At 36.7% G+C, this 288,358-nt stretch overlaps 2 protein-coding genes, 1 long non-coding RNA gene and 1 pseudogene across 17 annotated transcripts; 3 read left to right on the top strand and 1 right to left on the bottom strand.

Annotated features, from left to right (window-relative positions):
* Positions 1–52,509: 52,509 nt before the first annotated feature.
* Positions 52,510–53,204, top strand: LOC149530524 (stearoyl-[acyl-carrier-protein] 9-desaturase, chloroplastic pseudogene; annotated as a pseudogene).
* A 13,835-nt stretch (positions 53,205–67,039) lies between these two features.
* On the top strand, positions 67,040–279,076 carry LOC149530521 (uncharacterized). Of its 15 annotated transcripts, none has more exons than XM_089810558.1 (7): positions 67,040–67,184; positions 82,252–82,452; positions 129,648–129,710; positions 129,980–130,011; positions 184,301–184,395; positions 211,293–211,381; positions 278,704–279,076. In XM_089810558.1, the coding sequence occupies exons 2-6, from the start codon at positions 82,257–82,259 to the stop codon at positions 211,378–211,380; spliced, it is 474 nt and encodes a 157-aa protein (XP_089666684.1). In that variant the 5' UTR covers positions 67,040–67,184; positions 82,252–82,256; the 3' UTR covers position 211,381; positions 278,704–279,076. The 15 variants fall into 15 exon arrangements, with proteins under 15 accessions (XP_089666684.1, XP_089666676.1, XP_089666687.1 ...); XM_089810550.1 differs by having other exon boundaries at positions 211,285–211,381; XM_089810561.1 differs by lacking the exon at positions 278,704–279,076 and adding an exon at positions 234,930–235,204.
* Positions 87,768–90,147, top strand: LOC149530523 (uncharacterized). The gene is made up of 4 exons (XM_089810025.1): positions 87,768–88,656; positions 88,775–88,969; positions 89,124–89,311; positions 89,418–90,147. Exons 2-4 carry the CDS (start codon positions 88,842–88,844, stop codon positions 90,035–90,037), a joined length of 936 nt encoding a protein of 311 aa, XP_089666151.1. The 5' UTR covers positions 87,768–88,656; positions 88,775–88,841; the 3' UTR covers positions 90,038–90,147.
* LOC149530522 (uncharacterized) lies at positions 204,319–204,744 on the bottom strand. Its single transcript, XR_016359188.1, has 2 exons — positions 204,662–204,744; positions 204,319–204,530 (listed from the first exon to the last, which is right to left on the bottom strand). It is a non-coding gene; the product is annotated as an uncharacterized LOC149530522 (long non-coding RNA).
* Positions 279,077–288,358: the final 9,282 nt, after the last annotated feature.

The raw sequence follows: 288,358 nt of genomic DNA, 5'->3' as shown, positions 1-288,358 counted from the left end.
CTAGAAGGAAGCTATCAGCATTGTAGTCCATACCTTAAATCAAGTACAGTTGAAGAAGGATTCATATAAAACTCCCTATGAATTATGGTATGGCTACAAACTGAATGTAAGTTATCTAAAAGTATTTGGAAGTAAATGTTATATCTTGAAAGAATCTAGAAAAGCCAAGTTTGATGTGAAAGGTGATGAAGGTATATTCTTAGGACATTCTTGCAGAAGTAAGACATATAGATGTTTGAATTTGTCTACTTATAAAATCGTAGAAAGTGCACATGTGAGAATTGATGAGTTTACAAAAAGGACTGAAGAAGAAAGAAAAAAGGAACCAGAAGATTATAGGAGGTTTGTTTACATCAAACCTGATACATTACCAGAAACATTTGTCAATAAGGAGACTTTTACTCTCGAATCTTCCTTAGTCACCAAGTTGCAAAAAGTTCAAACTGAGTTGCAAGGACCCGAGTCACATTCTGAAGCTATTGAGCCAATGCCTACCAAGTTTGAGCAACCAGAGCCAAAAGTTAAAGTTCAAGAGGAAGACAATGCAATTCATTCAAAAGGAAAGGAACCTGTATTAGCTAAGTATGTCAGGAGGTATCATGCACCAGATCAGATTATTGGAGATAAATTAGAAGATGCTATGACAAGAAGTAAGCTAAAAGGTACATGTTTACTCGCTAATTTTGAACCTAGAAATATTAAAGATGCATTGGGAAATGAAAGTTGGATTGAGGCTATGAATGAAGAAATAGAGCAAATAGAGAAGAAAAAAACTTGGACCCTTGTTCCCAAGCCTAAAGATAAAAATGTGATTGGAACAAAATGGGTATTTAGGAATAAGTTGAATGAAGATGGTAAGATATCAAGAAACAAAGCTACATTGGTATGTAAAGGCTACTCTCAAGAAGAAGGCATTGATCATGGTGAAACTTTTCCTCCTGTTGCAAGATTAGAAGGTGTTAGGACTCTACTTGTGTGTGTTGCTCACAAAGGATTCAAAATATATCAAATGGATGTAAAATCTGCATTTTTCAATGATATTCTTGATGAAGAAGTCTACATTGAACAACCAAAAGGTTTTGTTGATCCAGACAAAAGGGACATGGTTTGCAAATTACACAAAGCATTGTATAGTCTAAAACAAGCTCCTAGAGCATGGTATGAAAAATTACATAACTACCTTATACAGATTGGTTTCCAGAGAACTAATGATAACAGTAGTTTGTACATCAAGGAAGGACCAGATAACAAGATTGTATTGGCAGAAATATTTGTGGATGATACTTTATTCACAGGGAATGATGATCTATGCAAAGAATTTTTAGAGAAAATAAACAAAGAGTTTGAAATGTCTATGTTTGGTGAGATTAAATTCTTTGTTAGACTTAAGATACAGTAGGGCAGGAATGGTATCTACATCACTTAGTCTAAGTATATCAAGGAGATATTTAAGAAGTTTGGTATGGAAGATTCAAAACTAGTTGGAACCCCCATGTGTATTGGACTAAAGCTTACAAAAGATGATGATTCAAAAGAGGTAGATTAGACCTTATATAGATCAATGATTGGAAAATTAAAGTATGTAGTTCATATAAGGCCTGATATTGCTTTAGCAATTGGTATAGTGGAAAGATTCTCGGCAAAACCCAAAGAAAATCATATGATGGAAATCAAAAGAATCTTGAGATATTTGAAAGGCACTTAAGACTATGGCTTATAGTATAAAATTGTATGAAATCTAGACCTAAAAGTGTTTACTGATGCTAATTGGGTAGGAAATATTGATGGCAAAAAAAGCACAAGTGATGGAGCATTTTTTCTTGGTAAAAGGTTGGTATCTTGGACAAGCAAGAAGCAAAATTGCACATCCCAATCAACCACAGAAGTAGAATATGTGTTAGGATAAACCATGGATAGAAATAAAAACTACATACAAATATAACCAACTTGTTAGGATAAACCACGGACAGAAATAAAAACTACATGCAAATATAACCAATAACATAAAATAATAGATCACACAGAAATGAACACAAGGCACCAAGATTTAATGTGGTTCACCCAATCCCTGGGCTACATCCACCAAATAGAAAATTCGATCTTATTACAATCCAGTGATTACAACCTGATTACAATCTGTAATCCCTTACAGCTCAATACCGTCGCAAGAAGCAATTTCGCATCACAACACATAATGAAAATACCTAACCTTAAACCCTTTTATACAAGTATTTTATTCATTTTAGAGTTACAACATGTCGGCCATATGTCATCCATAATATGTCAGCTACTATTTATGAAGTATGTGCAGTACTTTCCTAATCAGTCACCATAATCTAACAATCTCCCACTTGGGGACTGATCAAGCTCCACACTAAACAACAATCTCCCACTTGGAGACTGATCCTGTACCAATACCACTACCACATGGGGCTCCCACTAGATCAAACCATCTTGGACTCTGCTGTTCTTTTATTCATGTTCAGTCTAAAAGACCAACCGAAGCTAAAGATGAGTTCAGTTTCTCCCTTGTTACAACCTTTGTCAACATATCTATTGGATTGTCATTAGTATGTATCTTCTCCAGCTTTAATTGTCCATCCTCCAAAATTGACCGAATGAAATGGTACCGCAACTGTATGTGTTTGGTCTTAGAATGCAGAGCTGAATTCTTAGCAAGATGAATGGCACTCTGACTATCTGTGAACAAATAATTAGCCTTCTAAGGATGTCCCAATTCTTCCAAGAAGAACTGAAGCCATATCATCTCCTTGGTTGCCTCTGTAGCAGCAACATACTCTGCCTCTATAGTGGATAGAGCATTAATCTTTTGTAACCTAGAAACCCAGCTCACAGCTGCCCCACCAACAGTAAAGACATAACATGTAATACTCCGCCTGGTATCAATATCCCCTGCCAAATTTGAGTCAACATAGCCCTGTAAATCAGTAGTAGAGCCCCCAAAGTGTAAACACTTATTAGATGTTCCTCTCAAATATCGAAAAATCCACTTAACAGCATTCTAATGCTCAAATCCTGGATGAATCATATACTTGCTAACGACTCCCACTACATATGCAATATCTGGCCTAATGCATACCATAGCATACATCAAGCTTCCTACAGCTGAAGCATAGGGTACCTTGGGCATCTTATCCTCCTCTTCCTGTGTCTTGGGACACATCTCCTTAGTCGATTTCAAATGACCAGGTAAAGGTGTGCTAACAGCTTTAGCATTCTCCATAGAGAAACGTTGCAACACCTTCTCAACATAATCAGCCTGAGATAGCGTCAAGGTTCTGTTCTTCCTATCTCTGCAAATATTCATACCAAGAATTTGTTTTGCTGCCCCCAAATCCTTCATAGCAAATGCATGTGCTAACTGGCGTTTCGGCCCCTTAATATGATCCATGTTAGACCCAGCTACAAGCATATCATCAACATATAGACATAAAATAATGTAGTTATCATCATCCAACCTCTTAAAATAAACACAATAATCTGAATGACACCTATTATAGCCATGCTCATGCATAAACCAGTCAAATTTCAGATACCATTGCCAAGGTGCTTGCTTCAAGCCATATAAACTTTTCTTCAATTTGCACACTAAGTTCTCCTTACCTTTGATCTCAAATCCCCATGGCTGGCCCATATATATTTCTTCATCCAAATCACCATAAAGAAATTTTTTTTAACATCCAACTACTCTAGATGCAAATCTTCAATAGCCACAAGACTTAAAATAGTATGGATAGAAGTCATTTTAACAACAAGAGAAAATATCTCATCAAAATCAATTCCCTTTTTCTATGCAAATCCTTTTACAACTAACCTGGCCTTAAATCTTTTCTTACCTCCTTCCTCTTCCTTCAACCTGTAAACCCACTTATTTTGTAAAGCCTCTTTACCTGCAAGCAACTTGCAAAAATCCCATGTCTTATTTTTCAGCAAAGAGTCCATTTCATCTTTCATTGCAGACTCCCACTGAATCTTAGTATCCACCTGCATAGCTTCATCATAACTTTCAGGTTCACCAGCATCAGTAAGTAAAATAGAATACAAAGAGGGAGAAAACCTTTGTGGAGGTCTAATTTTCCTCGTTGACCATCTACCATTTACTGGTGTGTGTGGTATTTGTTGTTGCAGTTGTTGCACATCATGAGGAATGGCTGGAACATCAGTTTTTGGAGTATCATCCAGCACTACATAATCATCTTCTTTCTTCTCATGTTGTTGCAACAGATCTTTCTACAACACTTTCTCATTGAATATGACATCCCGACTTCTAACAATTTTAAGATTTTCAAAATCTCAAAGCTGATAACCAAATTCATTAATGCCATATCCAACAAAGACACATTTCTTTGATTTAGCTTCTAGCTCAATTCTATTTTCAAAGTCTATATGAGCAAAAGCTTCACAACCGAAGGTCTTGAGAAAAGAATAACTCACCTTCTTACTAGTCCATGCTTCCTCTAGAATACCACAGCCCAAAGGAGTAGAGGGACCTCTATTAATCAAATATACTATAGTATTGATAGCCTCCGCCCACATGTGTAAGGGCAACCCAGCATGCAACCTCATGCTCCTTGCGCACTCCATTATAGTCCTATTCATGCGTTCAGCCACTCCATTTTCTTGTGGAGTCCTTGGAACAATTTTTTGTCTATGAATACAATTAGTGGAGCAATAATATTCAAATTCATGACTATAATACTCACCACCATTATCAAATCTGAGACATTTTAGTTTCTTACTAGTCTCATTTTCAACCAAGCATTTCCATTTCTTAAAAGTTTGAAATACATCAGATTTATGTCTAAGGAAATAAACCCATACTTTTCTAGTTGCGTCATCAATAAATGTAACATAATAATGAGAGCCACCAAGAGAAGATACCTGATCTGGTCCCCATACATCTATATCCACAAGCTCTAATTTCTCCTTTTTGTTTTCCTTCCCAGTCTTTACAAAACTCACTCTCTTTTGTTTTCCATACACACAACTTTCACAAAAATCCATATTCACACATTTCAGACCTGGTAAAACTTTCTTTGAATGAAGTACTTTCATACCTTTCTCACTCATGTGCCCAAGTCTATTGTGCCACAGCGCTATATTAGAATCTACAGCAGCTATTTGTTCTCCCTGCTCAACTGCAGCAATTGTTCCTGAACATTCATTTTTCTCTAAAACAATCAAAGTAGAAGGAACAATATGACCTATACAAAGATATAAGGTGCCTACTTTCACACTTTTTGTTACTACAAGGGAACCTTTTGAAACCTTCCAATTTTTATCATTAAAAGTAACTACACAACCCTCATCACCAAGTTGCCCTGCTGAAATTAAATTCCTACTTAGTTTTGGAACATGTCTTACCTCATGTAGTAGCCAATGATTCCCATTCTGCAACTTAATCTTAATTTTTCCCTTTCCAACAATTTGACAGGGTTCATTATCCCCCAAATAAACAAGCCCAAAATCCCCTTGGACATAATCAATGAAATAACCTCTATGAGGTGTAGCATGAAATGAAGCACCAGAATCTAAAACCCATGAATCATCAACACTCTCTAAAGACAGAAGAAAAGCATCCTCTTCGGATTTGTTACTTACCACATTTGCCTCCTTGTCTCCATTTGATTTATCTCCTTCATTTTTCTTTCGATTCCAGCAATCTTTCTTTTTATGACCTGGTTTGCCACAGTACCAATAGTTGTTTGGTCCTCTTGATTGAGACCTCTTCCCCTTTGACTTTCCTCTTGATTTCCCATGATTTCTAGAGTTATTTCCTCTCTTAGTTGTTCTGCCCTTGCTTTGTGCATTCAAAGCACTTCCTGATGTAGATCCACCTGAGGATTTCTATGAGTTTCCTCACTTAAAATAACACCAATCACATCATCATATTTTAAGGTACTAGATCTAGGAACAAAATTACTCACCGCCATTACCAAGCCATTCTAGCTTTCAGGAAAAGAACACAAAATCAAGAGAGCCCTAATTTCTTCATCAAAATTGATACCCACAGAAGATAACTGACTAGTAATAGTATTAAACTCATTTAAATGATCTGCAACAGATCCACCTTATGCCATTTTCATATTAAATAAATGCTTCATGAGAAATACCTTGTTTGAAGCGGAGGGCTTTTCATACAGTGTTGCAAGGGTTTTCATCAAATCTTCTGTCATCTTTGCTTTTGTAATATTAAATGCCACCGATGGTGCCAAGCATAACTGAATGCTTCTGAGTGCCTTTCTGTCCAAAAGATCCCATTCAACCTCTGACATAGTTCTCTGATTCTTGGCTTTCCCTTCCAATGGTTTCCATAAATCCTTCTGATATAGATAGTTTTCCATTTGCATCTTCCATAACTAGAAGTTCTGCCAATTAAACCTGTCAACCCTCAGCTTACCCTCATCTTCCATCGCTCCCACTCAACCGTGAGACTCCCACTTAACCGTGAGACTTTCCTGCAAAGGATAACTAAAAGACAACCTTGCTCTAATACCACTTGTTAGGATAAACCACAGACAGAAATAAAAACTACATGCAAATATAACCAATAACATAAAATAATAGATCACACAAAAATGAACACAAGGCACCAAGATTTAACGTGGTTCACCCAATCCCTGGGCTACATCCACCAAACAGCAAATTCAATCTTATTACAATCCAGTGATTACAATTCGTAATCCCTTACAGCTCAATACTGCCACAAGAAGCAATTTCGCATCACAACACATAATGAAAATACCTAACCCTAAACCCTTTTATACAAGTATTTTATTCATTTTAGGATTACAACATGTCGGCCATATGTCAGCCATAATATGTTGGCTACCATGTCGGCCACGGCCCAAAATTTTTTTTGGGGGCAATGCCCTAAACCTCACTATTTATGAAGTATGTGTAGTACTTTCTTAATCAGTCACCATAATCTAACAATATGTTGCAATGATAGTGAATTGTTCTAATATTGTTTAGTTTAAATAGTTGTTGGAAGGTATGAAGGTTGAGATCAAAGAACCAGTTGTCACATTTTGTGATAATACAAGCACAATTAACATATCAAAGAACCCAGTGATGCAATCCAAAATCAAGCATATTAATATAAAATATTATTTTGTCAGAGGATTGGTGTAGAACAAAGAAATTAGATTGGAATATGTCTATACAAAAGAATAGATTGCAGACATATTTTTCAAGCCATTACCTAAGGATGCATCCATGTATCTAAGAGGTAAGTTAGGGGTCATTCCCCTATTTGAAGCTCACTAAATAAAGTTTTAGTGATGCCATCAATAGGAACCAAGTTAAAGATCTATTAGTTGATGCAATATACTCAAGAGAATGTTGCATATGAATCACTACTCAAGGTACATTGATACTTATTTGGTATGTGTTGTGTTTGGCATATGTTGTCAAAGAGGGAGAGTTTACTATCATAGCTTTTTGAAATTTGTTTTGAGAAGAAGCTATGTAATTCTTTCACAGAGGGAGATTACTGCATAAGAGAAGCTTGTGGTATAAAATCTAAGAGGGAGAAACTTTCTATCAGAGAAATTCTTGTTTTCAAGTTTCATTGTGCTATGACATGTTGTATTGCCATAAAAGCCAAAGAGGGAGATTATTGGATACAATTATCTAATTGTGTGTTGTCTTTGATGTTACACAAATTTCATATCAGTTGTCGGTTAGTGCTTACCAAGCTCATTTGGTTAGCAAGATAGTTTTTCTTTTCTACCAAGCATTCCCTGAGATTACTCTATGAAGATAGTGTCTATCGAGCTCACTCAGGCATTGAAGGAAATTATGGCAAAAAGTAGTGTTAACCAAGTTCTCATGGTTAATGAAGGAAATTTGGTCACAATTATTATTAACCGAATTCACTCAGTTACCAAAGGATTTTGCAAGTTCACAATGTTAACCAAGCTTCTATTGGTTAACACAAGAAATCATGAAAGGACCGGTGTTTATCGAGTTAGGTTGGCTATCAAAGGAGTTTGTTGATTTGGGTTATGAAGTTTAATTATTTCAATTATTGATTCCAGAAAACTATGGTAATGATTATTGATCATTGTAATTTTTAATTGAGATGACTTGATAATCTAGATGGTATAAATGAAAGGTCAAGTTGAGATTCTAATGCATGTGCATGTGTGCAAGTGTATTGATTGATTGAGAAGGGAAGTGTGTGAGAGAACTTGAAGGATGGTTAGATATCCTTGTGAAAAAACAAAGTAATATTTGATCAGGAAGGATCTAGTATGAAGAAAAGCAAAGATTTGTAATCAGCAATTAAATTTTTATCTCAGTCGGGTCATTTCATTGTTACTTTATTACCATTGTAGCAGTGATCCAAAATCTCTTAACAGAGTTGGTTTAATAACCAATTGTAAATCCTCTAACAAGGTGAGAGTTCCATTGAATTTTTTTAAAACCTCTTGCAAGGCCACTCCTAATAGGGTTATTAAATCCTCTAACAAGGTCACACTTAACAGTATGTTTTGTAACCTTTAACTAGGTTGGCTCCTAACAAGGCTCACTTCGGAAGAGTGAAAACAATAACTAGTTACATTGGTGGTTTTTCCCATATTGGGTTTCCATGTTAAATCTTGGTGTCTCATGTGTTCATGTTATTTCTTTTATGCTTGCAAGTTAATCACTGTGAATTTTTAAGATCAGTTAAAAGTAAATCACACTCTGCTTTTTCTCAAGTTACAGCATCTTCTATGTATTTACCAAATAACAACAACAATCAGTTTTATTGTTAACATCCAAGGGATTTGAAATATTTTAGTGGTAACTAATTCACCTCCAGTCTCAGTTACTTCTTCTATATTTTCAACATAGTAGACATAGGTGTTCCAATTGGTCTTGAATCTTCCATTCTAAATTTATTTAGTATCTCTCTGATATATTTGGATTGAGTAATGTAGATACCATCTTTGTTTTGCTAGATATGCAACCCAATAAAGAATTTTATCTCTCCAAACATAGACATCTCAAATTCTTTGCTCATCTCTACTGAAAATGCCTTGCATAAGTCATCATTTTCTGTAAATAAAGTGTCATCCACAAAGATTTCTAGCAACACAATCTTCTTTTCTGGTCCTCCTTTGATGTACAAACTTTTTTTATCATTTGTTCTTTGAAAACCAATCTTTATCAAGTAGTTATTAAGTCCTTCATACCAAGTTTTGGGAGGTTACTTGAGACCATACAATGCTTTGTGTAATTTCCATACCATATCTCTTTTTCTTGGATCTATAAAATCTTTAGGTTGTTCTATGTAGACTTCCTCATCAAGAATTTCATTCAAGAATACGGATTTTACATCTATTTGATAAACTTTGAATTCTCTGTGTGTTGCATATGCTAGTAAAGTTATAACACCTTCTAATCTTGCAATAGGAGAAAAAGTTTCACCATAATCAATACCTTCTTCTTGAGAATAACCTTTACATACTAACCTTTCTTTATTTATTGAGACTTCTCCATCTTTATTTAGCTTATTTTTTAATACCCACTTTGTGCCAATTACATTTTTATCCTTTCATCTAGGAACAAAAGTCCAAGTCTTACACTTCTCTATCTATTCTATTTCCTCATTCATAGCTTTAATCCAACTTTCATTATCCAAAGAATCTTTAACATTTCTAGGTTGAAATTTAGCAAGCAGACATGTACCTTTCAATTTGTTTCTTGTCATTATTCCATCTGACTTATCTCCAATGATCTGATCAGATGCATGATGGCTTCTAAAATATCTTGCTAACACAAGTACTTTGAATTTTGAGTTTGTTCTACTATCCTCTTCATGATCTTCTATATCAAGCTTGGGTCCCACTATTTGTGACTCAGGTTCATCAGACTCAGTTTGCTCTAGCAATAACTCAATAGCTTCTAACTATGACTCGAGTCCTTTAGACAGTGACTCAGGTTGTAGTGGATGCAACTCAGTAACTTTAGGAGATTTTTGGGACTCCAAAGGTGAGGCCTCCTAACTTCCAAATAGTTTTGGCAATGTATCAAGTTCATAATAAACAAATCTTCTATAATCCTCAGGTTCTTTGTTGCTTTCTTCTTCACTCTTTTCTGCAAACTCATCAATTGTCACATGTGCACTTTCTATGATTTTACGAGTAGATAAATTCAAACATATGTATGCTTTACTTATATAGGAGTATCTTAGGAATATTCATTCATCACCTTTGACATCAAATTTACCTTTTCTAGATTCCTTCAAGATATAACATTTGCTACCAAATACTTTCAAGTAACTTACATTAGGTTTGTAGCCATACCATAATTCATAAGAAGTTTGATTTGAGTTTTTCTTCAACTACACTATGTTCTAGGTATGGATTGTGGTACTGATTACTTGCTTCCAATATTTTATTGCAACATTATTTTCTATCATAATCCATGATCGATCTCTTCCTTCTTTCTAATATACCATTATGCTGAGGTGTACAAGGGGTTGATACTTGTCCCTTAATTCTTTTTTCAATGTAGAATTTATTAAATTTATTAAAAATGAATTCACCACCTCTGTTTGATCTAAAACATTTTAGCTTCTTTCTAGTTTCCTTCTCTGCTCTTGCAAGATACCACTTAAATTTTTGAAAAGCTTCAAATTTTTCTTTTAGATACATTATAGTCATCATTCTAGAATAATCATCAACAAATAGAATAAAATACTTATCTCCATTGTAACTCTTTATTCCAATAGGTCCACATAAGTTTGTATGAACTAGCTCCAAGACTTCTTCTAAATGATAGTCCTTGCTTCTAAAACTCGTCTTTTCCGTCTTACCAATTTGACAATTTTTGCATAGACCCATATCAGTTTTCCTTAGGCTAGGAATACCTCTTATTCTTTTATTATTGCTTATCTTGATTAGATTATCAAAATTTACATGACATAATCTTTTGTGCCATAACCATCTTTCTTCTACTTGAGCAATAAAACATGAACTTTCACTAAGCTCTAGGTAGAATAGATTACCTTTTGTTTGTTTGCTAGACCCAACTAGATTTCCTTTTCCATCCAGTAGTTTGGCCTTCCCATTCATGAATTTTACCTTGAATTCAATGTTATTCAATTGGGCCACACTTAGTAGATTATGCTTTAGTCCTTCAACCCAATAAGCATTATCACATCTAAGTTCCTTGGTTAGTGAGATACAACCTTTTCCCTTTATGCAACAAGGTTCATTGTTTCCAAATCTCACACTACCACCATCATAATTTTTCATGTGTTCAAACTTTGTTTTATCACCAGTCATATGATGTGAGCAAGTAATATCAATAATCCATGTATCATTTTTTGCTAACATGAAAGATAAGTGTCATTTTATCTCCTTCATCATCATATTCATCTTTTACATTAATATATACCATTGCACCATCTTCACTACTATTTGAATCTTTAGCTATAAAACACAATTTCTTACCTTTGTCCTTGTAGTCCTTGTAGTTTTTGAAAACTTTATTTCCTTTGAACTGGTTGTGCTTTTCATCTTTGTCTTCTCTATTTGGACATCTAGTAGCAATGTGTCCAACTTCTTCACAAGAGAAATGGATTAAAGAAATTTTACCTTTATACTTTCCTTTGCCTTTGGGATACTGTCTTGCAAGTAATGCTTCAATGGCTTCAAGATCATTGTTAGAACTATCTTCCTCTTCACTTTTAGATTATTTTCTTTTAGACTTTTTGGCTTTCTTCTTGAGTGATACCTTGGCTTCAAATGTAGACTCAAGATTGCTAGAACTAGGAATATAATTATCATAGTTATCTAGTTCAAATGTTGTCAACCTTTCAACTATTGCATCCAAAGTTATCTTGTTATTTGGATCACATCTCACTTCTTGAATAGCAGACACTCTGATTGCATAGATATGAAGAAGGGTTCTGAATACCTTTATTGCCACTATTACATCATCAATTTTTCCTCCAAAGGCTTTTATAGCACTGACACTAGCTTTGATTCTATCAAAATATTTTGCAATGTTTTCATCTTCTCTCATTTTCATTTGATCAAACTAACATCTAAGATTTTCAGCTTTGGCTATGTTCACATCATCATCACCTCGATAGATATCCTGCTTTTTGGTCCACATTTCATGAGTAATAGCACATCCTTTGACTTCATCAAATTTGACATAGTTAAGAGCTAATGCTATGTCAATCATCATGATGTTATGATTTTTATTTTCAACAATCATAGTTCCAGTAGGAGTTGTGTAAGAAATGTTTAAGAATTTCAAACCTAAATCGTTGATTCTTTCTAGATGTAACTTGATGAGTTCTTGGCATGCTGCAAAGTTGTCTCTATTTAACTTTGGGATCTCCATTTTGTAAGACATCTTGATCTTTAGCTTAGGTCTTTGAAACCTTGTTTACAAGCACCAAGAAGCTCTAATACCAATTGTTAGAAATATAAGAGGAGTAACTGATAAGGGAGGGGTGAATTAGTTGCCACAAAAATAAATTATAGATCCCTTAGATGTTAACACAAATAAAAAATTTGATTAAATTGTATTCTGCTATAACTTGCAAACATACATGTACTCAGTTTACACTAGCAAATGTTGTAATTTAGTAAACATTGAAATAACTCAACTAATGCTTATCATGAAAATCTTAAGATGCTATCTATGATTAATCTTACTTTAACTTAGTTTTATATGCATAAAATAAATAGCACGAACATAATTGACACCAAGATTCAACGTGGAAACCCAATTTGGGAAAACCCACCAATTGCAACTAGTTACTAATTTTCACTCTTCTAAAGTGAGCCCTGTTAGGAGCCAATCCTGTTAAAGTTTACAAAACATAGTATTAATTGTGACCCTATTAGATGATTTAATCACCCTATTAGGAGTGGCCTTGTTAAATGTCTTTAGACAATTCAATCTAGAAATGTCACCAAGTGTTAGAGGATTTACAAATAGTTGTTAAGCCAACTCTATTAAGATATTTAGATCACTATTATGATGGTTAGAGAGTAACAATAAGATGACCTGATTTCTGATGCAAATGAATTTTTGATTACATATCTCAATTATGGCTTATGTACTTGAGCCTTTTTGATTGAATGTATCTTTGCAACTCAACAAGGATATTCTGCTCATCCTTCTAATTCACTTCCTTTAAGAATCATCAGATCTTCTATTATTTTCTACACATTCAATCCTCAACTTGACCTTAAATATATATATATATATATATAACACATTGTCAAGTTGGATTGAATACAATGTAGAATAATTAATATTCATCTTCTCAGTCAGTTAGAACCAACAAACAAAATAAGATAATCCTTCATTATCCAACCCTTCTCGGTAGATACTAACTCAAAGTGATTTTCTTGTGTTAACCCAGTGAACTCGGTTAATACTGCATATTCACAAAGTTCCTTTAGTAACTAAGTAAGCTTAGTTAACACTAGTTCCATCTACCATTTCCTTTATTGACCGAGTGAGCTTGGTTAACACTCAACTTCTACAAACTTTCCTTTGATGACCGAGTGAACTTAGTAGACATTGTCTTTTGAACTAGGAAAACTCTGGAATGCTTGGCAGACACAAGAAACTATCTTCAATGCTTGAGTGAGCTCAGAACACACTAACTAGAAATGATATGACATTTTGTGTAACATCAAAGACAATACATAATTAATCATTTTTTTACAACAAATGAGTCTCAAACTGCTTTATGAGATGTACACAAGGGTATATGTGGGTCACAGTCAAGTGGTCCTTCTTTGGTTAAGAAACTTATGTGTATGGATTATTATTGGCCTACAATGGACTATGGTTCCTTTCAATATGCTAAGAAATGTAACAAGTGCCAAATACATGGGAATCTAATTCATGCAACAGCTTAGGAACTCCATCTGGTTACAAAAATATGTCCATTCAATTAGTGGGGACTCAATCTTGTTGGGGAAATTCATCCATCTTCTTCTAATGGTCATAGATTCATCATAACTATAGTAGAATATTTTATGATAACTATTGACAAGTTTTCTATGTTCATTTGTAGCTATATCATCTGTCGATATGGCATTCCCATGCCCATAATTATAGATCATGGTAAGCAATTCCAAAATAAGAATATTCGAGGATTATGTGAGAAATTTCATATCACCCATCATTCCTCCTCCATTTATTTCCCATAAGGAAATTGTCAAGCTAAGGTATCTAATAAGACCTTTGTCAAGATCCTTGAAAAGACTGTCAATGACATTGGTTGTGAATGGCATGTCCAACTCAATCTAGCATTATGGGTTTATTGTGCATCCATTCACACACCTATTAGAACCACTCTATATTCCCTTATTTTTGACAATGAAGCTATACTTCTCCTCAAGGTCAAGTTAGTATCTCTTAGAGTTACATTAAGAGTTCTTATTCCAGATGAAAACTATAGAGTATCATACTTGTAAGAGTTGGAATTGCTAGATGAAAGGAATCATAAAGCCTTTGATCATTTCAAAGCTTATCAATAGTGGATGTCTTGTCAATTCAAACATAAAGTGAAACCTAGAGAATTTCAAGTGGGTGGAATCATCCTAAGAGAAAATCAAGTTGATAGAGAAAACAAAGGAAAATTTGAGGCAAACTGGCTAGATCCTTATGTGATCACTACTATATTTGGATCTAGAGAATATCAGTTATCAACTTCTAAGGGTGAGCTATTAGATGAACCTATTAACAACATACACCTTAAGGAATTCTATGTCTAAAAATCCCAATGCAAGGGATCAAAAACACACACAAAATAAATTAAATTAAAAAATAGAAAAAAAAAATCCAAAGCAAGTGGTGAAAACCTTGAAATAAGCCTCATTTGTGACAATTTATCTCCTCTATCTATTATGATTTTTTTGAATTCCCCATCACATTATCTATATCTATGATAAATTCTCTCCATATCCATTATCTCACTTGCACATGCCCATAATAAATTTGCTACCTATGTGGTCTACCTTGTATATATCCATCATAAATTTCCATCATAACTTGGTCTAGATTAGAATCTCAATCCATGTCTCCTTCCAAATATTTATTCATCTATAATAAGTCAGTCCAATACCTAACTGGGGGATTGTATTCAACCTAATTCTAGAAGTGGATCTTTGACAAGACATGACTCAAAGAGGATGAGAAAGGATTATGTTTTAACAATCTTTAGACAACAAACAACAAACAAATGATACCATCAATGGATTCAAAATGTTGACTCATAACATAGAATGATCAATCAAAATGTTACCTACATCAAAAATTCAACCTATCCAAAAATCTAAGCAATCACATTGAACCATAACAAGATCTTTGGCAAGATATTTGTACATGTGTTGACAATTTTGATTGGTTATTAGAGTACATGAATTCATCACTTTGATTTCATTATTATCATGTTCCTGTGTATTCTAGAATGTCTCACTAGTATGAGTTAATTACTCCTATATACCATGTGACTAGAATAACCAGGATGGAACATGATCTTTTTCTTTCTTTGTCATTTGTTGGGTTTTTTCTGTTCTAATTGATTGGAGTTTTATTTTGGGGTGTCTATGTATATGTGCCTTCATATATCTAATGAACATTCCATGGTGACAATTTTTTTGGTTACACTATTTCTTAAATTATGATGTGCCATACACATCTTGACTCCAAATAGTTTTTCATAAGATGAATTAGAAAATATTACTTGTTTGTTGATCACACAAGCGAAACTCAGGTCATCTCAATTTAATTATACCTAGATGCTTGCCAAGTTTGCAATATTAAAATCCATGTAAAAAATGTTATGGTCATCCTAGTTTAAGTATACCAGGATGTTTGTGTTCTCTTACAGTAATAAAGAGCCCAATGATGATCAAACTTCATGTTACATTCAAATCAAGATGTTACAAAATAATAGACAATGTAAACTTTAGTGTTGCATTTATTGCCTCTAGCCTATCATTTTATAGGCATGGGCCTTCACCTATTTATCCATATTTTTATTCCATACATATTCATCTCATTTGAGTCCATGAGGTTCCTTTTATAGATTATGGGTCCATTCTTATAGGTCTTTTAATTCTTCAATTAGGTCTTTTAGGGTGAAACCTTGTTATCATCCAAATTGAAGCTATTGGCATTAATAAAATATTTACATTTCATATAGAATTCCATAATTAGAGGGTCCATTCAAATTTGATTTAATCTTTGTTTGTATCCATGTATAATTTTATGTTAATCATCATTATCATTCATTTTACTTATTTTCATATACATATTTGTTCTCTTAGGCATTCATACATGGTAAAAAAAAATTACATTAATGTATCATATAGCGACCATCATAGACAAATTAGAAACATTGCATAACATGAGTCACATATAACACATTTCCATCTATCATAGTAACTGCATCTACAACATAAGAAAATCAAATTATCACAACATATCACATAATGCATCACATCATAGAAAATGATGAAACATATACATAACAACAAATAAAATCATGTCATATCATATCCAACATAATCATGTTTTAGTATCCATCATAAATAAGCATCACATAAAATCCATATAGTCAACAAAATAATAAGTGTCCAATGTCCATAGTCCTATGTCCATGCATGATAAAAAATCATATACAATATCCAAAAGCTAATGATATCACATGACAATAAAAAAAGTCTCAAAACATGTAGTTTATCAAAATACAAGGTATCTATCAAAAGTGTATACAAAATATCTAACTGATACTACCACCAAACTTTGTCTATCAATCTTGATGTTAGGGAATGGAAGGTCCTACACCCTCTACTCCACCAGTGTCTCTACTTGTCTCTATATGTTCCCTAGTCTCTGGCCTAGGAGGTCTTGAAGATATGTCTCCACTCTCTCCACATGATTTTCCTTATTCCCTACCATAATTGGAACTCTCTCTAAAGCTCCTCATCCTCTAATCCTCTATAATAACTCTATCATAGGCCTTATCTCCATGCCCACTCTCAACATCATCCTCATGCTCTTTGCATTCAAGCCTAAGTCCATAGTGCTCTCTATCTACTCCAATAGAGTCTCTACCCTCTCCACTCTCTCTAGTGCCCTATCTTGCTCCCTGAGTGTGACTATCAGTTATCCCTCTAACTACTATATCCACTACTCTAATCGATGAACCCTAGCCTCCCACCTCTCCACCTTGACATACTTCTCTATTGCCTGCTCCATCTCATCCTCCTCATCATCCAATTGAACATATGGGTCCTCTTGTCCCATCTCCATATCATGTGGTATACACTATGTTGGATAATCTTGTATAGGCCCCTCTTCCTCATCTCCCTGCCTTGCTACCCTAGGTATCTATGGAGGAACCTATCTCTACACTATAGCTTGTGGCACTAGCCCTGGTACTCTTTCTCCAACTATACCACCACCTCATTTATGTGCTCTCCTTTCTCCTCCCTCATCTCCCCCATCATCTCTACCATCTCTACTCTCCCCACCTCTAGCACTACCTCTCCTACCATATCTCCTCCTTTGTTCTCTTTGTAAGCTCTCACTGCTAGAGGTGTCTCATCTGGTGTAGATATCCTCAAAAATATGTGACTCTACAATTATCTCTCATACTCTCCTATCAACCCTAGATCCACTACATATCTCCTTAGTGTCCATGCCTAGAATGGAATATGTTAGAAAATCTTGTAAAGAAACCTCATAGGAAGCCATCAAACTCCAATCTCTCCTCTCTTGATGGGTGTGAACAAAATTTGCAATGCCTTGGGGCATCCTCTAAAGCCATCCAAATTGTTACAACATGGCCTACCAACTATCTATCTAGGATATGTGATGTTTTCCCAATCAACCATCTCATCTCAAAGAGCTACCCCAACTCCCTCCCATCATCCCAATCCTCAAAATCCAAATATAGTCTCCATGTCACTAAATACAGTGTATCTAACACATATCTCCAATAACCAATTTTTCCTACCTTTGGCTCAAACTGGATAATAGAATATAGATGTACATAGGGTTGTCTTGCACCCTTGAACCTCATGTGTATTAGTCATGTGATAGATATGTGCTCCCAAGCCCAAACATATAACAAGGTCACACTTTCTGATAATGACACCACTATGATACACCACTTTATAAAGATCATGATATAAATGTGGTAACAAACACACTCCCTAAGAAAACTGGGTCCCCTTCATCATCCTCTACAAATTCCATCCCCATCCCACTAGGAATCCTCTTGATATTCTATCTAGGTAGGTGTATCCTTATATCATGCCAACTAATACCTTAGGTAGTGGATCATTAGCCTCTCCCATAAAATCCCAGCCAATCTCATAATCATCCAAGTCCTCATCTCTAAACACATCTGAACACTCCTCTAACCTATCATGTTGATCATACTGTACAAGCTCACCACTGATAGGAAGTCTCAATATCTTATAGAAATCCTCCAATGTCATACTCATCTCCCTTATAGGTAGATGAAAGGAACTTTTCTCAGAGTGCCATTACTTTACTAGTGTTTTCAGTAGCCCAATATTGGCCCTAGTCACAAGCCAAAACAATGCATGATGCATTCCACATATGACAATCAAAATTTGATCACTCTTAGTCAATAAAGGCCTCAATGATTGTGTGTTAAGGAATCTCTCCCTTGACATCAAGATATCTAACAAGTCCTACTACACACATCAAAAAAGCATGAAATTAACTATTATGGACATATATCATCTAGAATTGTGATCTAACTCTTTTATCCGACAACTAATTTTATCATATGTTTAGCACATGTTTATCAACAAATATATCATTTATCTTAAGCTTAATTGGGTTTCTAGCTCACATTGCTACAATGAAAGCTACATTAGTCTTATCAGTCATCCTAATTGAATAGAATGACTATCATTCTACCCTATCAATTATTTAAGTTCTTCATTTTCCTATCCACATTTCATCAATAAAGGCAAATGCACAACTTTGCATCACAAATGTGCAACACCATGGAACCTTCCTCTCTTTTGATATAATATTTTCTTTAAATTATACTAAAATATTTGAAAATAGGTGATTCTTCAAATCATAATTAGGGAGTCTTTGTATGATTCATTTTGATTTATACTTGTGAATCTACAAAGCAATTCAATAGTAGTTTGCACCACATCTCTCTAGTATACATTAGGTAAGTTAGCATCTTTCACCATTGTTCCAACCATCTCAAGGATAGTTATATTTTTATTTCAGCCTACTCCATACTACTATGGAGTCCTAGGAGAAGATAAATATATGAAAATCCATAGTTTTTTAGAAAATGCTATCATACTCATATAATGTAAATAATCCTCCTCTATCAAACCACAACAATTTAACATTTGTTTATTTTTAACCAAATTCTTGAAAGTTCTAAATTTACAGCTTCAAATTTCTCTTTGAAGAAAGTCATCCATATCATTATAGAATAATCATTAAAAAGTGTACCATCCAAAATTGTAACAACCTAATGTGTTTACAATTTAAGGATTATTCTATGCCTACTGTAGACACCTAAATTTGATTAGACCACTTTGGTAATCCTATTTAGCTATCTCTAAAGGCATCATTAATTAAATTCCTATTTAATTAATCCTTTTTCATCCCCTAGCTGATTAATTTAATTAATCATCTATAGTCCTAATTGATAAATCAAATAACCTATTATTTCTCAATTAATCCTATTTTCCTATTTAATTCCAAAAACCTCATTTATTAAATAAATCTATTTGATAAATAAAGCCCTCAAATCTAATAGCCCCTAACTTATCCCTAATCCTCCATATGGCCTAAATCCACCCCATCCACCCATACTAACCTAGCTTAGCCACCAACTTACCCACCCTCATGAATGCCATCCACTTGCACATCTCTAACATCCTTAATCTAATCCTAACCCAAGCCTAATCCCCCTCCTAACCTTGTCACATTCCCTAAGTAAGCTTAAGACTTTCCTAAAGCAAGCAAAGTCAACAATCTCAACTCCCTCCAAAATATCCCAACCATAAGCCTTTAATGCTCTTACAAAGCCATAAATGGCTCTTACATCCTAACTCATGACTCTTACATCCTCAACCACCCTCATCAAGCCTTTGACCAACCCTTATCCTATCCTCTCACACCCATCCTCCTTGTGACAAGTGTCACCTCCCTATTGGTGCTAAACAAGCACAATCCATGTGCTCCCCTTTAGGTGCATCCTAGCCCTCCCTCACCATCTTGCCATTCTTGCATCTTAGCCCTCCATCCCTCAAGCCCTTGGCCTATAAATTGAACCCTCTCTCTTCACTAAAATCATCCACCTTCCATGCAAAGTTATAATGCTATTTTGAGAGCTCATAAACTACCAAAATACCATTATAATGACAAAATCACTTCATGACTCCATTGTTGAAACCTTGTTTCACTCACCTCATCCATCCATTTGAAGTTTGAAGCATAACTTGTGAGCATACATTCCTACAATCAAGGACAAACCCATTGCATCATTGTGTTATACCATTTGGAGCTTACCATTCTTGGTTTGCCTCCATTTTTGGTGATAACAAATCGGTCCTATCATAAGTGTTTACTTGTTTTTAGTATTAAAAATGATTTTTATACATTAGTGTTCATGTTACTCTACTAATCTAGGTGATACATTTTGGCACGCCCAGTGGGACTTCGCATTTGGGTCAATCTAATCATTTTTTATTTTATTTTGATAAACTAACAAAACTAACATTGTTTGCTTACAATTTTTTGTGTTAGGTTTTCTAATTTTGTTGCAGGTACGCAGGTCACTTTTGTGAAAACGTAATCCAGCCATCTCATCGCTTTCCATTTTTGAGACCTCAAAAATCAGCATTTTTCTGCAAACCCGTGACCCCGAGAACGCATTCCCGCAATGCGGGAATGAGGCCATTTGCTAGTGGGAACGCAAATCCGTGACAATGAGTTCACAGTTTATCACCAGACAGCTACCACATGACTTAAAAGACTTTCTCTGCATCCCTGCTAACGAATCCTCTAGCGAGAACACAGCTCAGAAAAATTGAGATCTTCATTCTCGCTTGCGGGAACATGCCCTTGTTTTTTTAACTGTCTCTTAAATTGTAATAATTTTATCTTTCGCGGGACTGTCATTCCCACGTCGCGAGAATGTTGTAAAACCACAAACTAGCGGGATCGCTCTGTTCAAAATGAGCTCCCTGGTTTTTTATTTTATCTTTTACCAATTTTTTCTTGCATTCCTGCGCCTTGGTAGGCCTGCAAGAATGCATCCTCGCGAAGAAAAATTCTAGCGGGATCGCAAACCCATGTTGTAGGAATGCTACCCTCGTGGGAACACGTTTTCTTGTATTTTCTGTAGGAATGCTATCAGTTTTTGTTGGTCGGGTCTAAGTCATTGTCATTTCTCTTTACAAATTGGAAAAATGAACTTGTATGTCTAACAATCCCACAAATCAAACATTTTGTTTTGGAGCTTTAAAAAAATGACTACAAACTTTCAATTCTACATGCAACTTAAGCTAATTTAATTTTGAACACTTAAGAAATTCGTTAAGTTAACATGAATCAACAAAAAATCAAATTAAGCAATTTTCATTTGAACTCACCATTTTTCTAACCACCCATCATCCTAACCATTGGTTGCAATATTAGCGCCATATATGGGGATGGGTCCGCTTGAAAAAGGTGTTAAGTGTTCCAACCTGATTCTACTTAATTAGTTTTTTCTTTTGAGGATTTATCTTAACTTATAAGATTTCGTGAATGTCCACAAATCTAGATTAGATCGATCACACTTCAAGTTTGGACCTTAAAATTGAACAAAAATTAATTGACGTGGAGGGCCTCCGAGCGCGTGCTTGACAATCATATTTTACACATCTTTATTTTGGGCTTAAAACAAACTCACATATCAATCTTGAATGCCTTAAAGAAAATCAATCGATACTTGATGTAGAGGGCCTCTAGGCGCGCAGGTTTACTTGTGTTGACCCTAACTCTTCTTTTTGCTTTCATTCTTTGATCGCATTTTCCTTTGTTGAAGCTTCAAAATTGGAATAAACATTGTATCTTAAACATGAGTGCTTGCCAGGTCTAGATCAAAAAACTTAAGTGCCAGTTGGAAAAGAACTCTATCCTTTAGCCCAAGATCATCCAAGTCTTCTCTCCCCTTGTCGTCTTTCAAGGCCATCTTGGGTGCATAAGATTAGGATCCAAAATCTTGTTTAAATTTTAAGAGGCATGCTTGGAGATTTCATCACCCCTTGGGATGACCTCAACTCCAGTATTCTAGCAGAGTATAAAGATTGGGAGGTGAATCCAAAGACACCTCTCTTGAGATCAAGATTTTATTACTCGGGCTAAGCCTCAAGGAACTTTATACCCTTGAGAAGTGAAAGAGGAGAAGTGGGTTATCGCTCCTCTCGGCTGTGTGACATCTTTTTGGTTTCATTTACGGATTTGGCCCTCATGTACCTTGGGTATATCGAGGACTCCTTAACTAAACCAACTGTCAGCCTTGTAGACAACCATCTAGGATGTTAATGTGTTTGAAGTGACTGATCAAAACATCTGTAAAATATACACACTCCTTGACACAAGTATCACATTCTAGGAATCAAAACTTCTATCTGGTTGTTCTTATCTATTGCTTGATCTTTTATTTGTTGAATAAATATTTACCAAACTTGGTCAATCCTAGCATAGGGCATACTTAGCGTAGTCACTGCCTCCAAAAGAACCCCACAGTTGTGAGTTTTAATCCTCAGAAATATCTCATGTCAAGCCATCCCAAGACTAAGTTTAAGAAGGCTAAGCTTCCTCAAATACCAGCCTATAAAGAAATCGAAGTAGAGCATAAAAAGCATACCCCCAACCCCAGGATTGCCAAACTGGATCAAATTGAGAAAGATGGAGCTGAAGTAGAATTGCAAATAGAATGGGACTACAAAATCCAAAACCTAACCCTTCGACGTGGTGTTAATACGAGCCTTATTGACAACTCTACTATTACTCATTCTTATTAGGTCCTTCCTTTTTCCACACACACTTACACACTTGTAGGTTTAGTCTCTCATCTAGGAATCGCACTATCCCATATAAGCATTTGAAGTCAGACCATCTCCTCTCATCTTAGGTTGTTGAAGAAGAATCCTCCACCTGCATTGTTAAAATCTTAGCATTTTTTCCTCACTCATTTAGAAACATTTTTGTATCACATCTCTTATCATCTTGAGCATCCTCGAAACACAACACTTTGTTAGGAATAGGTTTCTTTTGGTGTCCCACATCACCTTGAGCCAAAGCTTAGGGTCGCACCTTTTGCATCACCATCACATTTCTTGCATTCATATTTCAGGAACACACAAGCTTCTTGCACTTAGCATCATATCATTTGGACACCCTTAATATCATCCCTCACTGCATTTAGGAGAAGCATCCTTTCATGCCACCCACCACACGTTTTGGTAGGCACAAACGGAAAAAAGACATGGATCCTAGTCTTAGTGGTAACACATCTCGAGCTCAGTCGTACCCCGTGGTATCCATGACACCATCAGACCCACCACCACAAATCCCAGAAGAATCAAGATCCTCCATAGATATTGAGGCTTTCATGAATCAACCTGGTCATGCTACTATCGTAAATTTCATCATAGATCACAACAAGGAAACCATCATGGAAAACTTCTTACGAGACAATGTTGGTGCCTTTGAGTTTGGACGTCCACCACCTATCAACATAGCAGATCCTACTCACCCATTGTTTGGATGGCAACCACCTCAGGTAGAACCAACAGACCCAAATATCCCCTCGACCTAGGTGTCGATTCCCATTCCATAGAACACTCATCCCACTCTCACTCAACCATTAGTGCATACTACATCTCAACCAACTTCAAGTATACCATTTGCATCAGCTTCCACCACCCATTTTTCCACTCCACCAAATCCCCCATTTGCACCTAGTAGCACTACCTTTTCGTTTCCACCCCCTATCACATCTAGTCCATTTGCCACTCAAATACCACCATCAAGGTCCAATACCTCATCCTCCATCCCACCAAACATTACTATCAACCCCTTTGTAACTAGCCAAAGCTCTTCAACTGCTTTTCCTTTGGGACCTTAGAATTTTGCTGCAACACAGGCACCTATCATTAGTCTTCCCCCTAGCACTACAGTCGCGTTCACACCTTCTACACTATCATCCACTGCTTTACATAGCTATTCACTCTCACCCCTCACCAACTATTTCTCCATGCCACCTTTAGGCAATAGCCCAAATCCACCGCCACTACAGTTCTCTACAATAAACCCTTTGCTGCATATTAATTGCCTTGCGCCTACTCCAAATCAATCCTACTCCCAAGCAAGTGTGCAACCTACATATATTGGGCATGGTATATATTCCCAGAGCATGGCACAAGCATCATCTGCATTACCACCATTCTAGCCGCAACCTTCACACCAGCATTATGCCCAAGCACCCACACAGAACTACCTCATAGGGCAACAGCCGCATAGTTACCTGCCACACCCACCTTCGCAGATGCAACAGTATGCACAACCCACATTCCAGCAACCCATGGCATCCACTCCACCGGGGGCACCTAGATTAGGGGCACCTGCTCCTCCACCTATAAAATCTAAATGGGAAGAAATGAAAAATGCCCTCACAGTCCTCAAGGATGGGACAGACACCAAGACTTTCAAATTTGAAAATGATTGCCCATATCCTTTTGATAAGACTATCACGTTGACTACATTTCCTAAACATTTTGAGATCCCCAAGTTTGACAAATTTAGGGGGAAAAGTGATCCAGTCACACATGTTAAGGAATTCTATATGCATTCTCAAGAGGTAGCTTATAGCGATGTGTTCCTCATGCAGCTCTTTCCCAAAAGCCTAGTAGGACCAGCCTTGGAGTGGTTCTGTCATATCCCTCAAGGTACTATTAAAACTTTTGCAGAACTTTCTAAGGCATTTGTTGCTCAGTATACCCATCTTGTTGAGACTAAATTATCTGTGGTGGACCTTGTCTGCACCAAACAAAAAGGAGGAGAAAGTCTTACAGAGTACCTACAACGTTGGCAGATCCTCACAACAAGGATCTCTTGCACCATCCCTGAGCGCCATCTTGTCAAGATGTTCATAAACAACACACACCCTAGCCTTGCTCATCACATGGTTATGAACTGTTTGCAAACATACAAGGACATCAAAGAAAAAGGAATGGCCCTCGAACAAGGTCTCATTAAGGATGGTGTCATTAGACTGTACAAGGAAAATACCTAGGACCGTGGGTTAAACAATGACAAAACCTGATATTGGAACAAGAACAAGAACATGGTGATGGATGGTGCCACTAACACTCAACAGGTCCATATTTTTGGGGCAGCTACCAATGTTCCCACCACATTTTGCCAACAACAAGATTATCAACAGCAAGCTCCTGCGTACCACCAACCACCCATGCAAACTCATTAGCAAATACAGGGTCCTCATAATCAAACTAATGCTATCACATTGGCGGTAGGTAGTAAACCTCGTGTTCAGAGGAAACCATGAACATATACCCCATTGGGGGAACCTCTTGATATAATCTTTGAAAAATTGGCCAAAGATAACCTTGTTCGATACCCACAAATGCAACCCTTAGAACCCAATCAGTCTAGAGCATCCTGGTACAAAGATAAAAAATATTGCAAATTCCATCGTGTCAAAGGGCACACTACCCTTGAATGCATGTAGCTTAAGGATTATGTACAGGACCTCATTGACCAGAAGGAGATCATAGTAGGGGCACAACCCTCACCTAATGTAGGATTAATGATGTATCAAAATGCTTTCCTTCCTGATAACACAAACCCGAGAAAGGCACCTGCAAACCCTCTTGTCAACAAACCTAACAAAGCTCTGGGTAAACAAGGTGACAATCGAGACACGTCTCAAAATTATACCTCAGCGTATTTGGACTATGGTAGCTTAATTGGTTGCATATCCCAAGTTGAACCATCTGTCAACGTCATCAATATCAAAGGCCTAGACACTCAATGTGCAGTCGCTACCCATCGAACACGACTCAATATAGCTGGCCCATCTGTATCCATGCAAGTCAGACCACCATCAGCACAACCACCTCCATCTCGAGCATCTCCATCAGAATCACCTTCACTAGGGCCACAGTATAACATCTTGGAACACCTTGGAAACACGCCAGCCCAGATCTCCATCTTGGATCTCTTACGAACAAGCCCACTTTATCAAGAGATCCTCGAAAATACTCTACATGAGTCACGCGTCCCTTCTGACATAAACGCCACTGATTTTTGCAACTTGGTTGGCCATCTTTCGGCATCCTATGCCTTATCTTTCAAAACCAATAATATCCCAACTGTTGAACCCGATCACATCCTCCCACTCCGCATAGCTGTCATGTCTTCTAACTTTGCAGTTAAGTGTGTCATGATGGATAATGGATCAACTCTCAACCTATGTACTCTAAAGTTCATCAAGCAGGAAGGATATACTGAAATAGATATCATCAATGAGGTGATCACCATCAAGGCATATGACAATTTGGAGCATACTACTAAAGGAACCATCTTGCTCCCTATCAGGGTCGGCCCAGTCACTCAAGAAACACTTTTTCATGTAGTTGATCTTAATCTTCCGTATAACATCCTCCTCGGTCGTCCATGGATTCATCCCATGAAGGCCGTTCCATCCACATATCATCAGTGCGTCAAATTTTCGCATAATGGCACTAAGGTAACCATACACACAGATCTTGAACCCTTTGCTTATTGCAATGTGGTTGAAGCTTCATACACCAATCACTGTCCTGGCATCGAAATTGGCACCACCATGGCCAGCTCCTCTGGCACCTACCATGATCTGAACACCATTTTAGCCTCCACTCTCTCCACGGTTAAGATCAACTACCAAGGTTGTGGCGAGTATAGTCTCACAGATGCTTTTGTTGTTGGCGCTCTACCACTTGACCCACATACTTCAAGGATGCCCAATACATCAAGGGCCTATACCAGAAGCTACCTCTCAAATTCACTAGTTGGGCCTTACCATGTTTGTCACCAAAGGTATCCTTGATGGAGCAAAAAATACACTAGACATTAACAAATGGCTATACAAGGAGCCAACTCCTAAAAGTGAAGCACTTCTTGATCACTTTAAATAGAAATATCCCTGGTCACATCGCTTGGCCATAGAGCAATGGGATTATCAAAGAGGTGGTTTAGGCTACCAGGAATCAGGTATGAGACAACCTATAGGAGCACACCAAGGGTAGAAAATAAAAGGCTTGGGCTATGGACTCCCCGCAACTAGGGGCACTACAATGGAAGGCCACGCCTTTACGAACATCCAAAACACTCTCGTTGAGGTTGAGAACATCCCTAAGGAAGTTGAAAAGAAAGCTTATGATGATATTTTCCTTGACAAAATAATCCTCAGAGCCTTTGTGCTCTACCAGTTATCCTTGAACCTCATAGACCTCCCCCTCGCTCACCCCGAACTCATAGATTGGGACCAACCAAGTGTCGTTCATGTTGACGAGTTCTCTACCCAGCATGCACTCCTTAAATTCATGGGGGCAGAAACGCCACATAAACGGCCACCTCCACCATCGGCATATGTCTACAAGCTGGATCCTGCAGGTTACTTCGGGGAGGAGGAAATCTCTAGTCGCAAAAATAAAATTCCAAAAGAAACAAAAAAGCAAAAAGATAAAAGAAAAATATCCCATGGTGAGAACTCCTCTGGAGCGCCATTGGATGACTCAAAAAATGAAACAAAAATAAAGGACGTATCCAATGGTGAAAACCTCTCAGAGGCACCTAAGGATGGAGATTTCATCCTCCCCCCACAAGAACATCGACCTCCTATATCTTTAGTTTTGACAGAAGAAACTCAGCCCATAAATATCAGTCTGATAGAGATACCGCATATCACATACATCGTAGCCTCTTTACCCTCTGAACAGGCAGAGCTTCTTCTTGAAGTCCTCTGTGAAAATATAGGCCGCTTTGCATGGTCATATCAGGATATTTTGAGGTTGGACCCCAAACTAGTTGTACACCATCTAGCAGTGGATACAGGGGCCAAGCCCGTTAAACAAAAACTTCAAAAAATGCACCCCAAGGTGGCTTTATTAGTCAAAGCAGAGCTAGAGAAGCTGTTGGAGGCCAAAATCATTTGCCCAATAGATTATTCTGAATGGATTTCTAACATGGTACCTATTACCAAGCCCTCTGGTGATATTAGGATTTGCACTAATTTTAGGGATCTTAATAAAGCCTATCCAAAGGATGACTTTCCATTGCCAAATATCGACATGATTGTGGATCTCACCGCAGGTCATGAACTCTTGTCACTAATGGATGGTTTCTCTGGATATAATCAGATTCGTATAGCAGAGGAAGATCAGCATAAAATAGCATTTACTACACCTTGGGGCACATTCTGTTACAATATGATGCCATTTGGGTTAAAGAATGCCAGGGCAACCTATCAGCGCGCAATGACGGTCATCTTCCATTACCTAATACATAAGATACTTGAGGATTACTTAGATGATATTCTAGTCAAATATCTCAATGCTTTGGATCACTTATCTCACCTCGAGGAAGTGTTTAATTGACTGGCAGAATATCATCTCATGCTAAATCCAAAGAAGTGTGTCTTCGGTATTACTTCAGGAAAGCTCCTTGGCTTCATTGTGTCACAGCGCAGCATTGAGATTGACCCTAAGAAGGTCAAATCCATCATGGATATGGCTACCCCTAAGACACTCTGGCACCTTCATTCTTTGCAAGGAAAACTCCAATCAGTCCGGCGATTCATTTCTCAACTTGTTGATAAGTGTCAACCCTTCATTCACTTGCTTAAGAAAGATCAAAATTTCAAATGGGACCCAGCTTGCCAGCACAATTTTGAGCTCATCAAGAAATACTTAGCTAATCCACCTATTTTGGTTCCTTTTGTTGCAGCGCACTCGCTCATCCTATACATCATAGCTACTCCCACAGTATTAGGTGCTCTTCTAGCACAGCTTGATGATGTCGGAAAGGAAAGAGCTATTTATTACATCAACCAAACATTAGTGGGCTACGAGCTTAACTACATGCCAATGGAGAAGGCATGCTTAGCAGTGGTATTTGCCACCCAAAAGCTGCATCATTACATGTTGAGTCATACTGTGCAACTAATATCAAAGATTGACCCATTGAAATATATGCTCTCTCGCACAGTACTCACCAGACACCTGGAAAAATGGGTTATGCTTCTCAGTGAGTTTGACATTCAATCTATTGACAAAAATGCCATCAAAGGTCAAGCTATTGCAGATCACTTGGCTGATGCACCCTTAATTGCAGATCACTCACTCATTATGAAATTTCCCGACGAACACCTCTATTTGATAGAAACACCATCACTCTGGAAGCTATATTTTGATGGCTCCTATACCTCTCATGGCTCCAGCACGGGCATACTCTTGGTGATACCTCAAGGTGATTATATCCCTAAATCTTTCAAACTACAATTTCGGTGTACCAATAACATTGCAGAGTATGAGGCCCTTATGGCAGGACTCAAGATCACCATTGAATGGAATATCATAGAGCTTTAGGTCTATGGTGACTCTCAACTTATCATCAAGCAAGCATTGAATAAATATCAGACCAAGGATGATAAGCTGCTACCTTACAAAGACCTAGTTGATCGACTGAAGGAGCATTTCACTCAAATTTAGTTCATACAGATACCTCGACTCCAAAATAAGGTAGCTGATGCTATGGCTACTATTGGTTCCCTCTTGGAAATGTCGTGCGAAGCTACGCAATATGAATTCTTGGTTGAGCAGCTGCACGAACCTGCATATGAGAATGACAAATCAACATGGGTATGTATCTTGGTTGGTCCCCAATCTCCATGGTCCCATGAAATTCATGCTTACCTACTAAATAGTATCATATCTCCTCACCTCACATGAACCTAGTGCCAGAACCTTATTCGCAGAGCTTCCTGTTACACTATCATCACCCAAACCCTATATCACCGTGGTTATCATGATACTCTCTCTCGATGTTTAGATCAAAATGAGGCTGCAATGGCTCTCAAAGAGGTACACGCTGGACTTTGTGGTGCTCACACGAGTGGGATGGTGCTAGCAAAGCAGATTCTTTGGGCTAGATATTATTGGCCTACTCTAGAACAGGATGCATGTGAATTTGTGAAATGATGTTTACCTTGTCAACAACATGCTAATTTAATCTAGGCTCAAGCATAGGACTTATAGCCCACTGCACCACCATGGCCTTTTGCTTGCTGGGGATTTGATCTTGTTGGTCTTATTGTGCCACTTTCTTCAGAAGGACACAAGTGGATAATCACCGCCACTAATTATTTCACTAAGTGGGTTGAAGCAATTCCCCTTATTACTGCCACGGGAGTTCAGGTGTCCAAGTTTATATTATATCATATTATATGTCACTTTGGCATCCTTGCTACCATTTTCACAGACCACGGAGGTAATTTTGAAAACCTAAATATGGAAGAATTGTGCACTTCCCTCCACATACATCACCACTTTTCTAGCCCATATTTCCCACAAGGTAATGGTTAGGCTGAGGCAACTAATAAAACCCTCCTCAAAATCCTCAGAAAGTTGTTAATGACTCTGGCCGTGATTGGCATTTGCAAATTAATCCTGCCCTATGGGCATACCACACTTCATTCCGTATAGCCACTGGTACAACTCCATACTCCTTGGTCTATGGTGCTGAAGTAGTCTTGCCTATTGAGGTTGAACTCCCATCACTCCACATTTCTCTCTGAGGATAGATATCTGATGAAGAATATAGAGGGGCTCGACTTACTCAACTTGATCTACTTGATGAAAGAAGGCAACGGGCCTACGACCATCTCATGGTCTATCAAAGTTGCCTCAAGTGCAATTTCAACAGGAAAGTCCATCTGCATAGTTTTCAGGAAGGTGACATGGTCCTTAAAGAGAATATGAAGGTTCAGGGTGACAAAGAAAAGAAGGGCAAGTTCAAGCCCACCTGGCTTGGTCCTTATGTGGTCACGACATCCTTCGGCTCAAGAGCCTACCAATTATCTACCCTTGAAGGTGAAGTCCTAAATGATCCTACCAACATTATTCACCTCAAGAAATTCTACACCTAAGGATAAAATTTTCAAATCAAGGAAAGGTAAAAGGCATAAAATCAAGCATCCAATGGTGAAAACTTGGCAATTCAAGCGCCTTGGATAGGTCCCTGGTGAAAACCTAGTAAATAGGCACTAGGTGTACTACAGCTCTTCCATTATCTATTATTGGCACACACCCCTTTACCACCCCTCCATATCCTACCACTCATCCCACCCACTTTTCCAAAGGTGTTCCCTATCATTATTCGCCATACTTCGCAAACATCATCCTCTAGCACTTCACACTGTGTAACACCCCATCTCATTCATAGCATCTCATGTACCATACTTGATGTACCCTACCATTGTACTCTCCTAGATCTACCCTATCACATGCCTTTTATCCTTACCATATGTAGCATATACTACCCATGTAAACATGTGTCTCATACCCCCTGCACTAACCCTTGTCTCCCATATACCGTACCTATATGAATATAGCAGTATCTGGACCCCTATACATAAATTGCGCTTTACATGAACCCACCTCAACAAAACCATGTATTTTGGCAATGCTATCTCCTCATCCTGTGTTTTCCCCCATCACGCATTTACCTACTATGTTTTGATATCCAGTCTCGAGTTCCCATGTCCTTAACTAGTTTCACTTGTACATACTATCCAGGTCTTGTTTACAACCCATTGGTAGCTCGTCCATTGATCTCTTTCGGCAAACAGTTCCTTTTTCACTTTGCAGAATCTTTTATTGTTTCTCCTTTTGGTTGATTGTTTCCACGTATCTTTTGTTGTTTCCTCCTCAAGATCACCATGATCATTTCATATCATGGTGTGTTTTGACTAGAACACCTAAGGAGGTTGGTTTCGATCATAGTCTTTCACTGATTGAGAGTCAGTTGATATTATCCTTGCATATTTCAAACATTTCTTCATCTTTTGTTAAAACATGATGCACTTGGGTAATCTCGTTTGCTTGTGGACCATCCAACATCTTTCCAACACTGATCTCTTCCAGACTCATGTGTGATGTTGGGGCAATCCTTGCGTGCCTGTTTGAGTCAGTCCTATGGAATTTTGGGGAAAAGGCCTTGACATTCTTAGTAACCTTGGCAGATCCCTAACAATCCTATATCAAATTAAGTGTTTACACACATAGTGGTACTTCCTCACGAAGTACCCCACAATCAAGTTTCCCCTACATCTCTTTTTTTTTTAGAAACCCTAGTATCCTCCTACTTGTCATCACCCATCTCCCTTGACCTATCACTTTTTACATCCTCAAATTCATTTGATTCAAAGCCTCGAGCATGCAATCGTATCTCATGATGTGATCCCTATCATAAATTACTATCCTAGCTCTCAAATCTCTGCTATCCTCCTGGTTGCGAGTTTGTTAGTTACTCTTTTTCCAACATTATTCTCCTTAGAGTCAGTATCTCCTATGATCACTTTCCATATCATAGAACGCTATCATAAGTCAAAACATTGGTTATCTTATTCCACCATCATTGTTTGTCTTGCACAATCTCGTATGTTATCCTCACTTGTATCCTTTACCATATCACAAACTATCATTATGCTCGATCTTTTTATGCTATTCTCGTGGGATTATCATAAATCATAGATGTACCTTTTAGTTTGTGTTCTTTTAGCGTATCATAAATTCATTGTTCTCTCTTAGGGTTCATTTTAGCATAGTCATTCATCATTAGATTATGGTTCATTTTAGCATAGTCATTCATCATTAGATTGTGCTTCATTTGTAGCATTATCATCCTTTCTCATCCGGTTAGTTTTCATTTTAGCATTAGCATTCATCCTTAAGAGTTGTACTTCATTTTGTATATTTTCTTTTTATTTTATCAATTTATTTGTTTTAATCTTTGATCCCTTTTTAGTTTGTATTAACATATCCTCAGTGTCATGATATTATATTCATTTTTCATATCATAAATATGTTGCTTGTCCTTTAGTTGGTGATTCATTTTACATTTATAGTTTGTATTTATCATCATACAGCATCACATCAAATACTCTCCAAAGCAATCAATTTCCCGAGATTACATCACATCTATCATAGAGCAACATCACATCATCAGCATCATATCAAAAACCTATCATACTATAGGAAATCTCATCATCATCACATCTACACCATCATAAAAGAAAATCATGTCATCAAGGATCACATCACATCTGTGATATCATAGATTAAAAACACATCATATTTACATTATCATAGCTAAAATCACATCACAATCAATTTGTATCCTGTACACAATGTCATCAAAAATCACATCCTGCATCACAAACTCTCAGCACAATCATAAAAACATAGCATATGTCCTCCTGCATCACCGATCGTCAGCAATATCTACAAAATAGCACTATCTATCCAGCATGTATCGAAACACTATACGTAACATCACTAGTCCATAACACATATAACACCAAAATCATCATATCTATATATCAATGAACGAATGAAAGAATAACAGTCCATCAATGTCTAAATGTCCATATCATACAAACGGGTCTGAGCCCGCACAAAAATCTCCATGTATCTCAAAAATGGCCGCTCTGCACAAAATACTCATCATATGACAAAAATCTAGCCTATCACTGGTCACTGCTCTGCCTCCCTCCCTGCCCCTAACGCTGCTGGTGGTGGAGGTGGTGGCCTCATCAATCCCCCTCTTGTCCCGGAGCTCTCTGCCTCATCCCTCCCCATCCCTGTGTCTCGCCTCTGGCTATGTCCTGTCCTGTGACTATGCCCTATGTGCTAAGACCCGCTTATCCTCTGTGAGCCCCTAGTGCTCCATCCACTGTCCCCTCCACCCTGCATCCCTGTATGTGTCACTACTGTACCTGACTGAATCAGTCACCTGTAATGCTCAATCTAGGCTATTGGCATCGCTACATGATACCTGCCCCGATAAAATCTAGCCCTCTCCCTCAGATCCTCCACCTTGGCCTGCAGTCTCCTCAACTCATCCAAGCCCCTTCCCACTGCTACCTGCGCTCTCAACGTTGCCACCTCCACCACCAGTGCATCCAACCTCCCCTGTGCTGCATGCCTCTCTAGGCTCACCACCTCCAACCTACCCTTCATCCACCCCAGCTCCATCTGCAGTCTACCCACCTCAAGCCCTGCCCTATTCGCCTACCCCTACACTCTATCTGGAGCTGATCTTGCTCCTGCTATGTATCATGAAGTAGCTGGCTAATGGCCTCATGAGCCTACTGTAAAGAGGCATAATGCCCCACCAATCCATCATCTCCTCCCTGGGCAGACGATCCCCCTACATCTCCTCCTGCTAGCCTCTATGGCCCCTGCACCTCTGCCCCCTGCTCTCCTCCTCTCTCTGGCACCTCCTGTCGCTCCCTCGCTCTCCTTTTGGTTGAGCTCCCCTCTCCTCAACCCTCCTCCTCTACCGAGCTGGCTCCTCCTCCTGGGCAACCACTGCTGCCCGTTGTCGTAATCCTCTAGCCACATACCACCCCTGTCGAGTTGCTCGAGCTAGCTCGCCCACCACCACCACCGCCCTCATCCCTTGTGCTCTACCCACCAGCCTCAGCCACACCCATGTGTCCCAATACTCCTGAGTAGAGCCCGCATCTGCTAACCCCCCAAACCAAACCCACTGCTACGGCTCCAACTCTAGCCATGCTCTTAATAGCCTTGTCACATCGTAAGGATGGCCCGTACACTGACACTAGCTTGCGTATGACCCGTTGATACCATTGTGGCTCTCCTAGAGCCACCTGCTGCCACCCAAACTATCAAAGTGCCCTGCTTGGCCTATACTACTCTGCTACATACTCCCACCGTCCAAACACAAAACACGACGATATGGTGTACAACAGTTGCTCTCCCTCCTCAACCCACAGTCTTGAGCTCATATATGGCCTCCACACCACTACTATTATCTCATCAATGGCCACCCTCCAGTAATCTACTGAATTTGTATGATGGTATGTCAAGGTCTCAGCCCAACTATATGCCACTGGCTCCTCTGCCTGTCTGTCTCTCTGCTCCAACGGCCTTAGCACGACAATGTGCTCCCAAGCCTACACCTGTAACAATGTAGGGAACTCAATGCTCCTCCCTTGCTAGCCACCACCCTGGTGCACTATCTGGTGGAGGTCTCAGTACAGCTCGACCAACATCAGAGAACCCCACGCCGCTGGGCACCCCGCATCCACTATCTGCATCACCACTGGAATCAACGCCAGTGTCACTCTTGTACCACCTACATTTTGGGCAATGTACCCCGAAACCAGCCCTAACACATAAGAATAGATCCTCCTCTCCACCGCCACCCAATCTAAATGCTCGTCCAGTCCAAACTATCCCCGCTGGATCTTGTACTCAACTCTTGGCCCCATCAGTCTCTGAACGATCGCATCCGCTGTCATCTCTCTCGTCGCCATGACTGGCGTCCTCCGTACCGGCAATCTGTATATCTGATACACATCCTCCAATGTCACCGTCATCTCCCTTGTCGGTAGGTGGAACATCGCCATCTCACTATGCCATCTCTCGCACAGCATTGTGACCATCGCCATGTAAGTCTGGGTATGGGGCAACCTTATCAGGTACCCTAGTACGATCGCCTCAATCCTCTCCCAGTTTGTCGGCGTCAACATCCCTCCTGCCCACAGCACTACCGCTTGTCGCTCTCGTGATACTAAAGCATCCATCGACTACTACACACCACAAAATCGATTAGATATCAGTCTTTCTATATCATTTTTTCAGCCTCCATCCCTCCTTTTACCCATCTTAACCCCTTTTTTAGCCTTTTGTTTCCCCAGTCGCGATCCCGCAAAACTATCATCCTATGACACTTGCAAACTCACGTTCCTACTGGTTTATCTTCCCGCAGGTTCGCTTCTTTACCTTTTCTTGTTTTCTTGTTTAATCCAGTGATCTCACGATCGTGTTCCCACCACAACAAAATCACATTTCCACCAGTTTATCTTTTCGTAGGATTGCATATTTTGACTGTTCTCCCATCCCCTTTGACTTGCATTCCCACGAACGCTTCCCCGCCAACCTCCCATCTGGCATTCCCGCCAAACTATTTTCCAGTAGAAACGCGGCTTTACCAGCCCTCACCTCTTCTCATCCCTGGCCGGCGCGAATGCATTCCTGCACCCTAACTTGCGATCTTGCCTGTATTCCCATGCTCCTGCAGAAACTCCTACCCCAAGATCGCAATCCCGCTCAAAATTTTTGCTACCCATTTTCGTCCTACAAGGCTAAGCTACTATCGCTGGATCCCACTCGCGTTCCCGACGGACCCAAGCCTATGGGATCGTGTTTTCGCTTTCGTGGGAATGCAATAAAATTTAAACAAAGCAAAATCAAGACAAAGTTTTTGGCCCTACCGATCAATCTGGTGTCCCCCGTACTCGTACCCATTGCACAATGTCTGCCCAGTGCTCTAGTCGCCCATGGCCCGCCATCGTAATGTCCAATGCAGAGCTCCTCATAGTAATATTTCCTCGTCCGTCTAAGTGCAAATGAACCTTCCTGGCCCCCTTTGGGCCCCTTATAGCCCCCCTCGATGCCCTGACTACCCCTCTTGGTCCCCCCCCTTCAAAAAAATTCCCATTTCCTTGTTCCTCTTTTATTTGTTTTTCTTTTCTGCTTGTGGGTTACCCAGTATCGCTTCCATGCTGCTTCCTTTGGGATTCATGTGAGCTGCTGGGGCAATCTTTTCGTCTTTGTTTTGCATCCGTTCGTCAATCCTCTGGACCGTTGGTAAAAAGGCCTTGTTATTTTTGATAACCTTGGCAATTAACCCACAGTCTTATAGAAAATCTAGTGCTCAACTACGTGGTGGCCCTTCTCTTTGAAATATCCCCCCGCTCAACCCACTTCAATGGATTCCCTCCATCGCCATAATCCCCTCATCCTTCTCCCTATCCTCGATTCCTTTTATAGCGCTCCACTCCTTCATCCTCCCCCCCCCCCCCCCCCCCACAATCCTAGAACATCTTAAGATTTCTTCTTTTTGTGAATCTAACCTCCCTTTATCATTCTCCCATAATGAGAGTTTGAGCTAATTCAACCCCTTCTCTTTTCCACTCTGAGTCTCTTTGCTCATCCCGAATTCTTGTATTTTTCAAGAAGTCGTCGAGCCTCATTTCTCTCCCCGCCACCTTCTTAAGGGGGCATCATCTAAGTCTAGTCTCTCCTCTTCTTATTCGAGACTAGGGCAACCTTGTTGCTAAAACATCTTCCTCGTGTCGTCTCTGTTCGAACTTCTTTGAAATAATGTTGTCTCAACACTATGTCAAAGAGGGGAAAAATGTAGACACCTAAATTTGATTACACCGCTTTGGTAATCCTATTTAGCTATCTCTAAAGGCATCATATATTAAATTCCTATTTAATTAATCCTTTGCCATCCCCTAGCTGATTAATTTAATTAATAATTTATAGTCCTAATTGATAAATCAAATAACCTATTATTTGTCAATTAATCCTATTCTCCTATTTAATTCCAAAAACCTCATTTATTAAATAAATCTATTTGATAAATAAAGCCCTCAAATCTAGTAGCCCCTAACTTATCCCTAATCCTCCATATGGCCTAAATCCAACCCATCCACCCATGCTAACCTAGCTTAGCCACTAACTCACCCACCCTTATGAATGCCATCCACTTGCACATCTCTAACATCCTTAATCTAATCCTAACCCAAGCCTAATCCCCCTCCTAACCTTGTCACATTCCCTAAGTAAGCTTAAGACTTTCCTAAAACAAGCAAAGTCAACAATCTCAACTCCCTCCAAAATATCCCAACCATAAGCCTTCAATGCTCTTACAAAGCCATATATGGCTCTTACATCCTAACTCATGACTCTTACATCCTCAACCACCCTCATCAAGCCTTTGACCAACCCTTATCCTATCCTCTCACACCCATCCTCCTTGTGACAAGTGTCACCTCCCTATTAGTGCTAAACAAGCACAATCCATGTGCTCCCCTTTAGATTCATCCTATCCCTCCCTCACCATCTTTCCATCCTTGCATCTTAGCCCTCCATCCCTCAAGCCCTTGGCATATAAATTGAACCCTCTCCCTTCACTAAAATCATCCACCTTCCATGCAAAGTTATAATGCTATTTTGAGAGCTCATAAACTACCAAAATACCATTATAATGGCAAAGTCACTTCATGACTCCATTGTTGAAACCTTGTTTCACTCACCTCATCCATCCATTTGAAGTTTGAAGTATAACTTGTGAGCATACATTCCTACAATCAAGGACAAACCCATTGCATCATTGTGTTATACCATTTGGAGCTTACCATTCTTGGTTTGCCTCTATTTTTGGTGATAACAAATCGGTCCTATCATAAGTGTTTACTTATTTTTAGTATTGATAATGCTTTTTATACATTAGTGTTCATGTTACTCTACTAATCTAGGTGATACACCTACTTTAGTGTATTTTCCATACCCGTGATGCTTACAGACACCTAAATTTTAATATGGCTCCTATATCCTCTCATTCTTTCTTAAAATTGAGGTTATCTCTTATTTATAAGTATGCTCCCCTCTTCTTCCTCCAATCTCATAATCTATTTCATCACATAGGCCCTATATCCTTATTTTTGGCCTTCATTGTCTGCTTCAACCTCAAACAAATTGGTTCCTCTTTTCCTACATCGACCCTATATTCCTAACACACAAATCAAATCTAGAATCATTCTCCTAGGTACATGTCTCCAAGGAATGAGCCCTAATTTTGGCCCATATGTCCATGCCATGGGTGGGAAAATAGTTTTCATGGTGGTCTAGTCATGGTGGGAGTTCCTCCAAATGAGATGGTACAAACCATGCAACCTGAGTCACACAATGAAAAACATAAACAACATAGATAATAATTACTGAAAATATGCCAAACTTGATGTTCATATTAAAAGATAATCAAAGATTTACATAGAATTGGCCCAAAACATACAATTTACATTTAATGCACACTTGTCTGCTTTAAAAATAAAAATTCATATCTAAACCCTAGTGTTAACCTTCCAAAAGGTATACTTGATCATTGAATCCACTACTACCAAAACTTATTGTAAAAAATAATGAATGTGGCTTGAATATATAGAGCCTTTGTAAGAATCAAGTTAGCCAAATCTATCACATTTTTTAAGAATAAGAAAACATAATTAAAAAATATACATCAAGAACCAAATCATAAGGATACAAGAGAGACATCGATCAAATATCAAGGAGCATGATGATGTGAGCCACAAAGCTTTTTCTGATTGGGAAAATATTTTGTGAGATTAAAAAAATCCATTTGATCATTAGAACTTGAAGAATACACATATTGGAACCAAAATCTAGAATAATTCTAATCTAAAGAATCCAAATGAGTTGTGAACCTATACATTAATAAAACATGATGTCCAGAATAGTCCTTAAGGTTCATAGTAGCAATTGAGCCAATTAAAAGGAATGTCACTAAAACACAAAAAATGTAAAACATGAAAAAATTAAAAGGAAATATTTTATGTGTGATTTAAGATTTCCAATGATTGAAGGATTCTCTTGCATCATGTGGTTAAATTACTTAACTTTTAATCCAAAAAATGGTGTGTGTTTGTGTGTGTGTGTGTGTGTGTGTGTGTGTGTGTGTGTGTGTGTGTAAACACCCTATCTCTCCTCATTTTATTATCCATGATCCATTATTAGTATTTTATTATTGAAATCAAGTTATCATGTGCAAGAAAGAAAATCTAGGAATTAAGAGCCATCAAAATCATACATTAAAGTAATTCATTTTTCTCAAGCATTCCATGTGTATTCTTGTATAGATATAACTGCTTTCCCCATTAGAGGCTAAGAAAATGAGTTTTCTATCAAGGAAGGGGATACACATCCATCTACTTTCATTTAACACTCCTCTATCTTCTTCTTAATCATTGTGATGAATGACAACATATATTCCACAAGGCTTTGTATTTTCATTGTTTCCTCATAATTTTTTGTGTTTAGTTAAATCTATTGTGTCAATATATATATTTGATCACATTTAAATAAGTATTCATATCTACAAGGTATGATATGCTTTATTTTCTAGATATAACCTCTTCTTATGTGATAAACACTTCCTATAGTACATTTTTTTCGTTCTTGATTCCTAAATAGGGTTTTGATTGAGGGAAACCCCTTTATTCAAATTTCTTCCCTATTTTTCTATGTGTAAGAATTGGTTATAGAGCTATCAAATTTATCTGGGTTGATCAAGAGAAACTTGCTTGTCCCTATAAATTTTAGATGAAAATACCAGTGAGAAGTCGTCATTTCCATCATGTCCCAAGTATATGTTTCCATTATCGTCATGTCCCCAACAATTTGAACTTAGATTTCAGCCACATGCAATCATATTTATATGTTGGTTGTTATTTCTATACATTTCAACTCACTATATACATGCACTAGTTTGAGTTTTATCATTTTACAATAACTAGTCTTATAAATAATTTATGTTACAACATATTATCATTTTTACTTTCCCACATTTTATTAACCAAATATTTAGTGAAGATTTATTTTCCCAATTCAATGCTTGAGTACCTATTGAGCCTATTGGGGAAATCTTCCTTTCAAATGTGCAATTATGAAAGTGGGAGGTGATATACCTATTTTAAATTGCTCCTCTTTTTCTTATTGTACAAAAAGTAACATGAAGTATCTTTTATCACTGAGTGCTCTTGTTATAATTGATCTATATACTATCGTGTATTAGCTCCAAAAGACTTGTGACCATTATTCTTTATTCTTTAATTTGTTCTTGGTTTTACTTTCACCTAGCCTTATTTACACACCATGTTTGTAGGCCTAGTATTTATTTGGAAATTATATTATAAATTTAGAGGAATTAATCTTCTTTATCTTGTCAAACTTGACGTGTCCATTTATTTTTTGCAATAACCAACAATCATTTTTCAATGCCAAGGAGAAGCTACCTGCATTGTTCTTCTTTAGATAGTAGATATTACTATTTCTAATACCCCTTGCAACAAGAATTTTCAAACCTTTTGCAATTTCACATTTTACTTCAAGAAAATTAACCTCAAATCCTTTATCTCAAATTTTATATACATTTAAAATAATTTTCTAGAACCCTTAATGTAATAAACATCACTAGTCCAATACTTTCCATCAATAAAAATAGTTCTCCTTCCACATATAGGATAAGATTCTTCATTAACTGATACAAGAGAATCTTGGGTAAATGAACAATCTTGCATCACCCAAAAATATTTCTTGCTTTCAATACTAATCTTTTTTTTTATGGAGTATTTGTTGATGCTTAGAGTTTTTTTGTTGTGCATGGCCAATATCTTGTTGAGGACCTATTTTTAGTCCTTATCGTAAGAGCACAAAAGTTGTTGTATCACATGCTTTGAGTTTTGTGTTGTTCTTTCCATTCTCTATTTCCTATAGTTTTCATCTGATGAGGTGTGTTATTTCATTCGGAATGGTTTCCTATGATGACATGGTGTCTTGTGTGATTGGGAGCCGACTCTTGATTGTGTTTAGACCTACCTACAAGAGCATGTGAATAATTGATACCTATTACTTGGGTTATGACTCACACCTCCTTAAGGACCTATATTATAATTAAATGCTTGACTAGCCAAATCATGGTCTAGTTGGCTATTTAATACTTAGACTTATTGTAGAAAAGGAGAGTAGTAGTAAAAAAGCTTCTGGGATAAGAAGGAAAATGGAAGAAGAAGAAGGCGAGCTCTTAGCTTTGTACTTGTAACCCTTTTGTATTGGCCACAACGTGGAAGACCTCACAATCGGGCATATTGGATATTGTTACATATATTTTATCATGCTAGCTTATTAAAAAATTAGTAAACTTGTGAATTCTATTGTCTCTTTGGCTACACTTCTATGTTTTCTTCCTTATATACTCTAAGCAGGCTGTTAAGTGATGGTTATGATCTTTGATTGGATCCATGCTCTATTAAGCCTTGCATCAGGTAGTATCAAAGATTGCATTTCTTTACTTGTGAGTTTGGATCATGGAGAACCTTAGTTGGATTAGTTGTGGGATGACAAATTTGAAATTTGACCTATAACTTGTAGAAGGTTACAATCTTGCAGGAACTATTGTCAAGATGGCTCAAGGTAGAGGAAATGTAGATAATTCTTTAATGGACATGTTAAGGAAGATTACAAAGAGACTTGAAGATGTTGAGACAACCCAAGAAAGAGGTGAACATCTTGAGGGTGTTAGTGATGATGAAGAAGCAACATCTAATCCTAACCCTAAACTTGAAGTAGAACAAGATAAGGAAACGTTTATGACATTTTTGTCTAGGGAAAACTATAGACCTGTTGTTGAAGTTTCTTGCTATGATGGAAGGCTTAAGACTAATGTTGTATTGGGTTCGATCTCAGAGATGGATAAGTACTTTGAGTATGAAAGTACCCCTAATAATAAGAAGGTTAAGATAATATTCACCAAGTTAAAGGGTAATGCTTCACTCTGGTGGTCCCCAATCATTTGTAGATTGAAAGGTAGAAAAGAGGAAAAGAAAAGATCAATACTTGGGAAAAGATAATTGACAAGATGAAGAAGAAGTTCCTTCTTGTAGATTACCAAGTAAATTTATTGAGAAGAATGCATAATTTATGACAAAAAGACATCAGTGTGAAGGAATACACTAAGGAATTTTACAAATTGGATATCAGATCTAGACATGTGGAAGATGATGTTGAGAAGGTGGCTAGATACCTAAATGGTTTGCGAACATCAATTCAAGATGAGGCTAGCTATATTAATATGGATAGTGTGGAAGAAGCATATCAGTACACCTTGAAGGTTGAAGAAAGGTTGGTGAAGAAACATGATCAAATATAAAGAGGAAGAGGTGGAAAATTTTAGAGAAGCCAAGGTAAAATCTATGGAGAAGGTGGCAAATTTGAAAATGCAATGCAAGATAAGGGGAAGACAATGGAAATAATAACCTACTAGAAAAAGAGGTAATTACACTAGAGGTAGGTATACTAGTTACTCTAGAAATAAAAATGGTGGTAAAAGAGAAAAAAGGTCTTGGTTTAAGGGTACTTGTTTCAAGTGTGGAGAAGAAGGACATAGAGCCTTTAAATGTAGTAATTTTGGCAAGAAGATTGGAGGTAGTGATAGATGTTGGAAATCTGATTGAAAAGCTCATCGTTGAAGATCAAAGAGGGAGATTGTTGTAAAGAAGGAAGATTGTTGTTTTCAATCATTGTTTTGTCATTGATGTCAAACCTATTACTTGTAGGAATGGAATTTGCTCATAAGATCCAAGTACTATCACTTAGTTGATTGATGAAGAGGATTTGATCAACAAGATGTAACAAGAGAACCTAAGGGAAAGGTTGAGTTATGATATTGAAATGAAGTGCAAGGATCATTTAAGTCAATGGTTAAATGATGTATTGATAGCATACTCAAAGATACAGAGGTTGGTCAGACTTAGAAATATTGGAGGAAGTTGTAACAAGGTTGATTGCAAAGCTTAAACTAAGATCATTACTGGGTGCCAAGAAAGTTAGTTGAAGCCAAAAAAATTCTCAATTGGAGCTGAGTAATAGGAAACTCTAGTGTGTGTCGAGTTATCTTTAGGTGCTGAGTGAAGATTGGGTGCCAAGCATTAGAAAATTCTTAGTTGGTGCTGAGTGATCTTCAGGTGCCAACCATCAGGAAAAATATAGTTGATGTCGAGTAACACACTATGTAATGAGAGCTACTGCATTATTTCAAATGACAAAGATTCACCAAATCTGAGCCGACAAAGTGATTATCTTGAATTTTGTGAATGAGTTGGAAGATAAGGATGATGAGCTGGTGGCAAAAAAATTCTATGTAAACTATTTTTGCAAAAATTCTAAAGGATTATTCAAGAAGTTTCTAGAGGAAATGAAATATGGGTTTGATGCAATGAATCCTACCTAATCCATATGAATTGAAATTAAAGAATGGAAGAATCAAGAAGGAAAAGGAGTCCAAGACTTTTATTTAAGAATTCATAGACCAAGAAGCAAAGAGCTATTGATATTGTTGTTGCTAAAGAGCCAAACTGTGAAATGGTTAGAAGGGTGTCAAGGAGAAGACATCTAGAGAAGGAAGAGCACATAGGCTCTACTTCTACAAGTGGTCATGAAGAGATGATTGCATTAGTACATTGAGCATGGAGACTCAAGGAGACAAAGCTTGAAAGGAGGGCAAGCTATCAGAATTGCATAGATTGAAGGCCAAGCAAGAGTATGAGCTGAGAAGTGATCTGAGATCTGCAAGATAAGTTGTATGTTGTAGTCAGGTCAAGATCTTCTAATACTCTCTAGAAATTGTATTAGATCTGAAAATCCTATGGACTTAGGTTGGTTTAATATCCATCTATAAATCCTTTAATAGGGTGGCATTCCAAGTGAATGTTATAAAGTCCTTTAACCAAGCCCACTTCTAACAGGGTGGTTAAATCCTCTAACAAGGTCACATTTGATAGTGTGTTGTAAGCCTTTAACAAGGCATGCCTTTCACAGGGCATCACTTTAGAATAGTGAGCATTGAGTAGCATGTTACTGATGATTTTTCTCAAATTGGGTTTCCACATAAATCATTGTGTTATGCTTGCATGTTGATTTACAGTAACTTGCTGATTAGAAAAGTTAAAGCTTGGATGAATAAATGGTTGAATGGGCTCACTATACTTAGAGAAAAGTTTGAATAGGACATTTGGACCTTGAATAACTGATTCACCCCCCCTCTTAGTTATTTTAAAGAATTTCTAACAATTGGTATCAGAGCCATTTGCTGATTTAGTTTCAAGGTACTAGAAGTAGGAAGATCAAGATGTCCAAGAGAGAAGTTCCCAAGCTCAACAAAAACAACTTTACCGCATGGCAAAGTCTGATGAAATTGCACCTTGGATCAAAAGGTGACTATGCACAAACCTCAATTGGAACAAAACATGTAAATCCAACAGGACCTCTTACTGCAAATGATTTGAATAGAATGAAGGAGCACAATCAAGCAATGTTGGAGATTGCCTCTACACTTAATTATGCAGAATATGATGTAATCAAAGATTGTGAAACTACATTCAAGATGTGGAAAGCCCTATCAGATATCTATGGAGGAGATTAAAATGTCCAGAGAGCAAAGAGACAAAGCCTAAGAGGAAAGTTTGATGACATGAAAATGAAGGAAGGTGAAAATGCTACTCAGTATGCTGCAAGAATGAAAGAAGTGGTAAGTGCAATAAGAAGCCTAAGTGGTCAATTGGAAGAAGAAACTATCATCAACAAGTACTTAAGAACTATGCTCCCTATCTATGCTATTAGAGTTTCAGCCATCCAAGAGCTAAGGTTTGTACAAGGAAACACACTAACCTTTGAAGGAATAGTGGGAAGACTTACTGCATTTGAGCTATCCAATTTTGATAACTACAAACCTGAGAACCTTGAATCTACTTTCAAGGCCAAGATGACAATAAAAGACACTGAGGAGGACACATCAAGCAAGAAGAGAAGAAAAGGAAAACATGCATCCAATGATAGCAATGTAGATGAGGAAGATGCGGAACAGTTAGAAGCAATACTGACTAGGAGATTCCATACAGGCAAAGGTAAATTCAAAAGTAAGCTCCCTATCATATGTTTCAATTCAAATGAAGTAGGTCATATTGCTACAAGATGTACATAGAAGAAAAACTACAAAGAAAGAAACAAGTACAGGAACAAGAGGGAAGATGATAGCAAAGACTACAAGGAGAAAGGCAAAAGATGCTACATTGTTGAAGAAGATTTTGATGAGAATGATAATGAACTAGTCTATGTGGCCATGAAGGATGAATCAAATAAAGATGAAGATGAAGCAACAACATTCGTTACCTATGTGAACAAGAATGATAAGTGGATCATAGACAGTGGATGCTCACATCACATGACAAGAGATAAAAGTAAGTTCATTACCTTTACTCAACATGATGGAAATAGTGCTAGATTTGGTAATGATGTTCCACATCAAATCAAAGGAAAATGCTCTATTAAGCTCATATAGAAAATTTCATGTGATAATGCATACTATGTTGAAGGATTGAATTATAACTTGTTGAGTGTATCACAGTTAGGCAATGTAGGTTACAAAGTTGAATTTGGAAATAAAACTACTAAGATCTATGAAACTGATGGAAATGTGATAGGAAAAGGTGAGAAAACTAGGAGTAATCTATATTACCTAGATATGGAAAATTCAACATGTCATGTTGTTAGACTTGATGATGTGTGGTTGTGGCTTAAAAGGTTGTGTTATGTTAATTTTGATAATCTGGTTAGCATTAGCAAAAAGAACAAAGTCAGAGGGTTACCCAAGTTGAAGAAACCTGAAAATACAATGTGCAAACAATGTCAACTAGGGAAGATGACTAAGTCTAGTTTCAAAAGTAAAACATACACTTCCAATGAAGTACTAAAGTTAGTCCATACAGACTTATGTGGCCCAATAGAAGTGCAAAGCTACCTAGGAGACATATACATAATGCTATTTGTAGATGACTATTCTAGGATGATGACTATTATATTTTTAAAGAAAAAATCTGATGCATTTCAAATTTTTAAGTGGTATTTGGCCAGAGTTGAGAAGGAAACAAGAAAGAACCTAAAATGCCTAAGGTCAGACAGAGGAGGTGAGTTCACATCAAAAGAGTTTGAAATATTTTGCAATGACAAAGGCATCAAAATGCAAAAATCAATACCAAGAACTCCACCAAAGAATGGTATCGCTAAAAGAAGGAATAGGTTAGTGATTGATTGTGCTAGAACCTTGATGATGGAGAAAAATGTTGCACTAAAGTACTGGAGAGAAGATGCAAATACTGTAGTCTACACACTAAATAGAGTTCAAGTCAAGAAAGGTACAAATGTGTTGCCTAACTTTAAGTGACCCATTTTTTTTTTGGCAATATTGGTAACCCAATGCTTAAGGCACTTGCTTAATGGAGGAGAGAGCACATTTAATTTTTGTAATTTCATTCATGTATTGAGATTAATGTTCAATTTTTGTAATAGGTTTGGCTATAGTTTGCAAGAAAATATGATCAGAGTATTGTATCTGTGTGTTTAAAACAAGGAAAGGTTTTGTTATGAATCAAAATATTTGGGCAACACTTTTCTAATTACTTTTAGTCGGAGTATTGTTATGATCAGTTTTGAGCACTTTCTTGTATTCTTGGTCAAATGGTGATTGGGAGATAGATCAGAGTACTGTCAACTAATCCTATTGCAAAGGTTTTAATGTTCAATCTTCATTTTTCATCTCATGTCATTGCATTTGCATAACAAATAACATTCTTGCATCACCAATGTTGGGAAGTCATAGGATGTGTGAGTTCCTGAAATTGGATAGGATTAGAATCTAAATCTTCCTGAGTTAGTCCTGGATAGGATTAGCTTGGTTTTGCCTCTGATGTTCTCTAGTTAAGAACATACCCCATAGTAGGAATTAGAGATAAAACATAATTCATTAAATATCATTTACATAGGGAGCTATACCTCAATTCAGAGGGAAACTAGATATTCTTAGAAACGGTTTCCCAATTGTTGTGTAAATTTGTTCTTCATTATAAGTTTGGGCACATAAAAAGAGGAAAAGAAGAAGGACAATTTTTTTACCAACAGATTTTTGGCGACTCTGTTGGGGAGTTGGACAAGAAGATCAGTGCTAGAGATTGTTTTTTTTAGTTTAATATTGTTATCTCTGCTTGAGATTGGTGACTATGTGTCTTTAAAAGAACTTATTTTATATCAGAGTTTGAAAGATTTGAAAGTTCTTATCGTTTAGGTTCCCAACTCATGTTTTTGGTGACTAAGAGGAAGAATACTTTGGTTTTTCAAGCTACAATATTCATTTTCTCTGCTACTCAGAGATTGGCAACTCCGTTGTAAAAAAGATCATGCCTATTAGAACAAATTTTTGGAGAACTTGCTGGAAAGTTGGTTGCTCATGATCGAGGTAACATCATTATCTTTCCATAAACTTGATTCAGATTTATGTCACTTTATTGCAATAAGACATGGTTGCACCTTGGGCAGTTGCTACTGGTCTGCTTAATTTTGCAGCCTATCATCCTCTTCCTTCCAATTCTAGAAAGCATATACCCAAGTCCTTAGGAGATGGAAGGATTACTACCGATGAACACATAAGAAAATTCTTCACAGCTATGAATATTTTGGGAATTAAACATGAAGATGTTGCAGTCTGGTTATTTGTTGAGACTCTTATTGAGGCAGCTACAGATTGGTTTTATCATTTGGCAGATGGATCCATCACAAATTGGGATACCATGAGAGCAACATTTGAAGATCGTTTCAAGATTGTTGAAGATGAATATGATTTGATGACTCAACTAGCATCAGCAAAGAAGTTATCTTCTACAAGTATGAGAGATTTTGTTGCTGACTTCAATCAGATCATTCATAGAATTCCAACAGCAAATAGACCTACTGCACACAATTTGAAAACTTTCTTTATCAGTGCTATGCCTCTTGACATAGGCTTCAAATTGAGAAGATCCAGACCTACAGATTTGGAGGCAGCTCAAAGAATTGTTGTAGAATTGGAAGATGACATGATCACTGAAGGTATATGGAATCATGAAATTAATATCGAAGCCAGCATCAGTGAATCAACCTCACAAGAAGAATTGATTCAAAAATTGTCTAATGAATTGCTTGCCTTGAAAAGACAGCTCCCAAGCTCCAACAATTCATATCAAAGAAGTTTTTCAGAGTAAGCTAGTGAATGTAGTAATAAACCTGTGCACTTTGGAAATTTATTTTTAGAATATGAATCAAACTTGGATGCAAAGGATCCGGAAGTACAACTTTCAGTAAACGAAGGAATCTCCTACAGTGATAAAGAATTGGTAAGGATAGTAGATAAAGATTGTTCTTTCATACCTTCATTTACTTTTGATTTAAAAAGTTTCAAATTTGAAGAAGACAAAAATAAACTATTGCATGAAGATGATTGGATAGTTAATGTATCTCTAGATCATGAAAAGTTGAATTTCATGGAAGACTTTGGCAAAATTGATTTTCAAATTGCAAAAGTTGATGATGAGCCTATTTTGGAATCCATTTGTCTTGAAGAAAATGCAATGACTAATCCTCTTGATGAATGTTTTGCCAAGTCTAAAAATATGGTTGAAGAGATTACAAGCAAAATTGAAAGAAAAATAGATGAGGATTATACTTCCAATTGTTATCTTCCTGAAACTAGTGAACTGGCTGCATTTTGGTTTAGTGGTCATCCTATTAAATCTGAGAATGTAGATGTTGAAGAAAAAAATATTTCAATGACTCGTGAAGTTTTAAAATGTCATGTAGAAGATAAAGAATTAGATGAAGATATTCATAATCTTAAAATAAAGAATGATCAATTCATGGTATCAAACACATATGGATCTTCTACAGTTAATTCAAATATTGAAGTTTTGAATTCAAAGGAACATTTTTCAGATTTAACAAATGCTAGATATGAAGAGGATGTTTCAGTTCTGGTAGAGTTTGCAGGTAATAAAGAACCATTCAATTTTGGCCTAGGCTTAAAATTTGAAGTTAATGATGCTTGCAATTGTTTTGATGCTAGTATTCTTGATCATTTTGTTGGCAATAAAGTAAATATATGTGACTATTTTCTAACAGCATATACTAAATCTAATGATTGTCTTTATCCTTCGCAAAAGAAGTTGGAGTATGTGGAAAATGCGAATACATTTTTCAGCTCTGATTTGAAATTAGAAGTTGTTCTTGACAGTACTTGCAAAAGGTATGATGATATTTCTTTCCTCAAAGATTTTCAATATTCTGCTTTTGCTAATCCTGATTTGAAAGATGATATCTCTACTAAGGAGGATGATGGAACAAATAGAAATGATAATGCTGAAAAAGATGAAACAAATTCTATTCCAGTAATGCATCTAGAATATGTTGAATATTCCCTTCCATCATAGAATTTTGAGTATGCAAGGAAGGATGTACATGGAAACATAAATGAATCAGAGATCTATAATGAAGCATGGCTATTTGGAAAGGTCTTGTGGGTCATCATGTTGCAGATAGCTTTGGGACTTAAGTTCAACAGTGAAGGAGTGGCTAAAGGTTGTCAATGTTGTTTCAGATTAATGGAGTATCTTCCTCTATTTAGAAGAGGTTCATACTTTTCTCTTCTTGTGAATGGCCACATTTGAATCTTTCCTTGCTTTTGGTCCTGCTGGTGAGGTTTCCTCACCTTTTGTAAATAATTTTTTTTTCCAATTTTGGCGTGTCTAGTGTAGCTTCTTCTTCCTTAGTCTAGTGTGGTTGTTTTCTCTCGCTTTGTTTCATTTTTCCCTGCTCCCCTCTGCCCTCCCTATATGCACTTTCTTATTGATCTTTGGTCTAGACTTCGTAACCCAATTCTTAAGGCACTTGCTTGACCAGAGATGTTTGATTCTCTATGCACCTTGCAGTACATATTCCCCAGTCGGAGCCAGTTGTTGCCTGACTTTAAGTCACCCATTTTTTTTTTTGGCAATATTGGTCATATCAAGTTAGTCTAGTCAGTTTCGTGTCTAGGTCTAAGTCCTTCATAGGTAGGCCATCCTTGTCGGGTTTCCCTCTTTCTTGCCCTCTCATTCATAAGTTGGGTGGATTGGTTCAAGTGTTGTCATGTTGGGTAGGTGATAGCTCCTAGCCCGGCAAGGATATCATGTTCTCATTGACGATCTTCTCTGATAAAGGATGATTGTGAAGTTGTGATCTCCAGACCTATATGGGGGATCTGATGGGATTTTCTCATATGATTAATACAATATTATGCTAATCATTTATAAAGAATACAATATCCCAACAGATAGAACGAGATCTTGGACATTTCATAGCCACAGTATCGCAACCGATGCACGCAAGGAAAAAGCTCATTTGAAAATAAATGAGTCTCGAGCAAGGAATGTCTATGAATTCTTTGACAAAATGTCAACATGATTCTAATGTAAATCAACCAATAGATTCACATGTTCTGAGATCAGAACATGAATACCACAGAAGGTCGGAGGTCAACTCGAGTCTATCTCTCCACCAACAAGTTCGTGATCCCAATTCAAGGGTAATGTATTTTGATGAATGAGGGCAACCGTAGTATGTTTGACAAAACCTATCCAATCATGGATTTTTGCACAATATGGCATTAAACTAAAATTGTGGTTATTTTGCCTTCGCTTCCTGAATGTAAGGATTGGTCAAAGGATATCAAGATTAGCTTCTCAATTTCAACAAGATGTCAATGGAAATTCATGCAAATTGTTAAATAGGAAGCCTTCCTGAAGGAATCTGGTTATTAGTAAGTTCAAGTAAATAATAACAGATTTGTCAATGGTGAACGACATACCACAGAGGATTCATGGTAATGGCCATTAGGCCACACATGTTAAATGGCTTGACTCATAGAGACACTCAAAGGTAGTGGAAGATATATTTGAATCATTTTTGAAATGCCCATGTGGTCAGGACAGTGGTTATCTTAAAGGAAAGGTACGGGGAATGTGCACAATTCATTTGATAGAAAGACCACTGATAAATGAACCAATTTTGAAGGACCCTCACATCCCATTCATGATAGGCATGAATGTAAATGTAAACCCACTTTCTGTGACAACTAAAATTGTGGGTTCTCCCAAAGGCATCGCCCATTCAATTGGAATTGATTGTGAAGAACACCAAGAAGCCCTATTTGCATAAAGATGCCCAAATTAGCCCATCCAAGATGATTTTTGCACCAGATTTTCAAAAAACCTGCCAGCCTATTTCATGCATGATATAGATTCTTTTTAAAAATAGTTGAAGAATATGTCTAGACTTGATCCCCAAGATGGCAACAGTCACAAGGCCAGCGAAGATCTTGAATGGAGACAACTTGTAGAAATCCTAAGAAATGATTCTAAGATCTCAAAATGCAGGTCTTGGAGTGGTTTGGAATACAAAAAAAATGGAAGCTAGATCAATTGTTGCAATATTTGGTCTTGGTACAATTGATCTTGCAGTGGCAGAGGGTGCCAAAACAACAAGTGATTCACGTGTTATTGGCATTGACATTGATCCCATGAAGTTTGTGATTGCTAAAGATTTTGGAGTCGCAGAGTTTGTGAATCCCAAAGATCATGATAAACCCATCGAGAATTCTTGGCAAACACAAGACTCTTTGCCCGATCCTGCTTCTGAGGCCTTTTTCAATGACGTAAAAGAGTCTCTCGTGAATTAATGGATGATTACTTAGTTTTTATAGTAAGAGATATGATTACCGAGGAAGCATCACCGACTTATCAGAGTATGCTTAACACTTTAGATGGGGTGCAAGATGAGAGCAGTGCCAGTCCCACATCTTGGGCTGTGTGGACTCGTATGTGGACAACTGAAGAGAACAGACATGGTGATCTTCTCCATAAGTATCTTTACTTGTGTGGCCGTGTGGACATGAGACAAATTGAAAAGACCATACAATATCTCATTGGATTAGGAATGGATCCTCGAACAAAAAATAGTCCTTTTTTTTGGCTTCTGCACACATCTTTCCAAGAGAGGGCAATGTTCATATCGCATGGTAATACTGCAAGATCTACCAAAGATCATGGTGATTTCGAACTAGCTCAAATATGTGGAAGTATTGCTGCAGATGAGAAGCGCCACGAGACTGCATATACTAAAATAGTTAAGAAGTTGTTTGAGATTGATCTTGATGGTACGGTCATAGCTTTTGAAGACATGATACGAAAGAAGATTTCTATGCTAGCCCATTTGATGTAAGATAGGCATGATGATAATTTTTTTGAACATTTTTCAACTATTGCACGAAGAAGCAGTAACTAGGGAAGATGTGGCATGCTATCTCCAAGTTCCTGTCTGTTGGTGAAAGTCTGTTCATTTCACTTTCTCGAAGGGCTCTCTTGGGAAGGCCTATGGTGATGGATATATGCCAATATTATATTCTTGTAACATATTGGTCTTTTGATATTCATGTTTTCCATGCTCAACTTTTGGGTGAGTTATCACCCTCAAATGCTCCAGTTTTGCAGTATGGGAACTTTCTATCATGACAGCTAAGAAACATCCTGTTGTAATGTGCTTCATTCCTTATCATTCCCCAAAGGATGGGACATTATTTTCTAGATCTGAAGTGACACCAAGAGATCATAATATAGAATATGGTTCAACGACTTTTCAGAGGCATAGAGGCATTGAAAGTCTATATTTTGTAATAAACGGTAGCTTGATATTCATATCCTGATTCAAAGTTTTAAACAGTAAAATGATTGTTCAGTTTCCTTTATGAGGAAGTGAAAATATAGGATCGACTTGATCCATATTCCTTGCATTTTCACAATATATTGTCTCTTGATTTTTGGTATTCAGAGAAGATGGAAGATCATGAGTTCCTGGGAACTCTATGGATTGTAAGGAAATTCTATAAATGTTGTAGGAAACTCAGTATTGAGGGTCGACAAATTTTTGGTATGAAGGGAGATTGCAGAGACAATCATGCTTGGTGTCAATTCTTTACTATCCAGGTGCTTCCCTTTTCTACATATAGTCAGAGAGCTAGAATGGAGGAGAGAGCACGTTTAATTTATGTAATTTCATTCATGTATTGAGATTAATGTTCAATTTATAATAGGTTTGGCTATAGTCTACAAGAAAATATGATCAGAGTATTGTATCTGTGTTTAAAACAAGGAAAGGTTTTGTTATGAATCAGAGTATTTGGGCAACACTTTTCTGATTAATTTTAATTGGAGTATTGTTATGATCAGTTTTGAGCACTTTCTTGTATTCTTGGTCAAATGGTGATTGGGAGATAGATCAGAGTACTGTCAACTGATCCTATTGCAAAGGTTTGAATGTTCAATCTTCATGTTTCATCTCATGTCATTGCATTTGCATAACAAATAGCATTCTTGCATTACCAATGTTGGGAGGTCATAGGATGTGTGAGTTCCTAAAATTGGATAGGATTAGAATCTAAATCTGCCTGAGTTAGTCCTAGATAGGATTAGCTTGGTTTTGCCTTTGTTGTTCTCTGGTTAAGAACATACCCCGCAATAGGAATTAGAGATAAAACATAATTCATTGAATATCATTTACATAGGGAGTTGTACCTCAATTTAGAGGGAAACTAGATATTCTTAGAAACAATTTCCCAACTGTTGTGTAAAGTTGTTCTTCATTATAAGTTTGGGCACATAAAAAGAGGAAAAGAAGAAGGACAATCTATTTACCAACAAAATGCAACACCTTTTGAATTATGGTTTGGTCACTCACCTAATGTTAAACATTTCAAAGTATTTGGTTGTAAATGCTATATTCATAAAGATACTAGAAATGGCAAGATTGATGCAAAAAATGATGAAGGCATATTCCTTGAATACTCCACTAGAAGTAAGGCATATAAGTGTTTGAACACTAACACTAACAAGATTGTGGAGAGTGCAAATGTAAATTTTGATGAGCATGCAAAAATTCAAGTTGATCAGTCCAAGCAATCAAAGGATTGCAACTCCTTTGTATACTTCTATGAAGGAATGGTTGTTGAAGAAAATGCTATGAATCAAGTTGGGAATCAACAAAAAAATTTAGTATTTGTTGAGTCTCAACCTGTGAATGTTGAACTACATTCAGAAGCCGAGCTATAGAATGTAGAAAATGCACATTATGGTTCTAAAAATAGTATAATACATGAAAGGAATGATGAAGTGCCAGATGAAGAAGAGAAAAATGACTATGAAGTTGAAGGATCCAACATGGAAAGAAGGACATAACCAAGATTAGCCAAGTATGTGAGAAGACATCACCCTGTAGATCAAATCATTGGTGACAAGGATTGCAGACCAATGACAAGGAATAAACTCAGGAATGAATCATGTCTGCTGAGCAAGGTTGAACCTAAAATAGTGAAAGATGAACTACAAGATGATGACTAGTATAAAGCCATGGAAGAGGAGATAGATCAGATTGAGAAGAACAAAACATGGACCTTAGTTCCTAGACTAGCTGATAAGAATGTGATTGGTAGCAAATGGGTGTTTAGAAATGAACTTGATGAGAATGGTGAGATAACAAGAAACAAAGCTAGACTAGTTTGCAAAGGTTATGCACAAGAAGGACTTGATTATGGGGAAACATGTGCCCCTATTGCAAGAATGGAAGGAGTAAGAATATTACTTGCATATGCTACATACAAAGGTTTCAAAATGTATCAGATGGATGTGAAGTCTACTTTTTTGAATGGTATACTAGAAGAGGAAGTCTACACAAAACAACTAGAGGGATTTGTTGATAAGAAGAACAAGGACATGGTCTGCAAACTGAACAAAGAACTTTATGGATTAAAGCAAGCACCTAGAGCATGGTATGAGAGGTTGCACAAATATCTTGTGAAGATAGGATTTGAGAGAACAGATGAAAACAACAACTTGTACATCAAAGCTAAAAAAGATAAAGATATCAAAAATCTTTGTTGATGATATAATATTTGGAGGAAAAGATGTTCTATGCAAAGATTTTTTTTTATCAAATGAAGCATGAATTTGAGATGTCAATGTTTGGAGAAATCAAATTCTTTTTTGGATTACAAGTACATCAATTGAAGCATGGCATATTTGTGACCCAATCCAAATACATCAAGGAGATACTCAAAACATTTGGGTTAGAAGAGTCAAAACTAGTTAGTACACCAATGGCAAATGGACATAAGCTATCCAAGAATGGTGAGTCTACTGAAGTAAACCAGACATTGTATAGATCAATGATTAGAAAGCTGTAATATGCTGTACATAGTAGACCAAACATTGCATTGACTATTGGAATAGTGGCAAGATTTTCTACAAATCCAAGAGAAAATCACTTAATGGTAGTAAAGAGAATACTGAGGTACCTCAAAGGAATTGATGACTTTGGTTTGGACTACAAGAGGAGTGAAAATTTTGAACTGAGAGTCTACACTAATGTAGATTGGGGAGGTAACATTAATGATAAAAAAAACATCAATGGACGAGCACTTTTCTTGGGAAAAAGGTTGATTACATGGACTAGTAAAAAGCAAAGCTGCACCTCACAGTCAACAGATATAAATTACACCAATATAGTACAGATCAAACATTTATTGCAAGGTATGAAGGAAGAGGTAACTGAGCCTGTGATACTTTATTGTGATAAGACAAGTGCTCTCAACATATCAAAGAACATTGTAATGCATGCTAAAACCAAGCATATTGCAATCAAGTATCACTATGTAAGAGAGTTGGTGGAAGACAAACAAGTGAAGATGGAATATGTTAGCTCAAAGGAATAGATTGTTGATATCTTCACAAAAGTGCTACCTAAAGATGCTTTTGACTATCTTAGAGAAAAGTTAGGGGTAATACCCCTAGCCAAGGCTACTTGAAACAAAAGCAAGAATGCCCTGCATTAAATGAGCTGATTGTTGAAGATTTTACACATTGATGCATAGGAAATTTACTTTAGGACTCATGCCTAAAGTAGTAGAAGTATTGAAATTCCAAAATAGTCACAAGCAAGGTGACAGAGGGAGAAATTGAATGAACTTGCATAAGCTACACCTACATACTAAGATGCTAATATGTCTTTGGCATTGTTGTCAAAGAGGGAGAAATAGCAAGAAATTGATCAACAGGAGAAGTTGTGAGATACTTATCAAAAGAAGATAGAGGGAGATGTTGATCATAATAGCATAAGATGAGTAATACAGAGGGAGAAAAATAAAGTGCAAGGAGGTAGCAGCAAAGAGGGACAAGCAGAAATGAAGCAATCAGAACAATAGAACGAAATGTGAAGATACAATTTACTTTTTGGCATTTGACTTACTATTCTGACCTAGTTAGCATTTGGTTAAATAGTTTAGTCTGATGGTTGATCAGTTTGGTTTGCCATTAATGCCAAAGAGGGAGATTGTTGGAAATCTGATTGAAAAGCTCATCGTTGAAGATCAAAGAGGCAAATTGTTGTAAAGAAGGAATATTGTTGTTTTCAATCATTGTTTTTTCATTGATGTCAAACTTGCTACTTGTAGGAATGCCATTTTCTTATAAGATCCAAGTACTATCACTTAGCTGATTGATGAAGAGGATTTGATCAACAAGATGTAACAAGAGAACCTAAGGGAAAGGTTGAGTTATGATGTTAAAATAAAGTGCAAGGATTAGTTAAGTCAATGGTTGAATGATGTATTGATAGCATACTCAAAGATACAGAGGTTGGTCACACTTAGAAATATTGGAGGAAGAAGTTGTAACAAGGTTGACTGCAAAGCTTAAACTAAGATCATTAGTGGGTGCCAAGCAAGTTAGTTGGAGCCGAGAAAATTCTTAGTTGGAGCTGAATAACAGGAAACTCTAGTATGTGCCGAGTGATCTTCAGGTGCCGAGTGAAGATTAGGTGCCAAGCATCAAAAAATTCTTAGTTGGTGCCGAGTGATCTTCAGGTGCCGACCATCAGAAAAAAACACAGTTGATGTTGAGTAACACAGTATGTGCTGAGCACTAGTATTTCAATAGTGCCAAGCTACTGTATTATTTCAAATGGCGAAGATTTGTCAAATCTAAGCCAACAAAGTGATTATCTTGAATTTTGTGAACGAGTTGGAAGATAAGGATGATGAGTTGGTGGCATATAATTCTATGTAAACCATTTTTGGGCAAATTCTAAAGGATTATTCAAGAAGTTCCTAGAGAAAATGAAATATGGGTTAGATGCAATGAATCCTGCCTAATCCATACAAATTGAAATTAAAGAATGGAAGAATCGAGTGGGAAAAGGACTCCAAGACTTTTATTTAAGGACAAAGAGCTCTTGATACTGTTGCTGCTAAAGAGCCAAACTGCGAAATGGTTAGAAGGGTGTCAAGGAGAAGACATCTAGAGAAGGAAGAGCACAAAGGATCTACTTCTACAAGTGGTCATGAAGAGATGATTGCACTAGTACATTGAGCATGGAGACTCAAGGAGACAAAGCTTGGAAGGAGGGCAAGCTGTCAGAGTTGCAGAGATTGAAGGCTAGGCAAGAGTATGAGCTGAGAAGTGATCTGAGATCTACAAGATAAGTTGTATGTTGTAATCAGGTCAAGATTTTCTAATACTCTCTATAAATTGTATTAGATCTGAAAATCCTATGGACTTAGGTTGGTTTAATAGGCATTTGTAAATCCTTTAACAGGGTGGCATTCCAAGTGAATGTTCTAAAGTCCTTTAACCAAGCCCACTTCTAACAGGGTGTTTAAATCCTCTAACAAGGTCACATTTGACCTTGTGTTGTAAGCCTTTAACATGGCAGACCTTTCATAGGGCATCACTTTAGAAGAGTGAGAATTGAGTAGCATATTACTGGTGGTTTTTCCCAAAATGGGTTTCCACATAAATCACTATGTTATGTGTTGATTTCTTATGTGTTATGCTTGCATGTTGATTTACAATAACTTGCTGATTAGAAAAGTTAAAGCTTAGATGAATAAATGGTTGAATGGGCACACTATACTTAGAGAAAAGTTTGAATAGGACATTGGACCTTGAGTAACTAATTTACACCCCCCCTCCCCCTCTTAGTTATTCTAAAGCATTTCTAACAATAGAAATACTTTGGCTTATGAAGAAGTTGTTGAGAAACCTAATGAACTTGAGCATGGTGAGAATCTAATGTTGAGAAGAATCTTGTGGAATGAGGAAATTGATTAAGGACCTATTTTGAGAAAAAAAATTATTCAAGACTAAGTTTAAGATGACTAGAAAAAATGTTGCAAAGTAATCATTGACAATGGGAGTTCAGATAACTTGGCATCCAAGGAGCTGGTTAACAAGTTATAGTTGTATAGTTTGAGGCATCCTAAGCCTTATTATGTTTCTTGGATCCAGAAGGAGCTTAAATTACTTGTAAGTGAACCATGCCTTGTTAAATTCAAAATTGGGAATTATTATGATGAAGTCTTGTGTAATATTATGCCTATGGATTGTTGTCATATTTTGTTGAGTAGACCTTGGCAGTATGATAGACAATCTTTGCATAATGGTAGATTAAATCACTACACTATTTGTGTTGATAGAAAGAAGCAAATATTGTTGCCTTCAATAGAAAAACCTGATAAAAATCATTGTACTATAGTAAGATTATGTTTGGTTAAAGGTAATTAGTTTGTTTAAGATATAAAGGAGCATAATGTTTAATTTTCTTTGATTCCTAGAAAGACTAAGAAACAAGATGAAATTGAGCATTCACCTAAGATTAAACCTTTTCTAGTTGACTATTAAGACATTATCTCTGATAATGTATCTTTACCTCCTTTGAGAAGTATTAGTCACTATATGAATTTGATACCTAGAGCTAATTTTCCTAATAAAGTACCACATAGATTGACACCTACTAAAAATGTTGAATTGAATATACAAGTGCAAGAACTACTTGAAAAGGGTTTGACTAGATAAAGTTTGAGTCCTTGTGTTGTACCTTCTATATTGGCACCCAAAAAGAATAAAGAATGGGGAATGTGCACTGATTCTAGAACTATAAACAAGATAATAGTGAAGTATAGGTTTCCCTTGCCTACAGTGGATGACATAATGAATTTTTTGAGTGGAGAAAAGTATTTTACAAAGATTGATTTGAAAAGTAGCTATCACCATATCAAAATCAGAGAAGGGGATGAATGGAAAACTAATTTTAAGACAAATGAAGGATTGTGTGAATGGTTGGTTATACCTTTTGGTTTAGCTAATGCATCTAGTACTTTCATGAGATCGATGAATGATGTATTGAAGAAATTATAAGCTAAGTTTGTGATTGTATATCTTGATGACATTCTGAATTGAAGATGAATACCTTGAGCATATTAGACAAGTTTTGTGGAGATTGAAGGAAGAAACATCATTGATCAATTTGAAGAAATGTTCTTTTATGAAGGAAGAAATTGTGTACCTTGGTTTTGTGATTTTAGCTGATGGTTTGAAGATGGATCCTGAAAAGGTAAAAGTTATTCTTGATTGGCCTATACTTGAGAATGTTGGAGAAGTTAGATCATTTCATGGATTGTCAAGTTTCTATAGGAATTTCATCAAACAATTTAGTTCTATATGTAATGCTATGACATAAAATATGATAGGAGATAATAAAAAATTCAAGTGGAAACATGGAGTGCACAAGAGTTTTAAAATATTAAAACAAAATGTTGTAGAATTGCTTACACTTGATTTACCTAATTTCAATAAAGTTTTTCAAGTTGATTGTGATGCTAGCAGAAGTGACATTGGAGCTATTTTGAGTCAAGAAGGAAGACCTATAGCTTTCTATAGTGAGAAGTGGAATGATGCTAAGAAAATATATTCAGTTTATGATCAAGAATTCTATGTTGTTGTTAAATCTTTGAAGAAGTGGATACATTATTTGATGCCTAAATATTTTGTGTTGTACACTAAACATAAAGCCTTGCAATATTTGGGAATCTAGAATAAGTTGAATAAGAGACACATGAAGTGGGTGGAATAAATTCCCATAAATTTTTTGTGTTGAAAAATAAGAGTGAATAGTCAAATAAAGTTGTTGATGCTCTAATTAGAAGAAGGAATTTGTTGACAGAAATGAGAATTAAGCTACTTGGCTTTGATGATTTGAAACATTTGTATGGATCTAATCTTGATTTTGCATAACCCTGGAAAGATTTTAAGAATCAAATGATGAGTGATCAAAGTAAGTGGACTAATTACTTCATTTAGGAAGACATTTTGTTTAAAGGAACTCAATTGTGCATACCTAAAGGATCTATGAGGGATAAAATCATTAAAGAGAAACATAGTGGAGTACTTGTTGGACATTTTAGAATTGTTGAAATAGTGAAGTGTATCTTTGACAAGTATTTTAGGCCTCAAATTTATAAGGATGTACAAAAGATGGTTAGAAGTTGTAGAATTTGTCAAACATCAAAAGGAACTAGACAAAATTTGGGATTGTATTCACTACCTTTACTGAATAAGCCTTGGGAAGGTATCAATATGCAATTCATTCTTGGTTTGCCTAGAACTTTGAGAGGTAATGCTGCTATTCTGGTAGTGGTTTGTAGATTTTCAAAAATGCTCATTTCATACCTTGTAAGAAGATATTTGATGTAGTATATGCGGTTGGATCATTCTTTAAGGAGATAGTAAGATTACATGGGTTTCTAGGACTATTGTTTCAGATAGAGATACTAAGTTTATTGGTCATTTCTGGAGGAAACTTTTAAAGAAATTAGATACAAAGGTGAAGTTTAGTTCTACATTAAATTCATAAATAGATGGACAAAAAAATGTTGTGAATAGAAGTTTGGGTAATTTGATGATATGTTTAGTTGGGGATAAGCCCACTGATTAAGATTTCATTTTAGCACAACCAAAGTTCACATATAAAAATTATATGAATAGAAATACCAAGAAGAGATTTTTTAAGACTATTAAATGTTTGAATCCTAAAGGAGCTACTGAATTGAGAGATTTGGATGTTGAGATAAAGAGAAGTGTTGAAGAAGAGGAATTTGTAGATTTCATGAAGACTTTGCATGAGGAAGTAAAGAAGAATATGGAGGATAGTAAGCTTGAGTATAAATAGAGAGCATCTAAAGGAAGGAGACATAAATATTTTGAGGTTGGAGATGAAGTAATGGTTCATTTGAAGGAAAATAAATTTCTAGTTGGTACCTATAGTAAGCTAAAGATGATGGAGTTTGCTCCTTCTAAGATCCTAAGGAAGTTTGACAATAAAAATTCTTTTGAAGTTGAATTACCAAAAGACATGGATGTTTCACCTATATTCAATATTGCAAACATCTTTTAGTATTCCTGAAGCATATGAGGAGCTAAAAGATAACCTAGATTATCCCAAGAAGAAGGATAACAACATTGAGAAGGCTTTGGATAACAGAGTAAGTAAGAGTACCAAAGGAAAAGATGACACGGAATACCTTGTTTAGTGGAAAGATATAATAGTTGAGGATAGTTCATGGATAAGACGAGTTGGATCTTTATGATTCAGGATAGAGGACCAAGGTTACTTGATGTGGAAATAAGTTCTTTACTTACTCTAGGTGTCTGATGTAGGAGAATCTTGGGTCAATGAGCAATCTTGCATCACCCAAAAACATTTATTGCTTTATGTACCAGTCTGGTGTTCATAGAGTAGCCATTTCTATTAAGAGTTTTGTGTTGTGCATGGTTAGTATCTTATTGAGGACCTATTTTTAGTCCTCACCCTAAGAGCACAAAATTTGATGTGACATATGCTTTGAGTTTTGTGCCATTTTTCCTACAATTTTCATTGAGTGACGAGTGTTATTTATTTTGGTACAATTTCTTATGATGACATGGCATCTTGCATTATTGGGAGCCGACTCCTTGATTGTGTTTGGACCAATCTTTAAGAGCACATGAATAATTAATGCCCATTACTTGGGTTATGATTTCCACCTCTAAGGCATGACCTATATTGTAGTTAAATTCTTGACTGACCGACTTGTGGTCTAGTGGGTTGTTTAAGACTTGGATTTGTTGTAAGAAAGGAGAGTAGTAGCAAGAAAGATTCTTGGATAACAAGGAAACTAGAGGAATAAGAAGGTGAGCTCTTAGCTTTGTACTTGTAACCCTTTTGCATTGGTTGCAACTCAGAAGGCCTCACAACCAAGCATATTGGATATTGTTACATATATTTTATATTGGGTATTGTTACATATATCTTATCATGCTAGTTGTATAATCAACTAGTAAAATTGTGAATTATGTTGTCTATTTGGCTTCAATTTTATATTTGCTTCTGTGTGTACTCTAGGAATGTTGTTGGGTGATTGGTTCTTATCTTTGATTGGCTCCATTCTCTATTAGGCATTACATCAGATAAATACGTTGAGGATAGTTCAAGGATAACACAAGTTGAGATCTTTATAATTCAAAATAGAGCATCAAGGTTACCTATTGTGGGAATCAATTCTTTACTTACCTCAGGTGTTTGATGTAGGAACATCTTGATTCAACGAGAAATCTTGCATCAACCAAAAACATTTATTGCTTTCTGTATCAGTATATTGTTTGTGGAGTAGACATTGTTGCTTAGAGTTTTGTGTTGTGTGCAGTCAATATCTTGTTGAGGACCTATTTTCATTTCTTACCCTAAGAGCATAAAAGTTGGTGTATCATGGGCTTTGAGTTCTATGTCATTCTTTTCAGTTTCTATTTCTTTTGGTTTTCATCTGACAAGATGTGCTAAATCTTTTGGCATGGTTTCTTATGATGTCATGGCATCTTATGCGATTGGGAGCTGACTCCTTGATTATTTTTGGACCCATCCTCAAGAGCGTGTGGACAATTCATGCCCATTACATGGGTTATGACTCACACCTCCAAGGTGGGACCTATATTATAATTAAATGCTTGATTGAATAACTCGTGGTCTAGTTGGCTATTTAAGACTTGTATTTATTGTGGGAAAAGAGAGTAGTAGTAAGATCTTCTGGGATAAGAATGAAAACTGAAGAAGAAGAATGCAAGCTCTAAGATCCATACTTGTAACCCTTTTATATTGTCCACAACCTGAAAGGCCTAACAACTAGGCATATTGAATATTGTTATGTATATTTTATCATGCTAGCTATGTAATCAATTAGTAAACTTGTGAATTATTTTGTCTCTCTAGTTGCAATTCTATGTTTGCTTTTGTGTGTACTTTGGACAAGCTGTTAGTTGATTGTTTCTGATATCTGGTTGGCTCCATCCTCTATCAGGCCTTGCATATTAACAAAAATGATTGTTCATCCATCATAACTTTCAGTATTTACAAACACTCTTCTATAACCTCTAATTTGATTTGAGAAACTAGAAAGACTAATCTAGGATTTGGATTCTTCTCTCACATGTAGAAAATATTTATGATTCCTTCTACAATATTTGAATTTTTAGATCTATCATTATTATCCACCATGATATCCAAGACCATAAATTTGTCTTTAAGTCATTCTAATCTTCATCTTGTGCTGAATGGGTCTCTATTATGGAAAAAATAGTTTTCTTCCCTTATCACTATTATCTATTCTAACAATCATGTTGTACCGTCTATAAATTTATTTTATCTTATCATTATCAAACTTTTTTCATGTCTTCCCTAAAGGGACATGTAGTCGCATAGTGTCCCACTCTTTCACAAGTAAAACATTTGAAGGGAAACTTACCTTTATATGTTCCAAAACCTTTCTTTAGTCTTTTAACAAAAATTGCTTCCTCATCTAGATCATATTCATCTTCAATATTCTTAATTTCCTTGAAAGAAACATCTTTATTTTCACATTATTTCTCCTAAATTTCAAATGGCTCAAATACTATAACAACATCATATAGATCATGTAAACTCTATTCGTCCACATCATGCCTTTGTTGGATGATGATCAATAGGGTTTTGTAAGTCAGTCATTGTCCTCATCACTTCTAGTAGTACTTAATTATCTTCTAGAAGTTCTATTGGAGTTTCTAATAGAACTAAAAATTTCATTTACCTAGTGCAAGGAAGCCTTGATGTTCTCATCCTTAGACATTTTCAGAGTTTCAATTTTTTTTTTCTTTAGACTCCACAACTCGATTTTCTTGATCTTTCTATATCCTTCATAAATGTTTCCAAGCTTCTCCTAGAATCCAAATGCAATATTGTAACCCATGAATTTCAATAACTTTGACTCACCCAAACTACCGATGATAGTATTCATCATCTTTGCATTATTCTCATGTACTTTAACTTCATCCAGTGCAGAGGGAGCACTAGATGCTAAAGGAACATAAATTTTTCTAATAGGATCAAGAACATCATATCACATAGAATCCAAATGTGATCTTCCATTCTCTTCTTCTAGAAAGTATAATTTATTCCATCAAACATAGGTACCTTGGTGATATGTTTACTAACCATAGTGGATTTACCTAACCATTTAATCTTCTTCTAGAGAAACCTTTCCCTTTTACTCTAAAATTTGACCCTTTAGATACTCCATAATTTTTTTGTTAAATTAATATTTTGAGTATTAACTCTAAAAACATGAAAACCTTGAGATCTTTTCTCTTTGGTTGCACTCTACTTTACAAAACCTCCATTATTGTAACTTGTTGAAGTTGCATGTTATTGCATTTTTGTTGACAATTCCTTGAGCAAAATTCTTTCTTTTACACCATTTTGATAAGACTATTTAGTAATTTCTTATTCCTATTTGAATAATAATATCACAATAAATTTTTTATTGCATTGTACTTAAGGGACAACTCCCTCATTTTTACTACTTTAATATAAAAAAAATCTCTTTATTACTTATAAATTTTTATTGTACTACTGGTCAATATGACCCCTTACTCTATCTCATACACACACTAGGGTATTCTTCCCCATTGATTAAAGATTTATACTTATAAATTTAATTTTTTTCATTTTCTTGATCCTAGATGTACTTTTCTTTATGGATTCCTAAGGAGGTCAAAAGAAAAAACTTGGGGATTGGACATTTTCAACAAGTTCCCATATAGTACCAACCAATGTTTATTTCTTAGAAACATGTTTCTCAAGGATCAATTCATTTAGTGCTTGGATCCTTTCTCTCTCCTTTGCCGTTGTCTTTTCTTAGTAATACATATTATAAATTTTCTTCATTTATGAATCATCTCATATCTCTTAGCCTTTCATATCTATTATCCTTGTTTCCTATTGTATAGGTGGGTTTAGAACCTGAGGAAATAAATAACTTTTAGATGATAACACAAGGCTTGGATGATAGTGTGTGAAAAGGATTGCTCATGGCGATAGTGTCCTAGATAGTAAGCCCCATCCTTTGGTTAAAGTTATTTTCTTTCCACTATTTCCATTTTTGTATCCAATTTATTATTTCAAGATTCCTATTTTCTATAATATGTAAATATTCTCTACTTCTCTCATTATTTAATGTAATAACAATCACTTGCTCTAGTCATATTTATGGCGAGTCCATCATTTTTCACTATCTTCTTTCTTTTCTAGTTCACTTAATACATTGTTTTCCAAACTTATTATCCCAAATCTTAAAAACCTTCTTTCTTTTCATTTATTTTTTCTGTCCAAAATCAAAATCAAAATTCTCCTTTCCTAACAATTTTTTTTGGAAGCACTATCCTATATGTCATTCCATAAACCGAAAAGAGAAAAATAATAATCTACAATTACCTTAATCTATGTCTTTATTAACTACCTATTTTTTAACAATGACCATCTTATCCTCTTTTTTTCCATCACTTTCTATATTTGCTTATTTTTAAAAATGGGAATATGTCATACCATGCATGTTATAGTGGACTTAACTCTTCCTATGTCACTCTAATCTCTTGTTTTCTCTCTCTAAACTCCCACCATTTATAAGCAAATTTCAAAAAATGATGCCATGGTTGATCATTTTCTTAATATTACTTTATCAAACTCTCCACCTCTAAACTCTCCACATATTTACCTAAAAAAATAAAAATAAAACTTTTACTACATAGAAAAAACATATATAATTTATATCAATTACAACGATTATTAGTAATTAATTAAACAATTCTCATTACAATAATATTTATCTAAATTCTAATAATTTCCATGGCATATGCTTAAAATTGGACAATTCCACAGCCCACAAACTCTAATCTTTTAAATATTCTTTTGTTTCAAATATTTCCTAAACAATATTAAATATAAATACGAAATCATAAAACGGGAGTCTTGAGCCCGTCCATCCATCAGAATAACTAGCTACATTTGGAGGCATAATTTGCAGAAGTCTGTATCTCGGTAAGCTTCAAAATTCAGACTCGTCTTTATTAGTTTCTTACCTGCAAGTTTTTACTTTATATTCAGTAATACCATTTTGTTCTAATGGGAACTGAATGCTTGATCAATTCAAATTCTAATATAGTTCTGTAATGCTCTCCACCCTTTTTTAGATGTTTGATGTTCATTTTTTCCCATAGGACATCTAAATTAGGAGTTTTTATTTATTCTGCAAACCAGCTTTAGGGTTTGAATATATATAGGATGTTTACCTGTGGGTGGATTATGTATATACGACTAATTTGTTACTAAATTGATTGAGGCTATCTTGGCTTGTTCATCAACGAGCCAATTTGAAGTCCTCGCGTGAGAGCTTCTGCCCTGTAACTGACTGGTGCCATGCATTTTTATGTTATTGATTAGGATATGAGCTGTTGTTCTATATACTATTTTTTAAAGGATCAGTTTGGATTCCGTCCTACCTCCTTTTTACTACTTTTTCAGCATTCTGAGATGCTCTTCAACTCGAGCTTGTGGGCTGTGGATTGTGTTCTTTCTTTAGTACAATAAAATGCACTCACAGAGGTCACTGAATTCCTTGATTAACAATATTTAAAGATCTTAATTATGACTGAACTCATTAGAGTTACCATTTAGAAATGATGATCTGTGGGAGGACTTATGGGCGTTCACAGTCAAAGATTTAAATTAGGAAATCCTTAGCTTAGTGGTTTAGTATTGACATGGAAATAGGTGGGGTAAGTGTGAGTTCACTTACCCACTTATGACTTCAAGCACCTCGTAAGATGAAGCATTTTCTGATTGTCTCACATTTTTCTTAAGTACAGAAATCTGATGGCGTAGATGTCCTGCTTGGTGAAGTTAAACGCATATTTTGATATGCTTTATGCGGTATCGGTATCATATATGTAGGTAGTAATTAGGCAGTTCACAATGAATGTAGAGCAAAGATCATCACCCTGACCTCTTGATGTATGCTGGTCCTTACAAGGATGACAAGATATATGGTAGACTACACCAATAAACACCTTTTCATCTATATATAATCAGCAATGGACACTCAACAGTTAACTACACTCAACAGTTAACTATGATGTATGGGCAAAACCTTTTTGTTGTCTGAAAACTTCCAAGTAACTCATATGAGTAGGTTGCTCAACAACACAATTCGCTGGATCATCAAGTATCAGGGGCATTCCAAAAGCTGACAGGAAACATTATCTTTTGATTTCTAGGCATATTGAAGTGCCTACAAAACTGTTAAAAACTTAAAAAAATAAAAAATAAAACTGGCACTTCTTTTTTGATTATTTTTGGAAAGGTCCCTGTGAGAAAAAAATTGTTCATTTTAGATGGCTTCTTTTACTTTAAAAAACTTGCAGTTGGGTCTGTGCTTTCTTCCACTAATGTTTAACCTGTTACTTGAGGTATGTGTAATAAATTATAAAACTGAGAAGTTTGAACATCTATTTTTTGAGTGCATCTATGCCAAGAAAGTTTGGTCTATTTTTCTTGGTTTTCCTATTGATGGGAATTAAAAACCTGGGTTGTCATGGAGTGAGATTCTTGCTGGTTATGTTGAGTCATTTGATTTCTGTCAAACAGATTTTGGTTTGTGCTAATTGGGGAAATTCTATGGCTTCTTTGGAAAGACAGGAACAAAGTGATAGGATCTCTCTAAGGTGTGCTTGCACAATTGCTGACTAGGCTAGGCTAGACCTAGTCTCCTCTAGACCCTAAGCTCCTTTCTAGGGCCTTATAAGTCTTGGCAATCCTAATCTAAGACTTTCCTAACTCCACTCTATGAGTGAGTTCCTTTGTGCTTCACCTTGAGGGATAACCATCATTAGGGTGTTTCAAGTCTTCACTCTTCCTTGATTGATTCCAATGGCAACTTCATCAAATGACCTTCACCAGTGCCGCAGGGGGTGTATCCATCACTAAACCACTTACTTGACTTCCAAGTAACTCCATTTGAACTGGGCATTTAGGGTTTTCCTATCGAGTTCTACATTTGGTAAGGTTTTGGCCTAATAGGCCTAATTGGTCAATTAGCCCTACTCAGTGGGTTTTTCCCAAATCTTTCTCAAAACCTCCAAATAACCCCAAAAACAAACTAGATATTCCGATACCCTTTTCAGAGACCTTAAAGATTTTGGTGGTTTTGGTGGTCTTAAATCTCTAAGTCATCCGTATAGTGGGTTCCTAAAATGTAGGGCTGATAGGGCTAAAATTGTGCTGATTCCTGATTTCTACTTGGAAATCTAACTCAATGGATTGGCCAAGTCCCAATCTCACTCCTAGGTGTTTGTAGGACCTCTAGGCTTCCAAAACCATAATTGGTTCAATGCCCTCACTCTTTCCCCTGCACATACACACCAATTTTGCACTGTCATGCACCTAGCCGGGCTTGCTGATTTCGCCTAGGGCATGATGTTAAAAATAGCTAATCTTTTATTCAGAGCTCCTCCTTTCACATCATAACCTCCAATGACTTCCCTAACATATTCCTCTAAGCCGTAATGATTTGTACGGTAGAGAACTACGAGGGAGCCATAAAACCAAAAACTGTCAACTACTGCCCCAACAACCTATCTATTTACAAAACAATTTCTAAACCTACTCTAATGAACTCAAATCTTACTTACTGAACAAAAAATGCTTGAATCTATCTACTCTACACAAATCTGACACTAACTCACACAAATCAATCCATAAAAACACTTTTACTCTCAATGCAAGATGACTATCACTTTAAAACAGTTTTTGCAGCTCTATTCCACTTTCAAAAATCCACTACGTCAAACACTACCTCGGGAAATGGGATCCTAGAAGATTAAATATGCCCTACCTTGATTTTAGGCCATTATGGCAACTACCCCTCGAAGAGAATCCAATCTTGTTGTTTGTTGTCATGCAATTTTCAAAAATTCTAAATGTTGTCAAGCAATATTGTGACAACTTTTACATCTTTTTGCTATAATCATGCTAAGGGTCTCTAATCGACCTAGAATGATGTGGAAATATCCTAGGAACTAATTTAGGCATATTTCTACCCTTTCCCAAGCCTTAAAGGCTTTAAGACCTACTTTTTCCACTTTAGGCCAAATTTAGCACTAACAACATTTAAAGCAACAATCAACTAGGTTGGATTGATCTAAGTCTAATCCACCTGTGCAAGACCTTCTAAGGTCAAAACAACTGACTTGGCCAAGGTCACTACAAGCCAAAGTTGAACAAGTTTGAGGAATAAGCCTAGGTGCTCTTGCACCACAAAGAGTTATTTCAACATGTTAGAAGATGCCCTATTGGGTTTAATCTCAAACTCATCCATTTTTACATAATGTCACATGTCTGTATTTGTTTGGAGATCCCTAAAAGTAGGATCATCAAGCTGATATATGATGGATCCATGCTGATTCATAAGGATAATGTGAAAGCTGCCAGTTATATTAACCAGTACTAGAGTTTTCTCACGCAAGAGGAGATAGATGACCTTAGCAAACTAATGGAGAAGTGTCATCTTGATTCAGATAACAATAGAGGGAAATCCAGCCATCAATACCAGAACAAGGCCTACCAGAATACTTATTAACCAGGGGGTTCAAGTATAAATGTTGGCTCTGCAATCTGGCCAACACAAGGAAGCTGGAAATAAAGTTAGCACACTTGTACAATTTTTTTATGAAGGTTATAAATATCTTTTTTTAATGTAAAAGCAAATGTTTTAGAATCTCTTTTTAGGCCTAACAGGCAACTGGTAATCTATCTAGGTAGGTTACTCTTGCAGTCTCCTCCCGCAGTTTTGTTAAGTGTTTATATCTGTGGGGGGCTGGTTTCTTTCTTCTTGCCTTCTCTCTGGGCACTCTATCTTTGTTCCTTCTGCTTAAACTATTTTAATATAAACAAAAATTAAGCAAAGCTTGTGGATACCAAATTTCTGAGCAAAATATCTTATATATGCGATTCTGGATTGAAAGGCATTAGATTGAGCAAATATAATGGGTGTCTTCAATGTTGTTTTGTTTCTCGCATAACCAGTAAGAAGTTTATTTTATTTGTTTACACGAAGCTTTAGAATTGAAATATTGTATAGTTCTGTGCTTTATGATCATTTTTTCTTTAAATAATTTAATATCGGATAAGTGGACTGAATCAATTGTAGTTTCTTTTCAAACTTGATAATTACAGATATAGTGAGATATTAAATTATCTCCATATTTGTATCTATTTTGTCTCTCTAATAGTTAAGAAACATTATAGACTAGTTTGGAATTGTATGAGTATAATTGATTCATCACATCTTGATGGTTAAATTATTTATAGTTAAAATACAAAAGATTTCATAAAGTTGTACGTTAGAACTTATAATATTGACTCTATCACCCCCCCTGAATTTTGGCACTAGTCTTTCATTGCTTGTGATTTTGTAATCTGTATGCTGGCAATTGTTTCACATCTTTCCATTGAAAATTAGTATATTCATATATGTAATAATCTGCATACACCTTTATTCTAACCATTTTATTTCAAGTAATTGTATTTATTATTTTTCCAAAAGTTACAAGTTTGAAGCATTTACACTTTGAAGTTAAAGTTGTAAAATCAATATAGTTTCAAATACTTTTCTCTATTATTGCACAAGTTGAAGGTTTCCTAAATTTCTTGCCATTGTGGGAGACTTTTTATTGTGTCCGTATTCAAGTTTATCTGCTACACTCAATCTTGGACTTAAGTGATCTATCTAGGATCAAGTACACCCGCCTTGGCCTTGCAGAGCCAGAAGCGCAGGGGATTTGGATCGTATCGATCAATCCGATTACGTTAACCATAACCGGTTGGATATCCTAGCATTGAGTTGGCAAGACTCATAGGATTCCAATTTGCGGTTTTGGGAACCAACACAACCAACCACCCTCTCCCAAGGATCTCATCCTAGCCCTTCTTCTTAAGTTGGATTACCACAAAGTCCAACAGGAACAACTAAATGCCAATCATTACCCTCTGCGCCATTGACATCTCAATCAACTTGATGCCATGTTGGTCCTTACCCACCAAGTGAAAAATTGGTGGCCGTAGTGTAGGTTTTCCCAACTTCCATGTGTCCTCAGGTAGCATGTTGACGAGATGCTCTGTTCACAATGGTATTTGTCAGGATAGTGCCTAGAATGCCCATTTCCACCATCATAGGATGTCTTATATAATAAACTTCCAACAACATCGAGCCTCTCAAAGGGCCCATAGAATCCTCTAGCGGTCTACATGGTGCATTGTACAATTTGGAATCAGTATGGTGTTTAGGAGAGCCATGCATGATTGTGGTTTAGTTTTGAGGTCTTTGAGTTTAACTAGGACTTCCATCTGCATCTTTCGCCTTAAAATGTTTTGATAACCTCCATTTGTAGTGAAGTACTTGCCATTTGTTTTCCTCCTTTTAACCATCATTTCTTTCTTGATGTTAACCTTGGCATCCTGTACAAGGGTTCAAGTATGTGGCATTCTTTGCTTTCACATAGGTGACTTCTAACATCTTTGCCTCTATGCTCGTCATCTCAATGTTGAACAAATTAACACTTAACTTCGAACAACTGGTGTCCTCCTGCTCACCTGAGTTGCACGATCTGCACAAAAGTTGTGGTGTTTCCTCCCTCAGATAGTCATGAGAAAATGTCCTCATTGATTGCATGTGTGACATGTAATGTCCCCTTTTTAGCATTTCATAGCATGATGTTGTCGTTAGCCTATTTCCCCATGGTCCCGTAGGCTAACCAGGACATTAAAGGGACTTAGAGGCCATTTGGCCTAGATAGTTTTAGTTGTAGGTCTTTCTGAGGGGTTTTGAGGCAATTTTGGGCATACTTACTATTTATAGTAAGTCATCTTGGACATGGGCGGACATCTAGTGGCAACGGTATGTCGATGGTAATTGTTTAAAATCGACAAGAAGACTTGTTTATCATTGATAATATTTGTTATGCATTGATAAAGCTATTTTATAAAGTTAAATTTAAATATTTAACTTTATTAATGCATAGACTATAGTTTGTGGGAAATATTTAAATTAAAAGAGTCCCCTTTATTTTATAACACATTGGAGACATAAGTTGCATAAAGGGAGTTATGTTTTATCCCACATTGAGAAAATGAAGGATTGAGCCCTTGTGAGAACACTATAAAAGAAATGGAAGAGCTTCTTTTAACCATGCTTGGAAAATATTAAAGAAATTGGAAAATTTTCTGGAGATTATGTCTCAATAGTTTGAAGGACGAAATCCCTTCAAGCTGGAAATCTTGACACCATTGAAAGATATGGTCTTGAGATTCAACATGGTAGCAGTCCGAAAAAGCAGATACGAAAAAGCAGGACCGAAAAAGCAGGTTGAAAAAGCAATTCGTAAAAGCAGTTCAAAAAGCGGATCCGAAAAAGCAGTCGAAAAAGCAAATCGGAAAAGCAAAGCAGAAGGGGCAGCATTGAAGGAAATTATTACAGCCATCTACAACTAGGTTCCTTTGTTAGTATTGCTTTTTAGGGTGTTATAAGTTTCAGTTGTAAGTGTGCATTATACCAGCATTATCATTTTGTAATCCATGTAAATGCCAAAAGTCTTGGCCATATTTCATGAGCATTGTATTAGAAATTTTATTGCAAATTAAGAAGATAATAATTGTTGGTGTTATTTAAGCAATTCAATAATATTATTTATCAGCTAGTTAGTTTGCACACCAACTGTTTGTAAAAATGCCAGTTGGCTGTAGGTGTTCATTTCTCATGCTTAGATCATATATATGCATTGAATATTGTCAAAATTAATAACACACTCATGTTAGGCCATTGTGTAGTCCATTTGGAGTCTTCTAGCACAAGATTCTCATTGATGCAAATTGAAAAAGAGTCATTTAAAGCTAGCTGAAATACTATATCAGTCATACGTTCTTTGCATGTGAATTGTTTGATGAAATTCCTTGAGCTTTCATCAGCATTTTTTGAGAGCAGATTTGAGGAGGGTCATTACAGTGGTATCAGAGCGGTTTCCTGCCAGCCTGATTGGGTTATTTTAGATTGAATTCAATTATCAGTAATGTTTTAACAGGAGACAAGTATTTGGAAGAAATAATGCACAATGTAAAGAAGAAATTAGATTGTCCATTTCAGTGAACAGAGGACCTTCTAAGAACTTTGGAGGAGTTGGAAACTTATTTAGGCAAGTTTGATCAGTCAAGACCCGATGCTATGCAAACAACTTTATCTCTAGCATTTGGTTCGTTGGTTAAGCCCCGATTATTGAGACATCATGATGAGGTAATAAGACTTACAACTCTCTCTTGCATTAGTGAAATCATGAGGATAGTAGCTGGCCTTGATTCTTATGACGATCAGATTATGAAAGAGGCACTTCATGCCATGGTAAAAAGCTTTGAAAAGTTGGACAACATTCGGGACCCTTATTTCACAAAGAGGGCAAGATTACTTGAAGTATTTGCAAGGTGTAGATTTGAAAATATTATGCTGGCAATTGGTTATATTAGTGACATTCGCAGGATGTTTAATACATTTTGGAATATTATGGACGAGTTTCATCCCAGCAGAGTATTGGCATCAATGCACTCCATCATGTTCACAATCTTGTTTGAGGGGGAGGATGAAATTTTTAAACTTTTGGCAGAAGACTTATGGTATGTTTGGACAAAAGAGAGGAATTTGTCAACTATGGCATGTACGTGGTTAAAGAGCCTGATTGATAGGCCTAAGGATCGTACCTTCCCTATGACAGGCAGAAACTTGTATGAGGAGTTTAACAAACATGCGGATTCGATACAGGGAGACATTAGCACATCTTCAGGTAATGGTTTATCTGCATCATCTTCATAGGCAGAAGGGGTTAAAGATGTTGTGCAGGTTGAGCCAGTTGCATTAGAAGGTGATATCACAGATACACCAAATTGCGTGATTGACACAGATAGTGATTCCAGTATAGTTGGGCTGGATGAAGTTACTGCAGTTGAGGATACTGTCATGTTTGAGGATAGTATAGTTGATCAGAAAGTGAGCATTCATGACTTTGTTGAGAAAGAGTACCAGGCACAGTTAGATGCTTCGTCACGTGGGGTTGAGGCTGGTAGAACTCCGCATGATTTATCTAGCTAGCTGAAGGTGAGCAAAGAGAGTATTGTGACTTAATTATCTCATCATGACAGGATGCAGGATATGATAGAGGATCACATTCAGATGATCTAGTTACAGGGTAGACATAAGGGAGTTTAGGCAAAGTCTTCTTGTGTTGACTTACAGGCGATTAGGGAAGGAATGGGAACGATGAAGTTGAGTTATTTACATCTTCTATCAAATCGTGACCATCTTCTTAGCCTTGTTGGAGACTATTCAAATGCCTTGAGGAGAAAGGAGGAGGAAGTTGACAAGCTTTCTCGCGAGCTTGAGGACACTCGAGCTTCTTTGGTGAATACTCCATTGGCATTACAGGATTGGGAGAGACATAGGGATAAGCATGGCATGGAGTTGAGTTTAGTTTCATCTTGCACTCCTGATACTCAGCTTTCTGCGGCACGTAAATCATATGTGGTCGTTGATAATGTTGTGAGTTCATCTTGCATTCACATCCAGGATACAGGGACAATGTTAGACAGGTATGTGGAATTAGTTGGTATTGGTCATATTACTCAGCTGAGGAGTTTGCTTGAGTTACTAGCTGATTCTAGTTTATGGATATGGACTCGAGATTGTTTCATTGGCATTTGGGATTTAGTTCACTGGAGATCTTTAACACTTTTTGGTAGCAGTGATTGTTTGGGTGCTATCATGGATTTGATTAGCAGATTGCATGGTGTTGTCTTTTCTTGTGCCAACAGCTTGTCCGATGGTGGTATTAGTTTTTATACACCGGTGTTGGGCTTTGTTCATATATCCAGTGGACCATTCTTGCTGGAATGTGTTGATGATCTTTCATATTTGGCAGTGTGTACAGATGAGTCCCAAGATCATATTGGCATTGATGACATCCAGGAGGATGTAGTGGGCAGTTTTGAAGACTTAGTTTCCTTGGTAGTTTCTTTTGGTACAGAGGAGTTGGACAGCAGTGCTACAGACTTTGATACTCCGTATGTTGATATGAGCTTTGGAGTTGATTCACAGGATATGGATGGTAATACTCTAGAGACCAGTAACTTTGAGGATACTCCTTTAGACAGTGCGTCAGAGGAGGTTTGTAGGAGACAGTCTAGCCAGTGCCATCATGTCTCTAATAATTTGAGAGTTAGTGAGCGAGACATTGTCATCACTTGCCAGCATTTTGATGCTGCTTGTCAGTTGTTAGCAGTTTATGGATGGGGTTCTCCTACTAGTGATGAGCAGGGAGGCAGTTATCTTTCCTTGACAGAGATCCACTCTTTATGGGAGGCTATTCGGATTCTGAGACAGAATTATATGCAGTTGGTAGCCGACAGAGATTATCTTATGGAGTGGGGCAGTACAACATATGATGCATTATTGGCCAAGGAAGATGAGGTGAGTGAGCTTACTCAATAGCTCGAGGTAACTTCTGAGTTTCTTGAGAGTACACAGTTGGCTTTCAAGGAGTCATAGTTTCATTTAGCTAAGGTGACCATAGAGTTAGAACGACTTCGGTCTTTACCAGATTCTGTACAATCATGGACCGTGGTGTCTGGTGATCCGCGGATGTCCATGGTCGAGGTTGATAGAGGTAGTGGAGATGAGGATATATCTGTCCACGACACTAGTATTGGCATATTCGGTCCGTTTCCACTGGAGGCAGGTTCAACTGAGTGGGGCGCTACAGCTGAGCATTGTGATATGTTTGACTTGGAGGGCACAGAGACTAGTGATGTTGTTGTTGATTCTGCTATATCATCCTCTGACTTAGCTGATGATCATCACAGTTGGTTGTATCACGTCTGCAGGATGAGTCTTTGACTGGGATTGGTTCTTTTTACCGGCATTGTACTGTAGGATATGTTCATCGGTTTGCTTTTGATCCGTGTGTTGAGGAGTTGATGGCAGACAAGTTTGGTTTGGGCTCTCGTTTTTGCTATCTACCGTGTAATGACTATTCACCATCAACAGTGCATGGGTGTTATGGTTATGAGACAATGACCGGTGATCTGTAGAGTTGTGATAATTGTAGTAGGTGTGCAGTGTGTGGATTCTCTGTATTTGGTGCAGTTTCATGCGGGAGTATTCATCGTTGTTGTAGAATTGTATTGTACATTCCACATAGGCTAGTGGGATGTGTTGATGGTATTTACTATGTTGGCAGTTTGGGTTATCTACTCTACTTGGGTTCTGATATTTCGAGAGCTTGTTTCTCATGGGTTCTTGACTTTGGAGTTTGGGTGAGTTGTATTCGCCAATTTGATTATGGATTCCTCTTAGTTAATTTTCAGAGGTTGTTCCAGGAGCCTATGTTGACTGACAGCAGTATAGTTCATCACTACATTTGGGATCCAAGTGGATTGATTGGGTTGTTGTTCGACCATTGCTTGGGGACAAGCAAATTTGGGAAGGGCGGACTGTAATGTCCCCTTTTTAGCATTCATAGCATGATGTTGTCGTTAGCCTATTTCCCCACGGTCCCGTAGGCTAACCAGGACATTAAAGAGACTTAGAGGCCATTTGGCCTAGATAGTTTCAGTTGCAGGTCTTTCTGAGGGGTTTTGAGGCAACTTTGGGCATACTTACTATTTATAGTAAGTCATCTTGGACATGGGCGGACATCTAGTGGCAATGGTATGTCGATGGTAATTGTTTAAAATCGACAAGAAGACTTGTTTATCATTGATAAGATTTGTTATGCACTGATAAAGCTATTTTATAAAGTTAAATTTAAATATTTAACTTTATTAATGCATAAACTATAGTTTGTGGGAAATATTTAAATTAAAAGAGTCCCCTTTATTTTATAACACATTGGAGACATAAGTTGCATAAAGGGAGTTATGTTTTATCCCACATTGAGAAAATGAAGGATGGAGCCCTTGTGAGAACACTATAAAAGAAATGGAAGAGCTTTTTTTAACCATGCTTGGAAAATATTAAAGAAATTGAAAAATTTTCTGGAGATTATGTCTCAATAGTTTGAAGGACGAAATCCCTTCAAGCTGGAAATCTTGATGCCATTGAAAGATATGGTCTTGAGATTCAACATGGTAGCAGTCCGGAAAAGTAGATACGAAAAAGCAGCTCGAAAAAGCAGAACCGAAAAAGCAGGCTGAAAAAGCAATCCGTAAAAGCAGTTCAAAAAGCGGATCCGAAAAAGCAATTGAAAAAGCAAATCGGAAAAGCAAAGTAGAAGGGGCAGCATTGAAGGAAATTATTATAGCCATCTACAACCAGGTTCCTTTGTTAGTATTGCTTTTTAGGGTGTTATAAGTTTCAGCTGTAAGTGTGCATTATACTAGCATTATCATTTTGTAATCCATGTAAATGCCAAAAGTCTTGGCCATATTCCATGAGCATTGTATTAGAAATTTCATTGCAAATTAAGAAGATAATAGTTGCTGGTGTTATTTAAGCAATTCAATAATATTATTTATCAGCTAGTTAGTTTGTACACTAACTGTTTGTAAAAATGCCAGTTGGCTGTAGGTGTTCATTTCTCATGCTTAGATCATATATATGCACTGAATATTGTCAAAATTAGTAACACACTCATGTTAGGCCATTGTGTAGTCCATTTGGAGTCTTCTAGCACAAGATTCTCATTGATGCAAATTGAAAAAGAGTCATTTAAAGCCAGCTGAAATACTATATCAGTCATACGTTCCTTGCATGTGAATTGTTTGATAAAATTCCTTGAGCTTTCATCAGCATTTTTTGAGAGCAGATTTGAGGAGGGTCATTACATGACATGGGATCATTGGTTGTCCTTTTGTATCATACTAGATGTGGCTTTGACTATTATTCTTATTATTGTTATTATTATTATCCCTTCCTCCATGCTGGTAGGGTCTCAATCTAAAGCCAATGTTGCTAATCACAGAGCAAAAAGACTTCTTTTTATGCCTTTGTGGCTAAAAAACCTACAGATCATGTGAAATCTTTTGCCTGGTATATAGATTTTGGTGCTTCTTGGCATTTCACTCACAAGCATGATTGGTTTATAGAATTTTCTCCCTATACCGATTTAGTCATATTTGGAGGCGAAGTGTACTCTGTTGTCAGAAAGGGCAACGTTCAAATACAGTTTGGTTAAAGGAATCTCATTTTCCTCGATGTATACTAGATTCTTGGCATGAAACTAAACCTACTCTTAGTGATTCAGATTATGTGACATTCTCCTCAGCTTGATGTGGTATTTGGTGCACACAAGTTCAATTTTTAATTGTGTGACACACTACTATAGTTGTTGGCATTGCAGATCATGGTCTATACAAACTTGCAAATACTAGTGATTCTCTTGAGCATACTTTCGCAGCTAAATCATCTTCTATCAACAATTTGTGACATCAATGATATGGTCACTTGAACATTTATTGTCTTGCTCATCTTGTTCAGGAAGATTTAGTACACGACCTACCTGAAATTCAAACTCGGAATCAACAAGTTTGTGGAGTTTGTCATGTTGGGAAGCAATACCAGACACTTTTCAAGGATGGTGACTCATGGCGAACCTCTAAGGTACTACAGTTGGTCCAGTTTGATGTATATGGTCCAATGAATACTCCTATTATTGGGTGTAGGTATTTGTTACTTTTTGTTGATAATTTTAGTCGTAAAATGTAGGTGCACTTTCTTGGACAAAAACTAGATGTGTTTATTACATTTTAGAAATTTAAGAACTTAATGGAAAAGAAGTCTACTTGTTCTATTATATCTCTTAGGTTTGATAAGGTGGGGGAGTGGGGGCAGTTTTGTTCTACTACTTTCTCCACTTTCTATGATACACATGGTATAAAACGTCAGTTAACCACACCATACACCCCTCAACAAAACAACGTTGTAGAACATTGCAACCACACCATTACCTAAATGGCCAAGTCAATGATAGAACACATAAATATTCCTAGGAAATATTGGGCAGAAGCATTGTTTACTGCGGTTTATCTCCTTAATCGGTCTTCTGCACATGCCATAAAAGGGAAGACCCCTGAGGAAACCTGAAACGGTTGCAAACCCAGGATCAACCATCTAAAAGTTTTTGGCTCTTTAGCATATGTATAGATTCCAAATGCCTAGCGCTACAAGTAGGATTCCAAGAGTCAAAAGCTTATGTTTATGGGTACAATGAGACGGAGGAAGTGGAAAAAGAAAAGGACCTAGGAGATCTTTGGAGGATTTTATTTCAAACAAGACAATGTATAAGTGAGAAATATTTTAATTTGCTTAAATTTCACAATTTTTGCAACAATTGGAGAAAAAGACAAACACTTCTAAATGTAGAACTTTCTTGGGTTTCTATGGCATCCAACATTTGATAAGGACATGGAGGAAGAAAAGGAACAATGCTTGGCAAATTTGGTAAAGTGGGACCCATCAAAAGATTTCTTAGATTGGTTAGAGGTGATGCATAAACTAATGCCTAATCCTCACGAAGTTTTTCTCAACAGGTACAACCTCACATAACACTTTTGGTATTGTTAACAAAGAAGCTCTTGCTGCAGATTTGAGTCTGTCAACCATTGTTTTCCTAAGAGACATTATTGCTTTCCTATATTGAGGCAAGAGTGATCATTTAAAGTAAATTCATATGCGTTGACCTTCTATGTTTTACCGTGGGCTTTTGTGACTTATTTACAGATCCATTCACTATGATTTTTTATTCATTGAGCTCTTGGAAGGCTATGATCCTTTATTTATGTTATATTAATACTATGAATAATATAAAAAACTCTAAACCACAATTCTATATTGGTGTATCGCATTCTATAGTTCCATATCTCATTGCAATAAGTATTTTGCTAATGATTTAACAGTAGGACACTGTTGGTACTACTCATAGTGTAGCTTTACTGCATTAGAAATAGTCCCCATGGTCAAAGTGGTTGCTTGTGGTTTTATTTTTCTTCCACTTCTTTTGTGCAAGACACTATTGGATTTATGTTGTATACTTCATGTGTTTTATATTCCTTTGCAGTAAAAACTATCATGATTGGGGAATCTGGTAGCATGTGCTGTTTCCTAGTCAGAGGGTATGTGGGTTCAGTAGCCCCCTATAAGTGCCTTAGGGGCAGGAGTCCTTAAGGTTTGGGTGCTTTTTCAGCCCATGGTTTCATATCCATTTTGTTGTAATATTGCTAAGTAGTATACAATACTAATTTGCATATAAATAGTCACACATGCAGTAGTGTTATTTACAAAAAGCCTAATATTACAAAATACCTTATTATATGGTAAACTATTGTGCTGGTTTAGTAATTGAGTGTTCTTTTGCTGGTTTTCTTCCAGAATGGCATCCTAGATTAAATTCTTGTGTAGAATGTGAGTGCTATCATTTCTTTCTTATGCATGATTAATAGTTTCTTAGTATTGCTTCCTGTTCCCTGGTTTATTAGCATTTCCTCTAACACATGCAACGACGAAAGCAATTGCTTATGTTGTTTCTGGCAAGGTTTAATACAAATAATCATGAATGGCCAGGAGAATTGGTTGAGAATGAAATAGATTCATCTTGATAACAACTATGACCTAAAGTTTTAGTGCTTGGATAAAATCTAACCTACGAAGATATTACTTCCCTTTCCAAATTAAATAGTGTTTTTTCTGATCTAATGAAGTAGGTAAGATCATTAATGCACTATCCTTTCAGCTATTTAAACTTTGAACCTTTAAACTTGCCTGAGTGGGTATGATTATATTGAAGAATATAGTATTTTGAATTTTCTACTCTATATCAAGTTTGTAAAAACTAGAATTATTTTGATGAAATTATATAGTATTTTGGGTGATCATGAGATGAATATTTTCTATGTACGCAGGCTCAAAAATCATTGCAGGGCTCCTTGAAAGAATAAATTTGATTTCTGTATAAATTTACTTGTATTGCATGGTATTTGATTTCCTATGAGATTCATTGTGAATGTCTTTTTCCTGTATTAGTCATTATGCGGAATTTCTTCCATATGCGCACGGAGACAACAATTGTGGGTGCAGCATTACTGCTGTTCTTCTTAAATCTCCTCCATCCTTTAATTGGTGCCCCAAAGAATTTTCCCTCATTAAGTTTTTGGGCTCCAATATCTTCAGCAGATGTTGATAAGATGATTCTTGTCTATATTACTGCACCAACTAAAGAAATTGGTAAGTAGATTAAAGGTTCATGATACTTAACTTTAGTTTAAGATGGATTTTGTTGTATAAACCATTAAGGAAAAATTTAAAAATTATTGTCAAAAGTTGAGATGGATTTTAGAGATGACTTGGTTAACTTCTGATGCATCCTCCCTTTACATGTTTGTTTGTGTCCTATTTTTAATAGCCATAGATATGCAGGGTTTTGAAATACAACACTTTTTGGTAAAGTTTACCATGGAATGTCTTGTTGATTGCTTTTCTATGTTCTCATCTCCTTGGAATTACAAAATAGTTCGTGTAGTTGATTCCATATATTTTGTATATGTTAATTTTTTCACTTAAAACAGATTGCTATAATACACATAGATAGACACTAATGTGCATACATGCACATGCCATATGAAATTGAGGCAATGCCATTATAACATATTTTAACTGTTGTAAACTTAACATGCTTTGGGTACAACATAGCAGTATTTTGTCAATGTATATAAATACTATATTCCATAGTAGTATTATATTTCAATTCATCTAAAACTTGACTATTGTGAAAAATACATGTCCAAGACAAACACCAATAATTTGTATTTTGAACTATCAGATAATCAATTGAGCAGTGAAAAGCCTTAACTATTTAGCACCCAAATTGAAACAATAGGAAAATATTTACCACATTTTACATTGCATAGAAGAAATTATTTTCTATTATCAATTTAGTTTTGTTAAGTGTCTTTATAGGAATAATATAATAATCTCCAACAAGCAAATAAATAACTTCGCTATTTAAATAACAATACTATCAACAAAAAACATCATTCATTAGCTATATAGGACTAGGAGTTACCGAGGGACGACACATCCAATTCAGTACAAATATGGCATCTATAGAAGTGCACACAAAATGTTGAATTGCAAATGTTACTTAAAGCACTTAATCAACGAAAAAGATTCAAGAGAGAGAAAGCACCATGTCAGAACTATGAATTGTAAGTGTTGTCCTTCATTTTGTAATCACAAAATGTGGGCAACACTATGAAACTTTGACATTAAAAGTTTCCAATTTCTCTAACTCTAAGTTGATTTACTATATGATTTGTGAAATTTGATCAATTAATCTTTCCTAATTCATGTTAAAAATCTTTAGACTTATTGAATCTAATGGCATCTGTTTGATTTTTGAAGCCTTCAATGTCTCTTTTTGCGTTTTAATGTGTTTGTTTTGGTCCTTTTGTTGCCTTCAATCTCTTGCTGCTCGTTTTGAACTATCGTAGTACTTAATCGGGATTGCCAATCAAAAGATATTAAGGTTTAAGTGGATGTGTAATCAAACTTTAGAACTCTGATTGCATATTTAAAACTCTAAATCTTTTATTTTGTTGTTATGTTGCACTTTTGGATGTTTTTAACTTAAAAGTCACTTTTAAATGTGTAAATACTTTATAAAGTTGCACTGTTTGATCTTTTAAGTCATAACTTAAATCACTGAAGTTATAAGGTGCACTTTTTGAACCTATTTACACATTACACATGCACTGGAAGTTATAACTTAAATCACTAAGTGAAAAATGCACTTTTTGAACCCATTTACTCATTATACATGAACTTTTATAGGCAATGTGTAATAGACATAAAAAAGTGCGATTTCATTTAAGTGAAACAATTAGACATGTGCAAAATAGAAACAAAGTGAAAAGTTTAAGTTAAAACAAGTCAATAACGTATGCTTGCAATTGAATATGCAAATGCATATGAAAAGTGCGATTTGCTTCATTTGTAATATGAAAATGGAGTTGAAAATCACAATTTGATTTCAAATGCTCTCATTTCAAGTGCCAAATCACACTTCTTGAAGCACATTGCATATTACATCACTTTTTCATACATATGTAATATGGAAATGAAGTCCAAAACCACGATTTGGCTTGTTTCCATGCAAAACAACTTGCGTCTTTTAAAACCACTTGGCTTGGCATTATATTACATTAAAAGAAAGCACATGTAATCACACTTTTAAAGTGAGATTGCATATGCACTTTTAAACTATAAAAAAGAAACTCCAAAATGCAATATGCATCTCAAGACCAAAAGTGCAACTTGCTTCATGGCTGCTCAGGTTTTCATCAAAATGCAATATGCAAAAGACACCCAAAACCACGATTTTCTTCTTGGTTGCACATGACTACCAAATGCAATGTGCAATAGACGCCTAAAACCACAATTTTCTCACTTGCATTTCAGCTTGTAAAAAGCAACATGCAAGTCATGTCCAAAACTGTCATTTGCATGAAGTGAATGAGAAATATGTAATGCAAACCAAAAAGTGCAATTTACACTTGGCGTTTCACTTGTATATCATTTAAATGTGCAACAAGATTTAAAAAGTGCAATTTAGGGATGGAAATGAAGAATATTTGAATGTCTTGTATGCAATCTGTAAATGCATTTGGAAGTCCTGATTTGGGGAGAGGTGTTTCATTCCAAATTCACTTTGCTCTCCAAGTAAGTGCAAATCTTTGGTTTTGTTTGTATTTCTTGACGTTGTTGCATATTTGATATATTCTTTTTTTTTCCTTCCATTTGTTCATTGACAGCCCTAGATTTTTGTTCTTAATTACAAAAAAATTCAAGCTCTCATTCCTTGTAAATGCAAGAAGGCTCTTCTTCTCCAAAACAAAATTGCTTGGAAGCTTGAGGTGTTTGAGAGTCTTCATTTTGAGTGTTTGAGAGTCTTAATTACAAAAGAACCTTTGCCAATATCATCCACACTTTTCTACCAACAACAAAGTCTCGAGCACAATATTGTTTCTTTACAAATTATAGATGCTCAATAATTGTCTTACACTGAATCCTGCGATCCAACAAGTTGTCTTGTTTCACTGTCATTGAACCTTGTGACCACCATTGGTGATTCATTGTGGCAAATTTAACGTGGATCTAAGTACAAAGAACACCCAACAATGTGAGACATCCACAACAAGGTTGACATTGGCGACAACAATGGGATGATATTGTTTGCAAATGAGGCTTCGTATGATGGGATTTGCCACATTCCTAACCTTCAAAATGTACCCATATGGATACCATCAGGAAAGATAAGACAAGGAATGATCAAATTCATCGATCCACGACCATCCCATGTAGACATTATTGGCGAGAGATATAATCAACATAAAGGATACATTGAATAGTTATGGTGTTATGTGTGACTATATTGACAAGCCAACTCCAATAAATTTTGTCTTACATTACAGTAGAAATTTTGAAAGTAAATTTTAACATAGCCACTTAAACAACGACCAAACCCATTCATGGATGACATCAACAAATAGATTAGATGGGAGTGCAAATAAAGGTTAACATGAGGAATTACTACTATACACAAAAAGATATAAGGAGTGTAGAAATAGGTTGGTACATATCACGTCAGTAATATGCCCACTCGTAGTCATTCACATGCCAGGAGGGCAAGAGCGGTCCAACATGTACCAAGCAAAGAATTAAAATGAATTAGGTATAATACAGATATTGTGCTTGGCATATGACATAGAGTTCATTGGTTGGGAACCAATACTAATTCAAAGTAGCTCAGTTTAGTATAATAATTAATCAATGGTTATAGATTTATAATCAGTATGATAAAGTTAGTGGTTATATCATCACAACCAACAAATATGCAACGGAAAAGGGAATCTTTGGCAATAATGATTTATTTGGAGGGAAAAATAGGGAGATTTAGATTCAGAGGGAGCTAGACATTTCATTAGAGGAAATCTTGAAAGAGAGGGAGCAGATAGAGGATATGATTTAGTCAACCTTCGGTGATCTCAATCATAGATGTGAGTATCGCCGATTAATCGGTGATACTAGAAAAAATCGCGATTTTTTGGGGCCGGCGATTTAGTCGCCCCAAAAACCGTGAACTTTTTTTTGCAAATTTTTTCAAAAAAATCGCAGATTAATAGGCGATTAATCGCCTAAAAATCACTCGCGCCTGGTAGTCACATAAAGTGACAAAAAAACATATTTTTTTCATTTGGTTTTTAAATTGCTTAGGGCGTTTTGGAGAGGAGAGGATAGAGGAGTTCTTGGCAAGCAAGAGGTGGAATCGAGTGCATTTGGAGGCCTTTTGATTCGATTTCTTCGTTACTAGGTAAGTGATTTGAATCTTTGTTTTTTATTTTTGCAAGAGATTGAAATGGATAAAAATACATTCCTAATTAGTTAGGAATGCATTTGATGAATGTAAGCAAGATTAAATGCATTCATTTGCATTTTTTTCCATTCTAGATGGAATTTATGTTAGAAGTTTGTACTTTTTTGAAAAATTTGAAACCCTAGCAGCTAGTTTGTTTGAATGTTATTTAGATTTCAATTTATTGGCACTGTTATTGGAATATTGCTTGAATTCTTTGTTTAACTGTTAACTTTGATCTTGTTATAATTTATTTATAGTTTTTTTTATAAATTTGTATGCGTAAGGCAGCCCGCAGTAGTCTTAAATGGCAGACAAATGGCCATTGACTCCATGCCCTTTAGGCTACATTGGCACTCGGCCAAAGAATGCGAGAGATTAGGCATGGAAATATGCCTATGAAGCACCCGATGAACCAACCAAAGTGATTTGCATTCGATGTGAAAAAGTAATATCCGAGGGCATTTACCGGTTCAAATATCACATCGCAAGGATCTCAAAACATGATACAAATCCTTGTGAGAGTACAACAGAAGAAATAAAAAGGTTTGCAAATGCCTTGCTCGTAGTTGGAGAGCAAAAAAAATTGCAAAGAGAGCAGAATAAATTGCATGTCAGGGCAGCCATAGCAGAGACCCAGGGCAGTTTCATTGATGTTCAGGAGGAGGCAACCATTGAGAGCATGGCCAACTCTTATCGTGGGCCGCGTGTCTGCAAATAGGGTGGTTTTTCTTTCACGAGTTCCGCTCCCACTCCCACTCCTACACCTCCTAGCACTTCCGCACCATCAGGATCAGCAGGTGCTTCTGGGATAGGGAGCTATTTTGTGCCGAGGCACACACCTAGTGCACAACCTTCATTAGAGGCCACTAGATGGAATAAGGAGGTCCATGACTAGGTGGACAATGCACTAGCAGATTTCTAGGTTTTCAACAACCTTCCTATTAGTGTTGTTGACAGTCCCTATTGGGAGGCTTTGGCCACAGGGTTGACAGTTGCAGGAAAGGGGTACAAGTCCCCTTCTCGTTTTGTGTTGGGTGGCAGGTAAGCGAATAATTTTATTACACTCGATTTCTTTTTAATTTTTAACTTTTTACTTAGTTCTAAATTTTAATTAATTTATCTAGAAATTAGAATGTTGATTACTAAAGTCTAAATCAATTTAAAATTACTAAGAATCTAAGACATAACTAAATTTTGTTTTTGTAGTCTTATTGGAACTGCTGTTGAGAGGGCCAAAGCATTTGTTGAGGAACAGAAATAAGAATGTACAAAATTTGGTTGCACCATTCTTTCTGACGGGTGGACGGATGGGAAGAGCAGGACCATAATTAATTTTTTGGCCTGCTGTAATGATAATGTGGTGTTCCTGAAATCAATCGATGCCTCCAGCAAGGTAAAAAATGCTCAGACATTGGCATTGATGTTGGAGAACATGGTCTTAGAGATTGGCATTGAAAATGTGGTGCAAATCATCACAGACAATGCTACTGCATATGTATCAGCAGGTAAACCGTAATTTTATGTTGCATGTGCATTGTGAATTTCACAAGAATTTTTAATAGTTTGATATTTTTGAAAAGTTGGAAACTAATTAGTATTTGCTTTTACAATTGGCAGGAAAACTCCTACAGAAGAGGCACCCCACTCTCTCTTGGACCCCTTGTGTAGCACATGTCCTTGACCTTCTTTTGGAGGACATGGGCAAACTTGAGTGGGTTACTCCAATTGTGGAGGATGCAAGGCGGGTGACAAAATACATATACAATCACCCATGGGTCCTTAGCCTGATGAGAGAGCACACTTATGGCAAAGAAATTGTCAGGCCTGCTGTCACAAGGTTTGCAACAATTTTCTTGACATTGTAAAGCATTCTCGATAATTTGGTTTCTTTGAAGCAAATGTTTGTTTCCAAAAAATGGCTTGATTCCACATTTTCAAAGAAGAGTGAAGGAGAGAATGTTGTGCGAATTGTGTTTGATAAATATTTTGCAGATAAGGCCGATGAAATAGTAAAGGTAACTACAAAACTTTAAGTTTTAGTTTACACTTTACAACTTTATAACATACTAAGTTTGTAACTCAAGTAAATAATAATTTTGTAACTTGTCAACTAATTTGAAATTTATATTGTAGGTGTCTGAGCCTTTAGTTAGAGTTTTGCGTTTGGTTGATGGAGACCAAACGCTAATGGGTGAACTATATGAGGCCATGGACAAGGCCAAAGAATCTGTCAAAAATTACTACAAGGAGGAAAGCATCAAATATGAACCCATTTGGCAGATCATTGATAGAAGGTGGAATAATCAGCTCCACCAACCCATTCATGCAGTAGGATATTTCCTCAACCCACGTTTTATGTATACTGTAAGCTCATTCTTACTCAAATTTAAGTTAACGAAGACTTGAGTTCATTTTGCTTTCATAGGGTGTTGGATGTGTACTAAAATTGCAAGACTTATTTGTTTTTGGTTTTTGGTTTTAGGGCTGATGGTACATATGCAGATCCTGATGGAGAGGTCATCAAAGGCCTAAGTGAGTGCGTCCAAAAGATGGTAACCAGCGAGGAAACAAGAGATAAAATCATCGCTGAGCAGGAGATCTTCACTTCAGCAGGGGGCAAGGTGTTCTCCACTCCTCTCTACAAGAGAGCAAGGCTTACACAAACCCCAGGTAATACATTTGCAAACTTCTGAATCTCAAATGCTAAATTAACATTTATGTTTCACTTTTTGTTGTCTATTAGTATTTTCTAACTTGTACAATTTTTGTGATGCAGTGGCTTGGTGGACCACTTGGGGTGCAAGCACTCCAAATCTTGCAAAATTTGCTCTCAGAATCCTATCACAGCCTTCCAGCGCATCACATTGTGAGCCCAACTGGAGTTTGTTTGAGGCCATCCACACAAAAAAGAGAAATAGGTTGTCCCAAAAGAGGATGAATGACATGGTCTATGTGCAATATAATCTTAAATTGCGCATGAAAAGGGCACAACAAGATCCTCCTGGGCCAATCGATTTGGATGAGATAGATCCTTATTATGATTGGACTGCACAGGAGCAGGCTCCCTTATTTACACAGGAGGAAATCTCCAATTTGGAGAGAGAGGCCGCGGAGGAGGCTGCGGAGGAAGGGGGTGGAACTGGATATGACATCGATTTGGATGACATCGAGGAGGGCGATGATGAGGATGATGACATTGAACTTACTGCAGAGGACCTTGACATCTTGCACGTAGCGAATGTGGAGCTACCGACATCTAGTTCTATAGCTACACCATCTCCTGCATTGGCACAAACACAGACACAGACACAGGCACAGACCCTGCGGGGTTCTAGTTCTAGAGCTTTACCCTCTCCCGCACTCGCTAGTAAAGCGACTGGGAAGAGGAAGATGTAGTCCTGTATTTGACATTTGTACTTATTTGTAGTCTTGTTGATGTGCTTATTTGAACTCTTTACATTTGACACTTTATTTATGAGAATACAACTTCTCATGTGTTGTGAACTTGTTAGTTGTTAGTAATTTACAACTTGTCACTACTTACTTGTTAGTAATTTACCGATTAATAACTCTTTTTGCATTGATATATATCTAAACATGATTGTTTCTTATGTATTGTTAGTAATTAAGTCATTAGATGCAAAAAAACATTGAATTCTGTAAAAAAATCGCATTTTTTAATTAAAATTTAGTGGTTTTTGAGTTCCCGATTTTTTGCCAATTTTTCCTGATTAAACTTTTTCAGGCCTAGGCGATTAATCTCCTCAGGCGATTTTTACATCAATGATCTCAATCATATTGATTCAGAGGGAGAAAACTATATTGAGATGGATTTTTCAGTGATCAATAAATTTTAGTAGTCAAGAGGACTGTGATTCATGAATATACCTTGTCACTATGTGCTTTTAATGGGCCTACCTCCTGTGTGCATCATGAGGAAGTGGCGACTTCCAAATGATGCCACTTGTATTTGCACAAGTTATTGAAAGGTGACGATCTTACAATAACTTATTTTTTTTATTATGATGAATATCTCACAATATCTATGTAGATCATGATAGATTACACTTTGTGTGTTGGATGTTTATATGGTAAGCATCATGAGAATGCGCGTGCACATACCTTATAAACATTTTTTGAGTACACGATGAATGTTATGCAAATTGATATTTTGGAAGGCCATTACATAGAGTACTTGGTGAATATTAGGTGACTTGATGTTCCAGAAGGCCATTACTCACAGAGTACTTGGTGAATATCACGCGACTTGATGTTCTGGAAGGCCATTACTCAAAGTACTTGGTGAATATCTTGCATCTCAACATTCTGGAAGGCCATTACTCAAAGAGTAATTGTGAATATCATGTATTCTGGGAGACCAATACTCATGATATCAGATGTGATATCAAACATTTGAGTAATTGGTGAATATCATGTATCTTGGGAGACCAATACTCATGCTATCAGATTTGATATCAAAACTTTTGAGTACTTGGTGAATATTGAATGTCTATATTCTGGAAGACCAATAGTCATGATATTAGGTGTGATATCAAACCTTATTAAGTAATTGGTGAATGTCATATGTTGATATTCTAGAAAACCAATACTCATGATATCAAATGTGATATCAAAATGTTTAATATCTTCTGATCAAGGATATTCTTATATTACATTGAGGTAATAAATGGTCATATGTTTATCGTCCCTAGCTAAGAGGGAGTGTTGATGTTTTTGTAGCTTAACTTGGATAAATTACATCAAGATATATATATATATATATATATATTAAGAGATATTATATATAACTATAAGAGTTTAATTATGATAATGAACAGACATGTCCCTTATGAAGGGACATGTCTATTCTCTCACTCTTTTATAAATATAAGGGAAGGTCGCAATTGGAATTTGCATACCATTAACATTTGGCAGTGCTTAGTACATTTGCAGTGATTCTCCAAAACTAAAGTAATGTAAAATGCCTAATTCTTGCATGTTGAATTTTGAGTCTAGGTCCTTACATTGAGTGATAAGGTGATCTTCTCATGTGATTAGCAGGTCATCAACATATAAAATAAGAATTAACATCTCACCATTAATTACCTTAAAATAGGGGTTTGGATCTGCATCGTTCTTGGAAAATCCTAGTCCCACAAAATAGTGATGTATCCTCCCATACTAGGCTCTGGGGGCCTGTGTAAGTCCATAAAAGGCTTTCTTTAATTTGCATACATGTGAATCCGCATTATGTATCACAAAACCTTTAGGTTATTCTAAATAGACTTCTTCAATCGTGCCATTCATGAGTCCAATCTTGACATCCTTAGATGGATCTTCTACCCTTTAATTGCTGCATTAGCTATTACTACTCTAACTGAGGTGTAATGGGCAACAATTGCAATCGTCTCTTCATAATCAATAGTCTCCTTTTGTGAGAAACCTTTGGTAGCAAAACAAGCTTTGTGTTTCTCTATATTGCCGTCTGGAACATGTTTGATTTTGAAAAACCATTATGAGGAAACAATAAATCTCCCTTTTGGTCTTAGTACTATATTCCACACATCATTCTTTATAATGGACCGATACTCTTCTGTCATGGCATCTTTCCATACTTGATGTTGAAGGGCTTTTGTAAGACAAGTTGGTTCTGATTTGATGATCTCACTCATCAAGGCAACATAGCTAGAAAATCTGTGAGGTCTCTTACTTTCTCCAAAAGTTCCTTTGGGTGTTGCATAATTTTCAGCTTCTTCAATCATCTTTCTTGCCCAAAGTGGTCTCTTTTTGTTATTGTTAGGTTCATCTACTAGATCAGTGTGATTTTCTTTAGGAGACTCCCTCTGAATCTTGGGAGTATGATCCTCCTCCATACCTTTAGGGGGATCTTGAATTTCTGTCTTATGAGAGCTCTTGGATCTTTTAAAAACAATGTCATCCTCATAGATGACATCCTTGCTAAGTTCAATCAGTTTCTATCCAAGCATGTATATTTTGTAGGCTTTTGATGTTCCACTATAGCCCACAAATATTCCTTCTTTCCTGTGGTTCTAACTTAGACCTTTTTCTTTAGGCACATGAATGTAGATAGGACAACCAAAAATCCTTAGCTGACTTATGTCAGGTTTTACACTGGTGAATGCTTCTTCATGAATTTTGTTATCTAGACAAGAGTGTGGACATCTATTTTGAATGTAGACAATTGTCCTAGAGGCTTCTGCCCAAAATGAAGTTTCTACGTTTTGGTTGTACAACATGGCTTTAGCAGCTTCTACAATGGTTTTATTCTTTCCCTCATCAACTCCATTTTGTTAATGATTGTAAGACACTAAACTTCCTATTGATCCCAACATATATACAAAATTCCTTACAAATTTTTGAAGCGTATTCCTTCCTATTATCTATTCTTTGTACTTTGATTTTCTTCTTAGTCAAATTTTTTGTAGAGCTTTGAATTCCTTAAAAACTTTAAGGAATTTTCTTCGACTCTTTACACTTACGAAAAATATCCAAGTCTTTTAGAAAAATCATGTACAAAGATTACATAATTTAAGAATCCTACCATGGAGGGTATAGACATGGATCCACATAAGTTAGAGTGAATTTATTCTAATACATATAAAGTTTTACTAGTACTATTTTGAAAAGCCCCCTTTGTATTCTTTCCTAGGGCATACCCTTTACATGCTCCTTCATGAGATTGGTTCAGTTTGGGCAACCCAATCACAAAATTTTCAATTGAAGGCAAGGCACTAAAGTGGAGATGTCCTAATCTTTGGTCCTAGATTTCATTTGAGTCAGAAGTGTCATGAATTAGGGCTTGGTTTGAATTAGTGCAAAGTTTGTAAAGACATCCTTATCTTATTTATATAGTTTTTACTTTCTTTATGGTGGAGTTCTTTGGCGATGCTAAAACTTTTCCATCTAGAATGGTAACCCTACATCCTTTGTCTTCAAGAGTAGAAATGGATACAAGGTTCCTATTTATTTCTAGAACATACAATACTTCAATGACTAAAAGATGGCTACGAGGTTCCTTTACTTTCCTTTTATTCCTAGAACATACAATACTTAAATGAGTTGAAGGGAGATGCTTGATTTCAAATTAATGGTGCAAGTCCCAACTCCCTTCACTGGATTGGTTGAATCATCCCCAATAGTTAATTCTTCATTAGATTCTTCTATCATAGTGTCTAAATGATCTTTGAATTCTATGAATTGTCTTGACGATCCACTATCAATCACCCATACATTGAGTTTTTTTGAAAGATGACTTGATAAGACTGAGTAGAAAACAAATTTTTCAGAATCATCTTCTTTATTAGCCTTTCCAACTTTAGCAAAGGATGCTTGTTGTTTTGTTCTATCAGGCACTTTATTGCATAGTATCCATAAAAATCACATCTGAAACATTGTATTTGAGATATGTCCTTCCTCTTCTTGGACGATACCTTTCCATTGTTGAATTATCAGGATCGCTGCAAATGTACTAACATTGCCCTTTAACTATTTCACATGATCATAACCAATTTTAACTATCAACTTATTTCACATGATAAAACACGACGACTATATGATTAGTTTAAAAATTAGGCAAAATTTGGGATGTAACAAAATTCATAAAACTAAGAGGATCATACCCATAGAAGGCTCTAAAGGGAGACATTTGGATGGTCATATGGTGAGTGGAGTTATAACAATATTCACATAAATAGATCCACTTCACCCAAGCCCTCTTCTCAGAAGAGACATAGTTCCAGAGATAACCCTCAACCCACTTGTTCACAATCTCAGTTTGGCCATGCGTCTGTGGATGATAATTGGTACTAGGAGTGAACTCTGTCCCACATAATCTGAAAATCTCCTACCAAAAGTGACTCATAAAACTGCTATCACGATTAGTCACTATGATTCGGGGTAAACCATGTAACCTGAATAACTCCCGAAAGAACAATTTAGCTAGTTGCATAATTGATTAGGTAGTGGTAATGCGGAAGAAATGAGCATACTTTGCGAGTCTATCCACCACCACATAAATGTAGTCCTTGCCTTGGGCTTTAGGTAAGCCCACGATAAAATCCATGGAAATACTCTCACTTCCTCTTAGGAATAGGAAGTGGCTACAACAACCCAGTAGGGTAAGTGTGCTCCTTTTTTTGCTCACAAACAAAAGGCTCTCGTACATAGCGTTGAGCATCTATCTTCAATCCCTTCCAAGTGAACCTCTCCCGTAATTGTCTATATGTCTTGAAGAACCTTGAATAACTAGCCATAGGAGAGTCATGGAATGGTCAAAGAATAACCTCGTGAACACCTAACCGTAGAATCAAATATATCCTTCCCTTGTAGATGATCAACTCATTTGCAAGAGAATAACTAGCATCTTGAATACTACCATCAATAATACCTGAACCCGTTGATCCTTGCAATACTCAACAATAATCAAGTGCCTCTAGTCATCAGTAATCTCGGTAATCACACATAAGTGAGGCCTCCTTGAAAAGGCATCAGCAACAACATTGTATGTCTCCTTAATGTAGGAGATGTCAAAATCATATGATTGTAGCTTGCTGATCCACTTTTTCTGCCTCTCGTTCAAGTTCCTCTATCCAAGAAAATATCTTAGGCTATAGTGATCAGTCTTATTGCAAAAATTGCTGCCCATTAAATACTACCTGAATTTGGCCAAAGCATGCATGATGGCCAACATCTCCTTATTGTAGACATTGAACGATCTCTTTGGTCCCCGTAACTTCCTGCTCTCAAAGGCTATGGGATGTCGATCTTGGGATAGAATTACATCAATACCCTCTATAGAAGCATCACAATGCAAATCAAAGGGTTTTGAGAAATCTGGTAAAGCTAGCACAAGGCACAAAGTCATGATAGGCTTCAACAATCAAAACACTCTTGTGCCTGAGTAGTCCATTGGAAAACACCCTTATGAGTCAAATCTGTAAGGGGAGCTGCATGTCAGGAGAAACTTGCCATGAATCCACAGTAAAAAGTACAAAGACCAATGAACCCTATCAGCTGCATCAGGTTCTCAAGTGTAGTTCACTCCATAATAGCACAAATCTTATCAGGGTCCATGCAAACCCCACCAACATTGATGATATGTTTCAAGTATAGTAACTCTGTCACGACAAGAGCACACTTGGACTCCTTGGCGTATAAGGAAGCCCTATCCATAATATTCAAAACTGTATCCAAATGAGCAACATGGTCATCCGAAGTCTTGATATAAATTAGGATGTCGTCAAAGAACGCCAACACAAATCTTTGGAGTTCGCTGTGAAACACCTTGTTCGTAGTAGATTGGAAAGTTGTAGGAGCATTTGTCAAGCCAAAAGGCATGACAAGAAACTCAAAATGTCCACAGTGGTACCTGAATGTAGTCTTCTCTATATCCTACTCTCTAACTTGAATTTGGTGATATCCTGATCTCAGATCAATCTTTGAGAAATACTTGACCCCATTCAACTCATCAATTTGTGGAATTGGGTACTAGTTCTAAATAGTTTTTTTATTCAGCATTTGGTAGCTATACACGTCCGTAAAGTGCCATCCTTCTTCACCACTACAATCGAAGAAGAAAATGGGGACTTACTAGGCCTAATGCGCCCCATGTCAAGAAACTCTTGTATGATTTTCTCAATCTCATCCTTAAGATACTTCGGATGCCAATAGGTTGTGATCATGATGGGTGTAGTGCCTTCCTCCAACTCTATGATATGCTCAATCCCTCTATTCGAAGGTCTACTAGAAGGTAAATCACTAAACACCTTAGAGTTTTAGTTTTCAACTACAAAATATTTGGGTGATAAACTGGCTCATCAACACTCTTTAGAGTAGGCATGATCTTGCACTCAACTACCCAATCTATAACATTCTCATGGCGTACTAGATGCTACATGTGTCTAAGAGATATCTGCTTAAGCTCTTCATTCCTGATAGCTCTAAGGGCTTGTGGCTGCCCATCCTTGGTGAATTTCATCTCCATCTTTTCAGTGTTCAAGTAGATGTCCTTAGAGTATGTAACCATGCCATGCCAAGGACTATATCAGTACCACCCATGTCTACCACATACCAATCTGCCTTAAAGGCATGTGTGTTAAGCTTCACCGGAAGATTTGAAATCATCTTGTTACACCTCAGGGTGTAAACATTAGCCACCTGTACCCGTAAACCCTCAAAATCCTCGGTCTCCATACCCCTCCTAGTAACCAAGCAAAGCATCAATAAAATTATGAGTGGCTTCTATGTCAAACAAAGCAATCACATACTATCTTGAGATGAGCCCATGCATCTTGAAAGCTCCCTCTTTCCTCATACTAGAAAGATAAGAAACCTTGAGGTTGGAATCATTCACCTCAACCTCATCATCGGCAACCTTGTGCCCATCCTACTCATAATCAGCTAGCTGCCTTGTGGGATCAGAACTGTCCTCATCATCATAAAACCACTCCATCATCCTATTTTTTCCCTTAGGCTTCATAGGACAATCATGATTAACATCATAGGGTCCCCTGTAGTAAAAACATAACTTCTTCCTTCTCAAATCATTAATAGTATCCTAATCCAGTGGGGCTGCCATAGGTCTCGTAGATTCAGATTTCTCCTCTCCTAGAGGCTGTCTTGTCATAAGCAGAAATTGAAGGCTTCGAGGAAAACTTGCCTCTAGGTGTAGATGACTCCAAGTTCCATGCCTTCTTCATAGCTTCTTGTATTGAAGCCGAGTACAATGACCCAACCCAACCTCTAAGTGGCTCACTAAGGCCCTCAATAAAGAGCACGACTCTCCTCTCTGATATGTCGTAGACCATTACAAACAATCTTTGGAACTCACTGATAAATGCCTCCAAGCTAGTTGTCTGACATAATTGAGCCAACTCCCTGAGATAAACCTCAGAATCCTACCTGTCAAAGTGTTCTATCAACTTGTCAATGAACTACTGATATGATGTGATCTAGTCATGATGGAGGAATACCAATCCATGATACCACTAGTCATCCATAACTCCATCAAGGTGCAAGACTACAAATTTGACGACATCATCTTCAATCATAGGATGTAGAGCAAGGTAGGTGTCGATCTTGTGAACCCAAGCTCTGGCAGTCACTCTACTACTCCCATAAAAATGTGCTAATGTCATCTTACTAGCCATCTGCTATAGCTCACTCTGCCTAGGCCTCTATCTATTAGGAGCGGGCCTACCTTTGGAATGCTCACACTTCTGAGTGAAGTACCTATCAAAGTTCAAATTGTCCTTTAGTGCTTGAGGTAGAGCATCCCACTCAACAAAGTGAGCAACAACATCATCTACTAAAGGTGTAGCCTCAGTTGTGGTACTGACTGCATCCAACTCCGGTCTCAAAAAGGTGGGCCTCTGTGGCCTATCATAGGCTCCAATATAACCTATCTTGTCCACCCTGTCATCAATCCTGATTCAGTCCTCAGCCCTATGTTAGTCACCAACCCTGGACTCATGCTTGACTCATGATCTATGAGAGCCAGCCGAACCATCACAGGCTCTCTCCCTACTTCGTCCCTGTGGGAGTGCTAATTGCTGTAGTGTGTCAGATAGTTGTTGCAGCACACTTGTCATCTACACTTGTCATCTACTGCTGTCCGACTGCCAAATTCCTGAATGTCTGCATGGCCTCTCTGTCAACCTTTGCATCAATACCTCTATGAATTCTGCATTGGTTGAACTGCTTGGACTACCAAAAGATTAAAACTGAATCTCAGACTCTCCTCTTGGAGGAGAGCTACGACCTCTATGGGTATAATGCATACCCGACACAAATCTCCTATCATCACCCATGATACTGCAAACTTTGAATCAAATGCTGAAAACAAACTCTGATTAAATGCACTGACAATTGATAATTGAACCCAATTCTTGCAGGCTGTTAGGAAACCGTTCTGATACCACAACAAATACCCTTGCTTGTCTTCTATTGCAATGCTGATAAATCAAGTTCTTTTTTTGGTGTTTTTTTTGTTTTTTTTGTTTTTTGTGTTTTTGGGAATATTTGTTTTTATTGTGTTTTGAGAAAATTAATAAATTGCTCCAAAAACTATCGAGAGAGAAATTTACAATTGAACTATTGACTATGGAGTTCACTTTGCAATATCTATTGAACAATTTAGTAATTGGAATTAGAAATCATAAAGATGGCACCTGATTTTATACAAGTGCATGTCGTTCCTTCCAAATTCACCCCTCTTGATGAGATCACTGCCCTTGCTAATTATATTTGCAGCCCGTGGTCAATTATTGCCTTCAAACTACAGCTCGCACCCCTTCAAATTCCAATCCCAGAACACAAATAGGCAATCATAGGCTTGCCGCGAGGTTGCACAATGCTTGAACAATCAATGCAACCTATAGGAAAATGATTGCAGGCATGTAATCAGATCATAGGGCTATTATTGGTCGATCGCCGACCTTGTAATGAATATATGCCACTTCACGATGAATTATAACCTCCCCAATTATGCAAATCTGAAGCTCAACTAGCCAATCACTGCCTGTAGATAATGCTGCCTTTCAATAATCAACCAATCTCTTCAAACAAAAATCATAGCTACAGATTTGATAATATTTCCCAATGCCACTGAAATTCTTCAACAGAAAACTCTTCTTAGCCATAGTAAAATAGTACGAGAAAATGGCTAATTGTATACCCCAACACAATTGCCAATGCTATCTCAAATCACAATCTCAGAATTCAGTAAAACCCTCAGGCAAGTGCACAAGAAATTTAATATAATAATCAAGGATGCTTTTCTCTCCAAATGAAAGCCATATTTGTAATGCCTTTGTGCAACCTATCTTCTCCATTACACTTTTCACTTAGACATTACTTTATAATATGAAGTATAATTACATTATAATATAAAGCACATTAATAATTATAAGTGCATTTAATATTTATAAAGTCTCGTTATAAATGCAATAAATATGACTTCCCCAAATAATCTCATCCGGAGCCCAAAACTGAAATAATAGGCAACCACCACTGCCAACACTGCCCTGCCAAGATTAGAAACTGGTTGACAGTGACTTACTAAAAATAGTAAATCTATAAATAGCAAATCTGCAACAAACACCCCCAAAACAAAATGTCAACTCACGAGGGTCAGAATGATGAGTTGACAAACCCAGACTCTAGGAACCTGCTAAATTAGGGACATTACAACTTATTCCTTCAATAAATGACTCCCATGAAGTTGGTAGGCCACTCGGAGCTATTTATGTTAATTCCTTACTATTAATTTGATTTCCAACTGTTGAGAGTTGATCTCTTAGTTCAATGATTCTCATGAAATATGCGGTGATGGATTCTCCCTTGTTCATTTCTACATGAAGAAGTTGCCTCTTTAGAGCAAGGATTCTACTGGTTTTGTTTATTTGAAATATGCTTTCAAGAGATTTAAACATTAGGTATGCAGTATCTTGTTTTGAAAAGATAGGTACTATATGATCCTAACTGTATCTAATATAAGTTTCATAGCCTTCTCATTGCTCTCGATCCATTGAGTTTTCTCAGGATCATTCTCTAGTTCTATTTTGTTTTCCTTCACAAGTCTAATGTATTCTTTCAATATCATCACGATTCTTAATTTCCATGATACAAAGTTTGTTGCACCCTCAAGATGATTCTCAAATCTGATTACACTCAACATTATGAAGAATGGAATATGATTGTAATTTCAAGAGAGAAGAAATATTTGATCTTAATTGTTAAATCTAAGCAGATCTTCCTTAGCAAGGCTCTGATACCATGTTAAAATGATTAGATTAATTCTAGAGCAGAATATTGTAAAATCATTCTACTTTTTTTGAGCAATAGTCTCACAATCAATTTGTTTACTTCACAGATTATAATATGAAAGAAGGTTTTGGTTATTTTGATGTCTATGTAATCTGACTTCTGAATAGTAAGTTCAATGTTGAATATGAATATTTGATAATGATCAAATACTTGGAGAGACTAGCACTGATTGATTACTGTGATGCTCTGTAGAGCGATCTGGTTGTGTATATGTATAATTCATAAAGGCATGACAATGAACAGACATGCCTTTACGTGAGTGGACATGCCCATTCATTGACACCTTAATCGATACCTTGTGTTACCTTAATACTGCCGTTTCAAATCGGCACTAAAAAACTTGTAATTAAGCTATTTGTGATCGGCGATATGAACAATCATAAACAGACTTCGGTCTGTTATGGAATATACAGCATTATCTCATATATTGATTTGTAATCAATACATATAAATAGTAATACAAATCGGTCAGAACAGATCGATAACATCATATTTATGCTTGCAGGTATATATCAGATTTTGTGGATGATAATAATGATTTGTAATTTAATGTGTGTATATATCAATATACACACTGTATATTGGTATATATGCATGCATGTTATACCCAGATCATTGTATTTTATATTATCATCCATTGTTATCTGAATGAAGCTATATTTCCAACAAATTTAAATATACTTATCAACTTGAAGTTGAAAAGGACCATGTATTGCAGGTATATATCAGATTTTGTGGATGATAATAATGATTTGTAATTTAATGTGTGTATATATCAATATACACACTGTATATTGGTATATATGCATGCCTGTTATATCCAGATCATTGTATTTTATATTATCATCCATTGCTATCTGAATGAAGCTATAGTTCCAACAAATTGAAATATACTTAGCAACTTGAAGTTGAAAAGGACCATGTATTGAATGAATTATTCTAAGGTCCTAGATTTTGCAAGAATATCAATCAATTTCAACCAAAGGGAAGCCATCAAATTTAAATAATTAGCATCGATTTTAAATATGGAAAAAAACAAATTTTTAAAAGATGCTATTTATTATTGGTTGCAAATCAATTTGAAGATGAGAGATGAGAATCCGATTTGTATTACTGAATTATATTTTGTTATTGGAAAGTAAAATGGGAAGTTGAGATTTAAATAAAAATGAGTGGAATGGTTATGAGGAAAAAACTGAATTTCAAACTTGATTTCATATCCATTAGTTTCCTCTCATTTCATGTCATGTCGCCTAATTATGGTAATATAGGTGAATGAAATAAAATAGTTTAATTATTGTAAATAAATTTATGTATTAAATTATTAGAGTAAATGACTCTATATAAACTTATTATAATTTCATGATGAATAAATATAATTATAAAAATATGTTTTATTATATAATATATTTTTAAAAGAATAAAATAATATATTATTGATATAATAATAAGACGTTAGTAATGTAATAACTAATAAAATAATAAGGTCAAATAAATATTAATAAATAAAGATAGAAATTAATATAATAATCAACAATAATCAATTCTTATAAATATATTAATAACACTTAACCTTAATGAAAGATAGATATGTTAATAAATGAATAAAGCATATAGACTCAATTAATAATCAAAATATTGATTAGTCATGAGGGTCATGACTCATGGGTAAAAAGATATAAGTATCGGGGGAATGGAGGTAATCCAGGGGGACTTCAGGCAGATCGAACTCATAAAAATATGAATGGGAATGAATAAACTTATAGATTATTGATGAGATAATGCATATTTGAAGGGAAAGTGAATGCAAATTATCAAGGGACATTAGAGTGGTATCAAAGTCAATGCCCTATGCAATTATCCCAATTGCGGTAAAAGATACAACAAATACAAACTATAGATGCCAATTCTCTTGATCTTTTCTACAAGAATTTGATATCTCTATGCCTTTATAGTCCACCAGGAAATATATGCGCAGTTGCAGCAAGAAATATTTGTTAACATAGTTTGTTAGCCTAACATTGTGGAGGAAGATTATAATCAGTAAATGAAATACATATTTCACAATTATAGTTTTTTGCAAGATATGGACTATTGTGTCGCTCCGTATAGAATCAATGGCCTCTGCAAATGGACAAAACAAAAGACATAATACATATGATCATACTAACCAAGGTATATATGAAGATACCTTGTCATACGATAGCTATGCCCCACAGCGACCAATGATGGTACATAAAGATAGTACACAAAGCATACATACCATATATAGTTTAATGAATGCATATTTTTATATGGTCAAATCAACATATTATTCTGATATCAATGAAGACTATTGTAATTGAGTTGAATGGTCAAAGGATAATGCCATCGAAGGGAAAGATATATGTGAAACTATACTCTTATTGTTCAGACGCACTACTGTGCGAAGGTTGAAATGAAATGAAGGAAAAAGAAAGGACAGGAAGCGAAGGAGAAGGAATGGGGATCAAAGTCAATGCACTCTGCTACAGTAGTACCAAATAAAGTGGGAAGAAGAAAAAGACAAGTCTACTTAAATAACTTTCAAGACCATTCAAATATGATGATGGTTGATTCAAGAAAAGGAAAGTTTAATTTCATATTTTTATTGAAGGATGGATAGTTATATCTATGTTTTATTAAATAAAATAAGAGAAAAATGGAGTAACTTATTCTTGTGGGATAATTAAATAAGGAAGTAAAATATTAAGATTAAATATCTAATGACTTATTGAATAATTAACCTCTATCATTTTAAATATAATGAATGGAAAATAAGAAATGTATGTGAATGAGGAAAGGACTAGGTAGGTAAGAGGGTAGGGCTGATCCCTAAGGCAAGAGAGGGATGTATTCCACTCTTGGGTTTAGGCTTATCGAGCTATGGGACCCCACTACAATACCCGAGTACTCTAGTAAGACAATCGTTAAGAAGTAATGATTCTAAAATGATCCCAAGATTATGTTAATATGTAAGAAACTAGGTGGGTAAGAGGGTAGGGCTGAGTCCTAAGGCAAGAGGGGTATATACCAACTCTTGGCTTTAGGTTTATCGAGCTATGGGACCCCACCGCGATGTTTCGAGGACTGTGGTATGGTATAGCATCTAGGCATGGTGAGGGATGGAAGGTATCCATTTGAAAGGTGAGGACCAAGGTCTTGCCAAGCCTTTAATGTGATTTCCTTGTCCAATCCCCAGGTGACCTAGCCTATACATACAATGTAATTAATAAGATATGAATATATACGTATATGAATAATTATTTTGATTAAATAATGCAACGATAATCTTTTAAATTGATTCCTTAGAAAAATAGGACAATATTATAAGCCCTCACAAGTAGGGACATTATAGTGGAGCTATTTTTCCTAATTAATTAGCTTCTTTTGAAAGTATATTCATGTGTACTAACTTGTATTCCTTTGGTGCAGGATTTTGGATGAAGTACAATGACAAATTATATTTTTCTTAGAATAATCTTATTAGATTATAGGATGATATTTTCAATATGTGTATACATCGTGTATGCTTTGTGTCTTCATGCATTAATGTGTCTTCTTCGTGTATGCTTCATGTCTGCAAGTACTCATATATTTACTTCATGCATTACGACATTAACTACATGCATATCCTATGCATTCTTTCATCCCAGTGTATAATTGGTATATTGACTTCACAAGAAAGGTTTAGTGTAAATAGTCATTGCTTGAGGATGTTTACTGTACGGGGTAAATAGATTAATGCATACAGACAATAAACAAGAACATGTAATAGCAATACTCCTTTTATTATTCGCATATATGCCGAAGAGATTACATAGTGCTTTCAATGATGATTACAATGATCTCAGATGGTGTACATATACTTCCCGAAGAACCTTCTCGAAGGGCTCGTCAGCTACATGCCGGCTACATAATAAATACTGACGACATCAACCTGTCGGCTACACAATATCTATTGACGACGTCAACCCGTCGGCTAAACAATATCTACCGACGACATCAACCTGTCGGCTACACAATATCTACTGGCGACATCATCCCACCAAATGTTTGTCGTATGGGCTAAATAGATTAATGCATATAGACAATAAACAAGAACATGTAGCAATAGTACTCCTTTTATTATTCGCATATATGCCGAAGAGATTACATAGTGCTTTCAATGATGATTATAGTGATCTCAAATGGTGTACATATACTTCCCAAAGAACCTTCCCGAAGGGCTCGTCGGCTACATAATAAATACTGATGACATCAGCCTGTTGGCTACACAATATCTACCGACGACGTCAACCCGTCGGCTACACAATATCTACTGACAACGTCAACCTGTCGGCTACACAATATCTACCAACGACGTCAACCCGTTGGCTACACAATATCTACCGGCGATAGAGGACAAACAATTTGAGGAAGGGTGGACTGTCATGTCCCCTAATTATGGTAATAAAGGTAATGAAATAAAATAGTTTAATTATTTTAAATAAATATATTTATTAAATTATTAGAGTAAATGGCTTTATATAACAAAGTAACAAGAATCGGAATCGGCAAGGCCAAATCGGATCATGAATCAGCCATGAATCGGAATCGAATTGGCCACGAATCGACAAATTTAAAAAACCCTTGGAATTTAGTAACTTATTTCATAAATCCTTTATCGCTGATTTGATTCACCGATTCACAAAAAATTGTTTGGCTTGAATTGAATTGCCGAATCGCATGAATTGTGTAAATCGCCGTGATTCTTGGAACTATGCTATATAAACATATTATAATTTCATGATGAATAAATATAATTATAAAAATATGTTTTATAATATAATATATTATTAAATAATAAAAGAATGTATTATTGATATAATAATAAGACGCTACTAATGTAATAACTAATAAAATAATAAGGTCAAATAAATACTAATAAATAAAGATAGAAATTAATTTAATAATCATTAATAATAAATTCTTATAAATATATTAATAACACTTAACCTTAATGAAAGACAAATATGTTAATCACTGAATAAAGCATATAGACTCAATTAATAATCAAAATAGTGATTAGTCATGAGGATTCGTGACTCATGGGTAAAAAGATAAGTATCATGGGAATGGAGGTAATCTGGGGGGACTTCAGGTGGATCGAACTCATAAAAATATGAATGGGAATTAATAAACTTACAGACTATTGATGAGATAATGCATATTTGAAGGGAAATTGAATGCAAATTATCAAGGGACATTACATTTCAAGAGATCTTAGAGTTCAATCATAAGGATTGCTAGGTACAACTTTATAGGTTTGCATTCAAAAGTGTGGCAACTTGTAGAGATCATTAATTCTCGCAATGCAAGCACCTGAAAAGTGATGTTAGAGTAGAATTCTTCATCTCCATATTGCGGTCAACAACCTTTCTTAAGATCTAGATAAACTCTAACCCCTAATGCCTCAAGCGGAATGAGATTGTCTATTAGTGTGGCTTGCAATTGGAGCACTTCCTTTCACATTGCAAGATACCATGAAAAGATTCAAGGTAGTGACAAAAATAGGGAAAAAAGGATTTCGCAAGACCTATTCTAGGTTGTATAATGGTGAATCAAAGCTAGGCAGCAAGTTAAATACCCCTATCTTGGTTCAACAGCAACCCACCAAGATTGGATGCAACAAGAAAATAACCATATAGTCAAGGGTAATTCATTTTCTTTATTGTTTGAATTTGTAACTAGTAGACTAGTCTATATTAATGTAGCAAGACTAAAACACACCTTGCACTCGACAAGCCAATATTTGACTTGAACTAGGCAAATTGAAAACATTGAGAAATTTAAATATTTTAAGGATTTAAATCTCGTTTCATGCATCGTTTAATAAATGAATCTTAGAGACAATATCTTCATCAAATAAAGCCTACATTGATTAGATACACAAGTATACATTGATCAATAATTGTAAACATAAATTTTAGTTGAAGGTATATTCATTTAAGGGGAAACCATCGTGTGCATATAGCAAGAAAAATGGTCACGATGAATATTGTTGCCACACTTAGCAAATTAATGAGTTGACAAACATTTTAAAGAGGAACAACATCAATTTGCCATCTACCTACAAGAAGGATTCCACTCTTCCACTTCCTTATAGTTAATAGGAAGAGGGAAAGCATTTGTGGCAACAAGAAGTTCTTCGCAGGAATAGACAACTGACTTGGGTGCCACTCATAATTTGGTTTCCGCAAAGGAGTAGTTTTCTTCATTGTAGCCTTCTAAGGTACTTCATAACTTCGTAGGTGATGATACTCAATTGGAAGTTGAAGGCAAAAGTTTGGTTGACATGGATAATGGAACATTTAAAGAAGTCCTCTATGTTCCTAACTCGAGCACCAATCTACTTTCAACTTACCAAATCATTGAATATATTATATGGGAGGAAGGAAAGTTGAGTCCCTGCCTGAAATTGTGGTAAAAGATCTTAAGGGTTATGGTTTGGTTGCAACTGGACAAGCAAATCACAACACAAGGCTTTTCTCATTCTCCCATGTAATATCCCACCCGGATATTTAACCCCAAATTTCTCTCAACCAATTTGAGAAATATAAACAAATAAACTTTGCAACAGACTTCAGATTAACCAGTAAGTAAACCAACAAATATTCAAATAAAGATCCTCAGAATTGTTATTGTATTATAATAACCAACAATACTATAACATAATAAATTCTACAGTATCAACAGCTAGATTGACACAACTAGAGAATGGACATGTAACTCCAGATGTGAATTGTGTCATAAATTCACCACATATGATGAACCACGTTTTCGTCCAATCCACCTTCTGAACGTGAAAGCCAAAATCTTCCCAAGTTTCTCCAAGCAAAAACTCAAATCCAAATCAATTTCCAAGCATGCTGAAATGTGTTATTTTTTGTTCTTTTAAGGAGCATCCTCGTGACTCCTTAGCTTCCCATCCTTTTCTTTTGTCACCATTTTACCCTTCTTTTAAATATTAAAATGACTGTTAGTATTTGCATTAAACTTCAAATAAGTCACTTTTAATATCTTTTGAGTTTGGTTTAAAAATTTCTAATGTCCCAAAAAGAGGACATTATAGTCCTCCTTGCTTGAGATTGCTTATCCTCAAGCAATCATGAATCTATAGACTAATTCCAAGATCCCATATCAACCTGCAAGCTGCTCTATAGCTTCTCGTAGAATCTCTGAAATGAGGACATGCCACAGACTGAAACCAAATGTTAGGATTCCACTCATCCGTCAATAAGATCCCTGGATCCCAAGTCAACCTGAAAAACATTGCTGCACCTATCTGCTATGTTACCCTGAACACAACTGCATCAAGCCTCAAATAGTGAAGCAACTCGACATAATCCACAAGGTGCAAAGTATTCATCCTGTCAATCTTGGATCCCAAACCAGCCTATCAATATGATTCTGGGAGTAGGAAAATGTGTCCATCACTTCTATCATCTTCCTATAACAGACAACTATACAAGTAGATCACCATAAGGTTGTGCAAGACAACTCCAATATGCACTAAAATCAACTCATGAGACCCCCAATCATTGCTGTCATAATCCCGGTCAGCAATATAAATGATAGCAATGTTGTCACTGTGCCATTGTACTAGAAGGGTAATCATCTCATAAGGTATGTGTCTCAAGAGGAAATGTCTCCACGAATCTACTTGCAACTTGCTCATTTATGTAGGCCAAGCCAAATCTGAAAATATAATGGTAGACCAAGCAGGACAATCATTGATAATTGAAATAGGCATAAAGATTAAATCACCAATCAATAAATACATAGCTGCCCTATCATAAGAATTTGGTTTCAAATCTCTAGCTGGACTATAGAAGACTTCAATATGCATTGAGGACAACTCTATTTTTGATTCACCACAAGTGTCATCAATCAAATCAACACCTCTACTGAGAAAATGATCATCATCACATGAAATTGTAGAACTAGTTACACTTGGTTTATCCTCATTCTTATGTGGAAAAAGTGTTACCTCATAATTTTGTTAAGGCATATAACTGCTGTTGTAAAAATCAAAATTCTCAAATCTAACTTCTCGCTAGACCTTTTGATCTTCATTAGCATAACGTGTCTCATTTGAATAGGGAAAGGTGGAAATGCTATGCTCACTTTCGTTTTCACAAATGATGTTGATTTCTTCAACAATTTGTATGATCTCCTTGGGTTTTTGAGTTAAGATCATCCTCCTTGTGAGTGGCTGCTATAGAAATCTGATTTTCAGCTCGATACAATGAGCAATGTGTCATAATCAATTGAAGAAATAGCTCATCTACCTCCTCTTTTTCTTCTGCATGTTTGATGGCCACATCTCTATTGTTGAGAAGTTTCAAATAATCTGATTTCATCTTTATCAATGCCTTTTTGATTGTGAGAATGTATGGACTATTAATTCCACTCACTATTCCTTTTTCCCTTTCCTCAATTTGGACCTCCCACAAATTTTCTTCAATGTTTTTATAGGTATTATCAAAGTGCACTAAGGCTGCAACAACCATGTTATCCGAGACTTTTAGCTTATCTTCCAAATTACATGCTCCAAATTCGTCATCTAGAAAGGAAATTTCTGATTGGGCCTTCAAGTCAACCCCATAGTATCATCCACATGGTCTAGCTCATGTTTACAATTTTGAACAACCCTTTGGTTGTTATGGAGCCCTAATTTTTTGCAAAACTTTGAGCCTCCATTTGAAAAATAATGTTGGAAGCCTGATGAAGTTGTCAATGATACCATGGAATGTAAAGAAGAACATTACCATAAGAGGCTTGAAAAGGTGATAAGGGATTTTTGGAAATCAAGTTGTAGTATTGACTTAAGTTTGTGTAGTAATAAGGATTGGTGTTTTCTTGCTCAATATGTTCAAGTATGTAGAAATAAATATAACATAATATGAGCAATACGGTTTAGCATATACGTCAATGTATATACAATGTCATGTCCCCAAATTTGAATGTAATAATTAAATTAAATTAATTATTTAACTGGTCCCAAAATTTAAATAATATAATAAAAAGACCTTTAGTTAGTTACTTTAATTAATTAATATGGGCCATAGTTATTATTTGTATTTGTGGTTCCGATTGATTTAATATATCTTGGAACTATTTTTATTTTAGTTTCCGTTGGTAAGTTTTGCCATTGGCTATCTTTGTACACCCTTGGAAAGGTTTTCCCTGATGGGTATTTAAGCACGGCTTGTATATAGTTGTCGGTATGCATTCTGATTATTTATTTTGTACATGCGAATTCCCGTTGGGATTCTTTGTTGTTCGCTATTTTGGAAGTGAAAGATCTTCCCTACTTGGCTTATTCAGTTTTGGTGGGATTCAACCCTCACCCTATTTTGTTGCATGTAATACTTCGTTCGGATCTGGCAAATCAGAGCACCATCTTATTGTAATTATTAATTGAAGTATATTTGTGTTCAATCTCCATTCTTGTTTGGTTTATTGATGAATTTAGATCTATAAATTTATGGTTGCATAACTCACATTCCTCCTCTATCCGTACACCATCCATCCCCCACATCACGAAGTGCTTCTTCCATACTGCAACCGTACGACTGTTGCACCTCCATTCTCTACGACCATAGTGACATTCCACTGTACGGCCACCACACTACTGTACGACCTTCAAGCCTAAACTGTACGACAATACACTTTACTGTACGACCATCAAGATAATACCGTACTACCTGAAGCACGGACCTGAAGCACTGGCCACTTGAAGTACTAAGGGAGAACTACCTAAAGCACTGAAGGAGAACTACTTGAAGTACTGGCCACCCAAGGCATTGACCTAAAGCACTAGCCACCTGAAGCATTGACTCGAAGCACTGACCTGAAGCACTGACCAAAGCACTCACCTGAAGCACTGACTCAAAGCACTAAGGGAGAACTACTTGAAGCACTGGCCACTCGAAGCACTAAAGGATAACTACTTGAAGTAGTAGCCACCCGAAGTATTGACCTGAAACACTGGCCACCCGAAGCACCGACTTGAAGTACTGACCTGAAGCATTGACTCGAAGCACTGACTTGAAGCACTGGCCACCCGAAGCACTGAGGGATACTACTTGGAGCACACAGCCAGACTACCTGAACCACACGACAAGACTACCTAAATCATACTACGGGACTTCATAAGAAAACTCTAGAATGAAACATTACAGTGGTATCAGAGTTGGTGATCTTGCTAGCCTGCTGGGATGATTGAGAGATTTTGGTGCTTCGATCACACTATGGCCCCAAACAGCGATGGAGAGTGGTGGTTGAGGGCACTACAAAGGATTGGCAAAGTGCTCAGTGAGGGTGTTGATCTTCCATTAGATATGTTGGAAGTTTGTTTGTATTAGGGGAACCAATTACCTTCAAGATTTATACAAAGAATCCTCTTGCCAATTAAGGAGGCCTTAAGTCAACCCAAACTTTTGAGACATCGTGATAAGGATAAAAGATTGGTAGTTGCAACATGTCTTAGTGAGGTCTTCAAAATTTCGGCTCCTAAAGCACCGTATCATGATAACACCATGATAGAGATATTGCAATTGATAGATAACAATGTTTAGAGTCTTAATGACTTCAGTAGTGACCCTTTTGGTAGGAGATCTACAATATTGGAGAATTGTGCAAATGTTAAAGTAAGTAACCTTCTCTTAGATCTCAAATTGCGAAATTTGGTCCATGATATGTTTCATTACTTCTTGATCACCATCAAGGAAGATTATGATACTAAGATTTCTGCTGCTATGGAGAGTTATGATTTCGTGCATTGAAGAGATGGATGAAATATCCCAACCCATCACATCTATGTTATGGGCTGTTTGTAATCTAGAATGTATTCCCTCTATAGTAGTATATAGATTGGTTAGTAATGTTTTCAAGCATTGTGAAGAAAAACTAATATCTCATTTGCACAAGTGGGAGAAAATGACTAACAACGAAAATGACTAACCGACGTCGAGTTTGTGTTCGTCACCGATGCCGAGTTTGTGTCTGTCACCGACGCTGAGTTCGTGTTCGTCGTCAAATTTGTGTTCGTTACCATCGTGTTTGTCATTGTCGTGTTCGTCATCGTTGTTTTAAAGGCCCAACCAGCAATGAAACCACCGGCATTAATTTCCAAGCTTATCAAGGATGTGTCAGTGTAGGTCAGAATCAATGTGTATGCTCCCAACTTGACTCAACAACCTCAAGAGGCAAGTAGGAGAGGAAAACACAAGTCTCTAAACATTTAATCAACACTCCTAACTAGTAACATGAAAAGGAATATCACATATATGGCTAGCTGAGGTACACAATCCACTTAAGGTTTGTCAAAGGGGCGGAATTTTTTTAGCAAGAAATTTATCCTTTACAAAGGTAAGAGCATGTTTAGAAGAATCATCATTAGCCCCTGTGTACATACAACCTTCGTATGTCATTCTAGGCTCGGTTGGAATTGTGCAGATTGAAATATAGAAGAACAAGTGGTGTTGATACATAGGTAGCGTTAAAAGCTTCTACGTCAGAGATAAAGAATGATGTATGTTGATAGCATGAAAGAAGAGAGGCAACGTGAAGGCTTGAGTGGTGGATGAACAATGAAATGGAACCCAACACATTCCCAAAGCTTAGTCCTCACACAAAGAAGAGATGCAAATGGAAGAATTGAAAGCCATGATACATAAATATAAACATATTTCCTTATCTTTTTAGATAAAATATGAATTAAATGGTAATGTTAATTTGATTAAGATGGAGTCCGAACAAATCGAGGTTTGTGTTTGAATGGTATTATCGTGGGTTTCATTTTAATAAAATGTTATGAAGACCTTGGAATATATTTTAAGAAAAGTATAAATCACTGAAATAATATGATAAGTGATTTATTTAAGATGTAATAAAGATTGCTTGTATGAGGCGCGACTTTTCAATTAGATGGAAAATATATAGGGTACCTTATAGAGAGATAAACAACATAACAAGACATATTTGACGAAAAAGAGCATTGTGAAGAAAAAGCATTCATATTCATTTGTACGGAGGGATAAGGAATTTTAATATGGCTTTGTAATATGAATTCAAATATTTTATTGTAATAGTAAATAAAAGGTTGTGCTTTGTTTAATTTTATTGGAGGCACGAAGATTTAAACTGTAGTTGATTTGTCCTTTATAATCATTTTTAAATTCCATAAGCAATTTAAATTTCAGATAAGTGGATTGGGTCATTTATGGCATTTTAAACTTGATCATTCTAGATATAGTGAAATATTAAATTGTTTCCATATCTATGTCTAGTTTGTCTCCCTACCTTAGGAGTTGAAGTGCAATCTGGACTAGTTTAAAATTGTGTATAGATAGATAGATATTTTGAACATCCATGAGGCTAAGAATATCCAATGGGACAGCCTTCCAACTAAACCATCTTTAGTAATTCGTTTTTTTTTTTGGGTGCAAGTTGATGATTTTTAGCCCACCTAACTTCTCATTGTTCTCCTTGCTGAATAAGTTGTGCCAAGAGCTGCCAGATATAATATCCACAAATTTAAACCTGATGTCCTTGTACGCATCACATTCTAACATAAAGTGTTGTTCAGTTTCCACCTTCCCAGAGTTGCAAAATGTGCAAATTCTCTCTTCCCAAGACTCTTTTGGCCTCTTCCATCGACCAGTCTCACATCGGAGTTGATGAAAGTTTGTTCTGAGCTATGCAATGAGACTTTTAGCTCTCCAAGAATGTTGGCCCCTATGTATGCCTTGTGGAGTTGATCACATGTGGGGTTGAACTCGCTGATATAATAAGCTTTTTTTCTTACCATGTCCATTACCCCAAAATTTCTTATAGAATTTCTCTATAACAAAGAGCTTTATTTCTTTATCATTTGCAAGACACATATTGAAATGGATATTCCATTTGCTCATCCACTTGATGTTTTGTTGCATCCATGTCTTTTTATGTTTGCACAATATATCATTAAAGACCATTTTAGGCCATCTATCTTCACACATTTTTTCAGTTCTTTTTAGGTAGCTAATGAGACGAACCATAGCAATTTCCTTAATAGGTGCAGCCCCCACTTCACTTAACATAATATCATATGAAACAGTGTTCTTGATTTTAAACTTGTTTGTGATCCAATGCTTTTGAATCCTCTCAATTTGTTTCCATTGTAAGGCTGAAGTGCTGCTTGCCCATATTTCACATCCATAAAGAACAACCAATAGCAGAACAAGCCGAAACAAAGTTTGACTAGTTTTCCAATCCCAAACCTCTGCCTCTTGACACCTATTTTGAAGCGCATAAAATGCTTTCCATCCACCTAATATTCTTTTCTTTCTACAACCTTCCTAGCTTAGATTTTTGTTGAAATAAATCCCAAGGTATTTATACTTTGCAACCTCCTCAAGTATGTTGCCTTCAAAATAGAACTTATGCTGATGTTGGTTTTTGTTTTTTGAAAAAATCATGACTTTAGTCTTGCTGATATTGACTTGCATCCCAACCCTTTTGCAAAAGTGCTCAAGAGAAAGTAGATGTTCTTGCAAACCACGAGCAAATTTCGCAACCAAAATGAGATCGTCTGCATAAAGGAGCAACGTTATTAAAAATTCACCTAGCTGGATACCCTTGCCATTTTGCATGTCTAACCATTCTTCAAGTTTGTCAATATATAGGCCAAACAAAGTAATAGATAATGGACAACCCTGTTTGACCCTATATCATTCCTACAACACTCTGAAATGCCATTTACAGTTCTAATTTTGACTTTCACCTCTTCATACATTCTATGAACAATTCTGAGATCCATAGGGATCCCCAATTCTTCCATCCTAAGCCAAAGCTTGTCCCTAGGGACAATCAAAGTCACCCTTTCTCTCCTACAGTTTTTCGATGATATGCCTCAAGTTGATACAACGATCAATTGTTGAGTGCTTTGGCCTAAAATCAACTTGCCCTTTTGCGTGTTTGTGATTTTCCTCAGCCCATTTGGTGATTCTATTTTCCAGCATGCTACCAAAAAGTTTTGCAAGTTGGGGGTTGATCATTATGGTTTTGTAATTGGAGGGATTATTAACATCGCCGCTTTTGAAAAGGGGTATAGCAAGGCTAATCATCCAATCTTTAGGAAATCCGTGTTGGTTGATATTATTGAAGATTTCTGTAATGTGTGGTGAAAGGGTTTTCATGCCCCACTTAAGATACTTTGCTTGAAGTTCAACCAAATCTTTTGCCTTACTTGCACCGAATTTCTTAATATTCATCTCGACCTCTTGAACAGTGAAAAGATCTTTCCTATTGTCGACCAAGGGTGGTGGGTCCACCTCAACCTCTTTTTCATAAAGTTTCTTAGTGTACTCGAACCATTGAGTGGCTGTAATAATATTTTCAGTTTGTTTCTTTCTTGGTTTTAATTCTCTCTATCGCATAGAACTTATACGGATCTATATATACTTGATCTATCGCATCTTGATTATTAAATTGTTTATAGTTTACGTGCATAGAACTTTATAAAGTTGTACGTAAAAATCTTCATTGTAGCTGACTCTATTGCCTGAATAAGAAAAGGCACTAGTCCTTTGAATCATTGAAGTATTATTGGATTTATATTTGAAGTCAAAAAATCTATATCTTCCTTCTTACAAGCATGAAATCCTTTATTGACAAATACTATACAAAACATTCATTCAATTCAAATATTCAGCATTTAATCTCATTTTGATGGAGTTTGAAGACCTTGCCAATTGGAGAACTCACCAAAGCTTAAATTCGCTATAGAGAAGCCTTGAACCAAGCAATCAATGTTTGAGGTGAAGGTCTACCCACCTGGGTGTAGCGGAGCTTGAAGTGCAGGGGAATTGAAGTCATTCCTGTTTGTTGGCCTAGACTGATTGAGAAATCTTATCGGAGAAGTGGCAAGCTCTTGGATTTCCAATCTGTGGTTTTGGGAACCAACAGGTTGGAAGAAATTTCATCATCTAATTGCACTATTTTCATTTTCATTAAAAGTATTTTACTCCACCTCAAAATGCCTGGTCTCATCTCCATCTTCCAACTCCTTTTAAGCTTGGGTATCATTATGTTGGAGCTGAACTATGGGGCTCTTAACTCCTTCATCGCTGATCTAAACTTATGTGGTGATTCGTCTTCCTTGTTATCCTCACAAATGTGACCAAGTGACCAAGTATGCTCGCAAGTAAAACAAGTCTTTTCTTAACTCATTTGGTTCTTGCTTATTTCCTGAAATTCTGCAACCTGTATGCCCATTGATATCAACTCACTGTTTGTCATGTGATCTTGGAACCTTTAAATTTTATTCTCAATCAATTCCTCTGTGAGCTCATAAGCTGTGAGTGAGATTTTATATTCTTCACTTCAGAATGCCAACAATCTGATTGTAATTGTGTGCATACTTCATCATCCTCATCTAATGTTAGGGACATGATACTTTTAATGCATGCTCTCACATTGTCTGGATAATGCTTCCCAAACACCGTCAATAAACATTAAAACAACTAAAGAATCATTCCTTCACAACCAAGATCCAACACAATGATATAGATGTTGGTTTTTGCCATAAGTTCCAAGTTTTTAGCCCTCTTACCAAAGGTAGGGCTTTTGACATCATGTAGTCCACCTAGGCTGTCCACAATCAATTGTATGACCTTCCTCAATATGCCGTCATTATAGGGTGTAACTGGAGCTGTTATTCAAATAATTTTGCTAAGACAACAAGCAACCAATAGTCGCACATCCTCACATTGGTGCTCCATTAACCTGTACTAGACTAAGGCAACCATTGAGGGCCACAAGACCCAATTTAAGATCCTCCAATCAGATTGATCCACTTTGGATAAACAAGAATCCAAGTCTTCCAATTTTGAACGATCACCATCCATACATTGCATAGACTCCAACAGCCATCCAATGATGTACAAATCATTCCCTGTTTCTTCTTCTATAAATTCCAAAGTTGATTACCATCGAATGTATCATTAAGTTCCTTTGAGAAAACATGACTTTTCGGATTTTCCATTAACCCAAACTAAATTTCAATTTGCTTTCTATAAATGTGATAGTGTTTTAAATCTTGAGATGGAGAGAGATAGAGGAATGATGACTAGAAGAATTACGGTCATTCCAGAAAAACAAGGAAAACATCTCTTCGAAACTCCATGCATCCAACAAGTACATATGATATATGTGCCCTAAGAAAGATTACAACTATAATATCAAGAAGGCTTGAATATCCTTTAAGCTGTTCTAACCCCACATACACAAGGATCATACACCATAACCACTGAAATTTATGACTACAATCATTATGTTCTAAAGTGGCAAGCCAAACATTATTGCCAATACAAATGATCTTTGGCCAAATATTTGAACTTCAACCTTCAAATGCTGATTGTGAATTATGAAATATTCTCACTGCAACCTATTCTTTGATTGAATTTTTTGTAGAAGAAACCGCCCCTCCAGTCATGAGTTTCTAAACCTCACGGTAACAACAACTCTCAACTTATCGTAGTCACAATGGTTATCCTAAGAATGTTGATGAATTTGGAGATGTTACTTGGCATAACCAACAACAATGATACACAAGCATAATGTTTAAAGTGACTTTGTGTTATCCTCACTACCTAGAATGGATGGGTGCAACAACTTTATAAGGTGTTTGTACAATTCAGATGACAGATGCCAATACCATACTTCCAACCCATTACGTCATCTTGCACAAATCGTAGATTGTTTAGCAAGCAACATGTTTATCTATTTGGACATCTTGGAAATCTATCAATCCCAACCACGTTTTTTGATGAAGACAATTACATAGAAGCCCAAGTTGCACAAAATTAACTATGTCTTTCCTATGATTGTTCAATGCCACTTGACACTTCAGCTCTTATTTCCGATGATGTTAGCTACAAATTTTTCTCTCGTTTTGCCTAAAGCAAGCTCCTCAATTAACCATATGCTCTAAGTCAAGAGGTTCCAAAAGGAGCTTGATATTTCCAACTACACCAAAGTTTTCAGTTACAATGTCATCCCTGCTACTCAACCTACTCACAATAATCATGTCAGAAGCTTAGTACTTCTTTCCTCGCCAACATTGAATGGGGCCCACAAAGTTATCAACCGTCCATATAATAAGTAATAATAGTTCCTAAAAATTGTCCCAATGAGATATTAATGCTGAATATTCTTTTTTTACGACACTTCATCTCAAAACAATCTCCATCAAGATTCAAAATAAATTTTGGGGCCTTAAATCAGTTTGCGAGGACTTTAAGATAACATTTCAAACTTGTTAATACCATTATAAATTGTGCCCACTTCACACTTGAAACGACTTTGATATAACTTGCATTTTAGAGGTAGATATGAAGTTGATATGAGATAGAGTTTAGATAAAATGATTTAGGGTAGGAAATGAACAAGATGACTTTCACTCACTTTGATGGAAGTGGGAAGCTTATAGCTAGAGCTTGTGTTCACAAGCTTGATACATATATTTCATTACCTTCTATGAGTGAGGAGGACACCATATGGTTTGTTGTGTTGCACTTGGATTTTATAGCACATGACTGGTGTTACGATGGGTTGGTCACTTTACATCATGATTGGATTACATCCTACCAGGAGTTTGTGGATAGACTGGTAGAAAGATTTGATAAGCAGGATCTAGAAACTTACTTTTGGGACCTTGCTTAGCTCAGGAAAATACACATCCTAGAGCCTTTCATTAGTGAGTTTCTGAGACTCTATCATGGTTTTTAATGTGACAGAGAAATGCATGGTTATGATATTTAAAGAGGGGTTATATGAGCCACTTAGAGGGTGGCTTAAGGCATTTGATCCACCTATCTTACATGAGGTCATCAAGAAGGCAAGGAACATGGAGCTTTCAGATCCTAAGTGGCAAGTACTGCCTAAATCTACCTCTTCATCAAGATATGAGGTATACCCATTGGTTACTGATGAAAAAAGAAAATTAGTTGTGAAACATGATGAGGCAACTTGTGGGGATTTGAGGTGAACCTTTTTATTGGTGCAAAAAACCTTATGACAAAGAACACTCCTGCCCTTTGAGGCCAAAGAGAAAAGTAAATTGTTCTATGTGAGTGTACCATGATGAGGTTGAGGGTGAATCTTCACAACAACCAATTGGTTCAGATGTTGATGATCCTTAGAGAATCCCTGTTGAGTACAGTGTTGTCTATTGTTGTACCACTTCCCTCTACTTTTAGAATCCGAGGATTGGTAGATGGGCATCATTGCATTTCCATGTTAGACACTTGGGCCACACATAATTTCACAGATGGGGTTTTTGTTAGCCAATGTGGCCTTCAAGATGAGGAGTTTTGTAATGACCCTCTCTATAAAGGCCACAGAAACCCTCCAACTGAACTTAGGAATTTTGTCAAACACTTGGCGTGTAACAGTAACAATATTCAGAATATGGTAATTTCAGATTTGATACTTTCAGAATATAATCACAGAATTACAATATATATAAAGCCATTGAACTATATTTCAATCACAATGCAATAAATTCTGAAATTATTTTATTACCAATTCTGGACTGATTATTACAATGACTGTATGACAGCAAATTTACCCAAAAATTGACATATATTTCAGAATGCAAGAACCTGGTTTGAAGAACTATGGAAGAACACCACGTTTTGCTGTAGATCGTTGATGAAGACCTCCAACCGCACCCCCAAACTGTCCTTAATTTGTTGCTGCTGCCCAAACTAGCAGGGCCGTACCAGGCCGTACCTGTACGGCTGCTGAAATAAAATAATATTAGGGTTTTGGGACCCCCAAATGCAAGGAAAATGGGCGCCTAGGGTTAGGTAGTAACCCTATAAAACCATAAAAAATAACTCCAAGGGGTTGAGGAGATATGAGCAATTATGTGGTTCCGAACCCTGCTTTGCCAATTCTGAAAATGCACTTATTCTGTCTTAAAACTCTTGTCAAATGCTTCTCCAATGATAGGGCAAATCTGAAATCCTTATTCCAACCAAAAACAAACCCTAACAACGAATTCTCAATAAGCTCCAATGAGATGGCTAAATACCAACTCCAATTATGCAACAATTCAGGTGATATTTCACACCCTCAAAGTCGCCAATCCAAGGGAGTGATTCGTTCCCAAAGATCGAATAATTTGCAGATCCAAAGTCCACAAATGTCTTCACAATGAAGAAGTAGAAGAGTTCTCCAATCCAAGCATGTCCAAATGAGAGGCCCAGCCCTCTATTTATTCACTTTTCTAAGAAGTTGCTAGAACTTCTAGAAACATCCTTTATAATTTCTCATTATAATGCACTTTTTTATAATAAAGTAATTTTATAAAATAAAAAGTGCAACTCAAATTAAAATTATAACATGTGAGCCCCAATATCACATAATGATAAAATATAACCTCTTAACACTTCTTCAAGAGCAAGATATGACTATCTGATCCGCAGAATTGACTCTCTTTCCACACCATTTGCCTACGAGAGTCTGGAATAGGCAAATCCATGATCAATGCCATGTCGAACTAAAGAGGGGACATTACAGTCCGCCCCTCCTGAAATTGCTTGGCCTCAAGCAATCTCAACGCCGGGTGCTGCAAAATAGCCTCCCCCTCCCAAGTAGCATCCTCAACAGGTAAATCTTTCCACTTAACCAAGTATTCTCTGATCACCCTTCTACGAAGCTGCTTTTCTCTGCTCTCCAGGATGGATTTTGGTACTAAAATCAATTTTCCCTCATCGTCTAAAGGAGGTAATACTGCAGAAGGCACCACATTCTGACCCAACGCCTTCTTGAGGCGTGACACATGAAACACATTGTGCACTCTGCTGTCTGCGGGAAGCTCCAACTCATAAGCCACTTCACCAACTCGCCTGATAATCCTGAATGGTCCATAATAGCGTGGCTTAAGTTTCTCTGCCCCACTCTTCTTAAGAGTAGATTGCCTGTATGGCTGCAACATGAGGTAAACCATATCATCTACCTCAAAACTACGCTCAGTTCTCTTCTGGTCTGCATACTGCTTCTGCTGGTTCTGAGCTCTTGCAATATTGTCTTTGAGGGTAGCAACTATATCCTTACTCTCCTGTAATAATTCACCTGCACTGGGTACCCGGCTGTCGCTCAACAACAAATCCAAGAAACTAGGTGCTTCATAACCGTAAAGTGCCATGAAGGGTGTCATCTGTATAGTCATATGATATGTAGTATTGTAACAATACTCGCAGAGATATATCCATCTGACCCAAGCTCGTTGCTGAGCTGCCACATAATTCCTTAAATACCCTTCCACCCATTTGTTCACAATTTCTGTCTGACCATCGGTTTGTGGGTGATAGCTAGTGCTGGGTGTAAGCTCCGTGCCACATAACCGGAATACCTCCTGCCAAAAGTGACTCATGAAACAGCTATCCCTATCACTCACAATGTTCTGAGGCAAGCCGTGCAATCTGAAAACCTCCCGAAAGAAAACCTCTGCCACCTGAGCTGCTGAATGTGTAGTGGTGATAGGAAAGAAATGAGCATATTTCGTTAATCTATCTACCACCACATAAATACAATCTCGTCCTTGTACCTTGGGCAAACCTGTGATAAAGTCCATGGAGATGCATTCCCACTTCCTGTCGGGAATCGGAAGTGGCTGTAGGAGCCCTGCCGGATAGCTGTGTTCTTGTTTGTTTTGCTGGCAAACATGACACTCTCGAACATACTGCAAAACATCAGCTTTCAGCCCTTTCCAAGTGAACCGCTCTCGAACTGACTTGTAAGTCTTGAAGTACCCGGGATGGCCTACTGTCGGTGAGTCGTGAAGTGCTCTCATAATCAGTTGCTTAACCTTTGATCCTGGGACTAGGTAAATCCTGTTCTTGTAAATGATCAAATCATCTACAAGTGTGTATCTGGTATCAATCACTGTTCCCTCTACTATATCGGAGGCCCATGTATCCCTGGCATACTCTGCTATAATCAAGTGTCGCCAATCCTCTGATATCTGAACCATAAGAGTGAGGTGTGGCCTTCGAGATAGAGCATCTGCAACAAAATTCTGAGTTCCCTTGACATATGAGATGTCAAAATCATATGCCTGCAACTTACTTACCCACTTTTGTTGGCGATCATTCAGGTCCTGCTGTCCCAAGAAATGCCTCAAACTGTTATGATCAGTTTTAATACAAAACTTGCTACCCACAAGATATTGTCTGAATTTGGCCAAAGCATGCATGATGGCCAACATCTCCTTATCATATATACTGAATGAACGCTCAGGGCCTCTGAGCTTCCTGCTCTCATAAGCTATGGGGTGCTTATTCTGCATAAGTACAACACCTACTCCCTCTCCAGATGCATCACATTGAAGCTCAAATGGCTTCGTGAAATCAGGTAATGCTAGAACTGGGCACGTAGTCATTATCTCCTTAAATCTCATAAAACAGTCCTGTGCCTTCTGAGTCCACACAAATTCCCCTTTTTTCAGTAAATCTGTCATGGGAGCTGCATGTCGTGAGTAGCCACTGACAAACTTGCGATAAAAACCACATAAACCAAGGAACCCCCTCAACTGTGTAAGGTTCTTTGGTGGAGGCCAATCAACAATAGCGCGAATCTTTTCAGGATCCATCCGCACTCCCTCTGCACTAATGATGTGTCCTAAATATAACAGCTCGGTCATCCCTAAGTCACATTTGGACTCCTTTGCATACAAGGACTCCTTCTGTAGAATGCTCAACACCGTCTCCAAATTCTCTAGATGCTCCTGCCATGATCGGCTATAGATCAAAATGTCATCAAAAAACACCAACACGAATTTCCTCAACTGATGGTGGAAAACTCTGTTCATAGTGGACTGGAAAGTGGCAGGTGCATTGGTCAGGCCGAAAGGCATGACTACAAACTCAAAGTGCCCACAATGACATCTGAAAGCAGTTTTCTCAATATCCTGTTCACGGACTCTGATCTGGTGATAACCTGATCTCAAATCAATTTTCGTGAAATAACAGGCCCCATGCAATTCATCTATCAACTCATCAATGCGAGGAATAGGATACCTGTTCTTAATGGTTCTCTTATTTAATGCCCTGTAATCAATACACATCCGAAGCGTTCCATCCTTCTTTTTTACCAAAACAACAGAAGATGCAAAAGGTGACTTACTGGGTCGGATGTGCCCCATCGCTAGCAACTCCTCAATGGTCCTTTCGATCTCATCCTTGAGTCGCTTTGGATGTCGATATGGTGTGACCATAATAGGTTTAGCACCTTCCTCCAGCTCAATAATATGCTCAATGCCTCTGTCCGGTGGCCTGCCTGGTGGAATCTCACTGAATACCTTTTCGTACTTAATCCTCAACTTCTGAATATCAGGATGATATTCCGCCTTATGTTGCTCCTCCTGTGTAGGTATCGAAGTACAAACTGCTGCCCACTCTATATCATTATGCCTAGTTAATCTCTCCAGCCGCCTAAATGAGATAGTCCTGATGTCTCCATTACGGATAGCCTTTAGCACATGAGTCCTACCATTCATTTCGAATTGTATCTCCATATCCTCTAATCTTAGGGTAACCACCTTCAATGAATGTAGCCACTGCATTCCAAGTACTATGTCCATGTCACCCATGTTGACCACATGATAGTCTGCCTTAAACTCATAGTTGTTCAAGCGCAAAGGTAAGTCTCGTACCATCCTGTCACAACGAAGAGTGTATCCATCAACTACCTTGACTCTTAGTCCCTTGAATTCCTCAGTGATGAGTCCACGCTTCTCTACGAATCGTGCATCAATGAAATTATGCGTGGCACCTGTGTCCAACAATGTAATAACCTTCTGTCCAACCAAGACTCCCCGAAGTCTAAAAGATCCCTCTCTCTGGATACTAGACAGTCGTGCTTCCTGTAAATGTAGCTCTGTTTCCTGCTTTTGCCCTGCACTGTCTATCTCCTGCTCTCCCTCTGCTTCATCAGGATCCTCATCATGATGTTCTGAACCATCTGAATCTGAGCCTTCGTAATAAGCCCACATTGCCCGGTTGGCCTTCCCTTTTGGCCTCATAGGACAGTCATGGCTGTACTCATACGGGCCTTTGCAATAGAAGCATAGCTTCTTCCTACGCAAGTCATTAAGTGTCTCCTTGTCCAGCCTCTTACTTTCTTCCTTAGGTAGCTGTGCCTCTCTATGAAAGGGTTTCCTGTCCTTATCTTTTCCTGAAGGGAAACTCCTTGCCTGAAATTTATTTTTAGAAGCTGAAGAGGAATCCATGTCACGAGCTTTCTTAATGGCTTCCTGCAAAGTGGGAGGGTTGAGAGCTTTAATCCACCCTCTCAACGGATCAACTAACCCATCCATAAATAAAACCAATAGCCTTCGTTCAGATACATTTGTTACTAACACCGCAAGTTTCTGAAACTCTGAAATGTATGTTTCCAATGATCCCCACTGTTTAAGCTGGGCTAATTCCTTGAAATGGAGTTCTGGATCTTTCTTATCAAAACGTTCAATCAGTCTCTCCGTAAACTCCACATATGAGGTAATGTGTGCATGACCCATAGTGATCATACCATGATGCCACCATTCGTGTGCTAACCCATCCAGGTGAATTGCTGCATACTTAATAGCTTCTTCCTCAGACATAGGATTCAATTGAAAGTATGTGTCAAGCTTTTGAACCCAAGCTCTTGCTGTAGACTTCCCCGAGCCATCATAATATGGTAACTGTAGTTTTCCTACTTTCTTTCGTAGCTCATAGTTCCGAGTCCTGTCTTGTCCACGGGGCATATGCTTCATCCGCACATCCATATACTCTCTAAAGGTGATTGCAGCTGTAAAATCTGGTCCTCCTGCTTCCCAATCTCTCCTCAGCTGATCCTGTATGTCAGTGATCTAGGGTTCTGGTACCGGCTGCTCTGGAGCTCTAGGAAGGAACGTAGGAATCATAGGCCTCGAACTCACTGTCCTAGCTTGCTGGGGGGCATGACCGAAATTGTTCCCAATTTGTTCGCCTCCATTATGTATCTCATCCTGATTATTCTCATTCTGATTGTGACCATTCTGATTATTTCCTCCACCTATGTTAGCGTTCAATCCCATTTGTCGAGCCATCATCTGCATCATAAGCTCCATTCTCTGGTTCTGTTCCTGTGCTCTCTGTTCTGCTAATCGCTGTCCCTGTGCTAGAGTGTCTAGTAACTGTAAAAATCTCTCCTCTCGCTGATCTTGACCAATATTCCCACCTCTATCCATATTGTAGTCGTAATCTTGATCAAAGAATACCTCCCCTGTGTCTGTATGACTGGATTCTATGTCCACCTTGGATAGATGAGCTAGACTGTTCGCTCTGCAGGTCTGAAATCCTATCTTCTCTTGCTTTGGTATTGCGGAAATTATAAGGCCTTTGTCGCATGCTCTGATTTTAGTGTTTTGACATTTCGTCAAACACTTTCCCTCCTATCCAGCTGTTCCAAATTCCCTATAAGACCTCCACAGGATGGCAGGACTTATAGCTCTGATACCACTGTAATGACCCTCTCTATAAAGGCCACAGAAACCCTCCAACTGAACTTAGGAATTTTGTCAAACACTTGGCGTGTAACAGTAACAATATTCAGAATATGGTAATTTCAGATTTGATACTTTCAGAATATAATCACAGAATTACAATATATATAAAGCCATTGAACTATATTTCAATCACAATGCAATAAATTCTGAAATTATTTTATTACCAATTCTGGACTGATTATTACAATGACTGTATGACAGGAAATTTATCCAAAAATTGACATATATTTCAGAATGCAAGAACCTGGTTTGAAGAACTATGGAAGAACACCACGTTTTGCTGCAGATCGTTGATGAAGACCTCCAACCGCACCCCCAAACTGTCCTTAATTTGTTGCTGCTGCCCAAACTAGCAGGGCCGTACCAGGCCGTACCTGTACGGCTGCTGAAATAAAATAATATTAGGGTTTTGGGACCCCCAAATGCAAGGAAAATGGGCGCCTAGGGTTAGGTAGTAACTCTATAAAACCATAAAAAATAACTCCAAGGGGTTGAGGAGATATGAGCAATTATGTGGTTCCGAACCCTGCTTTGCCAATTCTGAAAATGCACTTATTCTGTCTTCAAACTCTTGTCAAATGCTTCTCCAATGATAGGGCAAATCTGAAATCCTTATTCCAACCAAAAACAAACCCTAACAACGAATTCTCAATAAGCTCCAATGAGATGGCTGAATACCAACTCCAATTATGCAACAATTCAGGTGATATTTCACACCCTCAAAGTCGCCAATCCAAGGGAGTGATTTGTTCCCAAAGATCGAATAATTTGCAGATCCAAAGTCCACAAATGTCTTCACAATGAAGAAGTAGAAGAGTTCTCCAATCCAAGCATGTCCAAATGAGAGGCCCAACCCTCTATTTATTCACTTTTCTAAGAAGTTGCTAGAACTTCTAGAAACATCCTTTATAATTTCTCATTATAATGCACTTTTTTATAATAAAGTAATTTTATAAAATAAAAAGTGCAACTCAAATTAAAATTATAACATGTGGGCCCCAATATCACATAATGATAAAATATAACCTCTTAACACTTCTTCAAGAGCAAGATATGACTATCTGATCCGCAGAATTGACTCTCTTTCCACACCATTTGTCTACGAGAGTCTGGAATAGGCAAATCCATGATCAATGCCATGTCGAACTAAAGAGGGGACATTACAAGTTTGTTGGGTTTCGAGTTAGGGTGGCAGATAGCTACACGCTTACCTGTACCATGCACATACAACATCTCTGTTTATTTCTTGGTGATTATGAGATGGAATCAGATTTGTATGTGATCAAGTTGGTAGGGATGGATGTTGTGCTAGAGATGTAGTGGATACAAGTTGCTGTGGAGTTTTTCCTTAGTCCATGCTCAATGAAGATGAAGTTTGAGTATTGAGGTAGGGGATATGTGTTCTAGGCTATCACAAAGGGGAGTTTATATACGGTCTCTTTGTGTAATGAATAGTGGGGATTTACAAAGGCATGGTACAATTCAAGTGGAGCAGGTTTGTCTCCCGTGGTTGACAGTAACCTTGTTCAGATTAGAATATAGATGTAGTTCACTTTGTGAACAATCCCTCTTTTGATATCGATGTTACCCTTTCATATGGTAATCCACTATTTGAGGTTGATGTTGGTATCCCTCAGGTGATGAGTGAGGATGATGTTTGAGATTCTGCAGTACACCAGGAATCAGTCAATCCCTATAGGTCTCTAGATGGGTCTTATTGTGGAGTTCCCAAAGGTGTATATAGTGAGGAGTGCATATAGCTTCACATTTGATCTTCACATACAAGATGTTTACCAGGTGTCGAGTATTGCTTTACCTGAGTTTGATGTTTGGTATAATAGCTTAGTTGGCACAAAAGGGGGAAAATATAGACTCCCTATTGAGTTGCTTCCATGTGATGTTCTAGCTTTTGCATCACTAGTACTAGCATTGAGTTTAGTTTTGCACATTATGTTGATCCCTTAGATGGTGTTGCATTCACAAGAACCTGTTAGTGTTGACATGGACATTACACACAATTTCCTGTGGGATCCTGGTGGAGGTTAGATTCTCTTGAGGGTCGGAGTTCGGTGAGCTACTAGATGCAAGTTTTCCTAAGGACAAGTAATTTCATCGAGGGTGGACTGTAATGTCCCCAATTTTGCTTACCTAAGAGTAAATAAACTTTTGATTGAATTTATGATGTTAATTGGCATAGAGGAAGGGGACAAATCTAGACTCCCTATTGAGTTGCTTCCATGCGATGTTCTAGCTTCTGCATCACTAGTACTAGCACTGAGTTTAGTTTTGCACATTATGCTGATCCCTTAGAATGTGTTGCATTCATAGAAACCTGTTAGTGTTGATAGGGACATTACACACATTTTCTCTTGGGATCCTAGTGGAGGTTAGATTCTTTTGAGGATTGGATTTTAGTGAGCTACTAGATGCAAGTTTTCCTAAGGACAAGAAATTTCATGGAGAGCAGACTGTAATGTCCCCGATTTTACTCACCTAAGAGTAAATAAACTTTTGATGGAATTTATGATAATTAATTGAGTTATACTGAATTAATAATATTGTCAAGCTTATTATATGCTTGGCCCAGGTTATTGAAAGGGGGGCCTCATTTGATTGAGTCATTATATTATGATGCCTAAGCTGATGTTGGGGCTTGCGATGGATAAATAATGATTAATTTTCACTTTATTAATAATTAAATAATAGAGGTTGTCTAATACCTTATTGAAGCCTAAGTTAAAAGGAGTTTACTTATTCACTTGATGACAACTATACCTAAGCCTTTCATGATTAATAATTTTTCTTAGCAGCGATAATATATTTCAACATGATGAAGTTTTGACTACTTTATGAATGATGGGAAATACCTTAATATAGAACAAACCTTAGAAATACATGTATCACATGAATTTAGAGGATATGTTTGATGTAAAAGTATGGACTCACATGAGTTTGAAGCTGCTTTCCGATGGTGTCCTATTGAAGCTAGAGGATGGATTTGGAAGGAAGGAGTTTATATGCTGCTGTTGGGGTTTGCTGAAGATCATTCTTGGCATGTGATTAAAGTTGTTTGGCTTTGGCTGAAGATGTGATTGAAGTCCTATGTTTCTCAGCTCAAGGAATTGGAAATTCTTTGATGCTCGTGGCAGTTAGAGCTGGTGAAAGTATCTAGCAATTTGTACTTTGCTCCATGTTTTCTATGCACTTTGAACCAGTGCGTGGGCTGCTGAGTTGTGGCAATTGCAGTGGCTAAATCTAATAATTGAGTTTGCAGATTTAACAATGGTATGGTGTTTGGCGTTAGACATAGGAGGAATTGTATGCAAATGTATTGTGTTTGGTGCAGCGATTACACTCCATCTAGCTGCACTTGACTATATTGGCATGCTGTGCTGCATCTAGAGGATCGAATTCACAGATAGCAGGGGGCTGCATTAATAATTGCAAGGTCTGCTTTGAAAGGAAAGACACGTTTTGCTTCTTAGGTGCCAGTATTTTTTCATTTCCAGGCAATAGTAACGAGAGGGTCATCATTATTGATAGCAATGATATATATCAGAGAATCCTCATTGGTGGCCAATTAACTAACAGGTTCATCATAAATTCTGTCGCAAGTTTGTGTTGCATATATTATGTAATTCCTGCATTAATAAGTATTGCATGTTAATTTGATGACATAAGTTAGTGTGAATAGTTGAGTACTCAATTTCATTTCTTTAGTATCGTAATCATTCCAACTTTTTCAGAAAATTCAAAAAAATCATATATTTGAAAAAAATACAAAAACAAAACATTAAACTTTTAAAACCAAAAAAATTATTCTTCAGCATAGTTGAGAGTGAGACAGCAGGGCTCATTACACTTATGGGGACTCTGTTATAAAGTTGTGGTCACTCAATGTCCCAAACCTAAGAATTGCCCCAGCACCCGCTTCAAATCAAAACACAACTAATGGAACTTCTTTGGCTGATGCAAGATTGCCCAACCCTTAGGATCCTAACTCAAATGATGAAGTCTAGCTTTATATAAGTTCATATTGAAAACTTACTAGCTTCAACAATTATTTTGTGCTATGGTGATTAATTTGTGAGAATATTACAAAATGCCTCTTTTTTTTGGTAATGGACAATTCAGAATTATCAATTCCCATTTCAGAAAATACAGGCTCTTTTCTTGAGATGGGATTTATTTAAAAAAAAGGAAGTCATAATCTTGAGTGAGCAAGAAATTCGTGTCTGTTGCTTCAGGAAATGGAATGCATTCTTGTTTTCTGTTCATAATGTCAGCTACAACTTTTTTGTGTAGTTGAACAATGCATTGTACTCTGTTTATAGACTAGCTAGAACACATTCAGTTCTTTTTCAGTTCTTATGTAGAGACACTTTGTCTCTAAACCATTATATAAGATGGTCATAATATTCTGTTCCATGTTTCAAAATAATATTTGCAAGAAAGAAGGAAATATGATTCTGACTGATTTCTTTGTCTGTGTTATACTGATGATTATGGTGGCAGGAAAAGACATGGCAAATGGTATTATATCGAGCAGGCTTGCAGCATGTGTAAATCAGGTTTCTGGTTGGTATTGATTTGAAATGTATGTTTGGCCTTTTTTAGTGATGTTTTGGACCAGACATAGGACAAGCTATGCATATAAGGTAGTCGGGGTGAATTTCGGGAAAAATTCAATAGTATTTTGCATGCAAGCGTTGAGAGCAGTTTTGCAAGGTCTCTTATAATAATAAGTTTATCCTGGATACTTCTGATATTGGAAATTTGCATGTTACTTCATGTATGCACTTTTCCTTCAGTTGCTTAGTGCATAAGAAAATTTATTTTCCATGCAGGTGTTGAATCAATGTATTGGTGGAATGGAGAGGTATCTTTTAACTTGGAATATACTTGGTTATATACAATTGTTCACACAAATGACAGACACCTGATCAATATCTTATGTATGTGAGCTATTGCAAGAATTTTATTCCTGTCACAAATTTAGGAATTAGAAGTTTAAACCATTCAAAATGATTTTTTTTATCAATTACGAGAACTTGCTGATCTTAATTTCATTGAGTAAATGTGCTTAAAGGATATTAGAATATTTATGTGACTTATTATTCATGGTTTCTTCTGTTGTTTTTATCTGATTTTGTATATTTCAATTTTCATGAAAGCAATATAACCTTTCTGCGGTGTCCCTTCACCAAGGGATGCCATTCTCTAAGTTGGCCCCAATTTTTATTTTATCACAACCTTTATGTTATCTATGTTGGTTTGAAGGAATTTTGACTATGCTACAATAACATTCACATCAAAGTAAAACTGTAAAATAATCATGCATCCTCATTTCTTGCCTTGTTAATGCTCTTCATGACCAAACTTGATATATTGAAAACCCTATGAAATTTAGAGATTTTAAGGATTTTTTTTTTTTTTCATGCACCCTCTAATAAATAAAGACACAAACAAACTATCAAATAATATCTAATTTGATCACATATACAAGAATATGCTGATCACATAAGAATAAACACAAATTTTAGCTAAAGGAAATAACAAACATATACATAACTCTTTTCAAAGTGCACAAAATTCATGGAAAAAAAAACCCATGCTGTTGGATAAATATTTTGCAAGAGTCTTTATAACCTCTTGCAAAGTGAGGTATTCACATATAATATACTTGAGATGAAATCTTTGTTCTCAACAATGGTGGGAGGTGCTCTTCTTATTGCTGTTCTACTCAATAAGTACTTAACTAGAAATTAAAGTTGGGTGGTGTTGCAAGGATTTCACGACTTCACCCCATTGAAAATAGGGATGCCCCTCTTTTTTAGCAGGTAGGAGTAGTTGCCTTAGGTGGTTTTAGTTGGCAGTATTTTCAAGTCTTCAAGTCCAGGGTGAGTTTCAACGATTTTCGCTCGTTGGAAGTAAATTTTGTCCGGGTTTGTGCAAGTATTGTGGTGCCATTTAGAGGAATTTTTTATCCTAATCCCAGGTGGAGAGTGGAATTTTTGTCGGAGTGAGAGGGGCTTGCATGTTTGAGAGATGGAGCGAATTTTGTAAGCGAGCCATGCCCTAGGGAAATTTCACATCTCAGGAATTTCCCTTTTGGGGAAATTTCACATCTCTTAGGAATTTCCCTCTTGGGAAAATTTCACCTCTCAGGAATTTCCCTACTCAGAAAATTTTACGTCTCTTGAGAATTTACCTCATGGGGAAATTTCATGCCTCTCAAGAATTTCCTTCTTGGAGAAATTTTACGTCTCAAGAATTTCCCTACATTGAGTCTCTCAAGTTTTACCATCATCTAAGGCAATTGAAGATCGATTTATAGCATGAGGAAAACACCATGAAGAAGAATAAAACAAGGCATGTTGAAAAGATTTTTTTTCTAGAGCCCCTTGTTCGGGGGAAAATTTACACAACTTTGGGAATTTCTGTCCAGGGGAAATTTCACACTTCTCAGGATTTTCCATCCAGGGTAAATTTCACATCTCTCGGGAATTTCCCCCAACCAACTCTCATCTTTCACAAAGCGCTAAAACTGCCAAGTGGGAAATATTTTGCCTCCTACAAGTGAAAATTCCACATTTTTGGTGTTAAGTTGACCCAACTCCAAGGGCAGTGATTTTAATTTTGCATTTAAGTTCAAAATTCTGTGTGAGCAGGTTGGGTTGGCCCTCTATTTGGGGGGTAATTTTGCTTGCAAGCTTGGAAATGTATAGGTCAGATCGACTGTGTTGGGTTGTTTTGTTGCCTATAAAAGGAGGCAAAATTTTGGCCTTTTGGTATCAAATCAAACCAATTTACCTCTTCCATTTTGCAGCGACTTTCTCTTATTTTTGGCAGTGAACTTGCCTGATTTAGCAGTGAGTTTCTCCCTGATTTATGCAGCGTTGTCAGGCCTGATTTGGCAGTGATTTTCCCAAGAGGGAGCAGTACTTTCCTTCTGCTTGTAGTAGGGAGCGTCTGAGACTTTGAGAGGGTAGTGTGAGCCAATCAAAGGGTGGTGTTTTTCGCTTGAAGAGCAGGCATTTCCAGATTTTAATGGGCTCAAAGGGTAAGGCTTAGGCATTGTATCCATCAGGGTGCCTAACATTCTATTTTTTAAATGAAAAATCTGAATTACTTCTGGGCTTAAAATGATTGTAGGTGATTGAAATTTCAATCCAAGAAAGGATGCTAGGACTCATATTTTCCGAATTTCAATCCAAGAAAAGATGCTAGGACTCGTATTTTCTGCTAATGCTTTAACAATGAAGATATTCCAATGTTCTAGGATTTCTAGTCTCTTTCCTAATTTTCCTTGCATACCATCTAATTTTTATCTCAAGTCTGACTTATATTTTGTTGTGTTAGGTAGAAAGATGTCTAGAGGTAAGCAGAAAGTGAGGCAAGTTCAAGCGAGGAAGGATATGAGGATATGACACCAAGGTCACTCTTCATTCCAAAGTACAAGAAGATTGGAGATACCAATTTGGCCCCCCTATATATGGTTCAAGTGAGACAACGACTAACAAAGGAATCCAACTCAAGGATGGCAAAAATGATAGTGAAAAATGGAATTGTTGATGTCGCCGCCTTCCCTCCTATGATACAATGTACTAAATTGATCTTGGAATGTGCAAAAACTATAATATTCAAATGAAGACTGTTGGGTGCGGGAAGGAAAGAAGGGTTGTGGCCGTACTATCTACAAAGACTATCACATTGGCATTCAACATACCATCTCAATGGAAGGAGGCTTACATCACCCAAGAACAAGCCAAGGAGCACCGCTTAAATCAAGTGGATGCTTGTGTAAAAAGGATGAATGAGGAATGGATGACTCAACCGTGGAATCACTACTCCAAACTATTGAAGTTAGGCAAGTTAACTATATTGGATGTCAAGCGAGATATTGGAGATCTCATTGTGATGTTAAATTGGGTGATGTGAGAACCACAGGGTGGCGTGTTCCATTCGTGGATGTACCACTTCATAGACAAGTTTTATTAGGAGAGGCAAGGTTCGTTGGGGCAAAGATTATCAGCAACAACATTGATCATCAGTTGAGAGCATTGAAAGATGCTGAGAATGTGAAGAATACTAGGGCGTTCTACATGACATCCTACTTGGTGTACACGATAGCTCAACTATTCAAGTTGCTTGGGTTGAAGTCTCTCGGAGCATGTGGGTCTGAGATGAGGGAGCATTTGATACACTCATGTTATCCACAACTACACCTTCATGACCTTAAGGAGCTCAAGGTCTTCAATGTTGTATTTGCTATGAAAATTGTGAGGCAGTTACAAGGGGCTCTAGAGATGAGACTTTTAGAAGAAGAAAATAAATTGATCAAGCAATATGGGTTGTGGTATATCCAAAATGACAAGTTCACATGCATTCGTGGTATATCCAAAATGTTAATTTCACATATATTCGCATGTGCAAAAGCACGGTGTGCCTGGGGAAATCACCAAGGTACCCAACAAATCAAATAAATATAATGGAGGTGGCGAGGTGCCTTCTCTCCTATGAGAAGATTCAAAAGGATAGGCATAGGCCAGGCATTAAGTTTTTGTTCAACCTTGGTGGCAAAACATTTTTTTTCCTTAGTAGTGGCAAAATCAACATATGTAGAATTGGAAAACTATGGGCTAGGATTCTATCATGCAAGGAAGACATTTGACCCTGCATGGATGATCAAGAAGGCATATAGGAATCAGTACTCCTACATCCCGCACTTGTAAGATTATTGGACCAATGCAAATGATGGCTTTGAAGTGATGATGAGGGAATTCTAAAGTCTAACGGTGGATGATATCAAGAAGTATAAGTGGAAGGGAACTCAAGTCCCTGATCAGTAGGTGGATGATGCCAAGGTGATCAGAGAGGACTTTGACACCACCGCGAACCATAGGCTGGAGCGAATTGGCTGGGAAAGCGAAATGGAAGTTAGCCTAGATGTCTTAATGATCCCAGTTTCCCTTAGCACTCAAGCATGGTTGGATCAAAAGAGCTGGAATTGGTAAGGAGGAAAGTACATGTGACTTACCATAAAATGAATGAAGTTGCAGAAAATGAAGAGGAAGAGTCATCCGAGCAGTCACAATCGTCAAATAATCAACAAGAAGAGGAAGAACACTACAAAGGCTTTACTCAATGAAAATTTGAGGGAGAAGGAGGTTAGAATCAATAAGTCACCAGTTAAGAGGCAGAAATGGGCAACTCCCCTATCCAAAGAAAGCATTATTTCGAAGAGGGTAAAGGCCACATAACCCAAAGATTATGTGGTAGACCAGGAGATCTCTTCACAATCAAAGGGTAGTACAAGCGGGAATTCTTCAGGATATTCTCCATTGAGTGTTTCTCAGGCAGGGTTGCCCTCTTCACCAAATGGCAACAATGATAAGATGATTGATATTGAGAACTCCTCTTTGTAAGGACAAATCCCGCCCACAGATGAAGACCATAATGTGGATGTTGCAGTACTTCCACTTCAGAAATAGAAAAGGACAAAACCTAGTTTGGGGTTGGGAGAGTGTATTGCACCTGATTGGTTATGGGCTACATTGAAAGGTGAATAGAATATTGTGGAGGTAGGACCAATTGATAATATTGAAGATCTTGTAGATCGGGAAGAGGAAGAGACTTACCTAGCTGGGAGGCTGGCTAAGTTGATCTGGGATGACTCCATGAATTGCAAAGTTCAAGTTGCCATCTTTGAGGTGATCAAGACAAAATATGATATCCAAATTTTAGGACTATGAGGTAGTGGAGCATGAGTTGGGAACCACTATGAGAGATATAGAGTATGATGAGGCTAAAGGAGGTCTTGATGCCATGAAGAGAAGAGTGGAAAGCAAAACTACATAAAAGAACAAGTACAAAGCAAAGTGTTACTGCGTACTAGCATTCTATAGAAACACATGCAAGCATATTCAACAGGTAGATCACAACATCCCACCACCACTGACATTTGAGAGAGGAGATATAGAAGGAATGGAAAATGTTATGACCTCATTGAAGGAGACTTGAGCCTCAATGGAAGGAACAATACAGGAAGTATCGACATTCCTCGCCGGTCATGTAAAAGTTCCAAACACTTCTATCACTTAGAGACAAATCCCGTGCACATGCGGACCTTTGGGAGGAATTTCGATCTATCAAGGAAAGAACCATATCCCAATTATCTACCGTGATGAAGGTTCCCTAGTAGTTTTTGGTAAAAGGGAAGGTAATCAAAGCAGGGGGAAAATGTGATATAGAGTTATGGTACTTTTCTTTAGTTCATAGATAGGATCTCTTGGAGGGGATAAAGGATGATGGTTCCTAACTTGGTCTCTTTCTGCATGATGCAATTAAGGAGGTTTTGGTAGCCACATAGCTTGCCTTCAACTTCAATGAGAAGAGCAAAAAGAATATGAACTTGGAAGTTTTGAGGAAAAGATTGGAGACTTACATCGTGGAGCAAGGTGGCATCATCAAGCAAGAGTGTTTGAGCGAGCTTTCATCCCTCAGGGCTCTCATGACTTTAGTTAGAGACAGTGGAACCAGATGGAAGAAGACGGTCATGTAATGCCCCCACTTCTAGCTTAAGGAATGAATAATGGAAACTGCAACAGGTCATTAGTCTATGATAGGAGAATATATTTTAAGATTCTAAGACATGTTAGACATGATGAATTAATTAAATATCAATTTAAGTACTACCCCTTGCTAATCCCTCCTAATCCTTATAAAGGACTCTTCTCAAATTTACCTAACCCTCTAATGAGAAATAATCCTCAATTAGGTAATCATCATATAAAGAGCATCTCCCTAAGGCCTTTTGGATCTCTATTAATGAGCATACTCATAACGTCCCTTACTTGGTAGAGATCCCACCTCTAACCAAGCCATTAGGCTCTCACATATGCATATGATTAACCACTACAATATATTTTGTCTCTAAGAGATTCTTTATAAATCTCTCTCTGGGTTCCTCTTTTAAATCTTGACATTCAACAAGAATGCCCTCTGATCCATGAGTTCTCTTTTAGAGAAACTCGACATTCCAATGAATGCCCTCTACCAAGTTTTTACTCGGTTTCTAATTTTAGGATCTCAGTAGTCAAATATATCCTTATCCAATGATAACAACTCTTAGTATCATTCTTAAGCTATTAATGACAAATACTCAAAAAGTTGATTTTACCTTCGATGTCTTTCTTATTCTGAAAGGAAAGACTATAAACATATATCTCTCTCTTATCGTCTACCAAACTGCAACTCTTAGTCACCATATAAATATATATATCTCCAAGTCAAACTTGTATTGCTGAAATTTCCTTATTGCCAACGCCTTATAAGCTTTATTGAATTTCTATCCTATGTTCCATTGGTGATCCTGTGACCCTTCTTGTCTATTCTAGTTTGTCTTCTAATGTGAATGAGATGATGTTATGTAGTAATGAGGCTTTTGCATCAGTATTTCCCTAACTATGCTCGCTCTTATTGTGTGTAATGATTGGAATTTGTTTTTATCGTCAGTTCCAGAATCTCCGATGCCTTTATTGATTCCCAACTCGAACTACCAATATTTAGTGTTGCTTGTTCAATCTGTCTTTTTTGTTGCGCTCTTTTGTCTCTAACTTTCTTTAATAGAATTGTTGATATCTTTTCTCAATTTTTCGTTTGCTTCTATTTATGATTTCAGTTTGTTGCTTTTGTCTGTACTTGATGAGATATTCCTTCTTATTTAATTATCTTCTCCTATTCTATGACTGGGAGTTTGTCTGTTTGTGGATCATATTTCTTGTACTATTGTCTAAGATAATTGTATTGTTTCTGTCTAATGCTTCGATGGTATCCCTTTCCTACCTCATTGTTTAATTCTTATATGAGTGACAGTGTTCAAGAGGCTATTGGGTAAGATTGTGATGCCTGATAGCTGCTTGGGTTATGCGACTCATAGAATTAGTATTTGTAAATATTGTGATTTAATATATTATTTAATTACAAAGTATGCTTACTTAATATTTTTATTGTTTGTGAACATTTTTAATACTTTATTAATAGTTTCTATATTATTTAATTATAAGGTATGTTTATTATTCATTAAATATAAGATTTCATAATACAAATATATGTATATTAAACTAGTTATAAGAATAAAACAGATGAAAATTTAAAAGAAGATTTTATTCATTTATTTATTATCCATTTAGGAGATTACAAATATTATTGAGGACTTATTTCGGGGTTATCATAGATCGCCACAGCTAGGTCCGAGATGAATCTGGTAGATTGGAAGATTCAGAACACAACCATGCCTCCAATGAATGAGCTCAACAACATGGCATCTAGATACATTGAAGTGGCAAGGAAAGAAAGGGACAAAGGAAATATCATTTTGGATAATGATTTGATGTAAACCCATGTGGCATCTATCTTCTCATTGGTTAGTTGTCTAGGTATCTGATTTTGATTGGTCCTACACTTGTGGCATCTTTTTATTGGTTGCTACTCCCATGGATTTTTCCTATTGGTCTATTTTGGGATACTCAAATCTCATTGGTTGATGGGGTGCAACTCTGATTAGGGTTTGTAAGATTTAATCTAGACCATATTTTAGTTTAGTCTTGGCCATTCATTGTACTTGAGCTCCCTATATAAGGACTTCTCCTCTCATTTGTAAAGGAGATGTTGGAGAACTGTTGCAAGAATAATGCGAATTTTTTTGTACTTGTCATTCTTGTGTTTTGCATGGTGATAGTGGTGACCAAATTTGTGTTATTGCATGGTTATCTTCATCCTCATTTAAAGACGATTTTCATTTCAAGGTTGCTTTTCTGTTTTTCAAGTGTTCAGATAAAGTATATAAAGTAGTATTTGCTTCAAGTAATTTTGTTTAATTGAATGAAAGTAGTTGTGGATGTTTCCTTGTATAACTCAAACAAATCTGGGCCACTAGCATTCTTATGGATTGTAAGAGCCCCTTGTGTGGTAAGTTGATGAACATCAGTGCTTAACTTCAATTGGTATTGAGCCTTTAATTCGTGTCCATTGGGTGGGATTAAAGAGGAAGTGTTAATATGAAAATCATTTGAGCACACCTTAGAAGCTTGCACTAGGGGAGTCGAGTTGCTGATTAACCTCCACCTAGTAGAGTCCAAGTAGTCTACAAGTCCTTGCATTTGATCTTAGGAATAGAGGTAGTAGTTAGGAATAAGCAAGTTAAGAAGGCGGGTGTTGAAAGCTATTAAGATTATAGCTACAGTCAGATTGATTTGATCGTAAGATACAATGTTGATATATATATATATATATACAGTCAGATTGATTTGATCGTAAGATACAATGTTGATATATATATATATATATATATCAACATTGTATCTTACGATCAAATCAATCTGACTGTAGCTATAATCTTAATAGCTTTCAACACCCGCCTTCTTAACTTGCTTATTCCTAACTACTACCTCTATTCCTAAGATCAAATATATATATATATATATATATCATATATATATATATATATATCATATATATAATATTATAATTATACTATATATATAATATATAATACATATGTTATATTGGGATTTATATTAACTAATAATGATTAACTGTAGAGACATGTCTCCTACTCTTATATTTATAAGAGATTGAGATCTGCATTTGGAACATATCTATAACAATGGCAATATAATTACATTTGCAGAAACCGATCCATGTTACTAAACATGGTATCAAAGCCAACAACAAATGTAAGAAATCCCTACCTAATATACAAGTGTTTCTTAACTATCAAATGGAGATAATGAACATGAAAGCCAGAAATCCATCAGCAAGATTGTAGACTATTGAAGAGATCAGCGCATAAGCCTAGAACCCAAGGTATGGACATATGAATAAAGGGAAACCCAAGGAAAAGCCTAGCAGAGATGCTAGCAGTAGGACAACTGATGATCTCAAGAGTTTCTAATGCAAGACACGTAAGGATTCAAATCTGCAACCGAAAGGACTAGGTTAGTAGACATAAAGCATACATTTTATAAAACAAGAATACTCTTTGTGGAGTTGGAACCGAGCAAATTCTCATGGATTTTTTGTGCTGTGAGTGTGGTTCGCTTATTGGAAGTCTTGGATCTTATAATTAAATTTCTCAATGACCTGTGTTCACTAAGAAACTTCATTATCCAGAATGAGGATTACTGCCACTGGGTTAACTACAATGGCTTTCTAATCATGTGTTGCGTAGTAGGCAATAACAATGATCAAAAGAAGATTCATGATAGTGACAAAATTAATCTTTTACTAACAATGAATAATGAATTGGGATTAGAGAAGCATGGAAAAGAGACAGTGTATTGATGAGGCCTTGAAGCGTTGGGCAAATGAGGATATCGCTATATGTATCGTCATCGTTACCAAAAATTATGCTTCGTCAGTGTGGTATTTGTAGGAGCTCACACACGTGGCATTCCAAATCACCAATCAAATTGGATTATGTTTGCAATTAATGTTACCTTCTTTTGGGTGATCTTTTGCAACAACGAGGCCATGAATGAGCAGAGGATAGGTGTGGATAGTGTTGTAGAAGCACAAATCTAGGACATTGTAGTGAGTGAGGATGCTGGCATGCTCACTGAACTGAAGTTTAGAATGTATAACATGAGAGAAAACAACAATAACAAAAAGGGTTATAAGGAGATTCAGATGGAAAAAATATGGGATCATTGACATAAAAAGAAGTATAGAGGGAGGTGAAGGAATATTAAAACACATCAGCATTCAAGGAAATCGATCTAGATCCACCAGGCTTGATGAAACATAAAGGTCATAGAATGTTGGTATTTTACTTCCCAACGACCAATAGAATTACTGACATCCAAGTCTGCAATTGAAATGGCCATGTTGAGAGGGAGGGTGTGAGAATTATTGGTTTGCAACAGAATGGATGAAAAATAGAAGAGACAACATAACACTAGTGTGATTTTGTGTCATTGTTCAAACTACAGCGGTTCATGCGATTTTCAAAACTTTTGAGAATCTGGAAGATGTAGTGGAAGTTTTGAAGTGATATTTTTGTAAATGTGGATAAAGACCTTAGGGAGGTAGATGCATCGAGGACAGACCCAATAAAGATAAAAATAAAGTAAGAGTTATGGGTAATATTCATTTTATATTCCTTCGTATGTTTAATATGACTCTTTATAATTGAGGTTATATAAAATATTGTAATTGAGAATTTATGATGGTAACATATTATATATATGTATAGCTTGTATATATATGTGTGTCTGTGTGTATACACACATACATATATGTCTAGAACATTATGATTTTTTAAATTGATAAGTTATATAAATAATGTTTATTAAAGATATAATTTATTTATAAAAAGAGGCATGATTTTTGAAAAGTCATCACCATCATATGAAAAGTTAGAATATAAAAGTATGTGAAGTACATGGTGAATATCAAGTGTTGATATTTTGGAGACCATTACTCAGAGTTTTGGTGAATATCATATGTTGATATTCTGAAGGCCAATACTCTTGATATCATATGTGATATCAAAATGGTGGATATCTTCCTATCGAAGATATCTTAAAATTTTTCCATACCTATCAATGGTGTGATTGGGCATGACCATGTAGGGTCATGCCCCTTCATGGCCATGTTTGGTATCCTGCATAACAATGTACTTTGTTCCTTGTGTGGTAAGATTCAATCTCTGACCTCCTAGTGTGGTGAGATTTGATCTCTGATCTTGAATCTTAATCAGGAGAAAGTAAACACTATTAGTATTCCTATGGAGACTATTGGCATCCTATAGACACAGACTAAATTAGTATTAAGGAAGAAAACATTGGTAGGAATTGTGACTGAGTAAAGTCTTTACTAGAGGTCATTGATCAAATGCATTTGGTAAAGAGAATGCATATGATTCAACAAAGGAGAATCCATCAAGAGGAGCAAGCCACGGGATGGCTGATGAATATTCCAACATATCAAGAAATCAGTTTTCAGATATATGTATACTACTAAGAACTGTCATTCTGAACTAGGTGGTATTTTTGCTTCTACAATTGTTACACACCTAAGAGATCTCAATTCTTCTGCATGACTATCAAATTTTGATTACATCTTGGAATCTACCAATTCCTCTACATGGCCCTAGGAAATATTTTTCTTAAAGAAAACATGGAACAAATATAAAGCTTTCAGAAGTGACTAAATCTAAATATAGTCCCATGAAATAATGCAACAATTCAAAGATGGAATGAGGAGGATACAAAATTGAGCATTGTTTGTCTACTCTAGCCAACTTTGGAATGAATTCTAAAAGTAATGGAATAAGTGGGAATTTTACATTGTAGGGGGAAATAATACCCAATGTTCCATTCCCACTCAAACCATCTTTAGAAGGGAGATGTAAGAGAAGGAACATCATAAGAGTTTCAAATCATCTCTTGGACAACTAGTATTAATGTTGGTGATGTACAGATAAGTATTTACTATTCTTAAGTATTACATTTATCTATCCATTATAGTCTTTCTGTCATTTGCAGTTTCATGTGTTATATGAGTTATTTTTCCTTGATTTTTTCCTTTGTATATGAAGTTGATCTTGTAGGAAAAGAAGAATGACACATTAGGCGGCTTATGATAGTAGCTTAAAAGAAGTTGTGATCAGGCTGGATAAAGTGAGGCTCTTGAAGCAAATACCCTTGATGATTGAGATTATGAGTACCCTTCTACATTAAGAGGGAGTATGACACTTCTTCGAAGGCAATGTAGGAGCTTAGAAGATTGATACTTAGAGGGAGTCAAGCAATACATGTGTGTGACTGCATGATTTTGATGGGCCTACTCTTGAGTGCACCATGAGGAAGTATTGACTTATCATTAGAAAATCAAAAGATTGATATTAGATTCAGAGTGAGTTCGACAGACATCCTCGGGTGAAGAGAGCTTCTGAGGAAGTAACTAGAGGACCTGACTTCCTAGGATCAATGTAGGATCAATGTTCAGAGGGAGAATTTTGAGGTGCAATTCTTTGTAAAAGATATCTTCTCTATGAGGAGAAGTTCTAAGTAAAATTTATTGTTATGTATTCTTCTCTATGAGATATAATTGAGGTGAAAGCATTTGTACCACCCTTTGACTTGGTTCATGGTGGTTACTATTTCACATATGATATGTAATGAAAGGTGACGATCTTTCATTGGCATATATAAAAAGAAGGTAACCTTTGTAATGTGATGATCTTATAAATGGTAGACCTATTATCATGACAAGCTTAAAGTTGTCCTAGAGTGCTAGAAGTCATGATAACGAATGTATCAACCAAAAGGTAACTATTGTAAAGTGACGACTTTATCAATAGTTGATCTATCTCCTAACACCAAAATGTGTTGGAGCAAAGGTTATCATGGTTCTTTAGGCCAAATTTTGCTAGACACCTTGATAACCAACATATCATGGTTCTTTGGGCCAGATTTTGCCGGACACCTTGATAATCAACTCATCATGGTTCTTCGGGCTGGATTTTGCCGGGCACCATGAAAATAAATGTCATGGTTCTTCAGGCCAAATCTTGCCAGACACCATAACTTAAATCTATCATAGACCACACTTAAGGTGGTGTTCAAATCTTGTATTATAATTGCTTTAATTCTCTCTTTGCTAAAAGGGAGTGTTGAGAAATTTAGCCTCATAGTGAATTGAAGCAAATTCCATATGTAATATATGTTAATATATATATGTGTGTGTTGATGGATTTATGTCGATATTCGTAAATATGCCATTCCAAGAATATCACATTGAGATGATATATCTTCATATGCTTGAGAGCATATTGTGTTCCATAACGAATCCTCCCTAGCTAAGAGGGAGTGTTAAGATTATAGCTACAGTCGGATTGATTTAATCGTAAGATACAATGTTGATATATATATCATATATACAGTATTATAATTATACTACATATATAAAATATTATAAATTTTCACACCAAATGTGCACTTGGCACAAGACATCTCGCATGGAGTCATCTGTTTGGAGCCATAATAACCAGTTTGCGTGGTTCAAAGTGCTCCAAGTCAGTCAAACCATGAAGCAAGTGGGTATGGAGGTGATTCTCAAGGACAAGTCAATGCCAAGACGAAGCAAGGTGATAGAACAATAACGATTCGAAAAACACTAAAGCTTGGATTCAACTCTAGTTGTATTCTACCAAGGAAAAGATGAACCAGCTCCATTTTTACTATTAGTAAGGATAATTGGGAAACTATTGTACAACTATTTAATTGATTTGGGAGCATTAATTAATGTTATGCCTTTAGCTATTTGTAGAAGACAAGGAATTCACCCGACAAACACAAACAAGGTCACGCAGTTGAAGCAAACTGAAGTGCTAGTTGTGGGTGAGTATAGATGGATGCCATTCGACCTGATCAATGTTGGAGCTACATTTCAACGAACAATGGATTATGCCTTTGAAGACCTAAAGGATAAGTGCATCATTATTTACATGGATGATATTGCAATATTCTTAAGAGAGCATGCTGGCGACCTGAAGAAGGTATTCATAAGATGTAAGAAGTTTGTTGTGTCACTCAACTCGAAGAAGTGTATGTTTGGAATGACGGAAGGGAAGCTACTTGGACACGTCCTTTCAGAAAAGGGGATTATGATAGATACTGAAAGGGTGGCTGCCATCTTAAAACTAAGGCTCCGAACTAGTGAGAAAGAACTGAAATCTTTCTTCGGAAAGATTAACTTCGCGATGAAGTTCATTTCAGGATTTGTGGAGATAGTGAAACCAATTAATGACATGCTCAAGAAGGATTGATCTCTAGAAGCTAAGAGATCCTTTGAAGAAATCAAAGAAGCGATTGTCAAGGCACCAATTCTTGCAATTCCAGATAATGAGAAGCCTGTATACATATATTCATTTGCTTCCGACCATGCCTATGCTTTGGTGAAATCCGTGAAGAAATTTAGGAATTACATATTGAGAAGCAAGGTATACGCAATTGTGCTTGATATTGTAGTAAAGATAGTTCTAATGCATAAAAAGCTCAATGAAAGAAGAGGACAGCGGGTGGCCACCATCCAAGAATATGACATAGATATACAACTAATGAAGCTAGTCAGAGGACAAAATTTAGCACAAACAATTGCATATGAGGGCCCAGGCTTAGTGCAACAGTTTTATGAGTTGGAAGATGTGTGCCCAGATGAGTGATACAAGGATATCATTTGCTACCTATTGAATTGTAAGTGCCCTTCACATTTAAATTCGGTGTAGTAGGAGGCGTTAAAATTGAAGAGAAAAAGATACATGCTACAAGGCTCAGTGTTGTACAAGTGAACATGACATGGAGTTAGTTTGGAAACAATGCATAAGATCTTGACAACTGGGTATTATTGGCCAACTCTGTTCAAGGACACACACAAGCATTGTGAAAGATTGCCATGTTTGTGAAACTATTGCTACTCGAGAGAGGAATCCTATGATGCTACTAGAACCAATGATCGAGGTGAGGCCATTCACAAATTGGGGACTCGACTTCATTGGTATGATCAATCCACCTTCCTTGGCACAACACATGTATATTTTGACTGCTACCGATTATTGTACTTAGTGGATGGAAGTTCAAGCCTGAATTTTTTTTACTATTGAAATAGTTATCCATTTCTTGGAAGAAAAGATCATTATAAGGTTTGGAAGCCCATATACTTTGGTTTGTGATAATGGTTTTGCTTTAACCTCATTAAAATTTCATAAGTGGGCTTTTGATTATGGGATTATTTTGAAATCTTCATCTAATTAGTATCCCGAGGGAAATTGTAATGTTTCCGTTATAAAATAAATTGTTTATTAAATGTTGTAACAGGCTGATTGATTTAATATATCTCAGACCTATTTTTATTTTGTTTCCATACTTTGTGTCACTATCGGCTATCTTTGTACACCCTTAGAAAGTTGTTCCCGATGGGTATTTAAGCACGGCATGGAGGTTGTCTTTAGGCATGCAATTTGGACTATTTTTCTTTGTACTATGAATTTCTGTTGGGATTCTCCGTTGTTCGCCATTTCAGAATTGAAAGATCTTTCCTATTTGGCTCTTGCGGTTTCGGTGGGATTCAACCCTCACTCTATTGTGTCTCCTGTAATGCTTTGCTCAGACCTGGCAAATTGGAGCACCGTCTTTCGACATATATTGAAGGAATTATTCTGTTCAAGTCTTTAATCTTGTATCTAATCTAGTTGTGTTTGTATGAACGAGTTTGCATTTATTGTTGTTCTGTATGGCATCCAAACATTCCCGTGCAACTCCCTCTTTGCTCGTATGGCATGAGACACCTCTACAGGATGATGCACTCTAGAATATTTTGAGTAAACATGATAAAGTTTTCATTGACATTCCTCCTAGCACACCGCCTCATCGAGGGTTTGAGCATACTATCGAGTTGGAAGCACGAGCCAAGTCGGTCATAACCACATCGTACCACCATCCGAAGAAATTCAAAGATGAGATCGATAAACAATTCAAGAACTGCTAGAGAAATGATGGATCCGACCCAGTTACAACCCTTTCGCGTCATCTGTGGTTTTGGTCAAAAAGAAGGGTGGGATGATACGCATGTGTGTGGACTACCATGCGTTGAACAAAAAAACAATAAAGAATAGATATCCCATTCCAAGGATAGATGAGTTGTTGCGTGAGTTGCATGGTGCAGTCTATTTTTTGAAAATAGATCTCCATTCTGGATACCATCAGATCCGCATGAGGGAGGAAGACAGAGAAAAGACGACCTTCTGTTGCCATTACAGACATTATGAGTTTCTGTTCATGTCATTCAGGTTGACAAACGCACCTGCTACATTCCAATCATGCATGAATCACATTTTCAACAAACAATTGCATAAGTAATTATTGGTATTTTTTGATGATCTACTTATTTATAGCAGGACATGGGAGGAGCACCTGAAGCATTTGGATGAAGTCCTAAAGATCATGGAGGAGCAATCTTTGTTCGCCAAGAAATCCAAATGTGAATTTGGCATGACAAAAATATTGTACCTGGGGCATGTTGTCATTAAATATGGAGTTCAAGTGCATCAGGAGAAGATTCAGGTTATCCTTGATTGGCCTCCCCCAAAATCACTCATAGATTTGCAAGGATTTTTTGCGCTATGCAGCTATTACTGAAGGTTTGTCAAAGGATTCTCTCAGCTTAGTGCACCTTTGATGAATCTGACAAAGAAGGGGTCTTTCCAGTGGAAGGAAAAGGCACAACTCACTTTCAATAAACTGAAAGAGGCAATGAGCACTTGTCCCATACTGACATTACCTGACTTCACTCGACCATTCATTTTGGAGCGTGACGCGTCTGGAGAAGGCATTAGCGGGGTACTGATGCAGGATAGACACCCCATAGCTTATGAGAGCAGGAAGCTTACGCAAACAGAATGCCTCTATTCTATCTATGACAAGGAGATGTTGGCCATCGTACATGCACTAGTAGGTGCCACGTTTGTTGTCCGCACGAATCACAATAGCTTGAGATACTTTTTGGAGCAACAGGATTTGAACCAGAGACAGCAAAAATGAGTAAGAAAAGTTTAGGCCTTCGATTTTGATATTGAATATGTAAAAGGAAGAAACAATGTGGTTGCAGATGCTTTGTCCAAAAAGCCCACCAATCTGCTTACTAACCTAGATTTTAGCAGATTGGAAAGCACAGTTGTTGGTAGAATATTCCAAAAACACATTTGCCTATGAGCTAATGGATGGCATCACCAAGGATGATAGGTATAGGGTAGTAGATGACATCATTTACAATAAGAGCCAGATATTCCTAGTGCCTGAATCTAAATTGAAGCAGAAAATCCTGAAGGAAATACATGACTCACCCTTGGCAGGACATCCGGGCTTCCTCAAAACGTACAGAAGTCTGCGGGAGAGGTTTTCATGGAAAGGATTAAAAAAGGATATATTGTAGTATGTAAGAGAGTGCAGTCTGCCAGCAGAACAAATCTGAACATACGCTACTTGTCGGGTTACTGCAACCGCTGCTAATTCCAGAACATAAGTGGGAAAGTATCTCGATAGATTTCATAACGGGGCTTCCCAAGGTGAATGAAAAAGATTGTATTTTCGTGGTGGTCGACAGTTTCACAAAGAGCGCACATTTCTTCGCCATCCCCTCAGAATTTTAGGCCGCACAAGTTGTCAAGCTATTTTTGGAGAAGTCTTTCGTCTGCACAAGTAACCCTGAAACATTGTTAGTGATTGGGATAGGAAATTCATCAGTATCTTTTGGACAGAACTGTTTTAGATGGAAAGGACAGAATTGTCACCAAGTACTAGTTGCCACCCACAGACAGACAGACAAACAGAGATTGTGAACAAATGGCTCGAAGGTTACCTTTGGAACTATGTTTCTGCACAACAACGGGCATGGGTCAAATGGATACATCTAGGGGAATATTGCTACAATACCACGTACCACATGTCCATCGGAATGGCACCCTTCAAAGCTCTGTACGAGTATGAACCCCTTTCTTTCAACGACACGGTTCTGGGTGACAGTCGTGCACTAGGGGTGAGGGACTGGCTTCAAGAGGGATAAGACATACTGAGATACTTGAAGGAAAACTTACAACAAACACAAAATCAATAGAAGATGTACGACGATAGACACAGACTAGAGAGGAGTTTCGAAGTAGGAGACTTGGTTTATCTTAGGCTCTAATCATATTGGCAATCCTCATTGAAGGGAAAGGGAAAAGAAAAACTAAAACCCTGATTCTATGGCCCCTATTGTGTAACTCGCCACATTGGTAAAGTTGCCTCCGAGTTGGAACTTTCGAAGGGTAGCCGTATTCATAATGTCTTCCATGTTTCTTGTTTGAAGAAAGCTGTAGGGCAGAACGTCACAGTTGCTACCGACCTTCCGCCACTCAACGAAGAAGGAAAGGTCATTTTGGAATTGGCCAAGATCCTCAAAGTATGCGAAAAGATCCTACAAAACCGTATTGTGAAAGAATATTTGGTACGCTGGCGACACGTACTGTTGGACAACACGACGTGGGAGGGCGAGCACATTCTCCAGCACCCTGCATTGCATTTACTTGAGGACAAACAAAATTTGGGATGGGAGGACTATAATGTTCCCATTATAAAATAAATTGTTTATCAAACTGTTGTAACAGGCCGATTAATTTAATGTATCTCAGACCCATTTTTATTTTGTTTCCGTATTTTGTGTTGCCGTTGGCTATCTTTGTACACGTATTTAAGCATGACATGTAGGTTGTCTTTAGGCATGCAATTTGGATTATTTTTCTCTGTACTGCGAATTCTTGTTGGGAGTCTCTGTTGTTCACCATTTCGGAAGTGAAAGATCTTCCCTATTTGGCTCTTGCGATTTTGGTGGGATTTAACCCTCACCCTATTCCATCTCTTGTAATGCTTTGCTTAGATCTGGCAAATCAGAGCACCATCTTTCGGCATATATTGAAGGAATTATTTTTTTCAAGTCTCTAATCTTGTATCTGATCTACTTGTGTTTGTATGAACGAGTATGCATTCATTGTTGTTCCGTGTGGCATCCGAACATTCTTGTGCATCTCCCTCTTTGCTCGTATGGCCTTCACTCTCCCACACATCTTCCCCCACACCTCGTACCTTCCTTGTTTCCTCCCCTCACCATACGACCTACCTGGTCATCTCCGCATACCCCTTCACACTATCTACTCATCTGTCCATCACTAAGGCATTCTCCTATAGGCACACCATACTGCCCATTTATTCTCCTTCAGGCACACCGTACGACCAAGTAAACCCCCCCTTCAGGCTCTACGTACGACCACCTCTGCCGTACGGCTCAACTCCATCACCCACCGTACGACACACCATCTCCCCTTTGCCATATCATATGGATTACTCTATACAGCCTTCAATTCGACCGTACATTGGCTATTGCCACTCGTACATCTTCTCAACACCCTGCACTAATCCATACGAAGGTCATCTGGGGTCCATCTGGTATTCCCCAATTGTTTGGAGAGGGATTTCCTGATTCGAGAACGGGAACAGAACACTACAGAAACAACCTAGCAGAATCAACTATTAAGAACCTTTTGACTGTCTTAAAGAAGCTTTTATATAAGAACCTAGGAGGTTGGCATACTCAACTAAAATTCGCCTTATAAGCAGATAAAACAAGGTCAAAGAGCTCTTTAGGGACTTCCCTTTACTGTTTAGTAAATGGGCAAGATCCTATCTTCCAAGCTCAATTCAGAATCCCAACTTTACAATTCCTACAAGAATATTATGATGACAGGATAGAGACCAAACAAGGTTATCACAACTTATGCAACTAGATGAGGAGAGAGATGCAACTCTAGGCAAATTTGTAGAACACCAAGGGGTAGTGAAGAGATGGTTCGATAGACATGCTAGAATCAAAGCTTTCAGGTTCTCAGATCTAGTCCTTTAAAAGGATAAAGCACATGAGAAACGAAGAGATCATGAAAAGTTTGACACATTGTGGAAAGGGCCTTGTCAGATTTAAGAAATCCTAGGAGAAAATGCTTTTAAGCTAAAAAAATTGACTGGAGAGGATGTCTTATTGCCTGTCAATGGTCAATTCCTAAAGCATTACTTCTGAGCCTAGGACTTCCCTTGGGATTCCTCCTATACATAGCTAGAGTAGGCTTTTGTCTACACTGGACCTTTTGGTTTAACTGCCTTGTTTTAGTTACTTTTCCTTTGAGTTTTTGGTTCAAGTAGGTGTAGTTGTGGCTGGCTTTCTTTAGTCAGTGTTTCGGGATTTTGGTTTGTTTCGGACATCTTGATCCCTAGTTTTTGCAGTTTTAGGGTCTTGGTTGGTTTAGGTTAAGCTATAGGTTTGTTACTAGGTGGGTCCCGTGTGCTTTCTGGGGTAGGTGGTAGGGTGAATCTTATTTGTGACTAGGGTGATTTGTGGTGATTTCACACTTCTGAGTGACTAAAGATGGGGGTTTGTCTAGTTCATTTCTTAAGTACATCTCACAAGGTTTCATGGGCTAGAAGTTGTCCCTAATAGCCAACTCTTTGGAGATGATTTGTGTTAAATTTGGGTTGAACTCACTAGTTGTAAGGCATCCCATTCTTTTGGTTGCAATAGTTTTACTCACACTTAATTGCTCAGAGTTTTTTAGGAATTCTCGAGGTGAAATTGAGATTAGTAAAAGTCATACACCTGCTTTAGCACCACTACAACCTTTCAAACCCTCTATGAGTTCCACAGCTCGTAAGCCAAACAAATGGTCAAATAGAAAAGAAAGCAATATCATAAGAAAGACAAGAAAAAATGAATGAGATGCCAAAATTTGAAAATACAAAAAAACCAAGTAGGTTGGCTTTGGGGTGTGAATCTCTACCGATGCTATAAAAATAATCACTAAAGGTAGAGCAATATTCGTGGTTGGCAAGAGCAACAACCTCGTCGAGGGTATGGACTCCTGACTGGCAGTGAGGCTCTATCCAGGATGCTTTTGGAGTAAGGATATCTAAATAGCTAATGCAATGGATTTGAGAGACCTTCTAGGTTCTTGTCAAGCCGGGAATTAATCATTTTCCCACACGTGAGTAACTGGGGACTAGGATTTACCTTTTTCTCAATTCAGTGGTCCTCCCATTTCGAGTGTGTTTCCTAGTCGTTGAGGAAGTGAAAATGGAATTAACCTGAGCTTTTGATTCTAAGTGGTTATGTGTTTGAAATATTTAGAAACATTTCTTCAATGGAGTCACTAGATGTTGTGAGGTTTTCACACCATTGCCCCATTGCCAATGGAGATCCCACTCTTTTTTTGCTTTAGTGGGTGGGAGTAGTTATCTTAGGTGGTTTAGTTGGCAACATTTTCAAGTCTCAAGTCCAGGGTGAGTTTATGCGATTTTGGCCTGTTAGAAGTAAATTTTGTCTGGGTTTGTGTGAGCATTGTAGTGTCACTTAGAGGAATTTTCACAGCCTAAGCCCAGATAGAGAGTGGAATTTTGGTCTGAATGAGAGGGGTTTAAATGTTTGAGAGATGGAGCGAATTTTGTGAGTGTGCCATGCCCTGGGGAAATTTCATGTCTCTCAGGAATTTCCCTCCTAGAAAAATTTCATGTCTCTTAGGGACTTCCCTCCTTGGGAAATTTCACATATTTGACGAATTTCCCTCTTGGGAAAAATTCACGTCTCTCAAGAATTTCCCTCCTGTGGAAATTTCATGTCTCTCAGGAATTTCCCCACATTGAGTCTCCTATGTTTTACCATCCTCTAAGGCAATTGAAGATTGATTTATGACATGAGGGCAACACCATGAACAATAATAGAACAAGGGATGTTGAAATGAATTTTTTTAGAGTGCCTTGTTTAGAGGAATTTCACATGTCTTAGGAATTTCTCTCTTGTAGAAATTTCACATTTCTTAGGAATTTTCCTCCTAGGGAAATTTCACATCTCTCAGGAGTTTTCCCACCCATAGTTCAAAATCTCGTTCTCTACCACTTAGCAATGAGGCAAAAAATAAAGTTCTTGGCAAATATCGGAGATAAGTCGACAACTTCTCAGGAATATTAAAAATTACTTAAATTTAATTAGAAATGCATTTTTTTAGCAGAGTTCAATAAAAATATGAGTCAGTAAATGAGTAAACAAATCAAACAAGCTGATCTAGATATATATAAATGGAATATTTGCATCCACATGTGGAATGTCGATGATTGACAGCCGTGTCCAGAGACCCTGAACTTTGAAGTAAATTAGAAATAGAAAATTGTCTTTGTAGAAAGATAAACAAATAAAAATCTAAGGTAAAATATGAAACTTATCTACATCTTCCTCTTCCCCTTCCCACTAAAAAGAAAAAGAATTTAGAAAACTTACTTGTCAATCTGGATTTGCTTGAAAAATCTGCTTTGAATCCACTTCAAATCTCCTTGTGATCAATCTACAAGGTTGTTAAAAGCTATTTCTCTTTGCCAAAACCCTTATCTCCTCCAAACACTCAAAACTGCAAAATAAACAATGAATGGGCAAGTTGTTAGGTGTCCCAGATTTACTTGTACCGCCCAAGAGAAGTAGTTAGGTTACTGCGAGAAGTTTGCAATTTATCGCACAAAAGTGGCCAACTTATCGGTGAGAATTTAAAGTCTTCTTGGCTGGAATTTCTCGCTAGAAAACTTAGTTTTCTTGTTTTGTAAAATTTCTTGTGAGAAGTAGAGATATTTGCCACTTCTTGGAGAGATTTTAATCTATGCCCCAGCCAACTCTCATCTTTCACGAAGTGCTAAAACTGCCCAATAGGAAATATTTTGCCTCCTACAACTGAAATTTGAGAATTTTGGTGTCAAGTTGACCAAACTCCAAGGGCAGCGATTTTTTTTTTTTGGCATTTAAATTCAAACTTCTGGGTGAGCAGGTCGGGTGGGCTCTTTGTTTGGGGGGTAATTTTACTTGCAAACCTGGAAATTTATAGGCCAGGTCGGTCCTAACTAGGTTGACCCTGTTTGGGTTGTTTTGTCACCTATAAAAGGAACAAAAAATTGGAACTTTTGGCATCAAATCAAACCAATTTACCTCTTCCATTTAGCAGCGACTTTCTCTATTTTTTGCAGCAAACTTGCCTGATTTAGTATTTTCTCCCTGATTTTTGCAGCATTCTCAGACCTGATTTGGCAGCGATTTTGCCAAGTGGGAACAAGACTTTCCTTCTGCCTGTAGTAGGCAGTGTTTGAGAGTTCGAGAGGGTAGCGTGAGCCAATTAAAGGGTGGTGTTTTTTCTCTTGGAGAGTAGGCATTTCCAGATTTTAAAGGGCTCGAAGGGTAAGGCCAGGGCATTGTATCCATTAGGCTGCCCAGCATTCTATGTTTTAAATGAAAAATCTGAATTATTTCTGGGCTTAAAATGGTTGTAGGCGATTGAAATTTCGATCCAAGGAGGGATGCTATGACTCATATTTTCCGCTAATGCTTTAACAATGTAGATATTCCAATGTTCTAGGATTTCTAGTCTCTTTCCTCGTTTTCCTTGCATACCATCTAATTTTGATCACGAGTCTAACTTATATTTTGTTGTGATAGGAAGAAGGTATGACAAAGTATCCTGGGTCATATGACATTGCAATGGACTTTGTATGGACTCTATTCCAAGAGCCTTAACTTTTGCATTTGGTGTTCGATTGACTTTGTTGGGAATTCGTTGGAAAGAACTTGACGAGCTCTACGATATGATGGACCTTACTACGTTAGGGCACCGACGTTTTAGTCACCATCCACTTGAATCAAGCATAACCCTAAATAGGCAGTCATTGTTTCCAAAACATGCATCGAGTAGGTTTCTCTGAACAACAAAATAGTAGTCATGACACCAACATAATGCATGAAAGGAAAGATAGCTCCACACTAGCGAGTATTGGATACATGAATATTGAGTCATCATCCACTCAATTATGAAATAATAGTACAAATGTAAAGCATAACCTTACAAGGCTAGATCAACATATGGACTTGTAACATTAAATATACATGCATACCATCAAATACCAATGAAATGAAGAAAATGAGCATACAATCTCCAAATCCCATTGCTGGAGGAATTCCGTCCCTGTTCACCATTCCTAGCAATGATATAGTTAGCAACACCTCCTAACCATTTGGAACCCGTAGACCCACCCCACCATACTCATGGAGATAGTAACATGATCACAGTCACAAAGGATGAAAACACACAAGAGGTTATGCACATGCCAACCAATGTACGGCTAAAGACAACACAAAAAACCTTGTAGGTCACAATGAAATATTCCAGGTCACTACTTAGAACACTCTATAGGCTATTATGTAAGAACTGTAGTGGAGTGTCATTACTTGGCTCGTAGTAGCCCAAGTAGCTTCGAATCTCCATTTTAATTCCCTTGAGAGGCCAAACACCGACCCACCTTTCTTCCAACTACCTGAGGAGACTAGGTGGTTAAATTCTCTTATCTTATATTAAGTTTTATTATCCATGTGTTTATTTGGTTATCACTTATTAATAACTTCTTCACGTTACCTTATCCACCACTTTTGGGACGCAATAATTGTGAGAAGTCACTCCACAATTCTACAATACATACCCTAAGACAATTCAACCCAAAACCAACCCAATGCTCAAAGGACTCGAGTTTCCTTAAGCCAAGAGTACGAGTCTTTCAAGATCCCTTCAAAAAACACTCAAAGTACTCGTGGGTGGGCTAAACACCATCTCCATGCATCTCAAAGCAACACAAAACCTAGCAAGAGGCAAGATCTCCAATAAGCCAACATCTCAAGTAATGTACAAATACTAGTGTAACGGGACTCTGCGAGTCTGAGGCAAAGTCCCACTTTTTGAGGCAATTGGCCTTTGGACTCAGACTCAACCGAGTCCTAGCAAAGTCCACGTGGACTCGCCAGACTCGCCGAGTCCCGAGCCCAGGACTCTCGCCAACGACAAACACATAAAGTGCAAAAAAACATAAAAAAACATAAAAAAATATTAAGTTGCATTTTTCCGGTTGTTATAACATCTAATTGACTTTAAAAGGTCATTCCCCCATTTGCTTATGCTTTTGATAGAGAGGAAAGAGTTAGAGAAGAATATTTGGGTTTTGAGAGAGAAATCAACAAACCAGTTGGCTCTCCTATATCGATTGCTGATGGTTTGTGCAACTTTATAGCTTGCACTTAAGCATTGAGAGGAGCTTAAGGAAGCATTTGGAGGAGGCTTCTACAAACTTACTTGCATTTCCATTGTTTGACTTTGTGCAAATTTGAAGAGGTAAGCAACAAGTTGCATTTCTTTTTGTTATTTTGTAATATGTTTTACATTCATATTTTTTACTTCCCATTTTGTTTACATTTGTTTAGTCTCTACCTCTACTATCTACTATTTAGAATCTAGATTTATTCTAATTTATGTTGATGACAAAGTAAGAAGGCCCTAAAGTTTAAAAATCTGATTTGATGCAAACTTTTTTCTATTTATAATATATTCATATTGCAGCAGCAAATGCATTGACATAATGCCTCAGGGTGAGCCTTCTAGAAGTGGAACCAGGCCTGCATTTAACCTTGATGCAGACCCATGTGCAATAGCAAGGGATAAGGCTTGGAAACATTCCATCCCGGGGCACAAAAAGGGAGTTGTTACATGTTGGAACTGCGGTTTAGTATATAATGGAGGAGGAATAAATAGATTGAAGTATCACTTAGCACATATACCTAGGCATGATGCTAAAAAATGCAAAGATGTACCCTAGGATGTTATGCGAGACATGCAAAATCTTTTAGAGGAAAAAATGGAGGAAAAAAATTTGAAAAACAAGCAACAAGAAGAAATGGCACAACTAGCCAAACTGGGATAATCTAATTTTTGCTTTACATTATCCCCTACTCCACCTATGGATGCCATTGCTTCTACGAGTGTGACCATTGAGCCTTGCATTCGTAAGCAAAGATCGACACTTGATTCCATGTTTGTTCCACGCATGGCTCCAGGTGCACAATTGTCGCTTGAGAGCATGGGTTGGAACAAAGAGAAGCATGATTATGCAAAATTGGCATTTGAAGACTTCTTCATCTACAACATTTCATTCAATGTAGCAAGGTACTTATTTATTTAAATTTAAATTTATATCTTACTTTTTTGCTTTCAAGTTTTGAGTTTCAAGTTTCAAGAGACAATAATATGCTTATTTTGTTTATTTTAATTTGTATTTTGTTTTTAAATTTATTTATAATATACTAATTTGTTTAACTTTAAATTTTATTTAATTTGTTTTAGGTCCCCTTATTGGCAAATTGCAATCAATGTTGTTACTGTTTGTGGTCCGGGGTTCAAAACCCTTAGTGCTGATGAGCTAGGAGGCCCTATTTTGATCCAAAGGGTGGCTGATGTAGAAGGTGCAATCAAGGAGCAGCGTGAGGTGTGGAAGACGAAGGGCTGCACCATTATGACTGATGGTTGGACCGATAGGAGTAGAACACTTCTCAACTTTTTTGTCTCTTTCATCAGGTAATTGTACTTAGAGTCTTAGACATTAAAAATTTAGAAGTAGAACTTGTACTTAAGTGATTAAGTTTATAAATTATGATTCATCATTAATCATTATACTAATTTGTTTCTTTTTCTTTAGATGCCACGATTTTTTTGGAATCAATTGATGCCTCAGGAAAAACAAAGAATGCTGAATATCTGTGTGAGGTAATGGATGAAGTGATAAGGGAAGTGGGTGAGGAGAATGTGGTGTAGATAGTTATAGATAATGCAACAAATTATGTTGTTGCAGGAAAGCTTCTTATGGAGAGACACCCTCACATATTTTGGGCCCCTTATGTTGCTCATTGCATTGACCTCATGTTAGAGGATCTTGGTAAACTCCCTTAGATAAAAACAATTATAGAGCAAGGAAGAAGCATATGCAAATTCATATATAATCATACATGGGTCCTCAACCTCATGAGGAAACACAATGAGCAAAAGGAGTTGTCTCATCCAGGGGGTCACTAGATTTGTAACCAATTTTCTCACATTGAAATCTTTGCTTGATTCAAAGGGAGGTTTGAGACGCATGTTTTTTTGTGAGAAGTGGATTGCATCATAATATGCAAAGACCACTGCAGGGATTGATCCAACTGATCACGTTTTTGATGAGGCTTCCTTTTGGACACCAATTGTTGATATTGTGATGGTAATTTTCCTTTTTGTCCTCATTTCAACTTTATTTTGTTTATGAAATTATGTTATAAATTATTGTTCATTTTTTAGGAAAAAAAATTAAAGCTGATTAATTCTCTTCCAACTTTCATAATGATTGTAGTTTGTAAAGCTGCTTGTTGTTCTCCTACGAACTACTAATGGAGAGAAGCCCTCAATGGGCTATATTTATGAGGGCATGGATAGGGTGAAGGCCATTCACTCTTTTTTTGTAGGGAATCGAAATAGGTATGGGCCCATATGGGATGTCATTGATAGACGTTGGCACAATCTACTTCATAGGCCTATACATGCAGTGGCCTACTTCTTTAATCTAGCATACTAATTCAGCCCACATTTAGGCTTATGATGAGGGGTGGAGCGGCCTCTATGACGTTGTAGAGAGAATGTCACCTGATTCAAAAATTGAAAAAATTGTAGTCTGTGAGATTGAGTTGTTTAAGAAAGCTCCAGGGGACTTATTTGCACGGGAGTTGTGCAAGAAAAATAGGACAGAATTGATGCCTGGTAAAAATCTTTGATTCTACATCCTAATTTCTAATTTTATTACCATTTTAATTTGATAAAGTCAAAGTTATTGATATAATTAAAAATTTTCTTGTTTCAGATGCATGGTGGGAGATGTTTGGCTCAAAGGTGCCAAATTTACAGAGGATTGCAATTTGCATTTTGAGCCAGCCATCTAGTGCATCAGGATGTGGACGTAATTGGAGTCTATTTGAGCACATACACTCGAAGAAGCGCAATAGTTTGGTAGTGGAAAAATTGAATGATCTTGTCTTTGTTCACTACAACCTTTGCCTTCGCCATAGACAGATCCTGGGCATTGATACATCACTGATTGTATTAGAGAATGTTGATCCACATGTAGAGTGAAACATAGAGATTGTTGATTTTGTCTTCAGTGATGAAGATGTGGAGTGGATAGATCAGGTGGATTAGGAGGCTGAGGCAGTAGCGATGGTAGTCGAGGAGGCTAGAGCGTGAGGAGACAAAGTGTAGGACTCTGAGGTTTGGAGTGATGGATTTGAGTTTGATGATGAGGATAATGTGGGTGAGGATGAGGATGATGATGAGGATGAGGATGAGGTTCAGCCTCAGACATAGAGAGAGAGGATGTCTCTACAGTCTTCCATGGCTTATCTTAAGCATACTCGTAGGACATACACTACTATGAGCCTTAGTCTTCTAGTTGTTATTTTGATATATGTTTTGAACTTTTGATACCATAGATTTTGTAATCCATGAATATTGTAGATAATCGAGTCTTTAACATTGAAGTGACACTATGCTTATTACTTTATAGTTTATAGTTTATATTGTGTTATTCAGTTTTTTTTCCTTCAGAAATTCGCTTTTATACTTATGTGATCTATGCAAAATTGTGTGTGTATTAAGTAACTTCTATTTATCTCAATTATTGTGTATTTGATGTTAATTGACTGAAAGATGCATGAAACAACCTTAAAATCCTTAAAAATCTTTGAATTTCATGAGTTTTTCAAATTTTCGAGTCCTTGCTGAGTCCAAGTTCGAGTCGAATTTTGACTTTTTGAGTTAGAGGCGAGTCCGAGTCTCGTAACTATGACAAATACACTCAACCAGACACTTTGTTGGTAGTATAGATTCGTTTATGAATTCAAAAATAACATAATAAAACCATGGGATGATCAAAAACATGGAAAACAATCCATTCCAATTTCCAAAACTTGCCAACAAATTTTGAACACAATTCTGGGCGGCACACAAACCGATTCAACATAAAAACATCCAAAATTCGAACTCCTCAAAAATCAATGAAATCAAATCCCATTACCCCTTTTGCATCTAAAATGCCAAAAATTAGATGAAATCTAAATTCTTGGCACTAATGCAAAATCCAACAGCATAACGGTGCCAAAACTTGAAACCCCACACTCCAAGCAAGAAAAGTTCATTTCTGACCAACTGGGTAACAAAAATGAACAAGCTTGTGGGGAACACTAGTTCTCAGCCCACGATAGTAAAGCAATCAAGTTTAAACAAAAAGACAAAGTGTAGGGAAAGACCCAAAGAGCCCTACCTCACACAAAAGAGCAAAACCCAATAAAATGATGTGCGGAAATAAAACTCTACCAAACTGGATGAAAATCTTGGCAAAGAATAGGAGTCCTGCCATAAATCTAACGAGCTATCATAGGCGACGATTTGATGCACGAACCACTCCCAACAAGCAAAACAAGAAATTCTCCAAATGGTTTTTGGTGCAAAAACTCAAAAACTCTCTAATCTCAAGTTACAAGTGAAGTATAAAACTCGCCTTTTCCCCTTATGAGAACTTTTCCAAAGTGAATTATAAATTAGATCATTTTAGATATTCAAATAATCAATTGGCCCCTTAACTCAAATTAATTAGATTGATTCCAAGTATATAGAATCCAATTACGACAAATTAGCTTGTAAATTGAAAGTAAATAATGAAAATCCCCAAAATAAATCAACATTTTAATAAAGTTCTTCTGTGACAACCGTGTCAACTCTAATGCACAACCATTCACTGGTCTATCACAAATGCAGTATGAATTCGGATTTACCAATCATGTACCAGAGGGATATAATATAATAACCAAATATGTTGCCCATACAAGGACGATATTAGCTTAGTGTGCAAGGCCAAAGATACTATCTCCTTGTGCTATTGCCAAGGAGATGATACACACTCAATTCCTGCAAGTTGGGATGAATATACCTAGTACCTATTTAGTAAACATGCAAACATCAAGTGCAGATGCTCAATATACAAATAGCTGAAGCACATAAATTCAGAGAATCACAATGAAGGAGAACGAGACACTTTGTAGATCTCGCAAGCAAGTGATTATGACTCCGTCTCACTTAGTACCAACAACACCAAGGGAAAAATGCATAGTAGTGGTGCAGTACAACAATACAAAACATATAATCATATTAACATTGTTATTGGATTAAAACATTTGAATAAACCATTTTACAATTATTCTAAGCATATATCAAAAGAGGCAAACAACTGAAATACCGTACAATATATATGGCATAGTACGTCATAAAATCCCATAAAATCCTCCTAATACAACATCAATAATGTCTAATTGAAAAATAAACTAATTAACATCATAAGGTATCATCATGCAAATATGATCAAAATACAAATAACAACATGATCTAACATATCAATCAGGACTATTGCAGGAAGTAGAAAAGATGCAGTAATCAAATGCATCACACATTCCAACCATTGGTCACATCACAAAGGTACACAGTGAATAACATCATGATACCATTGAAAACTAGGTAACCACTAACACATACATCAGCCTAACCATCAACACACGTCATAAATCTCATAAGTCCAATAGCAATCAAAACGACAACAATCATCTCAGAATGGACACAAGAATCAACTATATAGGGTGCATCTCACAATGTCACATAAAGCATAGCATGAGGATAATCACCACATCACAAGATCAGCTCAACTAATCACATAGGAGTAGTAGATCACATACAGATCCAAAGCAAGACATGTTAAATCAGGTGCACAACTAGCTAAAGCACCATGGTTCACACTACCAAATATAATGTATAAATTGTCTGTGGCTGCAACAGAATAAGTCAAATCACTCATGGATCCAACATCATCAGACAATAAGCATAAACATCAAAATCATACCATCAAGATGGTATGCAAAATATAAATGGGAGAGCCACTGCACACAAGTCCAAAGTCCTGTGAACTTTTCTAAAATGATTTAATGACAATATGTTAGCATGAATGCAGATGGTATTTCTTTGGGGGAGTATCATAGCATTGCTGTAGACATAATTTAGAGCTTATGTGTTGCATTCATGACAACATTTGTTATTGACATTGGTGTCAACATACACCTTATTCTGTGAAGGATTTCAAAGTTATTGAGGAAGAATTATTTGGCATGGTCAACTGTCAACGAGTTATGTGCACTTGAAGGTAGCTTTAAGACCCTGTCCTGATGCTATATCTATGCTCGTGAAAAGAGTTCTGTAGTTATGGTTGAGTTATGAGATTTTTTTTTGGAAGATGTTTTCAGAAAGAGTTTCAGGAAAGTGGTTAATAGTAAAATGATTATATCTTTCTACAGAGACCTAATCTAGTTAAGCGAGCTTTTAGTAAGGTCACAGACATGTTGAAGATGCTATGGTTGAGATGGTGAAATCAGATATGTAGTTTGAGCTGACATATTGAAGATTGTTCAACATGTTATTTCCTGTTAGCTGACTATTGTAAAAATCATTGTGGAAAGAGTATAACTGTAATGTAACGTGTAATGTAATATCTTAAAGATGTCTTATATTATTATTGTAAACTGGGAAAGACTTAAGGCCAACTCCATACTTGCTTTAGGACTTGATATAAAGGAAATGTTGTTTTCTTGGTTGTAATCATCAGTGAGATCATTTTTGTTATGCTAACTTGAAAGTGAGATCCAGTGCGGATGGTTATTATATATGCAAGCCTGAATGCGAACATCTTTTAATCAGAGAAGAGATTGATGTGGATTGATGTACTGTGAGCTTCAAAGGAATTGTATTGACAAAGCAATTGTTGTTTACTCAGTTTAGAGATCTTGGATATGCTTATCTGGAAGATTGTCTAGTGAAGACTATTTCTGAGGCTATTTGGATAGTGCGTTCAGTTGTCTATTCAACTCTTAACAGGGTTGGAATCTTCTAACAAGGATTCAAAGTCTCTTAATAGGGATTCATATGTACTGCTTGTATTTCATTGACTCCTGACAGGGTCTACCCTTTCACAATGAACTTTTATATTTGTACATCGTTTTGTGGGCATCATGCCCATTGGGGTTTTCCCTAGTTAACATATCTAGTGTCATTGTGCATGGTTATCTATCTATGGTTGTTGCATCTACTATTTACATGTTTTATAATTAATAAAGATATTGAGAGTTGTTTTAGGCACATAACTAGTTCCCCCTTCTCCCTCTCAGTTATCGTGGTGGACTTTACTTTCTAACAATTGGTATCAGAGCTTTAGGTCCTTGAAAGAAAAGTATAACAACTTGAGGAGATCCATGGCGCATTTTAGAAAAGAAATTTTGATGGAGTTAATTATGATAACTGGAGAGCAAAGATGAAGACACATTTTCTATGCATGGGTCTAGAATTTTGGTTGGTTACCACCAAACCTAAAGATGTGATTGAAGACGACAATCCTAATTCTTGTGAAGAAAAGGAGAAAGATCTATTCATCCAGAATATGCTTGCTAGAGAAGCATTGTTGATAGCTCTTTTTGAGACATAATATAGAGAGGTAAAATCTTTAAGATTTGTTAATGAGATTCGGAATACTTTGGAAAGAAAATGTAATGTTCTCCTCAAAATAGGATTTGATAATAAATAAATGATATAATTCTATGGAATGAATAAATAATAATATTAAAATAAATACTAAAATATTAAATAGATAAATGATATACTATCATTATATTCTAAAACATAAATGCAAATAAATATAAAGAAATAAATAATATCATACAATGTGATATATTATTATGTAATACTTCATTAATAAAAATATGATTAGATAACATTAGATATTATTTAATATGATACAGTTCAAAATAAAAATAAAATAATAAGATCATAGTAATGAATATAAAACTCTAAACAAAAATTAACAGTCAACAAGTGAAAAGTCGTGTCTTTCTCCATACTTCATATAAGAGGAGGAAGAAGATATCTAAGAGGAAGGAGGAATGGAGCAACGATAGAAGGCAGATAAGAGGGTACATAAGATTTCCAAGTCAGAATGGATAGGGATGTATACAAAGTGATTAGAGATGGAGGTGTAGATGACAAGCTGCAGATGGTTTTAAGGCGGAAATAGTGAAAGCGCCAGTTTTGGCAAGACAAGTGTGTATGCTCAGGTTACAAACACAAGAAGGAGAAATAGACAAGAAGACATGCGCATTTTCTTGGGCACTGACCAATAAGAGTGGAGACATCCATGACACTGCACAATACAGGAAGGGAGAATGGCTAATATAGAAGGATATTATATTTGCAATATAGACAAAGGGAAATACATAGTATAGAACAAAGAATATACACTTAGGAACTACGAATGGAGAGAAACAATCAGAAAACAAGCACAGTCAATATTACACGTGACTGACCAATCAACATGTCATTAGTAAGCATGATACTAATTGGCACAATCAACGTAGATGGTAGAAGAACAAAATAGACGGGTTCGCATTGACATCTATAGTAGGAGTAACAGCAGATGTCATCCTCCTCCATTTATAACTGCAGGCAGATACATTTCGATTGTGACAGTATGGACAAAGAAAAATCAATATGCGGAGCCTTTAGGAAAGAAATTAAAGTCTGCGTTGAGACAACAAAGATACTGTTAGATTCACAGGAAGATATATTTGCCCGTATGAAAATAAAAGAAGACAATCAACAACCTATGATATCAACTAAATCTGAGAAATTAGGGGAAAACATAGAAGTTAGCGATGAATTGGAATAGTTTTTTCAAGCTACAGGTCAGCATGGTGACACTCAAACATGAAGTCAAAAATCTAATAAGGGAGTAAGACGATTGGAGGTGCTCTGCAACTTTCTGGCAACACATTCAGAAGAATTCTCAGGCCATTACTATAATCATCATCATCACTACCAGCAAATACACTTAGGAAATTATCTAGTTAGCAAGAATTGCTACATTAATAGTATTTATCCTAGCATTGATCCTATATAATCACTGTTGTGATAAACTCAATACATGATATAGAATCCATGGAAGCTTGGAGACCGGCAACATCCAACTCAGAGTATCACCAGGCAGATAACAGTGAGCACAGTACTAGAAAATAGTAAATCAAAATTTTCCCATCACCTCTTCAGCCAACAAGAAAATAGCATAAAGGGGAGACTCATTTATAGGCATCGATTGAAGAGGATACCAGTCAGCGGCAGAGGGCTTGAACTGTGAATTACATTGCTTATATGAATAGTGAATAGAAAACCACCAATGGACACCAACATCAGTCTTTGAATAAATATTTTGTTATCCTAAGTTATACAGTGGCAAGTCGATCACATGACAAGGGGATAATTCAAATACAGATTATAATCTACCCTTGATATCAATCATAATTTAAATAAGTTCATTAGGCATTTCGAATCAAGACTTTCCAAACATAATTAACATGTTAAAGTGTTAAATTAGAAAATATTTTTACAAGGGACATTACAGAAAATTTGAAGGTGATGACCATGCTAAGAAGGCTAGACTACAAAGTTGGATATATTTATTTCAAGATGCTAAGATGTTGGAAGATGAAACTATAAGAAGTTACTTTGGTAGAATATGAGAAATTGTTACAGGAATTAAAAGTTGTGGAGGAAACAAGATGGAAGATGAAGTTTTGTGGAAAATCTTGAAGACCTTGACACCTGCTTATCATCAGAGAGCACAGATGATTGAACATGTTATTCCTAGAACTCCTAATTTTACAAGAGATACTCTTCTTGCAAGATTGCAGACATCTGAGATGTGGATAAAAGAAAATGGAGAATTGCATAGAATAGAAGCAACTTTTAGCGTACAAAGAGACCGACCTATGTTAACAAGAAGTGCAAGTATAAGTAGAGATTATGCTAGCAGCAGCCGAGCATTTGAAGAAGACAAGAAGATTGATGAAAAACTTGCTCTGCTTATGAAGAGAGAACCTAAAGGTAACAAAAATCTTGTTTGTTGGACATGTAGAGAACTTGGTCATTATTCTTCTAAATGTCCTAAAAGAGTGAAAAAGTTTAAACCTAGAAAGCCTTACAACTCAAGAGTACCTAAGGATTGCTTCTATGTTGATGAGGATGGTGAAGTTGATTTTAAGATGATAAATTTCTTAGATGATGAGGATGATGAAATAGGATTTGTTACTAATAATGAAGAAAGCCTTGAAAAAGAAATTAAAGAGGAAGTAAAAGAAGAAAAAGCATTAGTTTCACAAATTAAGAAGAAAAGGTCTGATTGGATTATAGATAGTGGTTGTTTTCATTACATGACTAGAGATATGCATAGATTTGTTGAATTCAATAGCTATGATGGAGGTGTAGTTAGAGTTGGAAATCATGCAACATGTCACATAAAAGGAAAATGATCTTTTACATTTGATAGAAAAACTAATACTGAAGATGTTTACTTTGTCGATGGTTTGAAATATAATCTTTTGAGTGTTGGACAACTTGTTGACAAGGGATATTAGTTGCAATTTATAGAAAGATTTGCATTGCCAAGGATAAAGATGGTAAATTGATTGGTATTGGTACAAGGACAAGAGGTATTGTATTTGAGTTGAATCCCACTGAAATGACATGTTTAATTGCTAAAGTGGATGAACAGTTGGTTATGGCATAAGAGATTTTGTCATATCAATTTTAATAACATTTTGAAGGTCACGACTACATTTGCAGTTAGAGATTTACCTGAGATTGTGAAACCTACTAACATGATGTGCAAAGAATGTGTGTTGGCAAAGAAGAAGAAAAGTTCATTTCCAAGCAAGACACTTACTACTTTAGTGAAGTTGGAGATTGTACATACAAATTTGAATGGTCTTACAAGAACAGGAGCCTTTTATGGTGAAAGGTATTTCATGTTACTTATTGATGATTTCACTAGAATGATGTAGGTTGCATTTCTAAGAGATAAATTTGAACCTTTTGAGAAATTCAAGATATTTAAGAGTAGAGTTGAGAGTGAATCTGGTTTGAAGATTAAATCCTTAAGATCTGATAGAGGAGGAGAATTTAACAATTTTTGTGAGGATAATGGTATAAAGAGATAACTTTCAACCCCTAAGACACTAGCAAAATGGGGTAGTAGAAAGAAGGAACATATTAGTAATAGAAGAAACAAGACAATGATGTTTGAGAACAATGTGGCACATTTATTTTGGAGAGAAGCAATGAACACAACATTATACACTATGAACATAGTTCAGATTAGATAAGGTACTCGTAAGACGCCCTATGAACTTTGGTTTGGAAATACATCTTCTGTGAAATACTTTAGAATATTTGGAAGTAAATGCTATATTAAGAGAGATGATGATAGTAAAAAGTTTGATTCTAGAATTGATGAAGCAATGTTTCTTGGTTGTTCATTGAAAAGAAAATAATATAGATGTTTTAGTCAAAGGTTGAAGACTATTGTGGAAAGTGGAAATGTGAGAGTTGAAGAAAAGTTTAGGATTCAAGAAGGGATATTTGATTATAATTTTGATGAAGAGACAAATCCAAGGACTAACATTGAGAGTGTTGAGTAGGAATTGTTTTATGAAACTGACGTTGATTTGTAGACTGAATTACAAGAAGTTTAGAGAGATGAACCTAGATCTGACCCTAGAACAAAAATAAAAGCCGAACAAGTGATACCTAACAAAAATGTAGCAAAGAGTCACCCTGTTGAACAGATTGTCGAAAATGTGAATAAAGGAGTCATGACAAGAAACAAGGTTAGTGAAGAATTATGTTTGATTTATCATGTAGAGCCTAAGCATGCTGATGAAGCTTGTAAAGATGATTATTGGATTAAAGCTATGAAAGAAGAATTAGAGTAGATTGAAAAGAACAAGACATGGGAATTGATTACTAGACCTAAAGATAAGAATATCATTGGAACTAAATGGGTATTTAGAAACTAAGTGAATAAACAAGGTGAATTTGTGATAAACAAAGCAAGATTGGTTTGTAAAGGATATTCGCAACAAGAAGGAATTGATATTGAAGAAACTTTTGCACTTGTTAGTAGATTAGAAGCAGTGAGAATATTTTTGGCATATGTAGCTAAAAAAAAGGTTCAAAGTTTATCAAATGGATGTTAGATCAACTTTTCTAAATGGAGAGCTTGAAGGAGAGGTATACATCGAACAACTTGATCGTTTTCCTTTGACAGATCAAAAGGATGTGGTTTGTAGATTGAAGAAATCATTATTGGATTGAAACAAGCACCTAGAGTTTGGTATGCAAGATTGGATAAACACTTGACAAATCTGGGATCTATAAAAGGTAATGCTGGTAGTAATTTGTACCTGAGAAAGAATGATGATGATTTACTAATTGTTGTAGTATTTGTGGATGACATTATTTTTGAAGGTAATGATGAAGCTAGTAAGACATTTTCAGAAGAAATGAAGAATAAATTTGAGATGAGTATGATTGGAGAGATGGAATACTTCTTGAGATTGCAGACTGTACAGAATAAAGATGGAATTTTCATATCACAAGCTAAGTATCTAAGAGATTTTTTGAAGATATTTGAATTTGAAAGTTATAAACCTGTTGGAATACTTATGGTAATTGGTTGTAAATTATCTGGCAAAAATGAATCCCCTAGTGCAAAAGAAAAGAAGTGCAGATCTATGATTGGTGGATACAATATTTGACACATAGACGACCTGATATAGCTAATGCAATTGGAATTGTGGCAAGATTTCAGGTGGATCCTAAAGAGACACCTTGCAGTGGTAATTTTTTTTTCAAATACTTGAAAGGCACACTTGATTACTGTGTACGATGTGACAGATCACATGATTTGACATTATGTGCATACATTGACACTGATTGGGTAGGAAGTGTAGATGACAGAAAGAACACTAGTGGTGCAGCATTCTTCTTGAGAGGAAGTTTGCTTTCTTGGCTAAGCAAGAAACATGATTACATTTCACATAGTACAACAGAGGCAGACTATGTAGCAACAACAAATAATTGTAATCAAATAGTTTGGATGAAAAAAATGCTGAAAGACATTGGAATTGAGTTTACTTAGCCTATTATCGTACATTATGATAATAAAAATACAATGAGTATGTCAAAGAATCCAATTTTACATTCAAAGACAAAGCATATATCTATTAAGTATCACTTTTTGAGAGAGAAAGTTCTAGAAAAAGAAATTAGATTGGAAGATGTTAGCACAAAGAAGTAGATGGCAGACATATTTACAAAACCTTTGGCTATGGATACATTTGAGTACTTGAGAGGTATGCTTGAGGTCATGCCCCAAACTTCTTCATAGTAGATGATGTTGAGATTGCCTCAATCCAGTTGGTAATAGAGTACTATTTCTTTACTTGGACTAGATGCTTGATGCTTCTCCTCTGGGGGAGTATCTATGTTTGAGTTGAGTCATTGAGGACTCTTGGTATTGGTATTTTATAGTGTCTTTGGACACTTGAGCTTAAACATATTGTTTTGGAAATGATTGAACTAGAGAATTGACATAATGATACCTTTGTCATTGATGTCAATGGGGGAGAGAGTAATACATGAAAAACATTATCTTGATATACTAATGTGGAGAGAATATTATGTATGCAGGAGATTAACACCTTCCTTGTGCATGATGGTTACTGTATGGTTGTGATCCAAACATGAAAAACTCTTTACAACATGTCTAAGACTGAGATGTATGTTTACATTCATGGGTAGCGTCAATGGGAGAGTAAAGGCAGATGAGGAAGAAACATATTTGGTATTCATGGTACTTAGATGTTTTTCATATATGTTGCCATCAATGCCAAAGGGGAAAATTGTTAGCATGAATGATGACATTATTTCTATGGGGGAGTATCATAGCATTGTTGGAGACATAATTCAGAGCTTATGTGTTGGATTTATGATAGAGTTTGTCTTTGATTTCAACATACACCTTATTCTGTGAAGGATTTTAGAGTTATAAAGGAAAAATTGTCTGGTGCAGTCAACAAGTTATGTTATACATACTTGAAGGTAGCTTCAGGAGCCTGTCCTGGTGCTATCTATGTTCGCGAAAAGAGTTTTGCAGTTATGATTGAGTTATGAGATGTTTTTTGGAAGTTTCTTTCAAAGAGAGTTTCTAGAAAGCAGTTATTGGTAAAATGAGTATATCTTTTGACATAGATGTGATCTTCTTAAGCGAGCTTGTAGGAAGGTTAGAGACATGTTGAAGATGCTATGGTTGAGATGGAAAAATCAGATATGTAGTTTGAGTTGACATATTGAAGACTGATCAGCATGTTATTTCTTGTTAGTCGACTATTGTAAAAATCATTGTGAATAGAGTATAAGTGTAATACAACGTGTAATGTAATATCTTAAAGATGTCCTATATTATTATTGTAGATTGGGGAAACTTGAAGCCCAACTCAATACTTGCTTTAGTACTTGGTATAAAGGAAAGGTTGTTTTCTTTGTTGTATTCATCAGTGAGATCATTTTTGTTATGCGAACTTGAAAGTGAGATCAGTGTCGATGGTTATTGTGTATGCGAATATCTTTTGATCAGAGTAGAGATTGATGTGGATTGATGTACTATGAGCTTCAAAGGAACTGTATTGGCAAAGGAGTTGTTGTTTAGTTAGTTCAGGGATCCTATATATGCTTATTCGGAAGATTGTCCAGTGAAGATTGTTTCTGAGGCCATTTGGACAATGCGTTCAATTGTCCTTTCAACTCCCAATAGGGTTGGCACAATTTCTAATAGGGTTGGAATCCTCTAACAAGGATTCAAAGTCTCCTAATATGGACTCACATGTACTGATTGTATTTTATTAACTCCTCATAGGGTCTGTCATTTCACAATAAACTTTTATATTAGTACATCATTTTGTGTGCATCATTCCCACTGGGGTTTTCCCCTTGACCAAGGGCTTCCCTAGTTAATATATTTGGTGTTATTATGCATAGCTATCTTTCTATAGTTCTTGCATCTACTCTTTACATGTTTCAGAATTAATAAAGATATTGAGAGTTGTTTTAAGCACATAACTGATTCACCCCCCACCCCTCTAAGTTATGTTTGATGGACTTTACATTGTAACACAATATACATCACCACACAACTCAAAATTTGTCAGTATGATGCGCCCTTGACCTTAGTTGAATAATTAGAATTGAAGTTCAAAGTCTCTCAATTCCTTCTTGTGCTTTAACAACTAGCTTCACTTAAATCCTTAAGGTTGTGACACAATCTTCAAAGATGTAATAGTAAATTTACAAAAGTGAGAATGAATGCCTTTCTTTACGATAACACAAATAGTATATGCACCTTTCTCAATAAATTCAAAGATGAGAGTGTTTCTATGTTTATGTGATTTTCCCAATTTAGCAGGTTTCAGGAGTATGGGTATGTTAGCTCATCATCGTGACCCTCATGAGATGACACTTGGATTTGAGAGTCTCTGTTTCTTCAACTTACTATTTATAGTAAGTCAGGAGAGTGGGTTTCTATTTTTAGCAGTTCTTAGTGGTGACGCTTGGAGTCCATGCTATCTCATTATTTCATTGAGCTTTGATAATAAGAGGCATAATGAAGGTTATTTATTAATTTTGACTTAATTAAATAACTTTATGAGTTTATTGTTCTAATTGAATGGTGTGTTAAAGAAGGCTATTTAGTGAAAACTGTGCACAAGAAGACTCTAGCCATTAAGTTGTAAAGCAATTATCATATTTAAAATTTGGATTTACTTCCAAATGCAAAATTGTAACTTAAGTGAAAAGTGTCATGAGGAAGTCTCCTATGTAAAAGGTGTAAGAAATAAGCTTTAGCCGTTGGGTGTCTTGGTGAAGCTTTAAACTAAAAAGTTATAAATACAACTCGCAAAAGTTTTGATATACTTGAGCATTTGATAATTTTGAGTTGTGTCATTTTTCAAGGGTTTGAGAAGTTTGAGCTGAAGAAATTGTGAATTTCTTTCAGATTTTTGAATTGGTTTCAAATGCCAATGAATTGTGCATTTATCTGCTGTTGGGAATCCATTATTGTTCTACATAACTTGCTTTTGGTGAAGAAAATATGAGGTTAGGGTTTGAAGATTGTATAATTTGCAGACATTGTTAATAGTTCTAGAGTATTTGGCACTTTGAGTCAGCCTCTACATGCTGGTGAATTGTGCTTATTGATGTCATTATTCAATAGCTGGTTTGGGAGTTGGCCATAGGGTTTGAATAAGGAAATCCAACATTTCATCTCAAGCTTAAACGCAAAGGTTTGCGGGTTAAGATCAACATCACTCAACAATGAATTTATGGGCTGCAATCATCTTCCTTAAGGCAGTGTGGAACATTGGAGGTTACGTTGGAAATTCTCAGCATCCATGTCCTTGGTTATGTTAGGATTAATGAGACATAAACAACAATTACATGCAAATATATCCAATATCAGAAAATAATAATGCACATAGAAAAGAACACAAGACATAGAGATTAAACGAGGTTCACCCAAAGCCTTGGCTATGTTAACCAAACAGGGAGTCCGATATTTTTATTATCTAGTGATTACAACTTGATTACAATCTGTAATCGCTTACAACTGAATACCACTGCAAGAAGCTATAATCTCATCATACTCAATGAAATCTCTAACCCTAAGCCATTTTATACAAGATTTTTTCCGCTTATAAATTAGGGATAACATAATTACATGTCGGCCAATGGAAAAATTGCTGATAATATAGCCCCAATTTTTTTTTCCTAGGGTGTTATGCCTTTGGCCACCAAGGAATTATGGTGAGTGTATAGTACTTCCCTAATCTATCACCACAAACTAACAATATCCCACTTGGGGATAAATCAAGATCCACACTAGACAACAACTTAGGTGTTTGGATTTGTTGTGTTTACAATTTATTGCGTATGTTGTGCATTGGGACTCAATTTACAAGAACATACTTGGTTAGGAGACACAAGATTTCGTCCAACATATTGCAAGTTCTTTATAATAGTCTGAAAATAAAGTTGTGCAAATATTTGATAGATGGAGATGTATACATTTGTTTTTTTTATTGCAAGAATAAAGTTTGAAACCTTGCAAATCACTTTCCTATCCCTTGTATTTATTTCTTTCAATATTTTGAAAAAGCAAATAAAAATGCATAAATTGCAAACAAACAAGAAAACATAAACTTCCAAAATACAAAAAAGAAAATAAACGAATTCTACAACATTGATTGAGAGTGAAGCCGTAGGGCTCATTATAGTGGTGTCAGAGTGGTTTTCTGGGAGCCTACAGGGAATTGGGTTCATTTATGGCACGAAGGTTTATACTTGGAGAACATTACACTTACAGGGGTGGGACTTCACCATTGGGTGAAGGTGAACAAGAGATTCAATTTGGCACTATTGGTGATAGAGATGCTGGTGGTTTATGTAATAATAGAGATGCTGGTATAGGTAATAGTATTGAGAGAGAAGCTAGGGAGACACTAAAGGACCTTGCACATGGTAAGCACCATGTTGCTAATGTTCTGCAACAACTTTCAAATACCTTTCTCTTCCTAGAGGACATAACAAAGACAGGGGAGTGTATTAGTCATCTCTCACAAGTCTAGAGAAGATGACAACATGGACCATATAGGTAAATATGATAGGCCACAATGGCCTACCTTCTTGAGGCTTGAGTTGGATGTGTTGAGTACTGAGACTGAGGCTGAACCTTATACAGATGATGTGGTAGCACATTATGTAGAGTGTAATGGTTTACCACATGCAATTAAACAAAATATGAATTTTGATAGATTTTTGACACAAAAGAGAGTACTCTAGAGGTAGGCCTTGACCTGATATGAGACAGAGGCCTAGATAGAATGAATTAATGTAGGTAACCAACGAGATGACTATGAACCACTTTGATGGAAGTGGGAAGATGATAGCTAGAGCTTGGGTTCACAAGCTTGACATTTATGTTTCATTATGTCCTATGACTAAGGAGGATGCTATATGGTTCGTCATGTTGCATCTGGATGGTATATCCCATGACTAGTGATACCATGGGTTGGTCACTTTACATCATGAACAAATTACATCCTACTAGGGGGTTATGGATAGACTAGTAGAGAGATTGGATCAGAAGGATCCAGAGACTTCTTCCAAGATCTTGCTCGGTTCAAGGAGATAAGCATTCTAGAGTCTTTCATTACTGAATTTCTGAGACTGCCATGGTTCCTAATGTGATAGAGAAACGCTTGGTTATGCTATTTATAGAATGGTCACATGAGCCAGTCAAAGGGTGGCTTAAGGCATTTGATCCACCTTTTCTATAGGGGGCCATCAAGAAGGATAGGAGCATGGATCTTTCATCTCCTAAGAAGCAAGCACAACCCAAACCTACCACCCCCCCTATAGATGAGGACACCCACCAGTTACTGATGAAAAAAGAAAATCAGCTATAAAGCATGATGAGGGATCACGAGAGGATTTGAGGAGACAATTGCTATTGGTGCAAAGGACCTTATGAAAGGACATTCTTGTTCTTTGAGGCCTAATGGAGGGACAAACCATTCTATGTGGGTGTACTATGATGAGGTTGAGGTTGAATCTTCACAACAACTTGTTTCAAATGACAATGTTCAAGGGATCCCTACTAAGTTTGGTCTTGGTGTTAGACTATCCCCTATAGTGGTATCTATTGTTTTACCACTTCCCTCCATTCTCAAAATATGGGGATTGGTAGATGGACATCATTGCATCTACATTTTAGAAATTGGGACAACACATAATTTCATTTATGAGGGGTTTGTTAGTCTATGTGGTCTTTGGGTGAAGGAGTTCATTGGGTTTCGAGTCAGGGTGGCAAATTGCTACACAATAACCTGTACTAGGCACATACATCTCTCTCTATTTCTTGGTGAGTATGAGATGCAGTCAGATTTGTATGTGATTTTACTTAGGAGAGATGGATATTGTGCTAGGGATGCGATGGATACAGGGTATTGAGGAGTTTTTCCTTGGTTAGCGCTCCATGGGAATGAAGTTTGAGCACTAGGGTAAGAGGTATGTGTTGCAAGGTATCCCAGAGGGGAATTTACATACTATCTCTCTTTATACAATGGATAGTGGATATTTAGAGAGGAATGGTACAATTCAGGTAGAGCGGTCACATGTCATGTCTCTTGTAGTTCACAGTTACCTAGTTCAAATCAACATATGGGTGTAGTTCACTTTGAGAACGATCCTCTGTTTGATATGGATGTCACTCTATCATATGACTACCCACTATTTGAGGTTGATATTGGTCCCTCTTAGGTGATGAGTGAGGATCATATTTGGGATTCCCTTGATGCACCATGACGTCAGTTAGTCCCTTCAGGTTTCCAAATAAGTCTTACTCAGGAGTTTTCAAAGGTGTATACAGTGATGAGTGTGTACAGTTTCACATTTGATCCCCATGTACAGGTTATTTACTAGGCATAGAGTTTGTTTGTGCTTAAGACTAATGATTGGTATAATAGCTTGGTGCAAAAAAAGGGGTTAATTCTAGACTGTCTTTTGAGTTGTTACCTTGTAATGTTCTGATTTCTACATCACCGACATTGGCATTGAGTGTAGCTCTACAAAATATGTCATTCACACAGATGGTGTTGTATTTACAAGGATTATTTGGTGATGGCAGAGATATCATGCGCATTTTTCCATGGGATCCTAGTGAAGGTTGGGGTTCGTTGTTCTATTGGATCGCAATTACTCGAGGACAAGCAATCTTGGGGAGGGAGGACTGTGATGTTCCCAATTTAGTAGGTTTCAGGCGTACGGGTATCTTAGCTCATCATTGCAACCCTCATGAGCTAACACTTGGATTTGAGGGTGTCTGTTTGTTTGACTTACTATTTATGTTGAGTCAGGAGAGTGGGTTTCTATTTTTAGTAGTGCTCAGTGGTGATGCCTGGAGTCCATGCTATCTCTATATTTCATTGAGCTTTGATAATAAGAGGCATACTAGAGGTTATTTATTAGGTTTGACTTCATTAAATAACTTTGTTAGTTTATGTTCTAATTGAATGGTGTGTTAAAGAAGGCTCATTAGTGAAAAGTGTGCACAAGAAGTCTCTAGCCATTGAGTTGTAAAGGAGTTATTATATTCAAAAGTTGGATATACTTCCAAATGCAAAATAAAAACTTAAGTGAAAAGTGTGATGAGGAAGTCTTTTAAGTGAAAAGTGTGAGCAATAAGCTTTAGTCGTTGGGTGTATTAGTGGAGCTTTGAATTAAAAAGTTATAAATACAACTCCTTGCAAAAGTTTTGATATACTTGAGCTTTTGATAATTATTAAGTTGTGTCTTTTTCCAAGGGTTTGAGAAGTTTGAGCTGAAGAAATTGTGATTTTCTTTCAGATTTTGTTAGAACTTCGATTTGGTTTAAAATGCCAATGAATTGTGCATTTATTTGCTGTTGGGAATCCATTATTGTTCTGCATAACTTGCTTTTGGTGAAGAAAATATGAGGTGAGGGTTTCAAGATTGTATAATCTGCAGAATTGTTAATATTCCTAGAGTATTTGTCACTTTGAGTCAGCCTCTACATGCTGTTGAATTGTGCATATTGGCGTCATTATTTAGTAGCTGGTTTGGGACTTGGGCATAGGGTTTGAATAAGGAAATCCAATGTTTCATCTCATGGTTAAATGCAGAGGTATGTGGGTTAGTATTAACGTCACATAGCAGTAAATTTATGGGCTGCAATTATCTTCCTTAAGACAGTGTTGAACATTGGAGGCCATGTTCAAAATTCTCAGCATACACATCCTTGGTTAGGTGTTTGGATTTGTAGCATTTACAATTTATTGCATTTGTTGGGTGTTGGGACGTATTTTACAACAACATAGTCAGGAGACACAAGATTTCGTTCAACATATTCGAAGTTCTTTATAATAGTCTGAAGATACAGTTGTGCATAAATTTGATAGATGGAGATGTATACATTTGTTTTTTTTATTGCAGGAATAAAGTTTGAGACCTTGCAAATTAATTTCCTATGTCTTTTATTGATTTCTTTTCATATTCTGAAAAGAAAATAAAAACACATTAATTGCAAAAACTCAAAAAAATATAAACTTCCAAAATACAAAAAACGGAATTCTACAACATAGATTCAGAGTGAGGTAGTAGGGCTCATTAGAGTTTCAACATGACAGCTAGATTTAACATTTTGCTAACGGCATAATTCTGATTGACATCAGATGTCTTTTTGAAAAATGAGAAACAAATTAGAGCTAGAGGCTCAAGCCTTGATCCCATAAATCTAATCAATGATCATATTCTATTTGTTTAAAAATCCATTCAATTTATTAACTCCCCAAACCACTAAATATCAAGTAACACATAACTAAATCACACATAATAAATTAAAATTAACATGCTGATTTATTATTTAATGTTTATTATTATTTTATGTCACAGATTATGACTTTTAACATAATACATGATGAAAAGGGGAAACAATACAACATTGGCAAGGTGTTAATTTATGAGAGGTTATAATTTGAGGGGACAAGCTTTCCTCATTCTTGGACCCCACGTTCCATAGCCATATAAACTTGTTATTAAAGTAAGTGAAAAAAACCCTATTCAAATGTCTTGAAACTGCAATTGAAAGTACTGTCCCTTGAAAGTTGTGGAAACATACCAATTAATCAACCTCACAAAAGATGCAGGATTTAGGTTGAAGAAAGTTTAAGAAAATGCAGTACCTAAATAGAGTTGTATGCTGTGACAATTTAGACCAAATGACATTTTTACATAGTTACACCGCTGTGGGGGATAGGGGGAGGACAGGGGAATAGGTTTCCGGGCGGGGGGGAAAAGGGGCCTCAATTTAGGGATGGCGGGAGAATGACGACAGAGGGACATGAGCGTTGGGGTGTGTGTTTATACTATATGATGAAGATTATAGCTGCAGTAGATATCTTTATCTCTAGAAATATGAATGTTATTAAAATTATTGTCACCTCAACTGAAAAGGACACTTATGTTTAAATTGTAATATAAAATGTAATGACATGTGTCATTCGACATGCATTGAAGCATGGAAATTCGAAGAGTTGTAATTGTAATTATAATAGAGTAACGTTTTAGGAAATTGGAGACACTGTTAGTTGCTATGTGAAGAGTCTCTCCTTAAGTTATATATATTGCATCAAGCAGTAGGCATTAAATACTTGAATATTTATGATCAATAAAATGATATTTTTTGTTGTGTGGCTGGGTTGTTCCCTTCATTTTAGAAGGGTTTCCCAGGATATCTTTTGGTGTTCTTTGTTTCTCTTTTATGATTTGTTTATTGTTGTTTATCATCTTCTGATTTCTGGGCTCAAGATTTAACATGGTATCAGAGCCTAGTTTCTGATAACAACTTTATAGGAGTTTGTATAAGATTATTTGTGTAAGATTTTTTTTAATCCATATTTTGGCATGAAGGAAATTTATTTTTCGTTCAGCTTATGCATATTTATTGTAATATAAGTTAGGCCAGTGCTGCCTAAGAGTTGCTTTTATTTTGGTCTAGTGCTGGAGTGACTTAACTTCAATATTTTGCCCCAGCTAAGCTTGCTTTTTTTTTTCTCTCCATTTCTTTTGTGTTTCTTTTGGAGTTCCTCATTGCTGCCCTTGATGATAGGTCTTCCATGTCTCATACCATATGCAATTGTGCTTATTTGGAGCCATTATTTTCTTTGCATCTTGTGTTTGATGATCTGCATCATATTGTTAATGGTTGGCCTCAAGTAGTTGGATAACTTTGCTTTGTTGGGCTCTACTTTTGTTTATTTTCACCAGTTTCTTGCTTGCTTTTGAAATCTCTTATCATCGTCTTTGTTGGAAGTCCAGGCAATGTTTTGGCATTATGTGAAGTTTTCGCTTTATGCATCATCTCTTATTTTTTTATTGCGTCCGTTTGTGGTTCCTTGTTGTTATATTATGCTGTTTTCAAGCTTCTTCTTGTATCCATTTTGTCTTCTCTATTGGTTCCATTGCTACATGTTTCGTTGGGTTCTTTTTAACCATCAATTTTATAGATGTCGATCTCTACCTATTAGACTCCTTGTGAATGATGATATGGCATCATTCTTTTCAGGCTTTCTTGGACTCAACTCGAATTCTGATGTGTCATCATGACATCGATTGATTGTGCAACTTCATTGTTTTTATATGGTCCTATGTCTTTCTTAATTCACTGCCTTCATCAAGATCAGTTCCATTATGCTGGAGTCATCTCTTCTTTGCTCGTAACTTTCTTCTTCGCTCGTAACTCTTCATATTTGTATCTTGTTATCAACATTGTTCTATCGTCTTGATGTGCAAGATGAGCTTTCATCCCTATGTATGTTTTTTTTCTCAAGCGCTTTAGAAAGGTAGTCATATGTGTTGTATAAATCCATTCATATCAGATTTGAGGCTTCCAAATTGAAGTCACTTTCTTCTGCCGGAGGAATTATCAAACCGACCCTTTTGTATTGCCATTCCATTTCTTGGGTTCTCATTTTGGACTACAAATCACTAGATGAATTCAATTTATTCTTTTTTCCCATGGTAGGAAGATGTTTACCACTCAATTCGAAGGATCTAATGATTGGATGGTTGTCTTAGAGTTTCCTAATTCCCAACCTACAAAAGAAGGAAATATGGAGGTCTACGCCCCTGAGCGAAGATTTTTGACACTGCTCAAATAACAAAGGTGAATAGTTATTTTCATTCATCCATGAAATCTTCATCTTCTCAGTAGTAGTTGATTTTTTCTATGTGTCTGTGTTGTTATTTTTGGCCGAAATTGGAGAAAATACATGCGCTTAAAGATTTACATAGAGTTTGAGAGCGACTCTAAGCTTATGATTAATAATTTCTTTGGCCAAGAATTTTTATGGGCTTGGGAATATGAAAGCGTGGGATACTATCAGCATAAGTGGAGGAACTCCCTCTTTGTTTACCTCTTGTAGTGGTCATAAACTGTCAAAATGTGGGAATAAACTCTAGCCGCTGCCAAAGCAAAGACTCTGTGTTGGCATCTTGCTAGTGAGGCATTTCCAAAAGAGCTTTAGTTTACACCAACAAAGAGATAAGTATTTAATTCCTATTAACAAGCAAGCCTATATTATTTACCTGAAATTACAACCTATGTGTAACGGCTACATGCATTGCATATAGTATTGATATCTTTGTATATAATTTCTTGTTCATATTTGTATGCATGATCAAGAAGATTATATTTGTGATGTTTGGTTAATAAAGATTCTTGCTTGTAGGATGCACCGAGATCCATAGGGAGAGGTTGTGATTCAGAGGAAGTTTTGAATCCCCTGCATTCTTACATTTGTTAATAATACTTTGGTATAGTAGATTTTTGAGACTTGTGTTGGAAAAGAGTTTAGTTATTATTTTATGAGTTATTATTCATGTGAAATTAACAATAATATTGTAAGATCAGCTATGGTAACTCTTTCACTATGCAATAGTGAACATCATGTTGAGAGAGTCCATGATGTCATCACATTGAGAGATTCTATGATGGGAGTTGGATGTCATGTCAAGATATTCCATGTTGAGAGAGTCCATGATTAAAGGCTTACCTGTGAGTCTTACAAATCTTTCATGTTGAGTGGTTCCATTATTATGAGTAATTGTTTGTCTATCATGTTGAGTGATTCCATGATTATGAGTAATTATTTCAGGTCTATCATGTTGAGTGATTCCATGATAATGAATAATTGTTTTAGGTCTATCATGTTGAGTGATTCCATGAGTAAATTGTTCTCTTACTGTTATAAGTGAATTTGGTTATGTTTCTTGCAGGATTTTCATATTGAGTGATTTCATGAAATTTTAAAGGATCTATATTTTATCACTGACATTTTGGTTGCAACCTTATGTGATTAATGAGTTAAAGATCTCTATTTGGCTAAAAGAGAGTGTTGAAGATTATAGTTGCAATATAGAGCTTTATCTTTGGAATATGAACGTTATTACCGTTATTGTCACCTTTAGCTGAAAAGGACACTTATGTTTAAATTGTGATATTAAATATAATGACGTGTCATTTGACATGCATTGAGGCATGGAAATTCAAAGAGTTGTAATTGTAATTATAAGAATTAGTTACAATTTGGGAAATTGGAGAGATAGTCGGTTGGTATGTGAAGAGTTTCTCCCTAAGTTATATATATCGCATCAAGTGATAGGCATTGTACACTTGAATATTTATGATCAGTAAAATGATATTTTTTGTTGTGTGGTTGGGTTTTTCCCTTCATTTTAGAAGGGTTTCCTAGGATATCTTTTGGTGTTCTTTGTTTCTCTTTTTATGATTTCTTTATTGTTGTTTATCATCTTTTGATTTCTGGGCTCAAGATTTAAAACTATATGCTATACATGTGGTACTTAAAATGCTAGTAACAAAAATATGTATAACAATATAAGATATAAAGATGTAAAATAGTAATTTACTAAAATTTAAATACTTTGAGTATTGAACATTGCATTTGTAAGAACCCTTCACCAACTCTTTAGGCTAATTCTATGATTTAACTAAACCTGGCGCATCTATGCTTGTTTCTTTACAATATAACATTTTTTAAAGACATAACATCAAAAAGCACAATAGAAATGCTGAAACTTTATTCAAATTCAGTAGATAACCATATAGCTTCATGTATTACAATGAATCATCATGAAACTCTTACATTTATTCATATGAAATAAATGGAGGAAAATATAAGATAAAGAGTAGCAGAATTATTAAAGAGCTTATTTTGTCTTTTCTGGTCACACAGAACAGATTAATTGCAGCAGCCGTACAGTTGCAAAAATGGCCATAATCTAAGCATTAAACCCACACCAAAAATTAGAGGTACAATCAATGTGCAATATTGAAAGGAATCTCCACAAATCTGCACAAATTTGACTCTCGTATGAAGCCAACTCTAAAGCAATATCAGCTGGTAATTCATAGCCTTTGAATGCTGATACACAGAAGTCTCTCATTCTTTTGTGTCGATACTCACAGTCTTCTTGAAGGCTGAAACCTTCAGAAAATCCACAAGCCTGAGACAAATATTCTCCATAAAATAACATTCACATAACATGCTTGAGAATGAGCTTATAAGTCCCTTTTATCCTTTTCTTATGAGAGCTCAAACACTTTTCGACCAATGTGGGATAAAAGATATATTCCCACTTTCTAATTTTGCCCTTAAAACTCTATAGTTGGTGCATAAATAATTCTTTTATAATTAATTATTCACTTGGCCCCATCTATGATAACTTGACCCTTCATTAAGTGACTTCAGTTATAATATTAAATTATATTATAACTTAATAATATAAGCTCAAAACTTAATATTTATTTTCGCCAAATAAATATTAATATCTCTGTTATTTCTCATCTTTGCATGTCATCTAAACTGAGGGTTGACATGACCAAGCTGCATATGACCATACCTCATTTCTAAAAGTAGTAGGGATCCATCTCGATGATTCAACACTTACTACAAATAGTAAGTAGAGAAAATGATGTCCGAATGAAGCCAAACGAAGACCAAAGTGTAGCTTTGAGCCCAAATAGAGGAAGTCCATGTACCACCAAACAAGTCTCCTTTGTCAATTGATCCTCTAACCATCTTGACTATCCTTCGAGGGTCCACTGATAGGCTAATCCAAAGCTAGAGTGATGCCTCTATCTAGGAGGGGAGATTACAACATTGAACATTGAACACGAAAGTGGAACAATGAACATTGAACATTGAACATTGAACAATAAATATTAAAATTTTAAATACTCAAATGAGAAAATGAAAGAGTTATAACTTCTATTATATAAATATTGAATAATAATAGTTATAGATATCAAAAGTATGAGTATCTCATCATAGAGATGATTATATTGAGCAACATATGATATTCAATACGCCCAATAGAATATTAAAACATGTTTAATTTTTTTAAACAAACTTTTTTTTTTTTGGTTGGATAGGGCACACACTGCCGTCCACAGGAGGGGTCAGGGGACTTGTTCCTGTCCCCCTTTCCCCATAGGAGACATGGGGATGTCCCCCCATCCTTAGTGAAACAATGACCCGATGGTGGTACCGCTGGGGATGCAGGAACGCCGCCCCTTGTCCTGGGTGCATCGTCGTCTCAGAGATGCCAGGGAAAAAAGATGGGGATTCGTCTCCATGTCACTATGCATTTTTAGGCAAGATTGAGAGAGTTGTGGTAACTCTAGGACATGTTTGAAGGGTAACCTTTGGCCACAACTATCATAGAATGAAACAATTATATAAGTTAGTCTCCATAGCATGACCTTGAGGGTAGGTCTTGTAATGCAAAGAATATTAGTGTAGACTCCATACCCCCAATGCTTGAGAAGGCTTTATTTGTGTTAAATATGTTGATGTGTAGCTATGTCGGATCCCTTCTAGGGCTGATCTGGTACACCTAATGGCTAATTGGCCTATCGGCCATAGCCATGTTGTAAATGAACTTTGTCATTTCAATCCTTAATTGGGTCTAGCCATAGTTGGGCGATTCATGTAACTTGTCATTATGTAACTGGGCAAGACCTATTATATGTGAGAGAAGTTCAAGGTGCAATTCCTTGTTAATGAGTTCTCTGCGAGAGAAGTTTGAGGTGAAATCCTTTGTTCCACCCTCTAGGAGTAGCTATGGTGGATCCACCCTCTGGGAGTAGCCATGGCGACAGTCATGTTTGTGACTTCATGACTTAATTTGTTGTTTTTATTTTACCCCCTAAGAGTAGCTATGGCGACTATTGTAATGATGAGATAGCAATTTTATTGAGAGAATCTATGATGAAATTTTTGTTGACATTGTTTTTGGTTTCAGCTATGTACACTTGTCATGAGATGGAAGAACTCTCTCTTGCAAAGAGGGAGTGTTGAAAATTGTAGCAGCGATAGAGATCATCTACCTTTGACGATTCTCGTTAGATCTTTGAGTTTGATCTTTTGTTTGTTCTTGAGCTATTTGATTTTGCCTCCTTTAGTTTTTGGTCATGATCACATTTCTATGATGCTCTTGATATGTACGATATTGCTCTTGTGATGTTTGAACTTTAGACTTGCGCATATCTATTCCCCTTCGTCAAGTTGGTTCTTTATCTTATATAATTTGGTTTTCATGTTTTATGACTCAGCTGCCAAGTCAGTATCTCTTTTTTATGTGTGGTGTTATTGTCACTATTGAGGCATAGTCATCTTGTGGAGGTTACATGTTTCTTTACTTGTTCTGGCCGTTTCTTATTGTTGTGGAGTTTTTGGTCTTCAAGTCACTGTCGGTTCTCTTAGCACCTACTCATGTCACTCTTAATGAGTGTAATGGAAGAAGACTTACACCTTCCTTCTTCCCTTCCATATGTTACTCTTGTCAGGTTTTGAGAGGCTTGCCTTTCTTTTGTTATTAGCAGGATTATGCTCGTTGTGTTTGGGTCATGTTTATAATTGCTCCAGTTGCATTATTTGATGTATTTCTTCTTGTCTTAAGATATCTTGGCAGTCATTTTTCATGAATTTGGTGTATGTAATCAGTTTTGAGGAGGATTACTATTCACGATGATCAGTTTTGTATTACTTTGATATCTTCTGTATTGTGTATCAGTTTTGAATATACTCTTTGTGGTTATGTGTATTTGATTATGGAGTTATTGATCAAAACCTTTGAAGCATTGCGAGTAAATCTGTTCTAGGATTATTGACTGTCAACTGTGACATCAATAAGGAACAAAAATATTGTAATTGGCATCGAATCTGAATAAAGACATCATTGTTTTGTGGGCTGGGTTGTTTTCCTTGAAGAGGAGGGGTTTCCCAGGATAAAATCCTTGGTGTATATGCCTTCATTTAATTTGTGTTCATCTGTTGCTTTTACACACACACACACACATATTTTAACAAAACATTCATAAATGTTTTTTGTATTTTTGTGTTTTAGGTGTTGAATCCATTCACAGTAGAAGCACACAACATAGATATATATTGCAATGACATTTCATCTTTGGCTGAAAGTGACACTTAAATTACTTATTTAACTTGTTCAGTTAGGTTGTTGAGTGATCCCTATTTACCTTTAGTGTGCTAGGGACCACTACATATGAAACTCTTTCAGTTCATGATTTAACTTCCAAAGTAGGCATGGCCCTACTTCTTCAGTGTTTCTTTGTGAATATGTCACATTGAATAGGTTATTCTTTGATAGGAATATGATGAAGTCCTGTGAACTTGAATCAAGACTTCTGAAATAGTTTCAAGGTCTCTCTTGAATAATATATACACCTTTTGCAAAGTAGTTATTTGCCATTCTACTTGTTACTTTCTTTCTCATCCATCATATAACTATGAAATATATTCCTTAATACATGATTCAACAAGCTAAGGAAATAGATTTTGGTGCGCTGCTAACACTATGCTCTTAAGATGAACATATTGCTTTTAGGTGATTTGAAACTGGTTTTCCAAAGTGGGTATTTTATTCTTTCAAGAGAATTGGTCTGAACATAATATGTGATTGTCTGCAATGTTAGCTGAAAGCAATTAAATGTGTTGGGTTTTGACAGGTGGTGGTTGACTCTGAAGTTCTTCTTATAATCAAGACACGAGATTCTTTGTTCGACACCCTTACAGAGCATGTTAAAGCTCACCATCCATACAAGTAAGAAGAAGCGCCCTTTAAAAATATAAGTTGAAAGATATGTTGATTGCATTATCTGTATGATATACAAAGACAAATGACAATCTCCTGTAGAGAAAGTGTATTGCTTTTTGGTAAGCCTTACAATAGCCCTTGATGCATGCATATGATATATGTATGAAGTGATAATTGGTACATGCAACTGAAGGTAGAACATTCATATCATGGTTTTTGTAGAGGTGAGTTTGCATGTCTCTTTGGTTGAGTCTCCATTTTGTTTGATGTTTTGATCAAAATTTCCTTTTTACTGTTATCCTACTCAAAACCATTACAAGGGTGTTTGAATCTGGATTCCATACACTATAGAAGAGTATCACTTTATTTAGTTTCATCTTAGAGTTAATTTTCTAGTTCTTTTGTTTTCCTCTTTTTCCTTGCCTTGTGCCTGCATAAGATCAAATTACAACTTAGTTTGTAATCACTCCTATCGTGTATACTTAGAATGATGCCCAGATAATTCCTATTCAAAATCCATATGTGTGATTCTCCTATCAATGTAGCTACTGCCTCTAAGTGATTCGATTCCTTATTCGATATGAATGCTTATTCATAAGTTACTGACATCATCTAAGATATGTTGGTTGTATTCATTGCAGCTGCATCTGTGTATAATTCGCTGGCATTTCTAAGTAATTCTATTTGTGTCTTCGTGGATTTTAATGGTGGTATATGTATGTCATCGATATCTCTATGCAGTGTTAGGTATTCTGCATTTTTGTTGACATAGACTTATATCTGTGTATATCTCTATCGATATCTTGATCTGCACCAGACTTGCTCTTGATTTATTTAGAATATATGTCTCTGTATGTATTAATCGATTTATTATATGGATGTCACTTGATATGAAGTTTTGCTCAATGTATTCATTTGACCTTTTGATCTAATTGTAAATTGCATTCCCCTCTTTCCCTTTTGTATGACTTTTCTGTATATTCTATTTCATGTCTCTCTAAATAGTCGTGTCTTTTCATGATCCATCATTTATCTTGGTAACCAAATATTATATTATTTATTAAATCAATAAATTTGACTATTATTATATTATAATTATATATATATATTTTTATTAGGATTAATTACTAGATAAGTTTAAATTTCTATATCAAACTTATCTAATGGTGAATATTAATAAATAAATAATAATATTATTTAATATTTAATTTATAGCTCAACATAATGATATATACATGAAATTCTCTTGGGAGGGGATATTACAATCAACCAGTTTGATAATTAACGAATTTCAAAGGCTGATGCAGGTAATATGAAAAGAAGAAATCTTATAACAGAGAAACATAGAGCCTCAAGAGCAATTGCGTCCAAGTAAATGAAGCATTTCACAAATTCCCAGTAGAAGCCATGAACAAAACACACAAATCTTGTCACGAAAGGGCCAAATTTGTTTAAAGAATCACATGTAATTTTATTACAACTTGATTGTAACATACTAGTTTTTCATAACCGTTGTAAAACAAATATTTATCTAACAGCAAAACCCTTTCACAAGACTATGATCTTAATTGCTACCAAATCTATTGCATCTTAACATCAACGAATGTAAGGAAATAAGTAAATGATTACCTTGCTATCATTTGAATCAATCTAACATGCTCAACTGAAAATAGAGTAACAACTACTACTTTTAAACATGCACATATTTCTATGCTACCTAATTAAGCTTTCATAAAATAAATGTGGAAAGAACATACAGATATGATAGAGAATTCTCTTTGTCTCGTTGTCTAAGCCTCGACATTGGTGAGAGGAGAAGCATTGACATAGGCTTAACCTCCCAACTGCGGATCATACTTATCCCCACACATCATAACTTAATAGAATGACCCTTCCTACCTCGGGATCGGGCTTGGGATGTTCTTAAGTCCAGCCATCTAAGTAATTAGGTGGTTTGAGTGTCCCAACTGTTATTCTTCAAAATAATTGAAGCATCTGGACAAACAAGTAAAGATCTCATGTTCAACACATCTGTCTTTAACTACCCTGGCTAAGGATTTCAAAGTTGGGTTCGTAAACCCGATCTCCACCACTCAACTTGACAACTAGTTTCATCATAAGGACATGCATGAGCTATCATATGTGTTTTATTTTTTGTTATTTGATTTCATTTTTGTTTTGACTTGCATGTTAGATTTTACACCTTTTCACCAATCTTTGGCCTTTATGCTAGGTGAATTTTCCTTGGTGTCACTATAATCCAATTCCATGCAAGGTAACTTGTTTAAGCTTGCAACATTTGGATACCTTCCAAATTATTCGGGTTCAATAAATATAACTGAATCACTGATGTGAACTCCAGGTATTATTGTTATTTGACAAAACATGAATACTTCTTTATATATCAGATGGTTAGTGGATTATTTCTGCTATTACAGTCTCATCCGACTAAGGAGGTTAGATCTTTTAGACTGAGAAAGATGAATCATGGTAAGTGAATTATGCATGGAAAATAAAATAAAGAACTACTATTTCATATTCTCAGTCTTCCATAACAGATATAAGACAAGGAAACACGACTTGGACAATTGACTAAACTATAAACTCGGCTCAGTGACATTTACAATATTAAAGACATATTTCTTCGACTTCATTAGACCTCTGAAGGTTATTGGACTGATTGATAAGGATATACAATAGAATAAATTAAAATCATGAAACAAAACCTGATTCCCGACTCTGGTTTCTCTCTTTGCCCAACTGAGAACCTTGACTTTCACCGTGTATAGCCTTGTTGTGATTCTTTTATTGTGGTCTCAATGAAAAGAATCAGAGGAATGGTTTGGGTTTGCAGGGATAGAAATAGTTTAATATGAGGCAGAAAAACTTAGAAAAATGTAGCAGATTTCTTGGAGAATAGAGAGGAACACAGAATGAAAAAGGGTATATCAAATATGATCAAGGAGACTCTTTTAATATGGTTGCTTGGCTCTTCGGCTAACTTCAGTTATAAAGATAGCCATTCAAATGCCTCTCAAATTGAATTTTAAAAGAAGGAAATAAGAGGGAAAGAATAAGAAATTGAAGAGTTTGAATTTATTATTTTATTATTATTGTTCATTCTTATAAACGTTCATGTGTATGTATTGATAAAGTAGCATCATTAGATTATAAACTTATAATTCATTGGTGTCACCTTATTTTTATATACATGTGTTCGTATTTGAGGGCATATAATAATGATTAAATAATAAATTCAAATAATAAATCTTCAAAGGTATGAATTTCATATTTTTAATTTAGATTATTTAAGTTTTTATTATATTGTTTTTCTAATAGCTCATGTGGTCATATAATGCAACATGTCAAGTCTCAGTATCTTTGTTAGGGTAGTCTTAGGTGAAACCTGTCGATTCTGACGACTAGACCAATCGACCGTCCTCTTCTGATGATCCTGTTTAGCAATGCTTCCCCTCTCTTCAATCTTCTTCCCGTAATCACCCAAACAAAACATTCTCGCCAAGATTAATTCAAAGATATATTAGTTGTTAATTCAAAACCATTGTCGATCATCTACTGACAGTTATAGATTCCATCCACGTCTATAATAACTAACTCATTTCACATGATCATGAATGAGATAACTCATTATCAGTTGATACAATATATATAATTAACAAACTCACTTCACATGATCAGGAAAGAAATAAATTGTTACAACGTCTATAATTAACTAACTCACATCACATGATCAGGAAATAAATAAATTGATACAACGTCTATAATTAACTACTTCACATGATCAAGAAAGAAATAATTCGATAAAACCAACGACTATGATCAATTTAAAACTTAGGGCAAAATTTGGGATGTAGCATACCCACCCCTTTGAATTTTTCATCGTCCTCAATGAACATAATGGCAAACTTAAGTAGTATTCAGTCAGTTATACAGAAAGAAAAATAAATATTCAGTTTTCAATTTCAGAGAAAAGATAGGGATATCTTTGAAAAATATTATGATAATCCTCCCAAGTGGCATTATCCTCAGCATATTGGTCCCACTGGACCTTGCATTGCATTACTTCTCGATTTCATAAGTGTAGCTTACGTACCTCGAGTATTTTGAGCGGTCTTACCTCTACCACCCCTGAGTCTCATACCTACAGTAATTTCCAATCAATCATATGTTCATGTTGGGTAATATACCTTTTAAGATATGACACATGGAAGATGTCATGCATCTTGGCAAGGGCTGGTGGAAAAGCAATCCTGTAAGCTACAGGGTTCACAACCTCCAGAACTTCAAAGGGTCCCACATATCTCGGGGATAACTTAGCATTCTTGCCAAACTTGATAGTACTTTTATGAGGCTTAACCCTTAGTAACACCTTGTCTGCTACCGAGAATTCTCTAGGTGTTCTTTTGGCATCATCATAACTCTTCTATCTGTCATTTGCTTCCTTTAACCTTTGATGAATCTAAATTATTTGTTCCTCCATCTCCTGAAGTATTTCAGGCCCGTTAGTGATTCTGTCTTCCAACCGATTTCAACTCACTGGAGTTCTGCATTTACGACTGTACAAGACCTCAAAGGGAGCCATTCTAGTGGTGGACTTATAGGAGTTATTATATGCAAATTCTACCAAGGGTAAATATGTTTCCCATTGGTACTGTCAGTTCATACAGTATACTCTTAGGAGATCTTCTAATACTTGATTTACCCGTTCTGTCTGGCCATTTGTCTGAGGATGTTAGGCTGAACTAATGTTCAATTTGGTGCCCAGAGCTGTAAATAATGTCCACCAATATCTGGAAGTTATCCTAGCATTCCTATCTAAAATAATTTTCTCCAGAATTCCGTGCAACTTGAAAATCTCTTTTATGAACTTATGGGCAATCTCGGGTGCTCCATCAAATAAATTCCCTGGTATAAAATGAGTAATCTTTGTCAATTTGTCAACCACAACCAAAATAGTGTTGTGTTGATTTCGTGTCATAGGTAATCCTTGTACGAAATCCATGGATATTACTTGCCATTTCCACTCGGGTACTTCATTTGGGTGTAACAGGCCTACTAGGTACCGATGTTATACTTTTACTCTTTGGCATTCCAAACATCCTACTACAAACTCAATTATCTCCTTTTTCATCCCCTTCTAGAAATATAGAGGTTTTATATCAAATAACATTTTTGTTACTCCTAGATGTTCTGAATATGCGGCTAAGTGAAATTCACCTAAAATTAGTCTTTGGAGTTCAGGGTTGTTGGGCACATAGACTCTATGGTATCTTAATAATCCATCCTCTTTTGAGCTTAACTTTGAATACTTAGGATCTTGTGGGTCTTTAATAAGAGCTAGGCTGATTTTTGTATAAAACTCATCACATTCCAGGTGTCGTAAAATTTGGTCCCTCAACCTAAAGTTTACAGAAGTTATTGCCGAGATGTGTTTTCTTCGGCTTAGGGCATCTGCCACCTTGTTTTCCTTACCTTTAATATAACTTATATCGAACTCATAATCTGCTAAGAATTCTAGCCACCTACTTTGTCTAGCATTAAGATTCAGTTGGGTGAAAATATACTTCAGACTATGATGATCAGATCTAAGTTCAAAAGGTTGTCCGATTAAGTGATGTCTCCACATTTGCAAGGCATGCACAATTGCTACTAGTTCAAGATCATGAGGTGTGTAATTTTGTTCATAGCTTTTCAATTTCCTAGATTCATAAGTAATAACCTGTTCGTTCGGCATTAACACACCTCCTAGTCCTTCTCCGAATGCATCTGTTATAACTACGAATTGCTTTTGTGGATCAAGTACCCTCAGAATAGGTGTTGTAGTCAATTTTTCTTTTAGAAACTCAAAGGCTGATTGACACTTCTCTGTCTAAATAAATTTCTTTCCCTTTCTCTGAAGCGAAGTGATCAGATAGGCTATCCTTGAAATTTTTTTGACAAACTTTCTATAGAATCCTGCTAACCCCTTAAAGCTCCTAACTTCGGATACATTTCTAGGTATGGGCCATTCCTTAATTGCTTTTATCTTTGATGTATCTACTGCTATAACCTGAGTTGATATAATGTGCCCTAGATACTGAATTTCTTTCTAGTAAAAGGCACACTTAGATAATTTCCCATATAGCTTGTGTTCACTTAATCTTTGCAGAACTATCTTTAAATGCCTTTGATGTTCTTCCTCGTTCTTAGAATATATCAAGATGTCATCTATAAAGACCAATACAAATTTGTCCAAACAATCTTGAAATATACTGTTCATTAAATTCATGAAAGTTGTTGGGGCATTGGTTAACCCAAAAGGCAACACTGTAAACTCGTAATGTCCATACTTGGTTCTGAATGTGGTTTTATGTATATCCTCATCTTTTATTCGAAGTTGATGGTATCCTGACTTTAAGTCAATTTTTGAAAATACTAGTGCACCCTTCATTTGATCAAAAAGATCATCTATCCTTGTTAATAAAGGTATCAGTTTTTGATGGTGACTTTATTAAGCATCCTGTAATCTATACATAATCTCATGGTTCCATCCTTCTTCCTTACAAACAGCAGTGGGGCTCCCCATGGTGAGACACTAGGCCGGATCAACTTCTTATCCAACACATCCTGAAGTTGAATCTGTAATTCCATTAATTCTATAGTTGTCATCCTATACCAGGCTCGGGATATGGGTTCCGCTCCTAGTATCAAGTCTATGGTAAAATCAAATGCTCAGGAAGGGGGTAGTCCAGGAAGTTCCTCAAGAATTACATCTTGATAATTCTTCAAATAAGGGTATTTTTCTTCGAAGGACTCTTTTAACTTTTGATTGATTTCCCCATCTTTATAAATGTAGTCATCCCTATAGGTGGTGGTTTTAAGTTCCCTTGTATCCTCAATCCTAATTGCGAAAATCTCACAGCCTTTCCTCCCATATCTCTTAAGTTGCATTGCAGAAATCTGTTTTGATCAAATTTCATGTTTAATCTCTGAAATGCTTGTTGGTTTGCCTTGATCATCAACACAATTTACAGTTTTGGCAAGACAATCTACTTTGGCCTTATGTTCATTGAGCCAATTAATTCTTATGATAATGTCGTATGACCCGAGGGGTGCTACATATAAGTTTAATTCCGTTGAGAAATTCGGGAAGTCAACCTGAGCTTCAAATAGGCATTGCTCTACCTTAGCCCTTGAGTGGTTAGCATACTTGATTGTCCATTGTTTTGCCATAAAACTAGATCTTTTCGGGAACCTACTTAACAGTCTAGGTGATATAAAACATTTAGATGCTCCAGTATCAATTAATATGGATACAGGGTTCCCGTAAACCTTACCCAGAGTTTCAATGGGGCCTATCTTCTGCTCTGCTTGTCTATTATCTAGAGTTGCATGAATCCTTTGTTGAAAGACTTGCTGCTGCTGTGGTAAATGTGGTCGCTGGTTGACATTGGGTTTAATGGGGCACTGTTTTAAATAATGATCTCCTCCACAATTAAAACATCCTCCTGGTGGTCCTTTCTTTTCATTATTCCTGTTGCTTTTATTCATATAATAATTACTTTTGGCATCCTTAGCCCCATTGCTCTTTAACTCTGGTTTGTTGTTTTTGTAGTCCTTAAATTGCTTTTTCCGAGGCCCGAAATCAGCACCATTTGAATTCTAGGTTGCCTTCCTTTTGTTGTCTCTAATGGAGTCATCCTTTCTAATCTTGTATAATCTTGCCAAATAGCCTTCTCTAGGGCCTCTTCCATGGTTCGAGGAGCAAGAACATCAACAACTCCTCCTATCCTATTGTTCAATCCCATGATGAATTTCCTCACCTTCAAATTGGCGTCTTGCTGGTACGTTGGCACATATTTAAGCAATCGTGTGAACCTCTCCCAGTACTCATGTATTGACATGTCTCCTTGTTTTAAGTTTGGAAATCTAAAAACTTCTGATCATAAAAGGTTTGCGGCAGCTAATGTTTCCAGAATATGTTCACAAATTTCTCCTAGGTGATCTCAGTGGTCCTAATGTTCTGCTCAACCTTGGTATTTCCCCACTAGTTTGCAGCTTTTCTGGTAAAATGATATATTCCCCAAATTGCCTTTGAGGTTTTAGGAAAATTCCTAATCTCAAAATATTGTTCCATCTCAGTTAACCATGCTTATGCTTCCTTCCCGAACTTAGAACCGAAAAACTTAGGTGGTTTTATTTTCTTAATGTCTGCTGATAAATCAGCTACTATCTCTTTCTTCTTTTGTTTCTCCAATAGCTTGGGAGAGGAAGTTTTGTTACGCTTTGAGACTTCTTTCTCGGCTCTGGGTGGTGGTGAGGTTTGGGTTTCCTCACGGTTCTACCCTATCTGGGCAGCCATTTCACTCGTTCTTTTTTCCATGGTTTCTAACTTTAGTTGTGTTTCTTGTAAGATCTCGAGTAGCAATTCATTAGAAGATTGAGGGTTCTCACGCATTATATCTTGATTTACATTGTTCTCGTTGTTGTTCATCTTTATGTTTATGGTTCCCACCTATTAGTTTACAGTTGGGTTAATTATGTGGAAAAAGAAGAGATCTACAAAGAAAAGCTTTACAACACACGATTTTCAAATAATTTAATTTAATTTATTATTTTATTGCTTCACTTAAGCAACTTTATTTACAAAATTTCCTCTATTGAGGAAGTTTACATCAATATAATATTTAATCTTGCTTTGCAACACTAAATTTGGTTCAGATTGGTACATATCTCGCACCATCTAGGATTTATGAAATTGCAAGAGACGATTGCTCTGCCGAGCATTCCAGTTTTGAATCAGCTTGTTTCTATATGTTGCTTTGCTAGCAGGAGTCAACCTAACTCTTTCCTTCTTTATCCGCTAAATTGCTTGATTCAGATTTTCATTATCTCGGGGTATAGAACAACAGGTGTAGTCATATTTAGTCATGTTTCTAATAAGATAGGAAAAGATGGAGTATCGAGTTTTCTTGCGAGGTGTTTTACGTACTTGCATCTTGTAGTCAACCTAGAATTCTTTCAGGTTTTTAAGAAGGGAGGGTGCCTTAGGTTTAGTGTCGAACCCAACACTCTGATACCATATGTAACATACCAATTTTTCATAACCGTTGTAAAACAAATATTTATCTAACAACAAAACCCTTTCGCAAGACTATGATCTTAATTAACTAACTATAACTAGAGAGAAGTAACTGCTACCAAATCTATTGCATCTTAACATCAGCGAATGTAAGGAAATAAGTAAATGATTACTTTGCTATCATTTGAATCAATCTAACATGCTCAACTGAAAATAAAGTAACAACTACTACTTTTAAACATGCATATATTTCTATGCTACCTAATTAAACTTTCATAAAATAAATGTGCAAAGAACATACAGATATGATAGAGAATTCTCTTTGTCTTGTCCAAGCCTCGGCATTGGTGAATGAGAAGCATTGACATAGGCTTAACCTCCCAACCATGGACCATACTTATCCACACACATCCTAACTTAATAGAACGACCCTCCCTACCTCGAGATCAAGCTTGGGATGTTCTCAAGTCCAACCATCCGAGTAATCAGGTGGTTTGAGTGTCCCAATAGTTATTCTCCAAAATAACTGAAGCATCTAGACAAACAAATAAAGATCTCATGTTTGGCACATCTTCCTCTAACTACCTTGGCCAAGGATTTCAAAGTTGGGTTTTTAAACCCGATCTCCACCACTCGACTTGACAACTAGTTTCATCAAAACGACATGCATCAACTATCATATGTATTTTATTTCTTGTTATCTGAATTCATTTTTTATTTGACTTGCAGGTTAGATTTTACACCTCTTCACTAATCTTTGGCCTTTCTGCTAGGTGAATTTTCCTTGGTGTCACTATAATCGAATTCCATGGAAGGTAGCTTGTTTAAGCTTGCAGCATTTGGATACCTTACAAATTATTCGGGTTCAATAAATATAACTGAAACACTGATGTGAACTCGGGGTATTATTGTTATTTGACAAAACATGAATACTTCTTTATATATCAGATGGCTAGTGGATGAAAAAACTCTTACACAATCTTTCCCAGAAATTAATACAATATTACAGTCTTATCCGACTGAGGAGGTTAGATCTTTTAGATTGAGAAAGATGAATTATGGTAGGTGAATTATGCATGGAAAATAAAATAAAAACTACTATTTCATATTCTCAGTCTTCCATAACAGATATAAGACAAGAAAACACGACTTGGACAGTTGACTAAACTATAGACTCGGCTCAGTGACATTTACAATATCAAAGACATATTTCTTCGACTTCATTAGACCTCTGAAGGTTTTAGACTGATTGATAAGGATATATGACAGAATAAATTAAAATCATGAAACAAAACCTGATTCTCGACTTTGGTTTCTCTCTTTGCCCAACTGAGAACCTTGACTCCCGCCATGTATAGCCTTGTTGCGATTCTTTTACTGTGGTCTCAATGAAGAGAATCAGAGGAATGCTTTAGGTTTGTAGGGATAGAAATAGTTTAATATGAGGCAGAAAAATTTAGAAAAACGTAGCAGATTTCTTGGAGAATAGAGAGGAACGTAGAATGAAAAAGGGTATATCAAATACGATCAAGGAGACTCTTTTAATATGGTTGCTTGGCTCTTCGGCTACCTTCAATTATAAATATGGCCATTCGAATGCCTCTCAAATCGAATTTTAAAAGAAGGAAATAAGAGGGAAAGAATAAGAAGTTGAAGAGTTTGAATTTATTATTTTATTATTGTTTTTCATTTTTATAAACGTTCATGTGTATGTATTGATAAAGTGGCATCATTAGATTATAAACTTATAATTTATTGTTGTCACCTTATTTTTATATACATTTGTTCATATTTGAGGGTGTATAATAATGATTAAATAATAAATTCAAATAATAAATCTTCAAAGGTATGAATTTCATATTTTTAATTTAAATTATTTAAGTTTTTATTATATTGTTTTTCTAATAGCTCATGCTGTCCTATAATGCAACATGTTGTCAAGTCTCAGTATCCTTTTTAGGGTAGTCTTAGGTCAAGCCTGTCGATTCTGACGACTGGACCAATCAACCATCCCCTTTAGATGATCCCGTTTATCAATGCTTCCCCTCTCTTCAATCTTCTTCCTACAATCACCCAAACAAAACATTCTCGCCAAGACATTAATTCAAAGATATATTAATCATTAATTCAAAACCATTGTCGATCATCTAGTGACAGTTATAGATTTCATCCACGTCTATAATAAATAACTCATTTCACATGATCATGAATGAGATAACTCATTATCAGTTGATAAAACGTATATAATTAACTAACTCACTTCACATGATCAGGAAATAAATAAATTGATACAATGTCTATAATTAACTAACTCACTTCACATGATCAGGAAAGAAATAAATTGATACAACGTCTATAATTAACTAACTCACTTCACATGATCAGGAAAGAAATAATTCGATAAACCAACGGCTATGATCAATTTAAAACTTAGGGTAAATTTTGGGATGTAACATTGATGCAACCTAGAATGTAGAAGTCAAGACACTCAATTCAGATGAAAGGAAAATTTGCAAATACTTACACATAATGCTATATCCAATTTGGATAAATGCAAACCTAGAATGATGTTTTGCAAAACCCACATACAAAAAATGGAGAGAAATCAACATATATCAGGAATATATAGAAAAACACACAAGCTGAGCATTAAAACTCCAGGCTTCTCAGAAAAACAGCGAGAATGTAAACAAAAGAAGCGTGGCGGCTCAAAATCATGAAGTTGATGTAGTAATAGAGATGAATGGCAGCCATACATCGCAAATACACCTAGAAACCATGCGAAAGTTGCAAAATTTTCCTCAGAATCCTAGCAGCATTGTCTTTGTAGGCTCTCAAACTCTCCAGACTACTCATGAAAGAATGAAAAAATGAATGAGTTAGGGTTGAAAAATGTAACATATATTTCCCTCAATTCCTTTGTATAATTTTTGAAGTCTAAGGTTTTTGATGGGATTTTTATATGTTTCCTAAGTCCATGTAATTATATGCCGTGAGGGGGAAGAATTTTAGGACTTTATTCTCATACGGCTCTTTGTTTTAGTAATTTGTTTCTAAGTATTACATTTGTAATTTTGTAATTTTTTTAATTTAATGGTCATTGTTAACTATTTAATAATTTTGTTATTTTCAAAATGCTAATAATTTAGAGATTTGGGGAGTGACTTCAATAGTTTAATGCCAAACTGATAGAGGGGGTAAAGGTTGAAATAAATTGGCATTATGTGTTAATCAATGGGTTGAATCAGTTAGCTAACATATGGAGGAAATATAGGATTGGAGAGGCCGAAATTGACTTTGTAATGTTAGTTGCGGGATCTTTATGGTCAGTTTGAGTGTTTTGTAGATAGTTTTGAGCAGTGTTACAGCGATGTGGGGGTGCGGCGGTGCAGGGGACATCGGGACAAGTTTCGAGTGCGGGAAAAAAAAGGGCCTCAATTTGTGGACGGTGGGGGGATGGGAGGGGTGCGGCGGTGGGGGTACGGAGGGGGGGGGGGGAGGGGGTTGCATAGTATATATAATAATATATATGACTGAAAATGCTAATTATGAAATGATACTTCAATAAATATTATATTTATTATTATATAACATACCAAATATAGTTGAATAGAGAAAATTGAAATGCAATTCACAAATCATAAGTTCAAATATGAAACTTGAAACTTCATAACCATTACCAATGACCATTCAACAAATTAACTTAGTTCAAGATGCAAGATTCAAAACTCATTGTTCAAATATGAAGATCATATATCACAAAGATGCTCATGATGACAATGAGCCCAGTAGCATGAAACAATGTATCATAGCCATATCAAAGCGAATACAATCAACAAAATAACAAAATGTCAATAAATGAGAATGGAATCATTCCAAGTGCTCTCTAATCATCCCCTATACCGAAGTCCTCATCACTGGAACTACTAGACTCCTTGTTGGTAAGATCTGGATCCTCTAAAGGAACACCAACTAGCCCTACAATGGCTTTTGCTACATCGTCATCCTCATCAATCTGAGCTGGATCCTTTGGCTCCACATCCCATCATACTGCAAGGCTCTCCTTGTACTCATGTGTCTTGCAATCTTTGAGCTGCAAGAAACCATGTATAACAACAAACTTCTCCGCTTTCTTAGAGGTAAGTCTGTTCCTCTTAAAAGAGTGAATGAATCTATAGGTGGACCAGTTTCTCTCTACAGCTGAGGAGCTAGACACCTGAGATAATAAAGTTGAAAGTTACAACTTACAAATAAACGTTCATACAATTTGTAACAAATGATAAATGGTAAATCTTTGAATCGATGAATCATAAATTAAAATCAGTAAAGTAAAACTCTTAAAGTTAAGATTATAAAAGGGTGGAATTCTGAATTACAAACCTAAGAAAGCAGTCGGATGGCTAGTGAGGTGATCTTTGACTTTTGTGACCCATGACATTTCGATCACAAAATGGGATTCTTTTGTGCCATAGTTTTGAGATCCACCTCTACAATATCCGAGAATCCTGCAAGTTCCAAGTTTACAACATAATATTAAAATAACTTAAATAAAGTTATAAGTAACAATTAAAAGAACTTATAATTATAAAGAGTTTAGAGCACTGAATCAAGATTTAAGGATTACCTGAAAGACTGGCAAATTTGGACCACTCAGTGCGAATCTCACTAGCAGTCTCAGTATCATACATCCTGGTAGTGCATCGAAAAAACCCATTCTTCACCTCATCATCTTGAAGTGGTGTGACTCTACCAGGCCTAGGTATGTATCACTTCGGATTCAATGCATAGGGAGCCATATGCAAAGGAGTGTTCAACTTCTCCCACTTGTTGTGAATGATAGGCTTAATATGCTTCGTATAGAATGATATAGTGGGGTCTCTCTCACACACAATAGCCCTCATTTGCCCAAGCATGGAATCAATGCACTCATAAACCTCTCCAAGGCTAGGTGAATCTGCATCTCCGTATCTAATCACTTGAAACACTGGAGTAATGATGGAGACTATGTATTTTGCGTCACTCCAAAACTGATCACTCCTCACTGTCTCCTTTACTCTCTTCCCCTACTCTATTATGGACTCAGGCCATCGATTCCATTCTTGTGTCATAACCATTAGTTGCAATGGCTCTTGCAACTCAATCATTCTCTCCAAGGGAATATAATATCATGCTTACCTGGTCTCAACTGGTTTTAGGAATTGCTTCTTTGCAAAGCTCCTGAAAAGTGCATGTGATGTATGGTGATTGCAGATAAACATCTGCACCTCTCTCCCATCATTAACCACCTTTCTAATCCACTATATTTTCCCCATGTCTTTGAGTGCATTGTTCATGGCATGCACACAACATGGAGTCTACCAAATATGCTTATAGGCTGCCTCAACAAGCTTCCCTGCTACTTTTCACGCATGTGCTGCATTTGTCACAACTTGGACCACATTTTGTGGCCCAACCTCCTCAATGGCTTCCCTAAGTACATGAAACTGAAAATTAGCATCTTTACGATGCCCTAAACAATCAATTGCCCTCAAAAAGTATGGGCCCTCGGTGCATGTAACTATAATGTTGATGAGTGGATGATGACTAATGTCCGTCCACCCATCCATAATAATGCTGCAGCCTGAATTCATCCAACATGCTTTCATCTACTCCATCAAGATCCCAACCTTGTCATAGGCTCTATCTAACACTGTGGTCCTCAACTTGTGGTCACCTAGTGGCACATATGATGGCTCTCCCTCGTTCACTGCCATGGACATCATCCTCACAGAATAGGAAGATCGAGCCATATGTAGGGATGCCATTGGAAAAGAAGAAATCACCTACAACAACATCTAACCGGTCCCTTGCGTGCATGTTAAATAAATGAGCAATGTGGTTACTACCACTATGACTTGTAGTTGCTTTATGTTTCCTCCTACTGCTATCCCTTGCTGAATTGTGTGTAGGTGAGGGAAAGGATGGTGTAGGTGACACAGTCCCTGCTCTTTGATGCAAGATACAAGTAGATGTATCTTGCTGCCCCTGTAACTATTGTATACCTTGTACCTGTTGCCTAGCAGCCAAAGATCTAGGCATTGGAACATCAATATCATTAGGAATGCCCCATAATTTGTTCACTTAAATCTTGTATTTCACATTCTCAGGATTTGACAATAATATGCCTAAAAGTGTGAATTAACTCTTGTAATGCTGCCAAAGCATTATGCACCACATATATTACAATTCCATTTACGTGTGCCACCACTTAAAGGTGTAGGACGTGTAATTTTTAGAGCAAACTCTTTTATAGGGGAATTTGGATCATAAGGACCCCTAGCATACTTTGCCAAATCTCTGAAGGGAAATCAATAGAAGGCACCCCTGGTGCAACATAAGGAGGCTCTTCCTTAGATTGTTCATCTACATTAGCCCCCGTGATCACTTCCCTCGGGCTCAGGCTCCTAATCAAATGCACTTGCCTCATTAATTTCTATGTCATCTCCACTTTGGCCGCATCTAGATGCCATTTATAAAACTACATTTCACAAAATGAAAATAAAATTATAAAAATGATCAATGATACATTTCAGCCCAAGTAAAAATAACTAAATAGTAAATACTAAATATAGTTCAGCATATTTTTTAATTTTTATTTTAAGAACAATGAAAAAATTACTATGGATAATAAAAATCATAGAATTATCAACTATCTACTATCAACAAGATTCAAGAATGAAACATTCAAAAATTTAAAGTTGAAACTTGAAAGTAAATCTAAATACTAAATTTAAAAATTATAAATTGATTTATAAAATTAAAAAAAAGTTGTAAAATAAAATAAAAACTAGCTTGAACTTGAGGAGACACTCGCCAAATCAAATCTTCTTGCTCCTCTTGCTCATCTTGCTCCTCTTGTTCTTGCAATCCCTTGCAAAATCACCCACTAAGCTCTCACAAACTCCTCCAAACTCTTTCTCTCACTTAGCTCCTTGATGCTCCAAAACAATGAAATGAAATGGTGAAATGAAAATGAGGTCTATTGGCCTTATTAAACCTTCAAATAAACCACATGGGACTCACACCCAATTAGGGTTAGCATGCATAAAAAACAACTCTAAAAATAAATGCAAAAATATATATTTTTTCCAATTCTTTTCAGCCATTTAGTCAGCCGCACCCCACGAGCACCCCCGCACCTGAGCACTCGCCACGCACCCGGGTCTCGCATCCCACCTGAGTGGTCGACTGGTGCGGCCAAGTTGCGGTGGTGCAAAATCAGCCTGCGGGGGTACTTGGGTGCATGACGTACCTACACCAGGTGCTTACGCGCATCGGGTGCATCAGGTTTTTGACCTGGGTACGTGGGTTACACTGGTTTTGAGTGTCATAGGGGTTTTTATGACTTAGTGGAGTTTTTTCAAGGTTTATACTACGTTTTTGAAGCTTCTAGGTCCATTTTTGCTGACTATTTTCAAGATTCTGACCCTGGTAGTTGGAATTTGGTACTTAATGAGTTTTGAACTCATTTTGTAGGTAGTTTTGATTATTGAGAAAGAGTTAGTGATTTTTACCCTTGGTCTTTTTGGTATCATATTTTCTGTAACTCAGTTTTGAAGTGAATATAATTAATGGCCTATTATTTGCAGAATATGAATCTTGTCCTACTATTTATTACAATTAAGTTATATCAAGTGATTGATAGGGTGGAATTTCAAAGTGTTGTTAAACCTTCCTATTTAGACCTTTGTCTCATGTATAGTCTCTTTTCTATAAGTGATTATTACATAGGTTTTTAGCTATGTTGTTTGGTTGAATGTTCAAGAATTGTCTTGTGAAAGTCTTTTCCTTTTCAGTTTTCTGTTATTTACAACCAATTAATGAAATAATTATTTGTAAGAGGTTTATAACAAGTTGTGATTCTGGGATCATTTTTGCATAATATTTAGTGCTATTGTTAGGTGTTCATTTCCATGAAAGTTAGTATTCACTAGTGAAGGCATTTTTAGGAGTTACATTCTTTGAGTTTTAAGTCTTTTCATTTCAAGTTTCTCTATCCCTTTTTCCTGAAAATTTCAGTAGTTTAGAAGTTAGGAGCCGACCTTATTCGAAGATTCACTCCATTCTCAAGTAACCCATAGCTTAGGAGTGTTTCAATGTTTCCTTGAAACATTAAGTTTTAACCAGGGTGCAATTTTAGGTGATAACAACAACACCTGGATTTCTTTTATGTTGATATCTACATTCTCCTCCTTATCGCTTTGGTTAATTGAGTGCCTTCTTATCTCTCCTCAACTCCTTAGTCCTCTATGACCTTATCTTTGTAACATGCGGATTTTCATAACCAAATTTAAATTTAAACTAATTTCACAAGATACTGATTTTATTTCACATGACAATGATTTTCTATTAATTGATTATGACTGAAAGAAGCTCTTTTCATCTATCTTACATATTCAGCTGATTTCACAAAAAACAAAAGAGATATTTATGTATTGCCATCAATTTAACTACTTCCAAATATTCAACTGAAAATAAAGTAACGACTAGTTATATCAATTTGAGTTGCTTATTCAACATAAAAGTAAATCTTGAAATGAAAATATCTATCTATTCCTTCAGGGGTTAAAAGTGAAAGAAACATACATTATTATCAAAAGATTCTCTTTAACTCGTTGTCCAAGCCTCGGCATTGGTGAGAGGAGAAGCATTGACATAGGCTTAACCTCCCAACCACAGACCATTACTTATCTCCACATATCCTAAATTAATAGAAAGGCCCTCCCTACCTCGGGGTCGGGCTTGGGATGTTCATAAGCCCAACCATATGAGTAATTGTGTGGGTTGAAGTCCCAACAGTTATTCTCCAAAATAACTGAAGCGTCTGGACAATCAAAAAAGATCACATGTTCGGCACATCTGCCTAATTTCTACCCTGGCCAAGGATTTCAAGTTGGGTCAACAAACCTGATCTCCACTACTCGACTTGACAACATATTACATAACTGGAATATGCATGAGCTATTATGGTTTTTCTTTAGCATAATATTTATTTGATCTGATTCCATTCTTATTTGTGCAAACTCTATACACCTCTTCACCATTTCAGGCTATCATGCCGATGATTCCTAGGTGCTCATGAGTTTATATCCACAGATTTTGCTTTACACCTCTTCACCTAAAAATGCAACATTGTTGGTGAATTCCTCGGTTTTCGGTTACATGATTTCATTTGCATCTCTATGTGATATAAATGGATATATTAAATTCTGATCTGAGATATTTGGTACACATGATTGATATGCTAACATGAATAAATAACATCAATGATTGTTAGATTTCATATTTTATAATCTATATGTTATTGCTTTGAATTCGGTCTGAAATAAATAGATATCAACATTATGGATTCTATGCATCAATGCACAAAAGATATGACTGGTGTGATATATGGAAAGAAATACAAACATGTTTCTGTGGTATATGAATTCGGTTCTTGTACTCTACATGGAACTCGACAAAGTTAGGATTAAAGAGAATCACGAATGGAAATACGTGGTTCGACAGACTTAGCATTAAAAAGAAACACAAATGGAATTACGTGGTTCGGCAGTATTCTTACTTGACACTATGGATATATCTTGGATTGCTTTGAGATTGAGAAAGCGGACTCCACTATTGATTCTGATTTCCGCAGGCAAGGAATGTGAAAGAGAAGAACGGAAGAGCAGTAGTTTCAATCGAAAATAAATCTTAGTCGCTTAGAGAGCCACCGATAGCAATGAGGAAGAATGAAAGAGTTGGTTGTGATATGATTATGAGACTATAAAAAAAAAGAGCTTGACTCTACGGCTTCCTTCAATTACAAGAATCCTTTCGAAAGCCATTCAAATTGATTGAAGAGAAAGAAAAGGAGGGAAAGAAAAGAAAGAAAAATAAGAAGTTAAAGAGTTATTATTATAATATTATTATTATGTATTCTTATCTACGTTTAGGTGTACATATCAAAGTAACGTGAATCGGAATCGTATCGGAATCGGCACGGCCGAATCGAATCGTGAATCGGGGGTGAATCGCCGGTGAATCGGCAAATTTGAAAAAACCCTTTAAATGTAAAGATTTTAACAATTTAAGACTTATTTCATGCACCCTTTATTGAATATAACTTAAAAACACTATAACATCATCAAATAGAATCTAACATACATAAACATGAAACATAAAATCTATCACATACGTAACTATGTTATCATAATGTACTAAAATGTAAATTGTATGCTAGCTGAAGTAAATAAAAATCAAATGATCATAATGATTCAAATCATAGAATTAGTAAGATGAAATCATGAAGATCTATAAGACATCAAATCATAAATGTATGTATAAATCTAAGATGAAGATCCATGAAAGTTTGAAACATATGTCTATCAGTGATTCAGTATCACTATCAATATCTATACAGTGTAAACAAAATATAAAAACAAGGCTCCAGCTCAAGCCTCATCATCCTCATCATCATCCTCTAGCTCTGCTGCAGCCTCAACCTCAGCCTCTGAGTATCCAGTTTGCCTATGAGAAAGGCGTGTAAGGTAGGTCTTAGAGGACCGCCGAGCCATGTCCCCTGCATGGGCAATGGGCTCATGAATAACGTCGCTAGGGCTTGCGTCTGTGCGTGCGTGTGTGCGTCTACCAATGCCTGAACGTGCTCTACCTGCCTCCTCTGCCCTAGCCACAACCTCAGCCTCTACATCCACCTGGTCAATCCACGCGCGGTCTTCCTCAGTGAAGACTGGGTCCACGGTCTCTGTGATCCACTCTGATTTTGGATCAATCTCCTCTAGAATAATCGGAGAGGACTCAGCGCCCAAAATCTGTCTAATCCTAAGATGAAGGTTGTAATGAACAAAGACAAGATCATTCAACCTCTACACTGTCAACCTGTTTCTCCTCTTCGAGTGGATGTGCTCGAACATGGACCAACTGCGCTCACATCCAGAAGCGCTGCTCGGCTGACTCAGAATGCGAATGGCAATTTTTTGAAGGTTTGGGGTTGTGGCCCCAAACATTTGCCACCATCTATCTGAAATAAGGAAAAAACAAAAACAATTAGTCTCATTTACAGATTACAACTCTAAAATTAATGCATTATATAATCAACTTTAAGTTTAGAATCTAGATTCATGAACATTGAATATATTATTTAATTTTTACCTGGCTGTAGTGTTGTCTGAGCATTTATGGCCATCCTGCCAGAGAAAAGTGGCCCATCCTTATTGTTGAACTGGTCTAGCTCAACAATCACAGTAGCGCTATTTTCATCGCTACTCAATCTCTGAATCACTGTGCATAAGCCAGTGAGAACCTTCGCATTCGCCTTGAACTCAGGACAGAAACGAAATGCCGGATTCAGATAGTAAGCTGCTGCGTGGATGGGTCGATGGAGCTGATTCTGCCATCTCCTATCGACGATGTCCCAAATAGGGCCATACCTCTCCTGCACTCCTGCATATTGGGCTCTGATGGCCTCCTTGGCCCTATCCATGCCCTCATAAATGTAGCCCATAGAGGGCTTCTCCCCATCAGCAGTTCGTAGCAAAGCTACAAGGGGCTCAGTGACCTACATATAAAGTAAAACAAAAAATTTGAGTCAAAACTTAAATATAAAATAATATAACTTAAAGTAAAAGCAAAATACTAAATGTTAACTTGCAATAAATTTACCTTAAGGATTTCTCTAGCGGGTTTCCCAAAATCATCCTCATCAAATATGCAATCCGCCACATCTAACCCTACAGTGGTCGTAGCATAGGAAGAGCAAATCCACTCCTGCCCAACAAACATGCTCCTCAATCCATCCCTTGATGTCAACAAGGACTGTAAGGTGATGAAATTCGAGGCAAACCTCGTGATACCTGGGTGAGCTAACTCCTTGCCTTTTGTGTACTTCCTCATTGTGCTAAGGACAAATGCATGATTATAAATGAATTTGCATATATTTTTTGCCCTTTCCACACATGACTTGACAAACTCAAGTTTGCCAATTTCCTCCAACATGAGGTCAATGCAGTGTGCCACACAAGGGGACCAAAATATGGTGGGGTGCCTCTCTATCAAAAGTTTACCTACAACAATTTTAAGTCAATTAGAAACTCAAATTTCAAAATTCAAATAAATTTATTTTCAAAACTTGCAAAGTTAAAAGTTTACCTGCTGCAACATAATTTGCTGCATTATCCGTCACCACCTGGATCACATTTTGTTCTCCCACCTCTGCCATAACTTCCTCAATAGCCTCACATAAATATGTGGCATTTTTCACATGTGCGGAAGCATCAATGGATTTTATGAACATGGTATATCCTACAAGTAACAAAACAACGAATTATAATATTAAATGCATCATTAACGAATTAGCATTCAACAAATCAAAATTTACAATGTATGTAGGAAAGTAGAATGATCAATCACCTCCACAGGATACAAGAAAATTGAGGAGTGTTCTATTCCTCATATCGGTCCAACCATCAGTCATGATGGTGCAACCCTTTGCAATCCATTCTTTTCGGTTCTCCTCGAGGTCAACCCTCATGTCCTCTACCATCTCATCCAGAAGGTATCCGCTCAACTTAGCCTCAGTTGGGGCTTTAAACCCCAGACCACAAATAGCAACAACATCTATCATATTCTGCCAATAAGGAGCCCTGTCACAAATAAAAGTTTAGATGTCAAAGACTCAAATTATAAAACAAGTAGATATAATTAAAGTTTTACTTTTACTTTTAATTTTAGCTTTAAAGAAAACAAAGAAAAAAGAATCAATTACCTGGCTGCAATAAATGGAATGTTGCAAAAGTACCAAAATTTGCATATCTCCTTTCTGGCAGCATTGTGAATCTCCTTGTTCAAACCCATGCCCTCAAGCGTGGGTTGGGAACCAAGAGTAGTGCGGGGCACAAAGTAACTATCCATTCTGTTTTTCCGGACTCTAGGCTGCAATAGGTTGGTGTGGGACTCTGTCTTAGTATGTGACCGACTAGCACTAGCATGAGTAGAAGAACTAGGATAAAAAGGAGGCCTAGAAGAATCCTCTCCAACACAACCTATGGATGCGGAAGCTGATGCAGATGCAGATGTGGATGCGGCTGCGGATGCGGGAACATGAGAGCCAATACCCCTTAACTCTTCAACTTGCATTTTCCTATTTGCTTTGTCTTTTTCAATTTTTTCTAATGCCATTAAGCAAGTGCGTTTTGCCTCAGGAGTTTGGTGAGTGCAAACTGTAACATCATGTCCAAGTATAGTAGCAATGTGGAATTTCAATCTATAAATACCCCCGGAAGTTATTTTTTCTTTACAAAACATGCATTTTGTTTGATATTTGGTTCTTCCAGGAAACTCTTCATTATATTTCCAACATTCATTTTTTTACCTATTGGAATTTGCGAAAAATGAGAGCAAAGGCTGCTGCAATAAATTTTTTTATGTAAAATATCAAAGTTTGAAGCTAATAAAAATTAGAAAACAACAAACCCTAGCTTGCAACTTAGTAAAAATAAAGAGCATTCAAGATTTACACTAAAATTCTTGAAAACTATAGAAATTTAACAAAAAATGCATAATACACTAAAAATTTAACAAAAAATGCATAATACACTAACATGCAAGAAAAAAAAAAAGCACTTACCTCTTGCAAATGAGTTGAGAAGTGTTGATATTGGTTCCTTAATGCTCCCAAAGCAATTGATGGGCTCCCCAAATGGCTTGCTGATCTCTTTGGTGCCCCTCCTTCTTGCCGGTTGGAAACCTTATGGCTTTTCTTTTCTCTTCTTCTCTCTCACTTTTCCTCTCTTCTACTCATGCTTCACAAATAGAAGGCCCTTTAGGGTTATAACAAAGAGAATAGGTCAAAAACAAAGTGAAAAAAACAAGTGATTTTTTTTAAAATTTCAACTTCCCTTTTTACATGCCGCGGGCGATTCATAGCCGATTTTTTAAGGCGATTTTGGCGATTTTTACATGAATCGCCTGAATCGGAGGTTCAGGCGATTCATGGCCCAGAAATCGGTGATACCGATTCACGATTCAAAAAAAATCGCGCAGGATGAATCGGGTTGCAGAATCGCCGATTCAGGCGATTTTTGGGCGATTTGACCTCTAACCATTATTGACCATCATTCTTGCTCATTTCAACTATGGGTGGGCATGGATTGAACCCCAAACTCCCCTTTCAATAGGGCTTATGACATACTAAGCAATATCATATAGATTTTAGTTACAATGTTGTTTAATTGCAAAAATTTTGTAATTGAGAGGATTTAGATACAATGAATCTTTTGTTTACTTACCAAGAAAAACATTTTATGTTTTAACATTTAAATATAAATGATTCAAAGCTAAACTTTTCTCATTATTATTTATCAAAATAATTACTATATTGTTACTACGATTATTATTCAAAAAACCTCAACTTATGCTTTACTTTTATGACATCAAGATTCTAATAGTATTACTACAATTTACAACAATTTTAACTTCAATATAAAAACATTATGGTAGGAACATGATGCAACTGCGTCCTCTTGCTATAATAAGTGTTTTTGTAGGCAAAGGAAGTTGCTACATGTATGCACTCTTCATCCCTTTAAAAGTTTTGTATTGCTTGAAAGCTTGTGGTAGTAGTCCCTCAAGTAATAGTTACTGGTCATTAGAAGTTCAATTATTTGTTATGGAAAACATAGTTTACTGGTGAGGAGTCTTTTGGTAATATTACATTGCAGCATACATTTGAATATACAGTAAGAGTGGAAAAGTACATGTACAACACCTATAATTAATTTTTTTGATGATCATGTATTTTTTCACTTCTGCATATGAATACAAATGTTTTTAATTTGATTCCATTACTCTTCTTTGTATAGCTTCCATTTGTGTACTTCATGTGCTCGATTGCTGGTTCATTCAATCTTTATTCTTTTCCTGCACCACATTGTGAGATACACATAAGTTGTAAAACTAGAGGTTATGTGCAAAGTATTAAATACTTTATTTCGTCGTGCACATTTGATGAAAGATAAAATAATGTCAATAATTTGTGCTTAAAAGTTTTTGGTATTAATTTGGCTTGATTGTGCAAGGAATTTTAACAGATCCCTTATTATAAAAAGAGTATATGTTGGCAGATAAATTTGCTATGTAAAAATCCCAGCTGGCTTTATCCTTAACAATCATCAATTTTCCTTTGCTAATCAATAGTCTAACATTTCGTCAAACATTTGGCAATCTTTACTGTTATTGATGCAAATTTGATATTCTGATTTTCGAAATTACACTAGAGAATGCAGCTAGGCACTTACAATTTCAGATCAATTTAATACTAAGAATTTTTTATGAATGTCAATATTAACTCATAATTCTGCCTTAACGAGTTGTGCAATTATATAATTATAAAAGACAAAGGATTTGCTCCAGCTTTAATTCATTACCAACAATGTTTCAAACAAATAATAGCAACAATAATATTTAAAATGTCAAGAATTTGGAAATATAGATTGGCTTTAACTTTTAATTTGCAGTCCAATGTGAATCTACAGCGGCCCCAATAATATATATTGCAAGCCATATAAATTGAACACAGCTCTTGAAAATTGTAACACGACCCCTCAAAAATGTCACACAAACCCTCCTTAGGTGAATATGACCCTGCAATTGATAAGTTGCTGCCCTATAGTGAAACGGCAGCCCTATAACATTCATATTGAACTCCTAGCCACGACGTAGAATAATTCAGCCTTCGATTCACTCTCCAGAATCCAGTCTTTAACACTTGTTCAATCAACCTCTCAATAATAGTAGATACAGTAGAGAAGCAATCACAATTTGCTATACCTTAGTAGAAGATTGCAAGATAAACTCAGAATCAAACCCTTATACTTCAACAAGGGCACAAAACCACAGACTCAAAATTGTCACAAAGACAACAAGCAAAGAGATAAACAAATAATCGGATGCTTTACTCATCAAATGGGCTCATATCTATAATCTCCAAAAGGCACAAAGTTTCCCAAATGGACTTCACTTAAGAAGCTTCCCACACACAACATTAAAATATAATAAAATGCCATTATAATTTGATTTATTAATTGCTTTTGGCTCCGAAAATGACCTTTTCCACCATAACTTAAAATTCTGACATGTAAGGCCACTGTTTCTTGTTCCCATGATTTAAAACTTTTTGTCCCGGTTCCAATGAGCTATGATACTGAGGTGACCAACCAACAATCCTATCAAAAATAGCAACCTTAGTGTATTTATATGAATAATAATAATAATAATTCACCCGTCTTGGGAAAACAACTAAAGAGGCATCAAAATCAAAATTTGACAACACCAAAGTGATTCTAATGATGAAAGATGATGAATGAACCTGACGAGGTGATAAATAGACGCTCCCTCCAAGATTCTTGGAGCTCAAACTAGAAGCCCGAAATAAAAACTGAGAGCATCTTCCAACTCCTCTAACTCAACTGAGCTCATTGGAACCAACAGATTGACTTACTATAAATAGTAAGTCGCTCAAACAGAGCCAAAACACACCATAGGCTGCTGGAAAGCCTATAACCACACAACTGAGACTCTCAAATCCCATTGTCAGCTCACGAGGGTCGCGATGGTCAACTGCGGGAACTTGCTAAAAATGGGGTGATAAATAGATGCTCCTTCCAAGATTCTTGGAGCTCAAACTAGAAGCCCGAAATAAAAACTAAGAGCATCCTCTAACTCCTCTAACTCAACTGAGCTCATTGGAACCAACAGATTGACTTACTATAAATAGTAAGTCCCTCAAACAGAGCCAGAACACACCATAGGCTGCTGGAAAGCCTATAATCACACAACTGAGACCCTCAAATCCCACTGTCAGCTCACGAGGGTTGCGATGGTGAACTGATTTGGCCAACTATGGGAACTTGCTAAAAATGGGGACATTACATGCTAATTTTATGCACCCTTCATTCCTTTGGAAAAATTATATTACTTAAAAGCTTGTGGTAGTGGTCCCTCGAGTAATTGTTGCCAGTCATTAGGGAATTCAATTAAATTTTATGAAAAACATATTTTACCAATCAAAAGTGTTTTGGCCATATTACATTGCAACGAACATTTGATATCCAGTAAGAGTGGAAAAGTGCATTTACAGCATATAAAAAAGGATGACAAATGATCAAGTTCTATGCTACACACTAATATTAATATTTTGGTGGTATTTCTAACTATGTATTGTGTCATGTTTTTGATGAGCTACTTTCAATGCTAAATATTTCTTTTATAACTTTTATCTTGTGTTTTAATTTCTATTTCCATTGGCTATAGTATATACCTCTCTTGCTATAGCTCTTTGGTATTTATTTGATTTAAGAATGAAAGTGTATCTGTTTTAAGAAACATCCCATGATTTTGAATTTTGGTGTTTAAAACATCATAATCTCATTTAAGCCAGCATTACTTTAAGAGTGGAGGATCTTTTGTGATATTGATGAATCTTGTGTCAAATTAAGCTTGAGCAAGTCACATTGTTAGTGCTGGTAGGGACCAGTTACTATTGTGTATAATTAAATGGTACAGAACATAGTCTTGCTAATAGAACATGTTATATTTTGAGTGATAAAAGGGAATCATATATCATTTATGTCCCATTTAAATAATATTCTGTGACCATCTTTCTTGAAGATCTCGATTCATTTGTGTCTATTTTTTGGAAATCTCTTTAGTGTTTGCATATACAATAGATACAAGGTTTGGATTACAGAACTTACAACATAATTTTGTTGTATGTTAAGGGTTCCAGAAATAATCGCTGTTCCAATAACCAAAGGGAGTCAAGATTATATGCAGTGGATGAAAGAAAATACTGCTGTTCTAAATGGATAGTTTGAGGTAACTATACCATTTTATTGATCAACCATATTAAATTTCAATAAAAGATTCCCTTGGTATGTCAAATCAATTTGTTAGGAGGGCATGACATCCTACACAAATGAGAAAAACAGTCGTAATATATTTCAAAACAAAATTCTTCATATTTATGGTTGTTTATTATTTAACTCCCGGGCTCAAATGAATATATCTTGTTCTTACCTAATGGAGGATATTAAATTGCTTGTGGAAGTCTATGAAATATTCTTTTCGTCATATGATAATATTTTTTCAATCATAGAACAAAATGGGGGGATATGTGCTGGTCAAACAAAGGTGTTTGTCATTGTATTGCAAATGTGCAGAGATCTCACGTGCAGTAAATGGAAGCAAGAGATCTTTCTCTGATGATGGGTCACAAATAGTGGCTCAAAGTATTTGATAAGACTCTTTTTCTAAATAGTTTCTCTTCTGAAATCTTTTTGACATTAGAAATAACATTGGTTTTCCTGTGAAAGGATAGTAATCTTTTGTGTACTGTATTTGTTTGGATATTAGATGATGTCTGACCATTTTAAGATTCTTATTTAGTGCGAAGATTTGGTGGATAGTCAAGCATGCTCTGTAATTTGTGATTTATTGAGGTATTATGTTTTCTTCCAATTGGGCCTTGGAATGCTTGTTTCTTTTGCTTTTGCTTAAAAAAGGTTCTAGTGATCCGATAGGAACATGTGTGAAATGTTAGGTAATGGCTTTGATTTCCATTTGAAACTTCTTCCCAGGTTCCAGGTTAATCTTATTCATCAGACCTACAGTCACCCTCTCTAAAATACCCTATAAACTGGGTATAAATTGGATGATAATGGATATTATCTGATTTTCATGCTAATTATACAGTAATATATTTTGTTTAGTACTATTTAACTGGTTATTACTATGCACCAAAGATTGTAGGAATAAAACATTCTAGCTTGATGGCACTCCAACAAGAATATTGACTATATTACTTTAGTGTCATAAATCAAGTATTCGCACTGTCGATTCTAGAATGCTATGCCTGCATTTAGTGCATAATAAATTTTTGCTCCATTGCAAATTATTTTAAAATCCTATGTGGATTTGATTATGGTTATTCCATTTGCTTCCATCTGCTAGTAGCTTATTTCCATCTTACTATGTGAATTCTAGTTATAAAAGATACCTATGGGGATAAGTAGAAAAACAAAGGTGCTAACACAGACTTTCAACAATGGGAAATAAATAATAATTTGTACTCTCAATTGTTAATGGATAGTCTCTTCATCACTAGAGTCACAATTTACACACTAAATTTTATGGGTGTTGAATGAGATATAATTTTATGTTTTGATCTACGCTCTCTACAAGATGACGTTGTAGCTTTATTTAGGTACGCTTATCTATTACAGTATGGGTGTTATGAGTATGCACTCACGTGATGTTTGCCATGTCCTAAACATGATATTGTGTGGGTACATAAGTGTTGTGAAGCACTATGTAATGGATGAATATTGGGTAGCACATTTCTCAAGACATTTTAAATCCAACCGATCAGGAAAGCCCTGAAATTTCATGCCAATCACAAGGTTAATCTTTTTAATTTTGTATGCGAAAATCATGCTTTTCTAGCTATCATTGTGAATAAGAAAAACATTGTTGAAGAAAAAGCACCACCCTTTCTTCTTAAGTGTTTATATGCCAGAGAATCTGCCCATCTAGCAAGGACCATAGATGTGTTAGGCTAGTTTTTCTAGGTTCAGTAACTTTTTGAACTGCAATTGAACGAGTCTAAAACTTTGAACTGCAATTGAACAATTGTTTAGGAAAATATAAAAATGTTTGAAGCACCAGTGGAAGTCATCATTTACCCATCCACCCTCACAACTTCTCATGAGTCTTCTATTACTTCATCACTGCCACATTGGGGTGGTTTTGTTGGTATTGAAAATTGTGTTGTGGTTTCCACTTGGAATCCAGCATGGCATCATGTTTTTTGCAAGTTGCGATGCAAAGATTCTGTTCGATATTTGCTGCTGCATCTGTAAATGTTCAAGAGGCTCCAATGTTGTTTGAACTTTGAACAAAAGCCCTAAAGAAACAATTGCTGAGAATTATTTTATACTCAATTCTACAAATTCACAATACATTGGGCCGTGTATGGAACTTTCTCATGAAACTTTTAGATAGTTGGGTCAGTTCGCTGGTGCAAATGTTGCATGTTGAATTACTCATCATCCAAATAATCAATAGAGAAATATTCATTATACAGGGTTCATGAGGCAATTGCTAGTCTGTAATGAAACCCTTCTTGATTGAGCCAAAAATTTAGTTCTCCATTATGCTTTTGATTATAAAACCAGCAATCACCTAGGTAACACTAGTGTATATAGGCCAATAACATTAGTTAGTTAAATGTGTACAAAACATAAAATTCAATTTCTTATTCAATTATCACATTTAGACAAATCTTGAGCATAAAGATTGAGTCATGATAAGTTTGACCAAGACAATCCCATACTAAGTTCAAGAGTGGAACTTTGGGCCCCTTGGCCTCAATGGCAGGGCTTAGACATCCACACGAGGTGGCCCACCTAGTAGGATTCTTGTCTTGCCTTTTTACCTATGTCTCATCCCTTATAGTTGATTTTACCAACATATTACGAACAGTAGGAGATCGTAGTGGAGCTCTTGAAATGCCCATTCTAATACCAAGGTGGCCTCCTTAGATGGCTGTCTCATGCCCTCTTATTTAGATCAAATATAATTACCTAGCTCATCATAGAAGGAATAGTAGGAAGATTGTTGTGGGGTTCTCCCAATCTATAAGCCCAAGAGTAGAACTTTGACCCTCTTGGCCTTGATGGCAAGACTTTGGCATCCACCAAGGTGGCCTACTTAGAGGACAATTTTTATACCCTCTTATCTACATCTCCCCACTTCCATCCATGATGAGATTCAACATTGGCATACATCTGAAATATATTAAAGATAGTCATACTAATTAATAATGCTGTGACCATTCTTATAATTCAGATATATATATATATATATATATATATTTTATCCCTATTACAAACTAGTATATAACTGATAGATGCTTCCAGCAATATATTAAGATTCACTTCACTTGATGGGCATCAATAATAATTGTCATCCTAGGACTAGTAACATTTATAATTGATAATCCTCTAATCTCCACTTTATTCCATTCGATTAAGAGAATATAAATTATAAATAGTACTTCTAATCCTTGTGACAAGTACCAATTATAATTAATATGTTTATAAAGTATGATCTGATGCCTCCTGTAATGTCCCCACTAGCAAGAACAATAGTATTTGCAAAACCAATGTTAGAATTTATACAATAATAAAATATATTTCACTATTCTACGATCTATCTTAACCCAACTTTAAAGACGTCTCCACATCAGGATCAATAACCCTCTTGAGGATGCTTAGATCCCCGATTACTTCTCCGTCTTCTATGAAGTGCTCCCATTAAGGTCCTTCCTAGAAAAGACTTTCTCTATCTAGGGCCCTTGACACATGCATATATTAACATCTACGAAATATTCCGGCCTTATAACTAAATTAAGAATATTCTGTTCCTAATGAGACTTTCTTGATCTTAAACAATTAACCATATTAAGATCACTCTCTTCCCTCATTGATCTTAAATCTTTAACTATTAAGTCATGTGTGTTATCCATTTCAAATTCCACCTTTATATATATATATATATATATATAAAATTTACAAGTATGATTAATTAATATAAATAAATTCATAACTATAATTAAGAAAATATAATCCATAAACATACCATTTTTACCTTCCTCTTTGTGTGGTCTATTTGGATCCTTATTTGGCCCTATTGTTTTTATTTTTTTCTTTCTCAAGAGTCACAACCTTTCACAATAGAAATATTTTGAAAAGTCACAGCACTTCATAGTTATAATCCTTTGGAAAAGTCACAGCACTTCATAGTTATAATCCTTTGAAAAAGTCGCAACACTTCATATTCAAGATTCTTTAGAAAAGTCCAAATAGTTTATAATTACAACATTTTTGAATAGTCACAACTACTTATAATTATGACCCTTTCGAAGGTTCACATCCTTTCAATGTTTTTGATACCTCTTCAAAAAGGTCACTTTCTTATTTTCTTAATTTATATTCCTCTTTCATTTTTACTTTTTGAACTCCAATCTTCTCTTCCTTATTTCCCTCTTTATTATAAACTCTCTTCCCTTTTATATCTTAATTTTAAGGAGTCATGTCTATTTGTTAAATATCTCGACTTTTCATTAGATTTAGTTAATTTATATTATTCTATAGTATATTATTTATTTACTTACTTATTTGTGTTTATTATTAATATATTATTAAATTCTATTTAGAAAGTTAATATACTTTCTACGATATTGTCTCTTGTACTTAGTTTAATTTCTTTATTTATTCATTATTTAAAATATCATACTAAATACAATTTCATTGATAATATAGGTTAAATAATAATAATTTCCTATTTTTATATTTTAGTATTAGTTTTAATATAACTTTATTATCATTATTTATTTACTAACATTGTATAATCTAATTATTATTAAATTCTATCTCAAAATAGGGATATGACATGTCCTTTGAATGCATGCATACGCCTATATATATATATATATATAGAGAGAGAGAGAGAGAGAGAGAGAGAGAGAGAGAGAGAGAGAGCTTGGCTCAATGAAATGGTTTCCTTCTATGAGATGCATCCTATCATAATTATACCTCCCTTTAACAAATCACATCTTCCATAACAACTGATCATCTAATTATAATCGCCGTTTTGAGCATTTGATCAATATTTGATAAGATAATAGATTTAATTGGTGGTCATAACTGATCTGCTAGTTATCGAATAATCCAGTTGCTGCCTCTTTAATAATTTCAAATCCTTACTTTCCATATAGTGGTGATAGTATGGCTTGGCTCGATAGTTGATAGTGCAGCGGTTATGATTTCTCTTCATTAGAATATTGAGTACAGTCCTTTAGTGGCTACCAATATTACTGAATATCGACCACTTCATTTAGGAACTGTTCAATATATTTCTCACCTTCTATTGATGATTATATTGGGTCAAGATGATCTTATAGAAAATGGTTGTCTTGTGAAGACTAATAAAATACTCATTGGGTTAACAATCATTATCACACTGTCATCTCTAATAATGTTTGGTATAAAAGATTCCATTTCTATCTCCTATGAGTTCCACATTAGTTAGTGTGGCTGTGATAGTCCATTCAGAATTGCGATTGTAATTGATAATTAATTCTTTTGAACCCTTACTACTCCAATTAGACTGATCATTGGCATACGTATGTTAGTCGTTGTTCACCTTTCTTCAATTGATATAATCACTGATCTTTTGGTTGATAAGTTATCATCAATAACTAATCATTTGAACCGATCAATTTGATTGTCTTGTTATTATACTATATTATTATTTATCATTTATTTGTTCATTTATTTATTTTTATATTTTATTTTTATTATTATTTATTACTAAATTATTTCAAAAAGGGGACATCACATAGGTTTATACTTTTTAGTTAAATATTCATTGTCCTAATACTTATAGGAAAATGGTCATTATGATATAGTCCATAAGCTAATTGCAAGTCCTAGACTATTTGATTACCCTATTCCCACATTTTGATTGTAAGCCTCCTACCAAAAGTATTTTATCTGTGTAAGATTAGAATCACAAAGCTCTTGAACTAGCTGATAGATAAATCTGATCCAGCAATTGAACTGAGGCATCAAGGAATATATGCCAAATTTTGCCTTGGTCCATTGAGAATTCTTTGATTTGTTTATCATGGAGTGGCCTATAAGCTAATTGCTAGTCTTAGGCTATTTGATTATCCTGTTCTCACATTTTCTTTGTAAGCCTCCCACCAAAACTACTTTGTTGGTGTAAGATTATAGTAGCAAAGCTCTCAAACTAGTTTGCAGATAAATTTGATTCAGCAGCTGAATTAAGACACTAAGGAATCGATGCCAAATTGTTGGTCAATTGAGAAATCATAGAAATAAATTTTAAATTTAAATGTAAAATTACTACAAATAATGTGGAAATAACATTTCATTGAGCCAAAGCATGATTTTGGGAAGTTAACTTGTTGAATATCACACACTTATACTAGGGTGGGGTGGTTCAGTATTAGTCTCATTTTATCAGCATTCCATGGGGACACATCCTCCCCTCTCTCGCCCAAAAAAAAAAGAATCCACATCCCTTGCACAGGGACATTCTGAAATTTTGGGACTTGGGGAAATATCTCGCCACAACACCACCACCTGTACTGGGGTGCTGCCAAGTTACTTGCTATATGGTATAAATCAAATTATATACTAGTGACAATCTTTTTCTTTGTGTAAACTAGTTTTCTTTCCATGAAGAGATGTTATATTACATATATTGTCTTGAAGATTTCAACTCACCTAAATAATATACCAGTATGACCCCCACCATTCCATTGCCATCTCCAAATTAACCTTTGATTCCTACATCCTCAAAATTTGTCCCCATGTCTCTCCATTAGGAAACTCTATGAAACTATGATTTTTACTTTTCACAGTTTAACCATGAGCATAACAATTGTTGAGAAGTTTTCATCAATGTCAAGTAACTCTATTAGATTATCATATCAAGCAATGGCAAAAAATATTGAGAAGCATTTGTTGGGCAATTGACTTATATGTCTTATTGGTCCCTAATACATAGCAGTCCATATGTTAATAAATAGCTAACCTATGGATTTGATAAAAATACAATGACTAATATGCAGTCATATTAATCTACAAATCCCATATGTTTTTGATTAGGTAAAACAGGTTTTACAGGGATCTTGAAACCCAAAGTTTTACAGCAAAAAGAGCGAGATGAAGCAGACTAAACAAACAAAAAACTGCCACAAAAGGCCGCAGACAAAAGAAGGCCCGAAGCCAAAGTACAAAGGCCAGAGACAGAAAAGAAAAGCTAGGCGAATAGGCTAGTGGCCATCCGTGTCCATGGCCTGCAGGGTTTCTGCAGCATCATTGTCCTTCTGACTAGCCGTGCCCTCCTGAATCCTCGTAGGAGTGTTCATCTAGTTCCCCTGATTCACCTGGTCACTGGCCTCTTTCTAAAATTCATCCCGGTTGAATCCTTGCTCTATGTTCTGCTCCGCATCCCTTTCAAGGCTAGTTGTAGTCAGATAGTCCCCTAGATTGACAATATTCTCATTCAAGGTGTAAAGGGTGTCCACTATCTGTTTGGTGATTATCTGGTGGACAGAATCCAACCTTTGGACTTCTGCTCAAGCTGGGTGAGTCTGTCATCCTGATGGTCTTTGAAGACCTGGCCTTTGTCTTTCTCCTGGCTACCCACCTGGTCCTTGCTTCCTCTGGCTTCCTGGTCCTTGCCAGAATCCTGGTTGTTGGGCTGGTTGCTCCTGTCCTCCAGAGCCTCAATTTCCTGAAATAGCCACTTGATGGAATGAAAGTTGTCAACCAGGCTGTTCTTTGCATTGTTTAGGAAGTTGAAGCCAAACAAATCCCATATGTTAGTATTGGGCAAGTAGATTAATATGCAGAGATCCAATGTGCAGCAATCAGTTGTAATGTCCCCATTTTTTGCCAGCATCAAAGTTTGAGGGAAGTGGGGATAGAGGGTCTTGTAAGGCAGATGCTTGGCTATGGGAGGGTCCTGTCTTCTTCACAATTCAGTATGTTTCAATTTGGCCTTCGTTTGACTCAAATTGGGCTTCATTTGGGCTTAGTTTCACACACTTGCTATTTATGGCAAGTTTGATGATGATTGAGAGGGACCCTTTGTATTTTAGAAAAGTGCATTTGGTGACATCGGGAAATAATGTGTTAATCTTGTTTTAGACAACATATGTAAAGGATAAGTGTAGTGCCTCTCGTGTTTGCAGTCTGAACCTTGTTATATTTTGATTCAAGAGATACTTGACACTCTTATTTTATGTATTTTGAGATGACCTGAGGGTCGGATGTTATACTTTGATTTCAGTATCATAGATGCTTTACTGATACATCGTTTAGTATATCATATTTGAATGTTGATGCCATTTTGAGATGACAGTAGGTCTATGATGATCTCTAGTTATTTGGTATATGTGAAAGATCCCTGATGGATCTCTTCTACTCATCTACTGTAACTTTATATTTTTTAAATCTGTTTTCCTGTTTATTTATGTTTTCTTGTAGAACTAGACAGAAGTGCAAAAAGGTTTGTTTGTTTTTGATGGTTTTATAACATAGAAAGGAATAGGGAACAACAACCATGAAACAAGACTGAAATAAATAAGGTATTCAGTAAAAATCAGAATTATTGCAAATCATACCAGGCAGATTTGTTTGAATTATAGAGCCAAGCAATAAATCGAATGCATTTCCCAAAGCTCACATACAAATTTGATGTCATACTGGAAGGTGAAAATTGTTCTCGAATCCAGCATACATTTGGAGGTGAATACAAGCAATACTCTATACACCACGTGGTGTATCTGCTGCAAATGGCATCCCATAGGCTGTAATGAACCACGTCCCAATTGGAAAGATGATATGCCATGCTGAAAGCCCAATGAGAATTGATGCCTTTGTCCTTAATCACGACGCACAATGCCTAAGAGATTCGGTGCCAAAGATTGTTGAGGGCTACGTCCTAGCCAATCACTAACCTGGGGTTTGCGTCCCAGACTAGAAATCGCCCATTCAGAGCAAATTCATAAACAAGTTGTCAAATATGCAAAAGATAATCATAGAATGAAGCTTCTATCTCCTTATAAACCCTCTCAATTGCAAATTGAGCCCTAAGCATCTCCAAGTGGCGTTGGGTAGTGAAAGTGTTATGATTTCTTATTTTAAAGTGGTCATGTTGCTAGAAAATGACCTTTTTCCTCATAGACAGAAATTTGTTCACTGAATTGCCCTGAGACCAAAGAGAAAGATTTAGAGAATTTTGAGACCTTTCTAACGAGCTATCACACCATAGGATGCGCATCCAGATGAGGCCAAAAACCACTTATTACTCCAAAATGGCTAATAACTTAACCTTATTTAATTATTAAACGCTAACTTAGGGAATATTAAAAATATAACCCAAATAGCCACAAAATGCCCAACTGACATCACAAACCATAAAATCATCCTGTCACCTGTCTGTGAATGAAGTCAAAAATCAAGGATCCACTGGCAGTCTCATCCCTAAAATCTAGGGATGCTCCTAAAATTTAGGAAACAAGCCCTATCCCTTTGAAACTAAACCCAAAGAGTAATCTCATGGAGACCCAACCTTGGGCAAGATCATACCTCCTGAAAAGTAGGAACTGCCTCCTAAAAACAAGGAACATCTCCCAACTGATCAATAACTGCCAGAACATCAAGTCCCCAACATTGAATAACCATATTGGGTTTCTATCCAACCCTATCAGCCTACAAGACCCCATAATAAGTTGACTCACATGTCTCTGCTAGACTGAGCTAAAAGAGGGGACATGACAGTCCTCCCCTCTCGGAGATGCTTGCCTACGAGCAGTACAACAGTAATCCTCCACTATGCTAAGCAATCCAAATACAGAGCACCATTCAACCCCAAACCTGAAGTGTCTCGTCAGGACAAACATACTCCCCACTGTAAGGTGTAGAACTGAAGTAGATCACATCTTCGCAGTAGAGTATCCACCCTTGAATGCCCTCGCGCCCAAGAATCCAAACAAATGGCCTTCTTGTCCTCTTGTTAAAATTCAAACCAGTAGCTGGTCCCAAAACAGTCCTATTATGCAACCCGTCCCAAACCTCATACAATCTCCATGGCAAATCTAAGGCACCTGCTTCTGTGTGTTGAGATATTGAGGGACATGGGGTTATGATCAAATCACTGTTACTATCTGAGTCTTGATTAGTAATCATACTCCTAGCTGATCCTCCTTGAGATGGAAGTGGGCATGCCTTGAGCATGATCTTCCTTCTCCCAACCATAAACTCCAATTGTCTCGGCCTGAAATCATGGTTGTATCTCCCCAAGTATTGCAACCACTGTACACCCAAAACTACATCTATGCCCCCTAGATCACACATGTAAAAGTCATCTATCAAGGTGTATCCCTTCATGCCTATACTCAACTGTGGGATACCCTTGATGCATCGCAGAGTAAGACCATTGGCCATAGTCACATCGATTCCTGGAAAATTCTGTGCTTGCAGACCACATTGGTCTACCATTCTTGTATTTATAAAATTATGTGTAGACCCACTGTCCACCAAACAATACACAGTATGTTCATGGATCATACCCGAGATGTAGAAGAGGTGAATCATCGGTGCACCTGACAACGTAGCCATAGTCCCATGTGTTGTGACTACTACCTCAGCATCTTCGAGCTCAATTTGGATACCATCATCTTTGTCATTTATATCCCGAACCTCCTCATCGTCCGCATCTGATATAACCTCAATAAGATGTGCCTTTCGTTGCCCAAGGCACCTATGTCCCGGTACCCATGGCTCAAGAAAAACATAACTTCCTCCTCCTTAGTTCATTTCTAGAATCCAAGTCTACTTTGGGTGGTGGAGGTGGCGTGTCCTTAGCCTATAAAGGAGGCCTCTGTAGTACCCGTGTATTCCCCGATGGTTTCTTATCAGTCTGATAAGAGTTAGGAGTGGTGTCCAATCTCAATGTCACATCAATAGCATCCTTAAGAGTGGCCGACTAGAAAGCACGAACCAATCCCTTAAGCCTGTCCTGTAATCCCTCAATGAATAGCATCACACTACACTTCTGTGTCATATCAGGTACCATAATTGCAATGCGCTGGAACTCATTAATATAAGCTTTTGTATGACCAGTTTGTCTCAAATGAGCCAGCTCTCTATATTAAAGTTTTGTATCCTTACGGTCAAACCGTGTAATGAGTCGCTCAGTGAACTCAGCATAGGAATGTACTAAGGCATGATCTTGGGTAACCAATCCATGGTGCCACCAATCATAGGCAATCCCCTCTAGATGCAACATAACAAACTGAATAGCCTCACGATCAGGCATGGGCCGTAATGAAAGATATATATCTAGCTTGTGAACCCAAGCTGGTGCACTCGTATCTCCTAAGCCATTATATGTACCCAATGTGATCTTCCCTGAACCTAGCTGTATCTCTACGCTATGCACAATACTGAGGAAGAGGGAAGACATCCCTAACCTTAGGGGGTAGAGCTCTCCACTCAGTTGTGGCTACCAAAAATGACTCTTGAAACCTCACCTCAGGTGGTTCCACTTGTGCTGGCCGTTCACTGGTATGAACTAAGGAAGCAATGGTCTATTCGTAGTAGGTGTACGATGGTGATGCCTCCTACTGGAATGAAGGGAGCTCCCAACTGAAGAATGAGACTGATGGTTGCGTTGACTACCAGCCACTGAAACTGATCTATTTTGCCTACCTCTGTGTCCATCCATCTCCAAACGATCCAAGGTGTCTTGTAATCTATCTAAAGCCCGTGCGATCCTGGGCTGAGTAGTGATTAGGGTCCACACCATCTCTCTCTCTTCATCATCCTGATTTCCTCTGCCATCCACCTGTCCTTCTACTATAATATGTTCCTGGTTTATTCCAAACCCTTGCTCAAGTTGAGCTCTCCTGCACATATAAAATCTGTGTATCTCAGCTCTTGGATGCATAGATTTGTATTCAATCTACCAACTAGTGACTACCCAGATGCTAATATAAATTATCAGAACTTTTGATTCAGTACCCAGACGCTGAAATGAATTATCAAAACTTTTTATCCAATACCTAAATGCCAAAATAAATTATCAAAACTTTTTAGCTAGTACCCAGATGCGGAAATGAATTATCAAGACTTTTGTTGAAATCTGATGTGACAATTTCTCACAAACCCTACAGGCTGGTAGGATGTAAGCTCTGATACCACTAAAAGATACTTGATGGATCTCTTCTGCTGATCTACTGTAATTTTATATTTTGTTAATCTATTTTCCTGTTTATTTATGTTTTCTTGCAAAACTAGCTAGAAGTGCAGAAAGGTTTGTTTGTTTTTGATGGTTTTATAACATAGAAAGGAATAGGGAACAACAACCATGAAACAAGACTGAAATAAATAAGGTATTTAGTAAAAATCAGAATTATTGCAAACCGTACTAGGTAGATTTGTTTGAATTATAGAGCCAAGCAATAAATCCAATGCATTTCCCAAAGCTCACATACAAATTTGATGTCAAACTGGAAGGTGAAGATTGTTCTCGAATCCAACATACAGTTGGAAGTGAATACAAGCAATACTCTATACACCACGTGGTGTATCTACTGCAAATGGCGTCCCACAAGCTGCAATGAACCACCTCCCAACTGGAAAGATGATATGCCATGCTGAAACCCCAGTGAGAATTGATGCCTTTGTCCTTAATCACTATGCGCAATGCCTAAGAGATTCGGTGCCAAAGATTGTTAAGGGCTACGTCCTAGCCAATCACTAACCTAGGGTTTGCATCCCAGACTAGAAATCACCCATTTAGAGCAAATTCATAAACAAGTTGTCAATTATGCAAAAGATGATCATAGAATGAAACTTCTATCTCCTTATAACCCCTCTCAATTGCAAATTGAACCCTAAGTGTCTCCAAGTGGTGTTGGGTAGTGAAAGTGTTATAATTTCTTATTTTAAAGTGGTCATGTTGCTAGAAAATGACCTTTTTCCTCATAGACAGAAATCGGTTCACTGAATTGCCCTGAGACCAAAGAGAAAGATTTAGACAATTTCGAGACCTTTCCAACGAGCTATCCAACAATAGGATGTGCATCCAGATGAGGCCAAAAACCCCTTATTACTCCAAAATGGCTAATAACTTAGCCTTATTTAATTATTAAATGCTAACTTAGAAAATATTAAAAATATAACCCAAATAGCCACAAAATGTCCAACTGACATCACTAACCATAAAATCATCCTGTCACCTGTCTGTGACTGAAGTCGAAAATCAAGGATCCATTGGTGGTCTCATCCCTAAAATCTAGGGATGCTCCTAAAATTTAGGAAACAAGCCCTATCCCTCTGAAACTGAACCCAAAGAGTAATCTCATGGAATCCAACCCTGGGCAAGATCATACCTCCTAAAAAGTAGGAACTGCCTCCTAAAAACAAGGAACATCTCCCAATTGATCAATAACTGCCAGAACATCAAGTCCCCAACACTGAATAACCATACTAGGTCTCTATCCAACCCTATCAGCCTACAAGACCCCATAATAAGATGACTCACATGTCTCTGCTAGACTGAGCTAAAAGAGGGGACATGACAATATGGACATATCTCTGATTCTGTTATGTGATGGATTTTATGCTATGGCGATTTACTTTATTCTTGTTTCATTATGCTTTGTGTGAATGTGAGTGTTGTAAATGGATTATTTAGGTATAACTGAATCAATGGTTAAATTAGTTATTTAATGCATTTATTGCTTTAGCTATGATATTATATGAAATTGCACTTGATGTGTTTTAGTGTGCAGGAATTATATTCTTGGCAATGGCACATGGAGTTAGTGATTGAACCATTCATATTTTACCAATGTCATTCCTGTATGGTCGACGTATCCTTATTTTAATTGTTTAATTGAACCTTTCTGCGATTAGTAAATTTGAACTCATTTGCATTATGTGACTAGACCAGTGAGCATGTCTGTGCATTTAGAGATTCACATTGTTGCAAAAGTTGTTAAGAAAATTTCTGTGATTTTGGGTTTTCAGGCTTTAAATTATTTTTAATTTTTGGCAGCTTTGCCGTAGATGAATTCCTATTTCTAAGAATAGCTTGTTTTCGTTTGGGTTGATTTGGAGTCTCGCTAGTCTAATTGGCTATTTGCCCTAAACGATTATTCACTCAAAAAGTGAATAAGTATGAAAAGAGGAATTTAATTCCTCACTTCTCACTTTTGCAAAACACAAATTTCAGAGCTTTTTTGAGAATCCTCTTTTGGAGGATTACGTTTCTGTTCGTTGTGAGAGCTATAGGCGTGGGATTTTCACGAGGTCAGTCTCGCTGGATCTGGCTTGGGTAGACTTTGCTTTGCTAAGATTTTCGATAGTTTTAGCGGGTGATTTATTTTATTGTGCCGTTTTTTGTTTCAGCCCCTTTTGTTGTCAAGTAAAGCTCTCCTGTTTTCTTGCTTCATCTCAGATTTTGAATCTGTTTTTGGTAGCTGTTTGTTAGGAGGCTGAGAACTAGTGTTCCCCTCCGTTTCTATTTGTTGGTCCTGCCTTGTTGGTTGGGTATGAACATTTTCCTTGTTTTTAGGATGACTGTTTGGGGTTTCAAACCGTTATGCTGGTTGTTTTTGCATATGATATCCAAACCCAAATTTTATTGGATTTTCAAGGCTTTTGCACCCAAAGATCATATGGGTTTTAATTTTGAAGTTTTTTCAGTTTTTTGGGTTTTTACCTAGTTTTGCGTGCTACACTGTTTGCTCGAGTTTTCTTGACATGATGTTGGTCGTGGACCTGGATCGTACATTTGGATGTCAATCTCATTATTGTTGCATTTTTACTTTGCATTGGGATGCATGTGACATCCTTCCTCCTGAATCTGTTTTTAGTTGAGTGTATTTCTGCATTGTATCCTCATCTAGTCCTTGTGTTATGATCTTCGTGATGGTGGTGTGCCACACACAAGTATGTGCACATACATTTGTCGAGTGACTTGCGAGGCCTGATCTTCCATGGTACTTCCGAGAGTTATGATCATTGGGGTTGGGTTGGGAATATGCATGCCTACGGGCACTCATCATTGGATGAACATGGGTAGGGTAGGGTCGCATATGGAAGGGGCTTCTATCTCGCAGCTTGGTGAACATTGTGCCCAGAGAGTTGGCAGAGGAAGTTTTAATTAAGTGATAACTAAATAAAACACTGGGTGGTAATAAAACTTAAGATAATAAATTGTGCTAGAGCCTTCCATTAAGGGAGTTAAATCTGCACAATCTGAGCTTGGGCTTGTTGATGCCAAGCGACTCTCCATGATGTCAGCCCCTACTTAGTAGCCTATTGAGTGTCTAACCAGGACCTATTGTACTTGCATTGTTTCATGATATTGGTTTTAGTCATCATCATTGTCTGGTGTGAGTGTTAGCCATGGATGTTTTCTTTGAGTGTGTTTGTGGTTGGATCATTATCTCCATCAGCACGACAGGAGTGGACCTACGGGTTTCACGTGGTTGGGAGGCATAGCTACCTGTACCATTGCTGGGCACCATGAATAGAGACGGTCTATTGTCCTAGTGCAACTGTTGCTAGATGTTTTCACTTGGTACTTCGGGTTCTGCAGTATGCTTCTTGTGATTTATGCTTTCTTTGGAATGCTTGCATATCATGTTTAGATGATGTTAGTATTGATGCATTTCCTTATTATGATGTTTAACATATGATGTTATAATGTTATATGCTTTGTTGGAGTATCTATTGCTTATGGTTTAGCATGTTAGATTTCCTACTCTTATGATGTTATTATGCATTAGTAGTGACGTCCTTAGAAGACAACTCCGACTATCTAGTTGGTAGTTTGGGATGTTACGCGTGGGGTATGACTAGGACCTTCGAGGTCTCATGATGCTATTATGGTCGGGAGGAACTGCGCACTTAGTTCATTGTTTTAGTTCATTGCAATGTTGCTTCTATACACTACGATGTTGCTTTCAGTTATTTTCCTTCTCTGCTATATTTACATGTCTAGATTTAGTTTTCGGCTTCCCATCTTTCAGTTATTTGATCGAGTGCCTTTCCTCAATAAGTGGATCCGGTACTCCTTGGTGTGGAGGTTCTGACTTCGGTTTCTTGTTTCTTGTTTGCCTTGGTGCATTTCCCATTTGTCCTTGGGCGACCATGCATCAACACTGGGTGATACTTTAAAGTATCACATGCCCAAAGAAGAAGATGTCATGTCCCCTATTTTGCCACTTTTAAAATGGAATTTTACAATACTAATAATAACTAAAATATAGGAATAAATGATTAAATGAAAAATAAATAAATTATAATTATATTATTATAATTAAATATTTTAGTTTATTAAAATGAATAATGATGATATTACAAATAAATAATGATATTATAATATAAATATTATCATATATCAAAATTGTAATTCAAAGAGACATATTGATAATACTAAATCTGCATTCTAGGAATGACAATGATAACAAATCAGTCCCTAAAACTAAAAGCATATCAAAGTTATGTCACCGCTTGCATTAATATTTGGAGAGTTGTCAAGTATAAAGAGTTACGTCAGGTTCCTTTACCAAGAAACTCTTCATTCGAGGAAGATAATATAAATAGGCAATCCTCTTCGAATTTTGAAGGCATTATCAAACATTGGCCTCTACATGGTATACGGGAAAGATTGGACATAATACAAAATACCTTTCCTAACAAAGGTGGACTAAGACTTACACGGCATCAACACCGATACAAGAGGATTATATCTGAAGGTTATTATTCACAGAAGCAAGTGATCAAATCATAACAAATATATTTTGTAAATACTATTGCCGTCAATGCTCAAAATCCCAAATAGACTTCCAATACTCAGTGTCAACATATGTTATCGAAAAGATCATTCTGGAAAAGACAAATAACAAAGTCCATATTGAACGGTAAATTACTTACGGATCAGATTTAGGTATGCATAAAAGAGAAACCACCTAGGGCACGAACTGTGGCAAGCATTCACGTCAGAGATATTGATTCAGAATAACATCTTCATCAAAATAGATGATAGTGTGAGGATAACTATAAGTGATTAAGAGGAAATATAGGATATCGCAGATAGACAAGGGAGATCAGATACAAAGGAACGAACACGAATAGAGGGCAAGAATATCTGAAACCAATACAGAAGTCAAACATCTATCAACTTAAACTAAGAGAAAATATCATTCATCGTGGGCCTTGGCTCGTAGCAAGTAACACATGCATATTATACAAGGAAAATTACAAATTCGATAATAAAAGTGTGAAGAAAGCATCACAAGTTATAACAGGAAGAATATTATATAAAACTCCAACATTCAAATCAATACACACATACATGAGATAACAGGTCACAATTCATATATTATTACTTAGTATTGTTTCCTTGAACAAATTGCCTCATCCCAAGTCTGTGATGTGTAAACAAAAATATCCTCAAAGGGCAAGCTTACTCATCTTTGTTAAAGCATTACCTACCTATATTTTTGTATTCAGACATCATAGTCCATTTACTATATTAGATTATTAAATAATGCCACCATAGCATCTAATATTACTAAACATCAGATATTACTCCTTGTTTACATCAAGATCTATACATATATTTAAGAAATAATAATTGTTGCCTTGGTATAACATCTTGACTTGATTCTAATTCAATCTTTTGAAAAATAAGAAATCAAAAATTGGTAATTGCCTTAGCTTTCTGGATTTGCATACCAAGGGACATTATAGAAGAATTGTGCTTTACTGGAAAGTATTGCACGTTCTTAGAAACTCTATCGTGCAACACTTTGTTGTATCGCATGCCCATTCAAGAAAGGTCACATGATACTTATGATGTATCGCATGCCTTCTAGAGAAGTGTCTCCCAAACCTTGAAAATATCGCACTCCTTTAGAAAGATCGTATGATACTGGAAAGTATTGCACTGTGCTGATTTAAAGTATTGCCTGGGTTTTGGAAAAACCTGCTCGGGCTGACAGCGGGCACTTTTCGGTTTTGACTGGAAGTTTTGTGGAGGTGTTCGGGATACCCTTTACGGTGTTCTCGAATACCTTGGAATTGCATTTCGAATTCGGAATGTTTTCAAATTCGAGATCATTTGCATCCTTCTGTGGTTAGTCATTTTGGTTAGTAGTGGCGTTTGGAGATCCGTTGGTGTTTGGATGTTTGTTTAGTCTTCCGTTGCGATCTTTGTGATCGTTGTATGTTGTATGTCATGTGCATCCATACTTGTTTAAATTTTTTATTATCTTGGCTTATATTTATCCTTGTTCCAAGGATCTCCAAGCGGGGCATTACAATAAGTATTTTGGGAGTTATTATCATTTTAGTAGTCAAATTATTATTATATTAATAAATTAGAGCTTCTAATTGAGAGGTGCATTGATGAAGGCTCTGTAATGAAAAGCATGAGGAAGAAGCCAAGTTGCATTATAAACGAGACTTCATGGAGAAAAAATAATTCATTCTCTTGACTATTGATTTTTATTATTTTGTGTAGTTGTTGAAGGTTTTCTATAGGGGTTTGTGGGGACAGATTCCTCTCTTTGATTCACATTTTGAGCCATTGAAAGACGTGGTGAAATGTGCACTGTTTACTATGATTAAATTCTGCAATTGGGACTGATAATTTGGTGCTACTGTATACGAAATTATCCTTTTGTTTGCTGCAATAATTTACTGGTTTGAATGCCATACTTCCAGCCTTCAAATTTTTTTTTACTGTTGTTTTTGAGGGCGATTGTCTTCTGCAAATTGGGACTGTTTTTTTGAATTGATTCATATTGGAGGAGTGGTGTCTTTCTGGGGCAGATCAAGAAAAGGTGATGACATAGACAATTTGATCACAGAGAATCAATTGGCATCAGATGGGACAGCCTATGTGAGCATATGGTTTCATCTGGGCAACATGGAAGGGGTTTGATATGCAGATTGGGCTCTAATGAGTTTCTGCGTGTGGTCTTTTGAGGGCTGCAAACAGTTATATAGGAGCAATTTTTGCATTCCAGGGCTGTTGTATATTTCTTGGATCTGTTTTTACTGCTGAAGGACCACCGTTGTTAATTTTGATTGCTGTTTTTTGTTAGAGCCTTCAACATCAAGCTAAGAGAATTGCTAGGTTCCATTAATAAATCTGAAATAGAATCTATGCATCCTGTGTTATTTGAAATTTTTAATATTCACAAAATTTTCATATCGTAAGTAAAGATAGTGTGCAAGTTAGATTGCATGCCAAAGTGTTTGTAAAAGTACCCGTTGTCGTAGATGGATATTTCTTTTTCCTAGTATGCATGGGAACTGTTCGATTATGTCAACTCAATGTTTAAGCTGATTTTAGTCACTCATATGTATGGAAGAGTTTGAAAACAAGATAGCATATTATCTTTATTAAATTTCCAATCAATTTTGCATGATTAGAATATTGAAAAACCACAACTGGTTACGAACAAACTCATAACAATACAAGCTGAAACAGAGAACAACAGGTAAAGACTTTGCAGAACAACTGTTTGACAGAATGTTAGACATCTAAAAGTGAAGCAATTTGATGTTTGTTGAAGTTAGAACCGGTTGCGTTCTTTTCATCAGCACTACGGCTGAAGTCTCAGCAACATTGATCAATGATTTACCAAAGTTTCTGTCATTCTAGTATACAATGATTAGAGTAGAAACTGATTAGAGGAGTGATTAGCTGGACAAAACATTGCAGCAGTTTAGATCAAACAACTACTAATAAGAAGCAATTCATTAAAGGAAATTAATAACATCTTCAAGCGGTGCGATTCGTTTGAAGTTACTACGCTTGAGAACAAAGGGGGTGCAATTGTAATAAGTGTATATTTTGTTTTTATTGTTTTCTATACAAAAAGGTGCATATAAAGGAATGGTTTCATCCAAAAGCTGCAATTATTATGTGACATAGTCTTCATAAAAGGTTATGTTCTCACCTAAGGAATGCATCCTTTCAGGGAAAGGGTATGAAATCAAGATTGTTTGAGAGGTGGAGTGTATTGCATGTCATAAAGACAATCAAGCATATACACCAGATTTATGGAGGCATCAGTTCTAATGTCCATTTTTTGGGGGCATTAGGAATTCCCAAGTTAAATTCATATAATATTAAATTTGACTTATTAGAGATTAAAGAAAATTTATAAAATAGGTCAATTTAATATTATAGAGGGAGTTGAAGAGTCACTGTTTGAGCATTAAAAGAGGAAGTCTCATTCATTTTCAAAAGGCTTGGATAATTGTTTTTTTGGAAAATTTGAGTTTCTCTTAAAAACATTGTGAGAGATTGCATTTTCCATTTCAGACCTGAGGACGCCAACCTTCAGGCCATTTTCTAGGTGGATTGGATGTAGCCCCAATTCATGATTTGCAGTGGATTCACATCAGAATTCACATTTGGGATTATAGGTGCATTTTATTATTTATTTCCAATTTGACTGTATTTCTATATTTAAGATTGGACTTGATTATTATTGTATCTCTGATGTATAATGCAATAACACATTTATGGAGAATTTACATGAATTTGCTAGTTATGATTTTGTATTGCTGAAAGTCATAATACAATAGAGATTACAAAAGTTGCCTATATGAGCATTTGTGGTTTAAATCTGAAATTTTATTGCATGAGATAACTGTTTGCATTCTGAAAATTACTGGAAGAGAGGAATTGGTAAAAATATCCTTTAGGGATATTACATTAGTAAAGATAATTTGCAGATTTGATAAGAAGAGTACAAGAAGTGCATAGCAGATTTTGAAGAGAAGATTTAAATTGTTTTGTAATAGAATTATTATTAAGGGAATAGTTATTGCAGATTGTAGGAGAGAGTTATAGCTTTTGGGAAGACAATTTGAATGAAGAGTTGACACCTCTAAGTGATTGAGGGTGTGGTGATATTATAATTTGTAACAAGAAAACTAATACAAGTAGTATTTTTGTTGTGGTTTTCTCCCACAAAGGTTTCTATGTGAATTTTATTGTTGTTGTTGTGTTGCTTATTGTTTTCTCATATATGCTAATTTAGAATTAAATCATAAAAGAAGTGTAAGTTCTAAGAAGGTTAAAAAGAATATTATTATACCAAAATTGTGGAATAGATATACTGTTTACACTAATGTCAATTGGATGGGTAGAAAATACATTCTATAATATTTCTAGCATGACATCAACAATTTGGATAAAAGCATGAAATTGACTGAAGAGTTGTAGGCAAATGCATCCCTAGATTTTCTAAATGTTTAATCATCATGATTAATCCATTAGCTTGATGAGTATACAATGGGTGTACATAAACCAATATTTATCTCAATGCTTTATAAAATCATCCATCTCAAAAGACAATGTCCTCTAGATTGATGTTGTAAACAAAGAGCACACAAAGCATTCAAAATTATATATAGTGCAAGGCAAGTTATATTTGATATGAATATTTAGAAGCAATGGCTACAAATTGAAATAGATATATAGATTGGAGATGGTAAAAAATGCATTTTAAGGCCTCTAGGTAATATATCATGGGAAATTATATCAATTTTAAAAACATTTAAAGGAAGATCTATATCGAGTCGATTTTCCTACCTCAATTTTTTAAAGTATGCTATGAAATACGGTCAATAGTTGATTGCACGTGGTTTCCTTGATTATAGCAAGATATTCAAGACATTGTGCATATATCATAACTTTGACATAAAGAGATTAGCATTAGTAGAAAACTCAGACATTTCTATACAAGTATGAGTAGAAAAGTTTTTTTCTTTAATGTATAAGAATTATTTAAAAGAAATGAGGGAAGTAGTTAAAATTGAAAAAATAAATAAATCGAAATGATCTCGACCAAGAATCATAATAAAATACCTCAAATAAATCTATTATTTACAAGCTACTTAATGAGTTAAATAATATCAATTATTTTAATGATGCGTAATAACTAACACATTATCAATCTAATTTTTTCATGCCTTATATTACATTCTCCTACACCAATAATATTGTAAAGGATTATTATTCCAAATTTGTAATCGACCATATCAATATATGATCCAATCTGTAAAGTGGGGAATGAAATAGCAATTCCATAATTTTGTATACACTTTTTCCAAAAGCTAACATATCTTTAAGATTATGATGTTTGAACATCACTAATGGATTATATAAATTCAACATTAATGCTTACATTAGTTTTGTTATTTTAAAAAAAAAGAGGTACGCATTCTTGATTTTGATGCTAGCAATTGTGTTATGATTGATATAGGTGGGCATTGAAGGTAGGAACTTATTGAGGATGAAATGTTTGGTGTTAGTGATGATTAAAGGAATGTTTCTAGGTTTTTTCTTTTTTCGTTTTTTGTATAAAAGGAAACCAATGTAGTGTTCCTCTATTATGAGCCTTTCTCATTTCTTATTTGCATTTGAATTGAGGAAAATATTCAAGATTCAATCTAGTGTGATTTGTAATGTATTATGTAAAAAGTAGAGCTCCTCCAACATTCAAATTAAAATTGATTTAGAAGTGGATGAAACATTCAAGTACATTGTAAATTGTAGTGTAGTGTACTAGTGTGGGCATGTCTCTGTAGACAATGAAGAAATAAATAGAATTTGTTAGTTCTCCTTGGGTTTCCCTCCAACATCATTTGGATTCAAATTGAAAGAAAAATATAATTAACACCAAAAAATAGATAATGAGTTATATTTAAATATAACTTATAAGAGTGACTTCCACTTATCTACATAGGAAAGAATGAATTGAGATTTATCTTTTCCTTAAATATTGCCATACATTACTTTTCTTTTAATGTTGGTTAGAAGTTATTTTATAAAAAATAACCATTGTACACTTATAGTTAATTTTGTGGGATTGTTTTTCACCTATGTGATCTACTTAAGGTAGGGCATCCCATGCCTAAAAATGAAAAAGAAAATTCATTTGTACACCATGAAAGAGGTGTATCACCACCCCATGCTAGCAAATACTTTCCTCTTGTTATGTATAGTCAATAAAGAAAGAGGACGTGTAAGGGAATAAAACAATACATACATGACATGTATTTTCCAAATGTATGTGATGTTTACAACTAGTGGCACTTTGACATCATTAGAATGGCCTTGAAACTACTATCCATTCACGTTTTTGTTATACAGTCTATTCAATAAGATATAATCATGTGTAGTGGTGCTTATTGTATATGAGCCATAAATTTAGCACATTGACATTTCAATTGCTTGTTCTTATTAGCAATTCATTTAATGTTAAGTATGTAATGACATTATATTATAAATTATCTTTGTTGAAGGTGATATAGTTAAGTGACAAACACCACTTGAGGTGTTTCCCTAGAGTCCATATGCTTTGTATATCACACCACTAGCTAGTTAGAATAAACCTTAGTTACCCGGGTTCGTGGTTTTGCCCCTAGAACCCTACTTGGGTTAAAATCAGTTTGAAATACTAGTTTCATTCGGCCCAGGTTCGAACAGGGTTTGATTTTCTTGGGTATGGTTCGAACCCACAATCCAGGAATTTGAACTTGGGCACATTTCAGCTGTCCAGATCAAATTTGGTGCAAAAATGGGGCAAATTTCTGGTGATGGATGACTTTCAAGGCATTATTTATAAAAAATTTGATATTGTTGAGTTGGGCAGCCCTAAAAAGTGAATTTAAATAGGTTATTTTGTCCTCTAACATCATTTGTGGTGTGCAAATAGGTGATTTTGTAAGCAAATAGGTGATTGAGCAAAAGTTAGTTTGTGCAAGGTGGAGTTGGAAGATTGGATTGTTAGCTATATTGAAGTGTTTGTGTCTCATTGCTACATCTTTGGAAGCTTACAATGGCAGGAAGATGATGAAGAAGATGAATATAATGAATATTAAAATTTTATCCATTATGATTACTTGAAACTTGAACTTGAAACAATGATATTTGAAATTGCTGTTATGATTCATGGATCATGATTTAATTTTAATGTTCTGAATTTGAATCTTTGATGTTGAACTTGAAAATTGAAATATATGATGGTATGATCTTGATTCATGTTGCTATGATTACATGTTTAAGGTTTATGCCTATGGTGTTTTTGTTGTTTAAATGATTAAATCATATGATTTTATGATACTCTATGCTTCTAGGCTTCATAAATATGTATATATATAATTTTTTATAATTTTAACATGCTTTTGTACGAACGAACCCAAATGAACCCAAGACTCTTTCCAAAATTTTGCCATATCGTCAAACCGGTTCTTTGAACCCGTATTTCGAACTCAACTCAAACCAGTAACTAAGGAATAAACATATATGTCCAACGAATTGATAGTTTTAAGTAGTTGAGTGTTAGTGCAGTAATTAGGCAAGAAAGGATATGTGAACAATATTGTTTCTTTTTGGAGCCTCATGCTAGAGATATTGGAATAGTTGTCATTGATGTCAAAAGTGAAAGACATAATTGTTGTCATTTATGTTAAGAGTTTGTAGTGCATTAATTAATAGGTGACATAGTTGTCATCACTATCATTGATGTCAAATGGACAAACTAGAAATGATTGTCAAATATGAATAGATTATGCAAGTTATACACATTGATGCCAATGAGAAAATTGTAATCATACTATTACAAATACGTCTCAATGTTGATTAAAAGCAAGTAATGACAAGTTATTTCAAATATAAGTTAATTAAACCAAGTAATGAGAAGTATGAGAAGTTGGGAGAAGTGCCCCTAATTTGTTATGAGCATAAGAAAAATAAGAACAAGCCATTGATGCAAGAGATAAGCGACAACATGTTGCAAAAGATATATTGACATGTAGTACACATCCCTTAAGTTAGTTATGTTGGACACATGCTTTTTACGTCATTCTAGTAGCTAATTATAATATAATTATTAACCTCTTATGTTTTGAGCAGCGATAGTTATAGATAGTAAAGTGTTGTACATTGTGGATCTTAATTGAGAGATGATATGTGCATAGTATTCTTTGGATTTGATCTCATGTTGGAGATATGACATGGAATGACTTCATTTCATAATGAACATTATACATTGTCAACCTACTTCAAAATGTTAATATAATTTTCAATTTTATCTTTCTAGCTTATTTGTATCATTCCTTGTAGGTTTGTAGCATATTGCTAGTACATCCTCCCAATATCCATCATAATATTGATCATCCACCTACATAATCTTCTTTTCCATGATTAGAAGTTATCATTTGAACATGATATATAAATGTTATTAATCTCTTCCTCAACGTTATTTGGGTTAATAGTTGATAGCTAGATCTATAGAAGTACAAAAAATATAATTACAAAACAAGAATCATTTACAAAACAACAGGTTCTTTAATGTGGTTCAAATGATATGAGCTATGCCCACAGAGAAAACAACCACCGACTTTTGTTATTGTCCAACAAAGTGAATTACAAACTTGCAACAATATCCACTATGATATTGATTTAACAAACCATTGTTGTGTGGTTTATCAAAAAAATCTTGTTTCCTAAAAGAACTCTTGACCTTCCATATTCCAAAAACCATTCATTTTCATACACTAGAGTCTTTAAGAAATTATATATAATTATTTTTTACCTCACAACACAATTAATAAGTTGAGGACCTACAACTTTGATACCCCAAGCATTAACGGTGGCTCTCGTTTGCTTCCAAAATTCAAAATCTGAATCTCTTACTCGCTCTTTAACTATCCCCTCGGCTATTGCATCCAATCACATCAATATTGTGAATGTTGGGACCAATTCTCGCCCAACTATGAACGGCTCTCCTCTTGCCTATTCCTCCTGCCCCATTTCAATTTTGACAGTGGTTACAGTGAATGCTTCTGCTAAATGCATGGATCACATCTTTTCTATGGTGGATGAGAATCGTGTTGGCACTGTCTTTTCCGCTAGGGCTTCTACTGGCCAAATATTTGTGTGTTGGGGTGGTTTGGGTGGTTTGTCAGTGCCTACACATTCTCATCCTACGAGGGATTTCATTCTAGTTTCATGCGTTGTTTCTTTAAAGGTGAATGTGGGTACAAATGAGGAAATAGGCCACCCTAGCCTCCCTGAACTGCCTGACTTGACCTTTGTGTTTATGCAACCTATTCTCTCTGGTGTAGTTCATATCTACCCTATGACTAGAGGTTTTTTCATTGTAAAATTTAAAATTGCAAACGATAAATAGAAAATATTATGTGAGCATTTATTTAGAATAAAGAAGAAATATTCATTTATAGTTAAACCCTGACACCCTTAGTTCAATCCTTCTGAAAATTTTGATGAGTTTCTGATTTGGGTTTGTCTTTCTTACCCCTACTTCTCTAGCTTGACTCTATTTGAGGATCGTTGCAATGCTCTTGGGTATTTACTATTGGTAAATGGAGAATCTTTTGTCATTCTTGATTCCACCTATGGCCAAATTTTGGTTGACTTAGATGGCTCAAATGGTTTGTTAGTTGAGATCTTGACCCAAACCTGTAAGGATTGTTGGGCTCAGTCCTTGGGCTATGAATGTATCCCTTCTATATGTTTAGATGTAACAGACATCTTGTTGGTCATTGTGGTTTTGAGAAGAAGAGCTCATTGGCTTCTTCTTGGTAAAATGACGCCTCAAATCATCACTTTGTCATTGAAAAGAAATATGATTTGAGCTTCTCTAAGGTTGTTTATTTGAATCTTGTCATTTCTTCTCAAGCTATTATTTCAAGTGGCTTGGTTGTTGAGATTGTTTTGCCCCCTCTCGCCCCCACCCTCATTTCCTCTATGTGTGGGATGAAATTTTTTGGGAATGCTAGAATTTCTAGCTATAGTGTTGCTAGAATGAATGGTTTTGTTGGCTCTTCTCATGTGGCATCTTAGAAGTTCCTTGATAAGGTTTTTGCAAGTGATGCTGGTGTTGTTGCTGGTCCTGTCTCACAGGGTGTTGTTGGCTCTAGTTCTGATCCTTCTTTGGATGATGTTGGTCTCTCCTCTATGAGCATGGAGGCTCTGACACTAGATTTGTTGGTAGATGTTGTTACTATGGAGGAAGATGTAATGTCCCCTTTTTCTAAGACATTATAATTCTATGTTGCCGGCTCACTCCGACTAGGTTTGGGGGTGAAAAGGTTCTTTACGGGGTTCAGTTCAAGGTTTGGCCTAGACATTTCCAGTTTTAGACCCATCAAAGCAGTTTTGGCAGGTTATTCAGATGCTTACTATTTTTAGTAAGTAAATAGAGCACAATATTTTTAGTACTTCAGTGTTGGTTTGGAAGCGTTTCGCCGATAACTTTCTAACGAGCTTTTGCACATGCTTATCTGAGTTCATTTGGTCAGCTATTTTGATGCCTGATGATTATATGGTTTCCTGATTAAGTGACTATTAAAGTTCATTTAACTTGTCACTTTATTTTTAAAAAGGTACTATATTCACTTAAGTGACTAAAGGACAAAAAAGGTGCTTTATCCCACATTGCTTAAAAGAGCGTGCATCATATTGGGAAAAGTGATAAAGGTACAACAGGCTCCACATGGAAAGATATGAAGATTATAATATTAAACAAATATTAAGCTGGAAGCTGAAACAATTATTGGTTATTTTTTCAAGGTGCAAACCCGTGAAGAAGCTTTGGAGGTTGGACATAAACCTAGCCTTCTTATAGGTTTATCTATATTGCCAATCTAACTATTATTTCTGTTTATAAGATTGGATTTTCTGGATGGTTGCGTGTTGTTGTATTGCTGATGTATAATACAATAACGTTATTTGGCAACTATTTGTATTCATTGCTGGTTTAAATATGTACTTATGAATGTTGGAGGAAATAAACACACTTTTCTGGATTTTCTTGTATGCATATCTGCTGGTTATAAAATCAATTTAAGTTTTGGAATTTATATCAAATACGGGTTTACTTTTCAGTTTAAAATTTGTAAGTTTTCATCAAGGGTTTTAGTAAATATCCAGAAAGGGATACTACTGTGGTATCAAAGCCAACAATCCTCCCATCCTGTGGAATTTTTTTCAACACAAAGGAATTTATAGAAGATAAATATTGCGAGTTCTGGTTGCTTTAATGTGACTGGTTTGAGACCGTGAGGACAAAACCCCTCAAGTCTGGAAATTCTAAGGGAGTTGGACACTACCCCATCTTCCTTCATTCAATATTGCATTGGATTGGGTAGGAAAATCAGCAATAAGAAGTGTTTTAAAATCGAAGTGCTTGGAGGTAAGCAGTTTTTTTGAACCAGTTAGCGAGCTACAGTTGAATCCCATATTTTGAAAAAAAAATAGTAGCAGAGCCGTTTTTATACAAGGGCTGGTGTCTGTTCGAAGGGTCGAGGAGAATACCGTAGAGTGGGCAACTTGAATGCTTTAGTAAAGTGCCATTTTATTTTAACAGTGGACATCCTCCTAGTATTTGCTACAAACAATAGTCCTTCATTAGTGTTGGAGAGTCATAGGGAAAAGAGATTTCACTAGTCCGGTGTAAGTCTAAAGTCCGCCAGTCCAGGATAGTGTGGACTTTGTAGGTGATAGCGGGTGTCTGGTGTGCTACGGAAGCCATTGGTAGCTCGGGCCCTCGTCCTTCATAGCAGGGAGCTCAATCCGAGCAAAGGAAGGGTCACGTCTAAGCATGGGTGGGGACCTGAGACATTGCTAGCCATGGGAGTATACAGTTGGGTTTGTCCATGTGATAAGGGAGTGGACGTTGTGGTGACAGGTCGGGGTTGGCAGGAGTAAGGCGGAATCAGTTCACCAGTCGGGACATCCTCCAAGTAGACTGTATGTACATTTGCTAAAGAATTTCATATTGCATTGTTCTTCATTGCTACTTCTTGAGCATTGATATATCTACTAGTAGATTGACCATTTATCATTCATGTTGCAATATTAATATACTGGAGATTCTATGAGACCCAGTTATATGAATTCAAATCTTGGTTGTTTAATAAATTTCCAATACAACAGTTTCTGCTAGAACATCTATACGGCTATTCAGTATTTTTTTGTATCATGATGGACTCCCAACCAACTGTTTGATAAATTGTCACTACATATAGCAAAAGGAAAGTTGATCTCTCAACAGGGCCAATTGAGTGTTTAATTCCAAAAATTTAAGTAGAGGTTATTACAGTGTCATTAGTGGACTTTGGAGGGAGATTAGTTCAGTTGCAGCCGACCACCCGATACAAGATGTAATTCAAACAGATGCTACTATAAACCTTGGGAATAGTGAAGGTCCATTGCTTCATAGTTTAGGAAGTTTCATTGGCAGAAATCTGCTATATACTCTCTGTCAGGAACATCATCAAGTGTGGGATTTTCAATTCCAGTGGATACTATGGCATTGTTGATCAACTAGTAAAGTTTGGGGAAAATCACTAGACCAATATTGGGTATTAAATTTGCACAAAATCAATCTGTTGAGCATGTTCCCTAAAGTGTCTAACTGGCTAAATGATATCTATTCCATATACATTTGATCACAATCATGAAGTGATACAGCAACAACATCCATATTTTGTTGTCTATTAGCATGCCAATTGAATGTTAAAATGTGGAGGGCCAAAGAATTAAAATTTTGATAATAGCCAAGTAGGGATCAATACAATGGTTTCAACCAAGCAAGAGAGAAAATTTCCGTGTGTGTTAATCTGAATCCAGATATGCATTCAACATTGTAAGGGTGTGAGTTATGAAGGGATAGTCTATGTCTTTCCAACATTTAAAGACATACATATATTTCGTTTTGATTAATAGAGACAAATTAAACTAAGATTTGAATGAGGCTAATAAATATTCAGTCAACATTGCGCTTAGAATAGTACAGCTATGAAACATTACCAGTTCATGAGATCATGGCAGTATTTTGGCATTTTCAGAAACTAAAATATCAGATTATTAGCTGAGAACATTGTAGTGTTAGGGTGAATTGCATCAGTCAATTGCAAACAAACTGTCGATCAAATTCCTATTACAGAGGCAAGTAGTCTAGATAGGAAAAAATCTCGATAGATATTATGAAGCCTCAAGAGCAGTTTGCCCAAAATTTCCAGTCCGATATGAGAACTGAAATAATGAACATATATGATGGAATATGTGAACTTTCAGCTAGAGCTGCAAAACAAGATAGATACGATAAAAAAAAATACTATGATTTGGCTCGAGATCTCCTTGCAGAGGACAATTACAGAAATTTGCATAAGGAAGACATTAATCAATTTGACAGTAGTACTAAAAAAGAAGAGCAACCTTTGCATGATAATATGAAAAATACTAATAATGGCACACGTATACTAATGGGTAATTGGGAGACAGAGGTAACTTATGGAGCTGTTTACACTAGTCCTCCTGATGAGCATATTGATGGCCCAAGTAGAAGAGAAACACCAACATCTTATTTAGGGACATGGAAATCAACTTGGATGAATTTTATGATAATACTAGGCTAGAAATTATATCAAGTTTTAAAGAGCAAACAGACCGCGATATTGGCAGGATAGATGATATAGCACGCATTGAGTTAGAGGACATATCTGAAAGTGTTGTTCTACTAAGTGATGCAAAATCAAAAAATTCTATGGAGAGCAGGCCACTTGTGTTTGAAGGAGATGGTCAAAAACCGTTATCACTTCTTGAGTTATTGGATATGCTTTTGGTCAAAGAGGACAAGATTGTCCAAGTGTTGGCAAGGATGGATGAGTCTTCCAATTTGATTGAGGATCTCATGCGGAAGATTGTGATAAAAGAGAGGCATGGGAATGTATGTCGTGTCACAAGTCCTCTTTTACATACTATTTTTGAAACTTTGAAAATGATAAAATATGAGTACTTGCAACTATTAATGGATAGAGATCTAGCAATAAAATTTGGAAGGGACAAGGAGAGTGAGGTAGATGAGCTATGCTTTCAACTGAGCTTAACACATTATTCCATCCACAAAGATGAAAATCAAACGAGTGGGGCAGCCACTTATGAAGAAGATATCAGTGGTTCAAGGGCACAAGAAATCACGCAAATTATTGAAGAAATTCATAAAGTGGGTAGATGTGAAAAAAAACAATGTAATTCAATCACGTGTTCCCCATCCGAGACTTTCTATGATGTGTAAAATTCTATGGATCAGCAAGTTGATGAGTCTGGAAATTCTAATTTTTATGACAGCAGCTGTACATCTTCGCATGAGCACATAGTTAGTGATACAACTAGCGAGGATAATTCAGAGATTTCAATTAATGGTGAACCATCCTTTTATGGAGACTTTGACATAAGCGAGAGTACTTATGGTGGAGTAGAAAGTTCAGATTTATCCGTAGCATACTCTGAGGGATTTTTCAGCTTACCTAGAGTTTTATCATCCAACTCTTATGAGATGGCCATGGTCTACTTGTTGATTGATGATTTTACTTGCTGGTATATTCCAGCTATCAATGAGTTTTTTGTGGATGTTAGTAGTATATTCACTGATTCTATTTAGCCTTTAGGGGTCAATGAATTATTAGCAGATGAGTGGGGAGAACATACACTACCCTACGTTCCACATGAGGTGTCTTCATTTTTTATCCAGCAGCATATTGAAGATAGTGTGAGCATTCATGATGTTGGTGATTCACCAACCACTGCTTCCTTTATCCAGAATCATGTTGATTGGGTGATTGGGAATCTAGGTGTTAATAGCATCTTTCATCTAGCGGATTATGTTGTGTTGTTACACAGTCACATGATTATGATTTGTGTGTTTCAGCCTTCAGACACATCAGAGTTCTAGGGATTAGGATTACTCTTTTTTCACCAGAGTGATATGATGGTGGAGCCAGAGGTCGGATCTGTCATTGTCATCGGCACAGTTATTGCAGGAGTGGTACAATGGTACAGATATTACAAGAGCTGGTCAATGGTATCTCAGACAGTGCATGAGTTCTCACTTGGGATCCAGGTGGAGCATCCCTATGTATTGTCTTTTATTGAGGAGCTTGTTGGAGAGTTTGGTTGCTATCATCTTGGGGTAGATATTGGTATATTGTTGAGCTCCCATCTTCACTTGACAGTAGAGACTCACAGAGTCACTCATGGAGTGAGGCATTCATGCTGACTAAGGGTATTGACACACAGGGCCGCAACACATGGCAGTTGGTGACCCTTTATGGTGAGACTTGGGATCCTGGCATTTAGTTATTTGACACATTGATTCATATTGTATTTTTTCAACATTCCATATTTGGGATGATGCGTGTCGGGTTACATCGGCAGAGGAGTAGAATCTCATTCTCAAGTTGAGAATGGGATCCTAGCATTTGGTTTTTGCAGGTATGAGCGGATTGCTTGAGGGCAAGCAATCTTTGAGAAGGGAGGCTTTGTAATGTCCCCCTTTTTGGGGACATTATAATTCTGTGTTGCCCGCTCACTCTGCCTAAGTTTCGGGGGCGAAAAGGTTCTTTATAGGGTTCAATTTGAGGTTTCGCCTAGACATTTCTAGTTTTAGACCCATCAGAGTGGTTTTGGCAGGTTGTCCGGATGCTTACTATTTTTAGTAAGTGAACAGAGCACAGTATTTTCAATACTTCAGTGTTGGTTTGGAAGCGTCTTGCCAAGAGCTTTCCAACGAGCTATTGCATGTGCTTATTTGAGTTCATTTGGTTAGCTATTTTAATGCCTGATGATTATATGGTTTTTTGACTAAGTAACTATTAAAATTCATTTAACTTGTTACTTTATTTTTAAAAAGGTACTATGTTCACTTAAGTGATTAAAGGACAAAAAAGGTGCTTTATCCCACATTGCTTAAAAGAGCGTGCATCATATTGGAAAAAGTAATAAAGGTACAACAGGCTTCACATGGGAAGATATGAAGATTATAATATTAAAACAGATATTAAGCTGGAAGCTGGAAATAGTTACTGGTTATTTCTTCGAGGATGCAAACCCTTGAAGAAGCTTTGGAGGTTGGATGCAAACCTAACCTTCTTACAAGTTTATCTATATTGCCAATCTGACTGTTATTTCTGTTTATAAGATTGGATTTTCTAGATGGTTACGTGTTATTGTATTGCTGATGTATAATACAGTAACTTTATTTGGCAACTATTTGTATTCATTGCTGGTTTAAATATGTACTTCTGAATGTTGGAGGAAATAAACACACTTTTCTGGGTTTTCTTGTATGCATATTTGTTGGTTATAAAATCGATTTAAGTTTTGGAATTTATATCAAATACGGGTTTACTGTTCAGTTTAAAATTTGTAAGTTTTCATCAAGGGTTTTAGTAAATATCCAGAAAGGGATACTATAGAAGAGGGTTGAATCATTGTTAAAGGCAAAAAGTCCAAGACATCTAGACCCTCTTTTAATATGCTCCTTCTATCTCTCAAGGTTGGGGATAAATTTATATCCTAATGGTTTATTAGTTGTAGGTGTTGGGGTTGGATTATTTGGCTGTCCTCCTTTCCTTTGTTTTGGTTGCATGTTGATTTGTTCATACAATATTTATCTCAGGTTGTGGGAGCCTTCTGGTAAAATTCTCGTTTTGGTCTTGAACCATTCCTTGTCGAAAGCTTTTGAGGTATATTTTTTCTGACCATCTTGTCAAGGTTTTCAACTCCCTTCAATACCTATTTTTCGCATGAGTAAAAAAATTTAACACCTTCCAAACTTGTGTCCTACAAAGCTATTAACATTTTGCAACATGATTGGTCATTCTGTATAAACAATATTCTACTTGGAGATTGATCAAGCTCCACACAAGCAATATCCCTCTTGGAGATTGATCCAATACAAACATATTTGTATCTTTAACTCTTTTAACTCATTGTATTTGACTTGTTTCTCTTTTCACCATTAGCATTCTTTAATACTAATGGAAGTTGATGAGAAAATCAACTTCTCTTGAGTTAGTATTGCATACATGTCAATATTTTAGGGCAGTGCAATTAATTTAATGGCTATTGCTTGTGTCCCTATGTCTTTGGTTGTTGCTCATTCTCCAAGTTCCAACTCTGGTGTTCTCGCTCGTGTTTCCTCTAACGCTCTGCTAGTCAAGCTTCTATGTTGGTTTTTGGAAATGGATTGTGTCCCTTATAACTGCTTTGGCCGCTCCGCATCCCCTATTTATTGGGTTGCCATTAAGTTTTGGCAATGGGAGATTTCCTATTTATGGTGTCATTCCTTCGCATAGATTTGTGTCTACTGTGGTTGATGCCAATGCTCCTTCTCATGTTGGCGGATCTTCTATCGATGAAGGTACTTGCCCATCTATCATTGGTGATGTGATTTTGGGAGGCCTTGGTTTTTCAGCGACCTCTTCAGTAGTGGCTTCTCTAAGAAGGTTTTCTTCATATCCTCCTTCGTTGATGCCTATTGGAGGTAGAGGTTTGAATCCAGTGTCTAAGAAATATGTGGTGCTTGGCTCTTTTCCCATCTATAGTCATATCCTCGTAGATTTGGATGAGGAGATTCTAGCCAAAATTGATGATGCAACCTCGGTTTTTTCCTCCGATTGTTTGATTTGTAGATTTAGGGGGGTTTGGCCTAGCTTAGCAAAGCTTCAATCTTGGATAACCCATCCTTGGGAACTTATCATCACTGGTATAGTCCATATCTTTCCTATGGCTAAGAGATTCTTTGTAGAAAAAAATGAAAATATTGCAGATAGAAATACGATTTTGTGTGACAATTTTTTAGTTGGGATGACCATTTCATGATAATAATTAAACCATGACATCCCAAATTTTCCTTTTTTTCTAAATCTTTCAACAAGATATCTATTTGGGTTAGGACCAATCTCCCCCTTCATCCTTGGGTTGAGACTCTTCTAGAGATTCTGGGTAACACTACTGGGGACATGGTGATGGTGGATAAGGACTCTTTTTATATGTTTCACTCCACATTTATCTGTATATTGGTGGAAGTTGATGTTTTGAAGGGGCTTCCTATAGAGATTAAACATTCTTCTAAGGGTACATGGATCCAACAATTGGATTATGAAGGAATTTGTTTTCAGGTGTAGGAGATGCTTCAAGACTAGTCATGCGATGGGTCAATGTGAGCCTCAAACATTGTGAGGTTTGCCTCTCGATGGAATGGTGCTTCTATGCAACATTATATGGTGGAGAAATCCTCTTCCCATAGAAGCTTCTCCTAGGTAGTAGTGTAGGATTGCTTTGTTCCTTTAGCTAGCTCTAATGGTAGACCTTCATTTGGCTTTGTTTACCGTACAAGTAAAGGAAATGATTGCATACAGACAATGAACACGAACAGCAGAATTATATTCGCAATAGTGGATGAATGATGATTTACAAAGATCCTAGATGGGATATAAATACTATCGCCGAACCTTTCCGAAGGAGTCCGTCGGCCACAATTATTCTATCCGCTACAAACTATTTACCGACGACGTCGGCTACATAATACAGAAACACCGCCGGATCGTCGGCTACAGAATACAGAAACACCACCGGACCGTCGGCTACAGAATACAAAATACCGCCGGAACCATCCAGTCGGCTAACACCATCCCCCCCAAAAAAACAGTCATCTCCTGACGACTAACAAAATTAGGAGATAACTTACAGACCACAGAAGAAACTAGAGAGAAGGGGGCGTCCCAGAAGTGTGCTGTTGGCGACGTAACTCATACACCTGCTCTGTCCTGATGCGGAGATCTGTCTGAATCTGAGAATTAACTTCGACGACCTCCTTTAGAAGAAGTGCCGCATCCATGGCCTGCGTCCTGGCTAATTGCATCTTGTGCTCAGCCGCATCCTTATCTCGAACCGCTGCCTCTGTACCTTGCTTAGCCACGTCCCTCTCTTGCACCGCTGCTGCCAAATGTGGCAGTAGTGCTGCCCGCTTGGCGGCCCATGCTGCCTGCTAGTCGGCCAAGTCGGCAGCTAGCTTCTGTCTAGCCTCAGTCTCAGCTGCCAATGATCTCTCTGCTGCAACCTTGTTTGCCTCTACATGCCGACGACCATAGTAAACATCTTTGTATAGTCCCACAATCTCATGTGCCAGCTTCATCATAGGAGTGTCACTAGGTCCCAACTCCGACTCAGTGGCCCAATCTGCCAACATCTCAGCTGTCTCCGTCGCCGACCAGCCCTTGTCTATAAAGCAAGTCTGAAATCACCGAGGACAAATCCCACGGATATACGCTCTGATCAAGTGCCACTCCCTCTGCCGAGTCAGGGCCTGAATTGCCACATCGTGTCCCTTCTTCAATGCAAACTTCATAGTCCTGAGGTAATCCCGGCACCTGTCCTCATCCGACCCATAGTCCTCCTTGGCGAAGGCCTCCAACGACCATTTTGCATCACTGTTCTCCTCATCAGCGGGAGCCATGCCCACATCCGGTGCCGCCCTTTTTGCTGTTGGCGCAACCACGGCATGTGGCATTCCCTCCTCCTGAAGCTGAGGCTCTGGTACTGCTGGTGATGTTCCTGAACACCTAGGAGACTGAATGGACGGACCCCGCTTTGCCGGAGTGAGTCGAAACTGCTGCCTCAAAAACTCACTAGCTCTATCCATCACCTCCGGTTGGTCAAACTGCGCAAGCTCCATGTTCGTCGTCGGTACTGGCTGGGCTGACTCGGCCTCTGCTAAAAAGGATGATGAAACGGTGACCACTGCATCACAATCAATGACCTCCAACCGAACCTGCGGCTCAAACTGTGGCATTGGCAACTGTGCTCTCGGTGTGACTATGACGGTGACATCTGCTGGTACAACTGGAATCACCTCCACTACAGCCGTCGACAATGACTCGGCGACTATCCGTGGGACGGCATCCGTCACTGTCTGTGGAACCACCTCCGTCATTGTCCGTGGGACATCATCCGTCAGTGCCTGTGGAACCACCTCCGTCACTGTCCGTGGGACATCTGCCTCCGCTGGAGGAGTCATAAGAACCGGGGCACGACGCTGACCAAACGCCGGAATGACTGTCGAAAAGGTAGTCAAGTTTGCTGAAGTTGACAGTTGAGGAGGGGTAAAGAATGTGAGCCCACTACCCGCTGTCTCACCGTCAACTTCAGCCGATGTGCTCTCCTCTTCTTCCACGGACTCAGCCCCGTCACTCATCGAAGTGCCCTCCCGTCCGCTATCTGTCGCTCCGGAAGGAGCCAATTTGCAGAGTACTTTCTTGTGACCTGCTGCTGATCCTCCTGTATCTAAGTGTCGCCAGTAGAATATGGGAGGCTCCCCATCTGCCAACTTGCCCCTTGGAGGAGCCTCAAAGCCATCCATTGGAATCTGGCTAGCTACAGCTTCTAGAAACAACCCGATGGCATGGTGCAGCATAAAAAATGTTCGGTGCTGAAGCGTCATGAATTCCTCCATCCTGTTGGCAAGTACTGAGGCCCAATCATATACCACTCACTGCATGATACCATTCATAAACACAATCTGCGGCAATGCGATATCTGAGGCCCGGGTGGCGCCTGTCAACCTGCTCTTGATGACGTCCATGATACAACGCCAATGACCCTCTCGAATAAAGTCTCTGTGAAGCCCTCTGCACTTTGTCCCCTGAACTGCCGTCTCTCTCTCCACGGGTGTAAGATCCCTACATACTAGAGCTATCCAATGCTCCTTCCGTTCCCGTGACAGTTTATGATTCTTGATTTCCACTTTCCTCCCATCGGGACCAGGGATGCCGAAAACCCTAGTGAAATCCCTAGGTTTAAAAGACACTGTCATCTGATGCTGCTTGTACAGGAATGTACTCGTTCTGTTCGGAGCGCTATATGTCTTTATAATGGTGTGCAATACTGATTCAAACAACCGGATGGAAAAAATAGGAAGCTGAATAGCCCAATGTACTTTTGCCCGCACCAAAATTTGTTTAATTTGGTCTGCCTCAAGGGTCTCCTGCCACCACTTTCGGCATTCGCTTCCACTAAGACTCTCAAACTGGACAGTGAGATAGGTGAGTTCCTCCTTGGTCTTCTGTTTCTTGCTACTTGAACCAGAGGGGCTTGCAACTCGAATTCCCGATGCCAAAACTCTTGAATTCTTTTCCATGTTGGCTGCCAACTGACTCTTCCACGGCTTCCGCTTGCTTGCCGATTCCATATGAAGGTGGCGTTTTATTTGCTATTTCTTATATAGTTCCGCTTACCCCTGCGACAACCCAATGAAATTTTGCGGAAGACTACTTGTCCAATCCCTTGCAGGCCGAGAAGAAGAGAGATATGTGCCAATTTTATTTAGAATATCCGGCAAGGAATCCCGTCTGGAGGAGAATGTAGACTCCACAATTTTATTGCTATTGCGATGAATGCACAAAAATCTCCCTGCGTTGTCACAAAACCGCCCGCACGAGAAACAACCCAACCTTACACAACCTAGTGTACAATTTTGATGCCGTTATCGCCGACTCGCATTAGACAGCTATATCAAAATGTTGCAGATGGCAATTTTCTCTAATCGTGAACTATTAAGTCCCTCCAAATATTGCAGAGCTTCAATAAAACTATATATAATTCCATGTTGCGGCCTTCAAGTTGTGCTTGCATTGTTAATGTAATACCAGCCGTAGCATAATCTTTACTATTACTAATACCATCCTGATTTTCATTGTCCGATGATGGCCCAACTGGTGACGAAGCTCCTGATTCAGTAGGGTTTGGAGGAACATAACCAACCTTAACTTACGCTCCTCAACAGCAATTCCTTTTTGTTTATTGAATGTATCCAGAGTAACATCTTTCTGCTCTGTATCGGATGGCACAACTATGCCCAGAGGAAGGAATCTGTCTTGCATTGCATGTTTGGTGGGGCTTATATTTTCGGCAGCCAAATTTTATGCCTGCAGACATCTGCTCGCGGGGCTTTGTCTGTCCGCGGGGACCTTCTTCCGCTTCATTCCTGCGGACAAGCTACTGCCCGCGGGGTCTTCCTCCGCCCGCGGACAGGCTGCTGCCCGCGGGGTCTTTCCCGTGGACAGGCTCGTGGGACTTTTCAGTCCGCGGGCCCCCCTTTTTTTAAAAAATTTTTTTAAAATTTTAAAACTTTTTTAATTTTTCAAATTTAAAAAAAAAAAAAAAAAAATTGGAATACATCAAATAACAGGGGTACCTTCGGACGATGTCGCCGCCACAGAGTGCTGTAATGACGATGATGGAGGATTTAATGACGGCAAGAACTTTCTTGCATGATATGGTTTCAACTTGGATCCGTTAACTGAGTGAGTTATCTCCTTTCCATCCAAGGTTGCTAGTTTGATTGCCCCAGTGTCACCAATTTCTCGGATCTGATATGGTCCAACCCATCGCACTTTGAATTTGCCCGGCTTGATTTCATTATGGCCATCATACTTCAGTACTAACTGTCCCGGCTGGAATCTGCTACGTTTCAGATGCTTATCATGCCAGAGCTTGTGTCTATTTTGTGCCACCTCCGTCGCCCACTGTGCCAACAACCGTTTCTCCTCCAGTTTATTCAAATTATTCAATCGCTCTTGTAGTCTTCCGTCGCCATCCAATTTGTTTTCCAACGCTATTCGGAGACTCAGAATCATGAATTCCGCTGGGACCACTACTTCCTGTCCAAACATTAACTGGAATGGTGTGTGCCCTGTCGTCACCTTGTAGGCCGTGCGGTAAGCCCACAGGGTGGCGGGTAAGTTCTCCTCCCAATCGACACCTTCCACCACGCAGGATTTGTAGATGATGGATACTAGAAGTTTATTGGTGGCCTCTGCCTGCCCGTTTGCTCTTGGATAGTACGGACTCGACAGTGAATGATAAATCTTGAACTGAGTGGTGAGCAGTCGGATAACATGATTAACAAAATGACCTCCCCTATCACTTGTTAATTGTAACGGGATTCCATACCTTGTGATGATCTGTTCATAAATAAATTTCACGGTGTTGATGGCCGAGTTATCTGGTAACGCCTAGGCCTCCACACACTTGGTCAGGTACTCTGTTGCAACAATGATGTAGCGGCACCCTCAGTGGTCCAATGAAATCTAGTCCCCATCTCTCAAAAAGTTCCTGCGCATGAGAGGGATGAAGTGGCATGAAATCTCTCTTCAGCAGCTTCTCGGCCCGTTGGCAAGTGTCACATCCGATGACCCATTCTCGTGCATCATTGTACACCGTCGGCCACTAGAGTCCAGCGAGTAATATCTTCCGTGCAGTGGTGTCGGGTCTCATGTGTCCTCCCGCAAGACCCTCATGTGCTTCTTTTAACACTTGCGGTATCTCTTCTTCCAATACACACCGCCGAAGAATATGATCCGGCCCCATTTTGTAGAGCAACCCATTGATCAATTGAAATGTACGACTCCTGATTATCAACTTGCGCCTATCATTCGATGACATCCCCGTGGGAAATTGTCTTGTTGACAAGTACTCGCCAATACTCCTGTACCATTCCGGCAATACGCCAATCTGAAACAGTTGTGCATCAGGGAAGTCGTCATTCACACCATCTGCTGGTTCCCCTGTTTTGATCCGTGACAGGTGGTTGGCACTGGCGTGTTTCTTTCCTGGCTGGACAATGATTTTGAAAGTGAATTCCTGCAACAGTAGTAGCCATCTACTGATCCTCCCTTGGATGACGGGTTTATTAATCATGTACAACAGGGCTTGGTGATCAACATAAAACACAAATGGTGTTGCAAGCAAATAATGACGGAATATTTTCACAGCATAAACCATTCCCAACGCTTCTCTTTCAGTCGTGTTGTAGTTCTGCTCGGCCTTTGAGAGCAACCGACTGGCAAAGTATATTGGATGATACAGTCCGTGATTACCAGTCTGTGCCAAGGTCGTGCCGATCGCATAGTTGGAGGCATCCACATGAACATGAAATTCTTTATTCCAGTCCGGATATGCCAGGATGGGTGCCGTATCTAGTCGTACCTTCAGCCCTTCAAATGCCTCATCTTGCTCTTTCTCCCATCTAAATGATTCTTCCTTGCAGGTTAGCTTATCTAACGGTTGGGACACCTGGGAAATTTTTTTAATAAATCTTCGGTAATAACCTATATGCCCAAGAAAAGATTTTACCTCCGTCACATTAGTAGATGGTTGCATTTCAAGAATGACTCTCACCTTGTCGGGATCTGTTTTTAATCCTTCCTTACAGACAATGTGTCCGAGCAGTCTGCCGTGCGGAACCATGAATCTGCACTTCTTAGGATTCAATGCTAGCCGAGCCCTGCGACATCTCTCCATACACTCACCAAGTGCTGCCAGGCGTTCGTCCTCTGTGCTAAATATTGACCAATCATCCAAGAAGGCTTTGAAATTTCCCACAGACATCTTGTCGAAGATATGCAGTATAATCCGCTGAAATGTGGCCGTTGCATTACACAACCCAAAAGGCATCTGGTTGTACACATAGACCCCATCTTCGATAACAAACGTTGTCTTCAACTTATCCTCCTCCGCTATAGAAATTTGATTGTATCCGGAGAACCTATCCATAAAAGAGTAGATTTCATGTCCTGCCACCTCCTCTAGAATGCTATCTGTGAACGAAATTGGAAAAGGATCTTTGATCGTCACTGCATTTAGGCATCTAAAATCAACGCATATCCGGATCTGAATAGTATCCTTCTTCAATGAAATGACTATCGGTGACACCCATTCGCTGGTCTGTACCTTGAAGATAATGCCAGCTTCCAGCATCCGGTTGATTTCCTCCGTAACCCGTGCGGCATAGTTCTTATTCATCCTGTAGGGTCGCTTTCGTACAGGTACAGCTCTGTCCACCAGTGGGATGCAGTGCACACACAATTCCGGCGGTACTCCTTTGAGGTCCTTGTATGTCCATGCAAACACATCCTAGTAGTCCATAAATATCTTGAATGCCGCAGCCTTGAGTACTAGATCCCAATTATCTCCGACTAGTATGTTCTTCGGCTCTGCCTCATCCCCCAAATTCATTGTTTGCAGCGGAGCTTCGTTGTACTTGATTGTCTCTCCTTTACTGAATGCATGGGCGGGTGTAACATCCAACGGTGCCTCCCCCTCCTTTACTTCAGTAAACTCCTTCGGATATTCATTCTCAATTGACAGAACATTACAGCTGTGAAATAATTCATAGTCCCCCATTTGCCAGTGGTGGAGACCGTTGACGGAATCCAAGTCGTCATCCGTTATTCCCTCGTCCAATCGGAGGACGCCCTCCTGATCCGGTTCCATCCGTCATCTACCTTCGTCCTCCTCTCCCTCAGAATCTGACGACAGGGCCTCTTCCCCTACCATTTGGGTATGCAGATCAATGACGAATCGACGGCCTTTACTTTCGAGGGATAAAGTGTTCTTCCAGTCGTGTCGAGCTCTTGCTTCGATAAGCCACCCGCGGCCCAGGATGGCGTCATACCCTTTCCTTTTCAATGGAATCACCACGAAATCCATCAGGAATGGCTGGGTGCCAATGGTTACCGGTTGTGCCATGAGAATACCCAGTGGTTTAATACCATGTTGATCGGCGGTCAGTAGTTGAAACCTTGGAGGCCACATTGTCGGCTGTCCAAGTTTCCTCTAGGTTTCTTTTGGCAATACATTTACGCCGGACCCTCCATCCACTATGGTGTCTGTGAGAACATGTCCAAGTATCCCCATCTCGACAACTGCAGGGTGTCGTTCGGATGTCAGCGCCAGCAACATCTAATCTTCTCCTCCCGTAACAATTTCCTTTTCTTTTCGTCGACTCGGTTCTCCCGGTGACTTTTCCTTCTCGAGGCTTGATTCTCCTGCCATATTTGAAAGAGCAAATCGAAGTTGGGGCATGGTGAGAAGCAAATCACTTACCTTTACTTGCACCTTCGTTTGCAAAATTTGTCGTACTATGTTTTGTTCTGCGGAATTCCTTGCTGAAGTGCCGGTGGTGTCCGGAGGTGTTACCGCTTGAGATACTTTTCCAACCTCCGCCTGTGCTGCCGCAAATTTCTTCTTTTCTTCGGCGGGGTCTAGGTATTCTTTTGCTTGTTGCTGCGTAATTGCCAAAACTTCTTCCTCGTCCGCTCCAACAGTAATCAAGTTCACTCTGGATTTTGGACATTTTGAGTCGTCGTGATCGCCGGGTCCGCACCATCGGCACAATAGTTGAGGTGTATTTGCTGTTGGACATTCCCGCGCAAAATGCCCCCACAAGTTACATGCTCGGCACTGAATAATCGACCGTCCGTTTGCATCATATTGGATTCGACTTCTGCTCGTATTGGTATTGTTATTGTTGTTATTTTGTCCACGCTGATTATTCCTGTATCCTCCAGATGTAGCGCCGACGACATTCGTGTTTTCGTTACCACTTGACGGGGAAGCCTCCTGTGTGAGAAGCACCTGCGGAGATCCTCGTGTTTTCATGTTAAAGGGGCAGTCTTTTGTCGAATGTCCCATGATCTGATAGATGTCACAGAATTGGTTCTTCGGACACGATCCTTTAGTATGACCGTCGGTCTTACATTCTATGCACCACAATTCACTACCTTTTGGCTCTTTCTGCATATTTTTAAACTCCATCATTCGAACCATATCCTTCTGTAAGGCACGAACCTTTTTGCTACTACCATCGTCATCGCTGCTATCATCTCCAGCAGATTCGTCATCATCAAAGTCAGAGGAACTAGTTTTCTTCTTCTTTGTCTTCTGCGCACTTTCAAGGTCCAGTGCTCTGTTATAAGCATCGACATATGATGACGGTGGTACAATTTTCATTTTCCTCCGCAATTGTGAGCGTAGGCCTTCCACAAACCACCTTTTCTGCAATCCGTCTGCTAGCTTGCTTTCCATTTTTTTTATTAAGTCTTTTAACCTCCTAGCATAGACACGGAGAGTTTCGTGCTTCCCCTGTTTGGTATTGAAAATCTCCGCTACGATTTCATTATCATCCCTCAAGAGTTTAAATTCCACCAGGAACTCCTTTTTAATGTTATCCCAGGTATCCAGCTTTTGTGGATCCGTATCCGAAAACCAATCAATCACGACACCCCGTAGGGTTGCCGGAAATTGCCTGACCCATTCGTCGGCATCTGTGATTCCATTTGCCCGCCAGATCGTCTCACATGTCTTACAATGTTGGATCGGGTCGGCTGCACCATTGCCTTCAAATTTCAGCAGCTTTTCTTTGGGTCCCGCCATCACAACACTGGAGGTCTGCACTGTCACACCGGAGGTTTGCACTCCTACACCGGCAATCGGCACTCCCGCACCGGCAGTCTGCAGTTCCGCACCGGCAGTCTGTACTTCCGCACCAGAGGTGTCGATAGCTGCGAACCTTGGTGAAGATGAAGGATCCTTTGAAATTGTTTCCCGCGGAAGTCTATCTTGGACGAAGAGATCACTCCACGCTCGTGCTCCGTCGGCACTGCGAGCCATGCAAGTTGATGCTCTTCCGTCAGAGTTTTCCTCCCTTGGCGAACACAAGTTCAAGAACTCCTCCCGTGCTTCTTCCACCAATTCCACCTGCTGTCGAGTCTCCTCCAACAATTCTTCGGCGCTCCGATGTCCGTTGGTAATCTTCTGAAATCTCTGTTGGCGTTCGGCTTGCTGTGCCAGAATTAAATTCTCTTGCGCAGTACGGATTCCATCTTTTCCCTTCGCCTTATTTCGATCCTTGTTAAGTTGATATGGCATTAATCTTCATTCCTCCCACCTTCCAGATTGATAAGGCAACGGCGCTAAATGTTTACCGTATAGGTAAAGGAAATGATCGCATACAGACAATGAACACGAACAGCAGAATTATATTCGCAATAGTAGATGAATGATGATTTACAAAGATCCTAGACGGGATATAAATACTACCGCTAAACCTTCCCGAAGGAGTCCGTCGGCCACAATTATTCTATCCGCTACAAACTATTTACCGACGACGTCGGCTACATAATACAGAAACACCGCCGGACCATCAGCTACAGAATACAGAAACACCGTCGGACCGTCCGCTACAGAATACAGAAACACCGTCGGACCGTCGGCTACAGAATACAAAATACCGCCGGAACCATCCAGTCGGCTAACAGGCTTTTCTCAAGTTGTTATGGCGCCTTGTATTTCTTACATTATTATTGGTAGTGTTGGTTCTCCTAGCTTTGTTGTTGGTTCTGATTTTATTTCTCTTGGATTTGTTGGTATTTCTAGTCTAGCTTCAATTGATCCTGCTAGATTTGTTCCTATTGCATCTACTATTGTAGATGAGAGAGCTCTTGCTGGTAACTCTTCTAGTTCTGATCAAGTGTCGATTGTTTCTGCTAGATCCTCTCCTGTTGCTCATTTGATAGATGACAAGGATCCTACTGGTAGGTTTGTTGACACTATGTAAGAGGCTTCTATTGTCTCTGGCCTTAGTTCTACTAGAACTACTCAATGTAATGGCCTCTCTAGGGGTGATGGGCTCTTTGTGAAGGATTCGCTGACATGACAGGAGGTTGCTATGAAGGTTGAAGATGGTTGGATTCATTTAAAGGCAAACATTTGAAGAGGTCTTTGCCTATATTTAACATGACCCTGAGTTCTCATGATAAGGTTATCAAAGGGAAATTCTAATATTTACCTTTGGGGCTCATTTTATTTCATGCTGTGGGTGTCTACAATCAAAACCCCTTGGGCAGTTTGGGCTTTGTTTGTATCACCTTGTGATTGTCTATTGTTGATGTTCTGAGTAGTTGGTACTTTGATTGTGATATCCATTCTCTCCTATGTGTAAGTTAGTTTTGGACTGCTAGACAGAAAGAGTTTATCTATGGCAGCATTTTGTCTTGTGGGGTTTTTTCTTCCCCTCTTCTTTGTTCAAAGTTTCAAGGTCTCTTCAAAAACCATTTTATGCCTAATTCAAAAACTTCTCTTGAGTTACCACCTTCATAAAGATATCTACATGATTTTGATATGTATGAATTTTTTGTAACTTCAACTAACCATCTTCTAATATTAATTTAATGAAGCAATACCTAAGCCGTATGTATCTCATTTTGAATGAAATGCAAAATTCTTGGCAAAATGAATGACACGTCGTATGTTTATGCATAAAAAAAATATTATCTTGTTGCTTGCTTGATTCTTCTAGAGATTATTGTAGCCAAATCTTCTCTTTGCTAGCTTTAGTAGCAACTACATACTAAACCTCTATGGTTGTTAGTGCAACAACTTTTTATAACCTTGAAATCCAACTAATGTTTGTCCCTCTTGTACTAAAGATGTAACTTGTAGTGCTATGCTTGCTATTAATATTGTTCACTAAACTAGAGTCCACATATACTTGTAGAGAAGTGTTTAATCCTCCAAAATGTAAGCTTTTTGTAGTTGTACCTCACAAATATTTGAGAATCCATGCTACAACATTCCAACATTTTGTTCCAAGATATTTCATATACCTTGTCGTAAATCCAACATGTCCAATATCCTTGTAAAAATTATGAAACCCTAGACATTTTCCCTTCCTTTGGATAGATCCCCTAGGTCAATTCAAAGTCACTACGGAAAGGTGAACTAATGATTTTTGCATTATTTAGATAAACATTTTCAACACCTTTTCTACATTATCACTTTGACACAAAGTTAACACTAGGTTGTTCTTGTCTTGGGAATTTTTCATAAAATATATTTGTTTGCACCCAAATCCTTCATAGGAAAAGACTTTTCTAATTTCTACTTGAGCTCATTGTATGTGTCATTATACTCCACATCGAGCATATCATCAACATATAATAATATAATAATATATATAACTGCCATTGTCCAACATTTTCAACTTAACACAATGGTTAGAACAACACCTATTGTAACCTTACTTTCTATAAAACTGTTAAATTCAAAATACTTCTGTTGGTGTGCTTATTTCATATAATACAAAATATTGTTAGTTTTGTGCACTAAATCTTCTTTATCTTTGACCTAACATCCTTGAGATTACTGCATATAAATTTCTTCTTCCAAATTCTGATAGAGAAATGTTGTTTTATATCTAGCTATTTAAGATGAAAGTCTTCTATAATTGAAGTCATTTTTATGATTGGAGAAAAGATTTCACCCAAATTGATACCTTTTTCTGTACATAACCTTTTATTATGAGTATGGGCTTATACCTTTTCTTGCTTCCACCTTTGAGCCTATAATCCTATTTATTTAACAAAGCTCTTTTACCTATAAGAAACTTGACCAAGTCTCATGTCTAATTTTGCATCAAGGAATCCTTTTCTTCATTCATTACTTGCTTCCTCTATTTTTTGGTATCCACATGCATTATTTTTTAGTTCACCAACATTAGCAAATAAAATAGAATATAAATAGCAGTCACATTTTGAAGGTCTATTTATCCTTGTAAATGTCAGAGTTGCACTAGTTTTTGGTATCGTATGTTGTTGAGAAATATGTGTGTGTGGGCGTGTGTGCGTGTGTGTCTATATATTCTTCTTCTTTCTACACTTTCTACAACCAATCCTTATAAAAAAATATCTCATTGAATATAACATCTCTACTTCTAATAATTTCTTGCTTTTGAAAATCCCATAGTCTATAACCAAAGTTGTCTATTACATAGCTAATCATTTTTTTCATTTACTCTCAAGCTTGGTTTATTCTCAATATCTATATGGACAAAAGCTTCACAACTATTTTATAGAAAAAAGAATAATTCATCAGCTTACTTGTCCATGCCTCCTCTAAAATACCACAACCTAAAGGAATTGAAGACCCTTTTATTAACCAAATATACAAAAGTGTTTGTGTCCTCTATCCAATATGTAAGGCATGTTGGAATAATCAGACCTTCAAAAGACATCTCAAATGCTCTCTTAATGATCACACCCACTTAACCTCATTGCAATACTTTGCTCATCATGATTATGCTAGACAATGTACTAGGAGCACGAGGTCAATAGTTGACATCAATGATAGCACAAAAACTGATCATCGTGCAATCAAATCTATACCATGACATTACTATCATTACAAGTAATCACACCATCAATTATGTGAATAGAGGGGTGGGGAAGGGGGGTGAATCAATAATTTACCATTAAACAAAACATAGATATGATAAAATTGATCCTTTATACCTTCACCACATGCATGCAATAAAGAACTTTCAGTTGTAATAAAACACCATTCATTAAAGTTCAACTCATTACATAAGCATTTATCTCATGGAAACCCAATTTGGTTGAAAGCCATGATTGGATTGATGCCTATGAATATGAATACACTCTTTTGAAGTATGCTGGGTTAAGAGCTTAGCCCTATTAGGAGCTTACAATAAGTTCTATTAAGAACTGACCCTGTTAGGAGTCACCCAGTTAAGGGATTTCATTCTAGCCATGTTAAGAGATCTACCCTGTTAGGAGTAGCCTTGTGAGAGGACTTCAGACACAAGTTAAAGTGTCACCTTGTTAAAGGATTTACAATAAAATTTTGTTTGCATTTACCCGATTAAGGGACTTAACTTGTTGCAATTGTTAGGAAACAATAAGTAGAATGATATGATAAATAGAGCTACTACCTTGCTTGTACTAATCCAATTAGGGTCACAATTCTTCACATGTAGGCTAACCTCTACTATGAATCACACTCCTTTATTCACGATGTGTTAATACTACACACATGATCTCTACATTCTCTCTATTTTTTTCATACACAAAATGATATTAATACATTTCATCAATTGGGGTTTTCCACCACCTCAACACCTTGCATGAAATTCAAATTTCCCTCCTTAGAAGTCTTCCAAACAAATGGGAATCATTCTCCATCTCGCATTGACATCAGGATCCAATCGCACAATGATTTGACAACAAAACCCAAAACGTATTACACTTCCCTAGGTTCATACACCTCTTTATGAATCACCGATTAGATCCACTAATAAGAATCATACCTAACATTCCACGTTATTTTGGACATGTCACAACACACCCTTCAATCTTCAGTCAGCCTCACAAATGAATCTTCCTTTACCTATCAAGAATATAATTAATTGTCCTTCACAGTTCTTCAAATCTTCATTGTCAGAAAATTAGAGTCCTATAACTCTATCCATCAATCACCAACCTTGATGTGGTTGAAACAACAACTCATAACATCATAGAGATCAAATACCTCCAACCACAACATGTGATTCCATCTCCGTAGACCATACCAATAATTCTTCTATTCTCCTTCCATCATTGTGGACCGAATTCATGTTCACACTAAACTAACCATAACTTGAACCAAACTAATCATGAACATGTGCGATCATAGAGATAGTTGTAATGTCCCCATTTTGAGTTGAATCAAAGTTAATGGATTTAGCTTATCATTGGGTTCTTGTAGCCTGATACTGGTTATTAGAGGACCTTTTGTGGAGTTATTTGGCTCTTTAGTGGCCAATTATGAGTTTTGGTTCCCTTTTGAGGGAATTACTATTTATAGTAAGTCAACGGATGATTCCAAAGAGCTCAAATGATTTAGAGGATTTTTATGATGCTTTTAGATGTTATTTCTGACTTTCGGTTTAGGATTCAAGATTTTTGGAGGGAGATGTAATGTCCTCTTTACTAGCTATTAACCTCTCATGTGTTGTTAGCCTTTTCCATCATGATCTCATGGGTTTACCAATTCTTGCTAGGAGTCACTATGAGTTTCGAAATAGGCATTTTTCACCTTCAGGCAGATCAAAGTTGAGATAGCAGGGGTTTATGATACTTACTACTTATAGTTAGTTGAGGTCCCTATTGCCAGGTTTGCAATATTGTACTTTGTGCGTCTTGCCGAGAGCTTTCTAACAAGCTATTATACATGGTTTTATGAGTTCGACGGGATATTTATTTTAATGTCTTAAGATTAGGTTGTTTAAATTTAAAATTAAAATGGGAATTAATAAGTCACTTTAGCTTATAAAGTTATATTATTCTCTTAAGTGGAAAAAAACAATGGAAAAGAGAATTCAAATGAAGAGATGGGCAAGGAATATGAAGAGTTATCCTATTGTGCTTAAAAAGGCAAGAGGGGTCTCATTTTTAGCGTGCTTGAATATTGATTTGGTTTGAGATTTCTCTTGGAGAAATTAAGGAAGCTTCAACTTCTATTCAGGATCCAAGGATGCAAACCTTTAGGTTCTTGGTGGATTGGACGTAGCCCCGATTCATCAGCTATGGTCAATTCGTGACAAGGTTCACAGTTGCATTTTAGATTCCTTTCTGGTTATCCAATCTGACTACTATCACTGTTTTTATAGTTGGATTATTATTGTATTGCTGAATATTATAATGCAATATAACATTTTGACTTATTTTTATGAACATTCACTGGTTGATATGGCTGGTCTTCATTGCATAATTTATCTCTTTATGTTCTGAAAATTATTGTGATAAAAATTGGGGAGAATATCCTACTAGGATACTATAGTGGTATCAGAGCATCAAACCTGCCATCCTATCGGGTATAATCAGAGATTTCATTTGAAATAATTTTACAGAAAGGGGTTTATTAGAGTTGGTATTTTCAGTCCGTGAGTCTTCATGGATAAGGGAGATTGCAGTTGATTATTTTCATATTGTTGGACATAATACTGAGCTTTTTCGTGGACGAATATGATACAATCAGGATTGGTCGTTTGAGAAATATTTGATAGGTACTGTATCATTTGCCTTAAGTTTGGTTTCAGCTGGGTGCTGTGGATACCAAAATTTGAATATATTAATGTTAAGAGGTGGAGATTTGTATTTGGGAGTATGACTATGAGTTGAAATTGTCCCTATTGTTTATGTTAATCAAACTTATGATTGGACTGGTAAATTAATGGAAAATTTTCAGATTTGAGGGATACTAATTTTAAATTTACTTGCAGATGATAATCAGATTATTCTAGAACAAATCTGAATAGCAATAATAATGTAAGTTGAAAGTTAGATCTGATAATTTATTTTCTTTCTAGAAGAGATCGTCGATCTAAATGAGAGAAAACATTTATTGATTTTCAATGCTTCTATCTTGGTTTTTACTTTGTATAAATAGATGTCTTTATGGACTTGTCATGAGTGCACATCTGACATGACATGTCCCCTCATGAAAAGACACCAGTTCTCAGTAGACCCAATGCTAATCTGGTATGTTTATGTGATAGACAAAATGCTCTTAATGATGTTCACCAAACTGCATAACCATCGAAGAATCATTTGCTTCATTCATTATTGCATGAAGGTTATATATATATAGACCATTCCTGATTGTATTTCTGCAATAGATCATTACTTGATCACTGAGAGATGGAAAATAATTTGATCTGTCAGTACAAATTTTAGTATGCTTAAATTTTATATGTATGGTTTCGATTATATGCAAGGATAATTTGTATCCCCAAGGTATATGAATAGTAAATCTGATTTAGCACAAAAATTATGTCAAAAGTGTATGTGTACATGTATGTCTGTACACACAGTGAACTGACATACATACATACATGCACTATGATCAGTTATCCTTGTATCTGACCAAAGCTATAGAAATCAACACTCCCTCTTAGCTAGGGAAGATAGTTAAGAATACATCAGTTTAAATATCACCCAATTTGTGATGTCAAGAAATATAGAGAACATCCAGTCACGTGACATTCTTACATCCTAGTTATGGTATGTGCACTGACATCATGTCTCGTGATGTCTACCATAACATATCATGGCATGTCCATAGATATTACTTCACATAACAATAGATATCATGTCTCATTATATCTATCAAAATGTTCAAGTGATACTAACTACCATGACATGCATAGGAATATCAAGTCACATGATATTCATCATGATAGTGAACTAATCATTATAAAGTCATCACCTTACAATGTTAGATACAAGTGTATATTATCTAAAAGATCCCCACCTTTCGATAATGTACACAGGGGGCCCATAAAGTCACAGTCACACATATGACAAAAGAGTTTATATGGAATCTCCATGGATTCTTTCACGTAGTGTTGTCATGGCATCACACACATGACATCTACCATGAACCATATCAGAGGATGGATCCATCACAACTACTCCTAGAGGGTGGAACAAGGGTTCCACGTTAAGCTTCTCTCTCACAAAGAAGAATCCAATGAAGTACATTTCAAGAAATCATTGATGTCAAGACTCCCTCTTAGCAAGGGCTTCATTCTTCACAACTCCAAACTAGTCTTCAAATGCACAAACTTCACTTTGGTAAGAAACTTGGTGGGAATATTAGAGTCCATCCTTTAGTGATAATGGACCTTGTCTAAAAACCATCTCCATGATCTATTCCCTTTGAATCACTATGACCAAAGATCCACCTAGTTGGCTGATTTTCTGTAGTGGTCTACTTCTGTACTTGAATTTGCTAATTATCTTCTCTAGACGGTGTGGCTGCCAGATGGAATAGGGAAGGATATTTTTCCTCAATGAGTGTAGAGGGAATGGAGGTCATACGACTTGGGTGTATGTTGTGTCAAGACAAGGACAAATGCAGTTTGTACGGTACTGGGAAGTTGGTCGTACTTCAGTTTTATAAGCTGTACAGTATGAAAAAAAAAGAAGCTCGTACAGATGCTATATGAAGCCGTATGGTATGGAAAGATGGCCGTACGGATGCTACTGTGGGAGGATAATGTAAAGGGATTAAGAGGCCGTACGTTAAGGGTAGGATGGTAGGTGGTGAGAGTCGAATTGGTTGTACGGTGAGCCGTATGGGGAGTAGAAAGAGCAATATGGTGATGTGGTAGGGGTGTAAGAATAGTGTATAGGATGTGGACTTAGTAGGCCATACAGCAGGCCATACAGTGAGGGAATTAGAGAAGCAATGAAGATACAAGGGTGTAGTGGAAGTAATGAATGGCAAGGAGAGAGTCGTATGGAAATGTCAGGATACCATAAGACATAACAATGAATGATAGTTTATTCACGAATGGATGGATGAAGGCCGTGTGGGTGGGGAATGAACAACACGAAGAACACACAGTTAGGCATTTGAGACCGATACAAAACACAATCTTGTTCATACACAAAGAATGTTGATGGAATCCACACAATAATAGAGACTTGAATGCAAATAATAATTGCAGAAGATAATGCTCCAATTTGCCAAATCCGAACAAAGAATTACATGCAACAACGGAATAGGGTGAGGGTTGAATCCCACCGAAACCGCACGAGCCAAATAGGGAAGATCTTTCACTTCCGAAATGGCGAATGATCCAGAACTCCAATAGGAATTTGTAGTACAGAGACAAAGAAATCCAAAAGCATACCTACATACTTCCTACAAGCCGTGCTTAAATACCTATTGGGAAACCCTTCCGAGGGTGTACAAAGATAGCCGACGATGACACAAACTTCGAAGACAAAATAAAAAATGGGTCCGAGACACATTAAATCAATCGGCCCGTTACAGAAGTTTAATTTATTATTTATTTTATAACAGGAACATTACAGTCCTCCCGTTCCAAAGTTTGCTTGTCCTCAAGAAAATGCAATGCATGGTGCTGGAGAATGTGCTTGCCTTCCCACGTTGCGTCATCTAATGGTAGGTGTTGCCAACGTACCAAGTATTCCTTCACAGTGCGGTTCCGTAGGGTCTTTTCACATACTTCGAGGGTCTCGACAAGTTCCAAATGAGCTTTACTTCTTCATTGAGTGGCAGAAGGTCGGCAACAATTGTGACGTTCTGCCCTATGGCTTTCTTCAGGCAAGAAACATGTAAGACATTATAAATGCGACTCCCCTTCGGAAGTTCCAGTTCGTACGCTATTTCACCAATGCGGTAAACCATGCGATAGGGACCATAAAATCGTGGCTTCAATTTTTCCTTTCCCATTGCCTTTAATGAAGACTGTCAGTATGGTTGGAGCCGGAGATAGACCAGATCCCCCACGTCGAAACTCTTCTCTATCCGGTGTTTGTCGACATACATCTTCTGTTGATTTTGTGCCCGCAGTAGGTTTTCTTTCAAGCACCTCAGTATTTCCTGTCCTTCTTGAAGTCAGTCCCTCGCCCTTGGAGCGCGACTGTCACCCAGAACTGTATCAATGAAGTAGAGGGGTTCGTACCCATACAAAACTTTGAATGGTGCCATCCCAATAAACATGTGATACGTGGTATTGTAGCAATATTCGCCCATATGGATCCATTTTACCCATGCTAGTTGTTGTGTCGAGATGTAGTTCCGAAGGTAGCCTTCGAGCCATTTGTTCACAATCTCGGTTTGTCCGTCCATTTGTGGGTGGTAACTCGTACTTGGCGATAACTATGTCCTTGCCATCCGAAAGAGTTCTATCCAGAAGATACTGATGAATCGTCCATCCCGATCATTGACGATGTTTCAGGGTAACTCGTGCAGACGAAAGACTTCTCTAAAAAACAGATCGGTAACTTGTGTAGCCTGAAGTTCAAGGGGATGGTGAAGAAATGTGCATACTTTGTCAATCTGTCAACCACCACGAAGATACAATCCTTTCCGCTCACCTTGAGAAGACCTATTATGAAGTCCATTGATATACTTTCCCATTATGTTCGGGAATTGGGAAAGGTTGTAGCAGCCCGGTAGGAAGAGTATGTTCGGACTTGTTCTATTGGCAGATCGTACACTCTCTTACATACTGCAACATGTCCCCTTTAAGTCCTTTCTATGAAAACCTCTCCCGAAGACTTCTGTAAGTTTTTTTGAGGAAACTTGGGTGTCTAGCCAGAGGTGAGTCGTGAACTTCCTTCAAAATTTTCTGCTTCAATTTGGATTCTAGCACCAGGTATATCCGGTCTTTATAGTAGATAATGTCATCCACCACTCTGTATCGATCATTGTGAGTGTGGCCATCCATTATTTCACAGGCAAATGTATTCTTGGAATATTCCACTAACAGATGTGCCTTTTAGTCAACTGAAATCTGGTCTAGTGAGCAGATGATGGGTTTCTGGATAAGGCATCTGCAACTACATTGTTCTTCCCGTTTACATACTCAATGTCAAAATCAAAAGGTTGAACTTTGCTTACCCATTTTTGTTGTTGTTCGTTCAAGTCCCGTTGCTCCAAAAAATATCTTAGACTGTTGTGATCCATACGGACGACAAACTTGGCACCTACCAGATACTGCCAGAACTTGGTTAGAGCATGTACGATGGCCAACATTTCTTTTTTGTAGATGGAATATAGGCATTCTGCTGGCGTAAGCTTCCTGCTCATAAGTGATGGGGTGTCTATCTTGCATTAGTACCACTCCAATGCCTTCCCCAGATGCGTCGCATTCCAAAATGAACGATCGAGTGAAATCAGGTAGTGCCAATACGGGACAATTGCTTATGGCCTCTTTCAGTTTATCAAAGGTGAGTTGTGCCTTCTTGTTCCACTGGAATGACCCCTTCTTTGTCAGATCCCTTAAAGGTGCGCTGAGCTGACAGAATGCTTTAACGAACCTCTTGTAGTAACTACACAGTTTGAAGAATCCTAGTAAATTTGTGAGTGATTTTGGGGGAGGCTAGTCAAGGATAGCTTGAATCTTCTCCTAATGCACTTGAACTCCGTATTTACTGACAACATGCCCCAAGTACAATATTTCTGTTGTACCAAATTCACATTTGGATTGCTTGGTGAACAAGGATTGTTCCTCCATGATACATAGAACTCATTCAAATGCTTTAGGTGCTCCTCCCATGTCCTGCTATAAATAAGAAGATCATCAAAGAATAGCAATAAATACTTATACAATTGCTTGTTGAAGATGTAGTTCATGTATGATTGAAATGTAGTAGGTGCATTGGTCAATTCGAATGGCATGACCAAAAACTCATAATGTCTATAGTGACAACGGAAAGCCGTTTTCTCCACATCTTCCTCCCTCATGTGGATCTGATGGTATCCGAAACGGAGATCTATTTTTGAAAAATAGATAGTGCCATGCAATTCATCCAGCAACTCATCTATCCTTGGAATGGGATATCTGTTCTTTATTTTTTTTTGTTTAACGCGCAGTAGTCCAAACACATGCGCATCGTCCCGTCCTTCTTTTGGACCAAGACCACAGATGACGCGAATGGGCTAGAACTGGGACAGATCCATCCTTGCTCTAGCAATTCCTGAATCATCCTTTCAAACTCATCTTTGAATTTCTTGGGATGGCGGTACGGTGTGGTTATGACCGGCTTTGCCCCTGATTCCAACTTGATAATGTGTTCAAACCCTCAATGAGGTGGTATGCTGGGAGAAATATCCATGAAAACTTTATCATGTGTACTTAAAATATCCTAAAGTTAATCATCCTGCGAAGGTGTTCGATGCCCCTTTATAGGTTCCGCCGAGATAAGACAATGCGCAGCCCATGCAACATCATCGTGCCGAAAGATTGCCTCCATCCGATGTGCAAAAACTTCCCTCGGACTTTCATTTGCCATTCCTCAGAGGACAACCTTTTTTCTGTCAACTACAAAAGTGAAGTCCATCCGTTTGAAACTCTTAGTGTATTTATCAAGGGTCTCCATCCACTATATGCCAAGATTTAACTTCCATGTTGGCCAGGTCCACTATGAAGAAGTCCTCAGTCACCGTGTGATTTGCCATTGTGATACTTAGTTGAGGAACAAGATGCGTGCAGGGCAGAAAAGTCCCTCTGGCAACCTTGACCTGAAAGCATGCGTGTGCCTCCGTAGGTAGACTTCTTCGTTTTACCAAGGATGAGTTTATGAAATTTAGAGTAGCTCCACTATCCAACATCACTGTAACCTTTTGTACTTGAAGGGTACCCCGCGCACGAAAAACTGTGCACCTCGAGTTGCTGGCCAAGGCAATGGTTCCTTCACGTTGTACCAAAGCAACAATTCTCTCTGTACGGTTTAAACTGATGTTGGTGTCATTGTGGGGTTGGTTATCTTCGGCCAACATTTCTTCCTGTTCGTCCTCATCATCGGACATGACCTCAATGTAATGGATCTTCCCCTTTCCGAGGCATCGGTGGCCAGGCTCCCAAGGTCCCTTGCAATTGAAACACAATTTCTTTCTTTGGAGTTCCTGTCTGGTAGCTTCATCCAGCATCAGCTTCTTGGGTGGAGGTTTGTCCCTCCGGAACATCGGTGGTTTAGGATGTGAGTAACTTCGATAGGATGATGCCGATGACGATGCCATACTCCGTGCTTTATTGATTGCTTCTGACAGGGTGGTAGGATTGAACCCCTTTACCCAACCTTTCAGAGGCTCTGTCAGTCCGTCTATGAAGACCACTACTTGTCTTCTTTCAGAAATGTCCATGACCAAAACAGAGTCTCTGAAATTCTACAATGAACTCATCGACCGATCCATTTTGTCGTAGTTGTGCCAAATCTTTGAAATTGAGCTCTGGATCTTTATCGTCAAATTGTTCTATCAATCTCTCCGTGAATTCCACATAAGTATTTATTTGATCATGCCCTAATGTGATGGTGTCGTGGTGCCACCATTCATGTGCAACTCCTTCAAAGTGTAGCGTGGGAAATTTGATTGCTTCTTCTGGCATAGGATTCAACTGGAAGTAGGTATCGGCTTTCATTACCTGCGCTTGCACAGATAGGGAACTGGATCCATCAAATGGAGACAAATTTACCATACTCAACTTTCTTCTAAGATCATCATTAAAAAATCCTTTGTTTCTGCCTCCTGAATATCTCATTCTCAGATCCGCGTAATCTTTGTAGGATATATCTTCTTCAAGGTTTGCATTCTTCCAGTCTTCTCTCATCTCTTTGAAGGTTGGTTATCTCCCTCTGTGTTGTGCCTCCGTTCGTGGTGGAAAAGTCGGCATGGAAGGTCGAGAGCGTGTTGGTTGAGGGTTTGATTTACTCAACACCAAGTTTGCGCTATGACCATTTTGTTCTCTAGATATTTTGTTCTTTGCCAACTTCTTGAGGGTTTCTTCCATGAGACGCTGTGTATTAGTGATTTGTGCCTGATTCTTGGCAAGTTCCCTTAGTAATGCGACAAGTTCGGCAGCGATTGATCCTCATTCGTCGGTCATTCGATCAACAGAATGTGTCCTTCTCTTCTGGCTATAAACTCTCATTCACTGTCCACAGGCTGGCAGGATTGAAGTGCTCTGATACCACTGTAGTGGTCCACTTTCGTACTTGAATTTGCTAATTATCTTCTCCAGACAATGTGGCCACCAGATGGAATAGGGAAGTACGTTTTCCCTCAATGAGTGCAGAGGGAATGGAGGCCATACAGCTTGGGTGTACACTGTGTCAAGACAAGGACAAATGCAGTCTGTATGGTGCTAGGAAGTTGGCCGTACTTCAGTTTTATAAGTCGTATGGTATGAAAAAAATGGCTGTACGGATGCTACCGTGGGAGGATAATGGAAAGGGATTAAGAGGCCGTACATTAAGGGTAGGATGGTGGGTGGTGAGAGTCGAATTGGTCATACGGTGAGCCGTACGAGAGTAGAAAGAGCAGTACAGTGACATGGTAGGGGTGTAAGAATAGTGTACGGGATGTGGACTTAATAGGTCGTACGGTGAGGGAATTAGAAAAGCGATGAAGATACAAGGGTGTAGTGGAAGTAATGAATAGCAAGGAGAGAGCCATACGGAAGTGTCAGGATACCACAAGACACAACAATGAATGATAGTTTATTCACGAATGGATGGATGAAGGCTGTATAGGTGGGGAATGAGTAGCACGAAGAACACATAGTTAGGGATCTGAGACCGATACGAAACACAATCTTGTTCATACATAGAGAATGTTGATGAAATCCACACAATAATAGAGACTCGAATGCCAATAATAATTGCAAAAGATAATGCTCCAATTTGTCAAATCCGAACAAAGAATTACATGCAACAATGGAATAGGGTGAGGGCTAAATCTCACCGAAATTGCACGAGCCAAATAGGGAAGATCTTTCACTTCCGAAATGGCGAATGATCTAGAACTCCAATAGAAATTCGCAGTACAGAGAAAGAAATCCAAAAGCATACCAACATACTTCCTACAAGCCGTGCTTAAATACCTATTGGGAAACCCTTCCGAGGGTGTACAAAGATAGCCGACGATGACACAAACTTCGAAGACAAAATTAAAAATGGGTCCGAGACATATTAAATCAATTGGCCCGTTACAAAAGTTTAATTTATTATTTATTTTATAATGGGAACATTACATTTTCTAGCAACTTTCTTTGTCCTAATCACAACATTATTTGTAGTATTCTCTCGTATACAAATGTACTTGTCTGATTTCATTGTAACATGAGTGAATGTAATAAACTATGGATTTATCTCCAGGCTTGGTGACACCATCCAAGTACATGCATCAACCTCTTGGCCTTCTCGTCCAAGGTTTCCTTAGACTTTTTCTAAATGTGATATCAACCTTCTAACCTCCTTGTCTAAGCTTTTCTCTGGTAGATTATCAAACTCCCTTTGAAAGTTTAACAACCTCAAGTATCAAGTTTTTCTTTCCTTCGAGTGAAATTTCTTATGCTTCTTGATCCATCCTTGTTGTTTTCAACGAAAACACCAAAAATGACACCACCATGTATATCTACTATTTACTCCTTCTTGATATTTATGGTTTCCTAGTCACTAGAGAAATCATCTTGACATGATCCCCTTTTGAACCAATATAATCCTCGATGGTCAATCTAAACAAATCCTTTAGATTCTTTATCTATCACAGAAGAATACTTCTTACTCGACCCCAATCATAGAAGTTATATTTCTTCGAAAAACACATTATCTATCATAATCCATTTATGATATGAGATCAAGTCCTGCACAATATTTGGTAGCGTGCCTAATTTACCATTCTTCTTTTCCTATAAGAACATGCCCCTGTACATCAACATTCTTGATGAACATTGCTCCAATAAAGGTCCATATGCATCAGATCTGAAAATGCCTCCATATAGGCATTTGTCAAGCAATGGGAATGGAACATTGGTTATTCCCCTCTGCAATGTAAAATTCCCACTCATATATCATTAAACAATTTTGCATCACATGAATATGGCAAAACTTCTTTTTATTTAATAGATCTCAGAACCTTAGTCTATTTGATAACCAATTTAGGCAGGATCTTTGACAATCAATTGAGGCAAATCCTCTAGTTGCTCCATCTGAAGCTTAATTTCTTGCACCAATCAATTGTAATTCTTTCCATTGCCCAATTCTACAAAAATAAAGAAATCTTTGTCCATGCTGCTGACATCATGTTGTTTCTAGAGGTGGATGTGCTCTTAATTTTTGGGTGGCGATCTCTCAAAGTCAACAGTCTTATCAAATTGCAACTCCACTTGATATACCAGTCCAAGACTTAATTCGACAATATTATTGGGCCTTAATGGTTCAATATAGTACAAGATTTATTGAACATGTTGCAATAGATATTTCAGATATTGGTCTTCTGCTGAATAACAACTATTTGATATTTCTATGGTATATGATGTCACGTTTTCCTCCTATCCTTAGCATTAAGTCTTTCATATCAGCTTTGCATCAAATGATGGAATATTTGACAGTCCAAAATAAATTTTAGAACATTTCAGAAACATCACAGGTCTAACAGAAGAACCTTCTCTGATACCATGTTTATGTTAATCGAACTTATGATCAGGCTAGTAAAGTAATGGAAAATTTTCAGATTGGAGGGATACTAATATTAAATTTACTTGCAGATGATAATTAGATTAATCCACAACAAATCTGCATAGCAATGATAATGTTATTTGTAAGTCAGATCTGAATATTTATTTGCTTTCTAGAAGACATCACAAATTTGAAGGAGAGAATACACTATTGATTTTCAATGCTTCTCTCTTGGTTTTTACTTTGTATAAATAAATGTCTCAATGGACATGTCTGCTCATGACATGTCCTCTCATGAAAAGACACAAGTCCTCAATAGACCCGATGCTAATTGGGTATGCTTATGTGATAAAAGAAAATGCTCATAATGATGTTAACCGGTCTGCATAACCATGAAAGAATCATTTTCTCCATTCATTATGGCATGAATGTAATACATATATTGACCATTCCTGATCATATTTTCTGCAATAGACCATACTCAATCAGCAAGAGATGGAAGATAACTTGATCTGTCAGTACAGATTTCAGTATGCTTAACTTATATATATAAGTTAAGCATACTGAAATCTCTACTGACAGATCAAGTTATCTATATATATGCAGATTTCAGTATGCTTAACTTTTATACACACACACACATATAAGTTAAGCGTACTGAAATCTGTACCGACAGATCAAGTTATGTATATATATGGTTTCGATTATATGCAAGGATAATTTCTATCTCCAAGGTATATGAATAGTAAATCTGATTTAGTACAAAAATTATGTCTAAGTGTGTATGCATGTATGTTAATTCACACAGTTAACTGACATAGATACATACATGCACTGTGATCAGTTATCCTTGTATCTGATCAAAGCTATATAATTATAAACAATACCTACCAAAACTATTTATTATTATAACTCTTCAGACTACCCATTTAAAGGTTATCAATTATCCTTGTATCTGATCAAAGCTATATAATTATAAACAATACCTACCAAAACTATTTATTATTATAACTCTTCAGACTACCCATTTAAAGGTTATCAGAGCTTTTGTAAATGTGAAGGTCCGACAATATACAGTTTAATGCCATTTTGGTGAATATCAAAGTTCATTGATTATTTAATGAGGAATTGTCAGCCTGATTATATTTGGGATCATGACTAGGAATGCAATATAATTATAAAAGAGCCGATTCAGTTAGAGTCTTTGCTATGTCTACTTCATTATTAAAAAAAATTATAGCAACCTTAGACGCTGAAGATTATTGAAATATTTGACAGGACAGAGTGGAGTGTGAGATTTAATTTACCATGATAAATTCAGAATAAATTTGGTCAAGGACATTATTGGCTGAAACTCGATTCTTTTTCTGGAGCATTCTTAGCATTGGAAAACCAGAAGATCAATCGGGACACTTGCCTATTTCAAAGAAGTAATGTCACTTTCATTATTAGACCTGACAGGTAGCTGGAGGAGTTACGTGTAGGACATAACCATTATTTTGGTATGAGGAAGTTGAGTTGTATCACTGAAACAAAAGACGTTAATACATTGCCAGATTCATTTTGTGTTGCCTTCTAAATTCCTGTGCATTTCTCCAAGGTTCTTGAGTACAGTGAATGTCAGTCTAGAACATTCAATGCATGAAGCAATGGTTGGCAATAATTAAGTAAGGCATTATACAAGTCATTTACATGAATAGCATTCCCTGTGCATTGTGGGTGGAGTAGGCCATTGAATACAGAACTCCACACAATATATATTGGTCAAGCATTATTCTCGGGAATATTGTGGAATTGACTCTAGGCATTAGGAATGAAAGTCAACATAATAGTTTCTTCTTGTTGTGGCAAACTTCCCTGATAAAAGTTGTCGCAATAACAGAGGAGATTTGCGAAGTTTTCACAAGTTGACCGAGTCATGAGATTCCAACTCTCTATGTGAAGACTTTGTTGTCTCTGTTTTGAGAGAAAACTGGAGTACATTTAAGATTTGAGAATCCTTAGCACATAGAGGTAGTTTGTCATTTGGGTTTCCATGCTACTCTTCTGCAGAATTGGATTTGTCGTGCATGCAATCTCAGACTGAGATAAGAAATAAGACAGGTGCTCTGTATGCTAGTCATGCTTTGAAGTCCCCTGGTAATTGTTGATAAATTAGAAACACAATCGCATTTCAGATGTGGGCATCTGGAAGTTTGATAGGTTGGGATTAGTTGGGATTACCGTAAATATCAAAGACAAGCATATTGGTAGCATTAAACATATTTTTCTCAGCAGCACAATAATTCAATATCTATAGTGAACACTCAGAACAACACCTCTTTATATGCACAAAGCGTTACATCTTCCCAACAGTGAAAAAGGAATCATATTCATGCATGTAAATCATGATTGTTGCTATCCAACAACATACAGAAAGACAGAAAGTTGGTTGTAGATAGGCAACACAGCAGAAGCGCAATGGCGAAATACTAGTAGAGCAATAAGGTCAAGCTTGCAATTGCTGTGAGATGTTATTGTTAGGGACTCCCATAACTATGAACAAGAGTTTCCTTAACTATTGCAGTGAAAATAAGGAGCTCAATATTCCAATAAACATTGGAGTTTCGGATGTTTGAAAAATGACTCGAATATGTATGGTGATTATTTTAGATCGTATCAGGACATTTTTTGGCTACTGTTATCTCATTGTTACAACTGTGGAAGCTGTCCAAGAAGGCATTGAATATTCTCTCTAAGAATTTTTATAACTCTGTACAGATGCAAACATTTTGTGTATTGAGGACTTAATAATGCATGCCTAGGTAAATTTATGTTCTTGGAATCTTCAATATATTCAGTGTTTATCCAGCACAACTTTATTCAGTTTGAGGAAGAGCAATTCTCATCATTTAATAAGAGTTAAGTGGTCAACCATTTTCAACCCAGAACAGTAACATATTGATTGTCAAGGAACAGTATGAGAATATTTCTGAAAGCTATTTGATACAAGTATTTGTTCAAATTTCAATCCTCGAATCTAGAAAAGTCTGATGCAAATTAGAGATCAAGTATAGTACGGGAACTTACTATAGTATCAGAGCTATCGTTGTTTATGCTTAGGTTTGATAAGACACAATATTGAAGAATTGTTGTTGTTTTCCAATTATTTGTTGTTTCAACATCCTTATATGCTTCTTATGATTTCTGGCAACACTAAAACTCAGCTACAAACTCAGAAGCAGGGAACAAGATTTGCATACAAATTGTTCATCGAAATGTTAGAACTTAAATTAATAGACCTGATTTGCAAGGGGATATTACAAGCATCAATATCACTTGGGGTTCTATCTGATGATGACTCAGTTTTCCTTCTGTGCATGAGGCTTTTTAATTGCAAAGTTTATTCATCAAGGGGTGATTGTTGTTGTTCATCCATTTCAGACTCCTGGACACTTCAACATTGTACAAACTACTGCTATTATCAATTGAATGTTCAAGTCCAAAATTGATTCCATCAAACTTAGAAGATTACAGTCATCCAAACCAGTATTAAATTAAGATTCAAGAAAACCTGCGCAAGGAACAAATTCATCACAAACATGTTTAGGGAACTACCAAATTTTATTGTTAAGGACAAGGAACAAATTCTTGAAGAAAAACTCTACAACATATAAAGGAAACTTGCAGATTTGTCTCAATCAAAGTATGAATTACTTTTCCATTTGGGAACAATAGAGAGTTGTTTAAGCACAATAGGACAATTGGGTTCTAAAAGTAAGCAAGTAAACTTCCATCTTGTTATGATTCCCTTGACTAGTTGTTGAGATATTCAGATAGAGAGGCAAGACTTGCACTTACGCAGTGTATTGTTCATGTTATGAGGATAACATCACCACATGATCCTCACAACAAGGGGGTTATAAAGGAGGTATTTGAAATGATCATGCAAAGTTTTCAAGGATTATGTAATATTAATAACTCATCCTTGGGTAAGACCGTTAAAATTTTGGAAACAGTTATTGAACTTAGAGCTTGCATGATTATGTTGGACCTTGGTTGTGAAGTCTTAGTTCTTGATATGTTTCATCAGTTCTTGATTTCTGTTTAAAGGGACCATAAGAAAAATGTGATATTCTCTATGCAATCCATTATGTCCTTGATCATTGAAGAGAGTGATGATGATTCACAAAACTTCATATCTACCATATTGGCTGATTTAAAACAAACACATATTACTTCTTTTGATGCTTGTGGTGCTCGGTCGTTATTGGAGCTCAGTAGACATTGGGATCTCGACATACTCTATGGAGCTCGACAAACAGTGGGAGCTCAACATACTTTACGGAGCTCGGCATACATTGGGAGCTCGACATGCTCTGGGAGCTTGACATGCTTTTCGAGCTTAGCATTGCTTATGGTTTGGCTGATGCTCGGAATTGAGATTGTAAGTTGGATCTTGTGGAATCTTGCAGAAATGATATTTTAATTGTTATTTGTATTTGGCCTTAACCCGGAAGGCCTTATAGCCGGGCATATTGCATGTAATCAGTTATTTTTATGAATAAAGAGTTGTGATTTGGTATCAAATCTTGCATTTGTGTCACATTGTTGTTGTGTTTCCACTATGTGGTTATTTGATGGGGGTTTGGACATCTCCTTTGGGGATTCTCCAACTTTGCTCTATTTCAGGTGGTATCAGAGTCGAGGTTTTCTTGAGTGTGTAGACCGATCGCCAAAGCTGAGGTAGTTTGCACCAAGACTTGGGTTGAGAGAAGTTGATCTTGATCTGGTGGTGGATCATTCTTTTTGGAGTCCTAGATCTCTTGGTTGTGAGGTGGTAGATCATGGTTCTGACTTGCAATTACAGAGGACTTGCAGATGGATCAATGGATATGAAGATGAAAGATTGATCTTGTCGAGGCATGATCATAGAGAGTTTGTGTATTGTAGATCTATGTTCCTAGACTTATGATTTGGTTCTCGATTGTTCGTGCAAGGTGGCAGGTTGCAACTTGACTTGCAGACAATTCGATTTTATCACAAGGAGTGTGGGAAGGATTTTTTGTAGAGGGTTTGTGAAGATCTTGGGAGATGGCTCCAAGAGGATTGGACCTTGGGATGATTGTGAATCTCTGTGATGCAGTGGAGAGGAGGTTTTCTGAGATGTCTGCTTGGTTTGAAGCTAGCTTGGCTGATCAAGTTAAGGATGGGATGAGGAAGGAATTTCATAGATGTTTATGGAGTTGGAGTCTACCGATCCAAAAGAGATTTGTTTGGCTAGTTAAGATACTTGTTCATGAGAGATGGCATAGCAAGGTCGAGGTTGGTTTGGTTGATCAGTTGGTGGAGTCTGATACAAAACCTGCAAAGCAACTAGAGGTTGTTGCTAAGGATGTTCCTTACCTTGTTGATGATAGGATGAAGATTGATTTTCATGATCAGTCAATTGGGTCTGATATGGAGATTGCAAAGCATTTGGTCGTGGATGATTTGGTTGTTGTTGGTGGTGAGTTGTATGTTACAAAGCATCTTGTTGTGAGTAATGAGATTGTTGGTGTTGGGAGTTTGACATTTGTTGCTGAGGGGTTACCTATTGTTGTTCATGTGGATTGTTGCTGCTAGTGTGGATTCACTAGTTGTTGTGGATGTGGATTTGTTGGTGAAGCATTATGTTCAGTTTGTTCTTGGGAATAGGCATGCTGATTGGATGGTTGAGATTTTGGTGTTTGACAGAATGACGGAGATGTGGATGATTTGCATGTTGGTTTTCTTGTCCCTGTTGGAGTGGAAGCCTTTGGTGAAGATCAAGATAGTTGTGGATTTTCATTGGGCATCAAAGTGGGACACACTTTTATTTGTACCTCGAGAGTCTGATGCAGGGGCATCTGAGGTTCGTAAAGGTTCAAGCATTTTTATAGGAGTGGTGCTAGGTCGTTATTGGAGCTCAACAAACATGGGGATCTTGACATGCTCTATGGAGCTCGATAGACACTGTGAACTCAACATACTCTATGGAGCTTGACATTGCTTATGGTTTGGCTGACGCTTGGCTTGGTTTTCTTTGGCACTCAACTTGGTCTTGGTTCGTGTTGGTGTCGAGTTGTCTGAGCTGACTTTTGACATTTAATTTATGTATGGGTATTTAATTTGTGTTGTAGTCGATTTGTGGCTCAACACATATTTAATGTAAGGGATTTAATTTAGTATGTAAGGAATTGGGCCAACTTGTGGCTTACTTGGGTATAAGTAGGTGGTTTTATGGAGACTTTGGGTATTGTGATCATCCAGTTTGGAGAAGAGGATGAAGGGTAGATGCAAACTTTGAAGAACTAGTGGCTACGGCTTTACAATTGGAGGATTTCTTGGTACACCTAAGGGTACAAGTGTGAATTCTTCTTGGTGTTCTTATCCAATTGTGGATCTGGACTAGCTAGGATTGAGATTGTAAGTTGGATCTTATGGGATCTTGCAGAACTCATATTGTAATTGCTATTTCTATTTGGCCCTAACTCGAAAGGCCTTGCAGTTGGGCATGTTGCATGTAATCAGTTATTTTTATAAATAAAAAGTTGTGATTTGGTATCAGATCTTACATTTGTGTTGCGTTGTTGTTGTGCTTCCGTTGTGTGGTTATTTGCTGGGGGTTTGGACATCTCCTTTGGGGATTCTCCTACCTTCCACTATGTCACTATAATGGTTGAGAGATGTGGTTTGCAATGTATGCATGCCTTCAATGTCATTCAATTGCAACAATTCAGGTTGTAATAAATGAGAATTCAATGCACAATTTGGTGTGTTCTACATTTGGCATTTCTTCATTTTTAAAATTTTCTTTTTCATTTATATAAAAACATTAAGAAATCAAAGTTCTAATAAGAATTTAGTGATGATCAAAGCACCAACCTTTTTTAGTAATTCAAATGAGGCTCGTGATGAGTTGTTTGAGACAAGACTATTTGTCTTTTCCTTCTATATTTGTATTACATGGTATATTGGCGAGACATGTAATGTGGGCTTTGTCTACAGATTTAATGGATGTTGGTGAGACATGTTTTCTCACACCAAAGTAGCTCCATGGATATAGCATTCATTGGCAAGGTTCTTGGGATTCTCTCCATTAAGTATGTATCATTATGTTTACCAACAAACATGATGTTATTCGTTGGTATTTCATGGATAAGAGTATTTACGAACAACCAAGCATTTATCACTCAACTACTTCTAGCTAATTTTGAGTCCAAGTGATGCCATTAATGGTTCTTATTTAATTCAATGTGTTATCCATGTTGTTATATCATGCATATATGTTATGGCATCAATGTTGTATCATTGATTTCAACATACTTCTACTGTTTGACACAATATTCTTGTGATGTTCAATGAGATGTTTGATTTGGTATGGCTATTGTATTAAAGATCATATGTTCCAAATGTTTGATTATATTTAGGGATTTCTTTAGTTCATTCATTTCAATTTACCAAGGTTTTCATGTTGATTTTAGTAAGTTAGTGCTTTTGAGTTGGTACAGGTACTCTAAGATGTTTTGTAGAGATACCATGGTATTTTTTGGATCGATGTGGATCGGTATTAGAATATTTTTGGTTGTGATCCTAATGGAGTGTTTCGGATATGGATGTGTTTCCTCGTCTTGACTGGTTCATAATTTGGAGGATTGAAAGCTATTTTTCTTAATTGACAAATATTCCTATTAGTATTCTTGTTTAATAGTTCATATATGGTGATGAATTATAAGATAGAGTTGTAGGCACCACTATGGCATTTGTGGTGTTTGTTGATATTTCTAAATCATGTTCTATTGGTGTTGCTAGATCACATTGATTAGTGTAATTGCATTTCAAGATTTAGTAGCTAATGAGTTATTATTTTTCATGTTCTTGGTCAATAAGATGGTGTAGCTTGTTGCAAAGGATCAAGGCATAATTGTTGGAGTTGTTGCATGTTTGAGGATGATGATATAGATTATTGCTATGCCTTAGCCAACATATATTGCATTGCATTTGATATTGTAATGTATTTGATTAAATAGTTTGTAATTAGGTGTTAATGGTTTGAGGTGATCTTGTTTATCCTTCCTCGGTTGACAAATTGTATACATATAATACATTGTATCAATATGTAGAGAGTGCAATGGTGAGAGTATGATGATATGAGAGAGTGTGAAGAGGTATGAGTGAAATTTTGAATTGACGCAAGCATCTAATGTATTGTACTTCAATGGAACTGACCCTGAAAAAAGGAACACTTAGAATGTATGGGAAGCTTAAAGATCACAGCGTATATTATACATTGAAGGTCTGAAAAATTCTTAGTGTGATCTAGATGTGGGAAATTAGATACAAATCACTTTTGATTCAAAAGGATGTGAGATCATAAAATAAAGTAATGAGAAGACGATTTCCAAAGGTAAGAGGATAAATGCTAATGTGTACTATCTCAAGGATTTCAATGAGTCATGATGTATCATGGGATACAAAGATAAAATCTCGTCATGGCATAGGAGGCTAGGTCACATAAATTTTGGCAATCTTGTCAAGGTAAGAAAGAAGGGGTATGTTAGTTAGAGCTTCACTTGGTTTTGAGAATACTTTAATATTCTCTACTTAACAAGGCCAATCATGTGAAGGTGGAAGCTCATTTAGAACCTCCCCCCCCTGCAATGTCACTCTAAATTCTTCATTAACATCTAATTACATATTTCATTCATTCTTCCATTTATGAACTATAACATTCAATTAATACAATCACATAAAATTCATTAATACACGACATTCATCAAAACATCAATCATTATAATCACAACAATATTCTTTAACATGACATCAAATTCATTAATACACAACATTCATCAACAATTCATTAACACATTCATTAAGACAACATTCTTTCATTATCAAACGAGGTTTATAACAATCATTTCTTTTTTTGTTTTTCTTCAAATTTTTAAGGTAAAGGCTAGTAGGAACATCAATATCTTCGGCATTCTCTTCCTCTTGTGGCTTCCTCATTTTTGCAGGAGCATGAGGTTGCTACGCCAAAGGGGGGTACACTGCAATATCTAGTAAATGGGTTAAAGTCAAAATAAGTTTCTTATTATTGTTACAAGTATTTCATTAATCAAATGAACATAACGAGGGATTTTTTTTACCTGACAACACCACATCATCTACAATAACATTTTGATTAGCCCCCACCTCAAAATGTTGAACACTTAAATCATGCTCCACTTGTTCATCGTGATGTTCAACATGCTCCAAAATATTCAAAATAAGGTTACAACAATTGCAATTGAAGATGTTAAATTGTATTAATAATTACATAAAAAATTTAAATAGAAAATGAATACCTTCATCATTGTGATGCACATCATGGCCTTTGTTGTGTGTAGGTTTTGTGCCAGGATTTGTAGGTTGTAGTGAAATGTCATGAACATTGTTATCATTGTTTTCTTTATAAACCAAGAATAGTCAATTTATGTTTGAAGTTAACATCAAACATATTATTTCTCAAGTATTCAATTTGATTTTTTTTCATTTGATCTATTTACTTGTGTGTGATTTGATGCACCAAAATCTTTCTTATGGCCACAAGGATATTGGCGTAGGCATGCATCCATGACTTTATAGCTTTGCCTAAAGACAATTTTTTTGTCTTCTTCCATGAGTGCTATATTGAATTTTGAGCCCTACATTTTTGTCTTAATATCATCATTTTTGCATGTATGGTTTGATTAAACAAAATTGTTAGCAATTGTATATTAAAAAATTGATTCAAAAATTCATTTACTGCTACTTACAAGTTGTACATGAAGTTTCATATAGCCACCAGAGCCAAGTTTGTGTTGGCCATGCTTTTCTAGTCTGGCCTTTGTTTCCTTTTTAAGTTTCTTCTTTAAATTTTCTTTCCCTCTTTGGTTAGAAAGTTTGGCAACCTTTTTATTTTATTTTATTATATGTAATTTGATCATGTACCATCTCTTCATATTATTTATCATCATTTTTCATTTTTCTTGTATTTCCTTCTATTTTTATTCTTGCTTTGTGTTTTTAATTATTATTATTATTTTATTTCTTGCTGTTAGTTTTAATTTTACTTTCTAACCTTTTTTCTATTTAAACTTATTGATATAAAAAGTTGACCCCTTAGTTGTCTTCAGTGTTGTGCCCGCTTCTTCCCTGTTGGGTCTGCAACAACTCATTTTATCTGCTATAGCTTTTCTCATCCTGATGATGGGTCAGAGAGTGTGATTCGAAACAATGCAAAAAGATATTTCACACAATCTAATCTAGAAGTGCATCTCTCAAATATAAACCTTTATTGAACTTTTGTTATAGCTAAAGATTCATTACTACTTACTTCCAGACAATAGACTCTTTGTATTGATTCCTCTTTCATCGCCCGTGTCTCCTGAGTTTGATTTGGTTTGGTCACAAGGCTAAGAATTGTGCATTGATTTAATTTATGCTATTTCTGACCATGTTTAAAGGGTTAGTGGTATATGATGTTGGAATAAATTATTCAATTATATATTGTCATTGATGTTTACACAAATTTCATTATTAATCGAGTAATATAGAGTTTGTAGTATTAACCTTGTATATCTTAGTATTGACTGAGCAGTCCAATAATGAAGACTTTCCAGTATTAACCAAATAGTTGGTTAATGAAAGGATTCTTGCTTGCAGTGTTGACCAAGTGGTTGGGCATTGGAAGAGTTCAGTATTGATCGAGTGATCGGGCATTGAGAGAGTTCAGTAATGACTGAGCGGTCGAGCAATGAAGAAGTCATAGTGTCAACTAAGTGTTCAGTTCCATTGTTGACCGATTGGTAGTAGATTGAAACTATGAAATGTTTTATTAATTGAGGTCGGCTATTTGGATGTTTATTGATGTTTTAAAAAGGTTTTCAAGCCGAGTTTTCCTAGCTTATGATATATAAGAAAGGTCAAGTTGTGAGGACTAGAAGTGTATGAGTATGAAATGAAAAATATGGACATGTAAGTGAAGGCAAGGTAGAGCAGGAAAGTGTGAAAGTTAAACTACAAAGAATCATTTGATCATGAAGGGTCTAGAGGTCAAGCTAGAAAAGATATCTGAATCAATAAAGAAAGTTGCTTCTTAAATCAAGTCAAATTGTTGTTGCTTTCTAACCATTGTAGCAGTAAAGAAATCTCTTAACAGAGTTGACTTAAAAATCATTTTGTAAATCCTCTAACAAGGCCACATTTCTGATTGAGGCATTTGAAGACCTGTAACCATGCTACTCCTGACAGAGTGAACTAAATCCTCTAACAAAGTCATACTTAATGTTATATTTTGTAACCTTTAACAAGGTTGGCTCCTAACAGGGCACACTTTAGGAGAATGAAAATTATTGTGATTAGTTGCAAGGTGGTTTTTCCCAAATTAGGTTTCCATGTTAAATCTTGGTGTCATTTGTGTTCATGTTATTTACCTATGCTTTATATTTATGCAACTAAGTCACTAAAGGATAAAAGAGATTAATACATCTTTAGATTGCTTTCTTAATCGAACATCAATTATATTCTAGTGTTAACCGAGCTATTCAATATTGTATGATAAGTGGAAGATTGTATTGACATCTAAGGGACAAGGATTTGTTTTTGTGGTAACTGATTCACCCCTCTCCTCTTAGTTACTCCTCTTACATTTCTAACAATTGATTTCAGAGTAGTTGGTGGTTGCAGGAAAAGGTTTTCAAAACCTAAGCTAAAGATCAGGATGTCTTATAGAAAGGAGATTCTTAAACTTAACAGAGAAAACTTTTCAACATGCAAGGAGTTAATGAAGCTTCATATATCAAGCATCAATGATGTTGGTGTACTCTACTCGAAGAACAAATATGTGCCACCACCCAAGCCTATGACTGTGGAGAAAATAAAAGAAGAAAGTGATTACAATATTATGATGATTGATATTTCATCCTCTTTGAACTATTTTGAATTTGATGAACTCAAGGATTGTCCTATTACATTTGACATGTAGGAAAAGCTAAAGAAAGTCTTTGGAGGTGACAAAAATGTGCAAAGAGCTAAGGTGAAAAGTTTGATCGATTGAAAATGAAAGAAGGCGAGAACATCACCCAATACAGTGAAAGGGTCAAATAAAGTATTAGTGCAATCAAAGCTACAAGAGGTACAATTAATGATGAAATAATAATCAACAAGGTACTAAGAACTCTTCTTCCTATTTATGCAATTAGAGTTTTAGCTATTCAAGAGATGAGATGCAATCCAACACATGATCTAACTGTAGATACTCTTGTGGGATGATTGATTGCTTTTGAGTTGGATAACTTTGATAATTTTTCTCCTTCTAATAATCTTGAATCTACATTCAAAGCTAAACTAACCCTTGGTAGAAAAGGAGGATACTCAAAAGGCAAAGAAGTTGTCAGTGAAGATGAAGATGATTTAGATGAGGATTTTGAAGTCATTGAAGCTCTCCTAGCAAAAGGTCAACAAGAGGAAAAGGAAAATTCAGAGGAAAGATTCCATTGATTTGTTTTTCATGTGAAGAAATTGGTTACATTATTGCAAGGTGTCTAAACAAAGAAGATAAAGATGAAAAGAAGTTCAACAAATTCAAAGGCAAGAAAGACTTAAAAAATTATAAAGACTTCAAAGAAAAAGGTAAGAAATTTTGTTACATTGCAAAAGATTTTGATAGTGATGATGATGGGGATGAAGTAGTTTATATTGCTATCAAAGATGAATATGATAATGATGAAAATGAAACGATGACACTTATCTCTCATGTTAGAAAAAATGATACATGGATCATAGATAGTGGTTGTACTCATCACATGATTGGTGATAAAACAAAATTCAAACATTTAGAACACTATGATGGTGAAGTGTTAGATTTGGAAACAATTAACCATGTTATGTAAAAAGAAAAGGAATCATAGCATTAACTGATGGAATCAATTGCGAGAATGTCCATTGGGTTGAAGGATTAAGACACAATCTACCTAGTGTAGCTTAAGTGAACAATATAGGATACAAAGTTGAACTCATGAATGGCAAAGCCAAACTACTAGATGGAAAGGAAAAACTAGTTGGAACTAGTAATCAGACAAAAGGTAATTTGTTTTACCTAGATCTCAATGAAATCTCTTGTTTATTAGCTCAAGTTGAAGAAAGTTGGCTATGGCATAAAAAAATGTGTCATGTTAACTTTGATAACCTGGTCAACATAAGCAAGAACAATAGAGTAAGAGGCATACCTTATCTAAAGAAACCTAAGGTGGGAATGTGTAAACAATTTCAATTGGTAAAATGAGTAAAAAAAAGTTTTAAAAGTAAGTCCTATAACTTTGAAGAAGTTTTGGAACTAGTTGACATAGATCTTTGTGCACCAATTGGTGTAGAAAGCTATTGTGGACATATATATTTCATTCTATTTGTTGATGATTATTCTAGAATGATGACTGTAATGTTTTTAAAAGATAAGTTTGATGCTTTGCAAAATTTTAAATGGTATTTGACTAGGGTTGAGAAAGAAACGGGGAAAAATCTAAAATGCCTAAGATTAGATAGATGAGGAGAATTCATCTCAAATGAATTCAATGAGTTCTGCAATGAAAGAGGAATCAAAAGACAGGTATTAGCATCCAGAACTCCAGAACATAATGGAATAGCAGAGAGAGAGAGAACAAATCCATCATGGAATGTACAAGAACATTATTATCAAAGAAGAAGGTTGCACCAAGATACAGGAGAGAAATAATGAACATAGCAGTTCACACATTGAACCGAGTTCAATTGAAGAAAGGTACAAAAAAACACCTTATGAATTATGGTATAGAATATAAGCCTAATGTTTGTTATCTTAGAGTGTTTGGAAGCAAATGTTATATCTTAAAAGATGTAAACAAATGAAAGCTTGATGCAAAAACTGATGAAGGAATACTCGTAGGGTACTCAAATAAAAGCAAGGCATACAAATGTCTAAATCTTTCTACTCACAAAGTCATAGAAAGTTCACATGTGAAAATTGATGAGTCTGTAGAAAAAAAGTGAAGAATAGAGAAACGAAGAGCTTGGAGATTACAAAAGGTTTGTATACTATGAAGAACTTGAAACCTTACCTCAGAACTTGGAAACCAATCAGCAACTAAGTGCACCTAGAAGTTCAATAGTAATTTAGCCCGAGTCATAGACAAAGGCATCCAAGTCACAATTAGTTCAACCCAAGTTGCAACCCCAGGCAGTGCAAACCAAGTCACAGGTTGTACTACCCAAGTTACATCAAGTTCAACCAAAGAAACCCAACCATCAAGATGAAGATCTTGAAGAACCAAGTGAACCAAGTTCTGAGAAAAGAAAGAAAGATCCTAGGCTTGCTAAATATGTCAGAAGTCATCATGCACTTGATGAAATAATTGGAGGAGAGACAAAAGGGATATTGACAAGGAAAAAACTAAAAGGTACAGGTTTACTAAGTGAAATTGAACCTAGATCTATAAAAGATGCATTAGAAGATGAAAGTTGGATAGAAGCAATGAATGAAGAGATTGAGAAGATAGGAAAGAATAAGACCCGATCTCTTGTTCCAAGACCCAAGGATAAAAATGTGATTGGTACAACATGGATATTTAGAAATAAAATGAATGAGAAAGGTGAAGTAGCAAGAAACAAGGAAAGACTTGTCTGCAAAGGCTATGCTCAAGAAGAAGGTATTGATTACGGGAAAACATTTTGCCTTGTTGCAAGACTTGAAGGAGTCAGAAAACTTCTAGCATATGCATCACAAAAGGGATTCAAGATATATTAGATGGATGTCAAATCAACTTTCTTAAATGGAATCTTAGAGGAAGAAGTCTACATCGATCAACTTGAAGGTTTCATAGATCCAAGCCAAAGAGACATGGTATGTAAACTTCATAAAACCCTATATGGATAAAAACAAGCCCCGAAGGCATGGTATGAAAGACTTCATGGATATCTAGTAAAAATTGGGTTTGAGAAGACAAATGATAATAACAATTTGTATATCATGGAAGGACCTCAAGATAAGATATTGCTTGCAAAAATATTTGTAGATGATATCTTATTTATAGGACATGATAACTTATGTAAATCATTATCTAAAGAAACGAGGAAAGAAGTGAAATGTCTATGTTTGGAGAAATCAAATTCTTTGTGGGCCTACAAGTAAATCAAATGAAGGGTGGGATATTTATCACTCAATCAAAATATATTAGGGAAACATTGAAAGTATTTGGAATGGAAGATTTCAAACCAATTGGTACACCTATGTCTACTAAACATAAGCTCTCAAAGAATGATGATTGAAAGGAGGTAAACTAAACTACTTATAGATCAATGATTGAGAAACTTTAGTATGTGGTTCATAGAAGACTTGATATTGCACTTGTAGTTGACATATTTGCAAGATTTTCTACTAATCCTAAAGAAAAATCACATGATGACAGTCAAAAGAATCTTGAGATATCTAAAAAGATTTGAAGACTATGGGTTATGGTACAAGAAAGGAGGAAATCTTTAATTAAGAGCCTTCACTAATGCAGATTGGGTAGGAAGCATTGATGCTAGAAGAAATACTAGTGAAGGAGCATTCATTTTTGGGAAGAGGCTAGTGTCTTGGACTAGTAAGAAGCAAAATTGTATTTCTCAATCCACAGTTGAAGCAGAGTATGTTGTTGTAGCAGTAAATTGTTCTAACATAATGTGGATCAAGTAGTTGATGTCAGGAATGAAGGAAGAAATCAAGGAACCGATGGTTATCTATTGTGATAACATAAGTGCAATCAATATATCCAAAAGTCCAGTGATGCACTCAAAGACAAAACAAATTGCAATGAAATATCATTTCCTAAGGGAATTGGTTAAAGACAAAGATGTGAGATTAGAATATGTGAACACCAAGGAGTAGATAGCTGATATATTCACCAAAGCTTTACCTAAGGATGCATGCATGTATCAAAGAGGTAAACTAGGGGTTATTCTCCTCTCTGATGCTCATTAAAGCAAAAGATAGTGAGGCATCAACTAAGCTCTATTGAAGATCAACCAAGTCGATGTAGTGAAATATAGAGCATATTGCATATGAATCAGTACAAAAGGTACATTGTAATTTTAGATGTTTGTATCCTTTGGCAATTGATGTCAAAGGGAGATTTTAGTGTCAACATGGAAGAGTGATATGGAAAATTGTGAAAAGCTCAATGTTAATGAGATTGAGGGAAAGTCTTGGTGATGGAGTCTACAACTAAGAGGAAGAAAATGACATAAGAGCAGTAATAGGAAAGCAACAAAGACAAATCCAAGCAGAATCTCATAGGGAGCTAGCATGGATGAGAATAATAATGAAACTAAGGATATTATATAATTGCTCATACTTTTATCAATTTATGTTAACATGCATTGCCATCAATGCTAAAGAGGGAGTTGTTGGAATCAATAAGCGAAGGCAAGACAGAGTAGGAAAGTGTGAAATTTAAGCTGCACAAAAACATCTGATCAAGAAGGATCTAGAGGTCAAGCTAGAAAAGAAGGTTGCTTCTTGAATCATGTCAAACTAATGTTGCTTTCTAACCATTTTAGCAGTAAAGAAATCTCTTAACAAAGTTGACTTAACAATCATTTTGTAAATCCTCTAGTAAGGTGACATTTC

The sequence above is a fragment of the Cupressus sempervirens genome, chromosome 11 (assembly GCF_028749045.1).
Source record: "Cupressus sempervirens isolate cs-2001-9-10 chromosome 11, ASM2874904v1, whole genome shotgun sequence".
NCBI classification, from domain to species: Eukaryota; Viridiplantae; Streptophyta; class Pinopsida; order Cupressales; family Cupressaceae; genus Cupressus; species Cupressus sempervirens.
This window is presented reverse-complemented; position numbering and strand designations above follow the sequence as displayed.

Bases quoted from the DNA above. Each gene is read 5' to 3' on its own strand.
- LOC149530521 (XM_089810550.1), top strand. From the start codon at position 82,257: ATGCGGAATTTCTTCCATATGCGCACGGAGACAACAATTGTGGGTGCA. The intron at 129,711-129,979 runs GTTGGTATTGAT...TTTTCCATGCAG, and splicing joins ATGTGTAAATCAGGTTTCTG to GTGTTGAATCAATGTATTGG. The intron at 130,012-184,300 runs GTATCTTTTAAC...GGGTTTTGACAG, and splicing joins TGTATTGGTGGAATGGAGAG to GTGGTGGTTGACTCTGAAGT.
- LOC149530523 (XM_089810025.1), top strand. From the start codon at position 88,842: ATGAGGCCATGGACAAGGCCAAAGAATCTGTCAAAAATTACTACAAGG. The intron at 88,970-89,123 runs GTAGGATATTTC...TTTTGGTTTTAG, and splicing joins TCCACCAACCCATTCATGCA to GGCTGATGGTACATATGCAG. The intron at 89,312-89,417 runs GTAATACATTTG...TTTGTGATGCAG, and splicing joins AAGGCTTACACAAACCCCAG to TGGCTTGGTGGACCACTTGG.